This window comes from Miniopterus schreibersii (assembly GCF_964146895.1).
Source record: "Miniopterus schreibersii genome assembly, chromosome: 21".
Taxonomy (NCBI): domain Eukaryota; kingdom Metazoa; phylum Chordata; class Mammalia; order Chiroptera; family Miniopteridae; genus Miniopterus; species Miniopterus schreibersii.
The window spans coordinates 6,662,478-6,926,442 of NC_138123.1; the positions used below are offsets into that span (position 1 = coordinate 6,662,478).

Genomic DNA, 263,965 nt, shown 5'->3' on the forward strand with positions numbered 1-263,965 from the left:
TCCTTTGGGCTCCTGGGGCTGGATAACCAGGTGGCTGAGGCAGGCAGTGGCCAGTGAGAGAGGGCTGGAGCCTTGAATGTCAGTCCACAGGGAGAGAGGGGCAGGGAGGCTTTGTAAGTGCAGGTGGGGTGGGGACCAGACGCATGCTTTGGAAAGTCTGTTCTGGTGATGTGGGCAATGAAGTGATGTGGAGGAGGAGAGGTTGGAGGGGACACAGGGCTCAGCAGAGAACCACTACTGCTGGGGTGCAGGGAGGAAACTGAGGGTCTGGGTTAGAACAGGGTCGTGGGAGTAATGATGGGATGCCAGCGGCTGCCCAGCTAGAGGTGGGCTGTGGTTTGTGCTCGATGCTGTGAATGTTCCAAGGGGTTAGGACATGGCCTCGCCCACATGGTGCTTATAACCTAACCGGGGAAATGAGATCAATAGACATTGAACCATCGGAAAGCAATCGTCGTCGAGAATGTAGCCCTAAGTCCAACCGAAATAAAATTTCAAAGCAAGGAAATAAATCAACAGTGGGTGAGAGTCCGAGAAGCCATCACGAGGGAGGTGAGAGCTGAAGCGAGGGGAAAAGAAAGCATTTAGATGGCAAAGGGGAGGAAGGATGTTTGGGGGAGGCCTGGAGTGGGAGCCAGTCGGGTCACCGTCCTCTCAACCTCTCAACCTGACAGCTCGCCCGGGCATCAGGGGGCTCCCACTGCCACAGCACCTGGGGAAGCTCGGGTCCGGGGACCGGTCGGTGGGAAGCTGGTGACACCTAAGACGGGGCCGGTGCGTGAAACACGGTGGTGGATGGGTGAGTGGGTGGAAGGAGGTCGGTGAGCAAACACATGGCTGGGACCAGAAAGCCAGAGGCCGGAGGCCACAGAAGAGCAAGGTCACAGAACTGCGAGTTTCCTGACGCTCTTCCTGACACTCGGCCCCGCGACTTTGGGCAAAGTCACTCACCCTCCCTTCCCAGTGCCCTTTCCTCATTAGAAAACCCGAGAAAACAGTAATTATCTGCTTCTGTTTCAGAAAGCCTTTTAAAAATTAACATTTATGGGCTGGCTTTGAAGTCCTCGGATAGGCACTGCTATGGAAATATTATTATTGTTTTCAAATATAATGTCTGCAGTCACTAGCGGCTGCTAAGAGGCCTGTTATCTCCTCCTTGGGGGTAGCTGTTTGCAAGCTGATTAATTAGAACTCCATTTTTCACACTCTTTAATTTAGATGTTAATAAATTCAATAATTTTATCCGCTTATTGTACCAGATAAGATCCTCTGGGAGCAACTTCTCATTTATGACGGTGACCTGGGCAAGGAGGCTCCTTCTGTATTATGAATGCCTTCGATATGAAGTGACAAGCATCACGCTATGAACACAGGGCTCCAGCGGGCCTCCAGTTACCAGACCCACTGCCTGGCCCAACACCCTTACTAGGCTGAATTCATATTCCTACAAGAACTGCTCTGCTGGCTGGTTGAATTTTCTGTTTAATTTCTCGGCCCAGCCATACTGACTTTTTCATTTAATTGACTTTGCTTCGATCTTTGCCCAAAGGGAAAAAGATGTAGGAGCAGAGGGGGAGCGACTTCAGTTGTGTCCCTCTGTCGTTCCAGGCTGAGGCTGCCTGCCGTGCCCTGCCCTGTCCTGCCCCCCAGGTAACAGGCAGATCACCTGGAAGGAGAGGCACAGCCCTCAGCTAGCAGGGGGCACGGGCCCTTGCAAGTGAATCAGGGAGAGAAGTGTCTCACTCCCATGGGACAGTGGGCACCCTTTCTCAGGACGCCTGAGGTGGCTGCAGGTGAGGCCTGGGAGTCAGGGATGTGGGGCAGGAGAGGAATCCTGTCTGTTCAGGAGGGTGGCTCCCAGCCCTGCTGGAAACTCCAGCCAGCAGCCTCTCTGGGTCTAGCTCAGTCTTGGGGCCACACCGGTGATGTGCCAACGGGTGTAATCTTTGTCCAAAAGGCCAACTCCAGGCCTATCTGGGTTTGCAGGCCCCTTCAGAAAGGACTACAGCCCTGCTCCAGACATAGCTGTCCAACCCCTAAACTGCAGAGAGACCCAGTCTGGTCCTTGCAGGCCCCAGGGCTCGCCCCCCCCCCCCCCTGCTCTGCGTGCTCAGGCCTCCCTTTCCTCCCTCACCTGCTGGCTCTTCTTGGTCAAAGCTTCGGTTCACATGCCAAGTCAACCATAACTGCCTAATCAATAATAAAGATTCATCCAGCCCAGCCGGAGTGGCTCAGTGGCCTGAGGTCACAGTTCAATTCCCGGTCAGGGCACAGGCCCGGGTTTTGGGCTCAATCCCCAGTCGGGGTCGTGCAGGAGGCAGCTGATCAATGACTCTCTCATCATTGATGTTTCTCTCTCTCTTTCCCTCTCCTTTCCTTTCTCTCAAATCAATAAAAAACATTTAAAAAAAAAAAAAAAGATTCACCCATCCATCCATCCTCAGTTACCTGGGCTGAGATGGGAGGCCGTGCAGAGATGAAATGGGGCCAGGAAGCACCCCTAAACCACAGACGTCGCTGATCTGGAGGTTTTGTGGGTGTTCTGTAAGTTATACTCCCAGCAGTGCCTTTGCTCGGTTTCTACCCAGGTGAACCTCATTCTGCCAGGGCTGGTCCCCGACTGCGGCAGGTGCCATGTGCGGACAAATAGGGCTGAAGTAACACACACCAGGTCCCCGCAAAATGCCCGAGTCACAGGCCCGTCCCGGAGTTGGCTCTGCCCAGCTCTGCTTTTTCTCTTGCCTCCGGATCCTCTAGCGCTTGATGTGTAGACACTGTCTCCCTCACAAGGGAGTTGTAAGGAATAACTGAATAGCAATTGTATTTGTAAAGCACTTTGCAAAGTGCCCCATAAATAACTCTTCATGTGATTGTCATATGTATAAAATGCTATAGGTGGTGGGGGGAAAATGACCGCCAGGGGCAGAGACACACAACCTTAGGCCAGGATAGCAGGTCTCTGGGAGTGAGGCACCCGTGGGGTCGTGAGAATTATGAATCAGCAGAGACCCTGTCCCTGATCGTCACTTCCCCTCACCACATGCGGGCAGCAGGAGATGTGTGTATGTGATTTAAAAATCAACCAGCAGCAGCATCCACTTAAGATATTAAAACCCTGATGTGTGTACTTACAGTGACGCCAATTCTACCCATGACTGCCTGTAATTCTCTGAAAAATATGAGACGATAAAACATAACCATTACTTTGCCATCTTATCTGTGGCTGCTCTTGACTTTCTGAGCCCCACGGGGCCTTCGCAAGGGGAGTTTTCACTCCCCCAATAGCTGGTGTCTAGCATTGCGTTGATGTCATTGTCAAGAGCAGCTCAAGGCCAAACTATGCCCCAACCCACGTCTTCCTCTCCATCTTTGATGTGACAGTCTTCAATCGGCTCCATTCTTAGTGTGAAAAACGTGTGTTATCCAACCTGGGATAAATTCAAAAAAAATCCATGTGGCAGTAAAAACAAAACAAAAACGAGAGACTAGAGTCTCTGCGTTAACCACCACGATGCAGATGGGCCTTTGGGCTGTGAAAACGCAGCCATCCCCAGTGAGCCTCTCTCCTCCTAATGTCAGGCTCTAATTATGCTCACGTCGTGTCTGCGTGTTATTATTTACATTTCCGAGTTGGTGTTTGCACATTTGGCAGCGTTCCCAAGGACGCCTCCCCTGTCTGAGCCCGGAGACGACTGCGTGTCTCCTGGAAGGGTGGCTGAGGTCCCCTGACAGCTGAGCTCCTGCAGAAGACGGCTAGGAGGGTTCCCTTCTCAATCTCAATTTATCCATCTCTCCCTCCCCTCTCCCTTCCTCTCATTTCTGGGAGAGAGCATCTATTAGAATCACTTGTGCCATAGATAACGACCCCTTTATAGCTGTGTGTGCTCCCCCTGTGTAATTAGAAAGTGCATTGTTGTGTGATTCAGAAATTAATTAGCAGGAAATGTTTCAAGAATGCAGGTGGAAGTGGGAGGCCTGCTGAGCCCCATCAGCCATGAGTCTGGATTGCCTCTCAGCTCGGGGGGAATGCTTCTGGGCTCGCCCAGTGACGGTCCCTATACAGAACCCTGGGTGGCTCTGGAGGTCAGCCCTCCCTTCTTCACCCTGGGGGCTGAGGGCGGCTGCAGAGGCCACAGCTGGCTGTACTGGGGTGCTTTGGCCCACTGCTGAGGGGAGGCCCGGAAGGTGCCTCTCAGCGGCCCAGAGAGCCCTGGGGGTCCTCCCAGGTTTGCAGGTTTGATCCCTGGCCCCAGGTCAGGGTTCATGTGGGAGGCAACCAATCGATGTGTCTCTCTCACATCGATGGTTCTGCTCTCTCTCTTTCTCTCTCTCTCTCCCTCCTCCCTCCCTTCCACCTCTCAAAAAAAGAAATCAACTGAAAAAATATCCTCAGTGAGGATTAACAAACAAAGAATGAATGAAGCCCCAGGTGTCGGTTTCCTTCCCATGTGCGTGAAGCCTGCTCCTGTCCTCAGGCAGCCCTGGCCTCTGTCCCCTCTTGTGCCTGATTTCCTGCACCTCTCCTCCTACACTGATGTGGTGCTGGTGCCAATTGCTGTTACTTCTTTACAGGTCTGTCTCCCCCATCTTCGCGCCCCCTCCCTGCAACCCCCAGGGCCAGCACCGAACCTGATACGTAGTTGGTGCTTAAGACATATTTATGATTGAATTACCGAGTAGGATTGAACAGTGTGGCTCCAGCCCCCAAGATCTCACCCTGCTGCCCTCGGGACAGTGAGGGGAAATCCACTCCTGGTCTCCAGGAGGAGCCTAGGGCCAAACAGGAGCCCACCCTGCCCACTGGGTAAGGCCACTGTGCGAATCCATGCACGAGAGAGCCCCCGACACTCTGAAACGGGCTCCGAGCGCAGGCAGGATCATTTTGGCTTGAATTTCATCACCAGATAGAATCTCTAATCTCCTAATCCTCTCTTCTTGGGTGAATTTAATTCAATTCAACAAGCCAAAATGGAAGGCTTACACTATGTACTTCCAAACTCCCAGAGAATTCTCGTCTGCTTTTCTGTTTCCTAACAGGGCCATTCCCCTCTGTGAAAACTCAGGAGCAAACTCACTTTGGCAGAGGCCTCCCCAGGCCTGTCCTAGTCAGGACCAGGACAGGCGTCACCTCGCCCCACTGGACGAATGGAGCGCTTGGTTAGTACACTGGCTCTGGTGTGAACCTAAAATTAAAGGCCAAAGTGAGAGGCAACAAGCATTTATTTCAGGTCCAAAATAATAGCCACCTGGATGCACTGATTCAGTCAGTAATGCAAATAGCGTTGCGATTAGGAGGCGAAGGCAGGGGTATTTATGAGAAACGGAAAGGGAACAATTACATCAATAGAAGGAAGGCATTGCTATGGGTGCAGATAAACTAACATAGTGAGCTAATTCGAAAGAATGTTTTTAATTTCCAGCCCAGTAGCCATCCATCTAGTAGTCACACTTACTGCTTTCTTGTTATCTGTGCAAACAGTCGTTTGGGAAATAATGCTGCTTAAGCCCAATCGGAAGGTTATTTTGCCCGGTTTTCACATTTCAGTGGTTTGAGGAGTAAGACACACAAGGCAGCTCCTCTAGGAGGGCAGCTCTGACTCCATGTTAAAGTGGCTCCATCTGGATGGTTTTTCGCACTGAAATATTGCTGAACCTCAGGATCCTCTCTCTTGGCTGTAAAATTGATCAGGACCAAAGGGAAGCCCAGGAGGCAAGGCTCAAAATACATAAAGGAGACCCAAACTCTGCCTCTGGTAACAACTACGAAACGATCACAATGGCTGATATTTATGGCACGTTTCCCTGGGCGTGGGAACTATTCTGTGTGCTTTCCTGTACCTCATTCATCCTCACGACACTCCCATAAGGTGTGTATGTATGATCCCATTTTACAGATGAGGAAGCTGAGGCACAAGCTGACAGTCTAAGAAATCGGTAGACATGAGCTTAAAGGTGGAGCAGGGTAATGGTGATTCATGATTAATCGGATGAGTTTCCTCCCCTCTGTGGTCAGCAAGTGTCCAAGCCCAGTGCTCTCTGCGACAAATAAGCAGCCCGAGCAGAGCCTTTTCCAGGGCTTTTCCTGGAGTGACAGAAGTAGCAAGGAGAAAGGATGGAGAAGGAGGGGCTCCCAGCAGGGATCTGCGGCCCAGGCTCAGAGGCAGAAGACCACCTGAGCAAAGACCAGGTATGGGCCGAGGGAAATTCCAGCCCAGAGTCCTGGTCCCAATGGGCCACCAGCAGGAGTCTCACCTCCTAGGACAGCGTGCTCGGATCACAACCACGGGGAAGGGAAAATTAGATGCCCTTTCCCCATACTCAGTGCCCCATAACCAGCCTACCTGCAGATCAGCCCTAGGGAGCCGGGGGTGAGGTGGGAGAGTTGGATGGGCACCCTGTGTGAGATTTAATTAGACTGAGAAGCAGGGAGAGCAGATTCATGTCGCCAGCAAGCTTCTTAAAAGTCCAATTATTTGTTAACCATTCAATAGCATGAAAAGAGGAAAGATTGTTGTAGGTTAAAAGGGGCAAGGTGAGGACCTGGGTGGAATCCCCATTCAAATAAACCAACTCGAAAAGTGCATTTCCAAGTCAGTCAAGGAGATGATATCTGCTGAGTCTGGACAAAGGAAGGACCCCTTTTCTTCTGGGGCCCACAAGCTGGCAAAACAAATACGTCTCCTCTGTGCCATCAGAAGAACTGAACTCTCCCTACAGGGTGAGATCCCAGAGCTCACCTCCCCTTTAGTTGAGAGCCTACCCCACCTTCCCCACTGGGCTTGGTAGAACTCAACGCAGCATTAAAGCTGACTGGTGTTTTACCGTAGCTATGAGTCCTGCTCCTATTAGGAATGTTCCTTAGCTCTACTTCTGGTATTTGAAAATTAATCCTTTATTAGACTAATAGCACATACGTGTATTTTCTCTCCAGTAGCTCTTCGCTATGCCCAGAATGTCTGTGTCCCTCAAATTCATATGTTGGACACCCCCCCACACACCATGTGACAGTGTTAGGAGGTGAGGCCTTTGGGAGGTAAATAGGGTTAGATGAGGTCAGGAGGGTGGGGCCCTCATGAATGGGATTAGCGCCCTTCTATGAATCATGAAAGGGCTCACTCTCTCTGCTGTCCATGTCAGAACACAACCCCCAGAAATCAGCTGTCTGCGACTTAAAAGAGGGTCCTCACCAGAGCCCAAACATGCCAGCACCCTACCCTCAGACTTCCAGCCTCCAGAATGGTGAGAAATAAATGTGTGTTGTTTCTAAGCCACCCAGACTGTGGTACTTTGTTACAGCAGCCCGAGCTGACTAAGACATTCAGCCGCCTCCATACTTCATTTCTGAAGTCTGTGTATGAGAACCAGCTCTGTTCCTCTCTACCCATTAGGACAGCAGGCTGTGATATCTATTTTCTTACCAACAAGAAGATTCCTGTGTTCAGCTGTGAGCAAAACTAACCTGAATTGCATTTCCCCTCCAGCTATTTGTCAGGTAAGAATTCCCCTCAGCAAGGATTTTCCTTTAGACTCAGCAGACACAGGCAGTACAGCAATTTCTCCTGCCTGAAAGTACGAGAGGCCTGCTCTCCCAGCAGCCCATCCTGCCCCCTTCCTCGAGAGGGCTGGAGCTGGCTCCTTTCCAGAAGGCGGCCACCAGAAGCAACTTGATCTGTAGGAAACCTCTCCTCCAAGTAATTCACCCCCGTTTTCCACCTTTCAGTCATTTCCCAAGAACATTATCTTTCCTAGAGTATGAAAAGCTCAGGGTGGTCCCCAGATTGCACATCACAACTTTCATTCATTTCTGTCCCTCCATTGGGCCCTGGGGTGAACTTCACTGCTGCTGAAAGAGACCCCAGCTCCTCAGATGCTCTGGTGGGACAGGCCAGGATCTCAGGAAACAATGCCAGGCAAGACGGATGAATGCCATTTGAGGATAAATGTTCACAAAATTGCAAAGAAGGAGAGAAAAGAGGCAGGCAGGCTGGCAGGGAGCGTCACCGATGTCCAAAACCCAGGATCAGACTAACACACAGCACAGGCACTGCAAAAGAAAGACACCAGGTGAGCTTGCGGCTCCTCCAGGAGCTGCTGTGACTTTGCCAGATGTCCTCCTGCCCCCCCCATGAGCATGAACTCTTTCTACCTTTGCCCCCCCGTAAGCACCTCGCTCAATAAGAGGAAGCCCTAACTAAGTCACCAACCCCCAAGCAGAGCCCTATAGAAATGGGACTTAGGAAAAGCTTAGACGCAAAGGGACATCCCAGACCAGGTGTGTGTGTCTTCACATACATGTAAAAATGTGCATACGTGCACTCAATGTCAGGTTCAACACTACTGTCCGGCATTTATAGGCATCTGCAGGTATGTTTGTAGGAAGGCCTTCCCTAGATCAGTAGGAAGGGGTCAATGGCATCAGCACTTCAGAGAAAAAAAGAAAGTGGCTGTGTGGTGTCCAGACAACTTGGCAGGGTCAGGAATATCTGGTCCTCCAGTTCCTCTGCCTCAAGAGCAGGTCAGGGGCAATGCCTCCCTCTTGGCCCGGACCCTCGGGACATCCCCTCCCCTGCATCCCTGCAGGCAGGTGAAGGCCTCTGCGGGGTAAGGCTGCAGGCCCCACAGGGGTTGTGCTCTGGTGTAGTCTGCATAAGACACCGTGCGACTTAAACGCAGTAAGACAGTCATCTACTTTGCATTTTCATTCTCCTCTGTTGCAATTTAATTTTGTTCCTGATGCCTTTCTATATGTCAGTCTAAGACATCTGGCCCTAGACGTCACACACTTTCGGTTGTACTCACTACCCACAATTCCATTCAAATTAACAAGGGCGTGAATCCTTGCAATGATCTGAAATACAGGTGTAGCTTTATAATCATAATAATCAATAAAAACGTTTAAAAAATTGCATGACAGTCATATTCTTGCCCTCAATGCCCGATAGAACCTGTTGTACCCTCATGGAAATAAGACACCACTTGCTACCCTTACTGTCCAAGGATCTCCAGGTACCCTCGGCAAGCAGTTCATCAAAACTCAAGTCACTTACTTCATCCAGAGAGAGCTGGATGCCGCCATTCTGGTCCCCGTCCAGAAGCCTGCACAGCTCTAGAACACCAGAAAAGGAATGAAATCCCATAGGCATGTTCTTGGACTTTGGGCCAGTCAGAGAGCTGCCTGTGTCCACCCTACCCCCATCTGCTGTCCTCCCCCTCCCCTCCACCCCCACCCCCCCAGCTCCCACCTGGTTGCAAGGACCCTGAAAACCTGGACCTAGATCCAGTGCCCAGGGTGAGGGTTTGGGGCGGCAGATGTTCCCCGTCCAGATGGACAGACTTCCAGCTATAGACAGAGGTGGTTCTTTTGTCATCCCCACCCTCAGAAGTTCTGGAAATTTAAAATTCTTTCTTCTCTAGAAACTTTTATTCCTTTAGGGGGTAGAGGGGGGCAGGGGGGCCGTGAAACAAATAATGGCTGCCCCCTCTGTGGGTAATCCAGTCCCTTGGCTTCGTCTCTGGCTGCTGAACCTTTCCCATGAGAACTGACCAACTCCAGGCCCACAGTGCACAGAAAGTCCTCTCCCTTAACAGGGCACCTTAGCATGAGGCCAAGGCCAAGGAGACAGGAGAACACCTATTGCCTTCCAGAGGGGGACCCATGTCTCTTCCCTAGGAGGTGACACCTCTCTTTGTATGATCCCCATGGAGGTACAGATGTCATAGACACTAAAAGCCATTTAAGGACCATTACCTGGACTCATTCACTGTGGCCCAGTGACAGCACATAGTAGGTGCACAATAATCTGGATGGCAGGATTGTGGGTCCAAAAAAGGCAGCCCCTGACCTTGGGTGTGGCCAGCTTGAACTTCCCCAGCCCCTACAGTTTCTGCTTCCCCTCACCCAAGGGTGCCACAGTCACCGGAGCCTGTCTTTCTGCCTCCTGCCCCTCCTGGCACCTCGGGAGAAATGAAATGGGGCCAAAAGAGAGAGTGACTCACTGAAGAGGGTCTCCAGGCGGATCATACAAGCAACGAACCCATCAAAGTCGACGCTGAGGGTGCTGCATGAGTACCACATGGCGATGATCTGCTGCATCTGATTGTTGAGCGTGAACCCTGGGGGCAGAGGGGCCTGGGTCACAGGTGGAATGGAGGGCTCGGCACTGCCTCCAATAGGACCCAAGGTGCTGAACTTGCAGGGGCCAGGCCCAACTCTGCCTCCTCCAAGGGACACCAGAAGGGTCTGGTCATCCAATTGATCCCAAAGGATTGGCCTCTTCCCTGGTCCTAGACTAGACCTGTAGCTTCAACACTAACCAGCGAGGTATCACACCCGTCCCAGCAAGAAAAAGCAGAGGTGAGGGGTCTGCCTCTCTTGCCCGCCTCTTTCATAACTCCACCCTCTGTGATTGCTGTCACCTTCCCAGGGACAAGCATAGTCCATGGAAAAAGTCTAAAGTGTTTCACTATATAAGACCCCAGCAACATTCCCTCCTCCCTCCATAGGGAAGTTGCTCAACAAATCTTTGTTGTCACACTGATGTCCAACCTAAGATACCTACCACCAATGATCACTAGCAATCGGCATTGGAATAGCTAAAATGGCACATCCAGGTCCCAAGACCTTGTCTATAGGATGTGTCCTCACCTGCCTTCTTGAGGGCTGTCATCATCTGCTGGGCATTAATGGTCCCCGATTGATTACAGTCGGTTTCTAGGTAAATCTCCTAAAGCAGGAGAGAAATTCCAGGTAGAAAACAGCTGTTCATGGCCCCTTCCAGAACTATCTCCCTCCACCCCACTGCCTCCTTGGAAGGCCAGGGACACCCTTAAGAGGAGACCTCAGGGATACCTGCCAAGAATTTTTCAGAAGAAAGATAAGAGCTTGGGCTGAGGGCCAGTGCTCGCTCCCTTGCCCTCTGAACAGTAGGGCTTTGGGTGAAGGCATTGGCACAAGGGTCTCTCGTTGACTTTTTAGTGCTTTCTGAACGATGTGCCCATGTTCTGTGTTGGTTTTGACCATGATTAAGGAGCTGGTCAGAGTAGGGCGTGACACAGACAAGGAATGAGTGTCAGGGTGGATGAAGGGCTAGAAAGAGGGGACAGGAGCCAGAGCCCAGAGGATGCCCAACAGGGGCAGAGAGTTTACCAGGAATTTCTGAATCCTCAACCACAGCTTCCTGAATTCCACAAGTCCCAAGGTGCCCGTGCCGTTGCTCTACATGTGTTAAAGGCCAACACGATCAAGCCCGAATTCTACACGCCTTATGGGAATCTTTCTCTTGCGGTCTTTTTTTTTTTTTTTTAAATATATCTTTATTGGTTTCAGAGAGAGGAAGGGAGAGGAAAAGAGAGGGTTGAAACATCAATGATGAGAGTCATGGATCAGCTGCCTCCTGCACGCCCCGGACTGGGGATCGAGCCCACAACCCAGGCCTGTGTCCTGACCGGGAATCGAACCCCCCTCTTCTGGATCCTAGGTCGATGCTCAACGGCTGAGCCACGCCCGGCCAGGCCTCTCGTGGTCTTGAACAATGAGTGTCTTAAGGTCCTAGTGAACATCCCTGTCTGCAGTAAGCGGGGCCCTGGGTGTCATGGTGGGGAGGGTTGGTGGGAAACAAATTCAAGTAAAGATTAAAAAGTCGAACACTCACTAAGGTCCCCCTCTTTGAGGAGGGTGGGAATATAGCCTAGAAGGGGGAGCACTGTGATTAACCAGGAGGCTGGGCACCAATGCCCCGTATTTGCTAAATTAAAGGAGTTTAAAGAAGCCACTTTAAACACTACGTGCCTCAGTTTCTTCACCTGCGAAATGGAGATCATCTCAAGCCTGTTGAGGAGCAAACATGAGATGACATTTTTCTTTAAAGCCCAAGCAGGACACTGACATCCATGAAGTAAATGCTGGTTCCCTGCTCCTTCCTTCTTTTTCCTGCCCTTCCCCCCTCCTCACTGGGAAAGGATGTGGAATCGTGTAAAACGGGGAAAGTATAAATAATGTGCCATTTAAAGGATACATCCATCAGGCTGATCATCTCCCTGCAAGTGTTGATGTCGAATCCATAGAATTTTATGTCTGTTCCTAAAATGTACATAGGAAAGGGGGGGTTGGGGATCAGGATCGGTTTAAGGCAAGGGAAACAATCTGCAGAGCAGGAGGCCACCGAAGGCTCCAGCCAGAGACTCCCAAGGACTTTCTGAAAAGCCCTGAGGAAGGACTTACGTTTGGAAAACACCTCATTGAGAGTGGTCTTGAGTTCATGGGCACCGATCTCAGAATCCTAGAAAGAGGAACACGAATGTGCGTGGGGTCAGGCCCGGGCAAGCTCTCCAAGGTGTTAAATTCATGTAGTCAGATGCATGGACCACGGACCGTGATTTCCAAAGGCTGTGACATCTTTAAAAACTCCAGTTCTGTTTCTCTGGGGTTCCCACAGCCTGGGGGACATGTGCATTAATGACGTGAGCACGGCACACCCAGGGCAGAAGGGTGCCACACGGGGGGCCTGCTGCCTTTCTTGGGCTCCCTCAAGCCCACAGCAAAGTGCGGTGAGTCTCGGGTAACAGGAGTGACACTGATGGGCCACACCCCCGAAGTGGAATATCCTCAACTTTTGAAAACAGCTCTGCATCCACATTAGAGTGAAAGAAGCCGTGATTTTGCAAACGACTAAACTCCACGTACATACACTATACAATCTGTCATTTCCATGGGATATAATTGATCACTTGGGACTCACAGCTACCAAGTGGCAGAGTTGGGACTCGAAACTTAAACTGTCTCACCCCAAAGCACCTACTTTTCCCACTGCACCTATGGGAGCTGCCCTTCCAAGCAGCAGCTCATCTCACACTGGAAGCGGGGGCTTAGGGGACTAGGGTTTCCCATGGGCATTTGGGACAAACACTGAGCCAGAGGGGAGATTTGTCCCTTAACTCTCAGCTGTCAGGCAGGACGACAAATGAGGAACAGAGAAGGGGCACTGGACTGAGCTCTGGGTTCCAATGATGACTCTGCCCCTTACTTGCCATGTGACCTTAGCCAAGTCACTTCCCCTCGTGAAGTGTGATTTTATCATTTGTCCCCAGGGTGGTCCCACTTCTCCCATCCTCTCCACCAGCTGGCCCAGCAATTCTATCAAAACCAAGTGAGATAAGAGCTGCCCAGAGCAGGGTCTCCGGTGAGGGCCGCTGGCCCTGAGCTTCCCTGGAGGGCAGAGAGCAATTTTCCCCCTTCAGTTCTGGACTGAGTGCTTTCACCCCCCCGAAATCCATATGTTGACACCTACCCCCAGTGTGGTGGTACTAGGAGGTGGGGCCCTCGAGGGGTGATCAGGTCATGAGGGTGGAGCCCTCATGAATGGGATTAGTGCCCCTATTAAAGGGACCACAGAGAGGCCCCTCTCTCTTTCCTCCGGGTGAGGACCCGGGGAGAAGGCAGCAATCTGCCACTCAGAAGAGGTGCCCCCAGAACCTGGCCATGCTGGAGCCCTACTCCAGACCCCGGACTCCAGAACGGTGAGGAATAAATGCCTGCTGTTCATACGCCACCCAGTCCACTGCGCTCACCTTCCTGGCAAGCTTCTCGAACAGGCTGTAGAGCCGGCCGTCGTCTTGATCTCCCTCGCTGGGCTGTGGCTGAGGGGCAGGACAATGGCAAAGTTAATGTGGGAACCCTATTTGGCTCAGGCATCTGCGGAAAGAGGAGCTTAAAAACCCAAATAATTCATTATGCCTGCCCCGCCACCCATCCTGCCAAAGACTCAGCAGCCATGGGTGCCCCATGTGGCCTCTGCAGGGACACCTCAGTCTGTTTGGGGAGACAGAATGGAAGGTGAAAGCTGGACCTGTGCCCCCTGGAGAGAGTCCTGCCACACCCCTGGCCAGTGCCTAGTGGGGCCCCATGACACTACCCCTCATGGAGCAGCCACAGCGTCTGAGGAAAGGGACAGCAAATTGAGGACATGAGGGAGGAGTACAGGGAGTGAGGTGGGTGAACCTACACTTCAAACCCTGTGCATTTCACCCTCCAAAGTCTGCTCTGAGTCACCTCCTCCAGGGAGCCTTCCCAGACTGGGCACTCACTCCAGCACCCCTAGACTGCACACACACAGGTTTAGATCTGCTTCTGCATGAGGGTCCCGCCACCTTTTTCATATGCTTCCATCATTTGTCCCCTGAAAGACTAAGGGCAGGGGACTGGATCTCTTTGGCCCATCGCCTTCTCTGTCCTGCACAAACTGCTCAAGCACACTGGAGTGCTCTAGCTGAGGGTCCAGCTGACTGGATGGGGGAGATGCTAAGATCCCCTCTTCGGGGGGTAGGAATGTGTCCCAGTGATGCTTTTATCTCATTCTTATCAAGAAGATCCAGGGCCTAGAAGATGTGATGGCCCTGATGAATACAAAGTCTTTAATGTATAAAGAACCATCCTTCATACATAAAGAACTCTCATGAATCAATGAGAAGCCCTGAATGGCTGCTAGGCCACAGTGTCAGAGCTTGGTTACATACCTCATGTGGGTTTCCAGCTACCATGTCCCCAATTTCCCTGAAATATAAAAAGAGATAAACCAAATATAAATAGATAGCTAATGACTAGGTCCTTTTAGGAATTTTTTGACCCTTCTGAGGGATTGGTTTCCCACCCAAGGCCTTCATTCAATTCCTCCTAGCACCAAACTGGATCCCTCCCCACACCACCCTCAGTTTGTTTGTTTTTATAGGAGACAAGAACTGCCAAGTTCAGGTGGGCCCTTGATAGAATCTAGAACGTTCGCCCTGGTGGACCACTGTTCTGGAGAATTCTCTCTCTTTGCCCCATTTTCTACTTTTCTCCTGTCTTGAGAATCCACCTCTGTGAATCTCTGTTGAATAGCCTCTGGGGGATGAGCCAGCAGCCCATGTGTGCATGCATACAGGCACATGGCATGTGGGATATGTCTGTGTGTGTGTGTGCATGTGTATGTGTGGTATGTATGTGCATGTGGGGTGTGTGTGTGTGTGTGTGTGTGTATGAGTAAGGGGAGTTGGTGCTCTCTGGATCCCACTCTATGGGCCTCATGTTACTGGAATCTTTTCTCTCAGCCTTGACCTTTTCTTAAAGAAAATCCCCCAGTGTCCTTTAGACCAAAGTAGGGGGGCAGGAGGGGGACACCCAGTGAGGACCCTTGCGACCTGAGGTGTTTTACACCTTTCTCCTGGGAAGCATCGATGGGAGCCAAGGGTAGCTCTGTCACCCAGGGCACCCAGACCACCCCCACCTCCACGGAGGGAAAGGACACGCACAGGGCCCCAGCCCTCCTCTCCGAGAACACCCGCAGGCAGAAGTCACCATCCTGGAAGGGCTCGAAGGTGGATGGCACCACCACGTACTCCCCCGGGGACAGCCGGCCCCGGGTAGAGACCTCCCGCAGGTTCACGTAGGTGCTTGACTGGGCCAAGGGCTGGTGGCCCAGGAAGAAGCGCTGGCCCAGGTGCACATCGGTGTGACTCTCCAGCTGTGGAGAGAGCAACGGTCAAGGGCAACTCCGCTGAAACCCTGGGAGACAAGGGCCAGAGCTCGGTTTCATTTTCTGATTTAGGGATGGGTGACTTTTGACCCTGGGCTAAGAATCAGGGTTAACCCAAGGGCGCCTTGGATTCTGTTGTGAACTCACCAGGAACCAGGCCCTGTTTCAGTCACTGACCTTGACTCTGTGACCTTGGCCAGACCCTTAGCCCTCTTCCTGGTTAAATGAAGGGTCCAGCAGCAGGGTCCCCGGGGCAGGCTCAGCTTCTCTCTGGGTCTTTGTCCTCACGAATCACCCACTCACTGAATCCAACCCTCTTATTCTGCGGCTATAGTTGGGGTGTGGCCTTGAGGGCCCACACGGGCCTGGTCCTCGTGCCCTGGCCGGGTAGTTCAGCTGGTTAGAGCATCATCTCCATATGCCAAGGTTGTGGGTTTGATACCCAGTCAGGGCACATACAAGAAACAACCAGTGAATGCACAAATAAGTGGGGCAACGAACCAATGTTTCTCTCTCTTTCTCTCTCTCTCCAAAAAAATCAATTTAAAGAAAGGAGAGAGGGGTTATTAACTAAACAAATAAATAATAAATTAATAAATAATAAATTAATAAAATAAAATAGATCGTGGTCCTCAAGCAAAAGCAAGGTGATCAGGGCAGGCAGGGCGGGAGGGCAAGGATGCAGCTGCTAGGGAGGCAGGCGGGGGAGGCGCAGCCAGGCCTCCCTCCGGGCCTTGGCTCTCCTCAGGGCGGGGAGATGCTCCCAGTGACCCATCTGTTTGCCGGAGGGAGAAGGAGGCTGTGGGTGTGTGACACAGGCTAATTAGTGGCTGCAGAGTGCTTCAAAACATAGGAGTCGGAGTTATTATTGCTGTAATTAAGCCTCCCCTGGCACCATATCTTTATGGCCAAGACGCCTGTGACAGAGGCCAGGTGCTGATAAGCTGCAAGGGCTGTGACATCTGTGTGACCTGGAGCCAGAACGCCCACCCCAGAGTGGACAGTGTTGGACAGTGTCCATTCATAATCACCAGACCCTCTTCGGGCCACTGGTCTGCTAAGCAGGGGAGAAAGCAGGGCCACCTGCCCCCTCTGCCCTGGACAGGACTCCACAGGGATCCCCAACCAGCCCTTGCTGACCTGAGTATAACGGCAGCCGCAACTCTGGGACCCCCCTGAAAATGCTTACACTGTGGTCAGGAGAAGGCCGGGGTGGCCAGCATGCAGCCAGGGAGAGGCTCACTGGGCCAGAACGAATTGGGGGCTGACGCTATGTGGCTGCCACCAAGCCATGCCCATCCCCTCCCCAGGGGTGCTGCCCGGGGCTCCTCCAGCCAACTGGCCAAGGCAGATGGGAGAATGGACTGAAGCCTGGGATGGTGGCAGGAACCCCCAGGTGTCAGTATGACAATGATGACATGTCTCCTAACTCGGTTACAAATCATGGAGGAGACGCAGGAAAAGCCTGGAGCTGAAAAGATAAGTGGGAGCTTCCTTCTCTTATCAGAGATCAGGGCGTTTATTCTTATTTATTCTGTCCTAAAGAAGGGGCTAAGCTGTGCTATAATCATCTTGTTCGAATCAGGCCACCAGGCACACAGGGGGCAAAGGTCACCACTGTCCCCTTCCGCAGGGCCTGGCAGGTGGGACTCGGGAGTGTCTTAACCGGCTCTCAGGGTAGCCAGCTCACCAGGGCGCATGGGAGGGAGTCTGTTTGTGGGAGGAGCAGCTGCTCTGTGGCCATCTCAAAGGCAACCACACTGTGTCTTCCCAAACAAAGGACATCGCTGTCTGCACGCACATACCTCTTTGGGGACCTACAGGTCAGAGGAAAACAGCAGGTCACCAAAATTGTGTTAAAACAACCACCGTGAATCCCTCCAGAATTTGCTATAAGGAGCCTCTACCTGTATAAAAAAGGGGGATTCCAATTTGTTCCCGGCCAGGCTCGTCAAGACCCAGAGGTCTTGTTTTAACGTATCTGTCAGGCTGTGAACTCCACAGAGGGTGGTTACCAGTGCAAACTGGCATCTTGAGCCAGGCACTGCAGCCTGAGACCAGAGCCAGCTGTGGTCCCCAGTCCAGAGCCACCAGAGCCACAGATGGCCATGGATGTGGCATCCCTCACTTCAGCCTGTGCCCCATGTGTTCCAACAAGTGTCTTAAGGTTGTCCAGGGAGGAACGGGTGTCCTTGGTTCCTATGTCCAGCCTCCTTCCCCCTGTTCTGTGATGCCCCTCATATTCTTTGTGTCACCTCAAATGCCTTGTACTCCGTGTTCTTGGCTCCTGTCCCCTGAGAAGCCTATACTTTAAAAGAATCTAATAAGCACATTGACACCAAGCCCTCAATGACAGGCAGTTTAATAAATGACATGTCTCCATGTTCACAGCAGAGACTTAGCCATATGAATGAATCTCTAACTGTGGAATCCAGGCATTTAGGTGTGCAAAGAGAATGCTTGATTCGAAATATTCAAGCCCTAGGAAAGGTGTGCTCCAAAGACTGTCCAAAATACTCCAACCCAAGACATCAAGTGTGCAGCGCAGGCTGACCTTGTACACAGCATAGCCGATGCTCAGCATGCCCTGTCCGATCCTCTTCTGTCGCCTGCGATTCTTCTGCATCAGACCCAGCAGCACTTTACAGCGGGGCTCACCGGTGCCCCCCTCCTGGTGGTCATCCACTTCGACCAGCCGGATTTTGAACTGGGGATTGGTCCAGTAAGTGGCTAGAAGTCACCAGGAGGTGGTGATTCCCCCTCATGGGAAGTGAGATGGGAAAGAAAAAAATGAAAGGGAAGGAACTTGATCATCCCAAGGAAAGCAGAATTCGGGCCAAAGTCTACCTTGTAGAGGAAGCAGCCCGGTAAGGTTTCCTTTACCAGGTGTGAGGCATTTTCCCCTACCTCCCTACCCCACCCACACACCCGCAGACACATCTCATAGCATTTGGAAGCTTAGCACGTGTGCATTTGAACAATTAGGAGCCCAGGCGCGCTGCACTGGGGATATTCAAGGTCTCCCACGGTGCCTGGCTGTATTGGGTCCTTCCCCCAAAAGAAGTAACTTCCAGATCTTCCTGGAGAAATGGTGTGCATCTCCTTGGTCTTAGCACCTTCTAGAGGAAGGGAGATCTCTGGGTAAACGGCATGTCCCAGGGACACACAAGGACACGGTCCAGAGGAGGTTAGCTGCCTAGGAGGCCCCTGCGGAGAGGTTATAAAGACAACCACTCTTGCCCCCCTGAAAACTGCCATCCAATGGCCACGTGTTCCCTCTCAGACAGGCCCCAGCTTCAGATCCCAGCCCGAAGCCACCTTAATTGCTGATCCTCTGTCCACTGGCCCAGGGTCCTCACTTGATTGCTTCGGTGCTGCAGCCCACTGATGAGGCACACTCCCTTCCAGAGGGAGCCACTTAACAATAATTAGCAATTAAGAAGTATGCCTGTCACACCACCTATGGATAATTTAAAAGACTGCTTCATTTCAAATGGGATTTTCTCTTTTTTAATCATCTCTAGACATAGTGACTGCACTAGCCAAGGCACAGAGAGGCCACATGGGTCCCCGCAAGGCACACAGCAATTGCAGAGTGTCATTGAGGAGGGTGGGCCTGACCACCATCTCCATGCTGGGGCCTCACCAACTTCAATAACGATTTGCCCCGGGGGGGGGGGGGGAGTTCCTACAGCCTCTAAATAAGGGTCCTACTTCGCCAGAGAACAAGGCATTCCCAGGTGACCTAGAGCCACCGATTATTTTTTTTCTTAACAATCAGATGACTGTCCAATTCCACCTTCCCCGAATCTCACTTCCCAGTTCTTTTATATCCGGCGCAAGGGTGCAGAGTTTATAGCCGAATGTGTTCGGGTTCCAGAGGAGACAGGGGCAGCCCTGTCACCTTCTCTGCGCTCAGCATCGCCAAAGGGCCCGAGCCGTCCATCTCTCCCGACGGCCAGCTGGCTGTCCAGATGGGAGCGTGGAGGGCGCATGCAGGGCCCTAAGCACCCCCCGCGCTTCTGAGCCTCCCCAAACCATCCCTGCGAACCCCCCGCGCGCTTTCTAAGAGCTTGCTAATGGCGAGCATATTTTAATTTCTCCCCCGTGCAACATGAGTGCAACCTCGATGTGTTTTGTTTACTGCTCAACAGGACCGGGGGACGAGAATGGGCCATAAACACAATGCAGGCTGTTGGTAAAACGCTCCCCGTTTACAAAGCGTTCCCCAAGGTGGGTGTCATCGCTCCGTTTCTGGGGATTAGGAAACTGAAGCTTGGACCAGGGACCCGCCCGGGGTCCCACAGCCGGCAAGCTGAGTGGCAGTGGTAGAAAGGGGACCTCGGCCCTTCCCTCTCTGCCCAGCACCGTCCCCGCCACCAGAGATGGGAGCTCTGGGTTGGATGGGGGGTGAAGGAGAGAGCTGGTCAGACCCAGGCCTGCACGCGAGTGGGCTTTTATTATAATGCGTGTCCACAGCACGGAGCACAGCCCGCCCCGTGAACAGTCTGAGTCATCAGCTTGTCACCACAGACGGGGAGCACCGGCGGGGAGGTGGGCAGTGGAGGAAGCGGGGTTTGCCTTCCTGCATTTTCCTTAGAGATGCGGGGTCGGTGGTTTCGAGGTGTCTTCCCCCGGAGCTGCCCCGGCGGACTCCACCTAGGAGGAGCCTATATACGTGTGCATCAGTGATCGCCGTGATGGGGGGCCTTCCACCCGTTCAGTAAGGCGAGGGTTAGTGCAGAGCAGTGGTTTTGCACCAGGCTATGCCCACCAGGGATGGAGCGCCAGTGTCTCCCAGACCCTGGCTGTGGCCTCGCACAGGCCCCGGGTGCAGCCATCCATGACCCCAAGGTCGGGCCCCTCCACCTCGGACTCGGGCCCAAGCACAAAGCAGCGGCTGCTGGGGGGGGGTGCAGTCGATCAGAACAGCAGATGATCCCCTAGGGAGCCACCAGCCGCTCTGTTCCAGAGCTCAGCGGGACGGGACCAGCCACCTAGGCCAGGTGGGAACAGACAGAGGCCTTGGGCGAGGTGCCCACACATGGTTAGTATGAAGAAGGGTATCCTGGGGGGGGGGGGGAGGGGGAGGGGAAAGGGGAGAGACGCAAGAACGGTTTGGACACAGAAGCTGGAGGATGGTGCCACCTGAGATCAGGCTCAGGCGAGGGGCCGCAGGGGCACTTCTCATCCTCGCTGCCCTGGCCTAGAGGGGGTAGCGGGGCCTCTGAGCGGGGCCCAGAGGCCGGAGAACAGGGTGCAAAGGCGTTGCCCAAAGAGGAACCTATAAAGACACCCAGCTCCGAAGGCCAAGCCAGAGGCGCGGCCCAGGCAGCCCTGAGCCTCACCTGGGTAGTTCGCGCAGCCGCCAGCGGTCGAGCCCCGCGTCCAGCGGCCTTCGAACAGGACCAGGTTCCATTTGTGCACCTCCTCGCTGCTCAGGGAGTCCGGAGACAGGTTGCAGATCTCCAGCCGAGAGAACTGCCTCAAAAAATCCGGAAAAGACATCCTGGGGGCAGAGGGGCCAGAGGGCTCTGCGTCAGGGGAGCTGGGCTGGGATGGGGAGGAAAGGCTGGCCTCCTGGGCGCAGGGAACAGGCCCCGGGCTAGGGCTCAGCTTCTCTCCAACCCACAGATACAGATGCAAATGCACAGGGGCTACTGTCCAATTTCCTCGCTATTGTCAGCTGCTTCAAACGCATCTAAAGAGCCAAGCAAAGAAAATGAACTGCAAACTGGAAGAGGCCCCGGGAGGTAATCCAAACCCCACTCCTCTTTCATTCTGACTGAGGCTCAGCGGAGAGGCGTCCTCTAAGCCATGTCATAGTCAGGTGGGGTCCTTGTTACCTTCCTTAGCCCGCCTGCGAAGGCGGTTGTCCTATTTAGATGGTCAGCTCAACCTTAGAGCAAAGATATGGGAGGATTGCTCTTGTTTCACGGGGAAGATACAGAAGGTGGGGAAGGCAGGTGAGACTAGTCCCTGCTGAGGGCCCAGATCCTGTGCTCCCAAAGCTTTGGACATCCTGGCACAGAGGCGGAATTGGGCTAGGGCACAAGGGGGAGGAAAATGAAAGGCCCCTGGCTGGGACCCACGTGGCATTTCTGGAACACCCAGAGATGCACTGCCCCGCGTCCGAACAGGGAGGGGGCCCACAACTACGGGCCAGCCCCCCGTAGGCAGCTCGCTCACCAGAACTCTCCGTCTTTGGCCTTTTTGTCCAGCTCTTGTTTCTGCCTGGGGTTGATGTAATTCCACTCCGGTGCACTGGGGGGGGGAATCAAATGAGAATTTTAAAGGAAGCAGAGGTGGTTCCTGAAGGGGTTGTTGCTATGCAAACTGTTCACTGCGGGTAAACTTCCCCGAACGGCCAGAAATGGATTACCAGAAAAAAAAGCCTGGGGGAAAGGCAGGACAGTGCGGGAGGGGATGCAGGCCAGGGACATGGACGCCATGGTCACTGGCAGGGTGACCCCAGACACGTGGCAGGAACATTATGCCAAGGCCTTGCCCGAGTTTCCCTCTCCAGGCGAGCTACGCGTTTGTAACTAGGACTCCAGCCCCTGATGGCAAAAATGGGGAAATTAGAGGGAGATGTGCGAACGCCTGTCACAGAAAGGCCTGCCCACCCGTGTCAATGAGTCATTCGGGCTCATCTGTAGGTCTGGGGTGAAGATATTGGGGGGGGGGCTCTGACTGCCTCTGGGCACAAGGCCATGGTCCACTTCCTGAGCCTGCCAGGATGACAGCCAAGCTAGGTTCACGGCAATTTCCCTGAAGTAATGTCACCCTGTGAGGCCACCTGCTGGTGGCCTTTTGGTGGCAATACCTGTGAACTTTGTTCAAATGTCATCTCCAGCTACCTAACCTTTGCAAAGTTAGGTTTTCCTGAAATATGCATGCAACGTCTAAATAGCAGAGCAATATCACGATCCATCTTTTTAAAAAATCTCTTCCCTGAGCGATTTCAGCCAAATGTGAATGGCTCCCTTCCCTGAATAAAAGCTGGGGCGCAGCCAAGCACAGCCTCTAGGAGCCCCAAGGGATCAGGCAGGAGAGTTCCCAGGGCCTCTCTGATGCATCGAAACATTAATTAGATCAGAACCAAATCTCGGAAGGGGCTTGGTACAAACGAAGATCGGAGGGAGGACAAGTTGGAGAATTCTAAATCTGATCTAAATCTCCCAGTAATATATTTTGGGGGGAAACTGTTTAACTTAACTAGACATTGGGCTGAGCCTAGAGATGTTACATCAGTGACACAGGGCCCTCCACCCCAGGCCAGTCACCACCTCCTGCCCTTGAACCTGTCCCAGACTGTTAGAAGTGGCATCGGGAAAACGAAAGAAAGTCAGATGAGCCCTTTGGCAGCCTGGTAAGCAGCTGTTAGTTAAAGTGGCCAAAACTTGGGGTTTCAATTCCATTCGGCCATGACATTCTTTCAGGGCAGTTGGCAAAATTGGGGTTGGGGTTTTGCTCAATCTTAGGCAGTCGAATGAAAAATCTTTACTAGAGGAGGGCCACCCTGGGCCCTACAGACGCCTGTTTCTTCGTGACGCAAACCTGAAGAGGTACAATTATGACCATTCCCATTTCTGGTGGCTTTTCGTCCATGACAGTGGCAAATTCTATATCCTTTCCCAGTGACTGCCTGCCACCCTCGTGCCAGCAATGGTAAATAGGAGGAAACCGGTCCACATGTCTAACACCCTCAGGGACCTTGATTCCAGGTCACTGCAGTCCCCGGGGGGCCTCAGTGTCCAGTCACCACCTCGCACTGACTTCCTGCCAAAGAAGAGCCTCTCTGCTCATTAATGACTTTTCAGGAAAGATCAATACCTGCCCTATCAGGAGCTCCCAGAGCGGCCGCCACTCCATTCATCACTGTCTGCTGTGTGATGTGGCTCCCAGGATAGAGCTCCACTTTCTAAGTGCTCATTTCCTGTTGGCACCGAGGGGTCTGGCCTTTGTCAGAGGGACCAGGGTTTGCGGACTGGAAAGGATCCAATTGTGACTGATCAATCTCACCTTTGGATCACCAAGGCGTGGCGCACAGAAAACAGAAAAACCCTGCAGCGTGAGCCAAATGCACCGGAGCTGTCGAACTGGCAAACGCCACGTGGAGACCCAGAAACAAAGAGTCCAGCTCAGTGGGCTTGGCTTTGCTTTTTCCAGCCTGGGACCACTTACTACCCTTTTCTGAACAGGCCGTGTGATCTCAGGAGGGAAAGCACTGCGGGACTCACTCTAGCATTCGTGTCATCATGATTGTGTCTTTGCGTGATGCCTTCCCGCCCGGGCAGGCAAAGGCTGGGGGACCCAGGACAGCACCTACTCGTCACTCCAGGCTCCCGTCCACTCCACTTCGCCCCACGGATTCCTGAGTCTGATCAGCTTCTCTGGGCGGCCACAGAAATCCACCTGCAAGGTCCACGTGCACAAAATCAATGGCAAGCATGGCCTCCTGCCACCCTGCATTCGTGTCTGCATATCAGATTTTCACTCCGTGTTTCAAAAGTCCCCAAATAACCACGCTTTTATTTGCTTTTCGCATGTGTTTTCAGGCCTCGGTTAACTGCACTATTTGTCACAATTTGGTTGAGTCAATAGTGGATCCAGCACAAAAACAGGTTTATGTCTGCTCTAACTTGGGTTTAGATTTTATAGTTGACTCAGTTCTTAATATATGAGACCGAATGGTAATAGACGCCTTCCCAATAAATACTCAGAGCCCAGCAGTTAGCATTTGTGGAGCCTGTGCTATGGACTAGGCACGGTGCTCAGCATTTCAAATACGTTCTCCCCTCATTTAAACCTCAACACGATCCTGTGAGCTGGGTCAGTTATTATGTTCATTTTAAAAATGAAGACTAAGTTGAAAAGTCGAAGACTCAAAAAGGTTAAGTTAGCCTCGATTACCTAGTTACTAAGAGGTAAATGGAGGCCGGGCACCCAGGGAGGCCGTCTCCAAAGCCCTTACTCATAAATCCATGCATACACCCTCCCCTTCCTATTTACTGGGCAGACACTATGGGCCCCACACAAACACCATGAACTGTGGGGTCTTCAGTGTCTTACTTCCCTTTATCATCTCACGTCATGCCCTAGCCCAATGTTTACACTTATTCCTATCTGGGGACTGACTTGATTAAAGAACATATTCTTGAAACACAAACACATGCAATGAACATCCATGCCGTTTTAATAAATCACAAGAGCCGAGACACCCACTCATTTCCCTTTTTGCCTTGGCCATCGGGAAACCCAGAGCGAAATTAACTTCTCAGTCGTTGCACTGCTTTCAGCCTAGATTTTAGCCCAGATTGTCTGGTGTATTTTACCTTAGTTGCATGGTCTTGCTACATCTATGCTTTTCATTGCAGACAACATCAAATCCTTTTTGGGTACAGGCAGAATATAGTAAATAAATATAATGAGAAGTATAGGCCACACTCTCCCCTTGGGTTGGAGAGTGAAGAATACCTGCATTTCTTCCCGTTATCATATCCCATCCGGACAGCCCGGCAGGTATCACTGCCTTTGTTCTTTCTGGGGAATCTATGAGTTTCTACTGCTTGACCTGCACAAACACTTCTTGGAATAAGCTTAGAATCTAACTGACAATTTCTACAACTTTCTTCCTGATCGCATCTCGGAGGAGAGCCTGGGTTTAGTTAGAGCCCACCGAGCCCTAGCTCAGGAAGGCTGCATTCCCCACCTCCGAGTGGGCCAGAGGCAGAGGGGCCCATGCAACAAGCAAGAGCTGACCCCACATGTGTGGTGTCCGGGGCCCTGCGCAGCCAGAGAGAGACCTCAGCCAGGCGATCCCCTCTCTCTTTCTCTCAGGGGGGCCCTGGACTTATGGCCACATATTGATTTATAACCCTCGCGCTCCCCCTGCCCGACTTTACCTCCTCCACGCCTGTGACAGAGTACGCGTGACTCTTAACCAGCTTCTGGCTGGTGATGATTTCTGTCTCGGCCCCGCTGGAGACCTGCATTGAGAATAAAGTCCGCTCAGGGTGGACCACTCCGGGTGGCCGCCCCTGACCCTCTTGGGGCTGGTCCTACAGAGCTTTCCAAGGACACGCTGCACAGCCATGGGCTCTGCTCTGGTCCCCTGTCCAGTCCCTTCCCTACCGCACGTGGGCAGGGGAGCTCACATCAATGGAACAGGCCAGCAGGGACCCCGCGCGGAGGGCCTTCCGGATGATCTGAAACAGACTGGTCGGTGGGTTCTTCAGGTCAAAAAACTCAGAGATGCCACCCGTGAAATCCTCAAACCCCTCCACTGTGGACCCTCCAGCGAGAGCCTCGTAGGACCCGTTGAGCCTGTTGAAAAAGAAAGAAGACCTGCACACTCCACAGCCATGAGCAACCCCAGGGAGGGGGCCTCGTGGGTGGGGGGCAGGGACAGTGCTAGGACATGGTGTGGTCTGAAGGTGAAAGAGGAGCTTTCGCCGATCTTGCTGTGGCCCGGGAAGGTGCTGAGGCCGCAGTTTCACGTGGCCAACTCAGCACTTGTCCAGGAACGAATCTCAGACCACCTCCCCCCAGGCCACCCACTCCTAGAAAAAAAACAAGGTGTAACCTTTCCAGAGCTCACCCTCGCTTCTTGGGTTTCTGAGTGTTGGGGAGCATGAATAGGTTGGGGGACCCTCCCTCAAGGCATCCCCTGGGACCTGCTGTAGGAACGGGGCTGGAAAGGAACTGGGGTTACAAAAAAGGGTGCCTGTCAATGAAATTAATTGAAAGAACCCAAAAGAAGGCTTTGAACGTGGAATGCCAGGGAGGAGGGCTCTTGAACCAACAGTCAACAGACGCTTGAGTTTGGTACCTGAGTACATGTGATTTCGTATCACTCATTTCAAAATTCACATGGACCTAAGAACTGCCCTTGGGGTTTCAGAGAAGAGAAAGCCGAGTGGCTGAGTGGCTAAGGGGCTTGTCCCCGTTCACACGTTCATGTGGGACAGAGCTGAGCTTGCCAACTCCTGGCCCCAGTTTCTGTTCCTCTTAGTTACTGAGGGATACAGAGCATGGGGTCCAGGTGCTGGGGAAGACCTGGGATGACACCCTGAGTTTGGGGGTAAGGGGTAGGTGAGACACTCCAGGAAGACTGTGGGGCCTCCCAGCTCCTAAGCACCCCACTTACTTGGCGTAGGCCTTCTCCAGCAGCGCGCTCCAGAACTCGCTGCCTTCCTCGGAGTGCAGGAAGAGCAGCTTCCCGTCCTTGGTGGGCAGCCTGTCGTCCACCACGACCTCCACCCACTCGCCGTATTGCCAGAACTGCGGTGGGAAAGCAGGCGGCTGCTCCAGGGAACAGCTGGCGGGTGGAGCGAGTCTCTCCGGGGGACCCGGGAAGGAGCCTCCGTGATGCTCAATGTTCAGGTCTTGGACCTTTAGTGAGTGCCCAGCTCCTTGAGAGCAGGATCTGGGTCTTAAGTATCTGTGCACGTGGCAGATGCCAAAGAAGTCGGGAGGCATCGGGTCTAGTGTCTGAGTTCGTGGTGACAGTGTGTGACTCGGACCCGTGTCTCCTGACACTCACTCCCAAGCACTTTCCTTAAGGCCGTGAGGCCTGGAGGAGACGTAAGGGGTGGATGCCTGGGTGACTGGGTGGATGCATTAAAGCTGGGGTTCTCACCCAGCTGGGGTGGCTCCGTTGGTTGAGTGTCACCCCAGGCACCAAGAGGTGGCCAGTTGGATTCCCAAGGGCACAGGCCCGGCTTGTGGGCTCGATCCCCAGTAGGGGGCATGCAGGAGGCAGCCAACTGATGTTTTTCTATCTCTCCCTCCCTCTCTCTATAAAATCAATTTTAAAAAAAATTTTTTTTAAAGCCGTGGTTTTAAAACTGTTAAAACATAGGATACTGGACCCCAACCCAAGAGCTTCTGAGTCGGTAGATCTGAGTGGGACCCGAGAGTATGGAAAGTAGCGTCAAGGGCAACGCGCGATACCTGAAAATGAAAGATCCCCGCGTAGTTCTTCTGGAAGTTCTGGTCCCTGGGCACCACCCGGTAGAGCAGCTGTTCGTTCAGGGTGAGGGAGGCGATGGCCGCCAGAAGCCAGCAGTCACCTGCACCGGGTCATGGGGGCACAGGGGTCAGGCCAGGCCTGCAGGGTCCCTGCCTTCTCGGACCCTCACACCACTCCTTTCTAAGTCAGACAGTCAGACTCTCTCTTCCTCCTGTGTCTCAAGGTCACGGGCAATAGTCAGCTCCTGCTGCCTCATTGGAAGTCATGTGCTCGGATCAAAAATGTCCCTGGTCGTCCCTGTCACCCCTGAATGTGACCATTTCACGTCTCCAAAGCCCTCATCCAGTGGAAAACGATGGAAAGAGAAAAACCCCCAAATCAGGCAGTCGTGGGTTTTGTTGCTTCTCACTAAGGAAGACTCAAGGGCAGGGTAATATCTCATTAAAAACGACTTCCGAAGAGTAAATGAGGTACCAGAATGTCCTTCCTCTCCCTCTGGTCTTCTTTCCGTCAATGCCTGCGATCAGGGATTCCTCTGCTGAAACCCTCACCTTCCTCCGCTGCTTATGAATGAAATAAAATCTAACAGGACGTTACGCCCCCCCACAATATGCCTGCACCCCAGCCTTTCCCCATCGTAACCCTGCGGGAAGCTGATGCCAATGAGACGCCCGCGTGCGGGGAGCCTGCCCTGGTCTTTCCCACTCGGCTGCGCTTTTGCTCACTTGCTCCCTCTGCTGGCGGCATTCTCCCTGCGACACCACCTGCTGCACCCCCCCAAACCCTCCCTGACGCCTCCCACTCTCCAGCTGCAAGTCACCTCTTTTTCTTTGTGTCTCCTAGAGACTTTAGCTACACTTCTGTGTGCGCTGTTCACAAGCCGCCTCAGATCACAGTCAGCAACCAGATTGGACTCGAAACTCCCTTTATGCATCAGGTACTTGGCAGAGCTTTCCTGACCCCTCCCCTGGCCTGCCGGGGCCCCCTATAAGCTCCCTTCTCAGAGCCCCCAGCACCTTTCCGAGCCCCCTGAGCATGGCTGTCTCTCTCTCCCCCATTCCTCTCCCATCTCCTCCCGCACAGCAAGGGTGTGGATCCTTTCATCCCAGCATCCTCAGCAGGTGGCTGCCACCTAGTAGAGGCTCCATGAATGTTTGATGAATAAAAATAAATAGGCAAATGACCCAGTGAATCAATGAGCCATATTTTTGTTCCTGTACAAAGCCCCAACAGCACCTGACATAGTTTGCATCTGACTCTGGCTGGCATGCGGGGGAAGTGGAGCCCCGCCAGGATATGCGTGATGCTGACAAATTCCACCTCCGCCACCAGCAGGGGCCTTTGCCTTCAGAGCTCGGGGCAGAGGGAGATGACAAGGGAAGACAATCAGAGACACAGGCCCCTGGGGAGTGGATGGGCCGCTGCTCTGCGACCCTCTCTGAGGCAGGTGGCCTCGCACACGCGGAGATCAGAGCAGCCACGCAGCTCTTGTGACTGGGCACCACCTGCCTGTCTTCTGATATGGAAGTTTTGCTCTCAGCCTGAGCTGCTTCCAACAGCCCACCCAGAACATTCCTTAGACATTGTGATTCAAGGCATGCAAACCAAAGTGCCTCGGCTGCTGGTGTGAAATGAGGCTGCCCACCTGGAGGAGAGGTTCGTTTTCTCTTCATCTGCCTCAGTCCTGACATTCACGGGCCCACCTGGCTGTCACGGCGGTCACAGAGCTCCGAGGAGGAGCAGTGGGCGTGAGGGCTCTTGGACCCCTGCCAGTGACTGTACAAGGTGCGAATGGATTGTCATGACAAATACGCTTTTTCTAGGGAACACGTCCAAACGAGTGTGTTCCCCTTCAAAGAGTTCTCCTGGGAGAATAAACATTTATTCTGTTGCTTAAATATTTCAGGGGCTTGTTTGGGGGAACTGCCTTGGAGCCTGTGACATATTGCTTGGGTTCTTCTCGGTGGGGACGCAGCTTGGATCGTGGAGCATAGTTTTAATTTTCAAAAGCAGCCAAGAGGCTTTGTATCCAAGGCTGACATCCATCCACATGGTGAGGTACAAAGTGGCCCTTCCCTGTTGGTGCTGGGGCAGGTTGTTAGATGCCCCCTCCAAAAACGACTGAAAATGGTCTGGCACTCCCAAATCCGACCTGGGGATCCTGACACTTCCCAATGAACATGTGGGCACTCAGAGGGCATCAAATATTAAGCACAGGGTAATGGAGGGTCTCCATGGCAACATGAGGGTGGCCTCCTAGCCTCAAACATACAGGGTGTCCCCCCAAAATGTAAACTTAATAGCTCAGTCAATGTTTCTTTCTTTTCAGATTTAATATTTAATCCATTGGAATTAATAATTATTCAGAGTGTGCATACATTTTGGGGAGACACCCTGTATTAAGAGATGAACTGACTTGAACTCAGATGTAAAAATGCCTGGGAGCCCAGTGGGGTGGGGTGGACTGAAAACAAGGTGTTTTAGATGCAGAAAAACCCCTGTGTACAGTGCCTAAGAGCAAAAACATGCGAAAGGAGACAGGAAGGAAGCAAGAGTCAGGGAGAGGGCACCCTGGCCCGGTCGGTGGGCAGGCAACCACAGAGAAAGCCATTTCAACCAGCAGCCAGTGCAGGTGTGGCTGGGGCTCATCGACAACAAAAACCAAATTTCTCCAAAGACCAAAGGAGGGATGCCCAACAGCAATTCAGTGCGGATCAGAAGGTGAAACAGAGGACTGGAACGCAGAAAGGCCAAAGGGTCAGCGCCGTCAGTCAGGCCCAGCAGGGCTGGTGTAGACTGGAGGGGGTGAACCAGTCACAGCTGGCTCTCAGGTCTATTCCATTTGGCTTGTGTGGTGCCGCCTGCCTAGTGATTGATGTATATAACATAGTAAGGTTTGTGCTCCTTTTTCAATGTCCTATATAAAAGATTCGAAGTTGAGCCTAATAAACAACATAATAGAAGGTAGTGATGAGTAGAAGAGCTGCTCTGAGATATTTGCAAAAACTGCAATGTGATGGGAAAATAATTTGTGATTTCTATTACTGTGCTTTGTTACCTGCATTCATGGCAAAAGGAAATAAGTTAGTGAGGGGTAGGGTAACTAAAGATGTAACAGTAGAATTCTTTCATGCTCTTCTTAAAACAGTGCTCATAACCCACTGGCTCAAATTCATACTAAAGTGTAAATGGTTGTCTTGGGCCCTTCCCTCATAGGAGACAGGACAGTGGTGATAGTGGGGTTGAACCTGAGGGCACTGAGCACTAGGAATCAAGATAGAAAATATATGCCATTAAGAAGGGGGACCCTGACAAGGGCCTTATCCTTAAGGCCCTGTTAGCAAAAGCAAACTTGCTCCATATGGCATGTGACAGGGCAGCAAGGAACTGTCATCTGCTGTCTTTCTGCTTCCTAGAAGTCGGACCCTGTGCTTTCCAGATTCAAACAGTGGGTCTGGCCCTGTAAGTTGGCTAAAGCTTCCCCTGATTACTCACTCATTTAAAGTAACCATTCAGTCCTAGTGAATTGATTTACTTTGCAACAGCCCTTGAAGGAAGCCACAGATCAAAGGGTTCTAGAAGAGAGCTTTGGAAGACGCTGACACCAGTCCTGACTGCAGAGAGCGGTGTGCACAGGGCCCCTGTTCCTGTCTGGGAGGGGGGCGCTGACTCAGAGGAAAATCAACGGCCACCTGAATTTAAATCTTCATTGTTAGTTCTTTATCTTTAGAGACCTTTGAAATGGGCCAGTCATTCCCTTTTCAAAACTAGAATAAAGAATCTAAAACCCAGTTTACTAAAGACAGCAAAGATGAGAAAGGCATCAAGTCTACAGGGGTGAAGAGAGAAATCGGGTCAAGACAGAAAGGAGGGTGGAAGAGATAAGCGCATGGGAGCACAAAGCACAGAGATACAATAAGACAGAGGGAAAGATACGGGGGGAGGCGGGGTAGAGAGAAACCCCAGCACTCACCAGACCCTTCAAAGGAAAGCTTATCTCACGGCTAATCCTGTGCGGTGTGGAAAACAAACCACCACTAGATCAGAAGTTTGGATAAACACGGTAGCATTTGTTACTCAGAGAGCCCTCTCGTTTCTCTCCAGATTCTGGAAGGCTCTCTCTGTTCCTCATCTGTTCAAGAAGGAAACCTTCTCCCCAGTCCTGCAAGCAGCAGGCGTCCGAGTTCGTTTTCCGGAGACCAAGGTCTTGGATGGTTGGAGACTGACATCCTTTAGGCCCATTTGCACCTAAAGCGGTTTCCGGTCCTGACGCATTTGTACAACCAGAGGCCTAACTAATGCCCCCCTGGGTGTTTCCCCGCAGGTGGAGGGACAGCACGGCCACGACTTGCTGTGTGCGGTGCACGAAGCCAGAAACGTGTATTTCACGCACGGGACAGAGTCTGCTTCACTGGCTACAGAGGCCTCAGGAAGTCTGAGGACATGCACAGGCCAATGTGCCAGGGAGACACAGAATGATAGTTGCTATTAGAAAGGTGTCACTTTCATTATATAGACCAACTGATAAACAAATAATAATAATAATTTTTTTAACCTAAAAATAATAATAATAATTTTTTTAACCTAGAGTAGACCCGCCGCGCTGCGTTGTGCTCTCAAAAGCCAACAAGCATTTAATAAACATTAACCCACATCGCACCCCGATTCAACAAGCAGCGCATAGCGCCACCCTGAGCTTCGGTGAGGGGCCTCCTCCTAATCTGGCCACAGCCCATGTGGTTCGGGGCCAGCCCTGGCTCGGATCTCACAGCCACACAGGTGGTTGCGACTCAGCCACCGGCTTCCACCGGGCACAGTGAGGCACCGGCTTTCTCCCTGTTCAGGCTCCTTCTGGTTGACAGGCACTTAGGACCGTCCCAAGAGCCTGGGCCCTTTGGAAAGTCGGACTCAACAGCCCCTTCCCAGTCCATTCATTGAAAACCACCACCTCAGAGCACAGCAGGGAGTAACATTGTGGTAACTATGTACGGTGCCAGGTGGGTACCAGGCATATCCCGGATCACTTCATAAGTTGCACAAATGTCTAACCATTTACACTGTACACCTGAAACAAATATAATGTTCAATGTCAACCGTAACTGAAAATATTTTTAATAAATATATAAATAAATTTTTTAAAAGACCACAATGATACTGATTTTTTTTTAATTTTTTTAAAGTTTTTGGGTTTTTTAAAAATTGATTTGTAGGGACAGAGAGAGAAACATCAATGTGAGAGCAGAACATTGATTGGCTGCCTCCTGCACGCCCCCTACCGGGCATGAAGCCTGTAATCCAGGCATGTGCGCCGGCTGGGAATCGAACCAGCGACCTTTCGGTGCACAGGAAGACGCCCAAACAACTGAGTCACACCAGCCAGGGCAATATTGATATTTTTTAAACAACAACAACGACCAAAAAGCCACCACCTTAGTTGCTGGGCTGATCCAGGGCGGCCCCCATAGCAAGGCCCCACTGACGGGTGGGAGCTGGATTCTGAGGGTTAGCTTGGGTTCGTTTCCTGCACTTCCAGCCACCAGCTCACTCACCATGGTAACGTGCAGGCCTCTTTTCGGAAAAGCTCTTTTCTCCTTGCTTAAAGCCATTCAAAGGAAGAGCTCTCCAAGTCGATCAATTAAAAGACACTTATTAAATACCCTGTCAAAGGGTTAAAACGTCGCTAACAGGGAGCTGCTAAAAGCGTAGATGGGGAGTCATGCTTCCCTGAGACACACTGGAAATTAGGTGGAACACGTAGCTGGAAGTAGAAGGGACAGGAAAGATCAGCCCGTCCCCCCCAGGAGCCAGGACAGGAAGGCTCAGGCTGGGGGGGATGGCGCACATGCTTGCGTGTGGCACCCTGACTCACTCTCACTGCTTTACACTCACCCTCCGCCAGCCCTGGCAAAGGGGGTATTTTTTGTACTCATTAAAGGAAAGAACATTGGAGGCTTTTAAAATAAAGTGCCCTGTGATTTTCAAAATCATAAAGGTTTCCAGCAGATTGAAAACGTTCCCCTGGCTATAACAAGGAGGGGAAAAGAGGGGAAACCTTTGGAAAGATCAAGGTTATCAGGCCTGTATGGATGCTGAGATTTTGTTTGTTTTACTAATTTTCCCCAAGTAGGATCTGCCACTTCGTTGCTCTCATTTCCAGCCCTGTATTTTGCAGCGGCCCCCTGATGGCGGTTTGGAAACGAAGCGAATTCAATTCAGCGCCACGCTGTCCCCTAAAATGCCAGTGTTGTCCCACTTGACGGTGAGGCCCTTGGGAGATGGAGAGCATGAATCTGCCTGAGGCTACAACTTACAGAACTAAACAAAATAAATTCTTCCCGAAGCTTAACTGCCCCTGATCGGAAGGAATAAAAAAGTTTGAGGAGGGACGGTTCTTAATCCTAGGATCCCGGGCCTGTGAAAGAAAGCTTGGCTGGAGAGATAGGATCCTTGCTTTCTTACTAATTATAAAAGCATCTATTATGACAGTTCCTGATTGTATAGACATGGCCATTTTATAGGGCAAATTATGTCCACTTAAGGGTGACGACAGTCAGTCCAGTCTAACAGCCTAATCTGGCGTTACTCACCCCACGTGCCCACAGGCCCAGCCCCGAAACAGACCGGGCCGTCCCACTTACTCACCCAGACCACCTTGACAAATGTCTGTGCGTGTGGCTCCACCAATGATGAACTGAGGGCTGGGACACAATTCCTGAAAGCAATTCGGGACAAAGCACAAGTCATAAGACACCCAGTGATGGTGGCAACAAGGGTACAGTTGAGAGTCACTGAATTCAGACCTCAAAGCAACCTAGGAGGCTATCTATTATGTGTCCCTTATTTTACTGCCGAAAATTCTCCTCTCTCTGCTCCTGGGTCTTTGCTCCCTCTCGACTTTCTCTTCACTTCTCTGAACACCTCCTCTCAATCCCCTTCGAGGGTTCCTCTGCTCCGCTCACCCCCAAGCACCAGGGAACTCCTGGGCCAGGTCCTCAGCCCCCTGCAGGGACCCCATGTCACAGGGCAATAGCCTGCCCCGAGCGTTCTCTCTCGGTGACATCACCCAAACCCGTGGGTTTGACTCCTACGAAATACGCTGACACTTCTCAGATTGCTCCCCTGAGCTGGATGTCACGCTCTTCATACAATACAAGCTCATTCATCTCGTAGCCAATAAGTCTACCAAGTTCTGCTAAAATGTGGAGTTTGGTTTGGAAGACAGGGTGGTCTGCAAAGGCCGGAAACAGGTTCAAGTGTTCTAACCAGAACGGTGCACATTCAGGTGGCCCAGGGGTGCCCCCCGGCTTCCTCACCATCACCATGGAGACGGCCACACACGCCTAGCCCAGCCCCCCTGTCCCTCTCGGACCTGCCCCATTCGACATCTGCAGCCTCATGTCCCCGTCTCCCAGTGGCCTCTGCCCTCTCATTACAAGGGGCCACTGCCCTTCTCTGAAGGCTCTTGCTCTAAACTCACTTTCGCAGCCCAGGCCCTTTGCTCACGCCTGTGCCTTCCTGGGCTCGGCCATGACCCTCTCCTTCCACCTACCCCAGCTCTGATGTCTGTCTGCGGTAACGAACCTGCCCCAACCACCTTCCCAACAGTGCAGAGCCAACACCTGACACAAACAGAGGCCTAAAAAAACACACCCCAAAACTGTCCACTGAAATGAAATGTCACTGTCACCTCTTGAGGTTAGAATATCAAACCAGGGCTCCTAACCTTGATTTTTGCCAACATCCCAAAGACGCCATATGTGTCAAGAGGGGCGGGAGGGTGGCCCTGGGTGGGCAGGAGGGAGCCAGGCAGAGGAGTTACTCACAGGGGTAGAAACTGTTGGGCAAAAATTGATAGAATAAAACTAAAGGGATACAGGCAGCTGGAGTTAAATGAGGGTTTGCCTATATTCAAAGAATTTTCTTATCCTTCCCGTGTCAACCACGGCCAAGAAAATAGGTACCATGACTTGATTTTCCCACCATGGTCTAGAAGGGAAGACATTCCCTGGTGTGTTTTCTTAGGAGGCTTTTTAATTGGCAGACACTGAATAGATTGTCTCAGTTCTCACCACCACCCCTCGGAGGGGGCTCCTGTCCCTGAGGTTAAATTACTTGACGAGGGTCACACAGAGGTGGGTGATGGACATAGGTTTTGGGAGGATGGTTCTCCACTCTCTGCCTTTGAATTTGGGGTGGTGGCAGTGACACCCAGGGGCCCCTGAGTTCCATCTGCATTCACAGACCCACAGCCCCCACCTCTCCACTCGCCAGCCCGGATGGGACAGTGACACAGTTCACGACCTTAAGCAACCCTGAGGCTTTCGACAACGGTGTCACCACTCACCCCTTACCAATGAGGGCATCGCCTTGCCTTGCTCCACTGTGCACTGGCGCAGGGGCCCATGCAATAACTACCATGTAGTCTGTGCCCGTGACGGGCACCATGCTCTGAGCTTTATCTCTAGCACTCCTACCAGCCCTGAGAATTAGGTGCCAGCAGCACGATTTTACAGATGAGAAAACTGAGGCTCACAGAAGTTATCTGTCCAAGATCACACAGGCAGAGCCAGGATTCAAATCCAACTTGTCTGATCCCAAAGCCCATGCATGCTCTTCCCTCTAATCTCACCACCTCTGAAAAAGACTTTTAAAGGGAGAGAGCTGTTCCAAAATATGGGACCTAGGAATTTAGGGTCCAGAGCCACGCCTTCTCCCTCAACTACTTCTCACCAGCAGCGAGGGCCCTCCATCCCATCTGACGCTTTACAACAAGCCCATCTCCTTACCATGGGCCGCTTCCAGACAATGCCTTGAGTTTGGGGAGAGCATGGTCCAAGATCCTTGTAGCCCAAGGCCGATGGGCACGCTGGGAACTCTGGGTCCTTAAATAGGACCCCTGAGTCCAAACACTGCTGCCTTAGGGTCTCAAAGTCCTGGCCCAAGTACTTCACGACCTTCTGGTTGGAGCCAAGACCTTCAGCTGCTGCCCTCTGCTTGGACACTCGCGCTGCCAGGGCTGCCATGGCCATGGTTGGCTCCGTGGGTGGCTTCGTGGGGAGGACAGGAGGGCAGGGCTGCTCTGTGCTCTCGGAGGCCTACCCCACTGGGAGGGGAGCTATAAGGCAGCAGGGAGGGGAGGTGGAGAAGGGAAACATTTCACCCGAGGCCCTGCTCTGGAGGGAAGTGAGTCATGGCCAAGAGCAAATAGTATCCAAGGTGCAAATGAATATGCCCCGCCTTCCCTGTCTGCCTTTCAGATGGCAGTTTGGAGGCCGGGAAACTTCCAGAGCCCCTCCCAGGCCATTAACCTAAGAAATTCATTAGGATCTCAGCTATCCCCCACCTCTTTGCCAGACCTGCTGGCCTCCCTTTGGCCCCCAAGGGCTGAGATGAGAAGCTGTCTTGCAGCTTGAGGCTGGGATTCACCAGGGCTTTGGAGAAGTGGTTCTGAGCAGGTTGGGGACTGGGGGGGCAAGGGGTTCAGTGGGTCTCCTTTCTTTCCAGAAAAATTTGGTTCTATCTTTGCTGGGTGGATAAAAATATCAGAAAGGGGTGATTCACGGAGCAGATCAGAGTCAGCCCAACTGGACGTTGTTCCAACTCTGCGTGAGGTTTTGACCTCTGGCTGCCTGGGTTTCTGTCCCAGCTCCACGAGTAATTAGCTCTATCCCCTTCGGCAAAGCTATTTAACTTCTCTTCCCCTTAATTTTCTCATCTGTAAAATGGGAGGTAATGGTAGCACCCACCTCCTAAGGTTGTTTGGAAGAGTGACGAGACAGGACATGTCATTTGCTTGGATTAGGACATAGGAAGTGCTCAGTACATGTCAGCTGTCATTCCCAGGAACCAGGACCGGAGAGGAGGCCTGAGAATCAGGGCGCTTAGGTTCTCATCTCGGAAGTGAATTAGGGGCTCTGTGACCTCGTATTGATCCCTTTTCTCGGGGCTCCAATCTCCTAGGCCTGGTCTACCCCAAGGACATGGGCCACATCGGTGATTTGTGAACCTTAGCATGTGGCAACCTGGAAAAGGGTCCATCTGCCAGAGATCATGAGTCCCAATCTCTTCAACCTGTGAATGATGCTTCGTTTGGAAAAAGAATCTTTGCAGATATGATTAAGTTAAGGGTCTTGAAAGGGGGAGACGATCGTGGCCCTAAATGCATCACTAATCTCATAGGACAGGGGCACAGGGACATCTGACGACAGACTGAAAAGGCAAAAGTGCACTCTGCCGCAAATGCTCTCCTCCCCACCCCCACCCATCCTTCAGACCCTGAGTGCCCTGGGAAGGCTTTCTGAGCTCCCTATGTGAAGCCATCCCCCTCCTACATGCTCTCAGAGCAACAATTTAAGCAATGTCCCCCCATCCCACCAGCCTCTGAGCTCCACAAGGACACTTGTCTGTGTCTGTTTTGCTCATCACTGTGTTGCCAAAGCCTAGAAAGTTCCAGGTATGTAGTAGGAACTAAATTAATATTTGTTGAATGAATGGACGCCCATGGGTATGAGATACCCAGCAGCTGGATATAAGCACACCAGGTAAATGCACTTGGCACAGCCAGGCAGGGTCATTAATGAATTGGCAAAGATCTCATGGCATGTTTTCCCTGCCTCCGTTTCTCCCCTATGCCTCCCTGGAACATTCCCTGAGACTGAAGTGAACCAGCCCTTCCTCCATCCAACCTCAGAGGGACTCCCCTGGGATTGGATCTCCTTCCCACCCCACCTGCCGAAATTACCTGGCTCATCCCATCCAGGTGCCGCACAAGCCCTTCCTCATCTCGGCAGCTAGGCCTGAGCCCACTTACGGAGTCGTGAAGAACAAAGCCAGTGGAGTCAGGACCAGTCTGTCCTCCCCAGGCCCCTCCTGAGCAGAGGCAAGCATCTCCCTGTCACCCAGCCGGGCACCCAGGAGGAAGCAGCCTGCGCCCGCTGGCTCCACCAACCTGGGCAGATGTCACCCCAGCCTCACGCCCCAAACACCCATAGAGCCAATGCCAGCTCCCTTCCAGGAGGCCCAGGATCCATGATAAAGGCTTATGAGGCTGGGCAGAAACATGCCCAGGGGCAACTAACTACATAAAAAATAATTCTCTGGCAAACAGTGCAGGTGACGGTGGCTCTCTGCAGGGTGTCCACCAGCTGAGCTTCATCCGCTCCCTGACACCTGACGCACAGTAGATGTTCATGTCTGATGAATGAATAACTGGCTAAACGTACAAGTTAGAGTCAAGCTTTGTATCTTGCCTCCTTGGATTGGCAAGAGACAGAGTATAATTAAGCCCAGGGTGGGGATAACTATAAGAATTGAAGTGCAAGTGCATCCTGGTGGTTCTTGTTTCATGCTCGATTCTCTGAAAAGGTTTGCAAATAGGACTTAAACCAAGGCCCGAGGAAGGCTCAGAAAAGAACTGAGAGTATCTAAGAGAAAACAGTAATTTAGAGGCAGCCAATAAGAGCCCTAGACCAAGAGCCAGTAGACCTGGATTCCAGCCCCTGTTCTGTCCCATCCTGCTGGTCACCTGAAGAGGTCCCTTTTCTCCCAGCTCTTCCTTTGCTCATCTGACACAAGAGGACATGGGAGGCCCAAAAAACAGCCTCAACTAGGACACACTTGTCTGGAGGTGACGGGCTCCTGGGCAAGTTGAATGCAGCCATCGGCCCTGGAGCTGGGCCAAGGCCCCCCCCAAAAAAGTGAGGGGCGCTCCTTTGTGGTAACCAGGACCAAGAGCGCCAGAGAGAGCAGCAGCCAGGGGTAAGGAATTTTTAATGGTCTCAAAGCCAAGAGGCTCTGGCTCCAGTAGCTGGTGGTCTCTGCTGCCCCCTAGGGCCCTGTTTCACCCCAACAGGCCTGTGGATTCTTTGCATTTTGACTTCTCCCTCTGACCAAGACCCCCTCCTCCCCCTTCCATTCACAGATGCTGGTCCCTAATAAATACTCTGCACGTCAGACTTCATCTCAGCTTCTACATCCAGGGAACCCAGCTGCCAACAGTTGCTTAGTTTGTGAAAGTAAACATTTTGATGGCCTCATATATGAATTTGCAGAAAAGTGAGCCAGGAAACTCCTATCATCATTCATGATATCAAATTAATAAATATTGTTGTTCACTGTGTTACACAAAATTACGACACTAAAAACAGTATATTTTTGCATTTCAAAAGTTTATGTTGTTTCTTGTGTAGCACTATTTCCCTTATTGCGTTTTATAAGAAAAAATATTTTCAAAGGAAAAAAGCTTTATCATTCATGGCACTTTTCCCCAGGGTTTTGATGACTGTGGCCACATTTTCATTTTGCACTGAACCCTGAAATCCTGTAGCTGGCCCTGGGGGTAGGATCGTGAGCCACTAACTTGGTTGTCCCATACGAGTTAGAAGAGAGGAGTACTATTTTAAGCTCTTATCGGTTATTTATACCTTAATATGAATGCATTTTAGATCCTCTTATGAAAGAAGGTTTTAAAGATGTATCAGGAGAGATTCTGGGAGCACCTCAAACATGGAAAACAGAGAGAAGATGGGAAAGGGGGATGAAGGGGGGACCAGAGGCCTAAAGACAAACTCCAAGTTGTGTCCAAAGTTAGCCTTTGTTAGAATCCTGTTCCTGACACTGATGTGAGCAGTGCAGCCAGCCCAGCCATTAAAAACTACAAATTAGATGTCATTTATTTGAATCATAAAAATAAAAAAAAATCCCCTTACCACCAAAGTACACTGAAACCACGTACAAAACTGACTGAACGATCGGGAGCATCCTTCAACCTCTTGTTTAAGTCTGGCTTTGAATGGCCGGGCTCCAGAGGTTTGCCACTGCTTTTTATTACTGGGGTCCTTCAGAGGGATATTAGTTTCTCAGAGTTCTAAGGAGAGAAAGTATCTGGAGTTAATTAAAACGTGCCGATATTGTCATTTTCCACGTGGGGTGGAAGGAACTAATGTGTAGTTGGGTTATCAGCAAAAGGCTAGTAAAAATGCATCGCTGGTAAATTGAATGCACACCTCCTGGGAGAATATCAAAATTCAGCTGTGTTTTTTTGTGTTTTTTTTTTTACATTCTGTTATGTGTATATTTGATATTTCTGTTTGCATGGCCACTTTGTGCAAAAGTGAGGTCCTGTTAATAACCCTCTAGCTAAAGGTAGCAGAAAAAAACCCAACCAGCCTTATTCTAAAAGGATTTCAGGCTCAGGCTCCTGGAAAGGGGAAAAGAGAAATAACCCAAGAAATTTTGCTCTTAGTATTTTGAGCATATAATACTCAGCTAAGACCAAAAAAACAACAACAAACTATAAACAAATATTGAACATTGGTGAGTAGCTTTCACTTTCACAGTGAATGGGTTAGCAGTTCAGAACTACTTTCCGTGAATTCTTGGATGAAGCAAATGGAGAAATATATGAAGAATGCTGAGGCCTCGTTTCTCCCGGTTGGAAAAGGGAGCTACAGATACGGAAAGAGGGGACTTGAAAACGAACCACGTGGCGCTGCTTTGGAATTGAAGCCCGAATATCATTTCTCCTAATGTAAAACTTTATCTCATGTATTCGCTTTCCTAAAGTGAGTGTGACTTTATTTATCTATTTTTTTAATGACTTACTTACCCAACTGAGAGAGAACCAGCGGGATGGTAAAGCTGGTGCAGAGAGAATTTAAGAGATTAAATATTGCAGGCACTGAATAAAGAATGTTAGGATTTCTGGATTATATTAAAAAACCGGTTAACGTCATACAGGTAATACAACTGTAACCTTTACGGATGGGGGATTTTGGGTTTGATTGGTTTGGTTTGGGGGTTTAGTTTTTGCTGTTTTATTTTTCCCCCTGAAAAATATAATTTGCACATGTTTTTAAATATAAATGCGCTCATCAGCATGGAGCCCTGCAGAGTCTGGGCCTGGTGCAGCGGAGGGTAAGGAGTCAAAGGTATGTCCCCCTGCGGCCTAATGAAATCCTGGGGGGCTTGTCGGCTGGAGCGTGGACAGTGCTCTCTGCAGAGGGGACGGACGCTGTCTGCCATCAGGGTCTGAAATCTTGGCACTTCTGTGGCAACGAGCACCTAGGTCTTGGTTTCCAAATACCATTCTCCGCAAGAAGGAACCAAGGCTCTTGGAAGAAAGGGCCTTTTTTTTTTTAATTTTTTAGATTTATTTAGAAAGGGCCTTTTAAAGAAAAGGTTTCCTTTGTCTCAGCTAGATGGGGTTTTCCTTGCTCTGCAACAACAATATTACATTTGGCCATGTGGTGGCACCAAGGCGACACCAAAGAGGCCTCTGGAGGCGCCATTTCCCACCTTCTGCCTGGGTGTGACATCACCCCCATGGCTCACACATTGTCACTATGGTGTCAAGACTTGACTCTAGACTCATGGCTGTTGTTCAGGAAACTTCGGTGATCTTCACGACTGAGGCTCCAAGAAATCACCCAGCTCCACGAGAGGGAGGAGAGGATCGCTCTCTCTCCGGGGAGGGGAGCCTGTGGGCCTGCTGGTCCAAGAGCATTGTCACCTTTCCTCTGGAGCCCAGCTCACCAGGGCCCCACCCTGGGGAGGGACCTTCTGATTCTCTTGTAAAGACGGACGGCGCTCCCCGCCCTGCTCTAAACAATCCTGGCAGATGTTAAATCTGGGCCCCTCACAACTCTCCATACAGGGGGCCCCTTGTATGAGGTCCCCCAGCCCGTATCAGTGACACGCACCGTGAAGACACCAGCAAGCTTTGCCCTGGGCGGGCTTTGTGGCTATGATCCCTCATCCGATAAACCTGTACCAAGGGCCCTCCAGGGGCAAGGACTGTGCCAGGATCACTAAGTGAGTAAGAGAGACAGCCCCTTTGAGTAACTTCCAGGCCAGCAGGTATCAGACACAGACTCAGCTCTACCGCCTGGTCGTGAGCGCTGTAACAGAAGTTAGATAAAAAATACTAAGGTGATAGCTCTAAATATTCACTATTGTGCTTTTCCATGCATATCCAAGTGCATATCACAGAATGTTCATCAGAGAGCATTATATCTTGTGTTCTTGGTGTGATTTGCATTTCTGACCAGTCCCTAGGTTCCTGGGGTGGAAAGAAATTCCTCCCAGACACTCCCTTCTGAGTATGAGTCAGGAAGCCCAGGCCTCCCCAGCATAACCCAGCCCGAGCAGTGACTGGGCCCACAGCACGGTCAGCACCCCGGCAGAGGCCAGGGATCAGGCATCGGGACGGGCCCCCCTCTCTGTGAGTCTGTGGCCCCCTGCGGGCTCCGGCCTCCCCGTGGCCGTTGACCTTCAGCTGTCACAGTCCTCCTGGGCCTCACCTCCTGACCCTCAGCGGGCAGACAAGAGGAGGCGGTCCTGCCTCCCTCCTTCACCCTGAGCCTGTTGCTCCTGTGATTCTCATTCTTGCCGTGAAGAGCTGAAGAACCTCCGAGCTCTGAGTCAGACACTGGGTGGCCACATCCCTAAGAGGTGACTCAGACCCAGACTCTGCTCCGAGGCCCCTTTGGTCACATTCCCTTATTTGGACCTGGCAGGATCTCCGAGCCCTCTCTCAGGGGCCCCTGGGCAGAGCCTCTCTCTGGAAGGATGGGGCCGTGGTGCCGGACACTCAGACAGGTGACAGCCTGGGGTGGGCTCTGCAGCTGACCTGCTCATCCTCAGAGGGACCGATGCAAAGGAACATCTTTCCCAGCTTTAAGTTATGGAGATTTAAGTTATAAATCATCTGGACAACAGCTTGGGTACCATTAGGCATCACTAGCTGTGTCTGCAAGCCCAAATCAACATTCTAAAAAATAAATATATTTAAGTCCACAGAAAAGTCTCCTCTGTATTTATATTGAGAAGAGAAAATAAATTAATTAATTAAAAATCAAAACCAACCTCCCAGTGGAGGAAGAAGCCAGTGGAAATGTCCTGGCTGCTCTACCCCAAGCACCCGCTGCATTTACAGATGGCCCTGCCATCGGAAGGTAGCAGCAGGGAAGGTGCTGAACCAGGCAGGTTTGAGGCAGAAAAAGCTCGAACAACCTACACAAAGGTACAGGCAGAGAAGGGAGAGCTGGTGACAGACTGAGAAAGAGCAGGCAGGAACTGGAGGGAAAAAACCCCGCATAGGCAAAAGGTGCCCTGGCCAGTGTGGCCCAGCTGGTTGGGCATCACCCCGGGCACCAAGAGGTCGCCGGTTCGATCCCCGGTCAGGGCACATGCCCAGGTTTCAGGCTTGATCCCCAGTAGGAGGCCTGCAGGAGGCAGCTAATCAATGTCTCTCTCTCTCTTTCTCTCCCCCTTCTTCTCTCTAAAATCAATAAATATAGAATGCTATTAGTCGATGTTACCCTAATAAATTTAATTTTTAAAATACTGTCTTAAAAGGGTAAATGACCCTCATACAAATATAAAATGAACACGTCAAAGATTTTATTTAATTCATTAATGGATGAGAGAACCAGTCGGTGTTTTTTAAAAAACAATAATAATTCTTCAAAGGAGAATCTAAAAAAAACAGTCAATTAGAAATGCAGAACTGAAATTTGTTAATAGATGCAAAACTGAGAGAGGCTGATTACACTAGCACCAGACAAAATTCATTTGCATATGTGTAGAAAAGGCTTATTTGCATTACTATCAATTTTCTGCAACTTACAGAGCTTGAAGACTGTGAAAGGCACAGACCATTACAGACCTGATCCCCCACCAACCCCCACACATGTCACCCAGCATTCCATAGGACACCCCGGAATATATACATATTTTAATTCCAAAGATTTTTGGAGAAAAATCCTGAATATCAAATCTTAAGCGAGCCTTCAAGATCAACTTAAATGCTACTTTCTCCACAGAGCATTACCTGGGCTTCCTTCCTCAGGCTAAAAGATAATTTTCCAAAAAGGTAAAATTACAACTCTTATAGAGATATAAAATGAATGCATTTTCAAGACTTCATTTAACTCATTAATTAAATGAGCCAATTAAGCAGATGTGATAACTGCTCCAAAGGAGAGATCAAAGAAGCACACATTTATATGAAGTAAAGAATATTGAAATTAATGTGCAAAAGGACTCATCTGCCTTCTTCATGGGGGTGAGGGGTCCCTCCACTGGACAGAATTAATTTGCATAATCCATAGAAAATTCTTTTGCATTGCTACAGTAACCTGCAACTTAAGGTTGTAAAATAACTCAAAAGCAATGAAAGGCTGGAATCAGATAAGCCTCAGCATTATTGACATTTTGGAGCAGACAGTTCTTTGTTATGGGGAGGTGTCCCGGGCATTATAAGATGTTTAGCAGCATCCCTGGCTTCTAGAGGCTAGTAGCATCCCACAGTCATGACAATAAAAAATGTCTCCAGCCCGGCGAGGCGTGCCTCAGCGGTTGAGCATCGTCAAAACACAAATTCTTCCATATTAGTGTAGGGAAGGAGAGGAGGAGTGCGCTCTTGGGCACACATCCATTTCTCTTGTGCATGAGCTGAGAATCTCATGGTATTGTAACCAGAACCCAAGTTCTTGCTGTCTGCTGCCACGAAAATCAAACTCATGAGACACAGGCTGGTGAAAAAGGAAAGAGGTTTATTCAAGTGCTGGCACCTCGAGAAGATGGGGCACTCTTGTCCCAAAGCCCATCTGAACATCTCAGTGCAGGCAGAGGCTTTTATAAGGAGAGAGAGGGAAAGCAGAACAAAGAAATCAAGGGAAGTAGGTTGAAAGATTCTCTATGTGCAGTCCAGCAGAGTCCATTCCAACATGGATCTCAAAACAGGTCAAGTGATGGTCTGGCATTGGGTCTTCCTGGTCTTTGTGATACCGGCTGAAGGTCTTCTATAGTTGAAGGTCAGCACATGTCCCGGAACTAGGATGACTGAAGGTTGGAGTCTGTATCTTCTCAAGTTAGTTCCTACGATTCTTATACAAACATGCTGTTTATCTACAAACTACATATTAGCCAGAGTCAGCATTTACAGAAACAATGTCAAAAGAATGATGGGGTGAGTTACAACTTCCCACTGTTACAGTATCTCCCAACAGAACGGTCACAGTGTCCTGACCACGGCACTGTTCTAAATACTCTACCAATATTAACTCAATCTTCCCAGTTAAATGTGAGTTCCGGATAAACAGTGAATGATCTTTTAGGATAAATTTCCCCTCTTGCAGTATTTGGAGCATCCGCTTGAAGGGGTTCAAAACCTCCGTGGGTTGTGCTATTCTGGCATGTGAATCACTTTGAGCTGAAGGCAATGGGCTCTTGAGTAACGCTTACCTCTCCCTTAAAGAATTTTAGTTAGGGAGGGGCCTTGCCCATAATAAGAGATTATCTGAGATAGCCTTTTTGCCCTATCTATAGGGCAGGGCAAACTAATTACTCAACATCTGCTCTCCCCGAGAATGGCCTCCCTCCCCTCTGAAGCCCCAGGCCCCTTGCCTCATCCTGAGCTCAGGATGCCATATCTGCCATTTTCCCTGTCTGTCCCGAACCTCTCACGTGTGTGGGGTTCCTGTATCCATGTATGTCGTTAAATTTGGCCATTTCTCTTGCTAATCTGTCTCATGTCGATTTCATTATTAGACCAGCGGGAGAATACATAAAGGTAGAGGAAAGTTTCTTCTCCCCCCCCCCACACACACACACTTACACTAAAAACTTATTGGTATCTATTTGAAATTCAGATTTAACTGGGAGAACGTACTTTTATTTTATTTATTTTACTTGCCGGATCCGTCGACCCTGTGATAGGTAGCTGACCGGCAGCAGGGTAGCGTCGTGGCCATCACGGGCCTTGTGACTTCAACCCGCGTTCTGCCTGTGACTAGCTGGGTGAGGCTGAATAATGTCACTGAACCTCTCCGATGCTCGGTGGTAGCATCTGTAAAATGGGGACAATCGCAGGACAACCCTCTGACCCAGCTGCCCGGGGTGGGGGATGGGGGGCTGGGGGGTTGGGGGGGAATTCAATCAGACCTCCTCTGCATAGCCGTTAGGCCAGGAGCGCAAAGTTGGGGTCCAACTGACGGCAGCTAACGACGTCCCCCTGGCCTCGGTCCCGGATGTTCTGACTCACAGGGTGTTTCCTCGAGAGCCCCGGTGGCCCCGGCCTCCGGCTTAGTCCAGCTTTCCTCCCGGAGGGTGGGAAAGGACCATGGGACTTGGGGGTGCGTCCCAACGTTTCCTCCCCGGGGAGCCCCAGTGTCCAGCCGGCCGCGCGGCCGAGCCATCCCGGGGCCGCCCGCAGGGGGCAGCACCGCCCCGCGCCCCGCCGGCCGCGCGCCCCGGGCCCCGCGCAGAGCGGCGAGGCCACACCCCGCAGGGCGCACGGCGCGCGGCGCAGGGCGCAGGGCGCGCGGCGCGGGGCGCGTCCCGGCGGGTGAATCAGCGCCGGCAGCGCAGCCCGCAGTCCCGTTGCCGAGCTCCGGGCCCGGCCGCGCCCCTGCCGCGCGCAGCACCGAGTCCGCGACCCCGACCGCCGGGCACCATGGCGGGCATCGCGGCCAAGCTGGCCAGGGACCGGGAGGCGGCCGAGGGGCTGGGCTCGCACGAGAGGGCCGTCAAGTACCTCAACCAGGACTACGCGGCGCTGCGGGACCAGTGCCTGGAGGCCGGGGTGCTCTTCCAGGACCCCTCCTTCCCCGCCATGCCGTCCTCCCTGGGCTTCAAGGAGCTGGGGCCCTATTCCAGCAAGACGCAGGGCATCGTGTGGAAGCGGCCCACGGTAGGAAGCGCGGCCGGGGTGCGGGGCAGGGCGGGGGTCCAGGCCAGGGCCGCACGGGGGGGGGGGGCGCGGAGAGCGAGCGCGCCCCGCGCGGGGGCCGCAGGGGGCGCGCGCGTCCCGGGGCTGCGCCGCCCGTTCCCGGGGGCAGGCGCGCGGGGACGCGCCCGGGTGGCCCGGGTTCAAGAGGGCGCCTGTCCCCTCTTCCACCCACGCTTAGCTGGACACGGCCCCCCACGTCCCATTAGCAGGCCCGCCCGGGGAGCCTCCTACTGACTGCACCAGAAGCGGGCCTGGGGAGAACTTTTATGGGACGATGGGAGGCGGGGAGAAGGGTCTGGAGGAAAGGAGGCTGGGGGACAACATCTGGCCGGGAAAAGTCCATCTCTGCTGGCCTCGGGGAGGGGGAAGTCCACACCCTGGTGCTTCTGTGACTAAGGATTGTCTCACGCAGCGAGGGGCAGACCGGGCCAGGGTTTCTGGTTTATTTTAACCAACGGGAGGTGAGAAGACTTCCCCTTACCATTCTCGGGGTGGTAGACAAAGGACAGGGGACCCGCGCCTAGGACCAGAAGGGTCCCTCCAAGCTCCCGGTCCGGCTCCCCGGTGTCTCTGTCCTTGCCTGGCAGGCCGAGGGAGAGCCTGCTCCCTAATGTAGTTGTCATCTGTTCCCCCATGGAATCCCTGCTGGCCCCGTCTCCTTGGGGACCAAACCTTAACACAGCTTCCTTAGAAGTCCAACCTCTAGGTTCCCACTCTGAGAATAAGCATTCCTGCCCCGTTTCTACTCCGCTGAGGCCTCTCCCAGGTCCCCTTCTCTGTCACCCCAAACCCAGGCCAGGGGCAGCAAGTGCCTAGGAAGTGCCCTAGGCCAGGCCAGGAGCACCTGAGTTCATTCCTTGCTAACCTGCCGGGAGCCCCGGCCTGAGGCGTTCCACCTCCTTGCCTCCATTTCTCCATCTAAATGAAGAGGCGATGCCCACATATTTCCCTCTCTTCGCCCGACTGTCGAGGCCCAGCTTCTGGAAGGCACGGTTCTCTCCGGCCCGCTCACCTGCCAGGGACGCTCTTTCCTGGTTTTCTAGAGTCTGGCTCACTCTGATCCCTTGGGATGTAGTCCTGTGTACCCTTCCCCAAGTCATCTTTCCTGACCATTCTTAGCAGCCCCCTCCCCAACTTTTTATTCTTTATCACAAACCCTGCTCGTTTCCTTCATGGCGTTTTTACAGTTTACAAATATAACTGCGTAGATTTGTTTGTACTTTCTCTGCACTGCAGGAACCGTGGGTTATATTCATCAATATATCCTCAGTGCCTAGCGGGGCCGGTGCCGTCCACAGTAGGCATTCATTCCTTCATGCATTCATTCCTTCATGCAGCCAGCAATGTTTACTGAGAGCCTGTTATATGCCAGGCACTGTCTTAAATGCTCCGGATGCACCTGTGAACAAAGACAGTGACGATTTGTGGAACAAGCGAATGAATGCGTGCAGGGTTGCAACGAGCCTCAAATGAGGACGATTGTAAAAGTGATCTAAGCAAGAGACTGTATCCACCTTACATTTGCACAGCACTTTACAGTTTACAGAGGGAATTTGCACACATGTCTCCCAGTTCTCTCATTCATTCATTCATTCAATAAGCATTTATCGAGCACCTACTGTACACCCAGCACAGTGCACGTAGTTTCTGCCTCTGAGCTATGAGTAGCCCTGACTGTATATAAACTATATGCACTTCCTTCTCATAGTGCATGTAGTTTCACAAGGGGACAGTGAAGGGAGACAGACGGGTCACCCAGTAGTTGGAAATGCCCATAGGACACCTAGATGGGGAAGGAGACCCGGAGCCATTGCGTGGTGGGGCAGGCTGTGCCCTGCACAACCAAGGGGCAGTGCGGCTCTTATGTTCCCATTCAGCCGGTGAGGAAATCGAGACTTGGAAAGGTAAAATATTTGCTCAGACAGGTGTCCCGGATGGAGCCAGGACTGTGCCCAGCCTGGGGGTGTTTGGAGCCCGCAGCCCACAGTGGCCCAAACACTGCTGTGGGAAACAAAACTGTGTCCGCCGGATTGGGACATTAGCAAGTCGCTGGTGACTTACTGACAGAGCGCTGCGGCGCCATAGAGGTTCAATGGGGTGGAAGCGAGGTGGTTACAGGCTCCAGAGTAAGGCGCCGGAAATGAAGGATGGGGTGTCCTCATGGCAGAAGGGCGCCAGGGGGGGGAGACAGAGGAAACGTGGGAAGGAGAGTGGGCACTGGGGTTTGAGAGGCCGCTGTTTTAGATGAGAGCAGCCGGACGGGGCTCTGTGTTGAGTCACTGCAGAGGAAGGGACCCAAGGCAGAGGCAGGGAGGAGATAAGGAAAGAGGGCCCCTGAGGAAGTGAGAGCAGGGATGCGGGGCTGCACCTTCGCAGGCAGGGATTTCCCGACACTGGTGACAGGGCTCCGGGGAAGGGAGGGGGCTGAAGGGAAATGGCTCAAGTCACCAGTGCAGGGGGGCAGTGATGAGAAAGCCAGTGTGATCCAAGGATGTCACCAGTCTGGACCGAGCAAGGGCAGGCAGGGTTAGTCCCCATTTTTTCCTGTGACAACCAAGCCTCAGAGAAGGTCAGGACTTGCTTGTACTCAGCTGGCTGAACTCAGTCTCACACTTGCGTACCCATCCTCCAGGTTCAGTGATTATCAACTTCTTCAGTAATAATTATAATAATAATAATATAAAAACAACGACAGGGACCTTTTATAGAGTGTTTACCGAGGCACGTTCACGTAGTTATCCCATTTAACTATCATGACAACCCTCTGCGGCAGGTACACCTGTGATCACCATCCCCAACTTACAGATGAGGAGACCGAGGCTTAAAGATGAGAAGAACCTCGCAGGGTCATAGAACCCATAGAAGAAATGGCCAGAGCATTTTAGATCTTGCTTCCTGGCAATGGTTGTCAGTTTGGGCTCAAAAAAACTTTACAAAAATTCCACACACACACAAAAAGAAGGGGCCACGTCTCAAACCCAGGTTGTCCGAGTCCAAAGCCCAAGCCCTCAGCCCCCTTTCCTCACACTTATATCTGCATTTCATTCCACGCCCTCTACGCTGTGGGCACGGTTCCGTTTTCTGACGTCTCTCCAAGCGCCGCTCTGAACTTCGCCTTCCTTGGAGAGGCTGCCAGAGATGTAGGCAAGTTTCTGGAACAGTGGAAAAATCCCTCTGGCATAAGATCCTGGTGCACTCGGGATTATCAGGACGATTGCTGGGCTCCCAGCACCAAGCCCAGTCCATTCCATCAGCTGAGTGTTTGGCTGGCAGGCCTGGGGCAAAGCTGGCCTCACTTCTTACTGTCCCTGTCATCTGCCCACCAGATGCCCCTGAGCAGGGAAGGGACAATGCAGGGACACGAGAGGACCATGCTCGGCTGTGCATTGTGGTTCTAGGATGGACAGGATCCGGGTCTCGCCCAGGAAACACTCTGCTTGACAGAAAGGGGCTCGCTGAGGGGTTGGGGTGGAGCTGCAGCCAGGTTGCCCAGGCCCAGAGGAGCCCAGATCGATGCCCTCACTTCCTCTGTGGCTTTGGGTGGGGCCCTGCAGAATCAGGAAGCGCACTCCGAGAGGGCCGCTTCATGAAGGGGCCGGGATTGTCCAAGGGTGGGTGGCTCTACCAGGCTACTTGTGGGACTATCCTGGGCTTCAGCACCCTTCGAGGTCTGTTGCTGATCAGTTAGAGGCAGCACAGGAGCGGAAAGAGCATATAACTTGCACCAGGAAGGTCACATCTATCCCAGTGCCATCTGTAACTTGTGACACGATGCTTTAGCTCCTTAGCCTGTGTCCTCACCTGTAACACGGGGACAGCACCCACCCTGTGTTCTGAGAGGGCCTCAGGAGACTCGGCATCACGCGCAGTGTTGACACAGCAGGTTCACAATACAGGAGTGCTCCGGTGCCACGGCCCCACGGGCGAATCCAGAAACCTAGACACGTTCCCCGGCCCTCCAGGCGTGTGCGAGTGTTAGGAAGGCGAGATGCCCACCAGCACAACCAGACAGAGCACAACTACTAACTGAATTGCAGAGCAGAGTACAAATACTCGGGGACTCAGAATCGGAGGGAGGAGTGAGGGCTGGACTGTGGGGGAGGGCTTCATGGAGGAGGTGGCAGTGGGTCTTGAAATATGGTAAGATGTGGAAAAGGAGAGGAGGGTGGGAAAGGGAGGGATTCCATGCCAATGAGACGATGGACGTGCAGGGACAGAGGGGAGGGCTAGCGTGGGGGGCCGGGCAGCTCCAGTGTGTGGACAGGGTCCCCACCCTGCAGAGGAGGCCGGAGCCCATGATGATGTGGCCCCGGGAGGCAGCCTGAGGATGCAGGCTCTAGGCAGTTTGGTGCATTGGGCGACGACTCTCCTCAGCAGGATCAGAAGAGGACCTCAGGGTGGTCCAGTTGTACCCACAAACTTTCCCTAGAGGGGAAGGGACAGGGAGAAGGGGTGCGGTGCAGCTGCTGGGAACAGAGGCATCCTAGCTGCAAAAGCGCATGCCTGGTGGGTTGACAGCTCTCTGTGGGTCTCGTTCCCAGGAGATCTGCGATGATCCCCAGTTTATCATTGGAGGAGCCACCCGCACAGACATCTGCCAAGGAGCCCTGGGTAAGTGATGCCTCCAGAGCCCATCTCAGGGGCTTGTCTACAACGTGAGTAGAAGGGGGGAGGGCTGATCTAGAGCTTCTCTCCCGTCCCAAGCAGCTTGGCCATTTCCATTTCCAGAAGCTTCCTGGAATTTCTTGTGCCCAGAGGGCCTCGTGCACAATTGCACAGATGTGCACCGAGGCCTCCGGTGTCCCCTGCACTGGGCAGGTTGTCGAGGTTCCAGAGATGCTCCCACGAGAGGACAGAGGGGCTTCCGCACCACCCTGTGGTCTCTGCACCTGCCGGGGCCGGTCTTACCTGTGGCCCGTGAAACACTCAGGCTCTGGGCCAAGGGCCAGGAGGGAGGACGCCCCAGGCGAGTGACAGCACTGATGGGTTCGGGAGCAGGGGCTGGTGACTCAGTGCGAAGGCAAAGGAAACCCCGATGAGTGTGCGGTCTAGAGGAAGTGAACGTAGCCGGGTGTTCTCAGTATTTGCAAGACACATCGCCATGGTATCACAACAGTGCTGCAGCGCCGACTGTAGCAGAGGCAGCTGGAGTGTTCGTTTAGGGGACATTCACTGGGGTGGCCCCATCAGGAGGGTCTGAGGCTGCGCTGGGGAGCCGAGCCCTGATTTCTAGCCGGATATAGAGCCTGCGGGGATTGGAGCCTGCGGCCTCCGTCTCTGGTATGAAGCTCCCCGGGCTTCTATGAAGACGTCTCAGAGGACACCCTGGGACCATTATCTCAGATTCTCATAGAATCTGCCCTCAATTTTTTTGACCCGTTACAAATGCGCCCCGTTTGCTCTGATAAACTGAAACCTTGCTTCCTGCCATCAGCTTCCACTTACTCCTTAAGCTAGTCCATCGGTAACAGAATTGATCACCTTGAATGGTACCTCCTTTCCCGGCCCACCTAGAGGTTCTGATACCCAGAATAAACAGCTAGTATTTATTGCGTGTATACTATGTGCCAGACACTAAGCTCCAACAGCAGAACCTCTAAGGCAGTGTGATTCCAGTTGACCCTCGAACAACACAGGTTTGAACAGGTATGAATAAGTGGGTCCACTTATTCATAGGTTTTTTTCAATACATGCAGTAGTATAAATGTATTTTCCTTTTGATTTTTTAAATATTTTCTCTAGCTTCCTTTATTACAAAAATGCAGTATATAACACACATAACATACAAAATATGTGTTGATAGACTGTTTATGTTATCAGTAAGCCTTGTGGTCAACCATAGGCTATTAGTAGTTACCCTTTGGGGGGGAAATCAAAGTTATTTATACACAGATTTTCAACTATGCAGGTGTCAATGTCCCTAACCCCTGAGTTATTCAAAGGTCAACTGTATTCCCATTTTACAGGTGAGGACACTGAGGTCCTGGGAGTAACTCGTTTAAGGTCCTTGCACAGCTGAAGTGGGCTCAGGGGATACAATGCAGACAGTGTGACTCCAGGCCTGTGTGTTTAACCCCTGAGTCAGATTCCACAGAACGGGGCCTGGAAAACTTTCAACACCGGAGCCAAATCAGGGTAGCTGTGTGAGTCATCAGGGTGGGCACCCTGGGGCCCCATGGGAAATGCCTCTCAGGAGACCGTGACCCAGGGCTGGGCGTGACCCAGCCGTCTGAGCTCCATCTGAGCAGATTCCTGAGATGCCAGAACACATTTTCACTTGACAAAACACACACCTCCACTTCCCATCCTCTCAGCCCACAGGAGATGGAAGCTCGGGGTCCTTGGGCACCTAAGGTGGGTGCTCCTGGGAAGAGTCCACTTAACCATGGGATTTAGAGGTCAACAGGGCTGGGAGCTGATGTTGACCTTGGCCAGCCCTGGGGGCTTCACACCTGGGCTAGACTCCACCAGAGCTAAATTCCAGCCTGGGCTAAACATCTACTTCAAAGTCTAATGACCTCTGAAGGGCCAAGCTGCAAGTGACAAATGTAGGATTTAAGTCCTGTTTAAATACTGCCAGGCCACTGGGAAAGGAGACAAGCAGGGCCTGCATTCCTGGGTAAAACTCCCCATGAGAGGTACCAAATCAAATAGAAACCTGATTAAATCAAGTCTCCTTAAAGCTCCTTAGTAAGTGGTCTGTCATTCCCGAGGTCTTTTGTACCATTTGGCCACTGTTCTCTTGGTCTTTTCTTTTTTAAAAATCCTCACCCAAAGATATGTCTTTTTATTGATTGTTTGAGAGAGAAAGAGAGAGAAATATCGATTGGTTGCCTTCCATACGCGCCTGGACCCGGGATCAAACCCACAGCCTAGGTATGTGCCTTGACCAGGGATCGAACCCGCCACCTTTTGGTGTATGGGACACAGCTCCAAACCAACGGAGCCACCCGGCCGGGGCTTGGCCTTTTCTTTGAGAGGATCTGATCAGATTACAATCTGTGAAATGTGGTTGGCTGCACTCGCCCTGTTTCACCACCTGGGCACAGGGTTGTTACCAATGGGTGGTGACTGCCACCAAGTGCCAGCGGGCTCAGGAGCCTTGGCAACGATACCTGTCCACACGACCAGAGATGTGAGCTGAGGCCCTGTTCTTAGCTGGGAGACTGTGGGCGAGTCATCCCTTGGGCCCTCAGTCTCTTCTAAAAAATGGTGCACAAGGTGACCTCAAAGATGCCCTACGAGGTGGCATTGAGCTGTTCTAAGTCACTCCTTGTGCCTGACACTGAGTGACACCTTGTGCTGGATGTCAGAGCACCTGAGTTTATTTTCGATCTCGCTGTAGGCTAATCACACACCTGTCACCTGCAGACCAGTGTGCATCTCGTAGCATTTTTCATGGCATTAGCTCGTGTAACCATCCCAACTCTGAAGTCAGTATTTTCACCCCCATTATGTAGAGAAGCAGACTGAGGCAGTGGGGTGGGTGGGGTACATGGAAGGCCACACAACTAAAAATTGCCAGGAGAAAGAACCTGATTTGATTTTAAATCTTCCCGAGTCCTTGTCATGACCCCGGACTCCCTCGAGTTGCTCTGATGTTCTGAGGAGGAAATGTGGGGGTGAAGTTCTCCAAGCGAAATTCATTTGCTTACCTACGTGTTCTGCCCTGAGACTCAGTTTACCAGTGAGCCTGGGCGGGGGGCGCTGTCCTTGGGCTTGCACATTGCCAACGCCCTGCCAGCCTTCCCAGCACTGCCCGGCGATGGTTAACCCCCGGCTCCCACCCTCTTTCCCAGAAAGCTCAAAGCCTCAGCAAATAATTGCAACCACGTTTGCAGAACTTCTCTGGCAATGAGCCGCCTCTCTGCAGGCCTGGGAGTCAGCGAAGAAACGAAACTGCCCTGTGAAGGAAGGGCCAGGAACCCGGCCGGCCCTGCGCTAAATACGGCTCTGTCATCGCTGGTGACAACCTGTTCTTACAGGTGATTGCCACTTGGAAGGCCCCCAGGGCCCACAAAATCCAAAAGTTCAGCTCCTCCTCCCTTCCCTTTTTTTTTTTTTTAAATATGTTTTTATTGATTTTTTAGAAAGAGAGGAAGAGAGAGGGATAGAGAGAGAAACATCGATCGGTTGCCTCCTGCAGGCCCCCTACTGGGGATCGAGCCCGAAATCCAGGCGTGTGTCCTGACCTGGAATCGAACTGGTGACCTCTTGGTTCATGGGGTGACGCTCAACCACTGAGCCACACGGGCCAGGCCTCTTTTTGCTTTTCACTGGTCCCCTGCTGAGCTTTCTCCACTCCCCCACACCCTCAGGGCCCCACAGCTACCCTGGCCTGGTGCCCCTCAAAGGCCCCTGGCTTCCTGGAGCAGGGCTGGTGGCTGCCAGCCTGTCAAAGCTGTTGAAACCGCACAGCCCCGTGTTATTGTAACCTGGCAAATGTCTTTGAGGCCCCTTGGAGGTGGGTCACCCTGACTCTGCCCCCAAGAGTCACATGGTCCCCCAGAGCACCTACTGGGAAGTATTTGACTCCAGGATGCCCCTCCCCACAGCCCAGCTCAGCAGAGGGCAGGGAGGGGCAAGACGGATGGGAAAAGCCCACAGAAAGCAGGACCTAAGGAAGTTTCCCATTCCTGCCGCCTCCACCACATGCTCACCAGCCTGGGTGGCTTTGGGCAGGGTACCCAAGCTCTCTGGGCCTCAGTTTCCCCTTCTGTAAAATGGGAATAATGGTAATGCTCCCTTCCAGGCTGGGGTGAAAAGTGAGATTAATATAAGCAAACACATTCGGCCAACTGTGGAGTCCTCAGCAAATTCAAGGGGCCTCGATGATTACAGAGCTCAGCCTCGTGAACAGTCCCTTCACCAAATCATAGAAGAGAAAAAGTATGGGAGAGAAAGGAAAGGGGAGACGAGTGGGGTGGGAAGCAGGTCCTTGTCTCTAAAAGCTTATCATCTGACAACGGAAGGGCCAGGAAGGGGGGGAAAGCCTGGTGTCTGTATGTGGATAACACAGAATTTTTAACTATAATTTTTTAAAAATCCTTTTATAATAGGTATCTTGTTAAAATTTTAATAGACTATTTTTAGAACAGTTTTATGTATTGATTTATTTTTAAAGCAATTTCTTTTTTTAAAATATATCTTTATTTTTAAAATTTATTGACTTGAGAGAGAGAGAAACATCGATTTGCTGTTTCACTTATTTACACATTCGCTGGTTGATTCTTGTATGTGTCCTGACCGGGGATCGAGCCCGAAACCTTGGTGTACCGGGATGATGCTCTAACCAACTGAGCTACCCAGCCAGAAACAGTCTTAGATTTATAGAAAAATTGAGCTGATCGTCTAGATAATTCCAGCCAACCCACACTGTTCCCCTATTAATCTTACACTAGGGTAGTGCATCTGTTACTTACATTAATGAACCAACATTAATACCTTGTCATTAACTAAAGCGTATAATCTGAGGGTGCACGTGCAAGATTATTCCAATTTCCTTAGTTTTTACCTAGTGTCCCTTTTCTGTTCCAAGATCCCATCCAAGATGCCACATGACATCATGTCTCCTTGGGCTTCTCTGGGCTGGGACAGTTTCTGGACTCTCCTTGTCTTTGGTGACCTTGACACTGGTCGGGGATTTTGCAGGATGCCCCTCTAACGGAACTTGCAGGGCCCTTATTAAAAAAATAGTGCGTGTAGTTTAAACAAAAGATAAGAAAATAAGTGTTGGCTGGTGTGATAAAGTAAATATATTTTTTTCTCTTAAAAGCAGTCGCCTCACCATGGGCCCCAACCCCCCCCATGCACTCCTCCCCCTCCCCTGCAGCTGTGGCCCCTCCCAACCTGGAGTGATTCTGGGCCCCCATGAGTCATCATTTCCTCTGGCTTCTCTGGTTATGAAAGTCCTTTCACAGATTTTCTCCCCGGCGGCTGCTGCCCTGCTCCCTTTCTGCTGCATCTAGGACTGTCTCATAAATAGAGCCGGGATGAATCGCTAACCCTAGTATTTTACCCCAGGCCACTGTCCTGCCCTGGCTGCCCCAGCCTTGGCCACCACACAGCAGGGATCCAGCCTCATCTGAGGCCTAAAAGGCATGTCCCTGACCTCCCCTCCCCGTAGAGAAGGAGCCATGGCATCCTCCCAAATGGGTTGTCTGGAGGTGGGGGGTTACGTACGGGTTCCACCTGTCCCCCATGCGCCTTTGGATCCCAGTGTGACTGTGGCTTGCTCGGGTGATCCCTGAGCCAGGAGCCAGGCCACGGCCCTGATGGCCTCAGTCCCGTGTCTCTGAGCTGAGAGGGTTGGGCCAGACTTCCCCGAGGCCTCCCTACTTCTGACGTCCTAGGAGTCCAACATCCGCTCCCTCCCCGCCAGCAGCCCCCTGCCCCCGCGCCCCCCCACACTGGCTTCAGCTCATGTTTGTGAGCCTCAAGGGCTAAGGAACCTTGCTCAGATCATCCCTCACTGCCCTTATGTTGGGCGCATCCTCAGCGTGGTTGCCTGCATTTTGCTACCCCAGCCACAGTGAGACTTTTGGAAAATCGATGTTCTCCAGATGGTCTCTGCAGGAGGGGAGAAAGGAGGGTTGGAGGAGGGGGAGGAATGTCACGAAGGCATCGTGGCCAGGGCCAGGGCCAGGGCCAGGGCAGAGGTCCCTCCTCTCCTCCTGGGGGGTCTGTGAGGCCCGGGTTGGGGGAGGAAGGGCGTGGACTTGAGGGTGGATTTCACTGCGCCTGGCAGGAAGGGCCCCGTCCGCCTGAGTCCAAGCAGATCAAAGCTCTGGCAGGGACTCTGGGGACCTTGGCTGCAGGGAACAGGGGCACAAAGCGGCAGCCTGCGCTGTGTGGCTTCCTCGTGGTCCAGGGCCTCGCTGAGGACCCCTGCCTGGTGCGACACCCTTCTGAGAGGCCAGAAGTTGCCATCCAAGTTCAGGGTGTGTGAGTGTGAACCTTAGGCCTCAGCATCCTTTCCCCCCTTTCCCCCCTTCCCTTCTGGACTTGACTCTTGTCCAGCAGGAGCAGCAGGGGCCGGGGAAGGGAAAGGGGACACGTGGTTTGGATCTAGTTCTGCGTGCAATTCACAGAAGGGCCCAAGGAATCCTTGGGATGTGATTGGAGTGGGGCACCCCCCCCCCACAGCTGCTGATAGAAACGGGTCGTGTTTGTGAATGGGCAGGACTGTATGTGGGGGAATTCCCGTTTGGGGTGCCCCTTTCCTGGGACGGCCCCTGGGACTCATCAGCCATCGGCACACAGGCCTGGGCTCCAGGCAGGGTGTGTGCTTCCTCTAGAGAGGCCTCTCCCCGGGGTGGCCCTCAATTGGCTCTTCAGGGCTCTGTCCCCTCCCTTCCAAAGCCAAGCCTAGGGTGACCCAGGCGGGCTCCCTCCCCGGGAGACAGGTTGTCCTGTAGGCAGAGCGTCACGTCTGCAGGGGACTGTCAGATACCAACGTCTCAGAAAGGGTCCGATTTAGCCAGAGGCGGCATCGATGTCTTGGTCTGGTTGTCATTTATTTATCCAGCTGTTCCCATGGCAATCGAAGGAATGAGGCCCTAAAGGAATAAGACAGGGACAAGCAAGATTGGGGACGGAGCAGGGCCCAGGAATTCTTCCTTTCCGGGGTGTCCCAGGTGCTGTGGGCCGAGCAGCGGCGCTCATTCCTGGCCTCTGCCCACTAGACACACCAGTGCCACCCCTCTCCAGGCATGACCGTCAAAGAGGTCTCAAGAGCCAACAATACAGATTTTAAATAAATTAAAAAAGAGACCTCCGACATTGCCCCAAGCCCCCTGAGTGGGGGTGGGAGTGGCAGAAATGCCCCCCGTGGAAAACCACCGATGGGCTGGGGGAGTGAAAAGCAGGTATGGAAATATTAAGTACCGGGGGGCGGGGGGGGACACTGAGGACCGTGCCCCTGTTGGGATCCGGTGGGGGGACGGCGCAGTGAGGAGGACCCCGTGTGGCAGCCGGATGGTCACTGGTAGGGCTGCTGGAGCCAACTTCACACCCTCCCAGTGGGGTTCCCGCCCCCAGCGCAGTTGGGAGCAAACGCTAGAAGAGGAGGGACAGCGTTGGCCTCCGGGCGTCAGGCGCGTGGCTGGGACGGCTGCCCCGGGGGAGGGCAGCTGGGCCTCCCACACCGGAGTTGCTGCAGCCAAGGAGGGGACGGGCCCTCCCTGCTTCTGGGACAGAGGATGTGCCCCTGGCAGGCCTGCCTGTCTCATCAGCTTCCCAGACTGGGCATGGGGAGCGCACCTCGGGTCACAGGGTGCCCCGGGGACCACAGAGTGGCTGGCACCTCCCAGAGGGGCAGGTGCAGCTTATGTCCTGGACCAGACACAGATTTCAGGAAGGTCCCTGCCTCCTTACACCTGGACCTAGTGTGTGGCAATCCACCCCCGAATCAGTGGCTTGAGGCCACAGTAACCCTTTTCTCGTTTGCTCTCACGGCCTGAAGGGTGGCTGGGCTCAGCTGGGTGACCCTCAGGGTCTCTCACAAAATCCGACGGGGCATGTGCACACACACACACGTGTTTTACTTCGAGGAGCGCTCGCTCTACTGTGACACGGTCCCTGTCCTCGCAGAACCTGGACTGTCAACAGTCCACTGATTGTGACAAATCTATAGCAGGTCAAGGGGGGACTCAAGGAAGCCCAGCGTCTGCTTTTCTTTCCTGTTTGCGGAGGAAAGACGGGGACAGTGGTGGGAAAGTAGGAGAAAGCACACAACAAATATTATGCTCTCCTCTTAAAAACTTCCAACAGCCGAAAATGTCAGTAACCCGGCCACACCCGCTCCCCGCCGTGGGCCCCAGGTGACCGAGGCCTGTGCACAGAGCTGACCTCAGGACCCGGCACCAAGGCTCAGGGTGCACTGCTCTGGAAATTTACTGCCAGGGCTCTGCATGAATTTATTTTTCAGAGGATGGCTGTGGGGCTTAAAAGAGCCTTTCAGAGGTCTGCTTGGGCCCTGTGTCCTCAGAGGGAGACTGGGCGGGCCCCTGAGGGCAGCCGGGGAGGGAGGGCTCTGTGAGCCTGGTGTGCTCACTGGGGAGCCAGGGGCTGGGTGGGGAGCCTGGGGGTGGCTGCAGACAGCTGAACCTTTTATTCCGGGGGCCCAGTTTGCCTGAGTCTGGAAGGGTGAGGCAGCTGTGCTTTGAGACCCCCCAAATCCAATTTGAATCTTCTCCAAAGCAAGTTAGAAGAGGAGGGGGAGGTTTGGATTTGGAGGGGAGCCCCTGGGGGCCCTGAGCAAAAGTCACTTAAGTGACATCAGCAGGTGGCCGAGGGTGGGCCAGAGCAAATGTCACTAACTAGCTGTTGAGCAAAGGAACAAATTAATACATAAATACTCTCTGCCATAGGCACCAAAACGGTCAGATTCTGCACCAAAGGCCACTCTTCTAAATGCTGCTCATGTTTTCTCCCGTTTCATTCTCAGCTCTGTAATGCACTGTTCTGTTATCAGTCCCATTTTATATATGAGGAAACCGAGGCACAGCGAGGGGAGTTTGCCCCAGGATAGAGTCAGGATTTGAACTTGGGTTCTGGCTCCAGTGTTTCTTAACCTTTTGGGGTGGGAGAGAACCTGATTCCTCCCTGGAAAGATTCATATATTCATATTCATGCAAAATATGCACAAAATGTTTGGGGTTCCATACCTCTGAGGCCCACCCATGGGCCCCTAGTTTCCCTCTCTCCTCTGATCCTAACAACCTTCTGAGGATATGTGAGTTGTTCCCCTTGCACAGCTGGGAAAACAGGGGTCAGAGAAATTAAGACGTGTACCCAAGTTCACACAGTCAGAAGTGGTAGCGCAGGATTCAAACCCAGGTCCTCTATCAGCAAATCCTGTGCTAATCCCCACCCACCTCTGGCCTGGCCTCCTAGGATCCATCCAGGTCTTTCCACTCCCCTCCCTTCTGGTTTGGGGATGTCCCAAAGGCCCAGTGCGGCCACCAGGTGCCCATGGAGCCATCTGCCCTGTGCCCAGTAGCTGGGTAAAGGCCACTCTACCCTGTGACCGGCCTTGGTGAGTGAGCACATCAGCCCCAGTCTGACTCAGGACCCTTCAGCACCCAGGCTGGCCAGCATCCTGCCAGAGATGTTCTCAGTCCACCAGGCTGGCACTCCTGGTGGGCAGGGACCCTAGGAGGGCTCCTGGGGCACAGAATGCCAGGCACATGGCCCCGGGGGAGCAGGGTGTGCAGGAAGGGTGGTCCCTAGGGGCTGGGCTGGAGGAACAAACCCAGCCAAAGGGGACCGAGAGGGCAGCCAAGAGCCCAGAATCCGGGTGAGGAACCACAAGAGGGTGGGGTTGCCGGCCTGGTTGCTGCCAGCTCCTCTGGGTGCCCAGAGGCAAAGGGTGTGGGCAGGTGAGACAATGGCACCGAAGCAGGATGTGGAACCAGCAAGGGCAGTTCCGTGAGGGAACAGAGCCTGGAGTGTCTATAGGGCAGATGACAGGACACAGACTGGCTGGGGCAGGTGAGGATCATCCAGGTGACTCTGCGGGGACCACACCCAGCTCCGGGCTCAGGCCCAAGGCCGGAGAGTGCTCACCCCCCGGGGCCTCTCCAGGGATCACACGTTTTGATCTGAAAGGTGAAAAATGATATTTCAGTGCAGTTTTTAAAAAAATAAATGTTTATTTTTGTAGAGAGAGAGAGGAACATCGATTTGTTGCTCCACTTACTGATGCACCCATTGGCTGATTCTTGTATGTGCCCTGACCAGGGATCGAACCCGCAACCATGGTGTATCGGGATGAAGCTCTAACCAACCGAGCTACCGGGCCAGGGCTTCCCAATGCAGTTTTTCTTTATATTTATTTTATGATGAGTGAGGCTGAGCCCCCTTAAAATGTGAGACATTAACTTTTCCCTTTTCCATGAACTCTGCTTCTGTCTTTGCCCATTTTTCTACTGAGCTCCCATTTCTTTTTGTTTATGTACCAGAAAGGTTTATATAAAACCTTTAGCCTGGGATCTGAGTAACAGATAATTTTCTGTTATTTTCTTAGCTTGACTTTTCTGATTGTGATTTTTTTTTTACCATGTCATTATTTTTTTTTACTTTAACATAGTTAAATTTATCATTGAAGAATTTTATGGTTTCCAGGTTACATTTTGGTAGCTGAGCCCCACTCTGAGATGATAATAGAATTCTCTAGTGGTCTCTTCTATAATATTTATGGATTTATATAAATAATTACATTTATAATGTTATAGTGTAAATATATGAACATATAAGTCAAAATATATGATATCGATACATAAACAAATAAGTATGCAAATAACACAAATGTCTAGATTTGTCATCCTTATATGTGAATATAATAAAATATATATTTAAGATAGGTAATGTTAAATGTTTATGTATAAATATCATCCCATTTTGACTTTAGCCCTGTGACAAGATGAGCTATAACTTGACTTTTTTTCTAGGTGGCTGCTCGGCTGGTCCAATTCCGTTTGTGAATAATTTATCTTCACTAATTCCTGTGTTTGGAACTATCTCTGGATCTCTCTTCGGTGCCATTTATCTATGTGTCTCCTTATGCCCAAGTTCTATGCTGTTTTAATCCCTATGGCTCTACACATTTTTAATATGAGAGAGGCAGACTTCCTCGCCTTTGAGATTTTTTTCTGCCTGTGCTTTATGTTTTGTTTTCTTCTATTTATAAACTTTAGAGTCAGCTAAGTTCAATTTTAAAAAAAAAATCCTCTTGCTATTGTTATTGGGATTGCATTAAATTTAGAAACTAACTTAAGAGGAAGTGGCGTTTTTCTAACGGTGACTCTTCCTAGCCGAGGAGATGGGCCACTTTTTAAACGGGGTAAATGATTGCCCAGCCTCTCCAGGCAGCACGGTGCCCTTGGAGTCAGTTTATAAAGGTGACTGGCTGATGGACAGACCGCACTGGTCGAGAGTCTTGAATGCTGCTGAAAAGAGCTTGTGTGGGAAGCCTCCTGTAGTCAGATGGAGACACATAACCATGTCCCTCCCAGGAGAGGACCCTGATCTGTGAATCAGAGGCAGCTGCCAGGATTCTAGAACTGGCTGTGGGTCGTGTGCAGGTGCCACCTAGAAGGAGCAGTGTCCTGCAGTCGAGGGACACAGCTCGAGCTGAGCTCAAAGGAGCCAGGCGACGCTTGCCCTAACCTCACTCCGCTCCCTTCCTCTGATCTCCAGGGCTCCCCACGGGCCAAACCCCACCAGCAGCCAGAGGCCCTGGGAGCCCGCGATTTCACCCACTTGAGCTCAGCTCTGGGGCAGAGAACAGGGTGCAGCCTGGACGTGGAGAGGCGACCAGAAGGCCTTGGGTGCTCACCTCCAGCAAAAGAGCAAGAGGAAAAAAAATATGTGTTCAAGTCCAGAGTCTATTATAGATGTAAAATTTAAAAATCTATACACGCATCCATGCGGCAACGACCCAGGAGAGGCCCTGGTCACTGGAAGGCAGGTTCCGGGGCTGTCCTGGGGCCCAAACCCGTTATTTAGAACCACGAGCGGTTCGTAGCATCCGTTGTCTGCCCTGCCCTCGCCGGCCCGCATGTAGCCAGACCGGGATGTGACTGACCCAAGCAGGCTGGGCTGGGAGGGGACTCCAGTGACCTCTCCAGCCAGGTCACCCCTATGGGGGCGACTCTCCACCACCGTCCAGGGGAGAAGGGTTGTCGTAGGGGAGAAGGGTTGTTGGGGAGGGTAGACTCGGATCGTGATGGGGAGAACTGAGGATCAGAACCCTCGGCCCGGAAGGGTGGGACTGAAGGAGGCTACGGCTGAGGAGGTTGCTTAACAGGTTCCCAGGCGGGGAGAGGGCCCTCAGGCAGGTTTGGCCTTAGAACATTGTGCCACCCAGACGCTGAAATGTAATCGAGTCACCTCTCAAGGACAAAAGTCCCCAAGACAGCGTCCTGTGTAGGTGAATTAGAAATTGAGGCCATTTAGGTTAGACATTAAAAAGCACACACTTTGCTCAGGCAGACCTGCCATTAACAGGGACCTTTGGGTGAGCCACCCAGGCTCCTTACACCTCCGATTCCTCAACTAGGACAGGGGGTGATAATACCCACCTACCTCGGATTGTTCAGTGACAATGAAACGAGATAACACGATGCTCCGTGAAGGGCCTGGCACGTAGTGCTATTATAGTCTGTGTTCAGGTCTTGGTACTGTGTCACAGAGCTCCCCAACTCAGTTAAAAATATTTTGCTGCTTGGGGGTGAGAGAGAGAGGTAAGATAACAGGAGTATAAAATGGGATTTCAAGTGCTTCCACCCTGTTAGAAATCTAGACATTCTCCTAGCGACCTCCGAGTCTCCCTCAAGCCCAGGGTTCCGAGAGCTCATTTGACTCTTGACTACAACGTGCATCTAACTCTGGTCTCTTGTCCTTGCTGCGCCCATCATTTCTGAATGTTAACACGACAATCTGGTTCAAGAGCTACTGGGACCCTAAGTATAGCCAACCAGAATGCGAAGAACCCGGTGAACTCGAGTAACATTTTTAATTAGACTTGGCGACCAGTAAAAATAAATGCAACCGTGAGAATTCAGGTCACCAAAGGCGATTTCCCATAATTGTCATGGAAAGAGGACATTCCTTAAGAGTGGCTTAAACTTCCTTCCTCATCGGCTTCCCAGGCCCCCCGCAGTAGGGCTGGTGAACTTGACGCCTCCCTGCAAAGCACCCTGAGCTGTTGCTGGCACCCGCTGGTGAGATGGCCGTGGTGCTGAGCGCCTGTCACGGCACCAGCTGGACGCCAGTGCTTTACACACGTGCTCTTGTTGCGTCTTGGTCACCCAGCTGTCCCAGAGGAGGGCACCGAGGCTCCAAGGGGCCAGGCTGCACACATGGTGCACACACCCCGGAGTGATCTGTGCTCCTGTCCCCTCGCCCCTCCTCGGGGTCAGAGCCCCACCTCTGGGCCTTCAGATCCCTGCCTCTTGCCTTTGAATCTCTGGGTGGGGATGCCTGCTGGTCTCTCCTCTCTGGCCTCTGCACCCTGCACCCTGTGTTCTCAGGAGCCTCTGCAGCCCAGCGGGTCCCTCCCCCCCCCAGATTTTCCCTGCGGGGTGTCTCTGGTGCACCAGGATGTGCTGTGGGGACACAGTCCAGCCATCACACAGTTCTGGGTCTCATAGAATGAATTCTCTCATCACCACCCAACTACTATCACAACAAGAGCATTTCTCCCTCGGCAGAAATGCCTCCAAGCCTCCCCTCCAAGCCTCACCCCAGCCCCCTACCTACCCTGCCCGGCATGGAAGGATCATGTGAAATAGGCCTGTCACTCAGTCATGCTCGGCCTAGGCTTCGGCCAGCAGAGGCGGGACAAGATGTTTAACATCCCCCAGCCCCGAGACCCCTCTGACGAAAGCTTCCTGTGCTGTGTTCACAGGTGACTGCTGGCTGTTGGCAGCCATCGCCTCCCTCACCCTGAATGAAGAAATCCTGGCTCGAGTTGTCCCCTTTGACCAGAGCTTCCAGGAAAACTATGCAGGGATCTTCCACTTCCAGGTAACTAGTGGTCGGCCCAAGCTGCTCCTCCACAGGTCCAGGGGCCTAGGAGCAGGTTCTGGGGCCTAGGAACATGCCCTGGGGTAGGAACATGCCCTGGGGGCTAGGAGCAGGTCCTGGGGGCTAAGAGCAGGTCCTGGGGGCTAGGAACAGGTCCTGGGGGTTAGGAATATGCCCTGGGGTAGGAACATGCCCTGGGGGTTAGGAGCAGGTCCTGAGGGCTAGAGACAAGTCCTAGAAGCTAAAAGCAGGTCCTGGGACCTAGAAACATCATAGTTCCCAGCTAAGAGAAGGTCTGGGGACTAGGAGCAGGTCCTGGAAGCTAGGAGCAGGTCCCTGGCTTGGCCTAGCCCATCAGTCCCCAGTGTTTGCTGACTCCTACGAGCAATGCTGTTCTACAAAGGACACAGAAACTGCAGAAAGCTCCCTGCCTGCCCTGACTCAGGACCCTGTGAGGATGGCAAGGGGGGGAGGCTTTTGGGACAGGATAGGAGGGAGGCAGAACAGGTGCTTAGAGGTAATTCTGAGGTTTCAAAGAAAGTTTATTATCTGAGGTCTGAGACCAAATGTTAAGGGACTGCTCACTGTCCCTCTCTCATGCTGGTAAATGAGGAATATTTTTAAAAGCTGAAGGCCCCGGGCAGAATGCTGGAGCCGTGGGTGTGGGTTTGGAGGGAGGGACCAGTGCCACTGTCCTCGGTTTCTCAGCGGGGACTTGCCCAGGGGGGAGGTTTCAAAGAAGGGTCTCCTCCCAGATGGGCTCAGGAAAGCCACACACGCAGTTCATGCTCAGCTGACCCCGGGTGCCCCCTCTCCCACCCCAGATGGTTTTGCAGGGGGAAATGGGGCAAGGGGGGGCCAGATGCAGCTAAGGCTCAGGGTCCCCACACTGCCACCGGCTGCTCCTCCAGCCCACCCCACGCCACCCCCTTCCCTCCCCCTGCCCCCCAGTTCTGGCAGTACGGCGAGTGGGTGGAGGTCGTGGTGGACGACAGGCTGCCCACCAAGGACGGGGAGCTGCTGTTTGTGCACTCGGCCGAGGGCGGCGAGTTCTGGAGCGCGCTGCTGGAGAAGGCCTACGCCAAGTAAGTGACAGTGCCCTTCCCTGTGGCAGCCGCCCCCAGCTGCCCTGGATTCGGGGAACAGCAGGAACGGTTCCAAGGCGACTTAGAGTAAAAGACCTGTTCTGTAGAAGGGCTACTTCGGCCTGGTCCGGGCTCTAAATTCAAGGAGACAATGCACGCAGGGAACTGGACGTTCATTAGGCAATCGACAGATGACCACTGTTGCCATTTTAACCAAATGCCCAGGAACAAAGGATGGGACTGCGAGTGCCGGCCTTGAGAGGGACCTTCTCCCGCCCTGGCAGGTTCATGTTACATTTTTGTCAGCTAAACGCAGCAAAGAGTTTTTGCCAGTGGGCCAGACCATCCATTGCAGAGGTATGAAAATGATGGAAATCTGCCCAGGAAAAAATGGTGTCTCTGATTAGAAATGGTTTCCCATACTCCTCCCAGCTGTGTCCCACCCTCGTGGCCCTGAGTCAACACTGCCCATTGTCAACAGGAGGCCCCGCTCCAGAATGGCCATGTCCAGGCCATGCTGCTGGGCTCTCAGTCCATCAAAGTGACCAGCTCTAAGGCATTTCAGTTCTTCTGCCCTGCCAGGGAGGAAGGCCAGGGCCTCCCCCCCGCCATGAGAGTCTGGCCCCGGGAGCCACCTCTAAGTCACATGCTCAGAAGCAGAGTCAGCAAAGCCCCAGGACTCCCAAGGCCCCCAAACACTGCCTACTGCTCTGGGAAAGTGCCTTCATTATTGAATTAGTGTCTTTTTTAAAGCTATAAATGCCAAAGAGCTAACTGGCAGACCTCCCCTTTCCTGTCTTGAAGTAGGAAGGATCAATGTGGGAGGGTGGACCAGATCATCCCCTAGGGCCTCCAACTCTCAGCTTCTATGCGATTTTCAAAAAAACCTTTCAAAGTACCAGGGAAATGGTAGCTGTGGAGATAACTTGCCCTCATGGGCATCCTGAGTTGGAGACCAAGGCGAGGGGAATCTGAGCAGAGGGTCCCTGGAGCGTCCAACAAAGGAGACATCAAGAAGGGGACACAAGCCAGCCGGTGTGGCTCAGTGGTTGAGCGTCGACCTAGGACCCAGGAGATCGCAGTTGGATTCCCGGTCAGGGCACATGCCCGGGTTGCAGGCTCGATCCCCCGCGTGGGGCGTGCAGGAGGCAGCTGATCAATGACTTTCTCATCACTGATGTTTCTCTCTCTCTCTCTCCCTCTCTCTCTCTGAAATCAAAAATATGTATATATTAAAGAAAAGAGAGAGAAGGGGACCCGTTGAGAGGCCACGGTGGCGGGTGGCAGTAGCTTCTCTTCCCCTCCTGTAGGATCAACGGGTGCTACGAAGCGCTCTCGGGGGGAGCCACCACCGAGGGCTTTGAGGACTTCACGGGAGGCATCGCTGAGTGGTACGAGCTGAAGAAGGCCCCTGCCAACCTGTTCAAGATCATCCAGAAGGCTCTGCAGAAGGGCTCCCTCCTGGGCTGCTCCATCGATGTAAGTGCTGGCCCCCTCCCGACCCCACCTCTGGTCTGCTCCAGCTGGGTGAGCCCCCAGCAGTGCCCAGGAAACCCACTGCCCCACTTACAACATTAGCCCATCCCTGTGGACCTTAGTGAGCGTCACCTGGATCCCCGGGGTTGCTAGGCAGTAGCCAGGCGGTCTGGGGTGCAACCGAAGGGGTAATGGTGCCTCCAGCCCTTCCCTCTCTGGCCCACTTTCCACCCTCAGCCTCCTGTGAACCATCACCCTAGACCACAGGTTCCCTTTGAGCCCCCTGCCCTCCGCCGGTCCCAAGGGAAGGACCCCCCTCCCCATCTGCAGGGCCTGCGCCTGGAGCCCAGCTCCTTCCCCTCACTGTCGCAGGGCACTAACCAGAAGGCACTGTACAGGAACTGTGTCCTCATACTGGCCTCGCTGGCACCTCACCAGGGGAAGGGAGTGGGGCGATGTCTGTCCTCAAGGAGCCTCCAGGCAAAGGCTGTGCCCACGCCCAAGCCCTGCCCTATCCAGGACCTGGTCCCCGTGGGACAGTGAAAAGAAGCCCTGGCTCTTGGGGGCCCAGAAATCCCTCCAACCCCAGACAGGGACTCTCAAACTCTTTCTGAAGGCCCTGTTGAGGCAAAAGGCCCTTTCACCCACAGCCCATCTTCCCATTTACCAAGACACCCCGTGCTGGGCCACCTGGTGCTGTCTGGTGTCTGTCCTGAGCCCAAGCGCTCCCCGGTCCTCTCTCCATGGTGTGTCCTAGCCGGACCCTCCTCAGCCTGCAGAAACCCTGAATGCGCCAAGCACGCCCCCGTGCAGGCGCTCTCTCCCCCGGGGGTTGTTCGTTCAGCCTCTGCTCCTGTTGTGAAAGGCGGGCCAGCGTCTGAAAGCGGTAGCGGGAGGTGCTGGGGTGCTGGAAAGCACAGCTCTGTGGCCTCCCCAAGGCCACACCCAGGGCCACGCCCCTGCACTTGTGCGCCCCGAGTTAGAGCGGCCAAGGAGAGGGATGGGGGGCAGGCAGGGTGCCCCAGCTCGGGCTGATTCCTCCCGTGTTTCCAGATCACCAGCATCGCGGACTCGGAGGCCGTCACGGTGCAGAAGCTGGTGAAGGGACACGCATACTCTGTCACCGGAGCCGAGGAGGTGGGCCCCGCAGGGATTTTTCACCGTGTCTGTCTGTCTGTCTGTCTGTCTCTCTCTCTCTCTCTCTCTCACTTTCTCCCTCCCTCCCTCTCTCCCTCCCTCCCCCTAACTCGTTGGACAAAGCTTATTTTTGCTTGTGACGGCCCAGGGCGGGGCCCCGTGTCCCCACAGCTGTTTCCGAGCAGGCCTCGCATTCCTGAAGCTCAGACGGGACTGGGGCGGCCCTTTCCGGTCCCTCCCGGTCCCTCCCCGTCCCTCCCGCCGCCGCGGGGCTCGGGGCTCGCTGCCCTCTGCCGGCCGCCCGCTCCCAGCCAGGCGCTCCGGTGCTACTTGCTTCTAGAACTGGCTCACTCTTCTGGACCAGCTAACAGGAAAGAAAGGCCACTTTACATCTGCGTAGCGTTTTCTACCCTCTAAAGTGCTTTCACATTTGATCTCCAAAAGCATTAGTGCCCACATTAGCGTTCAAGGCTGACGCTGCCCCTCGCCAGCTGTGTGGTCCGGGCAAGTTACTTACACTCTGACCCTTAGTTTCTTCGTCTTTATATTAGAAATAATAATATCCATCGTAAGGCGGTGGTGATTCGGTCGCGTTAATATAGGTAAAGTGCTCAGACTGTGCCTGAAACATTGTGTCTAAGTAGTAGCTGCCCTCGCTACTGTGGTTATTATAATAAATATTATTAAGCAGCCCAAGTTCACTGTTAATCACCAAACCCAGACTAGAAGGTCTTCTAAAATGCCCAGAGGTTTTCTTTTTACCTTGAATTTTTGTTTTCGTCTCCCCCCCTGCCCCCACACATATCTTTTTATTTTGAAAAATTTCAGGTCTATAGAAAAGTGGAAAGAATAGTAAACATACAAAGGTGGTTTCCCTAGATCCAACCGTTGTTAACATTCCGCCACGTCGGTTTGGTCTCTCTTTGCGCAGGTGCTTTTTCCCGAGCCATTGGAACATGACTTGATGTTACGACACTCCGGTTCTCTTACAAATCCCGGTGCTCGTGTCAGGCCCGAGCAGATAAACACTAACTCAATGACATCATCTAATATATACTCCATATTTATATGCTTTATAGAGTCCCCCAACCCAGGATTCAATCAAGAGTCATGCTTATCTCCAGCTTCCCTGAGCTCCTATGACAAACGGACATCCTATTGCAGTCGGTTAACCTGAGGTTCAGGGTCTAGAATAAGCGCGTTTGTGCCCCAGGCTCACCACAGAGGTTGAAAAGCCCAGGTCCTCCGAGGGCTGGGTCCCAGGAGCCGTCAAAGCTGGGGCTCTGCCTACTTGTGACCCCCCTCCCCACTCTTATAACATGGACTCAACTCCCTTGGCTGGTGGAAAAGGCGGCTTTGGGCCCGAGAACCTCCAGGCCTGGCTTGAACTCAGTCAACCCTCCCCGCCTGCAGGTGGAAAGCAGAGGAAGCCTGCAGAGGCTGATCCGCATCCGGAATCCCTGGGGAGAGGTGGAGTGGACCGGGAAGTGGAATGACAAGTGAGGAGCTCGTTGGGGCCCGGGGTTGGGAGGGGCGCGTCCTGCTGGAACAGGCTCTGGGGAAGGGAGGGGAAGGCTCGGTGCACTGTGCTGAGGAATGGGCCCGGAGCGCACAGGCCACACCGAGGGGGACCCACGGGCAGGTGGGCCCCCTAAGACTTAACCAGCACATTCCAGCCATCGGGTGCCTTTTTATAAGGCCCAGGGCTCCGGTGATGCTCATTCCTTTCATCTTTCCCTCGCTCACATTCGAGGGGGGGAGCACACCTTGCTTCCACCAAGCACTTGTTCTGTTCCAAAGGTGTAGACTTGTGCCTAAGACCAGAGGGAAGTCCTGCTGGTGATTTCCGGGGCTTCCTGGTGGGCCTGTTACTCCTGGGACTGGGGTGAAATCTCCCTCGAGCCCCTCGGCGATCTTGCCCTTTCTCTGCCACCGCCGGGCACCTGCAGCTCTAGCTGTTTCTCTCTGGCCTGCTCCCAGCCAGGGCCTCCTGACCAGCAGCAGAGGCCAACGTGGCCCCGTAAAACTGCTGCCAGCCGTTCTCGGTCTGGGCAGTGGTCTCCATCTCTCTCGGATGGGCCGTGTTCGTTTTCTGGACTCTTCCTCGCAACCGTCTTCCCGAATGACGCACCCTCTCACCTCGACCCCCCGCACCTCTCGGCCACTGCGCCTCTTCCCTCCCTGGCTGGGGTCTGGGCCCTCAGAGGTGGGACAGCGTGTCCCTGGCCCTCGGTTTTGGGGAGAAGTCATCGATCGCCCCACATTAGTTTCTGACGCGTCTCCCACGGCTTGGTTTCCCAGCTGCCCGAACTGGAACACCGTCGACCCAGAGGTGCGGGAGAGGCTCACCAGGCAGCACGAGGACGGAGAGTTCTGGTACGACCGCTGGAGGCCGCGGGGAGGGGTCTGCCCCGATCTTACTAGGACGCGAGTGAGACGGGTGGCGAGGGCCCCGATCTTACTAGGACACGAGTGAGACGGGTGGCGAGGGCCCCGATCTTACTAGGACGCGAGTGAGACTGGGGTGGCAAGGGCCCCGATCTTTACTAGGACGCGAGTGAGATGGGTGGCGAGGGCCCCGATCTTTACTAGGACGCGAGTGAGATGGGTGGCGAGGGCCCCGATCTTTACTAGGACGCGAGTGAGACTGGGGTGGCGAGGGCCCCGATCTTTACTAGGACGCGAGTGAGATGGGTGGCGAGGGCCCCGATCTTTACTAGGACGCGAGTGAGACGGGTGGCGAGGGCCCCGATCTTTACTAGGATGCGAGTGAGACTGGGGTGGCGAGGGCCCCGATCTTTACTAGGACGCGAGTGAGACTGGGGTGGCGAGGGCCCCGATCTTTACTAGGACGCGAGTGAGACTGGGGTGGCGAGGGCCCCGATCTTTACTAGGACGCGAGTGAGACTGGGGTGGCGAGGGCCCCGATCTTTACTAGGACGCGAGTGAGACTGGGGTGGCGAGGGCCCCGATCTTTACTAGGACGCGAGTGAGACTGGGGTGGCGAGGGCCCCGATCTTTGCTAGGACGTGAGTGAGACTGGGGTGGCGAGGGCCCCGATCTTTGCCAGGAAACGAGTGAGACTGGGGTGGCGAGGGCCCCGATCTTTGCTAGGACGCGAGTGAGACTGGGGTGGCGAGGGCCCCGATCTTTACTAGGAAACGAGTGAGACTGGGGTGGCGAGGGCCCCGGGGCGTGGGATCCGGGTTTTGTTGTTGTTTTAAATCACTGTCAGACCCTGAACAAAACCAAAACAATTCCCCAAGCTCTTCCATTTGCCCGTCTCCACCGTGGGGTTTAAGAGCTGAGCAGTTCCACAGAGACGACTGTGAGGCGCCCCCACGGTCACGTTCAGACCCCGAGATAAAACGGGAAAGATGGGAGTTTCTCTGCAGGTTCATCCCAACGCCTAAGAAACCGGTCCCTTAGAGAGCATAGTGGACCCGCACACGCGTGTGTGTGTGTGTGTGTGTCTGTGTGTCTGTCTGTGTGTGTCTGTGTGTGTGTGTGTCTGTCTGTCTGTGTGTGTCTGTGTCTGTGTCTGTGTGTCTGTGTGTGTGTGTGTGTCTGTCTGTGTGTGTCTGTGTCTGTGTGTCTGTGTGTGTGTGTGTGTGTCTGTGTGTGTGTGTGTGTCTGTGTGTGTGTGTCTGTGTGTGTCTGTGTGTGTGTGTCTGTGTGTGTGTCTGTGTGTGTGTCTGTGTGTGTGTCTGTTTCTGTGTGTGTTTCTGTGTGTGTGTCTGTGTGTGTGTCTGTGTGTCTGTGTGTGTGTGTCTGTGTGTGTGTGTGTTTCTGTGTGTGTGTGTGTCTGTGTGTGTGTGTCTGTGTGTGTGTGTCTGTGTGTGTCTGTGTCTGTGTGTGTGTGTGTGTGTCTGTGTGTGTGTCTGTGTTTCTGTGTGTGTTTCTGTGTGTGTGTCTGTGTGTGTGTCTGTGTGTGTCTGTGTGTCTGTGTCTGTGTGTCTGTGTGTGTGTCTGTGTGTCTGTGTGTGTGTCTGTGTGTGTGTCTGTGTGTCTGTGTGTCTGTGCCACTCTGACCACCTCCATCTGCAGACCAGTTGCCATTTACCAAACAAGCGCCCGTAGGTGGTCTCATTTCACTCTCGGGGCTCCCATTTTTACAGATGAGGCCTCCGAGCTTCAGAGAGGTTTAAGCTCCTTGCTCAGAGTCACCCGGCTAGAAAGCGGCAGCACCAGGCCTGGAACCGGCCTTCCGACCTCGGACCCGGTGGCCACGCGGCCCCGGGGTGCCGTCTCCGGGCCGCCCCGCCTGGCCTTGGTCAAGGATGGCTGGTGTGCCCGCCCGTCACCCCAATGCCCGTGTCCCCCCTTTGCCAGGATGTCTTTCAGCGACTTCCTGAGGCACTATTCCCGCCTGGAGATCTGCAACCTGACCCCCGACACTCTCACCGCTGACACCTACAAGAAGTGGAAGCTCACCAAGATGGATGGGAACTGGCGGCGGGGCTCCACCGCCGGAGGCTGCAGGAACTACCCGAGTAAGGCCACCAGGGCCGGGGCACCCCTCCCCCCGCCTGGCGGCCCCTGGGGCCCTCTGCCTTGCTTCTCGCTGAGTCTCCGCCTCGACACCCTCCTCTGTTTTCTCAGCCCCCTGAACTCTCGAGCGTCCACTCTGGTTCCTCGGCCCCAGGGTCTCCCTCCTCCCCCCCCACCCCCCCCACCTGGCCCGGGTGACCGACCCCAGCCCCTCCCCGGCCACAGACACCTTCTGGATGAACCCGCAGTACCTGATCAAGCTGGAGGAAGAAGACGAAGACCAGGATGACGGGGAGAGCGGCTGCACCTTCCTGGTGGGCCTCATCCAGAAGCACCGGCGGCGGCAGAGGAAGATGGGCGAAGACATGCACACCATCGGCTTCGGCATCTACGAGGTGCGCGGGGGGGCGGCGCGGCCCCGGCCCTTCCCTCTCCGCTCCTCCCTGCGCCCCCCCCACACACACACGCAGAACTGCAGGCGGGACCCCAGGGCAGCTGAAGTGGGTGCACGCGGGTGCGACGGGCGGCTCCCGAAGGCCACGCGTGCCTCCCTCTCCTGGGCCCCACAGTTGGTGAGGCCGCCTCGCAGCCTGAAAACAGCCCATGGCGGGAGACGGCAGTATTTACACCATGGCAATTGGCAGAGACTAAACATCGGGGCTCGCGCCCTCCCTCAAGGGCCGGTTTCCTAGGACAGCGCTCAGGGGAAGAGCCTCCGGGAAGAACCTGGGTAGTCACTTGGTCCCTTTTTTTTTTTTTAAACATATCTTTATTGATTTCAGAGAGAGGAAAGGAGGGAGAGAGGGAGATAGAAACATCAATGATGAGAGAGTCATTGATCGGCTGCCTAGCACGCAACCCTGGCATGTGCCCTGACCAGGAATCGAACCCCGATCTCCTGGATCCTAGGTCGATGCTCAACCGCTGAGCCACACCCAGCTGGGCACTTGGTCCCATTTTAGAGATAAGGGAGCTGAGTCCAGAAAGGGGAAACGACTTGCCCAGAGAAACACACACAGGATGTGGCCAGCGTCGGAACTGAGCATACACTTCTTTATCTTTGCAGGTTCCGGAGGAGGTACGTCTGGCGGGCGTCAGTCTCCATCCCTGGGGCTCAGGTTCACCAACAAGTGAAAGGCTTAGACTGTGGGCTCGGGGGTCCTGTGACGCATGGGCGGGGGGCTGGGGGCTGGGAAGGATGAGTCCCTGGCCCCTCTAGGGCCCTGGGGAGGTTGCTCAGGTCCTAGATCCTGCTGGTATGAGCTCAGGGTGGGGTATCTCAGGCTGCCCCCGGGGGGCCTGCTGCCTCCCCGAGGCCTGGCAGAGGCCTCTCGTGGTTTAGTTCGGGGTGGACGCTCTGTGGTCCTGGGACCGCAGGAGGCTCTTCCCGAGCCCTGCAGTGCTCTTAGAACGAGCCTGAGGGGACCAGGTAGACCCTGCAGGTTAGAAGACGGAGGGGGGCTCAGAGACAGACCTGGACCCACGTCCCAGCTTCTTGCCGTGTGGACGCTAAACGTCCCTGAGGCACTTGGAGGCGTGCAAGGTCCCTCCGAGCTCCTCCGCGGGCATCTGTCACTTTGGCAGCAAGTTTGCTGTTTTCCCAAAACGATGCAGACGTTGTCGCCGTCACCTCCTCTTTGGATGCGTGAGAGCGACACCGCCGTGGCTCCCGTTCCACCCTCCACTCCCCCGTGTTTCTGCTTATGTGTCAGTTGATGGGACAGACCAACATCCACCTCAGCAAGAAGTTCTTCCTGACGACCAGGGCCAGGGAGCGGTCGGACACCTTCATCAACCTGCGGGAGGTGCTCAACCGCTTCAAGCTGCCCCCGGGAGAGTACATCCTTGTGCCTTCCACCTTTGAGCCCAACAAGGACGGCGACTTCTGCGTCCGGGTCTTCTCCGAGAAGAAGGCCGACTACCAGTAGGTCCTCTCGCCTCTCCCGCCTGTCGCGGGCCTGTCGGGGCAGAGCTCTGGGCCCCCTGAGCGTCACTGCCTTGTCCCGTGCCACCTGCCTGCCTCGAAGGGCGAGTGCGGGGTGTGCCCCTTGGGAGGCCGTTGAGTGTCACCCGCAGTCAGCAAAGGGAAGAGCCACTCAGAATGTGTTTGGTTAGGAACAGGTGGCTGTGGGGCAAACTGCAGAACCTAATTCCGCGGGATGATCACGGTGTTTTTACAGTTTAATGACCTACATTAGACTAGCTGTGAACCCAGTCCCCTCGTTTGGAGAAAACTGGGGAGCCTCAACCCCCTCAACGCTCCTGCTCTCCGGGGTGAGCTCCCCACCCTGACGGGACACCCCCCGGCCCCCAAAAGGTGTCTGACTTCCTTGCCCCGGGATGCCAATCCTAATTCCAGCTGCCAGCACCAAAGAGTCCCTCACCTTTCTTCTCTGAGGCGTCGGCACTTCAGATAGGACTCTTGGCGGCCTAGTTTAAGATCCCAGGGGGCCTGGGGAAGACCCTCCTAAGCTTAAGCACCCTCACGATGGAGCAGAGGGGCCAGCCCTGCACACAGGATGGTGCGCAGGATAAACTGACCACAGCCCAAGCTCCAAGCCTCCGCGCCGCCCGCCTCTCCAGCCCTAGGAACGAGCGGTGTAGATGCTGTGATTCTCAGCGTGAAAGATTTACGGGGGCAAAGAGCGTTTTGGATGGAACCGGAAAGCGGTTCCTGGAGGCCGGGGGTGCGCGAGTTGCCTGGAGTTCCAGCTCCCTACTGCAGGGGCCCTGCGCTCTCTGATGACCGAACCCCAGCAAACCAACCAAAAAAAAAAAATCTCTGCCTCCCCAAGTTGTTGGGCCATGACTCTTCCTCGGGCCATTTCTGCCGCAGAGGGGACATGAAAGCAAGCGGGGACGCAGAGAAACCCACCCCGCCCGCCCCTCACTGGACCGCAGGCCCCAGGCCCCAGGCCCCACCAGCCCTTTAGCTGTCATTTCTGCAGCAGGCGTGGCCTTCACCCTCAGGCCCCTTCCAGTAACACAGTTTCCTTCCGCCTCCAGGGCTGTCGATGATGAGATCGAGGGCGACTTGGAAGAGGTACTGGGAGCTCCCTGAATTCACCCCCTTGTCCTGGACCACCCCGGGAGCAGACAGTAATCCCAGGGTTTAGGGGGCCCCGGGACTTCAGGGGCGCAGCTGGACATTAAGGCCTCCCCGGGTGCCATCTGCACCAGCTCCGGCCCGGCCTGGCCCTTGGCTGCCCCTGACCACTGGGGCGAGTGAGCCCACGTGCACGTGGGGCGTTGTGTAGGACGGGCCACCAGACGGGCCACCAGTGCTGTGCTGATCAGTGCGAGGCTCTCGTCACCTTCCTTTCTGGGCCTCGCGTTTCTCTATAAAATGAAAGCGCTGGGAGACCAGGTTCCTGAGGTCACCCACGGGTTGTGATTCAGTGACGGGTCCTGAAGCGCTGTGACCACACAATTCGGGAATTTCAGACAAGGCTCCATCATAACAAGTCCAGAGCCGAGGGAGGAAAACACCCCAAACAGAGGAAGGACCTCTTCCCTCTGTCCCGGGGCCGGGAGCGGTGGGATCATTGCGGACACGGAGGCCGCCGAAGCTCTGTGCTTGTCCCGTGTCCTCGCGGAGAGGCCGCACAGCCTCCAAGGGCCACTGTCAGAATCCTCCGGGAACATCCCAGCTGGTCCTGTGCTCCTGAATCTCCATTAGCGTAGATCGTACAAGGCCATTTGGTTGAATGTGAGCGATGAGAGCCTCGCTCCTTCCCAGCAGTTTCTTCTCCCTCATGGGTTTTATCCAGAAAAAAATCATTACAACTTTATCCTGTCCTTTATCTCAGCCCCAGCAGCCTGATGGTCCAGGCCCCAGAGTGAGCGGAGCAGGGGACGTGATGGGGGAGGGGAGGCCCGGAAGGGGGAGCAGGCACCTTCTCTGATCTATTGTCCCTCGCCTCTGTGTCCCACCTTCCAGATCGATGTCAGTGAAGACGACATTGATGACGGATTCAGGAGGCTGTTTGCCCAGTTGGCCGGGGAGGTAGGTGTCCCCCAGGTCTCTGTTAGGCGCTCTGGTTGGTACAAAGGAAGAGACAGGTTTTGTCCCCAAGGAGACTTCAGTTTAAAGGTAAGAGGAAACAGATTGGACCAAAGCCAAGAGGAATCGCAAATGGAACTCAGGTCCCTTGGCCGAGTCCTTCCGAGGCCTCTGAGCATCGCAGGCCCCTCCATTTCTGTGGCCACCTCTGGCTCTGCTCCGCCTGCCTTAGGGTCTGGGCCTCACCTTGTGGCTCTTTTATTTGCTTCTGTTCCCCTCCAGCTGAGACATGGAACTCGGCCCTTTATCCCTGATTTTCACAAAAATATTTGCAGAGATGGAAGGCTTTTTCAAATTTCAAGAATGCAAGCAGCTTACAACAGGGACTTGGACTTCCCAGTTCTTAAAAAAAAAATCCCTCAGCCACGTAGGCCTCCGCTGGCCGCAAAGTTATTCAGCCCTTTTGCGTCCCTCAACTCCAAGAAAAAGCCAATCTTGGTCTTAAACGATGGGCTTGTCCCCCAGTTACTCAGTGTAGGGGAGTGGAGACTTCTAGAGGGGCCCCAAGAAAGTGCTGGGCCCGTTCTTAGAGCCGGTGGGTTTCACCAGCTCTGCAGGAAGCCAGACCTGAGTTTGAGAGGCCGAGGGAGGCGTGCGGATGGGAGGAAAGGGTGTGAGAGCTAAGACCACAGACACGGGTGGAGTGGGGCATTTACACACTGCAGAGCGCTGGGGAATGAGCTCCACCTGCAGCTTGTTGTGCAGATCAGGGACCCGGGGCCAGCAGCAGCAGCTCACGGGGCTCGTTAGAGGCCCATGTGCATAGCCCCAGCCCAGGCCCGCCCAGTGCACGGCGCACAGGGTTTGGCCGGAGCAGGCGTCCAGCACACGCTGCAGCTCCAAGGGGGCCGGTAACGATGCCCTGCTTGCTCGCATGCCCACAGGATGCAGAGATCTCCGCCTTTGAGCTGCAGACAATCCTGAGAAGAGTTCTCGCCAAGCGTAAGTGTCCCCTCCTTGCCCGTCCTCCTTGCCATGCTGTGACTTCCCCTGCGGCCGGGAGGGCACACGGGACCCCTTCCCCTTGCCGTGTCTCGGCTACTGTGGCTGAGCTGTCACACCCTGCTCCCACGTGAACGCCACCCACCACTAACGTAGCCACCACCCAAGGGTTGGCTGAAGGAGGTTCCGTGTGACGTGATTTTCAAAAGAACAGAGTTCCTAGGGGGTGGAGATGAAAGTCACAGCCAGGTGTCCACTGCTCACTGGCTTGGCAGGATAGACTTGTGACTACCTACCTCTTAAGAAGGGTTGAACCTCTTAAGTGAGCTAACGCGTAGGAATTGCCTGGCACGAAGCCTGCACCCCAGAAATGCTGGCTATTATGATGAGTCGTTGGCAAGAAAAGGCTCAGTCGGCCCGGACGGTGGGAGCCGGGAAGCACCCCGCGTCCCCGCGTCCCTGGCTGTCTTTAGCAGGAAATCATTCATAGAGGGCACCTTTCAATGATTAGCCAGAATGGAAAAAGAAACGGATCCTCTTACATTCAAACAAGGAATGGCGTTAAAAAACTTCATCTCTCGATGTGTGTTTAAAGGAGCCTAATCTGACCTGTTCATCAGGGGAAATATCACTTCATTTGAGCCAAGGGGCCAAGCAAGTGACATCAAGGCTCTGGAAATGGTGACTCTGGGCCCCGGGCACTGGGGCTTCCTCAGAGAATGAGAGAAAAGGGACAGTGACTTGAAAAGGGGCTCGAGAGCCACGCTGCTCACAGCCTTTCCCAGCTTAGAATTACTGCCAGAGCAGAAAACATCCAAGGACTGATTGGTCGCCTCTCGCCGCTGATGGCCACCAGGGGGAGTGACACACGCACACGCATGCACACGCACCCATGCACGCACACGCACACATACAGACACACATACACACAAATACACACACACACCCCAGACCCTCAAATTATCACAAGAGCCGTGCTGCCTTTGATAAGCCAGCAGCCCCCTGAGCAGGGTTTGTTCAGTGTCAGAAGCTACAGGCCCGGATCAGAAACAAACGTGTCTGTTGTCACATCCTGAGCGTCGACCCTGTGGGTCAGTCTCTAACAGTCTCCCGGACCTCACACGCCTCTGGCTAACCCCGGAGACAAAGGAGACCCCCCCCCCCCCCGCCCCCTTAGAGCCCAGAGCCCAGGGCCAGTTGGGTCTCCCAGCAGGTGAGCTTGAACGTGAACCACTCGCACTTTGCAGGAACCGTAGATAACTGGCTCCTGCCCTGGAGCCAGATGGCCGCAGGAGAGCCCCTGTGAGTCACAGAGCTCCCCCCGGGGGTGGCAGGGCTTCCCCCAACAGGCCCTGGTCCTTGCCCTCCCTCCTCCGGTCTGGAGTGAGAACAAGGAGGTGGTGTTTACCCCCCAGGCACCAGGCACAAGTGAGGTCGCAGGGCTCTTCAGACATGTGGCTGCATGAGCCCCAGCTGACTGAGGCCTCATTGTTCCCCCCAGATGGAGGGAGGGTGGGAACGTCAGGCCACGCAGGGATTCCCTGCTCCCTGCCTCCCCTGTGCCTCCGAGCTTGGCACCCTCCCTCCCCAGCTGCCCGGTGACGCCTGCCTTCTGCCTGCGGCCCCACACCCAGCCTCGTGCCCACACCCGAGAAAGGGTCGGGGCCCAGACTGGCAGCTTTGGGGCGGGTTAGGTTTAACCTTTACGAGGACATGACAGGAACGGTGGGCTTCTCGTGACGTCTGTGGGAACCAGATTCACACTGTGACAGGAGTCTCCTACCCTCACCTGCTGAACACCAATGAGACGGGACTCAGCTGGTGCAGGGCAGTGTCTCCGGTGGCTTCGGGGTCCTCAGGTTTCTCAGCAGGGGCTGGGGACACGGAGGCTCCTAGCCTCGAGCTCACGTGCCCCCCCTTTCCTTTTCCACAGGTGATTTTGCACCTGGGAGCACTTAAGGACTCAGTTCACTTATTTTATTTTTTTATTGATTTTAGAGAGCGAGGAAGGGAAAGAGAAATGTCAATTTGTTGCTCCACTTATTGGTGCATTCACTGGTTGCGTCTTGTATGTGCCCTGGCCAGGGATCGAACCCACAACCTTAACGTGTCGGGACAGTGCTCTAACCAACTGAGCCTGGCCAGGGCCCATTCTTTTGCTTATTTTAAAAGCACTTGTAAAAGCCCTGCTTGCCCAAGGCGAATAGTTAGTAGCCAGCCGTAGCTACTTAAAATCATTTAAGTGGCTACTGTATCCCAAGGTGCAGATACAGGACCCTGCCACCTTGGCTAGTGCAGCTCTAGAAGGTTTTCCTGTCACTCTTTGTCTTATAGGCCAAGATATCAAGTCAGATGGCTTCAGCATCGAGACCTGCAAGATCATGGTTGACATGCTGGACGTATCCTTTCGTGGGCTCCCAAGAACACGGGTGGGGGGACTTTGGGATTTCACACTGCAGAGAGTCAGACTCAAAGCCCTCCAGGAAGGCCAGCTGTTGGGTGGGTGTAGGACTGTTGTCACGACGGAACGTGTGTGACTTCAGCTGAGGGAAATCGACACGTCACACACCCTGGTTACCTCCACACCCCGGTTACCTCCAGAGGCTCAGAGTGCAGGTCAGCTCATGTTCCTGGGGCTGGGGCAGGAAATTCCCACAGTACACCCACCATTCTCTGCCTGGAGCAGCTTGGATTTTTTTCCTGACAGTGTTTCGACTGCTTCCTCTAGGAAAATAGACTTGACCGTTGAACAGCTAGGGGCACCGACCCCCCTCATAGTCGAAAATCCTCATATAACTTTGACTCCCCCGAAACTTCACTACTTCCTGTTGACAGGAAGCCTTAACAATAACTTAACTTACACATATTTTGTATGTTAGATTATTAGATACTGTATTCTTACACGAAAGTAAGCTAGAGAAAAGAAAATGTTAAGAAAATCGTAAGAAAATCCATTTACAATACTGGACGTATTTTTTGGAAAAAATCCACGTATAAGTGGACCTGCACAGTTCAAATCCATGTTGTTGACGGGTCAGCTGTAGTCCCTAAACTATGACGTTTGTGATGTGCGTGTTTTCTCTGGCCACGATTTTCTTCTTGATTTGTGGAGACGGGGCCCACTTTCTCCTTCCCATGGGCTCTAGCGCCTTCCCGGGCCACCCACCTGCCCCCAAGGCAGACGCATCATCCGTTTCCCCCCTTGTTCCTAATGCTCCTGAGAAGTGCTGGGCCAGGGATGGCCCCAGCTTCTAAGAAGTTCTGTCTAGTGGGCTCACGGCACCCACTGTGTAGCTCCCCTCACAAAAGGCCTCTTAGAAATACGCCCGATAATAGTTCCCATATTGGCAAGCCACCAGAAGCCTCCCGAAGTCCACAGCTCCTTTTTAGCAGGTTCTGGGGCCCCCACGGCACCCCCAGGCCGATCAGCGAGCAGGGTGAAGGGGAGCCGCTGTGTCTCTGGCCCTTCCACCAACCCTCGGGAAGGGTCCTGCACAAGGAGCGCCTTGTGCTTCCAGAAGGTCCTGGCACAGCCTGCAGGGACACAGACTCCGGGGAGCTTTCCTTAACCAAAGGCAGTCCGACGGCAGCGGCAAGCTGGGCCTGAAGGAGTTCTACGTTCTTTGGACAAAAATTCAAAAATACCAGGTAAGAACCCAGGAGGGCCTGATGGCAGGACCAGGGCATGTGTCGGGAACACGCTGTGCATAGACCTGTGGATGGAGGAGCCTTTCCAAGGGGGTGGAGCTCAGAATGAGTGAAGACAGGGCCGGACAAGTGCCAAGAGAACAAAAAAAGGACTTTGCAAGGTCACTAGTCTGCCCCCTGCCTTCATCTCATTGGCCAGAAATGGGGTCATCGGAAAGCCACCTTCAAAAGCCTGTGTGGCCTCTTGTACTTTGGAGTTTCACCAGCTCGAGTATAAAAATACTTAATAACACAGGCCCACGGTGGTTGACTACAGCTGATTTGATGGGCAGATTTACAAACCAGCTCACGTTGAGGGAAAATATTACCAGCTGTTGCAGGCAGGAGCATGGGGATGCCTCTGAGGCCAAGTCGGAGGCATGGAGCTGGAAAAACCATCCCCGCTTGGCACACGGCACAGAGGTAGCCTGCACCTGCCCGGCCTGCGGTCAGGTTCTCATAACTGTTTTGCGTGTTCCAGAAAATTTACCGGGAGATCGACGTGGACAGGTCTGGCACCATGAACTCCTACGAGATGCGGAAAGCCTTAGAAGCAGCAGGTAATCAATACTTCAGAGCCGTGCTATCTTTGGTCTTACTGGTAGAGCATGTGATGCATGCAAAACAATACAGAGTTGGCTAAGCTGTGACATAAAGTAGGTGCTCATTTAGTACAAACCCATCCGTTTCGGTCCCCCTTTAAAGACCAGCGAGTAAAATAAGATGCAGTCCGGGATGCTTTGCCCGCTAAGCCATCTTGAATCCACGTCTCCTTCTGCGCAGCCTGGCGGGTCAAGCAGGCAGAGCCCGTTCTCAACAGCGCCCCCTGCTGCCCCTTTCGGGTACAGGGCGGGTTGGGCACAAATGGGATGGGATGTCCCCCTCCACCCTAGGGGAGTCCCTGGCAGAATGTGGTGTTGGTAAAAGGGACACAAGCTTGTGGGAGGCGGCTGTGTCTGGGGGACAGATAGGACAACAACGTGAAGTTGTTCACTCTATTAGCCCGGATGCAGTGCTGTAGCAAAGACCCCAAATAACAGCTTAAACAAGATACATCATTTTTTTTTTTTAAATATATCTTTATTGATTTCAGAGAGAGGAAAGGAGAGGGAGAGAGAGAGATAGAAACATCAATGATGAGAGAGTCATTGATCAAGCCCGCAACCCGGGCCTGTGCCCTGACCAGGAATCGAACCCTGATCGCCTGGATCCCAGGTCGACGCTCAACCGCTGAGCCACGCCTGGCCAGGCCCATCTTCTCACTTAATCCAAGCCCAAGAAGTTCAAGGCTGGGAGGGCGCCTCCTGCTGTTGGGGACCCAGCTGCTTCTGTCACCTCCTGTCACCCTCACCCATGGGACCTAGGGCAATGCGTAGACCAAATGAGGAGGGAGGGACAGGCTCCTTGCCCTTAAGGACACACATCGCTGCGCACACATGCCACGGCCAGAGCTTAGTCACGAGGCTCCAGAGGGCTGCAAGGGATGCTGGGAAGCGCAGCCTTGATTCCAGGCAGCCAAGACCCATGAACAAATCTATTAACTCTGGCAAAAGAGGGAAATGTTTACCACGAACAGTTTCTGCCACATACATCCAGGGAGTCTCTGGTCTCCAAGATGATGCAGAGCTAAACACACAGGAGAGGAAGTGGGGTTTACCACCTGGAACAGTGTGACCGTGGAAATGGGGACAGGAAAAGTCTTCCCTGTTGGTCAGTAAGGAGCCAGGCAGGGTGACAGGGAACCGTCTGGGGAGGATGACAGAAGGCCCTGGCTTTGCAAAAGCAATCCAGCCTCACAGGCGAGCGGCCAAGGGACAGAAGTGATTATCACTGTCATTTAAACTGCCACACGGGGGGGGGGGGGGGGGTAGCCGGTGACCGGAGCTCCAGGGTGCAGACTCACCCCCGGCCATCGGTGTGTTTGCTCACTTAACCCCAGGTTTCAAGCTGCCCTGCCAGCTCCACCAGGTCATCGTTGCTCGCTTCGCAGACGACGAGCTCATCATCGACTTCGACAACTTCGTCCGCTGCCTGGTCCGGCTGGAAACACTCTTCAGTAAGTGGCCGCCTGGGGAAGACCCAGCTCCGCGCTCCGGGCGTTAAAGCGGCCGCCTTGCACGCGGGAGAAGTCCCGGGAGCCAGGGGCGTGTCTGTCCAGCTGAGAATGGAAATCCTTTCATTTGGGGAAGGAGGGACGAAATGATAGCTTGTGGCATTCAGTGGATCAGCCCCCAGATGGGGGAAGGAGATAATGTGGTCCTGCTGCCGCTGGCTCGCTGGTGACATCCTGCTTTCCTCCCTCCACAGGGATATTTAAGCAGCTGGACCCTGAGAACACGGGAACCATACAGCTCGACCTTATCTCGGTGAGTCAGCAGCTAGCCCCCGCCCCCCTCGCCCCTACGGGGACAGAGAGAAGAAAGGCTGTGACCAGGGTGACAGAGACCTATGGTTTGTTTATTTATTTTTAATGTTTTTATTGAATTCAGAGAGAGAGAGAGAAGCATCAATGATGAGAGAGTCATTGATCGGCTGCCTCCTGCGCGCCCCCTGCTGGGGATCGAGCCCGCAACCCGGGCATCTGCCCTGACCGGGAATCGAACCGCGACCTCCTGGATCCTAGGTTGATGCTCAACCGCTGAGCCACACCGGCCGGGCCCTGCCGCTCTTGTTGGAGCTGAGCACTTGGGAGGCAGGACCTTGTCTTCTCTCTGTTTCCAGGGCGAACCGGAGAGGAGCCGGTGGTAGGAAGGCAGCTCCTTCCCTTGAACTTGCTGCTCTAGAGAAAACCAGTCACTGAATAGCTATTGACTCTCTTATGCATTGTAAGCACCTTTAGCCAACTGAAAATATACCTGAGCTGGTTACAAGTAACAGGAACTTGCTTAAAACTCTGTAGCCTAGGAGACAGCCCTACCCTGAGATTAAAATCTCAAGCGAAGGCAACACAATGGACACAAACGTGCCATCTGGTGAGCTCTGGAAACTCGAGCCCCTTTATCATCGTTGCTGGGAATCCTACGCCTCCCCGGCTCCCAGCGGTCTGGCCGCCACCTCAGTCCACCCTCCGCATTTCCTCGGAGAAACATCTACCCACTGGCTCCCCCTGCTCTTCTTTTTTTTAAATATTTTTTATTGATTTTGAGAGAGGAAGAGAGAGGAAGAGACACGCTGACCTGCTGCCTCCTACACGCCCCCCCCGGGGATCGAGCCTGCAACCCGGGCATGTGCCCTGACCGGGAATCAAACCGGCAACCTTTAGGAGCACAGGACAATGCTCAACCACTAGCCACACTGGCCAGGGCGCCCTCTCCTATTCCGAGCGTCCCCTTTCACAAGTCCCGAGAGACCCCCACACTCTCAACGGTGAGGAAATCCCCCCTCCGTTCACAGTGATTTTCAGCCTTGGCTGCAGGTGATGTCACCTGGCCGACTTGGCCAAAGTCCTGCTGTCCAGGCCTGTCCCTGGCCAGTTCGATCTGAATCTAACTTCAGCCTCCCAGATTACTCCAGGAAAGAACCAAGGTTGAAAACCACTCGTGGGAGGGATAGTCGCCCCCAAAACTAACGTCTGATGTGATGAAGCAGGGAGTGAAAGCGGTAAGCCAGATGCTGTCTGAGCTGCACTTTCTGCAATCAGCCCCGTAATACAATTCGTGACCACCTGCCTCAAATGACAGCTTTTTACTAACTTATAAAAAAACCAGACTCTAGAAATCAAATAGAAAAAATGTGAGTGAGCGCACTGTTTTCTTTACCCTTGCTCGGCTTTTCTCCTACAACAGTCTTTCAGAATAATCTGCAGGTACTTAAATAGCCTTTAATTTTAAAAACAGTCACTAAAGTTTTTTTTTCCTTCCTCCCAGTGGCTCTGTTTTTCAGTACTTTGAAGTTATAAACTAATCTGCCTGAAGACGTCTCGTGAAAGAAAGTCAGCCACAGACTAAGCTTCCACAGAGAAACTTTTATCTGGACCTTGATTATGGGAACATTTACTTAAACCGATGATTATAGCTGCACATAATGGTACCATCTGAGATAGGGAAAGATTCGCGTATCATTAGACTAAATACGAGCGTGTTGCATAACCCTCGACAAGCTCGAACAAAGCTTTAAACCTGTAAATAGGATGCACTTTTTACTTTTACACACGGTCCCATTTAGAGCAATATTAAATCAGGAAAAAAAAATGCAGGGAGGTGCTGACCAGCTGAGCAAACATTCAGGGGATCTCAAAGGACACGAGGTCCTTGCTGGGAACACTGAAAGCAACTTCAGGTTGAAAAATGCAGCTCTCAGGGCTCCCCATTTCCCTTGAGTAAAATAAAAAATACAGTGGTCACAAAGTAATCTTGTCAAGGCACCAGAAGAAGCCAGGTGAGAAAGCCCACCTCTGTCACCCGGGGCCACCTGGGTTAAAGCAGAGACAGGTTTATAGAAAACTGGTGAACAGCAAATCTGAAATTCAAGGCCTGGAGTGTTATAAATAACGAAGGGAGCGTACTCGTGGTCAGCGGGAGCCGTACACGGGAACCAGGCGTCCGGTTTGCAAACCAGCTGTGGCGAAGGTGGAACACGCCACCGGCCACCTGCTCGACCCTCCCGCACGTGGCCGCCTGCAGCGTTCATGCATGGAGCTGGGGGGCGGCACGGCGCAGGGGCGTCTGCAGACGACACAAGCTTGTTTCTTGGCTTTTACCTGGGACTGTGCTAACATTATAAAAACATTGCCTTGTTGCCTTACCTTCTGACAAATGTACTGTTAAATAAAGAGTCGCCTGGGCAATCCCACGTGGCCTGCTGTCCTTCCTGGGCGGGGGGGGGGCTTGGCTGGGCACCCCCACTGTAGCCTGTTTCCTCTCTAACACGGTGAGATACTTCTAATGCCCATATTGGGAGGAAAAGGCGTCTGACCTGTCATTCCCATGGGGAACTACACATTTTTTTAAAAACCCAATTCGGAAGCTCCAGTAATTGGCCTTCAAGCAGGCGCAGCTCTGACTACGGGGGCTGCTGGTCTCTCTGGGGGAGGCCGGGCATTTTATCTGCTTTGCCACTTGGACTTCACTGTGGGGGTGAGTGCGCTGAAAAGCCTCGCTCACTGGGCTGCTGTCTGGGATCCTGGGGGATCACAAAAAATTAGGATATAAGACTTAAAATAGGTAAATGCCAGCCTCCTAGTTCAGGAAAAGAGAGAAAGATGGGTTCCCCGGATTCAACTCAAATAAGTAGGTTCTTTGAGGGCCCGGAGGAGACCAACAGTATTGATGAAGGAATGAAGATTAATGAGGCCATGTGGTTTCATCCATCCAGCAGCACAGAGTTAGGACAGGCTTGGATGTTGGGAGTGACTAGGGATTGAAGGTGGGCAAGGGAAGTGTGGCCAGGGGACCAGGGAGTTGAGGATGGCGAATGGAGTGGCTGAAAAAAAATCAGGCAAGACTACAACAAAGAAATATACCCAAATGTTAATACTGGTCTACCCTCCACCACCAAACCTCCTATAAAATATTTCTACAAGGAGCTTTGAAATAAAGCTATTCTGATAATAAACAAGTTTAAAACCAAAAAAGGAGACCGAAAACAAACATTCCAACTTTTAGGCTAAAAAACGAATGTGAGATGATGGTGTTTTCCTAATTTTCACACACCTGCGCATACAGAACTCAGTGGTGTCCCCAACGGGGCGACGTATGCGGAGGCGATGGCGGTAAAGCCCACTCCCGGCGAGGAAGACAAGCGCAGCGGGATCGCGTGAACTGGGCAAGGGCCCGTGATGGATCAGTGAGTGCACCAGCCCAGGACTAGACTCCACGCGGTATTAGTCCCGTCACTGTGGTAACATATTAGCATGGACGCAGAAAACACCCGTTACATTAACTCACGGTTCTGGAGGCTGGAAGTCCAAGATCCAGGTGCCAGCAGTTTCGGCGTCTGGTGAGGACTCGCTTCCCCGCTTGCAGGTGGCAACCTTCTTGTATCCTCATGTGGGGGGGGGCAGCCCTGCCCCTGCCTCCCACACAGACACTGATCCCATCACGGGCCCCACCCACATGACCTCATGTAAACCTATCCCCCAAAGTCCCCACCTCCAAACACCTGTACACTGGGGGCTAGGGCTTCAGCATGCATTTTAGGGGGGACACACACATTCAGTCTATAGCACCAGGGGACAGGGATATGTGTGTTGGGGGGTCTTTAGAATTCTCTCTACCATACATGTCTTCTGACATACATTAGTTCATGTTGTCACAATTTCTCCATTCATCTTCCTTTCTTGCTAGTTTAGCTACTCATAAAAACGTATAGAGAAAAGTGACCATTGGTGTGTGTTTTTATTTGTATCTTCTATTAAATAAAATACTTCCACTAAACAAAATGGGTTCCGAAACAATCCACGAGCTTGGTAACGTAGTAAAACGATGTGGACACTTTGTGTTAAGTTTCTGTCCCATAAATCAATGTCTATAACTGCAAAAACATGAGACAATATGGAGACAAAAAACAGTGTATTCGATCACCACGGTCTCGAAGATCTTTTTAAAAAAAACCTTAATTCTATATCAAAGACCATCACAAAACTCATGGATTGCAAAACGGAAGACTTCTCCCATTTGATCACACGGCCGGTAAGGAAATCCTATTTTTTGGCTGGGTAGGAGATCTCAACGGCTGTGGACCTTGAACAAGGCCGTGTACGTATCACGTGGAAGGCTAAAACCAGAAAAAAAGCACAGAGTCCAAAAGTTTACTTTTATTACAATTGTTTTTAAAAGTCAGCTATGATCTTGACCGATATGGGTAAGTCTGTAACAAGTCTCTAATGTCCAAGATATAAAAGGCAATAAATATAGATTCAAATTCAGCCTAAAAACGGGACTCTAAACCTAATTATCTGTAGTGTCACTTGGTTTCGGTATTTCAAATATATGCATAATTCTTAAAATGCTACAAGAACGCGTAAAGTTATTGCTCACTGGCTACCAACTAACCGTTCTCCACTGACAACGTACCCGGGTGCGGTACCTTCGAGCCTTCGTGAGGGGCCCCTGAGGGCTGCTGGTGCTGGGGGACCATCAGAGGTGGCGCCGTGATGGCACTGGTCCTTTCCGGTGGGGGGACAGGCACAGGGGCAGGTGCTGAACAACTCCAACCAAGCGGGACAGGAAGGTGACTTCCCAGCCGTCCCACAAATGGTCCCGTTTCTTGCAGAAGACAGGCTGTCCCTGTGTCCCCGAGTGCTCCCCGGAACGCCTGTCCCCCGGCGCAGTGAGGTCAGCTTGCTTCTTACAAGCCCCACGTCCTGGTGCCGCATGTCGTCCACGGACAGTGAATCTTCGATCCTTCATTTTCTTCCAGAGCACATTCTCCGCGGCTTTCAAGTTACATTGTCATTAAGACAAGGTCTTGTGACGTTTGTGCCCAAAACAATCGTATTACTTCTTCTTAGTGATAACAGAGATCGATTCTTCATTAACTACAACTCTATCAAGTTTCAGGCCAAGCTCCTTTGTCTTGGTTTAATCCTCGGATACAGCTGTAAGAGAGTTTATAAAATATTTACATACGTACAAACATCTCGAAAAATATTAGGGAGGGGCCGGGCTGATGGGACAGGAAAGAAACGAAGCTAAGGAAAGGACTCCTCCTGCCACGTGAAGCACCTGAGGACACGGGGATTCACATTTAGCAACTCTCCCGCTCAGCTCAGCTCTCCTGCAAGGACATTCAGAAGTCACAGGGTCCCTTAACGGTGACAAGAGCACCGTGCAGTGATAGAAATCCACGGCGCTCTGAGCATGAACTACCTCAATCTGCACAGCTTGGTGAGCTGCAAATCACGTCAGGCCAGAAATCAGGCTGCTGACGGTGACCTGCACCTGAAGCTTCCACTGCAGGGGAAGCGATAAGAGATTCAGCCTCTTTCAACTTGGTTCACGGTGGACAGGACGCTGTGTCATGGGACGCCGGGCTGTCAGGGACGAAATGCCACAGACTGAAAGTCTACAGATTCGAGGAAGGATAAGTGGTGTGTTTTGTTTTAGGATTTTGTGGGCTTGTGTTTTCCATAACAAGAGCTGGAGAGGAGCATGTATGCGAAGGTCACGAGATCTCCAGTCTCCAAGCCAAGAGCAAGCCAAGCTAGTGATTCAACTAGAAAACCCAACAAAAGCCGCCCCCTCCCTCCCCCCCTCTCACAAAGGGAAAAAAGACTTTACTGAAAGAAAGTCGTCAGGCTTCCAGCCAGGACTGAAAAGCAAACTGGTGGATCGGCGCTATATAGAGGATTATTTTTGCCACTGAGAAAAGATATTTAGCCAACACAATTTTATTAACTCGTACCTGGGCTTCTCACTAAAAATTCAACATTTATGCAAGTTTTTTTAATTCCAAAGAAAGGAGAAAAAAAAACCTCTCTATAGAGGCCACTTCTATCCAGAAAGATTTCCAAAGGACTGAGACTATTTAAATGCTGGGCTGAAATGAAAGTCTTCAGTCAGAGCCTGGGAGCCACACAGGAGGCCGACCTGGGTCTCCGCCCACGGTTTCCACACCTGGGGGCGAATCCCTGCCCCCGAGTGTCACTACCCGCAGGGCCTCCTCGTCAGGGACTAAAATAAGCCCCAAATAAGCAACCAGCTCTCCGAGGCAGAGCTTTTGTCGGGTAAGAAATGGTAGAAGTCAGAGTGCTTATCTGCTGATGTCTGTCCGAGACACACAGTCGTGACACTTCTCTGGTGCTAAAGATTTAGCAGAAGCGAATCTTAGGGTGCTCGAAAGAGACCCACCTCTGTATTTCTACTTCAACTGGTAACTTAAACGCCTTTTAAAGGGCTCCGTGGCCTGATTTACTTCACTCCCATCGCTCTCTATCATTTACATTATGATTACATGAAGGATCACTGTTTAATAATAAATTCTGCCGTCACGGAGGCAGCCGTCGGATGGATGAAGTCATTCAGGCTGCCCAGGAGACAAGCGACAATGGAGAAGGCAGGGTCGGGAGGAGGTGGTGCCAGTCACCGTCCAGCCAGCCAGGCCCCGACGTGAGTCACTCGGACCAGCTGGGCAGCAGGGGGCTCAGCCAGAGCCTGGGTCCCGGCCTCCAGGCCAGAGTAGGAGCTAAGTGGGCACAGGCCACGTCTGCCTAACAGCGGATGAAATGCACCTGCCTTACCCTGTCCCAGGAGGCGACCGTCTCCAGCCTCCCCGCCTTCGTCCCGCTGGCCCGGTCACCCAGGTCCTAGGGCTCTTGGTCCTAGGGTGCTCCCCACCCGCGTGCTGGGCGCTGTGGGTCGCATCGGCCCCTCCCGCCCCCGGGCTCGCCTTTACTGCCCCACGGACAGGTTCCGCAGGCACTTGCACCTTTCAACTTTTATGTCAGCCTCTCAACAAACCTCAGCATTTCTCTCCCTCTTTCTCACACGTCCAACGTGCCCCCAGGGGACCCCTGAGCGAGGCTCATGCAAAGCCCGGGAAGATGCCACTCCCACCCTTCCCTCTGTCCCACACACCAGCCTTCTCCCTGGGCACCCTCCTGAGGGTCTTTATCTGCTGACAGCCCCCCTCTCGTGGGTTCTTGATGAATATGATCTTATCATTTCCTTGAGGGTTTTATGAAACTTAAAATCCAACAGCAGAGAAAGAGCGAAGACTCCTGTCTTCCGCGCCCTACTCGAGCTCGCTCCCGGATCTGCAAATCCCGATTTAAACAAGTTTTAACTCTTATTTCAAATGTCAGCCGGTGACTTAGCTTTACTTGTAAACGCAGGCAGGAGCCCTGGCTGCCAGGGGCTGGCAAACACGGAACCGTGCTGTTGGTCATACGTAGGAATCACTGGAAAATGTGGCTTTTGGTCTAAACCTAAGACGGTCAGCATTTAAAAGTTCCACGCCCCGCGGGCAAAGGGCAGCCGGCCGCGCTGTGTCCTAACGTGCGGGGGTCTGCGCAAAGGCCCCGTGACACCCACCCGGACATCCGAGGGGCGCAGGACTTACCCCCAGCAGGTTGCGGGGCACGTAGCCCTCCCTCTCGTCCAGGCGCGCCCACCACCACTCGGTTTCGCACTCGTCCTCCCGGCGGACGACTGTCATGCAGTCGCCTTCCCTCAGGGGCAGCTCGTCGTGGTTCTGAGGCTCGTAATCCCAGAGCGCGTAAATGACGCCTTTGTTCATTATGCCCATTTTCTCCTGAACGCCTAGAATCAGACGGCAAGAAAGGGCACAGAGTGTGTCGCCTGGCGCAGCTGTACCAGGCCAAAGGGGCACCGGTGGCACGCGCTGGGCCGCGAGCGCTTCCTCCGCTCAACATTCGCCAACGCGCAGCCCCCCGGGCGGGCGGGGCGGGGGGAGCAGGCGGAGACAAGCTCCACACGCTCACAGCCGCCACAGCACCTCCAAAACCAGTCTGACTCAGAGCACAAAGGCTCTGCACGCCCAGGGATTAAAAAAAAGAAAAAAAAGTGTGACTGATACGCCCGTCGGCTTCCAGCCTACTCGTGAGTATGGCGACAGGGAACTCCGGGCACACGCTTACTTCGGCCTCGCCCTAACACTCAGGGCGGACAGGGAGCAAAGGAGCAGAAGTGTGTAGCTATTAAAGTGGCCTCCATTGATCTCCAAACGGGGAAGCGGAGAAGAAAACCAGGTACGATAGGCCGGAACGCAGAGTGAGGATTTTAGACACGATAAAAAATGTCGGCACACAGTCGGCTCTAAAATGAGAGTCCGAATTCTAGGAGACAGTGAAATCCACTAGCTGGGGAGGGAGATAAACGCTCCGAAGGCCCCTTTCCAGCAGAGTTAACGTCACCCTAGTGCCCCCTTTCTCCACGGTGCCCTCCTCCCCTGCAGGGCACTGCTAACGAGTAAAGGTCCTCAGCGGGCAGGCGGCAGGAGGGACGCGGGGAGGGGGGGGCATTAGGCAAGAAGGGCCCCGAGCGAGCACTGCGGAGTGCACTATTATTTTCGCCTTGTGTTTGCAGGAGAGCCAGGAAAATACCTGCCTGCTTTTAGTCAGGTTCTTCCAACTTAACGTGGACACTAAACTGTCCATTAGGAACTTATTCCGATGCCACCTAATACGAGGCAGCCCCTCAATCTGGGCAAAAATGAAACAAATGAAAATGGGGGCAAGTAGATTTCCAAGTTTCCCGTTGAGAGACCTGGGTCGAAATGACCGACTCCGCCCTAGAACCGGAGGTGGGAAGGAGGGGACTCCGGTTACGTAAGTTACACAGACACAGCATCGCCCGCTCAGTGGCAGCCTCGGGAGAGGATCTCTGGAGGATCAGGAGCCACGGGTGCCACCAGATCAGACACGGGGCGCCACCGTCTTTGGTGGCGGCAGGGGTCCCCGGCAAGCACACAAAAGCTGCACTACTGTGCGTGGTCGAGGCGGCCCTGTTTATCCAAATGACGGAAACACTTATCGAGTCCCGCCCGGGAGAAGCGGGCGCCGGGCGGGGACGCACCGTAGAGAAACTGGGAGCACTGCGCGTAGCCCTCCTCCATCTCCTCGCACTTGTCGGCGGCCGTCTGCATGTCGCTGTAGGTCATGGCGAACACGGCGGCGCCCGACTCCACCAGGAACTTGCAGACCTGCACGTTGTTACAGGAGGCGGCGCAGTGCAGCGGGGTCCTGCGGGGGACACACGGCGGGGCCTGAAATGTCTCCTTCCACGGAGGGGCGCCCGCGGGGATCAGGGATCTGTACAGGACGCTCGTGAGTCTGTCACCTACTAAGCCCTTTCTTCTGGGACCCTCTCTTCACGGCTTCTTTGAAACCAGTCACACGCGGCCACGTGGCAAGGACGACGGTGGGAGCGCTGGACTGCACGGGGCCGGGGAAGCGGGGAGGGGAGGGGAACCCAGGAAACGAGCGCAAGGGCATGGCGGGGGAAGGGAGGCCTGCTGGAACCAGCATTTCTCGAATCTGCTGGACATGCTGATCAGCGGTGTGCCACTTTGTGACATCTTATTTTGATTACGTAAATACTAAGCTTTTAGCCCGGCCGGCGTGGCTCAGAGGTTGAGCATCAGCCTACGATCCAGGAGATCTCGGTTCGATTCCCGGTCAGGGCACACGCCTGGGTTGGGGGCTCGATCCCCACTGGGGATCATGCGGAGGCAGCCGATCAGTGACTCTCATCATTGATGTTTCCCTCTCTCTCCCCCTCTCCCTTCCTCTCTCTGAAATCCATAAAAAAAACACACAAAAAACACACAATAAACTTTCAAACCTCCATCTGCTCCCAGCATGGGAGTGAGATGCCTGTTCCACGAGGACATATCAATTCCTCAAAAACGCCCACGTTCCCCCTTCTAGGTAACAGGCGGTGTGAGGACAGACAGGACACACTTCCTCCTACAGACTGAGGGACAGCACCGCTCTCCCTGCCTACGCGCAGCAGACACAACTCGAGGGTGAGCAGAGCTGCAAGGAAACCTCACCACCCATCGCTGTCGGCGGCATTTACGTTCACACCGAACTGCACCAGGAACTTCACGATTTCCGTGTGGCCGGCGCACACCGCGTTGTGGAGCGCCGTGATGCCTTCGTCGTTGGGCAGGCTCGGGTCGTCAACCTAGGCCAGCAACGGGAACGATGAGCTGCTCGAGTTTCCTGACACCTGGACTGTCCCTATTTACTGGCTCTTTGGGATCATGAGAACAGAAATAGACTCGTGGTCTTTCTTTTTTCTTTTTAATCATAATTAAAACCTACAGGAGCCAAGAAAACAATACCTAGAACAATTGCTAGAAATAAGACAGGGGAGATAGCCACATTAGGTAGGCACTTGCTATAAAAAGGTTTCTTAAAAATTGAAGGAGAAACCAGAAACTCTATCCTTATAATCGTTTTTGTTTATTTATTCCCCCAGCTTCCCACCACAAATTAGGGTCTAACTGGAAGCGGCATTTTCCACGGAAGGAAAAAAAAGGTCAACTAAAAATATGTTAAATTGTAGGCTTCTGAAAAGCAGGGACCGCATCTGTAATCTAACACTGTCGCGTATGAATCCACACACGAGCAGTTTTTCAAGGAGGGCAGTGGTCTCCCCGAGAGAGGGAAGTGCTCTAGGGGGGACCCCAGTGAAAACAGAACCTCTGCGTTATCGAAATTTTTACAGTCCCACCTTTGGAACAGCAAAGCCCGCTTGGGAGCAAACTCGGGAGTTTCTCTCCACGACCCCGCCTCCCCCAAAAGGAAATTTTAAAAACTACAGTTTCCACGTTGCAGCTTCCCGATTAGAGCTTTCGAGCAAACCATAACACAAGGTCGTGCTTCAGAAACGAACTCCGTCCCACCTCATAAATAATCCTCTGCACAAGGTCAAATTCTCCCTCCAAAGACGAGTCCAGGAGTAAGGCGAGGGGGTTGAATTTCACCCTCATTCCGTGAGCAATTCGCTCGGAACCGGTTTTACGTAAGTTTGTCCTCTTGCCCTGCAGAAGAAAACGGTGGAAAAATAAGGACCCTGGTCTCAGCGAGAGACCGACGACAAAAAGGAGCGATGATATCTCAGCCGAGTTGGTAAAAGACGCATAAGATACATACTCAGCACTTTATTACTAAAGTGTAACATTATTCAGAAAGGTGTAGAAACCACAACAGCTTAAGGGATATACCCACGGAACAAAGTGGAAGGAACGTAACTTTTTCAAGCCTAGTGAGATACATTTGTTCATCAGCAGGAACTGAGCCAAGGGGACCATGTCCAGTGACAGGCAGGCTCGTTTTCTGTCAAGTTCAAAACTGGCCAACACTGGTCTTTAAATTATCTATTTAATATAGCAAACCCCACACAGTTAAATAGGGCAAGAGCTAACCCTAACCCTACCCCTCTCCTCCTTCCTCTCTAAAAATCAGTAAAAATAAGAAAGAACAAGACTCTGTTTCCTTCACAAAAAGGGGAGAGGGTGTCTTCTGATAAAACAAAAATGTACTTCATACTGAGCATATTCATTTTTGACATTTCTAAGATCCACTGTGTGCCGAAGGAATTATAAAATAAAGAGGCAATCTGCGGGGCACGTGTACTACAATAGGCAATTTAAACACAAACCTTCCTTGCGAACGGCTGTCCGTTACTTGCAGGTGCCTCACTGAGTTTTGACGATCGCCGCCTAGGAGCGACGAGGCTCCCGAAGCCATCACGAGACGCCACGTTACTTACCGGAGGAAGCGACACCTGCCCGGTGATCTCAGGAGGACGCATGCTCCCCGAGTCTTCCCCCGGCGCCTCTGGCTCCCCCGATGGGTACGGCGGTGGAGGGTAAGGGGGATACTCCTCCAGGTACACTTCGAGCAGATGGGGAGCCTCTGGGTTTGGTTCTTCCACATTATTCTGGAAATTCGGGCTGGCGTCTGGGACTCCCTCCGGCATATAATCAAGGCCCGGGGAAGGAGCCGGCACGTCGCTGTTCTCTGGGCTGGCGTTCCCAGCTTCCTCGGGGGACACTGGCTCGGGAACCAGAGATGCCACCTCCTTCTCGGGCTCCCCGTGTAAATAGGGGTTCTGGATGTCCACGGGGCTCTCGGAGCCGGCGGTCACCGGGGTGGGCTTGGGCGGGTAGGATGGCACCGAGATGGTCTCCATGGCAGCTATGGTGGTCCTCTGGTACAGCAGCTTCTGAATGTTCGGCCCATTGGGGCCCTCGGGCTCAGTGATGGAGCTCCGCTTCTTCAGCGGCCTTGGCGCGTTGGACAGTTTCTTCCGCAGGGCTTCCAAGTCGGCGTCGCTCTGGTTTCGGTAGGGATGCGACAAGAAAGGCAGCAATTTGGTGGGGCTGAGGGGTCGAGGAATCCTTTCGTTTTCGTGGCTCTCCTGCACTGAAGAGGCCGGCTCTGTTTCGGGCTCCGGGCCGCCGGGCTTGCCCTGGGTGCTGGAGTAAATGTTGTCCGGGGGCTGCTGCTGATTCTGGGCAGCAATCACAGGCTTGCCATAGACTAATCGGAAATGGAAAAAAGCTCTGATTAACGTTAACTAAACAAAACAGGCACGTGACAGGCACGGCTAACAATAATTAAAGCTGCTCTTAATTTCAGAGTTACTACACAATACCCTTCGCTACAACTCATTTTTTAAAACGACAAAGCAAAGCTTCCTGCTTTGCCTAATAGACTTACTATAGCCGATTGTAGCACGCGCCATTCTTTTATGTACTAATAAGAAAGAAAATGCTGCCAATTATAAGAAACCACTGGCTGTGGCATCCAAATTTAAAACGGCAAAATGCAAAAAAACTGAGAATCACTGGAAATTGGTAACCCTTTCGTGCACCCAGATTAAAACTGAACACACACTGTCCCGTCTTTCAGAATTTTCCAAAGTAAATCCATATGAGAAATCAAATTTGATTTACAAAATTATTATATTATATTATAATTATTATATTATATTTACAAAATTATTATATTATATTTACCAAAACTATTCCCCTTACCATTCTGAGTATATCAGTATTATCTACTTCCCAAATTACATTAGCAGTCAGTTTTTACCGAGACCCATGAAAAGAGTAAGATGTGCATTTATGTTAATTCTTTGCTGTCTCACTGTGACATTTTAGGCCACAATTGCACGCTCGCTTCATGACTAGAAAGCCATTTTCTTTCAACTGGAAGCTGGTGAACTTTATCCTAGCCCTATAACGGCTCTTAGAAAGAACAAATGACCAGGTTGCGTACGTTTAACCAAGTTATCTCTTTGTGTTTTTATAGTTACCTAGTGGCTAGTGTGCTCATCAGAACAACTTAAACTACGACAGGGAGGGTTGTTTCTTAAAAAAACACCTCCACAGGGGTAGCAGTCCTCGCACCAAGGAAACACCTGGTCACGTCCTTTACCGACGGAGGACAGCTCCGGTGCGGGACTCACACCAGTCTCCCGGGTGAAAATAAGGCGGGAAGCTTACCGCTGGAGAAGTGCAGCCCTCGGGGTTGCGTCTTGGTCAGGGCGCTCTGCACGGCCTGCTGGAAGTTCTTCCCGGGGGCCTGGAGCTGCGTGTACATGGAGTAGATGGAGCTGGCTGCCACCGTCTGGGGCTTCCTGAAGGGGGGCAGGGCGGCATCTTTGGACGGCTGCGGAGTGAAGGGCCGGACGGCGGCGGCAGGCGGGCTTTCCTGCTTCGAGCCTGGGAGGCCGGCTTGGTCCTGGCCGCCCGGGGGCGCGCCGGGGGCCAGCAGGACCCTCGGCTGCTGCCCCGAGGCCTTGGGTTTGTTCCCCACGGACGCGACGGCCGTGGACAGCTGCTGAGGATTTCCATCGGGCTTAACGTCTGACGGGGACTGGTTCGTCTGTCCAAAGTAAGGCAAATTAATCTGCTTGGGTTTTGATGGGACGGGAGGTGGTACTTTCACATTTTTATTTGCAGCCTGTAAGACAAACACACACGGAGCCAGTAAAAATACTGTAGAGCTGGGGACACAGGACGTCCTACAAAACCGGACTCCACAAATGTAAGTGAACACTAAAAATACTAGTGCTGCGTGTCTGAATCGTTCAAACTGGAGCTTTAAATCTCTGAAACGAATCACATTTAATAGGGGACTTCAGTGACACGGTACGATTCCCACCCTGAACGACCTCTTCTTCGTTACCATTTCCTGTCCTCAGCGCCCCCTGGAACCTTCTAACTACCTTTTTGTATTCAGACGACATCGATACAGAAAACCACCCGGTTCACTGGAACCTCATGCCATCTCGGCCCCTGTGGTTCGAAAATGCCAAACTGGGAGCACGCGGCCACAGCCGGCTTGTCTGAGGCTGGGATCCTAACAGACGAACCACCATCAAATCATCTGACATCAACTCAGCTCCAAATGTTGAGGAAAGGAGGGAACGGAGCCGCACACATTCGAAGCCCTTCAACGCTCTCGTATGTTTCAGAGAATGACAAGAAATACGACCTGGGTGCAGGCACGTCAGCCATTCCCCACTACGGTGCGACACCCAGAAGAGACGCGAGCAGCAGAACTGGTAACAGCAGGATGTGTAACGCTTCCTAACCTGCCAGGCGTATCTGGCTTTTTCCCCTGCTCTCCCTCAATACACTTAGAATTGCCGCTGAATTTTAAACCCGGGGTATTCTCAAGCACCTGAGCATCCCGCAGGATATCTTCACTGCTCTGGTTTTTCCTCAGGGCCCCAAAGGAGGGCGGGGCGGCGGACTGGTCCACGGTGTCAAACATGGAAAAGGGCCGCACTTTCTTCTCTCTGTCCCTCAGCGGAACGTCCCCATCATCGGCTGGAGAAGACGGAAGGAGAAAAAAAAAAAAATCACATTGATACTCAAACTGTTTATGATAAACTCTCGTGCAGAAGTTTCGCTCTCAATCTCTTTGAAACCCTGTACCCACGAAGTGATTCCCGGTTTTTAAACGAAGCTGACTGAGGAGGAGCCCAAGCACGACAATGCTGGTGCTACCTACTTCCCCGGCTAAGTGAAGGCGCTCTGGAAATACCGTCCCTGGTTTTTAACACCCTAGAAAACAGACGATCTAGAAAAGAGCACGAGGCCCCTTTTACACGGCCCACGGAGGAAGTTCGGGAGCCGCGCCCAGGAGCCTCACCTGGGTCTGGAGAGTTCCCGGAGCTTTTCGGGACAGAAGCAGAGGCTTGGCTCGGGAAAAGGTCTGCATTTGGACTCCAGTCAGGGCCGAGTGAATGGATTTTTGAGCCTAGAATAGAGAAAAGGGACCACAAATAACCCGGCATCCTGAAGAGATTTTTAATGATTTGTTTTCCTAACAAGTGGAACCTCTTAAAAACAGCTTTAAATTTCAGATTCAACCATCCCAAATCAACTTATTTAGAAAATAATAGATTGTGTTATTTCTAATTTAAGATTTTTTCCCCCCCTTTCTCAAACAACTTAAAATTAATCGTGGGAAACAGAAAGTCTGCCAACAAGGACACATTACTCTTGGCTGGGTAAGAAAACATCACCATCACACCCAGGAAACGGTCCCTAATTTAGCAGACGGGGGCCCTAGGTGAATCTTACCTAACGACACCACAAGTGCCCACGCACTACAGAAAGGCAAAGACGCAGATTCTGACCCATGACGTCGACTAGTCTTCCCCAACCCAGTGGAGTCAGGTTTTTGCTATGCTGGTATTTAAGTTTGAAACTTTCTATTTCTCCTTATAGAAACAAAACAAAAGCACCTCTACAATAAAACCCACCAGGTACCATCGCTTCGCAGTGGCAACTATAGCAAAATAACAATTGCAAAGTTAGCAAACCTGTGCCCGAGGGCAGTTAGGAAAAGAGGCCATGCCGGCTGTTACTGGTTTCTTCCAAGGGTTGGAAAAATGTTTTTACCCCGCTTTTCCCACAGCCCTCCCTTCCTTTCCCTCCTGTTACAAAACTCCGGCTTGCACGTCCCCTGCATCTAAGGCCTGCCCAGAATGCGAAGCTCACTAACGCAGGAGCCTCCGCGAGTCTCACCTCACCTCCCAACATGTTTTCCTTCACTCTAGAAATCATCGGCAGGCACGTGCTCAAGCGTAAGCACATCTGATGTAAGCACCGTTTATCAACGGTGGGCTTGCCACCTTGCGCTCGGCAGGAACCCCACCCCTGACCGCACACAGAAAGAAAAGCTCTCAGCTACTGACACCGACCACAATTTCCTTACCCACGAGGAAGAATTCACAACAATTTTCAGATTTGCAAAAATAGTACAGCCTGCTTCAGTTCCTGAATGGAACGGAATCATTACTTAGGGTTAAGAAACTTCCTGCCCCAGCAAAGAATCAAAGAGGTTCTTAGAATTTAAACACAAACAGGGATGGGGAAGACATCTGAAAGCTCATACTTGGGGACACACCGCAGTGAGGGCGGGCGGAGCCGCCCGTGGAAGGACCCGAACGTGACTGGTTTTACCTTTCGCCTGAGCCGAGGCCCCGGATCTCATGTTGGGCAGCGTGTGGACTTTCATGGGCCCCTCCACAGGCTGCATGGCCAAGGGCCCGTCGGGCAGAGCCGGCTTCACCAGCAGCTCCGGCCGGGATGGCATCCGGGGCATGGTGGACGACTGGATGTAGGGACCCACGGCAGCCACGCGGCTCGGTGCTGACACCCCTTGCGGGGGCAGGTTCCCATCGGGTGACACCTTAGGAGAAAGCAGAGGTCCTTCAGGATCCCAAGTCAGACTGGATCAAGCTCAGAAAAGGCCGTGAGATTTTCATAACGTTTCAAAAAAAAAAAAAAAAAGCCAGCTCTAGCCGACGAAGAGTCTACTAGAAACATCCCAAACAAAAACACCGCCCGCAGAACTTTCCCCCGTCCTGTGTTACAAGAATCAGCAAGAAAACCGGAGCTACGCGGCTGCTTGATCAGCACGCACAAGACGAGTGGGCTGTCGCTGAGCTGCTCTGGCACCGTCTCTCCCCAGAGGGCACAGTGTGTACTGGCCACAAAGATGCCACTGTGGGAACGGCCCTCACGGGGCCGGGGCAGCCCCTCCCGCCGCCCGGCAGCCCACTCACCGGGACGTTCTCCTTCTGCTGCAGAGCCGCTTTCTTCTTCCACAGCCGGTCCCTCAGCTCGCTCACGCGCTTGTCCATCACCGCCACCTCCGAATTGCGCTTGTTCAGACACTCCCTCTGCTGCTGCAGCTTGGCGTTCTGCTCCTGGTTCAGCTTGTTCCTTAACTGAACAGAAGGGGGGACACCAAGGCGCGCTCCGTGGAGTCGCAGGGCTCGCCACCGTACACCTTCCAAACCCCCCTCCGCCCCCCACCCTTCTCCGAACCTCAGGGTGGCTGTCTTGGTTTTTTGTTTCTTATTTGGTTTTTTGTTTCTTATTTTTAAATATGTTTTTATTGATTTGGGAAAGGGAGAGGGAGAAATATCAACCGGTTGCTTCCTGCACGCACCTCGACCGGGGATCAAACCCGAAACTGACCGGGAATCAAACCAGCAACCTTTCAGGGCACAAGACGACACCCAACTGAGCCTGTCACACAGGCCAGGGCTCATCTCGAGGCTGAAAGTGCAGTGAGAGGCCTCTGGCTGTGGTTCTGAGGACTGCCTCAGATTTCCGGTGTGAGGGACTGTAAATTTTATCCTGGGTTCTTGGAAGCTTAGGTCTGCCTCCCCTCCAACCCCTTTAAGGAAAAGACAGGGAAATCCAGCACCTCCTGCCACTTCTAAGGACAACTCCGTGTGCCTGGGGAGGGGGTTTCACCGAGCCTCACAGCAGCCCCTGGGGTACCTGCAGCTCCTTGTACAGACGATCGAGCTCGGCCACCGCGGACTGGTTGTCATGGTGGCCGTCGATCCTGCCGTTCTTGAGCATCTCGAGCTGCCTTGTAAGCTCCTCTACTTTTGACACGGCCAGGACGAGCTCCCTCTGCTTCTGCTGGAACAAACTATTCATCTGTTCAATCTCCTCCACTGGAATGAAAAAAAAAATACGAATGGACCACTTCCCAGGCGACCAGACTTCACAATGAACTTTCTAACGAAAAGCAGAGGAATTTTCCAGAAACGTCCTAGAGCCAACCTATTTGTTTTATGAGCAACTGAAACCAACAGAGACATCTCGAAATATCTGTGCCTCATTCTGAATGAACATTTAGCACAATTTGTATGATGAATACAATTAAACATTAAACTCCATCCATTTCTTGAGACTTTTTAATCTGTTTTATAATGGTAGATGGAGCTGTTAAATCACTAACATTTTAACTTAAATGGTCTTATAATAGATGGAGCTAGTAGATGACTAAAAATCCCTGCCTTCACCTAATTTTCAGTCAAAAAATAGAAAACAAATTACTACTACATTTTCCGAAGGTAACTTTAGAAGCCTGTCTACACGTTCAACGGCTGGATTCATTCAGGGGAGCCAGCGGCATCAACACTACAATGAGTTTTACTCTCAAAAAATTCTCTTTAAGTTACCCACATACAAAGTCTCATCTCACTCCTCTTACTACAAATCTATACAAACGTCCTACACAGGTGTTTCTTTAACACCCACACAGTGTCCCGTGTGGCCTTTAAAACCGAAATAAACTGGCGGGTGGGACTCACCGAGTTTCCCATTGCTTAGTCTCTTCTGTTCCACGTGGCCTTTAAGCGCTCTCACTTTTTTCAGCTTCGCTTCCTGATTCTCAGCGATTTCTTTTAGCCTCTTCAGCTTCTGCTGCTCGGCAGCCTGCTGCTGTTGCCGCTGATCCTGCTGTTTCAGAAACTTCAAGCGCTGTTCCTAGAGATGAAAGCCACGATCGGGCCCTTTTTAGCTATGAGACTGTGGGCAGCTTGCGTAAGCTCACCAAGTACGCAAGTCTGTTTCTTCATCTATAAAATGGACGACCAATAGTAACCACCTCACAGGGCCACGTGAGGGTTAAATAAAATGTGAAATGTAAACCTCTTTGCACCTTACATAGTCAAGACACTCAGTAAACACACTTAGGGCCAAAGCACTTCTTACCACCTTTAGAAAACTGCATTATACAACTTAAAATTTTCTTCTATTATATTAAACATTTTACGTAAAACTGAGAGATCTACACAATTTATAATAAAGGGTACGCTTCCCAGATTAATGTGCCTAATGCATATAACTAACACAGAAATCGTTTCAAAGTAAGACCCTAAGGCTAGAGATTTCTTCTGTTAACCTTCTTATTTGAATTTATGTCTCTGCCACTCAAGGAACGATACCCTCATGGCATCACCCAGGAGCTTGTTAGCAACTCAGAATTTCAGGCCCCACCCCAGACCTACTGAACCGGGGCCTGCATTTTCCACGAGACGCCAAGGTCATTCATACGCACACAATATGCATAAATTCATACGCCTACTGAAGTCTGAGAAGCAATGAGACGCATGATTGTGAGAAAGCCGGTGTCTGCGTGCAGAGGAAGCCGGGGGAGAATCCCATGGACGGCACTGGAGTAAAGAGGAGATAGCACCGCCCAGCGGGTGACTTTGGGGCTGAGAGTACACGCTCCTGTCTGTGAGTCACTGGCTTAATAATGAGGGTAGAGCGGAAGCAGCTTTGCAGGTGCAGGAGCGGCCCGTGAGGCCTTTCAAACGGGACACTACCTTAGTGGCCAGCATCTGCTGCTGGGCCTCTATCTGCTGCTGCTGGCGAGAGGCCATTTCCTGGAGTTCAGCGAGAGTCAGGTCCATCCTGGGACTATTAACCTACAAACAGAAAACACAAGCAATCCACTTAACACAAAACAATCACGGAGATTTCTCCCCACCCCACCCCCAGGTCTATCTATACCATTTATAAGCTTCACCTGAACCAATTATTCAGCCGGTTTTCCCCCCATAATATTAAAGAGACCACTGATTTTTATAGACACCCCCACATTGACTTATTATTAGGTTAAGGTGTAAAACATACTAATATACAGACCAACGCTCTTTTATTTTAAGTGGTAAATTTTAAATAGTTTCTATAGTCAGTGGCATAAATGGAACAACTTAGAAATACCCTGTTCTGTAGTTAATTTATATTAGGAAAGTAGTGTTTGATCATATTAAAAAATGATAGTGGGGCATTGGTGGCAAACCTATGGACCACCATTAAAAATATGACACTAGCATTAAAAAATTCAAGGTACACTGGATCATCAGGAACAAAAAGCGAGATGTCTACTCTCAGAACATCTATTCAACGTGGTCCTAGAATTTCTAGCCAGCACAATAGGACAAGAAAGACAAGTAAATTGTATCCAGACCAGAAAGGAAGAATTTAAGCTGTCACTAACTTATAGACAACAGATCATCTATGAAGAAAATCACATTGAACCTGTAAGAAAACTATCAGAATAAATTACTCAGCAAGGCTACAGGACTAAAAAAAATCAATCATATTTCTATATATAGACAAAACCAGAAATGGAAAAAAATTTAAATACTGGTTACAGTGGCATAAAAAAATCTAAAGTGCATAGAAATAAACTTAACAGAAGATATGCAGGGCCTACACACTGAAAACTTCGAAAGGCTGCTGAGAGAAAGACGACCTAAGCAAATGGCGAGACACAGCCTGACGCCCGTGACCCAAAAAGCTCGATGCTGTCAAGACGGCGATTCTCCAAACTGACCTATAGACGCGACAGAATCCCAGCCAATATTCCAGCAGCGGGCTTTTCTGTATAAACTCCTTGAGGGCGAGGAGGGAGCCCAGAAGGGAAGGATTACAGAAGGACACAGGGAAACTCTGAGGGGGTGACAGATATTTTCCTGATCTTGGCTATGGTGACGGTTTCAGAGGTGCGTGCAATATGTCAAAACTTCTCAAATTGTGCACTTAAAATGTGCGTCGTTTGTTGCATGTTGATTATACATCAGTAAAGCAGTAAAGCTGTGGTTTTTAAAAAAAAAAAAATACCCAGTGAAGGGCAAAGATATGTTGTGTCAAGATGCATTCAAATCCTGTTAATGGCGAAGACCATCCTTGCGAGTTTAGATAAATCTGGATTCTAGCAGGAGCAGGCTGGGGAACGGCAATTTAGCTAACCCCCAGCAGAATTAAAAATTCTGAGCTCCGAAAACATGTAAAGGTGCCCCAAAGATACTTGCTGACATTCGTATGCAAGAGCCAAAGCATTGCTGTGTAATTTTCCGTGTTCTAGAAGCATCCCAGCGACAAATAAAAGCACCCCAACTGAAATCTCCCTCACGCAGGCTCTCCATTTGCTTTGTTCTGAATCTGTGGCATATTCGGCATCTAATTTCTTTCAACAGTCAGCATTGTAGGCATGATTAAAATGAACTTTCTGTGAAATATAAAATAACCTTTGTCAAAGGGGCCACTGGTACAGTACCCCACTGAAAATAGCAGCGCCTGGTACATGCTCAGCGGGGGCAAGAAGGTCACTCACCCCGTTCTCCGTCCTCCGATGGTCACCGGGCACTTTCACACCATTTCTTTTTAAAGTTGGATCCTGAGGCCTCGGTCCGCTCACTAAGCACAAAATTCAAAAACCGGGCATTAAACCAGAGTTGCCAGGTACTCTAAGTGCCAGTTCATTTCTTGGTTCTGTCATCACGGCCCTTTGATATTTTTAAGTTGGAAGTAAGCTTCAAACAAGCTATTTTCTAACAGCGATGGCATTAAGGTATCAAAATTCAGCCTGTTTTAGAAAACCGTGCTTGGGACAGGGAACAGTGAGTGACCTTTAGAAAATACCACGTGCTAACTATTCCCTAGGAAGGCTGCATGATTCAGAGACCAGAAGAGGGGCGAAAAAATTAACAAAATAAATGTACTTCTGATTATGGGTAATTCGCACCATTCGCTTACAGCAGCTCCTCCTAGCTCTCCATTTAGCTCCTCGGTGGTGAAATCACGAATAGTTTCGTTGAAAGAATTAAGTGAAAATTAAATCAATCCACCCTTGTGTTCATTAAGAATGTTTTGTGACTTATACGGGAAGGAAGCAGTTGAAAATACAAGTGGTATTTTGAATACTTGGCTTATAGAGGACATTCTGTGGTAATTTATAGGTACTATGAAGTACTTCCCCATTTATTTAAGTAAAAAACTTCCGATTTCTTAGTCTGGGAAGGTACTAACTGGAAAGCACTGTATTCTGTGCTTTTTTGGCTAAAACTAGTGTTTCAAGCCAAAATAGATGGGTCTCTCAGTATCACTTAATGTACCATAAGGGGGACATAATCTTAAACTGATACATCATAGGAAACAAACAATATCAACAAAGAGAATTTTTAAAATACATGAAATTGAGCTTATATGTGTACTTCCAGAAATTAGAAAAATTAGTAAATTACCTAAAGAAATTTTAGATTAAAATTTCTTTTGAATCAAATCTCTACTGCACCTGCCTTGAAGCTTAGCACAAATTCCCATGCCAATAAATATCCTCAGAGCCCTGTATCACACTTATCCCTAAACCCTAACGTGTCAGCTTTATTTTTAAAATACTGTTCAGCCCTGGCCAGTGTGGCTCCGCTGGTTGAGAGTCATCCCATGGACCTAGAGTCACCGGTTCGATTCCCGGTCAGGGCACAGGCCTGCGTTGCAGGCTCAATCCCCAGTAGGGGGCGTGCAAGAGGCAGCTGATCAACGTTTCTCTCTCCCTCTCTTTTTTTTTCTAAAATCAATAAAACCATATTTTAAAAATCATAATAAAATTAAAAATTAAAACACTGTTCAATTCTCTGACAAAATAGCTCCAGTAATGTGTCCCATTATTTCTGCAAGAAAAACAAATCTGCCATTTAGGATCAATTGCATTCTTTACTGCCTCAAAGACAGCACCCAACCACTTTCTCCTTGCCAAGTTCAGTTCCACAGTTAGAGAGGCAAGAGCTTTAAAAATAATTCCATAGACATCCTAGGTCCCAGGTCCTAGTCAAACTGCAAGAAGAACACGGTGGCAGCCTCCTGCTCCATAATCTAGATGCCTCCACTAAAAAGGTTAATGACACCCGATTCAAGGACACTGACAGGCAGCCCTGTTTTACCCCAATTCAAACACTGTGTGGCACTGGTGTCTTGTGACCGCGTGAAAACAGCTCCTTTACCTCCCGATTCTATTTCTCACGTTACAGACACACTGACACTGCCCAGGGCGCTACTGAGAGGCTGGTTAATAATTCACCCAGCACCACCGGGAGGACAGGTGAACTGGTAGGTGAGCGGGTAAAACCCAGCCCACGTGTTAGAATACGTGCAGCCATGTCAGCAAAGGGCAGAATGAAAATGACATGCAGGTGCCGGTTTAAAACTTCAGAAAAAGACGGGTGGGGGGGGAAATACGTGCTTATTTAAATTAAACCCACAGGCCCCGGTCACACCGCAAGGCGTGTTGGCCAGCCCGGAGGAGGTGATTCGAGCTCCACTCCTGGCTCTGCCTCTGGGCGTGTGGCCCCTGACAAGTCATTTAACCCCAAGGTATCAGCATTTCTCATCTGGAGAGTGGAAGAGTCCAGACAAGTCAATTTTGGGGGTTCCCCCACGGTCTAAATTTAATGATTTCTCCTTGTTAGGTACCATATGGGCATTTGCATTAGAGTGACAAAACTGAGATTGTATAACGTCCAATAATTAACATCTGTTACCCACATTCTTGCAACCAAAAATTATATGCGGAAGTCACAAACCCTCACTTTTCCATTTTAAAAGTTCCAACATTCTTAGAAATACTTAGTAATCCGCTTCCACCAGTGGCTTCCCACGGACCTCGGGCTGGAAACGGCTCATGGTCCCACATCCTACGAGACCTCCAGGGTCCCAGGGGTTCTGTCCTCAATATCTAGCGATGCTTTGAGCATGCTATTTCTCCACGGTCATGCACTGCCTTCTACCCTTTTTCTCACTGTCATCTACAAACTCCGCTCACAACGCTCATCGCTAGAGGTGACCACCCGACTCCCGTGTCCTCCCCACTCCGGGTCCTGCCTCCATCCTGGACGACTGTCCCATCCACAAGCGAGGCCCTCAGTACTGTGGCTTCCTGGTCCCCACCCTAACCCAGGCTCACTTCACGACCAGCCAGACACCACGTCACCTGGAAGGGCTCCACCTCTGAAATCCTACATCCGAACAGTCTACTCTGTGACCACAGCTTCCTCTCACTACACCCCTGCATCGACCTGAGACGTCGCCTCTGAACGATGGCAGCCCTTCCCCCCAGCCCCTCCTATCCTCGCTTCTTCCCCACCGGCTTAGCTGTCATCCTGCCAATACCCTTTGTCCGGGTCCCACTGGCCTTCCACTGAACTGCTCTGGGATAACCCTGACCTTGGGTCAATTCAACCACCTTTCCCCCCATTACAACCCTCCGGGCTGGAGGCCTGTCCCCTGAGGTCTCGTGGTCTCCATGATCTCTCATGGGGGTCCACGGGCCTCCCTGGAGCCCACAGCCTGCTTCCCCTGGGGGGCTCTCTCCTACTCCTCACAACAGCTCAGGCTGCCAATCTCGCCCCTCACTCTCAGACGACTGCCTCCTACGTCCAAGAAAACGTGAGATGAGAAGTTCCTCCCTCGATGGCCCCACAGACACACGCATTCCCTTGCACCTGCGACAGTTTTCTCTGTGTGTTGCTACCCTGGGAGAGGCTCCCTCCTGCCTCTCCGCCAGGGCTGAGGGGTTCACCCATCAAACGCTCCCCCTCTCGTGTTCTGCTACCTCCCCCCTCCTGCGTTAAACACGATCCTAAAACGTCTCCCATCTTCAAACGGAACAAAACGAACAAGACCGTCCCCTTGTCTCCCCTGACAGTCAGGTCTTCGAAGGGTGGCCTCTCCCCACTGCTCCCACTTAGTTCTCGTGCGCCCCTCAAATCACCTGGCTCCACTCCGATGCATGAAATCCAAGTTCAAGTCTACCTACCAATGTCCCTGCCAGGGGGCCGTTCGTGCCGAAGGAAGAAACGCACTTCATTCCTCTGACTTCCAAATCGCTGCAGGACGTCGAACATCCGCTCGTTATCTGCAACGGGGCGTTCTAGAAGAAAGACATATCATCTGATCTATCCTTTGTGCAAATTACAATTGGGAATGCAGGCAACACGTAGCATCTTAGATCGTTTGTTTTCATTAAAGGACCCCTTAGAAAATGCCGTATCACAGAGGTCCCCCCACACAATCAGTGTCCAACCCGGGTGGAGAGCACTCAGGTGAGCAGACACCTCTCAGAAGAAACTGAGTAGGCCCTCCACCCCCTCACCAAACACGCACACTCTCTATTTCAAAAGAAATAACAGCCCCAGATTCCAGACGCGAAGAGAGTACTTGAAAGAAGTGAAGCAACCTCCCGTCCTGCTGGGTTGGGCCATCTTTAAAGGGCACGGGCCTTCTCATAAGGTCTGGGAGCGAAGGCCCCGCTGGCCCGTGACGACGAAGCTCAGGCCCGGGCCCGCACACGCCGAAACGCACATCAAAGGCCTCAGGGCCTGCCATTCCTCGCACCGATCGTCCCCAGCACCCTTCCTCCTTCTGCAGAGGGAGCACGTCTGTCCGACACTATCCTGTCATATTCTACATCTGCTGAAAGCTGCTTCTACGTGAAGGTAGGAAACTTATCTCTTGGTTCCCTCCCAATCGGTTCCAAAGCCCGTAACAGGCATCTAAGGCATGTTCTCTGACAAGCAATTGAGTGGGGTGTAAGGAAGCGGAGATGGCACATAAAGCTGCTCATTTTAAAAAGATCTGTCTGTGAAAGAAAGAAACTTGAGATGCTAACAAAAAGTGATACGTTAACTGTTTTTAAACAGGGAACCTTAGACAATTTATAGCAAAATAAGAGGGGGGGAGTTTAAAACATAATAACTATTACTTACTGAGAGCTGATACTAAATGGACCAGGGGCTATGCTAAGCTCCCTCCAAGTATTAACTCCTGCAACCCTCACACAATCTTATGAGATAGGTTCAATTATTACCCCAGTTCTGCAGATAAAACACTGGAGAATTACAGAGATTAAGTACCTTGCCTTCAGTTATAAAGCTAGTAAGTGACAGAGACAGAATTTTGAAACCCAAGACCTCTCTCTTAATCACACTAGACAAACCACCCTCAGATTAATTATGAGTTCACTGCGACCAATCAAAATCCCAACAGAATGTTTCATGGAGCCGGTCAAGGTAATTCTAAAATATATCCAAAACAGAAAATACAAAAGCAGAGCTCAGATATTTTTGAAAAAGCGGAAGGATGAAATAAGCACTTGCCTTACAAATGCCCAACATATTATAAAACTGTAACAAAACTGGTCCTGTCCCGCCCTGGCTGGTGTGGTTCAGTTGGTTGGGTGGCGGGGCATCCCTTGCACCGAGAGGTTGCAGGTTCGATTCCCGGTCAGGGCACATGCCTGGGTTTCAGGCTCCACCCCTAGTAGGGGACGTGCAGGAAGGAGGCAGCTGATCGATGTTTCACTCTCATATCAATATTTCTCTCTCTCCCCTTCTCCCTTCCTCTAAAAATCAATTTTAAAAAAAAATCTTTAAAAAAAATTTTTTTTAAAACTGGTTCTGTCCCACACAAGAAGAAAAACTGAAAGGAACTGGCTACAGCATCTAGAAACATCTCTTCCTAGGAGACTCCCAGGTCAGGAGTGATGTCTCGTATCACTAAGGAAGAAAAGGGCTGCTCCGTAGGCACTTAGGAAGATTCACTATCCATCTGGGAAAACGTTTAATCCCTAATTCACACTCGTCATAAAAATTAAAGAGGAGAGGGAGGGGAGGGGAAAGGAAGGAAGGAAAAGACCTTAAAACTCGGAGCATGAAATAAAGGAAGAGTATGTTTACGGTCTTGGGGCAAGGAAAGCATTTTCCTACAGAGAGGAGAACCTGGCCTGCGGTCCACAACAGAATACTCCTTGGTTTGTTTTTGTTTTTAATGCTGACAAGTCAAGAGGGAAAAGGGAAAAGGCAAAGGAAACCTGAGCAAAGGCTACAGAGAAACAATTTTTAAAAAATGGAAACTCTAAGTGCTGATAAATTTTTAAATGGGTAGTATCAGCTTAGCAAAAATTAACATAGTATTGTATCAACTGGTGATGAGGGATACTTTTAGAAATAACTGGCAGGACTGCGATTATATAGCCTTTGTTGAGGGAAATCTGCGATACTTTAAATTTTAAATACTTGACCCCTTAGCCAAGCGATCCCACTTCTTATTACGGACTCTACAGAAATGCTTGCATGTGATCGAGAGGCTCCTAAAAGGCTTTTTACTGCAGCATTTATAAAAACAAGGGCAGAATTAATATAATGTTTATGAATAAAGACATGGTTAACTATGCATACAGTTTATGCATACTATGGAAAACATATGTGATTATTAAAAATATTAAGACCTTCGAGCTATGTTGTAAGGTAAAAAAAGGGTGAACTGCAGGATATTGATACGTATGGTACTATTTACAGAAAGCAAAACTGGAGAAAGAAATAATGCACAAAACAATTTCTACAGTTACGTACGAGTGCAGAGAAAAAGTCTGAACAGCTATCTGCCAAAACTACGAGCAATTACATCAAGTGATCAGAGGATGGGTTTGGGAGAAAGACTTCCAATCTATATGATTTCCTCTTTTGCAAAAAGAACACATTCAGATGTTATTCGTCTTTTTTAATCTGAAAGGTCCAAAGAATAAAAATCCTTAATCGCCATCACATAATATGGTTTAATGACCTCAAGTGAGCAAAGACATCAGAGAGGAAAGGGAGGCGGCGGAAACAAGGGTTTCAAGGAAGAGAGTGAGCTTGGCAGAGAGAGAACATTCTTCCCCTCTGAAGATCAGAAGGCAGGGCAGGCACACCCTGGGAGAGTCCGAGGTATGTGCAGGAGGAAACTGAGGGACTCTCATGGGTGGTTTCAATCATCTCAGGGAAGTATAAGGCAAGGAGGTTTGGTGACTGCAAGGAGGCGACCAGAAGCTCACTGATTCATTCAGTGACTATTAATTGAGCACCTACTACAGACTCTCCCCAAGCTGGGGTGCAGCAATGAACAGGATAAGCAAGGTCTCTTCTTCTGGGGAGTCGACACTCTGGTGCATGTGTTTGGGGCCACAGGGATTAAAAAGGCAATAAAGTAATAAACACACATTCACAAAAACAGTGACATGTATACGCAGAGGATTAAACCAAGATGACATAGTAAGAGAACCCCATGGCTACTTCTGCAGGATGCTCAGAAAAGCCTCTCGGAGGAGGTAGCATTTTAACTGAAAGCCAAATGACCGGAAGGACCAGCAGTGACAAATCTGGAGGGAAGCCAGACAGGTCACGGGAACAGCTAGTGCTAATGGCTCTGGGGCAGGCAAGAGCTGAGTGTGGTTTATTCAGGAATATCAAAACGTTGCAGGAGGGGGCAAGGAGGAAACCAGTGCCAGATGACAAAGAGAGCAAAGCTTTAAGATTCACGATCCGAGATCCAGTCTAAGTAGAAGAGAAAGCCACTACAGGGTGTCAACAGGAAAGTCAAACTCAGATTCTCATCTAAAAAGGATCACTTGGGTTTCTTTATGCAAACAGTCTAATCTAGCTCCCATGTGAAGGTTAATATAAGCAATTTGGGGAATGTGAAGATGACCTTCTAGAACACCCAAGGGTGGAAAGTCAACCACAGATGACCAAGAGGACTTGCCTGGTGAGAACTGGGCACTCAGCTGACATCAGGTTTCATGACTGGTGTGAACCCGGTGTGTAACCTGCACCCCAGAGGAGGAAAGGGGAACAGAGGGAGCTCGCCTAGGCTGCCCGGGGACAAGTAGAACTTGGGAAAAATTACTCCCACATCTACAACTCCTAAGGGGCCGGAAAGAAACCAGGCCGCCCCATTTCAGAGCTGCAAAGAACTATACTGAGGGATTGATTTCAAGGCTTAAAATAATGCCCAAGAGTTCACCAGTGCCTCCTGCCACCATAGTAACTCAACACTGAATAGCTTTCCCTAAAAACCTGCAAAACCGTAGAGAGGGCAAAACAATCAGGAGGCCTCAAGTTTCTAATCGAGCGGAGCCTGGGCTTACAAAAAAATACCTATGAGCACACCCGACACTGCCACCTGGTGTATCAGCTGCCTGCCCTTTGACCTTGTCCACTGCAGTGTCTTCACTGTATTGCAGAGGAAAAGAGCGAAGGGACTTAATATGTTGCAACAGAGCTGGATGGAGAATGCGGCCTCCTGCTGGACATGCTATTCTACAGCTTCTCTGTGGGTGAACATGAGCATCGCCCCCCCCCCCGCCACATCCAAAACCCAGTAATCATAAGAGATGGATAACTGGAGCCCAAGGCGGCCCGGCTCTACCTGAGCCGCACCACACTTCAGCCAGGTGGCAGTCGCTCTCGCCGGGCTCCTTGCACAGGTCCACCACATCTCTGCATACGGTTTCGGGGGTAACCGGTACTTCCGTGAAGTGCTGCTCGTTGTTGCTGAGGTACACCGTAAGAAACATCTGGAGGCGAAAAGAGAAAGCACGACCGTTACCAGCCTGTCCGCACCGGTGCTCACTTCTTGTTCACTTTCTATTCCTTTCGCCAAACAGAATCGGTCAAGTGCACGTGTTCCACAGAACAGTCCGGCTGACCCTGGCCCAAGTGGGGGGGGGGGGAGGGATCTGGAGCTCTTCCCACTGGAGTCCCTGCCCCCTCCAGAGCAAGCCTGCAGCGCCCTGGGGAGCCTGGAAGTACAGTCAAACTAGTTCCCGTGAAAGGTCAGATTAAATCATTCCGACATTTCCTTCATGTGATCTGTCTACCAAATACTTATACAGTTCTTAGGATGTGCCAAGGCCACACTCACGCAGATCTTCCCATCAATCCTGTAAGGGTGATCGGGGATATTGGACATACGTGTATACTCATCATGCACAGCCTCTTTTTGGAAAGACACATGAGAACATAGCATGTGTTGCTTTTGAAGGTAAAGATGGGACATGAGGCAGAGCTCGGAGGGTAATCTAATATTTATACCATGCACATATATTTCCTATTCAAAAGTTTAAACCTAAAATGTTTAATCAAGTGAAATATCTACTTTAAAGCATGTCCTCATCAGCCAGATGGAAGTAGAAGTGATGGGCTGTTACGCTACAACGTACCTAACCTTGTAGCTAAGCATTCAGGCCAGCTGAGGATTTAAATCTGAAACTCATTAACAATCCTTTTCCCAGTAAAAACAGACACTGTATCTTAAGAGCACTGCTACTAAAGAATTCAAATTTTCACACCTATTAAATTACCAAAACTTAAAATTTAAAAAAAAAAAAAAATGCTGTTAACCTCCAGTGCTGAAGAAACTAAGTGAAACAGCACACAAATTGCTGGTGGAGATGCCAGTGACACACCTATGGTTCATTCAACTCAGTGAGCACCTACTCAGTGCAAATCAGCATGTATCAGGGTAGAAAAACAAACCATTTGAAAGAGTAACCCCACTGTGAGACTTTATCCTGTGAAAATAATTCTGATAAAGGAAAGAGCAGGCAAAGGCTAGTAAAACGAAGGAAAGAAGAGCTGCAGTTTCCCAGTAGGAAGTCAGAACCTTTCCAGCTAATGATACCAGGCTTTGCACATTCTGAAACATAGTTCCAGGCCCACGAAGAGATACATAGTTCTAGACCTCAACCTGGCCAACAAGGCAGCACTTTGAAACTGTTACACAAAAACTGTAAAGCACTGAAAAAATGACAAAGATTAAGGAAGCCCACAGAGTTCCACCTGCCGCTGCTCTGGCAAAATATACAGTATATTTAATTACAGAGATAAGCAATTTACACTTTAGTATGAAATAGTACTTCTTTATATTCCCACCCACACCAAAACTTTCTTTCTTTGAAGTTCGACACTTCAAGAATGGTAACTGTTTTCACTGTAAATACGAGACTTAGATGTGTTTATTAAATACAGGAATATTTAATATACAGCCTGCCTACTAAACACACACTGTACCAACAAATACAAGGCTATTATTATGTAAGGTAATAGCACCTTACCTTGTCCATGTCATCTTTCAGGCTGCTTTTACACACATTATCTCAGAAACTTACATCGCCTCGCAGACAGGCAGAGCAGGTATTATTTTCTCTTTACAAATAAATTCTTTAGAAAGGACAGAGCAGTGATCTACTTTGGCTACTAAAGGAGAGGGTCGGGGTACATTCTGCTCTTCCGATCTCTCCTCTACCCTTTAAGCTGTCCCGTGCGGCAGAAAAATACTAGGAAATGTTCCGTTTAGCCGCAGCAACCCAAACTTGAGATCTGGTCTTTCACCCTCTGGGAAACGACAGCTTCGTTTATTTAAAAGTATAATTACAAATAAGAATGATGAGAGGTGTGTTCTGTTTAAGATTACTACTCCCCCCCCCAAAAAAAAACCACAGAATTAATGCTGGCATGAATAGCAAGTACATGAGCTGACCCCATTTCTACCTTGTCTGAATGAGTAGCAGCGCTGGGGTGACTCTACCAAAATGTACTGAAGCCCTCGATGCTGGGCCAGCAATGCGACACTGCTGCAGATTCCCGGGCAGGAGGTCTGGGTCCTAAGCCCAGATTTGTTAATAATTAGTTAGCTACCTTAGTTAACTACTGAGGCCACGGTTGGGGGGGGGGACCACTAAGAGGCAGAGAGTAGATCAGTGGCTGTCAGGGGCTGGAGGGCTGACTTCTTTTGGGGGTAACGAGCAGCTCTGGAGTTAGTGAGTTACATAACCCTGCGAGTACACTGGAAACCACTGAACGGTACCCTTTACCGGGTGGATTTTACAATACATGAATTGCATCACAATTAAAGAGGCCCACTACACGCTCACTCTGTGAGAGAGATAAAAATCTCTTAAGGAAGATAAATTTACTCATGGAAAAATCAGAGAACAATTTAATACTAAATTACAGGAATGAGACTTGCAGGTAAAATAAAAATGCAGAAATGGGGGGGGGGGGGGAATGAATCTGACCTGAGATAGACCGAGGTGTCAGCAAAGAGGCATGAATGAATGGAGAGCCTAAAAATTAATCTACAGTAACCTTACGTCCAAAATGCCACCTCTTCCTGACACTTGTTACTTTTTCATGCACCATAAACCACCACACGCCAAGAAAACAGAGGCGACTTCACTGCCCCTTTCCCATAGGGAAGCGGGAGGATGGGTTCCCTCGGGCTCACTGCCCTGGGAAACAGCTGTGAGAAACTTGACTCTCTGACTCAGGCCTCAGATGGGTTCCTGGGAACTTCTGAGCTAAATTATTTCCATCATAAAGGGGGCAGCAATAACCAGATGGAAACAACACCCAGCCTTCCAGAGGTGCCCAGCATCCTGCTGGACACTAAGAGGGCAAGGCTGCTCACGAAGCCCAGCATCGGCGTGGAGGCCCTTCTTCCCCGGCTGGAGTGTGGACCGGGTCACCCTTCTGCACGACAGGAAAACGCTAGCTTCCCTCCAACCTGTTAAAGCAAGAACTTCGTGTTCCTATGGTATGAACTGCAGGAGGAGAGATCAGCCGGTCAATAAATAACAGAGAAAACTAAAGAGTAGAGGACTGCGCTGGCCGGGTAGCCCAGTTGGTGACAGTGATGTCTGGATCCCTGGTCAGGGCACAGTCATGAGTCAACCAATAAATGCATAAATAAGTGGGACGACAAATCGATGTCTCTCTCTCTCCCAAATCAATAAATTAAAAAAAAAATTAAAGCAGAAGATACAACAGACAGCTCATATAAGATAAATGATAAAACCTGGGGGGGGGGGGGGAATAAATGTGTAAATTAAAACAATGAGATACCACTTACAACTATTAAATTAGTTTTCACTTAAAAGATAAGCTCCTAAAGAGATGAGATTGTAAAAAAAAAAAGTGATTCCCTCAAGCACAAGATGGTGATACATTGTTTAAAACCTCATTTAGAAAGTAAAATGAGTCATGTATCAAAAGCCATGAAATTATGGGCACCTCATGACCTTACTTCTGGGAACCGATGCTGAAGAAATCATTGAAATGAAGAAAAACTCTAAATGCCTGAAGATTTTCACTCCAGTGTGAGATCTGTGAAGAGTAAAACGGAAAACTAAACACCCAGCAACGGAAAAGTAAGTTAAGATACATCTGCTGAAAGGGCTCTGACCCAGCTACCAACCGCTACAAGCATAGTGTTAAAAATGGGAAGGTAATAAGTTATAGATTATAACCATTTAAAACCTATGTCCACGTGAACTGATTTGAATGAAATACACAAATGAAATCAGTGGCACTGGGAGAGATGTCACTTTTACATTTTTTAAATCTCAGCATTAACATATTTTTACAGTAATTTACAATTTGAAAGTACATTTAACATACACATAAACTGTGAAAATACATAAAAGAACTTGAAAATGTGTCATAAAAATGGTAAAAGTCACAATTATATTATGTTTCTGCTTCTTAAAGTGATCAAGCTGAAGAGAAAGAAAATTCTGGGAAAGATAAAACCCTATTTATACAAAGTTGTCCCAGGCAACCTCCAACACGCCACAGTAATTCACGGCCAAGTCATGTTCAAATGAAGACTCTCTCTTCCAAAAACCCAAGGTCGCAGACAATCTTCATTTAAAAAGAATGGGTCACAGATTTATTTTAAGAGCTCCGCTTTTACAGTACTTGCATTCACTGGAATAATGTTATGCTATTAATAAGAATGATTCATTTTTCAGAGAGGCATTATTTCCAATTAAAATGTGGAAGACTTTCCCAAGGAGAAATTTTAAAAAAAAAACACAAACCTGGCTATACAAGAAATTCTGCTTTGTGTCTGAGGCTAAAGTGTATTCCTTTGATTTAAAAAAAAACATATGATGTTGTAGAGAAAGAAAAAAGGAACCGAGTGGAAAATGTCCCTTGTGGCCGAAAGGAAATTAAGCTCCGCAATAACACCTTGATTGTTTTGATGTATAAAACTTGAATCCCATTAGGTTCACTTCAGAGAAAAAAAGAATGTGAGAGGGGGAGAAAAATGCTGTCCTTTAGAGATAAATGAACAATCTGTAGAAAGATGACATAAATCTTCCCCAAATCGTACAGGTCACGGGAGACTCGCGTGGGGACAGCCAGGCAGCAATGCTGCAGGAGGGGCAGGGAGGAGTCTGGAGGGCCCTGTGCTCGGTGGCTCCTGGGGAAGGGAGACACCTCGGTCACCGCCGCTTGGCTCTTACACTGCTGTGCGTCGGGGAAGGCAGGCCGCAGGCTTTTTCCTGGAAGAGGCTGAGCTCCAGGCTCCCCACAACCCGGTCAGGAAAACACCTCTACCGCTTGACACAAGGCATCAAGTGCTGGGATTTAATTAAGAAATTATGACATCGACGGAAGCTGCTTTCTGTCTCAAATACGTACGGCCTTCCACAAAATCCCACGGCCTGCGGCCCTAGAAGGGCTCAGACGGCATGAAAACGAGATGCAGGCCACCCAGCCTTCTGGAATTTTCGGTCTCCGGCCCCTCACAGACCTGGCTGCCACCTCCAGTGCTCACTGCGCCCTGGTCGGCGTGGCTCCCTGACCCTGGCGCAGGCCACCAGCTGTGGGCGAGGCTGCTGTCCTGGGGCGAGCGTGCTGCTCGGGCACCCCAGCCGGGGCTGCCCCCCGGCTCCCCGCCCCTCGGGGGCAGCCCAGCCTCTGTCCAGTACATATTAACAATGATAACACCAACATATCAAAACATCACCGGTTCACATATCTAGTATTTATCTTTGCCTATGTTGAATTTCAGGGACTTTTCGTTTAATTCTAAGAAATACTAAGGCCTGAGACTTATTTTAAATTGTCTGCTCCACGGTCACAGGCTCAAACCGCCAAAGGAGCCCACCCTTCTCACTCCTCGCCCACAGCAGCTCACCTGTTCTCTGCACCCGGCCCGTCAGTATCGAAGTCACCTCTGTGCTTTCGATCCAAAGACCAGGACGCTGCCTGGGACCCTGCCCATCTCACCGCAGCCCTCCAGCCAGAAGCTCACAACCTCTGCTTCCCCGACTCCAATCACGCTGCAGAGGGCCGCGTCCCTATCTTATCTGTCTCGCTGGTCTAGGAATTTCTTTAGGACAAAGGTTTTAATGCTTCCTCCCAGGCTCTCTCCTCCCCAAAAAAGGCCATCTCAGTGTCTTACGCACAGCAAATCCGCACCACGCGTTCGCCCGGAGACTCGAAGTTTCCTGGAAGATGGGAAAGTTCGCGGGAGGCCAGAGCTTGACAAAGATACGCCCACGTCACTCAAGCACCAAGAAGCGTTTACAGACAAATATACGGTATAAAACCTCATCGTGAAAAGCCAGACAATGTCCCAAGTGAAGAAAACAAAGCATCCTGCTTACGTTAGGACAACTTAAGCAATCTTTTCTCTCCTTTTCAGCTATGCCTGAAGCTTGGACTTAGATAGACGTTAAATCCTGAACCTATCTTCCAAAGCAATTCACTTTAGGCTACTCTACTTTCAATACCTACCATAAGCAACAAATACAGTAAAAAAACTAGGAACAGATATTTAACCAGCTAGCTCCTCTCTAACCCAACCACTTTGTACGTTTAGTGTTGGTATGTCTTCTTAGAAACCGAGTGTTGTTGTTCTGTGGGCACGTGTCTTATTTGACTTCAAGGTGCTGTTATATATTTCATTCCATTTTTTCACTTTTAATCACTAAGCACTGTATTTTTCAGCTCCATCCACGATGCCACGAGCACAAGCAATCCACGGCCCCTAGCTCTTCCCTTCCTGCCTTGCGTTTTGCTATGGAGTGTTTCTCCATTTTCAAAGAGGTCGCCTCTGTGAAAATCTTTAAGAACGCTCACAAGGCAATCATGGGCCTAAATTTAAATGAGCGAGAACTACCCTCACCAAAGAAAATTAAAAAAAAACGAGAACACTCATTTACCCACACACAGTATTTACTAAATCCTGCCCTGTGTTCAACACAGTGTGCTAAGTGCCAGAAACACAAAGATGAAAGGGACGGTCCACACCCCCTGCAAGCACACAGAACAATGCAGGTAGGGCCAGTGCAAACAAACGCACGCACGTGACAGCTTCCTCGTGGAGGTCCACACGGCGCCCAGCGAGGAGAGGAAAGAACACAGCTCCCTTTCGGGGAGGGCTACTCAGCTGCACAGCCAAGGATGAGTAAGACGAGCAGGAAGAGGGCCAGCCAGGCAGAAAAGCGTCCCACGAAAAGGCACAGGGGCGTGGGAAAACTCCAACCCTGAAACTGCTGGGACATGAAGGTGGGAGCAAGGCTGGACAAGTAAGAAGGGACAGGTTCTTCTCAAACCATGAGCCACAGGAGAATTCTTGTTTACACACACACACAGTTACGGCAGGCCATGGACAGCAACATAAAACAGGGTACAACTTGCAGGGAGCAAGTGGAAAACGTAACCTCAAGCCCAGGCAAGAGAGGAGTTAAGCAGAACAGGAGCCTGGGCTAGAGAGGAGGGACCGTGACACAGGGATGAAAGTTATGGGAGAAAACGGAAGAATGGAAGGACAGCCGGATAGTATCCAGGTCTCCTGCCGCTGAGGGCAACAGGCAAAACCTACCAAAGAATCCTATCTCCCTTTTTTTAATCCTCACTTGAGGATATTTCTTTCGTTGCTTTTCAGAAAGAGTGAAAGAGGTGGCGGGAGAGAGAGAGAGAAACACTGATGTGAGAGAGACACATCGATTGGTTGCCTCCTGCATGCACCCCGACCAGGGCCGGGGATTGAGCCTGCAACAGAGGTACATGCCCTTGAAGGGAATCAAACCTGAGACCCTTCAGTCCGAGGGCCGACGCTCTAACCACTGATTCAAACGGGCTAGGGAATATCTCCCTTTCATATAAAAGTGTTGTCCAAAATAGCTCCCTTTCCAGGAAATCAAAGGATTATTCAAAAATGACCTAAATACCACGAACTAGCTACCAGTTGTCATCTAGATCTTGTGATGCAGAAAAACACTGGCTTGAGGGCCCCTTTCTAGAACTCAAGTCAGCTCTCTCTTGAATTTCCCCCCAAAACAGGGAAATTCAACTCATCTCCCAGATGATGTCCCCCAAAGGCCATCTATAAATAATCAAGAGGTTAATGAGGAAGAATAAAGAACTATGACTCAAGGTGATATCATTCCTAGTTTATTTCCAATAAATTCATCAGAGTGAATGGAATCACTGCTCCTTACTACACAGACAACCCTGAAGCAGCGAGTGGAGACCGTGTCCCATCTGATGTCCCCATCTGACATCCCATCTGATGTCCCATCTGACGTGCCCATCTGACGTCCCATCTGATGTGCCCATCTGACGTGCCCATCTGACGTCCTTCTGACGTCCCATCTGATGTCCCTGGGCATCCCTCCGGGCCGCTGCTGCACCATCCGAGCCACTAGAAGTGGCTGAGGAATGACGATGGCAGCTCCCACGGGTGCTTTATGATTCCCCACCCTCCACACCTCCCAACACAACTGCTCCACTTCTGAGTCTTCCGACATCACCCCTTCAAGCTCTGCTGAAAGATATGAAGACTACCCAACACCCCTCACACAAAAGGTAATTATTACACCCCTTCTCTTTCCCCACAGAGGTGGAAGAGCTGAGGTCTCTCCGGAAGTATTAGAGGTAGAAAAAAAATAGTCATTGAGATGTTTCCATTGCCAGAGAGAGAACCACCGCCTATCACTCAAAACTTGGTAAGTGAACCATTTACCAATCTTCTCCTCCAGTTTGGATTTAAGGATGGAAAGATATCTCCGTTTCCCGTCGGCTATTTCAAAAATAATCAGAGTTATGCTCTAGAAAGCAGTATTTGGACTTACCATTAGCCCAGGGGCCACCATCACCACTGTCTGTCCTGCCAAGCATATAAAAGTAGTCTAACCTCAGCACTGCCATCTCAGAGCGTTTGCTTGCTGGAGGACCTGGATTCGTATCTCACGGAGCCAAGTGACCAGGGGCAAGTTCCAGAAACCCTTCGGGCTCCAAATCCCTTATCTGTGGAATGAGACTGAGAAGGCTCACATCACAGGGTCCTAAAGGGATGAGATGGGATGACCAGCCTAACTCACTGGTCACAGTGCCAGGCACCGAAAGGGTTCTCAGAAGGCTCCTCACCCTCCCTGGGTGGGAAATTACTGTCCTAACCCCCCATTATTATCACCACTAGTATTTAAACTGGTATCCTATAATAGATTCTTCATTAAGGTTTTCTACTCTCTCTAAACATGCACCTTAGGGATTTTTAGTTGAAATGTTTGAAATTTAAATAAAGTAATACTAATTATACATTTGTTTCTGGAAAAACAATTGAAGTCTGCATTCTAAACATGATAAAGTTCTGCATTTACTGGCCAAATGGACATTTTCAATGAAAATCTGGCTCTGTTATCATCCGGATAAATAATCTGGTTTTGGATAAACTTTATGTAGGAAAAAACGAAACCTAAAAGTGCCACAGTTGCTGAGTTAAAGTTACTTGTCCTGCAGACGCCATCTAAGTATGTTTAGAGTTTGCATTTCTTTGATAAGATTATTTTCTCTTGATAAGACAGCATGCGAAGTGTCTTAAGAATCCCTGCCTCCTTAATACTCAGTACTTCTGAAGGATCTCCCAGCGACTAAAGTATCTTGGCTCTCCCCAATGAGATATAATTTTTTTAAAAGATTAAGAGAGAAAGAGAGAGAAACATCGATGTGAGAGGGAAACGCCAATTGGCTGCCGCCTGCACGCCCCTGCCAGGGATCCAGCAGGAAACCCAGGCGTGTGCCCCTGACCTGGAATCGAACCGGCAACCTTTCGGTGCACGGGACACCACCCACTGAGCGACACCGGCCGGGGCATGAGATTTAAATTTTAAGGTCTCATCTACCACTCCAACATAAGTATACATTTCATACCAGTCTGTCATCTCTGTTTTCTTTTCTCAATTACTTCTGATTACAGAAGAATGTTCTGTTGAGGACCTAACACACCATCCAAAAGAAGTATTTCAGTAATGTTTGTCTTGATGACGTGGCGTGAGCTGGAGAACACTCTGGATTCCTAAACTCCTGCATCCCACCCTTCTTGGTCCCAGAGACACTGTGAAGAGCAGGTTGGTGAGAGGTTTATAATACATATGGCAAATCGTAACCACGTGTATCGGTATGTAGTTACCCTGGTTTGAGCTGAAGAAGAGCTGAGTGTTCGATGAGCTTTAGAAAGGTGTTTTAAGGGCTGCCACACACGACGGTCGATTACCAGGAGATAAAGGTCTACAGTATTCCTTAAAAGCTCCAGAAAGGAGAGGTTTTGCTTTATTGTTTTTTAATGTCTGCTGTTGTGGGCCAGGGGACATGAAGAGGGAGAGAGACAGTTCCTCCAAGAAGCGGTGTCTGAACAAATGACCCTCCATGTCCCCTCCAAATTATTCAACGTTAATTTTTAAAATATAAGCAGCTGCACATTCGTGCTAAGTTTCTTCGCAGAGTCTAATTTTGTTTTTTTCTGAAACAGGTACGACGACAGAAAATTTTTAATGCTTTTCGGCTTTTAATTAATACAGCAGAAGTCCCAAGACAATGGATTTCACTACGGCACATGGAATGTGAGATGCTTTGCACATTTTTTAAGACACATGATTTATTTAGCAGCCTCTGGGAACTGCAATTCTACAGAGAACCTACCTTAAACTTGACTCTGAACTAAAAACTAAGCTAACTTGCTACCTTACTACTCAACCACAAAAGGAATTCTTTCAGCACGTGGTACAGTCCGACAAACACAGTATCCCAAAGGCAGGACTTAAGAGCTTTTTAATTGCAAAGCACAATTTCATTTTGGAAAATATGTACAAATAAAACCAGACTTTCTTCCCCTGACAATAATACAGCTATTTAAGCAGAAGTTAAGCCCTTGGTCTGCGGAGCTGAACAACTGCAGTTACCTTTAGAAATATATCAGTCCTACCAACCAGGTGTCAAACTTCTAAAGGAGCTACTACAATATCCCCCGCACCCCCCTTTTTTTTAACCTAGGCTCCCACAATTAGAAGTGCGCATAATCAGATACCACTGAACAGCGTTATGCAATAACTAGAAATAATTATGATGCCTCCTGCAGCACTGGAAGATAAAAATGCCATAAATTTCAAAAGTAAATCATGATCAGTTCAACTGAGCTTTTTTAAAAATAAGCACTTTTAAATTGGCTTAAACAGGACGCTCAATTAAATAATCAGAAAACCCCTTCTCCAAAGCATTAGGGATAAGCAGGCCATTCGTACTTCATTTTAGAGCACGCATGCAGGTAAGCGATTCCAACGCAAGTTATTCTTTGAGCTACTTTGTCAAACTGACTGCACGGTCAACAGAGGGGCCACCAGGCACGCATGGCTACTTGGATATAGTTAAAATTAAATAATCCTAACAGTCACTTCCTCAAGTGAGTCACACTTTAAGTGCAGGACTGGTGGGTGGCTGGTGGCTACCATACTGGCCTGCACAGAAAGAGAACAGCTCTATCATAGCTGGACATAAATCTTAATATATGACATCTACTTCTGAGAGACGCGGGCAAATTCAAGTCCTCTGGCCCTCCACGTGGCACACAGAATACTGTGTGGTTCTGTGTGCAGGCTTTTTTATTTTTATTTTTTTAATATATTTGTATTGATTTTAGAGAGAAGGGAAGAGAGAAACACTGATCGGCAGCCTCCTGTAGGCCCTTTACTGGGGATCAAGCCTGCAACCCCAGGCATGTGCCCTGACCGGGAATCGAACCAGGGACCTTTTGGTGCACGGGGCCATGCTCAATCCACTGAGCCACACCAGCCAGGGCTGTGTGCAGGCTTTTTTAATTTACCACTTCAGCACCAGGTAAAAAAACAGGAGTTTTTGTAAGATCGTATCTAAAAAGAGCAGCGAAGGCTTTCAGAGTTAGCTGAGCTCTTTCATAAAAGGATTGTTCGACTAGAACACTTCACAAAAGAAAGAAGTAACGATAAAAGACACCTGATATAATTTTAAATAGCTGAGAAATTCTGCTTTGAATAATTATTTCTCTTTGATAATCAAATGCAGTGAGAGTGACTCACTAAAAAGCCATGCTCTCAGAACTGAAAACGAACCCTTGTTTAACAACAAAAAAGATGTCAAGTGTGGGAGACGAATCAGTTTCTCCTCACCGAGTTGTGAAAATATCACAGAACCAGAGACGCTGACTGGGGCAGGTGTGTGAAAACGAGAGAAATTAGCTCACCCATTTCTGCAGCACCCCATCATCACTCCTTGGGGTTCTCAGCACTGCCTGCTTATTTTTAGTTATTTTTAGTTAGCCTACTAGATGTACCTTCCCCTTCTGGTTTTGGGTCCAATTATCACCTCAAGTCCCATATGAAAAAAAATCACTTGATTCTCTATCACTGGGTGAGAAAACACATGAACACAATTAGCATGTTTTTAATATAATGCAGTCTACACAGCAAACTGGTTCCTTTAGAATGCCTTTAAAAGCAAACCAAGGCATACCCTCTTACAGCCCCAGAACTGTACACTTAAAAATGGTCATTTTTATATTGTGTTCATTTCACCACCACAGCAAAAAAGCATATCAAGGCAACTGTCTACACGCTTGAGACTGTCCATGTTTTTGTAGTAAGCAGAATGCATTTCCTGGTAAGTTGGTTAGATTTTTCAAAGTAAATTCCAAAACCTCATTCAATGCTGGAGTGGTATCCCTGTTAAAAGCTAGAGAGGAGAAATATATTTAAGAAAACAGTCTGATTTGCAAGTACCCAAAATATTACAGGGTAAAGACACATATAACATGAGATTACTAAATGAAAATCTGTTCCATATGTCTATGGATTGCAAAGATAAGAATCTCAGGCTAACCAATATTGTAAATGCAGGAGAAGCTCTTACCTAGTATCTATTCCAAGCCAGGCACTGAAGTAATTGCTTCATAAACAGCAACTCTAACCCTCACAATCCCTCTAAGGCCTCAGTACTATAATTATTCCCATTTTAGAGATGATGAAACTAAGGGACAAATCATTACAAAAGCAAAAAAAAAGCCTAAGGTCTCAGAGGTAGTAGCTGAGCAAATACTGAGAGGTGGTCGACTTCAAAGGTGGTTCGCATGCCACCCCACCACACCGCCAGCCTCTGTTAAAACTCTACTCTGACGTCAGAAAGGCGAAGAGAAGAACCACGCTGCTCAATTAAACATAGTCTCAAGAGCTACAGAACTTTTTACGAATTCTGATGATCTGGTATGCAGTTGGGAGGAAGAAATAAGTGTTGAGAGCCCAGACGGTGTGGCTCAGTGGTTGAGCACTGACCTAGGATCCAGGAGATCCCGGTTCAATTCCCGGTCGGGGCACATGTGGGGGGTTGCAGGCTCCATCCCCAGTACCGGGCCTACAGGAGGCAGCCCATTGATGACTCTCTCATCATTGATGTTTCTCGCTCTCTCTCCCCCCCCTTCCTTCCTCTCTCTGAAATCAATAAAGACATATTATTTTTTTTTTAAAAAGTGTTAAGAAAGCCCAAAGGACACCTTGACATAAAACTGATCTTTCAGGAAGAAATCATAGAGCAACAACCAACACTTGTCTTGCTCCTATTTTTAGAAAAAATTCAGAGGGGCCAGGGAGTTATTTGGAGACAAAAAATGTGTAAATCCCAGGAATAAAAAAATTAACAGCAAAATCCTTCCCCCCTTATCCACTGGGCATTTGTGTCACAAACCTAACCTCCTCAGCAGATAACAAACTAAAACAGGACGCGTGCTGCTAGGAACACTTTCAAATCCCTTGACTTCTGGCAGGACAAAATATCCCAAACCACCTAAACTCAACTGTCAATTCAGTGTGTCCCCTAAACATGAAAGCTCAGGGCACCTCCCATGACACAAGTAGCGGGGGGGCCGGGGATAGAACCATCATATTCTGCACCCGTGACTGCAAATAAACAAAAGGCCGAGGTCCCTCCAATCCACGGACTGTATAAAAATATAAGTTGTTTCTCTCCTGAGCAAACGTGGGGTGACTGCGAGGGGATCCTGCTGGGTGGGAGGGGCGCCAGGACAGCGTCCCCGGGAAGCACTGCGCTGCCCCAAAGCCTGCGCGGCCGCTGCAGCCTCCAGGCCGTGCGCCCGTCGGGGAGCCGGCGCTTCAGGCACGTCTGGGCCCCGCTGTGCACCTGCCCCTGCGGCCTGGTGGCCACGGCCGGGGCGCGGGGCCCGGGGAGCCCTCACTGGTCCCCCCAGAGCGCGCGGGCACCGTCGGGTGACTGCGCCCCAAAACCTGACCTGGCCTCTGCATTTACTAAAACCAGTTTTCCAGGGAGAGAGACGGGGCGGCTGGGCTGCCACCGCGGACGCCACGACGGGAATCCCACCAAAAGGAAAGCAAGGGCGCATTTCCAATAAGTGCCTTTCATTCCGCAGAAAAGTTGTTTGGGTTTGTGGCGCGTGGGCTGTGAGTTTGTGCGTGTGTGTTTTTTAAGACAAAGCGGTAAGATTCCCGGTTTCCCTGTTCTTGACCTTCAAGAACTTAAAACCGTCAGGACCCAGCCGGAGAGAGAGAAAGAAAAGTTGGAGAGGCGGCCCCGGCGCAGTCCCCGGGACCCCCTGCGGGCACGGTCTCCCCGCGGGCCGCTCCCCCGAGGCTCGCGACACGCCGCCCCCGCCGCGCGGGCTCAGGCCCCGAGATGGGCCCGGGACCCCGCCGCGGACGCGGGCCGGACCCCCACCCACGACCCCGCGCACTTCCGGGCCCGACGCCCCGGCCCCAGGCCGCCTGCCCACTTACCGGCATCATTTTGGACCCGAACCGCATCGAAGCGGGTGGCCCGACGGCGGCCCCGAGCCGAGGGGAGGCGCCCCGGGGGGCGCGGGGCGCGGGGGAGGGGAGCACAGCGCGAGGCCGCCCCGGAGGCGGGGGACCTGTTGCGAGGCGGCGGCGGGACGGCGGGCGGCGGGACCGCGCGCGGCCCGCACTGCGCTCCCCGCGGCTGGGGCGCCTCCGAGCCCCGGGCCCAACCCCCGCGGGGCTCCGGACGCGGCTTTGTCTCCTCGGCGCTCGCGGCCGCGGGGCTCCCTCCTCCGCTCCGAAACCAACTAATCCCGGGGCCTGCGCCCCGCCGGCCGCGCCGGCTCCGCCCCCGCGCAGAGCTCCGCCCCCGGTGCGCGGGGCGGGCCCGGGACGCGAGGCGCGGGGACGGGAGCGCGCGCGGCGGGCGGGTGCGCGCCCGGGCGGGGAGCCCGCGCCGCCTTCTCGCTTGGCCGCGGAGGACGTGCCGTGGGGGGCGCGCGGCGGAGCCACTCGAGCGCGCGCCTCCCGACGGAGCCCGGCCTTGGGGGCGGCGCCTCGGGAAGACCCAGCGACCGTGAAAGACCCCTTCGGGGCCCAGCGCGGGCGGCGCCGCCGTACCCTCCGCCAGCGCCGGGCGGGGGACACCTGGCCTTGCGCGTCCCCGCGCCGAGCCTCGGGCCTGCGCTGGGCCCTCCGCCTGGGCAGCTGGGCTCGGCCGCAGCCAGGGCCCCTCGGGGGAGGACCTGCCGGCCGCCGGGGCGACCGACCTCCCCGGAGGCCGCGAGGACCCCGGGCCCCAGCGAGGTGGGGCTGCGCGGTGCAGACGCAGCCCCCGCACATCCCGGGGGACAGACCCCGGGGGCCCGAGCGCCCAGCCTTGCATCTCGTTGGCCGCGGCGCGCGCGCTCATTCCAAACTCCTGTGTGACTTCGTCATTTACAGAAAGGACGCTTACAGCGCCTCAGTGTTACCACAGTGAAAATAAATAAAGCCCCCCGAAGGGCTGGAGCTGCGTAAAGCCCCCCGAAGGGCTGGAGCTGCTCCGCTGCAGCTCAGGACGCTCGGGTCGGTACTTCCCTGGGCGCAGGGAGGGCGGGCTCGCTCCCCGAAAGGGGCGCAGCGGGTCCCGCAGCCTCTGCCCCCTACGGGGGGGGGCTCCCTCCCCGAGCCCTCCTGCGGACGTCCTCCCTGCAGGCTCTTTCTCCCGGAGTCTAGAACGCGCAATAGAGCCCCTGGGTTTATCTGGCTTCAAGGACGGACAGTCCTTCCTGAGTCCAGCAAACCCCTCACCAGAAGCTCCGCCACACTCCACAGCGCACCACCCAGCCACGTGTCTGGAAGTATTCAGCTGCGGCCACTTCACTTAGAATTCCAAGTTCTCCAAAACTCTCCGAAGCCTAGTTATTTTAAGAGGATTGTCCTGAGTTAGGTAAAGGGAATTGGATCCCTTCATTGGTTCTGTAAATATTAAATACCTACCCTGTGCTGGGTAGTTTAAGGGCTGGAGATACATTAACGGCCCAAACAAAAAACTGGATGGCCAATAAATCAATGGCCAATGAATATATCAGTAGTTAATAATAACAGAAGTTACCAAGGATAGGTATAAGGAGTGAAGGAGGTTCCTGGGAAGAGCAGATCATGTTGAATTGGAGAATCTTAATAAATGTAAAAGAAACCCTTGCCCTGGCCGGTGTGGCTCAGTGGTTAGAGGGTCAGCCTGCGGACCAAAGGGTCCAGGGTTCGATTCCCAGTCAAGGGCATGTACCTTGGTTCCAGCTTCGATCCCCGGCCCTGTTTGGGGCTCATGCTGGAGGCAACCCATGGACGTGTAAAAAAAAGAATTCTGGATATTGGTCACTAAGCCTCCAGTTCTCAGACGTGAAAGAAAAACATCTCTTTACCCCCCCCCCAACTGAAATAATCACACACAATAGTAAGTTATATCTAATATGAGCATTGGCTGTCCTGGCTTGTTAACAAAATGATCATGATGGAAATAGAAGGAGAGAGGAGCCCGAATGAGATGGGGTCCCGTTCTGTCGCTTTACTGCCTGTTTCACAAATCACCTGCCCGAGGAGGGGGAAGGAAAACGGACGGCAGCTGGCACTCTGTCCCGAAACTCATTCCAGCCAATTGAGAATTCCCCGCTGCCAAATAGCAGGTATGTTTATGTTGAGGGTTTTGTTTTCGTCTCTCTCTCTTTTTTTTTAATCATAGAAGCATGAAGCCAAACCAAGCAAACAAAAAATCCCTCTCTAGACTTTGATGTCATTCCTTAAATTCTGTGCCGCGCACCAAGGCCTCTCCGGTGGGTGTTTGCTCCCTCCCAAGCTTCACTTTCCCTCTTGGCCCTGCCCCTGCTCACCTGCCACCTCTGTGCAGCGCCTCTCCTCGCCTCTCCCGCCTCTATAATCTGCATTCAGCCTCACCAAAGAGAAGCCCAATTACCACCAGTTGGGTGGGGAGCTGGCTCCTCTTTGGACCTCGCCTCACCCCCAGGCACCTGCATTTAATTATCAGTTTGGCTTGAGTTCAGATGTTTTGAGTTCCCAACTTGCTCCCCATTTCCCACAGGTGTTTCAAACATCAGCTTTACTTTTTTTTTTTAATGGTTGGGGAGAAAAAAATCAAAAGAAAATGTTCTGTGACGCGTGAGAATTATATGAAATTTAAATGCCAGCGTCCCCGAGGAAAGCTTTGTGGGCACACAGCCACACGTACCTGTGTGCGTGCTGTCTGGCTGCTTCCACACTACAGCAGCAGAGCTGTGGTAGAGGCCGGGTGGCCCCCAAAAGCCTGAAATATTCACCATCCGGCCCTTTAGAGAGCAGGTTTGCTGATCCCTGCCCTACCTAACAGCAAGGATGATCTTAGCAGAAATATAATCAAGCCCATGCTTAAAACTTTCCCGTCAAAGCGGCTGGGCGTCTGGATGGGGCAAGATTGGGGGCTGAAGCGTGTCGGGGCCAGGTGGTGAGCAAGTATGAGTAGTATGCGGAGGCTTTGTTACCCTTTTCTGTCTTCCTGTGTTGGCTCTAAATTCTAGTTAGTAGAATGTTGTTGTTTTTTAAAATAAAAAATAAAAAAAGAAATGCTTCCCATCCTTTCTGTTTCTGTTGGGATACCATGCTGCTCGCGTGGCCTCCAGGCCCCCACTTGGTCCTGCTCATACCCACTCTCCAGGACAGTTGGGGAAGAAAGAAGGAACAGTGGGTGTGAACCTCCCCGTGTTCATGACAAGGGACCCCAAACCGGCTAAACCCCGCGCTTTGTAGACATCTATGTGTGCCGTGGACTGTACCTGGATTTGGTTTAAGCCATTCCCTGCAGCAGTGAAGCCAGGAGCTCATGACTTCTTATCTTCTGTTGTCAGTTCTCTCTCCATTACCTCACCTCCCCCTTACTCATCCTTGCGGCTCCATCCCCACCCCCCAGACAGCCCTTGCTGAGGTCACCAGGGACCTTTAGTCCGCTGATGTCATCACCATGCTCAACCCTCCTCTTCTTTGACTGCTGGTAGCACTTAGCTGTTGCTCATTTCCTCCTTCCCAAAAACACTCTTTTTCCCTTGACATTTAGGATGACGGTTCTCCTACCTCTCCGACTGCCCCTCCCCTGTGTCCTGGGAAGGCTCGCCCCTCCTCGCCAGCCTGTACGAGTTGAAGGTCCTCAAGGCTCCATCCTGGCTGTTTCCTGTTCCTCGACGGTCCTATCCACAGTCTTAAATGTCATCTACGCAGGGGTCAAAAAAATTTTTTTTAATTTTTATTTTATTTTATTGATTTCAGAGAGAGGAAGGGAGAGGGAGATAGAAACATCAGTGATGAGAAAAATTTTATTTCATTTAGGCTAAGTTTTATTGAGCACCTGCTGTAGGCATAGCAATATGAAATAGCAAAATAAAATAAAATAAAATAAAATTATATATATATAATCTGTACCCTAGAGGAGCTTATAAACTCTGAAGGGGGGGTTAATGCAGGTAGAAACAATAATAACTGGGAGCACCATTTATAGCACACTTACTATATGTCCAGCATCGTGCTAAGCACTTTACAAACATTTTCTCATACAATCTTCACTAACCCTATAGGGAGGTACTGTTGTGTCCACTTTACAGGTAGAGAAACTCATTCGTAGAGATGCTAACTCATTGATTCATTCCATAAGTACTAAGAACTTACTGTGTGTGTGCCAGGCAGGATTCTACACTCTACAAACATAGTGGTAAAAAAAAAAGTCGGGTAAGGCCCTGCTCCGCTGTCCGCAAGTTTTTTGTCCTACTTGAGGATGTCAGAGGATAAACAAGTAAATAGGACAAACGCTTCTGAAGAAATTTTAAACCCTGGCCAGTGTGGCTCAGTGGTTACAGCGGCGGCCTGTGGACTGAAGCATCGCAGGTTCAATTCCCGGTCAAGGGCACATACCTGAGTTGCAGGTTCCATCCCCAGAGCCATTCGGGGCGCATTCGGGAGGTGACCAACCGATGTGTCTCTCTCCCATCGATGCTTCTCCCTCCCTCCCTCCCTTCCGCTCTCTCAATGCAATAGTGACTGGAGTGGGCAGGCTACTTAGAAATAGTGGTCAGGAAAGTTCTATCCGAGATGGCATTTGAACCCAGGTCTGAAGGACAGGAAGAAACTGTCCTCAGCGTATCTGGATAAAGAGGGTCCCAGGCAGAGGGAACAGCACATGCGAAGACCCTGAGGGAGAAGTGCCCTTGGCATGTTCGATGAGCAGAATAAAGGCCAGAGTGGCGGGAGCAGGGACCCGTACCCCAAATCGCCCAGCTAAGAAAGAGCAGAGCTGACAGCCAGGCTGCCTAAGGCCGGGGCCCACACTCTGCCACTGAGCCAGCTGCCTGAAGGAACAGAGACGGTCTGCCTGCTGTCACCACCCAGTGTGTTGTTGAATTCCTCCGAGCCAAATCCAAAGAGAAGGGACCCTATGGCATCAAAATAGAGGGGAGACTCGTAAACAGAAAGGCGGCCCTAAGACAGGTGCTACGCAGACAGACAAGGCCTTGTCTCGCAGGAGCTGCATCAAACTCGGCTTCATCTGACCCTGGTCCTAACCCCAGCCCATTATGCGCTCTCTGTTCTTATCTTAGACCGAAATCCCTCGTGGGCTGATGGAAGGCAGCTCTGATACCTCAGATGAGGCGTTGAGATAAACTTAATGTCAAAAATGCGCGTAGCTTCTCGCCGGTGCCAGCAGAGCACCGCTTAGCCTACAGGGCCCCTGCTTCTGGAGGTCCCCAGAGAAGACGGGTCAGCAGGCAGGAGCCGTCCGGGCGGGAGGTTCTGCGGGAGCCCCACCGAGCAGGGTTAGCTGGCCCGGGTGCGATTAAGCTGGTGTGCGCATGGGAGAGGGTGGAGGTTCAGACGGGAGTTGTCGCTGAGATAGCAATCATAAGGTAGGTGGCTGCGGGCCAGAGAGTGGGCAGGGCAGGCTCAGGTTGCCAGGCAGGCTGTCACAGACAAGAAGGGCAGAAAACCTCGGCGAAACCTAACCCCGCATGTGAATCTAAGAGAGACGCGTTGTTCTGACACCTTGCTGGGTCAGGTGAGCCCATTTTAACTCAAGCCAGCCTGGGTTGAACTGGGCAGTCCTGTCCCAGAGAAATTTCATTTTGTGTTAAGGGGCTGGGCCTCCCCTCTGTGGCCGGGTACACGATGCTGTACTCCAGCTCAGCCCGGGGAGGAAGTTTTTAGCTCAGTTTCCCTGCTGAGAGTTGACATAAATGAAGGTGCTTTCTGGGGTGTGATCTGTATGTTCTGCCTGCGTGATCTGGGGGTGGGGGGTGCGAGGTGCACATCCACTCTGAGATCTGTAGAGGCAGCTCTTCACCAAACGAGGTGAATCATGAGCCACATATTTTATAATTTCATTTAAAAAAACTCCATGGACGCCCAGCCAGGCATGGCTCGGAGGTTGAGCGTCGACCTAGGATCCAGGCGATTGGGGTTCGATTCCCGGTCAGGGCACATGCCTGGGTTGTGGGCTCGATCAATGACTCTCTCATCATTGATGTTTCTGTCTCTCTCTCTCCCTCTCCTTTCCTCTCTCTGAAATCAATAAAGATATAAAAAAAAAATTTAATAAAAAATAAAATTAAATTAAAAACTCCATGGATAGTCATAATAGGAACTACCTTTGAGTTTCAGTCCCATGCCAGGCCCTGAAACAACATGTCACATCTTATTAAATCCTCGCAACCACCTTAAGATATGGATGCAATTCCTAGTCCCAGTTTACTCGTAAAGAAATTTGACTTGGAGAGATGAGCAACTAATAAGATAACACATATTAGTGAAAAGTACTGGCAGGCCTCCTTGCTGCGCTAGGTCGACGCTCCCCTCTTACGCTTCCAACCGTAAGTGGAAGAAAACCTGGAGCCACACCTGAGCAGCAACCGTGGTGGCAGGAACAGCAGCAGCTACAACTCTGCAGGTCCCCCAACAGGACTGAAGTCTGTCGCTTTTGTTGGTCGATGAAGGCTGGAAAATTGAAGTGTGCCAATAGGACAGGGTTGATGCACTAAACCATCAAGAAGGGTTTTATCCTCTCCTAGATCAACACGGGGACTGGAAGAGGGTTGGTCAGCTTACCTGGTTCTTCATAGGGACACAAATACATAGGTGTCCACTAACTGGAAGATTCCCCCCTCAAATTCAAGTCTACCAGAAGTTCTTGGTGACCGTGGGGAGGGTTATAAACCACAGCATGGTGACGTGGGGCCCAGATACGTCTTGTGGTCTGAGCAATCCTGGCAAGGACGCCCGTGCATCCAACAAGGAGGGTCTTCATGGACTTGAGGTTGAACTGATAGAACTTGTTGAGCCAGAAGGCAGCCTGGCTGCTCCCGGGTGGCAGGGCTGAGGTCGAGGTGGGGCCTCCCAGCTACACTCAGAAGCAGCAGGCGAGCTGACATCAGCACCTTTGGGGACATATGTCTTCTCCAAATCCAGCTGTGAGAGCAGGATGCTGGCGAGATGCGCAGAATTTCACTAAACACTAAGCCAGGTGGCAAGTTGGACCAGTGACCCCCAATACTGGTTGAACCTAAGGATGGCAAGAGATGTCTGCAGATCTTGGTGGCTTCTTCCAGGGAATGCTAGCAGCCTAAGTCATAAATCTTATGTCAGTCTGAGAATAAGTTTAAAAAAAAAAAAGGTGCAGGGCAATAATAAATAGAAGGAATTTCCAACAAAGTAGGAGAGAACCTCCCCGGGCGTGTTAATTCTTGGGTACCGAGAATTACAGGGCAGCGACAGATGGATTTGTCAAGAGATCAGATTGCTGCTGAGTCTCTGTTACTAAATGTTTCTCAGACATAAGTGGGCAAACCAGTCCCTTTGGCTAGAAAGGGGCTGAGTCCACCTGCCTAACTCTGCCCCTGAAATAAAGCTACTTGGTGTCTAAGAACTTCATTCCTAAAAGGAAATAAAGCTGAGTGACTAAAATATGGACTCGGTGTCGTACAGAACCGCATGGGAAGCCAATCAACAGCTGTGTGGCATTAGACAATTTATTTAAGTCTCACGAAGCCTCAGTTTCCCCATCTGTAAAATGAGGAAACCAGTATTTAGCTCTCAGGTTACCATGACAATTAAGGGAGATAGTATATGTAAAACATTTAGCCCAGAACCTGGCCCATAGCAAGCATTCAACAAGGGTGTCTACAGTTTTTTTGTACAGCATCAATGTCAGACCGCCCCTCACTCAGGACCTCAGAGCACAGGTGACCTCCACACCAGAGGGACCGAGGGACTGTGGAGAAGCTGGCAGGACCTCCAGGTGCAGGTGTCATAACTGCAAAGGCCTCTGCAACCCCAATGCTTCCAGCAGTAGGAGCAGAACTGCCTGCTGAGATAACCTGGGGTCGCCCCAGGTTGTCTCAGTCACGAGTCTTGACTAGAAGATGGAAAATGAAATGTGGAGGGTATTTGACAAAGGTGGGTTCTCTGTTGCTGAGATCAGGGGACCACATGGAAGGACCCGAGAGCAACCCCAGGCACCAGCCAGCAAGAACCTCATTTCTACGGAATTCGGCCAACAAGATTCTAACAGCCGGAACCAGAGATGAAACCTTAAGCTCATCAAATGTCACTTCTCCTAAAAACCAAACATAAAAAAGAACCACAATGACCTCATTGGGGGCTCAGTAAGGGCTCTCATTTATACAGTGCTTACAATTTACTGAGCCCTTGAATCGTATTATTTTATTGGATTCTTACAACTCCACCAAGTAGGTATTAGATACCCATTTTACAGAGGGAAAACCCAACCGCTCAAAAAAGTTACAGTGGTCTGAGCCAGGTGAGTAGAGCAGCTGTAATTCAAACCCAGGCCCGCCTGATTCCCAGCCCCACTCTTTCTGCTCCGTAATCCTGACCTCGCTGGGGGCTTGGCAACGGCAGGGTGACCGGCCACACGGACTAGGCCGCTCAGCACTCTTCCCTGGGGGTCAACGCCCCTTCATCTCTTACCTCACGCTTGTGATTACACGGGGTTGGTTTTCCATGTTGATTTTCCAGAACAGGGGCAAGCGGTTTTCCTAAGTCCTTTCCGATCGATACTAATAAGTTAACTCTGGAACTGGTGTGCACAGCAGACATGGCCTCTCCACTCCACCCGTGTATTATGTTTCCCCAGATGACTCATTGTGTCTGGTCCTCACGGATGGGTCCCCCTGCCAACAACCCTGAAGGCATCCATTCACGCAGGGCTGTATCTCTTTCCATCCTCTGGGATTTTCCACTTGAGAGACCTCCTGCCTCAGTGTCCACGGCAGGCTCGCCCTCTGGAGTGTGGGAAGGGTTTGCGGTGGGACCGAATGGGGAGCCCCACCCTGTGATTTTTTTTTTCTAAAAGTTTTCTCAGGGGAAACGTTCGTCCATACACGCAATCCTGCAACATGGGAACAATTCATCAGGAGCCCTCAGGGCGGTAGGAGCTAAGGGCTCACCAGGGGAGCAAAGGTAAAGAGCAATGTCCTGGGGCAGGTCCCCTGGCAGAGCTGCCGGCTCCCTCTGCGGGTGAAGAACCGGGAGGGGAATACCAGGTGCTGTGGGGGTTCGTGTGGATTCTAGAAGGTTTCATAAGCCTGGCCTCTCCCACTTCCTGCGGCTGCAGAGGAGAGAGCAGTCCAGGCTGCTGGGAAAGGGGTCGAGTTGATTTCCCCACATGAAGAGCAGATGAGCCAACTTGGAAAGGACTCAGAGGAGCTGACAGCCTTCCCCAGCTCCTGGTTTAATAAATTAGCGGAGACGGTAACCCACCCTTCGAGTTCTGGAAAGTTTGGCTTCCATCATCCACCGGGCCCAGAGAAACAGCCCTTGATTGCAGTTTCAATCAGTGACCTGAAGCCAACCAAAGAGGAGCGTGTCCAAGAGGAGGTGAGCCAGGGAGTAAACATGGGTTTGGGAACATGAAAGAAGCCAGAGCGCTCGTCTGCTGTCCAAGATCCTGCTTCTGGGGTCACTGGACAAACAGCCGCGTCGATGAAGAAATACCCTCTGATGAGGCGAAGGGATTTTTTCACCAGACTTTACGGGGACATTGATGACGTCCCCCCAGAGCCCTAATGCTTGTGTTTTCCATATTCTAGGCTTAGGAAACAGCCTTCTGATAATAATGACAGTCACCCCAGAGCCCTCTGTGAGAAATGATCGCAGCTCTCCCTCTAGGGGCATGGACGGGAGACCCAGGCCCTAGGTCGCTGGAAAGGGAAACCCTATTGCAACTCCTTCTGCTGGAATTCTAATGGACCTGTCAGGCCGGCCGGCATCAGTCTGTCACTGGGGAGGGGACAAAGAAAGTCCAGGTGCTGGACCTCAATATCCAAGAACAGAGCTGAGCCCAGAGCTCAGGGACCTCTCAGAGGTGCCGCTTGGGCTCCCTGTGGGACCTGCCGGATTCCCATCAGTGACCATGCCCACTCACCCCCCCAACTCCTCCACAACACACACACAAACACCCCAAAACCTTTTCTCACCAGGTTGCTTAGAAAACCCCTTTCTAGTCTGAAGTCTGGAGGCCAATGCTGAGCCCATAATGACCGTGCCGGGGTGACAAGGAGATGGATTGATATCCTAATAATCTCTCCAGCCTCCCGTAGCTGGGGCCTCACCTTTGCTTGATGTGGTGACTTCCCGTCATAACAAGGATCTTTTTCATTGAAAATGATTCATCTTTTTATTTCGTTCATGCAGCAGGCTGACTGGGATTGCTACTTAGGCCTTCATCAAACCCATAGAGAGGAAAAACAAACCCCCGTGCCTGGGGGTGTTGGGTGGAGAAGGGATCTAATCCTAAACCCAGGCTTCGGTTTCTTCCTAGCTGGCCAGGAGCGAGCAGAGGAGGCCTCGGGCTCCTCTAGTGGCCGAGAACCGATTTAACAGCGTGTGAGAAAGTGAGCAAGGTCCCAAGTTCTAAACCAGAGAACAAAGCCCAAAGGCTTAACCCTAGGATGTGTGTTTTTTTAAAAAAAAAAAAAAAGCTCCTGCAGAACATTCAGCTTTGAGTAACATAGTTTTCAGTGCATCTATCAGTATGAATGAGAAGGGAAATTTACATCTGTTAGCACAAACGCTTTGGAAAATTCAGAAATCTCTTCCAAATCTGAACACGTGCATCCCAACGACTGAGCGATTCCATTCCTACGTCTATACCCAATGGAAATGCAAACATATATTCACAAAAGACATGTACAAGAGTACTGTTAGCAGCACTATTTGTCGTCGAAAACTGGAAAGAACCCAGTACTTAAAGAAACATGGGGAAAGAAACATGTAATCTTAGTTTAGGGGGGAGCTATCCTAAGTGTGACACAAAATCCAGACTCCACTTTTTAAAAAATCACTCACAGAGTAAGTGACATTTAAAGAAACGATTCCATACCACACAGAGAAAGGAATGCATTCAGATAAATTACTAACACAGCACACACGTTATGGAGGCATTAAAGCAACTCACCAAGACACCCACGCTAGCAATTTATGTTTTTATTCTGCAGGCACAATGATTTGATATTTGTATATGTTGCAAAATGATCACCACAAAAAGTCTAGTTAATGTCCTTCACCATGCATAGTTACAAATCTTTTAAAAACTTCCTGTGGGGAGGATTTTTAAGATGTACTCTCTTAGCAACTTCCAAATATGCAATAGAGCATCATTAACTATAGTCACCATGCTGTACACTACGTCTTCATGACTTAACTAATTTATAACTGGGAGTTTGTACCTTTTGGCTCCCTCACCCATTCCTCACTCCCACCCCCTGCTGCTGGCAACCACCAATCTGTTCTCTGTACCTACGAGCTTGGTTTGTTGTTGTTTTTGTTGCTTTAAATTCTACATATAATATGGCATTTGTTTTTCTCAGCAACTTATTTTTTATTGGGAGGCAGAGGCCTTAGGGAAAAGTAACGATTGAAAAACAACACTTTTTTTCCCCCCCCTCCTAATAAGGCAGCCTGGGAATCTATAGCAAGAACTGTAAAATCTTCCTTAGATCCTTTACTTGTACTTTGGGGTCTGACACTCTCAGGTTCATATCATTATTATTTATAATAATGGAAACGTGAGAAATACATTGAAATAGTATTTTGCTTCCTACAGTACACATGTAGACTCTACTAATTCGAACATGCGAAATGACATCGAATTCAAAGTGGAACACCAGATAGGAGACAGACACTGGTTCCAATCACATAAGGTCTCCGCGGAGACATCACTAAAGGTAGGACATGAATGGAGAGGAGTGGAAATAATGGGTACTCAGACTCTCAGGACAGAGCCTGTCCACCGGGCAGGCACTAGGACGGAGCGAGGCGGACCAGATGGGCGCAGTAATAGGTCAGGCCTGGCAGGGGAAAGAATACGCGGGGTCGGGTTACTGAGGGCCCGCCTTTGGCACCCAGGGCAGGCCGGCTGGCCCGCTGGACTTGGCCACCCGCACCCAAGGGAATTACATGCCACCTGGTGGCTGTATCTGAAAATTACAGCTCAGTTGATTCCTGGAGGTCGGATGAGGTGAGAAAAACTAAGTGGCCAGAGCACCGTTTATAGGTAAGATTTACATGCACACAAGAGCACCCTACCTGGCTCCTGGCCCATCATCGCCACCTCCTAAAAACCCTCTTGCTACCTCTCCACCTTCGCCGGGGTTCTCAGCCATGCCTTCCGTCACCCTCAATCAATAGAATATCTCTCATGTTTCCCCTGGAAACGCATGTGCAGGATACATTACTGTTGCCCCTGAATGATCGGGATTCAGTAATCGATGGCTGCAAAACCATCCCTTTGCCCCAGCATGTTCTCTAAGTCTCCTCCAGAAACACAGCATTGTGTTCTATGATTAAACAATCAAAAGATAAATTGACAGTCACATTCTGTTTTGCTCTCCTTTAAAAAAAAAAAAAAAAAAAAAAATATATATATATATATATATATATATATATATATATATATGTTTTTATTGATTTTAGAGAGAGAGAAAGGGAGAGGGAGAGAGAGAGAAACATCAATTAGCTGCCTCCTGCACGCCCCTTGCTGCGGTCAAGCCTGCAACCAGGCATGAGCCTTTGACCGGGAATGGAACCAGTGACCTCTCGGCGCACGGAACGACCCGCAACCCACTGAGCCACACCAGGCGGGGCTCCCCTTTTTTTTTAATGCCTCATTTGTCATAGAACACCATCTCCATCATTCAGTCAACTCCTGAGTGTCCTTTGGGGTATAGTCTGGGCAATTAAAACAGCAGCATTTCGTCTCAAGTCTGTTTTTGTGACTGTTGTTATTAGTGCTCTCCAAGGGAGGCCTGTCTGCTTGAAAGGACAGCCCCCTCCAGGTGACGTGTCATTTGACATTTCAAAGGTGTTAAAAAGGAGCTTCCGGGTGCTGACACTGACTCCCTTGGTTTCTGTGTGATTACCCTTTCTGCTGACCTCTGCTTCCTCGTTACTCAGCTGCTCATTCCTCATTTATTTGTCATGAGATTAAATGGGTCATAGCAGGGGCTCGGTAAACACCAGGCCCTCCTCACCCAGCTCATTTGAACCAGCCTGTTGTGCAAGGGCCAGAAGCATGAAACGGAGTGGCAAGTGCCAGTCAGTGTGTGTGCGTGTGTGTGGAGGGGGGATCAGGCCCCTCCTTCCCATCTTTACAGCTCCACTGTGGCTTTGATAAGCCCCAGGACCAGAGCACTTGCCATCTGGTCCGTCCTAACACCTGGCCACTCAAGGGTGGGGTCCCCATCCGTCCTTCAGTCCATCTTCTCCCAGCCTGGACCTGTCTCGGCCTTGTCAGGAAATGCTTTCAATCTTCTTTCCCTAAATCCATCCTGCCACAGCACTACAACTGCTTGCTTGCTCTCTCACTCATTGAAATTTAGAAGACGTATGCAAAAAGAAACTTGAAAACGGACACGGATGACTTCAGAAAATGGATGGCATTCGTCTAAGAAGTCCTCCTTTTAACTGGATGCCAACACATTGGTTATTCTTTGTTTCTTTCGTTCTTACTGTGCTTGTCAAGGATCAAAACACCAGACAACAGTTAACATCGCCAGTAGAGGGACGAGCTGACGGTGTGAGTTTCCCCGACAGTGTAACCCACCAGAGAGGTCTCTGTCTTTGCCCAAAACGCACAGCACGAATCTAATCATGAGAAAACATAAAACAAACCCAAACTGAGTGACATTCTTCAAAACTACTTGTCTGTATGCTTCCAAATGGCAAGGACCTGAAAGAGAAGCAAAGGCTGAGTTGTTGTTCCAGATTAAAGGAGACTAAAGGGTCATTTCAAGGACGTTATTGAGACAAGCGGCAAAATCTGAACATGGACCGTATATTAGATAATAGTATTACATCAAGGTTGAATTTCCTGAATTTCATAACTGAACTATTGTTATATACGAGAATGTCCTTGTTCTTAGGAGATAGCTGCTGAAGTATTTTAAGTAAAAGGGCACAAATGGTTTAGGGGGGGAAATAATGCGAATATATAGAAAGAAGGTAATTAAGCAAATGTGACAAAATGTTAAAATTGAAGTCAAGAGAAGGTGGGAGTTCTCTGTACTCTTCTCGTCACTATTCTGTAAGTTTGAAATTATTTCTAAAAAGGAAACACAAACATAGAATAACATTCGAGCATCGGGGCCTCCGCTTCCCTTTCGATAGATTTTTTCATGCAAGTTAGAAAGGGGGGAGGCTCGTGTAGCTCTTACAGCATTTTTAAGCTGAGTGCTCACTGGGGATTAGATTATTTGTCCACGCGGACCTGGGAAGGTTATTCTCTTATCAGAAAGGAGGCATCAGTGTGCCTCACTGGTCCTCTTAATTAGTCCTGAAGCACTCTGCCCACTCAGTCCAAGGGAGGGCCTGCTGTTCTACCTTCACAAATAACAACAGTTGATGAGTCACGAGTGCTTATGTGTGAAGTACTGAGATGAACTTTTTTTTTTAATGTTTTTATTGATTTGAGAGAGAGGAAGGGAGAGGGAGAGAAACATCAATGATGAGAGAGCCCTTGATCGGCTTCCTCCTGCATGCCCCCTGCTGGGGATCGAGCCCGCAACCTGGGCCTGGGCCCTGACCGGGATTTGAACCGTGACCTCCATGCATGTTGGATGCCTTGAACTTACACAGTGCTGTATGTCAAATATATTTCAATTAAAAATGTAAACTAAAGAAAAGAAAGTGGTAAATCTGTTCATAAGATGAACCGAGAGAGCTAGAACTAAAGAATTAAAGAGGACATTAGGGTCTAAAAGTTTATATAAACATAAAAGGGCTACCGTAGGACACAAGAGCATAAAGAAACCATGTGAACACAGTGAATCCTGAGCCAAAGCTTTTGAAAAGAGGAGCTCTGCACAGAGCCCATTGTGTAACCGCTGGGGGAGCAGAAGGGGTGAAATCAGAGAAAGAGAAGGCGGCGGGTCCAGGTTCCCACCTCCCTGGGTAAACCTGACCAGAAAGGCCCCAACTCCAGAGAGGAGGGGACATGCTGTCTTCCTAGGCTCCTGTTTTGTGTTCTTTGAGGCCTCCCTCTTTCATACAATCTAAAGTATTAGGTATCTGATCCAAGAGACAAATTCGTTGACATTCACGGTTAATCTTTGGACTCAGGTCCACTGATACCCACTGTCTGTTATATGACTTTTTCCACAGGGCCTGAGCGTTTATTTCTGGCAAGCAGCGTGAATTTAAACCTTTTGTCAACGTAAGAAACATCCAAATCTGTAAGAATCTGAGTTCCTTTGAGCCAAACTGACAATTGCTGAGAAGCAAAATCTCAACGGGTTGAGAAAATGCTCCGGAGAATGGCGGTTTTGCAGCTTATTTTATACATTACAATCTAAGGAGGGGGCAGAAGGGGTTACATGAAACCCGCTGGTGATAGATAAGGGAGGCCGAGGAAAGCAAAGAGGGGAAATCTCTGGGATCGGATAAAAAGTAGAACATGTAGCCCGGCCGGTGTGGCTCAGCGGTTGTGCATTGGCCTAGGATCCAGGAGATGGCAGTTCCATCCCGGGTCAGGGCACAGGCCTGGGTTTCGGGCTCGATCCCCAGCAGGGGGCGTGCAGGAGGCAGCCGATCAATGACTCTCATCATTGATGTTTCTCTCTCCCTCTCCCTCTTCTCTCTGAAATCAATAAAAACATATTTTTAAAAAATAAGTAAATAAATAAATAAATAAAAGACCTTTTAAATATATATATACACACACACACATATGTATGTGTAAATAAAATGATTATGAGATGTTCTTTTCGGAGAGCCTTTAAGGAAAGTAATTCCGTTTCCTGAAATAGTTCAGGCTCCAAGTGAAGCTGTTCTGCTGGAGAGTTAAGTTAAATAACCTCTAAAAGTCTTTCCAACCCCGGGTTGTGGGTTTTTTGTTTTGTTTTGTTTTAATTCTCTTATGCATTTCCCCCCTCTCTCATTTCAAAGGTAATCAGGAAGGCTCCTAGGATAAGGTTATTATGTTCAAGTCTTGCCAAAAATGTAAGAAAAGCAACTCCTGTTTGGCTCCGGAGGGGCGATTATACTTCCTAAAAATAACATGAGCCTCAGCTGGGAAAATGAAAGGTTTATGAAGCAGAAGGGCAGTCGTTTTTGGTCTCCTTTCATCACTGTGTGATTTACTTTAATGGTAGCCTGTCATTCTAACTGGATGACTCAGTGGCCTGGTGGTGGGTTACGGAGCGTTTCATCCACGGTCACCCATCCTGCCCAGGAGGAAGCTGCTGTTTGGTCACTACAGAGACACGTTACTCACTGAATAGTATTCTCCATCCTAATCTCCTGACCCTCGTCCAATCACAAAGATTGATGCCAGCCCGGCCGGTGTGGCTCAGTGGTTGAGTGCTCACCCCTGAAAGCAGAAGAGTTCACGCTCCAGCGTCAGCAGCATTCGATTCCAGGTCAGGGCTCGATCCCAGCAGGCGGCCTGCAGGAGGCGGCCCATCAATGACTCTCTCATCATTGACGGAGTCCCTGCACTCTTGGCGTGAACACTCTTTCTTTCCTTTTCTAGATGCTTCTGCCTCAGTCTTTCTTTAGACTAACACTAGCACCTATCCCCTAAAGCTTTTGGGAGAGTTAAATGAGTTAACATTTATAAAGCACTTAGCACAGTGCTGGGCTTCTGTAAAATGACCAAGTGGATAGTGTGCGAAGGCTTTGCAGGGCAGGGCAGGCTTCATCTGGTCCAGAAAAAAGAGTAGGATTTATTATTATTATTATTATTATCATTTTGGTCAATCCTCACCAGAGGATATTTTGACAAGGCCTGGAAGGGAGGGAGGGAGAGAGGGAGGAGGGGAGAGAGAGAGAAACACTGATGTGAGAGAGACACATCGACTGGTTGCCTCCTGCATGTGCCTTGATCCGGGCCGGGTATCGAACCTGCAACCCAGGTGTGCGCCCTTGACCAGGAATCAAACCCATGACCCTTCAGCGGGTGGGCCGACGCTCTAACCACTGAGCCACACCAGCCAGGGCACGAGTAGGGTTCAGATGGAGTGAGGGAGCGGCATGAGGACAAGAAAGTCACGGTGCGGCTGAGAAACACGAGTGACCTCATGGGCATGGGACAAAGGGCTCCCTCTGAGTGGGGCAGAGACGACAGGACCGGAGGGTCGCTTTGAAGGACGCGGTGAAGGGCATGGTCTTGTTGGCAAAGACCCTAGGGAGTTGGGGCCAGCTTTGTGGTCCAATGACATGACTTGGCCGCCACTCCGCTGTATGACGTCCTTTCTTCCAAAACGGCCTTGGGAAGCCACAGCCCCTGGGAGCCCCCGATCACTGTGAAGTGTAACTAACTGTCCTTTGCAAGCTGCCTTTGCTGAAAATCGCCACTGCCTCCTGCCCACTCCCTCCAGCCCACGTAGTGCCAGTGGCTGCTGTTTCCTGGCAGTGGGCCCCGAGGTCACCATCGAAGCTGCCTCGTAAACCCATTTCCGAGGCCGCGATGAGCTCCTCCAGCGTGTTCTAGCAGCGTTTCGCTCCTGCCCCTCCTAGCTGAGGTCCGACCACGGGAGCTCATCGCGCAGTTCCTCCAGGCCGGCGGTAAGCTCGCAGCACGCACTTCAGTACGAAGCTGGAGCTCCTCTGCCACTGAGCATGGCACTACCCACGAAGCTGACCATCCGTGGCCGGCCTCGGGGGCATTGCCAGCGCTTGGTAAACTCTTGGTCTGAAGCTTCATTCCCTAATGCCTCTGTGCCTTGTTTGCTAGCCTCTGAAATTCTATGCTTCCTTCTTCATTTGACTTTCTGGTTTAAAAAGAAAAAGAAAAAAATCAATGCATCTAGTGCAGGAAGCAAAGAGCTTTTACAATTTTCTGCCACTTCAAAGCTCTGCTGTCTAAAATCTTTGACTCTACCTCAATGTTGTCATCCGTGGTGCTTTTCTGTCCCTGTAAAGAAGCACATGAGCACCCCGGCCCAGTGGCTCTGCTGGTTGGGGCACCCTCCGGATACACCAAGGTTGTGGGTCTGATCCTCGGTCAGGGCGTCTACAAGAAGCAACCAATGAATGATAAATAAGTGGAACGACAAATTTGGTGTTTCTCTCTCCCTCTCTAAAATAAATAAAATTTTAAAAAAAAAGAAGTACATAAGCTTTGTCGATGTGCTTTAAGGGATGTAACTGTTTTCCTATAGCAGTTCCAATTAGCTGCTCAGAAAAAGAGCAACTACTCCTGGTTGAAATCAGAGAAAAATTTTTTTCCCTGTAGGTTTCTCACAAAGGAAATACTGTGTGATATCATCAATAGCCACACAAAAAATCACCCATAGGGGATGAAAGCGGTGTCACGCAGCTTCCTGGTGTTGGCTCAGCACATGTGCAGATTTTAGAGTAACTAGGAAAAGGAATGAGATGCCTAGCTTCTCGCTTTTTTTTTTTTTTTCCATTCTCAATATTTTTTTATTCTTACTTCCTGATACCTTCTCTTTGGTGGTTTGAGCATTAGTGAAAAAGCTGAAAAATCTTGGGCTGAAAATGAAGACCAAGTACAAAATCACACCCGGCTGGCATGGCTCAGCGGTTGAGCATTGACGTAGAATCCAGGAGATCGGGGTTCGATTCCCGGTCAGGGCACAGGCCCAGGTTGCGGGCTCCATCCCCAGTCGGGGGCATGCGGGAGGCACTGGATCAATAACTCTCTCATCATTGGTGTTTCTCTCTCTCTCCCTCTCCCTTCCTCTCTCTGAAGTCAATAAAAATATATTTAAAAACAAACAAAGGCAAAATCACTATGACAATTAGCATCACCGTAAAGCGGAGGAAGTAGAAGAAAATGAAGATGTAGCTCCCTAAATAAATCAACTTCATTTTCACAAACGAATCCTCCTTCGTAGATGTGCGCCCGGCCTTCTGCTATCCCACCAGTCCAATTTTAAATGTGTTATTAGGACACAATAGATTTCAACACTTAGATCTTCTTCTGCAGTTGCAATATGATACTTTTTCATTTACTTGCTGTGAAATCTAAATCCAACAACACTACCCTCAACCACCCAGTTGGGAACGTCCTGCCTCGTGTAGTTATTTAAATTCTTTGGCTAAATGATTTGAACACTCATTATTTCCTGGATCTCAATGACCTTATAAATGAAGCTATTATACGATTACGGAAGAACTATTAAAAATAATAGCAGGAAACCAAGGGATATAAAACAAAGACATGAGTAATTGCTTGGTTTGTGATCCTTAAATGCTTGGTGTCCATAAAAGGCCAAGCATTTAAAGTGAGTCAGGAGGAGGCAAAACACTGTACAACTCCTTCCCAGAATGTCCTTTAGCACATCAATGCCAATGGTTAGCCATCTAAGTCCCATGTGATTGTTAGAATAGACAAGTGATTCTCAAGCGTAAGGACCACCCTGTCCACCAAGGAGGGGGGTTTCTCAGAGCCTGGAGAAGTGAACTATATAAGCCGAAATCATGTTATCATGTTATAATGTTATTTTACGTTGGGAAAAAAGAAAATGCCTATTTTTATTATAAAAACTTCTGAAAGTAAGGTTCGACAAGATCTTCTGGGCTGCAGAGAACTCAAAGAAACAGTGATTGTCAGAGTCATGAGAAAGCAGGGGACATGGGGCATGGCTCTCTTTGGACACACCCGCTATCTCAGAACAGGGCTGAGATTTCTATCCTCATCAAAGAGGGCATGGGCTTAGAAGCTGAGAAACATTGTACCAGACAGTGGACCATGTCTGATTTATCTTTCTCTCCCCAGTGCTTATAATTCCATTTATACAAAACACTGGGACAAAAGGAATCTAACGATGACAGAATGCACATCAGTGGTTGCCTGGAGCAAGGAGCATGGGGAGTGGGGACTGACTGGGAAAAGGCAAATTTTCTTTGTCTGCTTCAAGGTCTGCCAACATCTCCTCTCTTTTAGTCGATGCACGTGAGGCTGCATGATCAGATGGTTTGCAGACTGTTAGGGGTTTTGGACACTTCTGTTCTGAGAGGTGTTTCTGATATCTCTCGGGAAGGTCTCCAAAATCAGCAGTTTGGCTCCTAGACTTGTTTACACTTCAACTTTTCAGCCCGTTCAGGACACTTGGGCTACTTTGCAGCAAAACCCCTGCCAGCTGGTCTATAAGGCAGAGGGGATGAATTCGCTAAAAGCTCTTGAGCTCTTAGCTGTGTCCTGATGTCTCCATAGAGCTCTTCTTTTAACCTGGCATCGGTAGTTGAACCATAAGCAAATCATCTCTAGGCTGTTTTGCCAGGTTGCTCGCTTCTGTTCCTCTCTTGCTATAAATTTAAATGGCTTTTGTGAGGCCTAAAGAGCTTCTTTGTTTTTGTCCTTCATAATCTTCTTTTGTTTTGTTTTTTTTTTCATTTTGTTTGACTGTACATGTTAAAGGCAGAGAAAGACGAAGGCTGGAACTGGGTTGGCTCGGAATTTTTTCTTACTCTCTGAGCCTTGTTGCTTTTGGAGCAGTTTAAGTACCATTTCAATATCTGATTGAGATTCCATGTTCTCTTCTTTTTTCTTCTGTTCTCAAATCATCATTTGAAAAGGCTCAGGTACTGTCATCTTTGGCACCCATTGCTTTGGTTTCTTCTTTGACTTTTCAGCTGCTGGGAAGTCAGCATCTTCACTGAATATAATCTTTTATAGAAAAGCTTGTCCACATGTTGTTGGTGAGCTCCTGAGCACAGGTCACCGTTCCGTTCTTCTCAGGGTATTTTTCTAAGTGGGCAACTCATCTTCAGAGAAAGACACAATCAAAGAGGAAGAAAGAATGACCTGCATCAAGTTCTGAGAGCCAGGGGATTCATGAGATAGGACAATAGTTCTTTTCTGATACAGAGACCAGACGTTAGAAGCTTCTTCCCTGAGGATCACTGGCTGAACTTCCTTTAAATTTAACTTATTCTGGTGCATTTTCTCTAACTTTGCCATAATTTCCTTGTGGGACGTCTTCAGCTCTTGTAGTTTCCTGAAATACTGCTCATTAGAGTGATAAATATCAGAAAGTCCACGAGGTCCTCCCAGCTTATACGTGTTTGTCCATCCACCCCTGAAACGTGCCTGTGGGGGCTGTACTGCTTTCTCCTGTTTCTCCTCCAAGACCGCTGTTAAGGGGTCTTCTACTGGTGACCCACATTCTGGGGTCTGGACTTATTGGGGTTTGGAGGCTGGAGGCAGCCATCACCATCCCTGGGTGGGAGGGGCATGGGGCTACAATAGAATATTGTTCAGCCTTAAAAAATAAATTAAGACATAAGCTACAACATGGGGACATTATGCTAAGTGAAATAAGCCAGTCACAAAAGGCCAAATACTGGTTATGATTCTACTTATAAAAGGTGTCGAGAGTAGTCAACTTCACAGAGACAGAAGGAAGGGTGGCTGCCAGGGGCTGCGGGCAGGGGAACGGGGGGTTGTGGTTTAACAGGTACAGACTTTCAGTTCTGCAAAACTGCACAACAACATGAGTATATTTACACAACTAACCTGTACACTTAGATATGGTTAAGATGGTAAATGTTGTGTTATGTGTTCTTGTACAATTAAAAAGAAATAAACCGTAGTTAATTATTCACAGTCCCTAGAAACTCTCAAACCTCTTTTTAGTTAATCTGTGAGCTCTTCCATCTTTCTATATAAATTACAAATGTGCTAACAATAGGAAAAACAATGTCTGGTTTTCGTTTCCTCTCTTTCATACATAAAGCCAGTCTTCCTGCGGAGTTGCCATTGAGCATCTTAGCTCACGGCTCCCCACAGCTCACTGTACCCGACCTGACCCTATCCCCCCAACACACACCCTGGCCAGGGAGGCAGATGGATAAAGGGGGCCAGGATAACGTACAGTGTCTGCATTATAGTAACTTCATTTTACCTCTTTAAGGTGAGGAATTCAAAACTCCACCTGTTTGCTGTCATATTAACTTTATGAGCTGAAAGAAGGTAATATTATCCCTCATATAGATATGAAAATAGATCTTAAGATGTATACGTCCATTCTGTACTTGAGATTGCTATCTCGCAAAGGTCCTTCGGTACTTTGCTTTGCTGGCAAAAAAAAAACCACATTGAGAACCCAGAACTCCTGCTAAAAGTTCAAATATTTGTTTTAGTTGCAAGTACTTGTTTTGATTGGAAAGCATCTCCAAAACAAGCATTGATTTTAATAACTACAACAAAGCAACCATTTGTTTTGAAATTTTCTCTATTAAAAAAACACGTAGGGAATTCCAGGGCATGGATCCAACGTACATAAACAGAGGACAATGTGAATGGGCTCACTGGCAGGAAGTGGTTTAAATTGTTTCCAAAGTTGTATTGTGTTGTTTAGATCAGCGATAGATGTTAACTAGTTGATCACATGTAGAGAGATAAGGGAAACGAAAAAAAAAAACCCACATGGCCCATTTCAGGCAAAACAAAATGGCATTTAACTAGTGGATTTAAGAAATAGACTAATTAAGTTAGAAAATGGCAATTCACTTTTTAAAGGATTTTAAATGGGTTTTATTTATAATGAGAGCTCCCAGAATGTACTGAAAACATGATTCCATATACTATTTCAAGCCAAGCTTCAAAATTTAGTGATTCCTGCACCTTGATCTTTGTTACAGGACATTATGAAGATACAAAACTATGGAAATATTAAGCAACCTTTAAATATTTTTATTTTTACAGTCATGGGATATAAAGCACGGCATAGGGAATATAGTCAATAATAGTGTAATAACTATGTATGGTGCCAGGTGGGTACTAGACATTGGGGGGAATCACTTCTTAAGTTAATCGATATCTAACCACAACACCTGCGGTACACCTGAAACTAATAGAATATTGAATGTCAACTGTAAATGAAAAATAAGTGAAAAACTTTTTATTTCGAAATAATTGCAAGATACTATAAGTGACTCTCATATACTCTTCCTCCAGATTCACCAATTGCTAACATTTATTATATCTGCTTTATTAATCTCATTCTCTAGCTATTGAACGATCTGAGAGCAAATTGAGACATCATGCCTCGTTACCCCTAAATGCTTCAAGGTTTGTTTCCCGAGAACAAGGGCATTCTCTTGCAAGACCCTAATAAAATTATCCAAATCAGGAAATTTACTGTTATTATCTAATATAGTTCGTATTCAAAGGTCACCAATTGTCACAGTAATGTTCTTTATAGCTATTTTTCCTAATCCAATTCAGGATTGCCCGTGGATTTAGTGGTCTTGCCCCTTTACTCTCTTTTAATCTGGGTTAAATCCTTAGACTTTGTCTTTTACAATATTTTAGATTATGGAGCAGTTATCTAGATTTGTCTACTCAAATACAGGATACGCTTTTCTTTTCTTTTTTTGCAGGAATATACATCACGTTATGTCCTTTTGGGGGTATCACAGCAGGAGGCAAATGATGCCCATTCCCCCCACGACTCGCGATGCTAATTTTGATTATTTGGTTAGTGGCCTGTCTACCCAACTTGTCGTACTTCCTTTTGATCTTTGTGATTAATATGTAATTTGTGGGCAGTTATTTTTGAGACTCTATAAATATTATGTTCCACATCGCGCCTTTACTTTCTAGTTTTAGCACCTTTTGATGATTCTTGCCTAAACCAACATCTTTATACCAACATCTTTATTGAGCTATAATTCATGTCTAAAATTTACTACTTTAAAGTGCACAGTCCGGTGGTCTCTAGCGTATTACAAAGCTGCGCAACCATCACCGTGATCAATTCCGAAACAGCCTCAGCGCACCACGCCCCTTTGCCCGGGCTCCTGCAGCCCCGGCGACCACGCCCCCTTCCCGGGCTCCCTGCAGCCCCGGCGACCACGCCCCCTTCCCGGGCTCCCTGCAGCCCCGGCGACCACGCCCCTTTCCCGGGCTCCCTGCAGCCCCGGCGACCACGCCCCCTTCCCGGGCTCCCTGCAGCCCCGGCGACCACGCCCCCTTCCCGGGCTCCCTGCAGCCCCGGCGACCACGCCCCCTTCCCGGGCTCCCTGCAGCCCCGGCGACCACGCCCCCTTCCCGGGCTCCCTGCAGCCCCGGCGACCACGCCCCTTTCCCGGCTGCGCCCCCGGCGACCACGCCCCTTTCCCGGCTGCGCCCCCGGCGACCACGCCCCTTCCCGGCTCCCAGCAGCCCCTGGAGGCCACCAGCTCCCCCGTCGCCGCGGGTCAGTCAGTGCGGATGAGACCCTGCGGTGCGCGGTCCTTGGCGTCCGACTTCTTTCCTTTAACGTGCTTTCAAGCTTCACCACAGGGTAGTTTTAATCAACACTACGTTCCTTTTTATCTGCCTCAATCAATTATCACTATGATTTTTGGAAAATGATATTCTAAATACCTCGTTCCGTCTGCATTTACGGGGCAGCATCGCCTCGCCACCCTTAGGCAGGAAGCCCTAGAGAGTAAGTCCAACAGACGAGCCTCCCTTCCCCCCGTCGTTTCCAATCTTAGATCAGAGATCACTGTCCCAGGACTCCCCGGGGGCCCCTCATTGCGCCCCTCTAACAGCTCGGCGGGCACCGCCCCCCCCGACAGGCTCCTCCCCCCTCCAGGTGTCCCCGCCCCTCCGGCTCCCGGGGAGGAAATGACGCACCGGAAGTGCCCCCAGTCCCCCTGCAGTGGGGGAAGGAATTAAACCCCCAAGATGGCGGCGGCGGCGGAGGAGCGGATGGCTGAGGAAGGAGGCGGCGGCCACGGCGACAGCGGCTCCTCTTCGGCCATCGGCTCTGCCCAGCGGCTGCCCCCTCCGCCCCCGCCCCAGGCCCCGCAGCCCGGCTCCCAGGCGCCCCCGGCCCCAGCGCTGGCTCCGGACCAGCTGCCTCAAAACAACACGCTGGTGGCGCTGCCCATCGTAGCCATCGAGAACATCCTCAGCTTCATGTCCTACGACGAGATTAGCCAGCTCCGCCTGGTGAGGCCCCCGCGGGACCCCCGCCGCCCTCTCCGCCGGGCCGACGTCTGGGAAGGGGCGGGGTGGGAGCCCCCCGCGAGCCCAGCCGGTGCCGGAGCCCGAGCGCGGCCCTCCCGCCCCCAAGTCTCTCTCCGCGCGCCTGTCAGCGGGGTTTGTCCCGATGCCGCCCTCGCCTCGGGGCTGGGACGACTGTCGGGGCAACTTCGCCTTGGGGTGCTCCCCGCCTGGAAGCGCGGCGGGGGTGGGGCTCCCACCTCCGCCCGGCCGGAGCGCGGACCCCCGAGTGGGCTCGGCGACCCCGGGGACAAAACTCCCGAGGAGGCAGCATGATCCCGGGTCGCAGCCAGCTTTGGATTATCTGCCAGCAGAACGTACTGTTCCCCAGCCGCCCAGGTTTCCTTGTTGAAGAAGTAGGGTTGGTGGGTCCTCCCCAAACCCGGCCGAGGCCCGGGGCCGGGGCCGGCGCCCCGGGCGGTGCAGCCGGAGGAGTCCAGGCCCCGCGCCGCGCCCGGCCGCTGCCCGCCCGAGTGCGCCGACTCGCCCCTTGACCCGCGTTTTTCTCCCTCGCGGCTCCTTTTCTAACTAGGGGTGTACCCCGGACCCGCCCGCTTTTAGGGGAGCTTTCATACCTTAAAACCACAGGGGTCGTCCAGCCAGTGATTCGGAAAAGAATGACCTGGCCATTGGGGTTTTATTCCCCTCCAGAGGTTTGGCTGAAGGTCTGGGGAGGTTTGGTGAATGTCTTAGTTCAGGCATATTTTGCTTTCTTTTGGTGGATTTATCTTTAAGTGGTGAGGAAATTAAGGAGGTGGACATTTTGAAGTGATTGCAAACCGATTCTGTCTAGATGCTTAATCTGGTCGGGCTTGTTTTTAAGACAAAGACATATTTCTGAATGTGCTGTGTGTAGCATTTTCTTCCTAATCAATATGCCGTATTTTAGGTCTAAACCCCCAGTTTAAAATCGATTGTAATTGCATATTGTGAAATGAAATCACGCTTGTTTTTTAAAGAAAGCTTATTAATATTAATTCAAGCTGATGACTAATTTTATTTTTCTAGTCAACACAGCAGTTCATTCCAGTCTGCAGGATGGAAAATTCTCCAGTTGAAAAGTGTATTTAAAAATGGACTGTCCGTGAATTTTCAAAACATGTCATCCTTAGAACTTGATGTAGAATCTTAAATATTCCTTCAGATTTGTATAAAAAATGGTGTTTAATTGGAGTCATGCTCTATAGTCATGGTGTCTGGAAATTAGGCCTAACATTTGATTGAATTGAGCCTTTCAGCCAGACAATAGCTTTGCAAAGCTTGGAATGGTCACAGTTCTGTTTTATGTAAGTGTTGAGGAAAATGGGGGCGGGGAGTAGTTTTATTATTTTGAAGATTAAAAACATTTCTAAAGGAGGGGGAGGAACTAGCCTCATCCTAGGGAATAGTCAAAACACACCCCACAATTTATTAAGTGACATTTCTTCCAAGTGAAATATTCAGCTGCATTCTTAATTTTTAAGCAATTATCTATTCTAGCCATTTAAGGAAACAAATTTGTAGTTTCAAAGATTTTTCACAAGGAGCTCTTACCAGTCCCCTGAGCCTCCTCCCCCCAAAAATGATGCAGCCAGTTTTACATCTCAGAGATTTTTTTTTCCCCTCTGCTTTAGCAAAAGGAAACGTTCCTTTTTTTACTTGAGATTAATGGATAATTCTTGGATTAAATGGGTAATCTTTCGTGGGGGTTGGAGGTAGCTTTGGTTTTAGATTTTTTGGTTTGGTGTCAGGGTACAATTCAGGTTAGCATTAGAAAAGAAAGATATTCCTTCTCTCCACTAGATGTCAGCATTAATTTAATTATGTGCTTTATATGAAATTGGCGGTCTAGAGACAGTGCCTGGTAGGTGCTTTACATGCCTTTTCTATTTAAGTGGCCATTTGTATCTTAATAATTATTTGCCAAAAAATAAGGAACTTTAGTACGTATGCTGCTGTGAAGCATATAAATTACATAGTTCCTTTTATTTTTTTAGGGGAATTAAGGGTAGATATGCTTGGAAGAAAGTGATGTAACTACTCAGTGGCTGATGAGCTAGTTTGTGTATGGTTCAGGTGTGTGTTTGTGCTTCTTCTTTCCCAGTTTACTTGCCTTACTAGGGCCTCGATCATAATTATGTTAGCACCCAAATTAGAGAACAGGTACACTTACTACTATGCATTTTCTTTAAAAGATTTGCTCTACATTGAAATTGCTAAAGTCATATTTTCCAGTTACTTGCCTCCCTTTGCCATGAATAATTGAAATTTGACTCTCCAGTCCACTTCCAAGAGACTGTCCAAATGCCTTATTAAATCCTTTGTTTTTCTGCCATCAACTTGCTCCAAAAATGTACCCAGAGCTTGGAAATCCTGGTTACATGGGGTTTTAAGTATTTAAATTGAAGTATTTAATGTATTTAAAAATTATTTGGCTGAATGCAACCTTTGTAATGACAAAACCTGTACTTTGAGTTGTTTTTCCAGTAAATCAGACAAATTTTTGCTGATGCAGCATTAGACTGTCACCTGGGCCCTCTTGACAGGTGTGAGAGTTTTTGAAACAAGAGGCAAAGGTTAAGAAGTGAGGTCCTACTTCTAGTCAGGGAGCAGCTTCAAGCTAACTATGAAAGTATAACATTGACTGACTCGGGAGCAGTGTTCTCACCACTGAAAGATGAGTGTGGAAGGCTGTTTGAGAGGTGTTTTAGGGAGATCCTATCAGATATTTTTTCTGTGTGGGTCAAGTAGTGCGCCGCCTGTAAGTGGAATCCTGTTCGTGTTTTAGGACATAGGTTTGCCTGAAGGTTAGATTCTGAAATCTTGCTTATTGTCTGGAATGAAACTTTCCAGCGGGTAACACAACACATAAATACGCTTTTGTCCCAAGATATTTCTCCAGAGTGCTCTAGCTAGTTAAGTCTGTTACCCATTTATAATTCCTCTCCTATCTTTTTTTCCACTGTTAGAAAATTTCCATTATGGAGAGGGTTGATTGGTAGGAAATTTGAAGGAATATAAGAAAACTTTTTTTTTTTTTTTTTTTTAGGCAAGCTGTCTTCCTCATATCTCTTGCTCTGTGCCAGTAGGTCTCAACTTTTTTGTCTTGAGACACCTGTACGCTCTTAAAAGTTCCTGAGGACCCTAAGAGCTTACCTTGGAAAATTCTAGAAAGCACAAGAATACACAGTATATTAGCTGTCATAACAATGTCACCAGATGTCATGTTGCCTCTGGAAAACACTATGTTGTGAGAGAGTTGAGAGTGAAAGCGGCAAATAATATCTTAGTATTAATGCAAATAGTTTGCTTGCAAACCCATGAAAAGGTCTCGGGAACCCCAGGGATCCCTAGACCACACTTTGAGAACCACTGCTCTCTATTGCTGAGTTATAGAGAATATACTCTCTTTATTGCTGCTTTTCGTTTTTTCTTCATCTCATCAGGTTATGATTTTATTAACAGATACTTAAATGCAGGTAAGAAGTTGTAATACTTGGGGGATAATTCATTCTTCTTGCAGATTCTAGTCTCAGAGTAAAGGGGTTCAATCATTAACCCTGTCCAGTATCTTCACTGAAACTGTTCCTGAGCACACTTACAAAGCCTCAGGTAACACGGCCAAGCACAGTAAATCGGAGGGTTTAATCAGGAGACGCTTCCTCAAGATAATGAGTTTTTATCCAGTGAGTAAAGGTGGAAGAACACTCCTCTCAGGAAAAACAAAATGATGTATAGTGTAATGCAGTAATTACAGAAGGGTGACTTAGAGAGATTAAACAAACAGATTTATTTTGGATGTGTAAAGTTTTAATGTCCTAGACTAGTGATCAGACTCCCCCCTACTTTCTACCTTTTTTATTTCACAGACTTGTCAAATTTAAGAAACTGTTTTCGAGAGCCTCCAGGGTTGACAGCTTGTGGTGGGGGAAGCAAGTAGGGATGTTAAAACAACAACTTCTATCTCTTAGCATCATCGCTATTTCATAAAGAAGACCAGATATACCTGTATATTCTGGTAAACTGAGAGCCATGGATTCTCACAGTGTTGAAGAAGGAAGGTACTGTCTTAAAAAGATGGCTGTGCATATAAAGCCAATTCCATGATTTTTGAGACTAGGAGCAAAAGATAACCTTTGATAGAGGTTTTTCCCAGTCACCTACTTCTAGCATCTTGCACTTAAGAGTGATTGAAACAAACAAGCTGTTTCATTTCCTGAACATCCTAGGTCTGTCTGAGCACATGCTTTTGCTTCTGCCTACAGCCTCTCCTTTGTTTCTCCTCTCCTAGAAAATGTACCTTCAAGTGTTAGGACCTCAGTAGAGACTCTGTGTTTCTTCTGAACTTTACTCAGGCCATATTTCTAAGTTTCCAGGTCATCATTATTGCGCACACAAAGTGGGATGATTTTTGGAAGGGTCTGTTTCCCACTAAATGTAAGCTCCACATATCCTTTCATCATGAATCCTGATGTCCTTAGATAGTCTGTGACACAGTGTAAGTGCTTATTTTTGTTGAGTAAATGAAATCGTTCTTAAAACATTTCATTGCTCTGAGTAAACAATAGGAAATGTATGTCATTGTAAAATAAAAGTGTTTTCTGTATAAATTATAATAGTGCTGAAAAATCAGTTGCTTAATATTTAACTCCAACAGAGGATATCAGAAAATTTCTTTAAATGTAAAGTTTTTAGTTCAACCAGAAAGTCTTTAATATTTTACAAGACCATTTTAAGAAGCTGAGTGACTGCCCCCCAAATGTCCTTTATAGCTTTTCTGAGGGGGCAGGTGGTAAGGGTCTTGAATTGTTTCCCCATGATTCACTTTTGGTTTTTGAACTTTGAAAGAATTATTGGAAGATCTTGGTCTAGCTCCATCTTGCTAGACCTTGCTTATCTTGGCAGTTGGTGAGGACCCCATTAATGTCCTTAAAAATCCCATATTGCCTCAAGGAATCCTTGTGGACTGGAGCCAGTTGTTTCTGTAGCAGCAGAGGATTCGTTGACACTGATCAGTTGAAGATAATTATTTCACTCTATATAGCTGCAGATCACTAAATTTAAACAGACACTAATTAGAAGACCTGGATTTTTTTTTTTTTAATCCTCACCTGAGGATATTTTTCCATTGCTTTCAGATAGAGTGGAAGGAAGAAAGGAGGAGGGGAGAGAGAGAAGCATCGAAGTCAGTATACTATACAGGGTGGGACAAAAGTAGGTTTACAGTTAGTTGAAGGGAAAATGATACAATAATAAATAATAATACAAGAATAAACTATGTTTCACTGTAAACCTACTTTTGCCCCAGGCTGTATTTCAAGGCATCTAAGACATCTGAAAAAGAAATGTTGCCAGTTATAATCGTAAGACAGCATATATTGTGAGACTGTTCCAACGTGAAATGTTAAAATATGAAAAAAAGTACATCTTAGAGTCAACTAAGATTTTATATTAAGGTTAGGTTTACTAGGAAAATTGTGGAATATGGGTCTTGCACTGTTAAAAAGGGCCATGGTGACACACAAATCGAAAAAGATTGCTAAACACAAGTGAAGCAAATATTTTATTACTGACCAGTTAAGCTAGAAAGTGATGAAAAGGCTAAACAGCATTTTAAATCCTGAAGTAATGAACAGAAACCACACCTGATCTCACACTAGAGCAGCAAGTAATGGGACCAAGCTGCATGTTTTCACTGTAGACTGACCTAGGCCATCAGTTCCTTTTGTATTTATAGCATATATAAATGCCTAGTAATCTTGGACATAGTAGTCATCTTTGTATGGTAGACTCCAGAATTTTGGTTTACTGTCTTGGGTAAATTGCCAAGTTGCTAGAATTTTGTTTTGTTTTAATAACCAGGGAAATAAATCTTTTTCCCTTTATTTTGGGAAATTATTAAAATACTCATAAATACAGAGCTATACTTTAAATGAGATAATTTTGCATTGCAAGTTAGAATACACTGTCAGCAGTTACCATTAAACTACTTGGGGAAAATGGGTGTCTCTGTTTTCCAGAGGTCACTGTGCTTCTTTCTGAAGCCTAACAAAAGACACACGATCTGTTGTGTCTTTGTTTTTGTGCTATGGGTCAGACAGTGCTGACTGAACATCCATGAAAGGCAGAGCCCCACACTAAATCCTGCTCTTCTCTTACAATATTGACTAATGCTTAAAATCTTTTTAAACTTGACTTTTTGATGCTATTTTAATTTTTCTTTGCGCCTTCCTGTTTTCTGGTCTGTTTGCCAGGTTTTAACTATAAATGTCAGTCGAGGCTCCGTTGATACGCCTTTGTTTTCTTATCTTAAACTTCTTCAAATCACCTACAGGGATTTCAGTTGTCTCAGTGTGAAATTTCCAGAACATATCTTTGGTCCTGATATCACTGTTGCTTATAGAAAATGACCAATCAACTGTCCCAATATGAGATCTTTCAAAAGGGTGGTCTTTTAAAAGTTATTTCTCATTACTCTGATTTCCCTGTGCAAACCATGGGAGATTTTATCTCTCAGGTTTGCCTACACATCTGATCTCTCTCCGGAAGCAGTTTGTTTGCTAATGGTTTGTTCATTCCAGACCTGGTGCCTTTCCCTGTGCCATCACCTCTAATCCTGCAGTCCTTGCTTTGTTTCCCCTCATCACATACACACAGGCGCACTCTCCTTGCCTTTCTCCATTAACAATAAAAGTTTCTTTTTTCCCCCCTCACATAAAGTTTAGTACCGGTGTTTGTGGCAATGTGGTTATTCTGGATTGGGCACTGGTTCTCAAGTGTGGTCCAGGGATCCCGAGAGGTTCCCAAGGCCCTTTAAGGAATCTGTAAGATGGCAAAGATTTCCATTGAAGTATTAAGAGGTGGCATTTGCATTTTCCACTCATTCTTTCACAAGTGCACAGTGGAGCTCTCTGGCAGTTATGCGATGTGATGATGTCATCATACTGACAGCTCATGAAGCGTGTGCTGTGTGTATTGTGTTTTTTAGAATTTTCTAAGGTACACTGAGCAAATGTTGTTTAGTTAGAAATAGATTTTACCATGTTTTAAAAAACCTTTTATTAGAATTACTCTTAGTATCAGTATTTAAAATGGACTATGTTTTAATTCGTTTTGATATTGAAAAGTACTGTTTTCCTTAATACCCTTCATTTGGCACGTTGTGATTTAGGAAGCGTCTACTGTTTAATATTAGATAATAAGGCTTTCATTGGCTTTAGCCAGTTTGGCTTTTTGTCCCTGTATTCCCAGGTGGACTCAAACTTGTATGGAGAGTTTCGTCAGTATTTTTTTTAAACAAGTATTTGCCAAACATTTGTGCTTGGGTGTTACGAGAGAGAAAAGTGTAAGACAGCCCCTGCCTAGTTGACTTGATCTTGATACAGATTTGTCTCTCTTTCACTTTCAACGTCCACACCCATGATGTTCAGGTTGATGCCTCTGTGTCTCTGCAGGATTCTCAGGGATCAAAGAACAAACAAACAGACACTAAATATGCACTGGGTCTCGTTAAGATAAGAAAGATGCTGAGATATCTTAGAAACATAACTAAGTATATGGAGCATAGTTTTCAAATTAGTACTAAGTTAAAATTTATTTAACATAATTTTTATGTAAAACTTTAGTTTACCAAGTGATTTAGCATGTATTGTTTCATTTACTCCTAATGATATCCCTGAGTTAGATACTATCCACATTTTACAAATGGCTGACTCAAGCTTTCAAATGGTAGCTGACTTACTCAAGAATGCATCAAGGTTGGACTTAAGTTTAGGTGTTCTGGCATCTGATCTGGTGCTCTCACTGTATATAAACACCATATTCCTCAAGGATTTAAAATAGCTGAGGTTCTGCTATAGCGTTAAGATACTTTGGAGGATATCCTAATATCTGGAATAGAGAAACTGTCTATAGTTAACCCAAGTCACTAGTAGAAATGAATAAGTCTCATTCCAGTCATAGATCATACAGACTTTGTGAGACTTGAGTTTGACTGTACATTCTTGGCTAAGAGAATTTTCCTGGTTTCAAACCATTAAAAACTTTTGAATATATTGTTTTACTGGTCTTCAGACTACAGTTTCTGACCATATTGGGGATACATTCAGAACTAGCGACAAATTCCTAAAGTAAAGGAGTAAATTTTCCTTGCCTACACATACTAATTTGTAATGCAATATTGTCAGAATTACAGAGTATGAGGGATTCACCCACATATACTGATTCAAGGATTCAGACAGCAAACTGGGGAACAATACTAGCACAGAGAACTTTGAGTTATAAGTCTAATTGTCATTAGCTTGATTATTTTTAAAATTCTTTCTCCTCCTCTCTCCCCATAGGTTTGTAAAAGAATGGACTTGGTCTGCCAGAGAATGTTGAATCAGGGATTTCTAAAAGTGGAGAGGTACCATAATCTATGCCAGAAACAAGTCAAAGCACAGCTCCCAAGGTGTGTCATGGCTAGCAATGGCAGTGATTTACAATTGGGGATTTTGTTTGTGTGTTTCTTGGGGTGTTTTCTGTTGTTGTTGTTTTAAACTCAATAAGAGTTTACCTGTTAAATGGTTTCCAAGTTCTTATAGCATAGGGTACCTTGATCATAATAAGAGATTTTTACTATAGTTTGCTCCCTCTCACATTTCTGTTCATTTTACTGAAGGTTTTAGCCAGGGCAGTTAGGCAAGAAAATGAAATAAAAAGCATCCAGAGTGAAAGGAAGAAGTATACCTTTCTCTGTTCACAGATGACATGATCTTGTCTGTATGTGGCCTTATTCATAAGGAATATACTAATTAATTATTAGAGCTAATAAAGGAGTGAAACAGGGATATAGGATACAAGATAGATATAAAAAAATCATTTGTATAATTGGATACACTGGCAGTAAACAATCCAAAAATGGAGTTAGGTCGACAATTCCATTTACAATAGCATCGAACCCCCCCCCCCCCCAAATATTTTGTCAATGAGAAAATTGACAGCGATTTCTGGACATTGTGATTGATTTATCATTACAGTTGAATTATGATCCAATTGTAGATTTTGAAATTAATATGTAAATGTTAGGCTGTTTCATTAAGATGTTTTGATTGCTTAACATTTGAGTCCACAGTACATCTTTAAAGGTTGCTTTTTTAATTATAGGAGAGAGTCGGAAAGGAGAAACCATTCATTAGCTCGTCATGCAGATATCCTTGCTGCCGTTGAAACCAGGCTTTCACTGTTAAATATGACTTTCATGAAGTATGTGGATTCCAATCTCTGCTGCTTCATCCCAGGAAAGGTAAAATAGAATTCTTACCTGGAACAGCTGGATTGGACTATGTAAAGTTTATTACAAAGTTACAAAGTGATTTTTAAATGTCAGACTTGTTCCTACTTCTCTGGAATGAGTTTCTGTGAGTGGATTTGTTCAACATCTGTACAGTAGCTAATAGAACTATGAGTCATTCGTGTGTTCTTTATATTTAAAATGTTAACTAGGAAATGTACAGTAGGAGCCCTGCTATTTTTTAGAGAAGCTTGTTAAGAGTTCTTATTCAAGAAGAAATTTTTGAGCTTTTACTCTTTGTTAAGATGCCAGAGATACAGCAGCAGTGAACAAGTTAGGTATTGTCCGTGCCTTCAAGATTGTTATAATTGGGGAGGCAGAGTAGGAGGGACAAGCTGGGTTTTGTTTTGTTTGACAGTCCGAATTCAGATTTCATCATGTATCCCAATAATATTCTTCCTAGCAGCTATTCTTTTTCTCAGTCCAGAACCCAATCCAGGGTCATGCATGGATTACTCTTTAATGGGGAGTAGTTCCCTACTCTGTCTTTGTGATTCTTGATCTAAATTTTTGTGCAGAATACGTCAGTTATTTTGAAGAATATTCTTTAATTTGAGTTTATCTAATGTTTCCAGAGTGTTGTATTTTTGTGTCCTTTAAAATTGATTTTAATGTGATGACATTCTTAAAAATCAAATCAATCTACTCTCATATTGAATTTTTAGGCCCCTCCTTCTCCCCTCCCACCAACCTGACAGCCATCGTGGCTAACTAGGGAGTCCTAATAACCTTTTATGGGCTCCATACTTAAATATACGCAGAGAATAGAGAATCATTGGACTAATATGAAACACAGAGTAAAACAAATGGGGGAAACACCTTTGAGAAAACCATGTAAGGACACAAAACTTTAAAAAGAAACCGTCATTAATATTCTAAGAGAAATAAGAAAAATATAGTCAAACATATGCCATAAAAAAAATTTTTAGTGCACTTAAATTTTTTAAATGTGGACGAAAAAATTTTAAATGAGTAGAAAGGAACGTTAAGGAAATCTCAAGGAGAAGACAAGAACAGAGATGGAAGATGAGGAAAGACAGGATGCACAGGGTAGGCGAACGTAGGTTTACAGTTGTGAGTACGTGAAAGTTTATTCCTGTATTATTTTTTAATTATTGTATTATTTTCCATTATTCTTGTGTTCTTTGTTAATTATTTTCCATACCAACAACTGTAAACCTACTTTTGCCCCACCCTGTTTGAGGTTCAATATTCTATTAGGTTTGTTTGCTAAACAGTAGAGTAAACAAGATAGAAATTCTCGCTCACCCAGCACAGTCCAAAGATTTAAATCGTGTTCATAGCATGTCACTGATTACTGTGCCAATTGCCATGAGCATAATAGAGGGAACTGCCATGTTAGGTCTTCACAGTAATTGCAAAACAAGCAGTCGCTTTTCTCCCTATTTAGCTGTTTTCTTCGGGGGGAAAAAATGCAAGTGCTAATGAGAACTTATTATTTTAGGTTATTGATGAGATTTATCGTGTGTTGAGATATGTCAATTCTACCAGAGCCCCTCAGCGTGCTCATGAAGTACTCCAAGAGTTAAGGGATATTTCCTCCATGGCAATGGAGTACTTTGATGAAAAGATTGTTCCAATTCTAAAGAGGAAATTACCAGGATCAGATGTGTCTGGAAGACTCATGGGCTCACCTCCAGGTATCTCTTGTTTTTACTGTGTTCAGTTTATAACATTCATACATAAATTTGATAACTTGCTCTTTTCCCTGTTTAATTGTATATCTTGATCTTTTCTGTGTCATTTTTAATGACAAATTGAATTATAGACCATAACTTCTGTAACTGATCCACTACAGTTAAGCACATTTGTCTCTAGTTTTTCAGTATTTAAACTACACTCTGAAGAACAGTCTTGTGGCTGAATTTTTGTACATATCCATAACTGTTGACTTAAAATAAATTTATTAGAGTAGAATTGCTGAGTGTAAAGCTATATATAGGTATAGTTTTTTATGTTTCTGACTACTTAATTGTCATTATCCTAAAACAATTAAATATGGCAGATAAAATTCTTCATGGAAATGTCCAGTTAATTATTTCAGCCCCCAGAGTGTCCATCTGCCACCTTAAAAGACAACGGGCATGGGGCTGTTGTGAACACCGTCACTTCTTCTGTGGTAGCTGTTTTGCAAAAGTGTATTGGATCCTAGAGATTTGTGCCCTTACCTACTGAAGGATTAAATTATTCAATATCCTCAGCCCTTGCAAATGTTTTTTAAAAACTTTAGTAAAACATTTTGTTCCGGTTAGCTCGCTCCCTGGAGTACTCAGTGGAGTAACTGAGTGCCTCTCTGTCACTTAATAATAAAGCCTGTGGCATCTCAGCATTAATAATATATCTATTATTTATTGGGTACTTGTTAAGCGCACAGCACTGTACTGTGTCCAGTGGAGACTAAAAAGAAGTGTAATACGTGGTGTCTGCCCTCAAGGATCTTACTATTTCAAAAGGTAAGACATATCCAGACTCAAAGTTCACGTATCATAGGCAAGAGAAATATTTTAAAGGCGTGTCCATTTGAATGCCAAAAGAATAGCAGAGACAGAACCTTAAGGCAGATCAGATCATTGTTGGCTGATCCGATTAAGACTTCACAAGAGGTAAGAACTGACCTGAGCAGTGATGTATGAGTGGAAGGTGGATAAACAGAGAGAAGGAAGAGTGCATCGGTCAAGGAGAAGATCCTGGTAATTAGATGTACAAGGAGAAAATTGGCCTGGTGGGTTTAGGGTATGAATGGATCCATCTGTTCCTTTTAGAAAATCTTCAGGAAGTAAAGTTTTAAAAACAAAAGTAGGTTATTAGTTTAAAATAGTGATTTTTATGCCCATGTTACATTGTATTAATCCTAAAACAGAATAGTCCAGAGCCTTCCTGCACATGTCAGAAAGTCTGTGTGATCGTCATGATCACAGAAAGTCAGAAAGTCTCGGTATAGCCACTCCAATGGTATTTCTCCTGTTTGTTTAGCTAAAGCTGGAGCCTTTGCACGTAACTAAGTACAGAGAGAACGTAAGAACATGATAGGTCTGTATGTCTCACTTGAAAGTTTATGTTCCCTTGTGTGAAATGAGGTAGAAAATCATTATATTCTAATTTTACTACTTGTATTTAGTTACTAGGTGCAAAAGTGTTGTATAATATTTCAAATCCAGCTTTATGCCATTAAATGTCCTTTGTCATTTGCTGGCAGTCCACACATTGCCACATGAACATGAGACTCAGAATTCAAACCCATTTATAGTTAAAACCAGGTGTCTGGTTAACCCAGCAGACCAAGTAGATTGCAGAGAAGAAATGATCAGAAGTGACAGGACATTCCATTTAAAAATAAGTTTAATTAATGAAGTATTACAGGTAATGAGACATTGTAAATGATTAGCTGACCATTTTAAACTATTTCCCCACAGTTCCAGGACCTTCTGCAGCCCTAACAACAATGCAGCTGTTCTCCAAGCAGAACCCTTCAAGACAAGAGGTTACCAAACTCCAGCAGCAGGTTAAGACGAACGGTGCTGGCGTGACTGTTCTCAGGCGTGAAATTTCCGAGCTCCGCACCAAAGTGCAAGAACAACAGAAACAGCTCCAAGACCAGGACCAGAAACTGCTAGAGCAGACCCAGATCATAGGGGAGCAGAACGCACGGCTGGCGGAGCTGGAGCGCAAACTGCGAGAAGTGATGGAGAGCGCAGTAGGAAACCCCTCAGGGTCTGGGCAGAGTGAAGTCTCGCCCCGGAAACGGAAAAAGGCAGCAGAAGCCATAGACTCTCTTAGGAAATCCAAACGTCTCCGGAACAGAAAGTAAATTGGGATGTGCTTCTGACTCCAGGGGAAGACCTGGCTTAGTGGCTTGAGCAGTGATGCACGTCAGGATACTGTGAGCGACATGGTGTCCCTTAGGCTTCTAGGCTCTCAGAACACAACTTAAACTTGAACTTTCATGGTTGGGACATTCTTTCCCCGCTTCTCCTGGTCGAACTGACGCACAGAATCTTTTTACTTTGCAATAGATTTGTACTAACCAGACCTATTCTATCATGTTTTGAGGAGTTCACTTTTTTTTCTGTGCAGCTCATGTTTAAAGTAAGTTTATTTGTTTCTGCATATATGCACATTACTTAAGGATCTTAAACCAGTCTTGACAGACTAGAAGTTTAATACAGAAAATGTCCTGTTCACTTGAAAGAAAAGACCTACTTTTTAAATGGACAATATCTTGTTTAAAAAAAAAAAGTTGACTTTTTGTTATAAGTGACCTTTGTCTGGAATGTCTGAAAAGTAGAAACTGCTTTTTGGTATTGAAGTAATGGGTAACTGAAACGGACTTCCATAGTATTGACTGTAGAAGGGGCCTCTACAGTATCGACTATATTTTTATAAACTACTGGCGAGGGATTTATCCAGTTATATCATGTTTTCAGTTCTCTTTGGGGCCACGTCCTACATTTGCATGGATGGATGCATGCATTGCCTAGGCAACTCACTTAAAAAGCTCTTGCACTGGTATTGATCTTGAACCTCTACACTTCTCCACCTGTTAGAGCAGCGTCTTAGTTTATTTAAGCACTTAAAATCTTCCACCACAACAGCTGGCCTCTGCGGGGAGGGGTTGTGAGTCCATTTGTCCTCCGGTTTACAGGAACAAGAGTATTAAAGCCCATTGCTTTATCTGTTCTCTGTAGGGTTCAGGTACACTGGCTAAGGCAGAACCCCAAGCCCCAACGCTCTTTCTATCCATACAGACCTCTGGTAACTAGTACTTTTCCTTGCTCACTACTGTGTGCGCTCATTGATCGAGTGTGGTTACCAGTGGTGTGAGTGGGGGACCCAACCTGTGGGATGCAGTTATGCCATTGAAAGAAAGTTCATTGAAGAACACTGTACTACGAAAAAGCATTTTGATCATTTTGTTTCTGGGGGATGACCTGAGGGAAGTTTTTTAATATTAATTTCAGGCTTTCCTTATCCTCAACTTTAAACAAAAGCTTTAATTTTGTTTGCACTCCTGTGTTGAGCTTGTAACTGGAAAAGCATGTCTTGCACTGTTCAACCTTCTAAGTGGTCACTTTAACAACCTCCAAATTGTGTACAGTGGTTATTTTCCCCAGCTGTATATTTTTGAGACACTCAGCTATTACTGTTCTAGTCTTATTTTAATGTACTAAATTATGTTATTATTTGACTGTTCTTTTAAACTGTTGCCTTGGGCTTCAGTTATTTAAAATAAATTTAGGTGTAATGTAGAAAGCTGTCCCTTTCCAGGTGAGAGTTTGGTACCTGTATAAAACCTAAGGTTTTGGTAAGTACCTTAGCTGAACAAAAGCACAAGGTTGTCACCCTTTTTTTATCCGTCCAACACAACATGGTTCTGCATCCTTCAGATTAACCTCACCAGATGAACCTTTCTTACCCATTTTTTATATTGTCCTTAGAGTTTGATCAATTCTATGTCTAACTTCAAAACTCCATTTACAATGTAGTATGTTTTCAATGAAAAACTATAAAGTAACATCCAAGTGTTTCATGGTCTGTTGAGAAGGTAATTTTAAAATAAACAATTTCTAAAAAAGATTTGTCAGCCAAGGTCATCCATAAAAGTCCCTGTCTGGAACTCACTCAGCAGATCTCATTTTTTGTAACCATAGGATTTAGCCATATTGTCATAACTTTGGAGGAGGCCTACTGGAATACTCATGGCCTTTAATAGTCTGCTTTCCTGGTAATAGGAAGACTTTTCTAAGTAACAAAGTACATGTTTACAGGTTTACAAAGTATGATCCTTATGCATCAAAGGGATATAACCTCAGATGGTGTCTTTAATAGTTGTTGATGAATTATTTAAAGTTGCCTGGGTTTCTTTATAAACTTTATCAAGATACCCTAAATGTATCTATAGTCTTCCATTAGTGAACATGAGTATTTGGCTTTCATAACAAGCTTTCACACTATTAGACAGTAGATTTTGTTTCAGAATCCAATTTTCTACAGTATACACTTGTAATCACCTGTCCGTAAGGTTAAAGAGTTGCGATTGTTAATGCATGAATGTTCCATAACAGTCGGAGAATAAAGCACTACAGTTCTGTTGTTTGTTTTAAGTCTTAAATCTTACTTAGACTCTAGCTAAAACATGGTAGGGTATTGCCTTGACCAATTTGAAAGCTGTTATACTTGCTTTTGGTTAGCATAATGGTATTTAAGGTTCAACAAGTCACAAATTATTTTGATCAGCTAAAACTGACATATGTTACAGGAAAATTGTAAATCAGCCTCCCAAGAGAGAACCGTCCTGCCCTGGATCATACGTCAGTAATATAAATGCCGTAAAGTTAATACTGTGTTGTCCTAGAACAACATTTCATAAAATATTCTTGTCATCCTCCTTGGCTGTTTTTCAGAGGAGACTTCTCTATTTTAATGGGTCCTACCCACTTAGAAGCTGATTATGGTACAGCACTACAGACAGATCCAATATAAGGGAAAAAGAAGACTGCCCCCTACAGGATCCTCAGCTCATCTCCTACATGGTCTTGGCTTGATTTTCACCTGTTCTGAAATATGGATTATTTCTGAACATGAGGTTATAGAACCTGCTGTTTTTCAAGCTCCTCTTTTGATGTCTAGAGCCTGGGAATAGTGGGGCAAAGGCAAGTGTATTCAGAGTAATCGTGTTTTTAAAACTATTGGGGTGCCATCAGATCTAAAGCCACTGGTTTTGGAAGCAACTTCTTTTTGTAAACTGTGTTTTGTGGAGTACTGAACTTTACAGGGGCTTGCCTTAATCTCTATTTAGTAGTTTCGAGATGTACGCGCTATTATTCTACTTGTTAAAATGTTAAAATATTCTATGTAGCCCAGAGGTGGGTAAAAGTATAAGTAATGCCTAAATAAGTAAGCTAAAAGGTGTCACTACAGCTGGATTTTTGAGAAATGGGCATAATATAGGCTATGTGTAATAAAAACAATGGCACCTTAAGATTGCACTATTTTATGCATTATTTTTTATGCCATTTCATAGCCTGCACTTTAATCTCCAAAGAAATGATGTATGATGTCCCTTATTATTAAATGTTTTCCTAAGACAGGGCACTTAATTCTATTTTACTATACTGAATTAGTTTCTTGGAGGTGGATTCCTTTTTTGAGTTCTCTATTTCCTTAGCCATAGTATTTTCTAGGACCTAGGAACTCCCAATCTTGTCGATTTCCAACAGTATATAATTTTAATTTAATGTAAAATCTCATACTTGGTGATCAGCACGTTCTTATATCCTGCTCTAGCCACGAGTACCCGTTCGTTAACACTAGTCAAACCGTCTACAAGTATCATATGCTGTAAGTAAGATTAGAATCCAGGAATAAAAGGCATTCTGAAAGGAAACATCCTGTAGAATGCAGTCTTAGAAATGGCTGTTTCTAATATAAAACCCATTGATATTGCTATCCAGCTCTTTGACTAGGAATCTATCTGAATTAACTAGTCCACAAAAGGTTAGTAAGTTAAAACCACTTAAAAATAACAAAAGTTCTAGAGCCTGCCATTCTGAAGGGAATTACTTTTTTAAAATGCTAAAGTCATCTACAATATGAAACTAGCAATTAGTTGGCTGCTGCGTACCATGATTTTGTTTTTAATAGCAATATACGTATAAACCATGATAAGTATGATATAGGCTCAAGTCATGCTGGCATTTGCCAACTTCCTGAGGATTTCTGTTAAATTTCTGAAATCAAAGGGTAAAACCAACTTTTTCCTGTTGTGTCTGAAGAGAATCATGGGATTTAGAAGCATATTGGTCATCTAGTAGGTCCACTGCCAAAGTATACTGGTCCATATTCAAAACTATACCAGAAGTTTAGAAGTGTTTAAAATTCCTTTATGTGGTACCATGTCTGTTTACTTATGCTCATGAGCAACAATAAATTGCCAGTTTACCTTCTGGAGTTTTCATTGTTTATAACCTAATTCAATTACTGGAGAGTGAAAACCACCCCCCAGTTGCACAACAGGGTACGAAATAAATGTGTTGTTACCAGCGCTGCTTGTTTTCTTTGTATTTCATGTGCCAAAAGTTACAGAGCTTCACTTGGAATAGGGGCCATGTGACTCCCCACCTCTTGGGCAAGTCGAATGTGTGTTTCACATGTTATCTGAGTTCTCACAGCTGCCTTAGGAAGCAGGTGTTTCTCTATGCAGGGCAGTTAAACTCAGGTTAGGCAACACATCCATGATGCTACACGAGGAAATGCCTAAAGGAGACTTGAACCCAGAACTACCTGCCTCCAAAGCTTCTGTACGTCCTGCTATACCACACTATATTCTGGAATAGCTGGGAGCTATGAAACTATATTACATCAATTCTAACTTCCATACATCACTAGAAGTAGTCAATGCCAAAATCCCTCATGTTAAGAATGACATACAGAACTTAAAATCAGGGAAAGTCTGGGCTTGGAGGAGGCAATGGATTCAGCCTAGGCAAATAGGTAGGAAGCACTGTGAAGGCTTCTAGAACCTGTCATCTTATGTAGGAGGCAGTCCTAGCTGTGGTCTGAGGCCACGAACAGGTCTAGTCACTTTACTATATGATGCCAATCAATACAAGATTAGTGACCAATTTTTTTTTTTCCCTGCCAGGGAAGAATACTGGTTCTCTCCAAAATTCCTTCAACCCTGGTCGGGTGGCTCAGCAGTTGAGCATCGACCTATGATCCAGGAGATCCCAGTTGGATTCCCGGTCAGGGTACATGCCTGGGTTGTGGGCTCGATTCCCAGTAGGGAGGGTGCAGGAGGCAGCTGATAATGACTCTCTCATCGATGTTTCTCTCCCTCTCTCTTCCTCCCTCTAAAATCAATAAAGCTATATTAAAAAAATTCCTTCCAGCTCCAAAACTATTCCAAATTTCAATGAAATATAATCATACAAATCTATTTCATCTTTGTTCTGTAAATATGGGACTGATTTACTCAGAACAAAATGCAGAGGAAGAGTTTCTTGGATACGTGCTTTACCCACTTTGCCTAAAGCTTAGATGTTCAGGAAAGAGGTCACAGATGACTGTGCTGCAGGGTGAAGGTGACAGGAGTGGTACCAGCACCCTCTCTTCGCTCTAGTCACCCAAACATCACAGAAACAGAAATAAAGGCTGCTGCTGCATCTCCCAGTCCTCAGAAGGCAGATCGGGGTGGAAATTTTTTTTTTCTTAAATATATTTTATTGATTTCAGAGAGAGGAACATCAATGATGAGAGAGTCAGAAAATCTTTAGTTCTGTATCCTTCAGGTGCCTCAGGTGCCACATAGTACATTCACATTGTTAGGAAACCAAGGATCTTTACCAATATATATTTTTTAAGTCAAATGGTGTCTCCTTTCATTATAAACTTCCCTGTTGATTCCTGAAACAATTCTTACTGGATGCATTAAAGGTTGTTTTGTCCAGAAAAGTATGTCTCAACTTGCTTGTATACATTCCCCTGGTCACGGTGAGTCATTTCCTCAAGGCAAAATTATAGGAAATTGTGAGGAGGGGAAAAACTGGAGTGGGGGGTGTTTGAGCAAAAAGTACAAAGTATAACTAGAAAGGAAATACAAACCAAGGATGAACTTCCCAAAATTCAATGCATTTTGCTCACAGAACTAGAATCAACAAAATAGCTTTCCACTTTCTCAACATTTGTATTTTTAAATTCTCTTTTCCCCTTTTTCTTTAGATTGCACAAAGAAAGCCAGTTTCTAATTAGAATCGGAAGCAGGTGGTGTAAACAGTATAAATGACTCTGGGAAGGAAGGGAGGGCTGAAGTACTTGTTTCTCCTCTGGAGGGTTGGAGTACGCTTACAAGGAAGTGCTTTAGCTGTTAGATAACCAATTTCATTACCCCCTGGGTGCTGCCGTAGCAGCTTCCCTCCCATCCCAAAGCAGCAGTGAAATGCAGCTTGTGTCATCCTTGTAGGGGACAATGAAGGAATGAATGTCAAAGGGTTAACAATGCCCAGCACATAGTGAGAAGATAGTAAATAACAAATAGTGGTGATATGTAGAGATATTTCATGGCACTAAGGAGATGGAGATACAGATTATCATGTATATGATGCACTGATGTGTGTATAGATATATATACATGCTTAAATCAGGGACTAAAGAAAACATACCCCCTACAGGGGAGGGGCATGTGCCCTGACTGGGAATCAAACCGGCAACCTTTTGGTTCATGGGCTGATGTCCAACCTACTGAACCACACCAGCCAGGGCCTAAGCACTCTATTCTTTTTGATGGTATTGTACGTCGAATTGTTCATTTAATTTGCAGATTGTTCACTGCAAGGATAGAGACACAACTGATTTCTGTGTATCGATCTTGCCTCCTGCAGTCTTGCTAAACTCATTTATTCTTAAAATTCTTAAGTAGGTTCTTTAGGGTTTTCTGTATACAAGATCCTAGAGTGTCCTATAGATATTTTTTTAGGTCTAGTGAATTTATAGGGTTCTCAAGTCTTCTATTCCCTCAGGGATAAGGAAATCAGCTGAGAGACATCATCCCTTCAAAGAAGCAAAGTCCAGAACCCTTGAGAAGGCTGCAGCTGGAAGAAACTTGGGGTTCAGGGGACATAGGTCCAGTGTGTATGATGCTCCCAAACTGGGCAGCACCAGATACACTGAGGCCAGCAGAGCAGAGGATGGACCAGGCAAGATGTAGTGTTGGATGGATCACCACACTGTCAGCTCTAGTTAGAGACAAACATGGGAACTGTTCTGTCAATTTATATGTGCTAGTTTTCTAATTAAATAACACATTTTAAAATAAGATATTTCTTGGCAATTAACTACTGATTGCAAGAGTTGTCTTTTATTTGGTGTCAAGGACTAGATAACATAAAGTTGTTATTATTATGATTAAGGTTTGTTTGAAGTGAATCAAGAATGCCTTTTGTAGTTAGTTCATCTCCTATGAATTAAAGCTGGCAAAACTACCCACAGGCTTTCAATACCATTATTAGAACTCAACTATGTCACTATCAAAACAGTCTTAAAAATGAACTGCCCATTCAAAAATTAAACAAATGGAAAATGAACACTCTGCATGGAGGGACACCTTGATTGCAAAAGTGATCTGCGTGCTTACCTCACCTGCAATGTCCTAATGGCATCAGGAACTACTGGGCTCACCTTAGCTTTTCACAGCAGGCTGGAGAGTGTCTTTCTAGAATAACTGGTAGGATTGCCTGAAGACAAGTCACCTGGCAAGAGTAAGGAAAAGGTGTGAATGCTAGATAGCCCATTAAGAAATTTGAAAAGTCCTAACTAAATATGCCTGTGTGCAATCAAAGTATTTGTCAATCCCCACAATGCTAGAGCCAAAGTCTTTTCCTTTTCTTTAGAATGTCAAAATCTGCATTCCATTCAAATGTAAAAGATAAAAAAAAGGGGGGGGGTGTCAAAAAAACTCCCTCCCAAACGTGTCCCGGACTCCCACTTACTCTCCTACAATGTAATCATTTCGGAGTGTCTTTCTAAACATATTGTATGCATATCCAAGAAAACATGTTGTTTCTATGCATACACCTCCTCCCCAAACCTGGTGTTTTGCATTTAATAGCACGTCTGGGACGTACTATTGACACATAAAGAAGGACCTCATTCTTTTGGTTGGTAGTATATGGGGTAACACTGTACGGCTGATCGCAGGGACAGTCAGCCCTCCATATCCACAGGTTCTGCACCCGCGGATTCAACCAACCAAGGATTAAAAATACTTTTTACTGACTGAACATGTACATTTTCTCTGTGATTATTCCTTAAACAATACAGTGTAACAACTATTTACATAGCATTGGATTAGGTATTATAAGTAACCTAGAGATGAGTTAAAGCATGCAGGAGGATTCTGTAGGTTATATGCAAATGCTACCCCGTTTTATATAAGGGGTTTGAGTACACAGAACCGGAGGGGTCCTGGAACCACTCACTCAGGATACTGAGGGGCAACTGGACCATAATTTATTGGTTCGACCTAGTTTAGTGAGGTTTATGCCTCTGGTGTGAATCTCTAAGAGATAGGGACTTAAAAAAATACTAGAAGCATACTACTATTATCACACCAAAGAAATTAACAATAATTTCTTAATATTGCCACATATGCAAGCAATATTTGAATTCAATGATCTCTTGTCAATTTTGTTAAAAAAAAACACAAAACTTTGACCATCTGTATCATTCGAAATGAGGTCAATGCACTGCAATGGGTTGATAGGTCGTTTAAGCCCCTTTTCATCTGTTTCCCCTCTTTTCTGCGTTCCCCCTTGCACTTCATTTCTTCAAGAGCCTACGGGGGCGCCCAGAGTCGGGATCTTGCTGGCTGCACCTCGTGGTAACACTGTCCCCTGTCCTGTTCCCACCCATCAGCAGCGGGGTCTCGGGGCCGCAGCGGATGCGGTTTCCCGAGGGCGCGCGCGCGTGAGTGTGGTTTCCCGTGTGAGTGTGTGCGTGCGCCTTTCTTGCGCGGCTCACCGTGCGCGGTTACCTTCCTTTCCGTCACTTTAGTGTGAGTGTGTGTGTGTGTGAGTGTGTGTGAGTGTGCGTGCGTGCCTTTCTTGCGCGGCTCACCGTGCGCGGGTCCCTTCCTTTCCGTCACCTAGTCCCAGCCTCTCTGGAGACAGAGAAGCGGGGACCGACTTTGAAACGAGACGCTTCCTCGGGCGCGCGGTGGCCACCCGGTGAGAGGGACGGTCCCGCCGGGCTCGCCCCGCGTGCCCTCCCGCCCGGTCAGCGCCCACGCCGCAGTTCCCGGGGCGCTGTTTCCAGGACGCGGCCCTCGGGGGCTCGGCGCGGCGCCTGCCTCCAGCCCCGCGGCCCGGGCGCGCTGCCCTCACGCGGGGACGACCCCGGACGCGCGAGCGGCCCGGCCTCCCGGAAGCGCCGAAGCGGAGCCTCCCTCAACTCGCCACCTTCCCGTCCTTTCCCACCTTCTTCCCGGGCGCGGGCGCGGGCGGGGCAGCCCGGGGGACCCCGGCGCGCAGACGCTCCGCTTCGCCGCCAGGGGCGAGCCCCACAACTCAGGAGCCGCGTCCCCGAGCGGCCGGGCGCGGGCCCCGAGCGGGGCCGCCAGCGCCGCGCACGCCGCTCACGCTCCTCGCCGGCCGCCGGGGGGCGGGGCGGGGCGGGGCGGGGCCTCGAGGCTCCGCCCCCTCGCCGTCATCAGCTCGGGAGCTCCGTCGGCCGCCCGCTGACTGGAGCCGAGTCGCCGCCGCGGACGCCTCGGAGGAGCCGGGAGCGGGAGCGGGAGCCGGGAGCGGGTCCGCGAGCCGCCGCCGCCGCCATGGGGAACCGCGTTTCGCGGGAAGACTTCGAGTGGGTCTACACCGACCAGCCCCACGCCGATCGGCGCCGGGAGATCCTGGGTGAGGTCCGGGCCCGCGCCCCGTTATGTGCGTGCGCGGCCTCCCGCCCCCGGGGCGCGCTCTCCCCCGCGGGCCCTGCGCCCCGTGGGCGCCCCAGGCCCGTTACGAGCCGGCTCCCTCCGCGCCCCGCCGCCGCCCGGCCGCCCGGGAGAGGCCCTCGAGGCCGCAGGCGGGCGCCCCGGACTCGGGCCCGGCGGAGGGGGAGGGGGTTCCCGCGCGCCCGCCGCGCCGCGCCCGCCCTTCCCCGGGGAGGCGCGGGCACCTGGTTGGGGCGAGCGCAGACCCCGCCTAGGCCACCCTTGGGTGGAATTTCTCTTTTGGAGATCCCCGTGCCCCCGATGGGCACCGTGTCTTCCCCTCAACGGGCCACGAGGCCAGACTTGCGAGGCCGGGCGTGGTCCCCGAGCTTCGGGGTTCCGCGCACCCGGCCATCGGGGTGAGGGCGTCGCCGCCCTGTCCCCGGGGAGGGCCCGGGGCCTCTCGGGGGCGCGTCCTGGGCGCTCACACGCGTGGTCTCGTCGATCTTCACGACGGGCCCGCCACCCAAGGGCGGGCTCGTGGGCATTGTTCATCCCCCACCCCCGGCCTGCGGACAGGAGACCGGAGCCTGGAGGATGCGCCGGGCCCGTCGTCCCCCCGGAGGCCGCGTTCGAGCGTCTGGGTTTCAGAGACTTCGCTTCTGTCTCTCGGCCACGCTCAGTCCCGTGCTGGGCACTGTGTCGAGTGCTTTACAAGCGTCACCCAATTTACTCTTCCTGGCAGCTGGGTCCGTGTTCCTGCTCTTTCGAAGACGAGCTGAGAGTAAATAAGTAAATATTGGAGGAATTATAAGCCTTTCACCTCCTTGCTGTTACTTCCAACGCCAGGACACTCACGGGCAGCGCGTTGCATTAGAGGCTTGCTTTCTCATCATCCACTTGCCCCGTGGAATCTAAGAGCAAGCCCCCGATTTTTGCTGGGGGGGGGGGATCTAAAGTTAGAAATTTCATGTTTTTACTGAAAGGAGATAGTGGATCCCTTGGAAATTAACTTGACTTGAATCGGTACATTGGGAGCTTGAACCTTTACAGTTGCTATTGAAGGTAGACTTTTAAGAGACTTTGGTTATCGGATGCTTTCTTTTTAATCTTCACCCTGAGAGGTAGGGGAAGAGAGGCAGACATCCAGAGAGAGAGAAGCAGGGGTGGTTGGTTGCCTCCCATATGCGCCTAAGCCGGGAGGGATGGAGCCCACCCCCTCCCTGTGTTCAGGACAACGCTCTAACCAATCGGCCACCTGGCCCGGGCTCTTTTTAATTAAAAGGTGTATTTTGCAAATCACTCAAGAGATACGCCTTATCAACATGTTGCCTAAGAATATTCAGGTGTCCACCCTGTGAAAACCAACTCCTGAATACTGGATCTTAGCTATTTATTATTCAGAAAATCAAGGAAGTTAAAAAAAAAAAAAAAAAGGGTGCTTATTGATACTTATCTCAACAGGGCCTTTTTTTCCACACACTTATTATCAGTGAACCATTTCACTTGGAAAGATAAAAGGGCTACATATTGCTCAATGAAAATGTCATTATCTTCCCTTCATGTGTAAATACTGCTTAGTATTCCATTTCAGGGGTGGAGTATCAATCAAGATAATCTGGAGATTTGTTTACATTAAACGTAAATGGTAGATATTTCTGAAATTTGTCAGGGCTTGGGGGGAGAAAAGCATGAGGGAGCATCAATATGTTTAACAACCAATGTCTGTACACTAAGTTTACACTTAGAGTTAAATTAAAAGTAACATTATAAGGCATCTATGTGAAATTAATGAGGGCTTGGGATTAGACCATTACGTGTGGGTCAAATAAACCACAAGAAATACTCCTTTTATGGTTATACTTCCATAGGGAAATAGAATTTTTTTAACAGCTTTAAGATATAATTCACAAACTATAAAATTCACCCTTTAAAGTATACAATTCAGTGTTTTATAGTGTATTCAGAGTTATGTAATTTTTCAGTTTACTTTTTAGGACTTTATCACCCCCAAAAGAAACCCTGCACACATTAGCAGTCCCTGGCCCCCATTTTCAACCCTCAGTACTACGCAACCGCTAATCTTCTTTCTGTGTCTATAGATTTGCCTATTCAGGGGACATTTCTTATAAATGAAATCATACAGTACTTGGTCTTTTGTGCCTGACTTCTTTACTTGGCCTAATGTTTTCAATGTTTGTTCATGTTGTAGCATGTAGTACTCCATTTTTTGTGGCCAAATAATATTTCATTGTATGGATATAACACATTTCACTTATCCATTCATCATTGGGGAGACTTTTGGGTTGTTTTCACCTTTTGACTATTATGATCCAAGCTGCTGTGAACATTCACATAACAAGTTATTGCACAGATGTATGCTTTAGGTAGCTACCTAGGAGTGGAGTCGCTGAGTCCTTCGCAACTTTGTGTTTTAACACTTTGAGGAACTCCCAAACTGTTTTAGAAACCGGCACCATTTTACATGGTCACCAGCCATGTGTGTGGGTTCCAATTCTCCCACATCCTTGTTACTGCTTCCCTTTTGCATTACAGCCATTCTAGTGGGTGTGAAGTATCTTTTTTGGGTTTCAGTTTGCATTTTCCTAATGACTAACAATGTTGAGTATCTTTCATGTGCTTATTGGCCATTTGTATATCTGCTTTGGAAAATGTCTTTTCAGATTCTTTACCCATTTTAATTGGATCAGAAATTGTAAGCGTTTTAAGAGTTCTTTATATATTCTAGATAAAAGTCACTTACAAGATATATGATTTGCAAACATTTCCTCCTGCTCTGTGGGTTGTGTTTTACTTTACTGATAGTATCATTTGCCACATAAAAGTTTATGATGCAGTCCAGTTTATCAACTTTTTTCTTTTGTCCTTACTTTTGCTTTTGGTATAGTATCTAAGAAACCATAAAAATTATTAAGATTTACTTATTTTTCTTTTTTTAAAAAAATATGTCTTTATTGATTTCAGAGAGAGGAAGGGAAAGGGGGAGAGAGAGAGAGAGAAACATCAATGATGAGAGAGTCACCAATTGGCCACCTCCCAAACTTCCTCAGCTGGGGATCGAGCCCACGACCCGGGCATGTGCCCTGACCAGGAATCAAACTGTGATCTCCTGGATCCTAGGTCAATGCTTAACCACTGAGCCATGTCGGTCGGTTATAGTATTGATTTTTATATACTGTTACGCTATGCAAAAATTGGTACAGAATTCCTTGGAGCAAGTTGATTTGTCTGTGTGTGGGAGAACTGTGCATATAAGTTTCATGAAGAGTGCCTACAAAATGTGTATTATTTTCTGTCCTTTGTCAGATGTATCCATTTAATCATTTTATATAAGGTACAAATGCTGGAGCTCTGTCTAAACAGAAATAACACACTTTAATACAAAAGAATTATTACTGTCTACCAGTAAACTGAAGTTGTTATTGTATAGTTGGAGAATTGCTCCAAAAATGCTTATATTTTAATGAATGGCTTCTGTGAGCCCTTCATTTAAACCAGGAAAATCAGTCTTAGACTAATTCATTTCTAGGCCTGTAGAATTACTTTTCTGGGGGGGGTGTCTATTGCCTACAAAATTATTAACGGATAAAATGAACTCATACCAACCAACATCAGAGGTTAGAGACTGGAGACAGAAAGGGGGAAAGGAAAGAAACCAAAAAAGTTATTCACCTTGAACTAACACTACTCCGTATATAGAATGACCTAACTTCCTGTCTTGCATTTTTTAGCTGAATTCATTGCACATTTAGAGGAAAGAGGGTGAAGCTGCTCTTTTCCCTTCTTTATCTTTTCAAGAACATGCTGAATGACTTGTCCCAAGAAAAAGGTTCTTTGGAACTTTGGCCGTCCTGGGCCCAACATACCTGACAACACATGTAAAACCAAAGACATTTCCTTCTCCCTGGGTGGTAGGACCCAGAGAAGAACGTGCCTTTGCCCTTAGGGGTCACTTTCCAAGTATGTAATATATTGTCAGACACATAGAATAGATTTTCCAGACTGTGACCTTAACTCTGTAAACTTGTAAGTTTAATATACAAAGACTTGTTAGGGGTGAAAATGGAATTGGACAACATGAAACCTTGACTCATTTGTTGACTACCTTTCAGTTAACGTGGAGAGTCTACATTTTGAGGCTAATTTTTCCTACGTAAATTCTCAATTTGTTGTGACGCTGTATTTAGTAACCTTACTATTATAATCTACTCCTTCCTGAGGAGATCAAGTCTCTGACAGAGAGCATGTAATGATTTGGAAAAAGAAAAAAATTAATGTGTTAATTTAATTGGTATTGATTTAATTCTGATTGTAGAACTGTGTACTTTTCTCAGTTCCTGACTGATTGTTTTTTCTTTACAGCAAAGTATCCAGAGATAAAATCCTTGATGAAACCTGATCCCAACTTGATATGGATTGTCATCATGATGGTTTTCACACAGCTGGCCGCATTTTACTTAGTGAAGGACTTGGACTGGAAATGGGTCATATTTTGGGCGTATGCCTTTGGCAGCTGCATTAACCATTCAATGACTCTGGCCATTCACGAAGTTTCCCACAATAGCGCTTTTGGCCACTACAAAGCCATGTGGAACCGCTGGTTTGGAATCTTCGCTAACCTTCCCATTGGCGTTCCCTATTCCATTTCCTTCAAGAGGTACCACATGGATCATCATCGCTACCTCGGAGGCGATGGCATCGATGTGGACATCCCAACCGATTTCGAAGGCTGGTTCTTCTGTACCACTTTCAGGAAGTTCATATGGGTTATTCTGCAGCCTCTCTTTTATGCTTTTCGACCTCTGTTCATCAACCCCAAGCCAATCACTTACCTGGAAGTGATCAATACTGTGGTCCAGCTCACATTTGACGTGATCATTTACTACGTTTTGGGAATTAAATCTTTAGTCTACATGCTGGCAGCATCCTTACTTGGTCTGGGTTTGCATCCGATTTCTGGACATTTTATAGCTGAACATTACATGTTCCTAAAGGGACATGAAACTTACTCGTATTATGGGCCTCTGAATTTACTTACCTTCAATGTGGGTTACCATAATGAGCACCACGACTTCCCCAACATTCCCGGAAAAAACCTTCCACTGGTAAGTAAGGGGTATGATATAGGTTCTGATTTCTGATGGCTATACGATCAAAATTAGTCTCAGCTTATTTAAAAAGGGATCTAGTATATTTTGTGAGCTTCTCATCCGAGAAAACAAGAGGCTAAGTCCTGAGTTTGCCAGCCTAATTTAGAGTTCACACTCTGGATCCCCAAGCCTAGTGGTAACACTTAGGGTTTGGAAGTATTGGGGGATCTGCAAAGTCCGCTAACTTGCCAAGTAATTCAGAAATGGAAAGTGAAATTCCTCTGTGAAGTAAGCAAAAGTTCACATGACCTTCATCACTGTTGACCTGAATAGGCTTAACTAAGATTTATGTGTTGGTTTGTTGTGGAAGACGGATGTCCGACATAACTGATGAGCAAAGTAAAGGGACTCAGTTTCCTGTACTGCCGACTTCCCGCAGGCAGGGGCCATCTGTTTCCCATCAGAGTGGACTTTTAGTGTATTGTCTGTGGAGTAAATGAGCCTCACCCCTTTATCCCCTCCAGAAGGACCACCTTCCTAACTTTAGGTATCTTTCTGGTAAATTCTCTTATTAGATGTCCCATCCTCACAATGAGTAGTTTTTACAGTTCTCTTATCAAAAATGTTTCCATAATTCTGAAAAAAAGTGTGTATGTATGAAATGTCATAATAGATTTTCTTGATTTTTTTTAAAAGCTGATAGAGGGACCATAGCCAGATTATTTTATGCTATCATCTCCTCCCAATCAAATTTTACAGATTTCCTCAAAAGTTTTTAAATGTCGACTGTTTAAAAATGTAACATTTGATTGGATTCCCAATTGAGGAAAGAAAAATCTAGAAAGGACATTGGGTCAGTGGAAAGATTCTGAATCTGGACTGTGTAATAGATCATATGTCGATGTTCAATTTCTGGGGAATGATAATGGTACCATGATTTTGTGGGAGAATGTTCCTGTCCTCAGGAAATACATGTTGGTTACATACAGGTGAAGTATTAGAGGTAAGTTGTCACTTAATGTCTGCAACTTACCTTCAAAAGGTTCAGCAAAGAAAGCAAAGTATGTGGTGTATGTTATATAGAGAGGGAAAGCACTGACACAGTGTTCATCAGTGGGTGGGCCTAGGTGAGAGCATTTGGGTGTTTGTTTTGCTATTTCATCAGCTCTTCTGTAGTAAATCAAAATAAAATGGGGAGACACACCACACAACTTTCTGAAGACAACTCTGAAACCGATGTCATGTGATGCTGCTTTGTCACTGCCCACGTGCTGGCCTCAATAGAGCCACGTGTGGCCTCCGCCTCTTCCCCAACTAGGGAAGTAAATTTGTATTTATTTTTCAAAGGGTTATGGAAAAAGCTGGTTGCCCTTTGAACAAGAGAACCTTTTCCAGCATAAGCCATACACTTTTACTAGTTATTTTCCTGAACAGTCCCCAGACTGAAAACTTAGTTGAGTGCAGGTATTACTTGACCTTAAGGTCCTGTTCATCGATGTCTCTTTGTTTCCCCCCATTTCATGCTGTCTTCTTACTCCTTAGCTAAACTAACAGGCACCCTCAGACTTCTCTGGCCTCCTGTTCCCTGCTTTCTCTCCAAAAGCCCATGCCAAGAAATGGACGTCAAGGATTGCCTTGTCCCGTTTCTTTACTCTTTCGGAAAGATAGTACATATCTCCTACCTACTCCAGCCGTTAAAATACTTTGGTGACCGCTGGCTTTGACCTAAGTTCAGGGTGGACTGGGATCCAGGTTTATTTGAACATGTGTGGTCTGTCGATCGCCCTTACTCGTGGAGGAGCTTTAGGATTTTGAAGGGCTGTGATCAAAGGTGTTATGTCACTGTGTCTTCTGACTGCCTGGGAATGCCATGGGGGAAGCTCTGACTTGACTGTCCTTGAGAGCGGTACACTCATCTGGTTCTCCACAACCGAAAGTACTATTCCATTTCCCCAGCTGAAGGAGCAATTTAAACATCAACGTCGTCGCCTTTCTCTTCCTTGCTGTCTCCTTTCACCATCTTGGCTTCTGCTGTTTTGTTTTCCTTTGGGATTTACTAGGACAGTTTTTGTATATTTCGGTGAAGCCACAGGCCCGTCGTGCTTCCTGGTCACACTGGCAGTCACTTTTAAAAGACATTTTCAGCTTAGGATGGCAGAACTGCACCCTGGATAGGTGCCTCATTCCCGTCTCATTGGCATGCCACAATAATTTATTAGTATCTGCAGGCTTCTTGATGGCAGGGGTCACATGTTATCTTTATATTCTACAGTGCCAACCATGCAGCGTGTGCTGGAAAAATAACAAGCATCTGTCACTAAAGATTCCAAGGGCCAAACTTTACAGATAAACCACATATGTAGTCCCTCAGAGCTTGATAGGAGAGCATCAGTAATCCCAGGGCTGAGTATATTTTACTGTTGAAATTGTTTAAAATTCCTGAAGCTGCTTCACTGGTTGATGATTGATTGGAGGGGTTAGGAGAGAGAATGGTCTCGTGGTCTCTCAGTGTTTGTGTCTCGTCTGTCATCTTCAGTAGGACCTGGTGAAGCCTCAGTATTCACCTTGCTGTGTTTTCTCCCTTCCAGGTGAGGAAGATAGCCGCCGAGTATTACGACAACCTGCCCCACTACGATTCCTGGATCAAAGTCCTGTATGATTTTGTGATGGATGATACAATCAGTCCCTACTCGAGAATGAAGAGGCATCAGAAAGGCAAGGTGGAGCTGGAGTGAACGTGTAGAGCCAAAGGAATTCCTCTCTGAAACCCCTCAGCAGCCTCTCAGGTGGAATTTTCGCTGTTCACCTAAAACCAACGTTGCTTAGAAGCTGCCCTCATACAATTTCAAAGTATGGTCTCCCCGAGGTATCAAGAAGCTACTCTGGTTCTCCGCAGTCAGCCTGTCTACGCAGTGTTTGGCTTTCCTCGCAGGAGGCGTGTTCGTGTATTGTTGTCGAGGATGATGTATCTGTCTGACATTTCGTAAGCAGATCATCAAAAGAGCTTTGAAAAAGCTACGTCTCGTATATTATTTTCACTATAAAGTTTTACTTTATTAAAAAGCTGATAACCTGAGCAGTTAGTCGCAATAAATAGTATTTATCACATTTTTGTACTTCACTGTCTTTATATTAATATGCTAATCAGGGTGCTGGGTGAGCTTACTTTAAAATTTCACCAGAAAAATTAAAAAAAAAAAAAATCCTGGAAATATCTTGCACTGTGAGCTGAATTACTCGTTTTTAATTTCCACTGTTGTACCTGGGACCTGAATTAGACACTGCTGAATCCTGCAGCCTTGTCAATAAACTACTTAATGAATCTAACCGTGTCCAACACTCAGCTTCCTTTTTCAGATACACTGACTCTCAAGTTAGAAGCAGCTCAGCTGACACAGTTTCATGTCATTTCACCGCAGTGGAAACTGGCCGTGGGCTGATGGGAGATAGCTTGTCTCAAGTGGCCAGTATCATGGCCGGAAGGCTGGCAGTCCTGCTTATCTGCAGTGTGTCACTTAGGTCAATTTAGTGTAATATGTGAGCTATTTGCAAAATAATACGTGGTATCAAAAAATCAATAGTCTACAACTGATTGAGGGGGAAACCCAATACAGCCACTAGTTATAAAAGGTGGAATCCTCATGCTCAGAAGGACTGCGGACCTGCTTTACAGACCCAGTTTCCTTCTCAAAGGACTCTGCTTTCCCTTCTGATCCTCCTGCCCAGGAAACTTCCCAGTGTCTTTGAACTATTGCCTAAAAGACCATTGCTATACCCAGTTCGGATACACTGGGTCAGTCAGGAAGAAGTATCTGAAACATTCCTGTAGATTATCTGGTGCTTGGTGTTCTCACCAAGCCGTCTACACCCCCTGCCTGTAGAACTCGAGCCAGTGGCTACAGCTGCCAGGCAGATGCTGAGACTCGACCTCCTGGCAGCTCAGCCCTCTGAATCCCATTACCTGCTGGATGCACAGAGCAAACGTGTCATCCTGGAACCTGCTGTCCTAGTTACGTTTTTACTTCTTGCCTGGCTGGAGGTTCCAGCCTGCTAGCCCGTCTCCTGGCCAGTGTAGTTCCACCTGCCAACTCAGTCCATTCTTTCCACCACTGGCAGTGACTTTTCCAAAGAGACCTAGGAATCTGAGGGCAGTAGGAAGGCTGAGAAATGATGGGTAAGTCCTGAGAAATGATGCGGTGGCTTTGTGTAGATTCCTTCTGCCTAGCTGTCCTCTCCCCCATTTCTGTCGGGGAGCTCCTCTGAGGCTCACACCAGCCTTCTTAGCTAATCCCCACTCCCATGCAGGTCAAGTGCCACTCTTTTGGGCTCTTGGACAGGGATGACTTCATTCAGGGCCCCATGCACTGTTTTGTAAGTTGGCAGTTTCCTCTGTGGCTGTAACTGCTTCCGGAGAGAAAGATCTTTTCTTACTTAATTTCCCTAACCTGGCAGAGTCAATGCTTGGCTTGAAGTGAGTGTTTGATGGAAAGAGACCAACAGAGAGAGTCCTTGAACTCAAGAAACTTCATCTAAAACAGTAAAAGGTGGAGGGCCTTTGGGTAAACAGCAGGAGTGGTTTACTGAGAACTGGACATTTATTGAATGTCCTTACCATTCTCCAAGTTTTTTACATGCATTATCTTATTTAATTCTCAACACTTCTTTGATGTCAACAGTACTATTAGTATCTCATTTGGTAGATGGGAAGACTGAGGCTTAGCTTAAGGAACTGGTCCAAGGTCATACTTAGTAAGTGGCAGAGACAGAATCTGAAATTCAGACTATGTGACTCCAGAACCAGAACTCTTGACCATGCTCCCGGCTTATCTAATGAGCCCACTCCTGGAAGGAATGGGAAAGAAAACACCCCAACGTATTCGTACACCAAATATAGGGTGTCCCAAACAATTGTCTACACACACTGAATTATAAAGGCAGTGTTTATTAAAATACATTTCATTTCCATTTAACAGCTGTCAGCTGTTAAAGTGTGTATATATTTTTTGGGACACCCTGTATGTGTTCATTCCACTGTCCCAGCAGCTGTGGCTGGATCTCTGGGTTGTGACTTTTAACAATCTAAATTTCTTTTTTTTTAAGAGTTCAGCTTTCTATTGACCATGTCATAGAAAAGGTTTAGTCAAAAAGACCAAAGCCAGTGCCATCGTCAGCCTCCTAAATTCTTTGTTCCACTCTCCTGGGCTGGGGTGGCAGTGGGGGAGGGGGCAGGACCTCCTGCTGGGACAGGTGCAGAGGAGGCTCTGTTGATGTTGGCGGGACCTTTACGCAGCTGCTTTAATGAGGGTACCGATCTTATCTCGTGGCGTGACAGTCACATCATCCTACAAGATGAGACAGAGGCCATGGAGCAGCGAGGACCAGTGATGGGTGGGCAGCTGCGGGGCGTGGTGAACACCAGATGAAGCGAGGGCCTCACCCCACCTCGGCCTTACCAGCTTGGCAGGGGCAGAGGGAAGGGCCAACCTAAAACTCTCATGTGAAATGCTGTTCAAAGCCATAGCCCGCATGCATTCACTCACTCATTCTGCAGGCACTCTGCCAGGCGTCGCTTTAGGCGGCGAGGGTACAGAGAGAAAACGAGGTCCCTAATTCAGGAGCTGCTGCTCTGGTGCTGGGATAATCGGGGCATCGGAGTTCAGTAATCGAGAACTCAATGCCTGCCCTGGCCGGTGTGCTAGGTGGTTAGAGAGTTGGCCCATGCACCGAAGGACTGTGGGTTCAATTCCCCGTCAAGGGCACATACCTGGGTTGCAGGTTCAATCCCCGGCCCTGGTCTGGGAGCATGTGGAAGGCAACCAACCAATGTGTCTCTAGACACATTGATGTCGTCCCCCCCCCCCCCCCCCCCCGTCTTCCTCTCTCCCTTCCACTCTCTAAAAATCAATGGAAAAAATATCCTCACGTGAGGATTAACAATAGTAAAAAAGAACTGTGAATGCCTAAAACAGGAGATTCTTGATGTGGCTGGAACTGAGTGGAGGGTGCACTGTAGCCATCGCTGACCGGGTGTCAGAGCTCCACCAGGCTGTACATGCAGCTTGTCACTAATCCCAGGTGGCCCGGTGAGGGAGACACCAGCCCCCACACTTTCACATAAAAAAATGGAGACATTTTGCAGAAATCAGCCTGAGGGCACACGAGGCAGGGACTGAACCGGGTCTGCCAGAGCCTGCGTTCCTTCTGTTCCATTGCCTGGCTGCCTTGGAAGGTCCCTGTCTGGACAAGGTGATGCATTGTTTCTTGTCTTGCTGGAAACGTCTCCCAGAGGCCTCAGTCATTTGGAATGCAGTAAGGACAGTCGGATGACCTAAGGCTGGAAAGCCCCTGAAAAAAACTCTCCTTGAAACCCAAGAGCACCAAACCCCTAAGACCCTCTTGGAATATTTGATTCTGAGACAGGACAAGAATGAGGGAGCGAGGAGGCACCTGGAGAGGGAGGCTGACGGGTGTGGTGACACCCAGGAAGTCTCGGGGAAACGGAGCAGGATCTGACCACAGAGGGTATGTAGGTCAGATCACGCTGCAGGTGCCCTTTGGTTGGAAAATTAATGACAAGGCAGAGGAGCATTAAGAATGGGGAGAGTCATCCGAAAAGGGCAGCTTTGATTTTGTCAAGTTGAATTTGAATTGGCAGGTGGCTCATGAAGCTAATAATTGGGCCCAACCAAAGGGAAGCTTTCCGACGCTGACAAGTAAATACATCACTGTCATTCAGAAGATAGTTGCTGCCACGGGCATGTGTGAGTTGAAGTGGAACATAAGACTGAAGGGGTCGAGGACAGTGTCCTTGGGGTTCTCTGTAACCAGGCTGCAGAGAACAGAAAGTACCCCTTCTTTGATCTGGGGAATACTCCTAGAATTTTCTGCTAAGGGCAGAACCCAAAGAAACGCAAGTCGTTTTCTCATAGAGTCAAGAGTGGATGGTGTGTTCCTAGGCCCACATCCCTGGATTTGTAATCCTTGGGAAAGAAACAGAATGGAAGCTCTGTGGGAAAGGCCTACGGGATTGAATCGCCTTCGATGTTGGGTTCTACTCCTTGTAGATCAGCAGCGGCTGATCCAATGAGGCCTCCATAATCTCCCTCCCTGCCAGGTGACTGGCAAAGGCTAGTAAGGGTCTAGTAAGACCCAGGGTAACCTCTCATTTGTCATAAAGAGGAAAGGGATTATCATTTGTCCAGTTAATGGTTTAAGCCCACTTAGCAGCTGAGATTTTGGAGGGGGGGCAACAAGGGAGTGTCTTGTTCCCTTCCCACCCTCAACAGCAATCTCACATCTTAACCATAACCAAACATCTAGACGCCTGCTCCAGGCCGGGCCAGAAACCGTGCTAGAAAGTGAGCTCTTTCCCAGCCATGTCTTTAATAAAAGCACTTTGTCACCTGCCCATTAAGCAGATGTCTGCCTCCGAGCTAAGGTGCTAACTGGCTGAGCTGTGTTTCAAAGCTCTGCAGGGTCCACTCTTCTTGGCCACATACACTGCACTCTAAAATCACTCCCAGAGTGAGGTCATGGTGGCACAGAGCCCCGGCAGGGCTTCCTTACACCCCAAAGGGACCCCACTCCAGGCCCAAGAGGGCCCCACCATCATGATGAATAACTGGTAGCTCGCCCCGCAGCACCCCACGTGGGGCCTCGAAGTTGAAAAGAACTCCTGCAGATTCCAGCTCAGACCCTGCCATCCTCAGCTGTACAAAAGCAACTTCTTCATCCCTGCTCCCTCCTCAAAAATAAGTAGATGAACAAAAGCAAGAGAATTCGCCAGAAGTCAAACCCGAATGACAAATGCAACAAATTCCTAAAGATTTTCTTCCTTCCCGTGAGAGCACTGGATTCCCTCGGGCTGAGGCCCCAGCCCCCGGGGCCATCCGACAAGCCCTTCCCGGGTCAGAAGCAGCTTGACCGAAGTTGTTTCCCCAGAGGCACAGGCTGTGCCAGAGCAAAGGGCTGAAGTCAAATTTCAAATCCTCCCCGGTCCTCTGGGAACCGAGTTGGTTCCTAATTCTTTCCCTTACTAGTCAGGAGATTTCTCCATCTCTGAGATGCCACCCTGAGCTCTCAGGTGCCACGTGGGCCTGTCCCCAGGCAGGCCCAGGCGGCCTCCTGCGTTCCTCTCATCTCTTTGTTGACCCTTTTCTTACAGGATCAGAGACAAGGGAGAACAGGTGTCGGAAAAAATGACTGTCAGAGTTCCATTTAGCATCTTTTTCTTTCAGTCCCACAGCGTAAAGTAGGACACCAGGAATCAGAGTTAGGTAACTTGCCTCGGGTTGGCCAGCTTAACGTCTGAGGAGTGGCAGAACCTGAACCCAGGGTTTAATAGCTTCATTCCAAGCCCAAGCCCTCACCGCCACACGGCAACAGCTCCCTTCCGCGACCTCCCCCCCAGGAACCTGTTGTTCACGTGTGACATGAGCGTGTCAGGCTGCACCACAGCGCCTCCTGGTTCGGAGTCCTGGGTGTCTGAATGCTCCCCCACAGACGGCGGGAATTGGGAGAATGTTCTTCTGCAGGGCCCCATGCCCTCCCCAGTCACCTGCCCCACATCCCAGGGACAAACAGCTAAGGAGGAAAGAGCTGTCTCTGCAACCAGCTCAGGCTCATGGCTGTGATTCTAGAGAAAACAGTGCCGCCGTCCTGGACCCGTTTGGACCTGGCTGCCCCGAGGGCTGCCCTGGCTCTGCACAGGTTCGCTGAGTGAGCGAACAGCACAGCCAGGGTGTAGGAAGAATCTGAACTGACATCACAGATATGTCAAAGGGCCAAACGATTTGCTAGGACTAGAAAACGATGTAGGCTAAGGAGCCTGCTCGTTCCCAGAGAATACTAACTAACCTGGCAATGCTGCTGGGCCTCCTCCCATGGGCCTGGCGCTGGGCTAGTCTCTTCATGCGCTGTTATCCGCTGGGCATCATCCTCGCCGTGCAGCCAAAGAAACAAACCAAGAGGAAAGTATAAGTAACTTGTCCAAAGTCACAGTCAAAGCTCCAATTCAGGGTCTAAATTCACAGCAGTCCCTGACATCAGCATTTTTATTTTATTTTTTTGTAATGTTTTTATTGATTTCAGAGAGAGGAAGGGAGAGGGAGGGAGAGAGAGAGACAGAGAAACATCAATGATGAGAGAGTCATCGATCAGCTGCCTCCTGCACGACCCCTGCTGGGGATTGAGCCCAAAACCCTGGCGTGTGCCCTGACCAGGGATTGAACTGTGACCTCCTGGATCAGAGGTTGAAGCTCAATCACTGAGCCACGCTGGCCCGGCAGCATTTCTGAGAAAGGACTTTCAAAGAACATTTCTTCAGAATTCAGAGGCCTCTTCCTCACTCATCTAACATGTGATGTTTTGGAAAGATAATATCCAGGCTATCACCCCCAGACACTTGGGCAGCAAGCCCAGCGCTGGCTCCCAGCAGGATGGGAGTGTAGGTCGGGGCAAGTGCAGCCGGTAATCTCCTCAAGCTATTTCCACATGGAAGGGTCCACAAAGAGCTCAAGGGGAAGTCAAAACAGGAACCTGGAGCCTGGAGCTCACATTTATCACTAATCATTTTAAAGAGTTGGCTCAGAAACGTGGTTTCTCAACAATGCCCACTCTGCAAAGCCCTGCTGTGTCATCCAACTGCCACTGTAGGAAAAGCAGATGCCACCGGGGCCCAGTTTGCTAACAAGAGAGGATGGTGTACACAAAGAGGTGCCGAGCTCCTCAAACCACTGACAACTCCTCTGGGCGACTGTAAAACCCAGTTGTGGGGCCCAGGACAGAGCAGAGCCTGGGAGGGGGGCGCTGGGAAGCAACTCCACATTTGCAGGAAGTCACATCACCTCCAGACATCTCAGAGCAGCAACAGGGAAGAAAAACAGGATCTTGAGTCCCTGTGCGCCTGGGGCAAATTAACTCACTTCTCACGATCCGATCTGTATGAAAGGCACTGTCGCTGCCTGGGTTTGGGTGCCCATGGTTACTACTGCCACTGGGAACATCAAGGTGTTGGGATATGTCACAACTGTGCCAAGCCATAGCAGTTAATGCTTGCTTTCCAAACAATTGTCTGAGTTATTTTTTTAGAAATTAAAAAAAATTTGTGGTAAAATACATACATAACATAAAATTTACCATCTTAACTAATTTTTTTTAAAAGAATAGCTTATGGATGTTTCTGAGGGAGAAGGGAGGAGAAACATTGATGTGAGAGAGAAACACTGATCCGCACACTGAGCCCGCAAACCGGGCATGTGCCCAGACTGGGAATCGAACCAGCGACCTTTCGGTGCACGATGCCCAGCCAATGGAGCCACACCAGCCAGGGCCCATCGTAACCATTTTAAGTGTACACTTCAGTAGTGTTAAGCACGTTCATGTTGTCGTTACAACCAATCTCCAGAACCTCTGGTCTCCAAAACTGAAAGTCCTGACCCATTTCCCCTTCCTACCCACCCCCTGGCAACAACTTTCAGTTTCTAGACTCTGACTTGACTGTTTTTTTGAAGTCAGCAGAACTCTTAACTCTGCATGTCAATGCCCCCAGCACACATTCCACAGGAGGCTGTTGACACTAGAGACACAGAGGCAGGTTTAGTCAGAGGAGAGCCACACCCTCCCCTGCCCCAGGCTGGGGCCATTTCCATCGCCTGATTCCTATGCCATCACAGTGGAGACAGTGGAGGCGGCTCACCCTGCAGATGGGGCTGGCACTTGTCTCCCAGGGCCACCCCCCTTGCTGGGCCCGAGGTCTGGCCGCCCACTGAGCTCCCATTACTGGCCACCACGAAACGATATTAAAGTTGATTCTGGTGCTAATCTCTGCGGGCAGTGTGGCTCATGTTGGAATAGTGTGGCTCCCCAACTACTTGATTTGAATAGATACGTTGTAGGACTGGTCACGTGAAATGGGGTTTCCAAAACTCAACTTCCTGTGAACGTCTGTGTGTGTGTGTACATGTCAGGTGGCAGAGGGGCAGAGGTGGGGCGGTGCCCTCACCTCCCACACGACTCACGTCTGTGGGTGTCAGTGCGTGCACACACGCACGCAGGATCTCCAGGCCCTGTGTTCCGCTTTCTGATTGGCCCTCCCACTGCCTGGTCAGAACTATGCTCCCTGACATTTAACGGGTTCCCAGGGGCTCTGGGGTACATGGAGCACGACATGAGGCAGATAACCCTAAAATGGAGTCCAAAGATGCTGGTTGGCAGCCCTCACTTTACAGACTCCCCAACATCCACCCCTTCTTGATGAAGGGCGGGGGACCTGGAATGCTGTCACGGACGGAACGTTTGTGTCCCCCCAGTATTCATATATTGATGGTGTTAGGAGGTGGGGCCTCTGGAAATATTCTTTAGATGAGGTCAGGAGGGTGGGGCCCTTATGATAAAATCAGTGCCCTTATAAGACGAGACACTAGAGTTGCTTCTCTCCACACATACAAAGAGGTCCTGTTAGCTACACAGCAAGGTGGTGGCCGGGACAAGCCTAGATAAGAGGCCACAGGATGAAACCTTCCTCGCCAGCACGTTGGTCTTAGACTTCTCAGCCTCCAGAACTGTGAGAAATCAATTTCCACGATTTAAGTTGCCCTGTCTGGGCTATTCTGTTATAGCAGCTGTAGCAGACTAGGACAAATGATATCAAACAGTTCATGTAGGCAAAGTCCTGGATATTTTTACTGACTGCAAAGAAGATGTTTTTAAAAAGACAAAGAAGAAATGTAATGCATCTTGGGTTACCTACCCAGCATCCTCTGTTAATGATCAGCCCACACCTGCAGTCTTGGGTCAAGGTTTAAAGATGGAAAAGCCTTCCAACAATCAGAATAGCCTGAGAAAGGCCGGGGCTTCCTTCAAAGCTGTGAGTGACCTTCCCTGTGGGTGTTTCTAACAGCAGGTATTTCTTACATACAGGGTGGTGACTCCCAGGAAAACAAGGCAAAAGGATTCTGGGCCTAGGGCCAGAAAAAAATCACCTCAACCCATCTGAGCAGAGGAAAACTTAGAGGCAAATGCTCGAAAAATGGTCTTCGAGATGAGGGATTGTGGATGACTGGTATACCGATTTGCTACCTCTCTCTGCATTTCTATGAATTCCCTTAGAAACAGAACAGTACACTGAGCAAAGCTATCCACGAGTGTATTAAACACTGCTCCCCACCTCAGATGGTCACCGCACGCTTCTGCCTTTACTGTGCTTCCCCACGGCCAGTACTGAAGTCCTCTCTCCTTTCATGAGTGACCTGGTTTTTTGCCCGGTGACTACACTTGTAGCATTCAACCTTAGGCCTTTAAACTTCTCATCATTGTTCTTTGTTTCCTTACAGAAGGTATATTCAGTAGCTAACACCTGCCTGACTCTGCCCCTCTCTTGCTGCAGGCAATTTCCTTCCACTCTCTGTGGTCACTTTCTTCATCTGAAAATAGAGGATAATAGTCTTGCCTCGCTTCCCAGGGTTATTGTGCAACTGGATGAATTAAGACATGTGAAGGCAGGTGGCTCACACACAGTCTCTGGTAATGGCCTGTGGCAATGACCTCAGCCTCCTGGTGGTGATCTGGGAGACCGCCAGGCCTGCAGACACACGGACTGCTCTGCACCCCCCTCCCCCCCCCGCATAGGTTATGGGACATCCACACCACAGACGGAGCTTGTGGCAGGTGCAATGCAGTGACGCTCTGCCCTGGAGAGGCTTCCCATGCAGTGAGGAGGAGAGATGTGTCATTGTAAGGCCATCCACCTGGCCTGTTACGAGGCTTGAACATGTGTTAGGGGGCTGCCCATCAACCAGGAAGAGGCCGACCAGGTGTCATCATTATTTTTTTAAATCCTCACCGGCGCATATATTTTTTATTTTTTTAGAGAGAGGGAGGGAGAGAGAGAAACATTGATGTGGGAGAGAAACATTGATTGGTTGCCTCCCATATGTGCCCTGACCGGGGATCAAACCTGCAACCTTTTTGGTGTACAGGACAATGCTCCAACCAAATGAGTCACACTGGCCAGGGCAGGTGTCATTTTTTTTAATGGTTCTGATGAGGAAGCTGGCAGAATGTTCAGGGACAGTGGCAAAGCGGGGAGTAAATTCCACGGTTTTTCCTCCTCGGACTGATGGGCATTTCAGTTACGTGGCCATGTGGGTTGGAGTAAGGAGCCACTAGGAACAGGAGCCACGTGCACATTACCCTCCACCCTGACCTTGCAGACTGCGCAGAAGTCACCCTGCAGGGCTCACTCTTACTTCATTCCTGACCAGTGCATGTAAAATAACCCCTGAGCCACAGACCCACACAAGCAGCCCTCTCCAGCCCTCACCTTGCTTTCTCGGCACAGCACTCACCACTTGCAATATGTGACGTGTGTGTCTACGTGAGCATATATGTACTTGGATTTATGGACTCTGTGCCCTCCTCGCCCAGCTCCCAGGAAAGGCCAGTGGGGCAGAGAGTACGGTTTGGCTCAGAGCTGAACTTCCAGCAACCAGCACAAATAAATATTTGCCGAAGGAAATAATGAAATCTCTCCTCCCACTTACATTGCTGCCCTTCAGGTTCTAATTTCGAGTTACAAGTGGACTGCAAATTACCATATCTATTGAGCCCTGATGCCAATTAAAAAATCATTAGCCCCACCTAACATCAACTTGGCCTGATTTTAATCTGCTATCTGAACCTGTTATAGGCCCCAAGTGAAAATAAATGTAGAATCCTTCAAGATTTGAGACCTAATGTATTTCCCAGTCTTTCCTTTTTCCCCCGAAGCTGTATTACATGCTAAGCAGTGGTAGTAAGGGCTCCTGGCACTTGTCCCTTGTCCCCTTTACTGATAATCACACAAATGTTCTTGCCTAGGCCAATCAGTACTGCCTTTCGACTTCAGAATGCCTCCCTCCAGCTCAGAAGAAGCAGGTAGAAAAAAAAAAAAAAGGCCCTGTGAGGTTCTACAGGAGTAAATTTTATTTTATTTTTTAAAAATACGTTTTTATTGATTTCAGAGAGAGAAAAGGAGAGGGAGAGATAGAAACATGGATCGGCTGCCTCTTGCACCCCCCTTTTGAGGACTGAGCCCCCAACTCGTGCATGTGCCCTAACGGGGAATCAAACCAGCGACCTCTAGGTCCATGGGACTATGCTCAACGAACTGAGCTATACCGGCTGGGCTATAGGAGAAAATTTAAATTTAAATTTAAATGTTGTGAACTCACCAAACAGCCAGCTGACTGGACTCAGCTGCAGGGGAAGAAAAAAAAGGAGGGATGGGAGGCTGTGGAGACAAAAGTAATTGCTTTGCTGTTTGTTTGTTTTTTCTGAAACAGCTCTCAACAGATTCCATCTTGAGAGCGATGCAGGCACTGATGTGTGTCTGGACTGCACAGGTTCCCGAGGTCGGGCTCATTTCCCAGTGAGTCAGGCTGGCAGGAGGCCAAAGCTCACATCTAGAGCCCTTGCTTTTGCTTTCTGCTTGACTGAGGCTTTGCCCCGTCACAGAAAATTATCTCCATAATTTAGAGCTGAATCACTCCTCCTGCAGCCCATTATTGCAGTCGAAAGTCGATTTTCCCAAAAGGAACCCTTGACACCACACATTTTTATTGTGAAATGTGTCATATAGAAAGGAGTATAAAATGTCTGTGTGTAGTTTAAGGAATCATAATAGAAACAGAATAAGGGAGGGGGGAGTAGGAGGTATTGGTCAAAGGTACAAAGCCTGTCGATACCAATGCCGTGTTGTATATAGCTGACCCTTAAACAATGAGCGGGCTAGGGGCACCGACTCCCTGCACAGCTGAAAATCCACATAGAACTTTAAAAAAAAAAAAGTTTATTGATTTTTAGAGAGAGAGGAAGGGAAAAGGAGAGAGAGAAACATCAATGTGAGAGCATAACACCAATCGGCTGCCTCCCACATGTTCCTTACTGGGGACTGAGCCCACGACCCGGGCATGTGCCCTTGACCTGGAATCAAACCAGCAACCTCATGGTGCATGGGACAATGCTCAGCCAACTGAGCCACACTGGCCGGGCCTTGCATTTCTTTTTAATTGTCTTACCTATGTGTGGGTCTCTAAAAAAAACACCATTGTTTCATTATGAAAAGCTGAGCAAGAGCAAACCTCCCTTTGCAGGGCAAGGGTGACACTGTCCCCATTGGATGCATGGTGCCCCAAGGCAGCCTGAGCAGGGTCTGGCTTCAGCTTCCCTTAGGGTTGACCAGGGCCCCTCTGAGGGCAGGTGGCAGGGCGCAGTGTGAACCAGGTGCCACTTGTCCAGCAGAAACGAGATCAGAGGGAGTGGGTTGCTCTGGCGTTTCTGCCTCCACACTCACCCTGGCTGCTGGAGGCTGGAAAAGCAGCTGTGTCTGAAGTGGAATCAGTGTTTCCAAGTGCTCTAGGAAGCAAAGTGTGGACTTCAGTGAACCAACAGAACCAGGCACACCTTGGACATTGTCTTCATGTTCAAAAGACTGTAGAACGGTCGGCTATAGGGTTATGTGACTATAACCCTTAACACGTCCGTTTTCTGAGTCACTGCTGTAGCCTGGACTGGTGGCCCTGTTGGGCTGGGGCAAAGCCATCCTCCCTCCTGTGCGGGACCCCTCTGTTCTGTGTGTTTCTTTTTCCTTGGTTTACACACTCCCTCACTTTGCTGGGATGTTCTGATCTGGACTCAGTAGAAATGATCAAAGTGGACAGAGTCTCAGAAAACAGGGAGGGCCAAGAATGGAGCCTGGCACTTAGGTTTGCCCTGACACATGCTTGGAAGGTCATCAGGAAGAAGTGAACAGAAAACCCGAGGCCCTGGGCGCAGGTGCAGATGCTGGGGGTGAGGGTGGGGGTGGGGGTCTAACGCTGGTGCAACCAGAATTTTAAGGCCTGGAACCTGGACATCAAGCCTGGGCAGGGGGGGCTCCCATCACGGCAGCATTTTAGCCTCACAGGACACTGCAAGTTGTTTCTGGGTGCTGAGGAGGCTGGGGATGCAGGAGGCAGCGAGTCCTCATGGCTGGCAGTTCTCTCCCTCTCCAGGGGCTGACCAGACATGCCTCTGTTTCTCCCAACTTCAAAGTTTACTGATTGGCTGCTGTGTAGGTTTCTGATACTAGTTGGTTGAGTTCAAGGAAAAGAAACATATACACTACCTAACAAAGATGGTTATTACTACAAGTCACATGTAATGCAGGCAGAACAGTTTAGTAGTTCCCCAGGAGACGTGACACAGAAGTCCACTTCCTGCCAAAGAAGCCAGGAGGATGTGAAAAATGACAAACGCTTTAGTGTGAACAGCCTTGAGTTTGAATCCCCAGATGCCATTTAGCTGTGTGACCAAGGACAAGCTGCTTAACCTCTCTGAGCCTCAGTTTTCTCAAATATAAAATGAAGATACTATATGTCTAGCTGATATATTAGGAAGATCATGTTTATAAATCTACCTTCCTCTTCTTCCCCATCCCATGCCACCTGTGCCATGCAGGGTGTAAACTAAAGTGGGCACACTAAGTTCATTTTGTTTGCTTTAACCTTCACCCAAGGACATGCTTAGAGAAAGGAAGAGAGAAAGAGAGAGGGAGAGAGAGAGAGAAAGAGAGCGCGACACACATTGATGTGAGAGAGAAACATCCACCAGTTGCCTTCCGTATGCGCCTCTAAAGGGGATCGAACCTGAAACCTAGGTGTGTGCCCTGACCGGGAATCAAACCAGCAACCTTTTGGTGCACAGGATGACACTCAAGCAACTGAGCCACTCCAGCCGGGTAATAAGTTCATTTTTAATAAATGAATCTAAGATGGACTACAAACTATAATCCATTAAAGGATTAGAGATTCTGAACATTCCTTCCACATCCAAGTTCTTAGAGAGCTGAGAACAAAAAAGACAATTTTTAAAAAGCCCGCATGAAGTAGGTGCTCAGAAGTGTTTGCTGAATCAATTAGCTTTTGATCCCACTTTCAGAGAGGACTTTTTAATTAAATAAACAGATTTCCTTATATGTTACAAAGCAGCATTTCTAGAGCTCCCTGAACTAAGCTATTTCCCTCACTCAGTGGCTCAGCTTGTAAAGTTTTCAGTTATTGTGAAACTTGTCTATCTTTCCGCAATATTAATTTCAAGAAAGTCCAAGCCAGTGAAGCTAGCTGGGGTATGAAAAGAAGAACCCATTGTCCACTTACCAGGCTCACTCCTGGTCAGCCAGCGTAGGAGAGCAGGTTTTCCTGTCTGGTGCAAAAGGAGAAGGTAATTAGAATTTCAGTTGTAATAAATACATATAATCTCCCCTTTAAAGCTTTTGTTCTGGAGAATGCTCTTGTAGGCCAAGCTCTTAGGAAACAGTTTAATTTGGGCATAGCCAGGGAAAAGTATTGCTAAAGGGACTCCAGGAGTAACTGAATACCAGAGGACGCCCCACCTCCAAAGCTTTGCTGGTTTCTCTTTAGGGAGCTATGAAGTCCCAGTTTGGTAGGTACCTGGGGTGGAAACAACGTAAAGCCTCCATCAAATCCCCCAACGTTCAGTTCTTATGGGATACTGCAACAGCCTCTGGCTATCTGAACAGCTTAGCCCAAAAGATGGGTATCAGACCAAACCATGCCATTTATATCAACAATGTGAATGACAAAGTTAAGAAGGAATTGAAGCGATCCCTGCACGCCCTGTTTTCTCAGTTTGGCCTTGTGGTAGCTATTGTGGCTTTAAAAACCATGAAGATGAAGGGCAAGCCTTTGTTGTACTTAAAGAACTGGGGCCCTGGCCGGTTTGGACTGAAGGGTCGCGGGTGTGATTCCGGCCAAGGGCACATGCCTCAGTTGCAGGAGGCAACCAGTCAATGTCCCTCTCTCACATCAATATTTCTCTCTCTCCCCCTTCCACTCTCTTTGAAAAGCAATGGAAAAAATATCCATCCAGTACACAAAACCAGATTCTGATTTGATATCTAAAATGTGGGGCATCTTTGCTGAGAAAAAAGGCAAAACTGTGGGACAGTGATGACAGCAAAGAAGATGCCTGGCAAGGGAGCACCATTCAGCTAACACTCGAGGAACTGCAACACCAGATCCTCAGGGCCCTGATTACCCTCCAAACTCTATTTTATTCCTTAATAATTTACCAGGAGAAACTAATGAGATGATGTTATCCATGCTGCTTAATCAGTTCCCTGGTTTCAAGGAAATACGCTTGGTAGCCGGGAGGCATGATATTGCAGTTGTTGAATTTGAAGGCGATGGACAGCCTGGAGCTTCCAGGGAAGCTTTACGAGGACTTAAGGTCCCACTGCCCTGTGCCATGATCACCTATGCCAAGAAATAACATTTGGGATAGTTCTTTAAAGGACTTAGTGTTACTTATAGTGTTTGTTTTGATAACATTTGATCAGGCCATTTTAATAGTTGGGGGTAGGGAGAAGTGAAAGTGAAATTTTTGTGTAGGTTTTTAAAAAGTATCATCTTTCTTTAGCCTCAGTGAACTATGAAATGTGAAGGCCTTAATTTTGTACAATAAACTTTTTTTTTTAACATTGATGTGAGAAACATACCCTCCTGCATGTCCCCTACTGGGGCATCAAACCTGCAACCCAGGCATGTGTCCTGAGTGGCAATCAAACCAGCAACCTTTTGATGTATGATACGATGCTCAACCGAGCCACATCGGCCACGGTGACAATAAACTTTCATTAAAAATAAAATCTCCCCAATGCTAATTGTGCTTCGTGCCATTAGGCGATTCAATTGTGTTATTAAAAAGTTGTTTTGTTCTTATGTGTCAAGTGCTATAGATGTCAAAATGAGTAGGGACTCCCATCATGGAGAAGCTCAATCTGGTACATAAATAGAGCTGATCTAACGTAAGAGCCACAGTCCAGGACAGCACAACAGGCAGAGGGAGGGACAGGGAAACTTCTCAGGAAGTGGCATTTCAAGCCAGGAAATGGGCTCTGTGTTTGGTGGTAGGCAGGATGCATTCTGGGTAGTGGGGACATTGTGAGTAAAGGCTGAGAGAACATGGGGCTTCATGGGAATGGCAATAAACCCACTTGGGGGAAAGGCAGTGGGACAGGTGCTAAGGAGGGTTGATATCAGATCGCAAAAGTCCACGTGTAGTTAGGCTGAGTTTAGGCCGTTAAGCTGAGTAAAGGCAGCCCTGCTTGTGTGTGTGAGATGGGAACAGGAGATGAGCTAGGAGGCCAAGTACATGTTAGGAAAGGTGGTGACGGCCCGAACTAGGTCAGTGTCTGTTGGAACAATAGAAGGGACAGATGTCAGACACATTTCTAAATAGTAAATGACTGGTTACCAGCAGAACTGATGATGATTCTTGAGTTGTAGCTTGGGCGATGAGTTCTGTGGGAGGAAGTGCGGGTGTTACCAAAGAGGAGGGATGGAAGCTGATGAATTTGGGTCTTTCCAGCTTAAGACTTACTGTGCTCTTGAAAGATGGAATGTCCTTGGCTGTAAGACAACGTGGACTTTTCACCGCCACACCTAAGAAAAAGTTCTTTGGAACAAATGTTGCTGTCTCCCTCCTCTTCTCAGGGGTGAGCACTACCTGCCAGTGTGGCTGGACTGCCCCATCCACATGCTAAGGAAACACACAGACGGTTTTAATTCTCTCTTCAGTCGTGATCATCTATCTCTTGGACACAGCCCAGATATGCTTTTTCTTTCGGTGCTGCCTCCTCTGTGGCCCTGTGCACCCTTCTCTCCATTGGGCCTTGTCATACTCTGTTTAGATGTTTGTATCCTTCTGTGAACTCCCTGAAAAAAAGGACTGTCTTATTTACCTGATTTGCTTTTATGTAGTAATGCTTTCCCCATTTTATCAATGACATTCTTAAAAGTAGCATAACTGGGGGTGGTGAACACACCATACAGTATACAGATGTGTTGTAGAATTGTCTACCTGAAACCTGTAGAATTTTGTTAACCAGTATCACCCCAATAAATTCAATAAAAGGGAAAAAAATTTAATATGAAAAAAAAAGCGTAACAATTTTTGTAGAGTGAGGTGGAGCAGAAATCTGGGAAGAAAAAAACCTAGATAACCAAACCCACCTATCCAGCCTCGGAATATACCATGAGCAACACCATGAGTGGGGAATGAGATTAGACACGACACGAATTAAACCCTTCAGGAAGCATCAGCAGGTGGTTCATCAAAGGCACCCAGAGGCCACTGTGAAGGAGCTCCCAAACCAGGGGCAAATTTGAACACCATGTAATGATTGTAATGGGTAACAACACACTGAAAACATGGTAATACTTGAGTTTGATGAGAAATAGACTATTTATATAGTTTCCAATACTTCCTTAAGGAAAAAAGTAATCTTATAGTGCAAGAAGCTTGGCAGAACCACCTTAATCAGGTGGTCAAAGTGGACAACCTCAGGAATGGGGCAACTCGAGATAACGTGCCTCTTGACAGGATGCAATGAGGACTCAGCATCACTTCATGAAATTCCTCCCAAAAGTGCATAAAGTCTCATCAGAGGAAACCTCAGAGGAATCCACATTGAGGGCCCTCTACAAAGAAGCTGCCTGCATCCTTCAGAAGTAGCCAAAGTCAAGACAGAGGAGCTGTTCCAGACTTTAAGGAAACTAAAGAGAAACAGCAACTGATAACAACAGCTAATTCTACACCGGACCCTCTGATTATGAAGGACATTATTGGGACCACTGGAGAAATGGAATGGGGCCTGCGGATGAGATGGCAGCATTGGTCACTGCCGATTCCCTGACTCTGATGGTGGGTCACGCAGGGGAATATCTTGGTGCGTAGGAAATATACATGGAAAGTTCTTTTTACTGTAATTGCAACTTTTCCATAGTGCAGTTGAGATTGTTTCAAAATAAAAATTTTATTTTAAAAAAGCATCAGTTATTTTATTTTGGCAGTTCAATTTTTTTTTTTTTTCTCTTAGAGGCGGTAGGCTGTTTCCATGCAAGGTTGACCAGATGGGAAGAAATCTTCAACTCCGACTTGGCCTCGTTAATTTGAGAATAAAACGCTTACATGAGACCAAATCTGCCAAGCTGAAAGTGCCGGCTCGGAGCAGGTGGGCTTCCCTGCCAGGCTGACGCATTGGACTCCTCCATGGCCCGCTGCTGGGAAATCACTGGCCAAGGGACTGCCTCAGAGCTTCATACATCACTTGATCCTGAGAAGAGACAAGAAGATAGAATATATGGAAAATATGGAGAGATAGATAGTTTAAAAACATGTGCAGAAATTGCAAGCAATAATATGTTCTTCCATATATACAATGTTTTTGACTTTTAAAAAGTTTACTACCGCCTGGCCAGGTGTGGCTCAGTGGTTGAGCATCGACCTATGATCCAGGTGATCGAGGTTCGATTCCAGGTCAGGGCACATGCCCAGGTTGTGGGATTGAGCCTCAGTTGCAGGCATGCAGGAGGCAGCCGATCAATGACTCCCATTGATGTTTCTATCTCTCTCTTTTTCCCTTCCTCTCTATGAAATCAATAAAGATATATTTAAAAAAAAAAAAAAGTTTACCACCATTAAATTTGGTAATCCTGAGACAAATAAAGGCAGAACAGATTTATTTCTAAGAAATCAGAACACTGAAGCACAGAAAAGAGGTAAACACTCCATTTAAGAATGAAAACCATTTCCTAGACTGCACTTAAGGTTGGCACCTCTGGTTTGGAAGATAATTTTAAAAAATAAACTACATATTTATTTCAGTGATTTTTCAAGTACCTCTCAAACGGTTTCAAAGGTGAACATAAAATATAACCTCCTACTCACTATGGACATTTCCAGAAGTTAAATGCTTAAGGTTTAAAGATGTTTGACTACCAAAGATGGTAAAAGGATACACCAGAATCAAGCAGCATCGCTAAGACTACATGCAGCCTTCTGAGGGGTGTCTGGAATCATAGGGTCAGACAGGCTTTTAACAGAATCCACTGCACTGTCTTTGTCCTGCAGCCAATACCTTCTCATAAGCAAAAGCTACTTGCAAACCATTATGTCACATCGATGGACCTGAGTGCCCAGATTAGTAGGTATCTATGTGCATCTGTGGTAGCGCTTACCTACCATACAACTCTTAATTGCTCATAAAGATTAGGAACCATGTTTTCTGTGATTTTATATCTTGTGAATCTGGCACAGTGTCTGGCGTATTTACAGTAGGTACATGGTAAATGTTTATGGATAGATGGAAGAATGGGATCTTAGGCAACCCGTTAATACTTCGGGTAGAGGGAGGTTTTTCTCTCATACATGTCAACATGACAGAAATAATCATGCAAATGGATGAACCATGTAACCCTGGGTGTGAAGAAGAGAATCACAGTGCTCTGGCTGGTGGGTGTGAAAAACACTAAATCAACAAGTTAACAAAACAGGAGTTTCTATGGTGTGGTGTTTACAGGGGATAGAAAAAAACTGTAGTTTATGTTTGAGTGAGGTTGGCTTCCTGACAGTGGAACAATGCCATGTAGGCGGAGTAAAAAGACTATAATTTGAGATAATAAATACGTGGGGAAATAATCTCAAGCTTTCAGCATTTATTAATAGTTAACCTAGCCTCAGGTCACTGGTGAGCAGTTAGTCCTGGAAAAACCAAACCAGCAGAATAAGTTATGCTCTGCTGGTCTGTGCAGTGACACATTCTGGACGAGAGGATTCCGCCTTGCTGAGCACAGCTGAAGTGGATGGCACATCTGAAATGAACATTCTGAATTCTAAAAAGCAACTGGCAAAAAAGAGCCCATCTTATTTGCTGGGCTAGCTATCATAACAAATTGCCAGCCTATTAAATCTCCTTTGGACCACAATAGGACATAGCCTCTCACTAGAAAATAGGATAGGAACTACCAGGTTGGTACCGCCAGAGTGGGAGTAGATGAGGGACACACGCAGAGACTCAGCAAAAATGTTGCTCACTGTCCTCACTTCTCACCCTCAACTAGTTATGGAGGAATAACTGGGTCAGGTGACCAATGTCCGCATTTGGACTCTAAACTAGACCCTACTGTTACATCAACCAATTGCTGGACACCAAATCCACCTTACATGCTATTACTATCCAACCCCAAATTCAGCATCATGTGGCACCCGGGAAACAGCTGCTCCAAGGAAAGAGAGGTACCAGCTAGATTCGCCTGGCTGAGAACAGGCCTCACATTTCAGAGCTAGAGACTAGCTCTGCAGACTCTGGGACAGAACTCACACACCTTTCTTCTTTTTTTTCCCGTTAGACATCTCCCGATCATCTATTTAATGTTAACTCACTTCAGAGGAATCGCTATTTCTCTAAGTATGTCTGAGAGGCTAGATAGCCACACGGAAAAAAGTAATCATGACTTCTACCTCACATCAAACTCAATAATTAATTTGAGATGAATTACAGACCTTTACATAAAAAAATAGAAGTATAAAACGTGTAGAAAAAAACAAAGGAGGCCATTTTTGCCAACATGGGATAGTCAGGATTTCTTATAACAGAAACACACAAACTATAAAGGGAAAATGATAAGCTGGACTTCATCTGAATTTAAATTTCTGTTCTTCAAAAGATGCCTTTAGAAAACAAAAGGTAAACAGCAGACAGGGAGCAGAAGCCCTCCACCTGTGCACGCGATAAACGACCTCAATCCAGGATAAACTGAGAACCTGCATGACCTAATGAAAAAGTAATTCAATTTTTTAAGAGCAAAAGGTAAGGACATGAAATAACATGCCCAGATGACCAACAAACATGACAATGTGCTCAGTGTTTTAGCCATTAGGAAACGCCCATTCAACCCACAATGGGGTGTCACTTCACACCCAGGAGAATGGCTAAAAATGAAAAGATGAAACAATACGCAAGTGCTGGTGAGACAGTGGAGCAAACAGGAGCTCTCCTAAAGCGCAGAATGACACAGCTACTTAGGAAAAAAGGTTGGCAGTTTCCTTCAGAGTTAAACATACACTTACCATAATACCCAGCAACTCCTCCCCGGGTTACTCAAGAAATAAACACAACACACACACACTCTCAGGACACCTTTCTTCATTAAAACAACTAGAAACAACTCAGATGTCCATCAGCACGTGAGAGGATAAGCACACTGTGGTAGGTGCATGTAATAGAAAACTACTCAGCAAGGGAAAGAACCAACCAACTGAAAAACACAACATCGGGCATGAATCTCAGAAACACTGCAGTAGCGAAGGCAGCCAGATAGAAATGAGCGTATCTGTGCAATTCCATTTGTACAAAGTTCTGAAACAGGCAGTGAAGGTGAGGACAGAAGTCAGCTCCATGGCCAGCCGCAGGGACGCTTGGGAAGGACTGACGACCACAAAGGCACACGGACTTTCGGAAGTGATGATCATGCTCCCTCTATATTGACTGCGGTGCTGGTTACATTTGTTAAAATGTACGGAACTGTACTTGTGCAAATTAAATTTCAATTAAAAATACTGTTAGAGGATGAGAGTGGCAAATGTGAAGCTATGCCACTATGCCCTCACTCTTGAAAAGCCACAAAACTCAGGCTGGAAGAAAGTTTCAAATTAAAAAAATTTTTAATGACTAAATTTTTGAGAGTACACTTACAGAACTAGTTTCCTGTTGATCAAAATGAAAAGTGCCGGTAATATTAACTGTCAAACTATGTATGATTTGATTAATAAGACTGTTTTATTCAAAGATGTCCAGTGAAATAAAAACAATATACAATATAAAAACAGGCAGTGAGGGTGAGAACAGAAGTCAGCTCTGTGGCCAGCCGCAGGAGCTGATATACAAAAATGCCTACGAGGCCAAGGCCGACTACTGTTTCTCCAAATAGGGTGACAGACTCAGCAGACTCTCACTTCCCTGTAGCTGAAGAAGTAGTAACTCATGGGCCTAAAGTTACCACCACCAGCCCAAACTCCTTAACTGGTTCTTTTAGTTAAAAGATGGTCAACTAACTTAGAGCTTTAGACCAAGACTGGAGGCACTGAAACAGCAATCCATTTCATATAACTGTCTGGACTTTGACTTGGAGTTTTCTTTTTAATTTTTATTTATTGATTTTTTGAGAGGGAGGGGAGAGGGGGGGAGAAAGAGAGAGAGAGAGAGAGAAACATTAATTTGTTGTTCCACTTATTTATTCACTCATTGGTTGATTCTTGTATGTGCCCTGACCAGAGATTGAACCTGCAACCTTGGCCTATTGGGACAATGCTCTAACCAAGCCACCCAGCCAGGGCTGAATTAGTTTTTCCATCAATAATCACAATGAGAAACACAGCAATCCATTTCATGTAACAGTTTGGACTTTGACTTACCGTTTTCAATCAATAATCATAATGAGAAATACTGAGCCTGGGTAATAAAGGGCTAACAATTTAAAGGAAGTTGTAGTAGAGTCCATGAACATGTTCTCATGGCTAAGGCATATTACAGTTCTAGAAGACCAGAAACAAAAGATATCCAAGTGAACAAAACTTATCACAACAGTATCCAACCCAGGCATTTCTCAGGGCTGGGTATTTTCCTGCCAATTCTCTTTTTAAGTGTCAGGCTACCGGACTTCACTGAATAGCAACAGTTTTAATTTACTACAAACAACGCCTCAACAAAGAAACAACATGTAAAAACTGGCATTTTATGCAAGAAAAAGTAAAAATGATTTTTTAAACCTTTTTCTGACCTTATGGTGAAGATATTTTTACTTTCCTGAAACTTATGGGTAAGTCCCTAGTGCTTAGTTTGAATAGTCTAGGTCCAAGAAGATAAGAAGCTATTTATTAAAAAGGGTGCAGTAAGTCAAATACTTGAATGAGACTGATTAAGAATCCTGAGATTGAGGAAACAAACACAAGAGGTCATTCATTGTCTGTGCTTCAGTCTCTAAGAAATACCCAAAATTAAATCTCAAGACTACTCCCACAAAGGCAATCGTTGTGCTTGTTTTCATGAGTTCGAATCTATTGGTCTACATTCTAGCCTCTTTCCTCTACACATTTAGAAGTTTCTTACCTTTTTTGATATAGATGATTTTACTTTCTTGAAAGCTTCTTCAAAGTGCTTCTGACTGATCCTGAGTTCACCTGCGGAGCAAATGCACAAACATATACATCTGGGTAAAGTATGCTAGTCGTGATTTATAACATAACTTCTAACTCTTGTGATTTATAATTTATAACTTGAGAGACTTCTAAGCATTAAAGGAGAACTTGCCTAAACCTAAGCATTTGTCTAACACGTTTGTTAGAGGGCACCAAGTAACTTTGCTATCATAACTGTCAGCCATAGAGGTTACATAATATTCTGAAAGGTCTCTAAAGCTCTCATCAGAAAATACCAGTATTAATATCACAAATAAGAGGTTCTAGAAAATGATCACATTTCAGGTGAACAGTGGTTTTAGGTGTCTAGAGTGGTAATTGATTAGAACTGAGGGACTCTAAAGAGCATTGTACCTTTTTCGTTTCCACTTTTCTGTCTTGCCATTTCCTGTCTCAGGGCACAGAGAGAAGCTTCCCGCACCAAAGCAGAGAGATCTGCGCCCCTGTAATAAAAGAAGCATTCTTATTTATTTATTTTTAGATACTATTTAGACTAGAAAGAAGCCTGAGAGCAATTTTATTTTAAGTCGCACATTAAAGTCAGAAAAGAAACTGCCCAATAAAGGTGGGATAAACTAATTATAGTCTGTAGGAAAGAGCTTTTAGCTTTCATTAAAATACTTCTAACTGCCCGGCTGGGCGTGGTTCAGCGGTTGAGCATCGACCTAGGATCCAGAAGATTGGGGTTCAATTCCCGGTCAGGGCACATGCCCAGGTTGCGGGCTGGGCAGCCGATCAATGACTCTCTCATCATTGATGTTTCTATCTCTCTCTCCCCCCCTACCTTTCCTCTCTCTGAAATCAATAAAGATATGTTTAAAAAGAAAAAAAAAAAAGCAACAAAACCACTGTTTAAAAAAATAAAATATTTCTAACTTTCAGAAGAAAGGCAATCATGTAGGAAACCATGCAAGAATCATAAATAGTCCCATGATAATAGCTCTAGATACCCATGTTAATATAAAAAGTTTAGATCATCAGTAGAAAGAAACTGACACATTTACTGTGAACTTTTGTCCCTGCGGCCTGTGCTGAAGTGCTGGCCCATTCCTTGATTACCTAATGTCCAAAACAAGCCTAGATAAGACGCCATTTATGGCTCCACATTCAACAGGGAAAAATACAAAGGCTCGGAAGCCTTTGATGCACTTGATTCAAGCTCAAGCTAAGTAGACACATCGTAAGTCACTTAAAATATGACAAGAACTAACAAGCCTTCATTTAATTATTCCTTATAATAATATGCTGAGTCTGCATGATTTTTGAGTTCATTGGAAGACAATGGTGCTGACTGGTGTTTCACAACATTACATCTTGACCAATTCTTGGTGATTCTTTGAGAAAGAGTTTGAATTTGGGACAACAACCTTATTTCCAGACATTAACCTAATTTAATATACAATGTTGATGATCCACATAATATACACAATTAAAGACCCACAGAGTTTAAATTATTAACTGAATCCAATGTTTCTGTTGTAAAGCGTTAGGGTTGTAACATTATCTAATAATTACACACACGCTGGGCTAGTCATTCCTTTCCTTAATGTTAAATCCAACACTGGTCCTGAGACATCACTTACAGGTAGCTGAAGGCTGTAGTATTATAGTGTCTCTCAAACTGTGCAGTTCTAACATGGTTTGGCATTAAAACACAAAATGTACGCCATTCAACCTGAATTCTAACACCCTATGTGATGTAATCCAAAAGATTTGGCCCACGGTGAATTCTGCCATCAAAGCTGCCTCCATTACTCAGAGAAAATCTTTTCTGCAAGCTATAAACTACTCACTTAAGTCTCTTTTTTTCCGTAGTGGTAAGTTCACTTAATTACAGACTGGTACAGATTTGATTCCCAACTAGGGAAGAGGTCCACTCTCCTTAAAGGGAAGGAGGATATTTGCCCGTCACCACCACTGCCGACTTCCCCTTCACTGAGACAATCCCTGCTTTCTTAAATGAGCCAAGGTTATTGACCAGAGCGGCATCTCTCTCATGTGAGTAGGAACAAATATTGACACTCAGAGCCCTAAAGGTCCATATATTAAAAAACTGGAGATAAAACTTTGTCTCTGACCACACTCCCTAAAAATAATCAGCATGGTTTCAAGTGAAGTCATATTGATACAAGGTGGTTATGTGAAATTCTTCAACAGGGACTGGAAATAACTGAGTGCCTATGCTATCACCAGTGGGATGTGTTCCTTGGATATAAATTTACATTGCTGAATAACAGACTTCTGAAGACCTCAAAGACAAAAACCCCCTTTCTCGACTCAGCTTGGGAAAGCCCATTATTAGGCCTTGCCCTACAAGGAATATCAGGAACCCCAAGTACACTGTGGACAATCAACAGAGCTTTTCAAATAAGCCAGAGGAGATGTCTTCCTGTTAAACTTGTTTCATTTTTTCCTGTGTACTAAAACTGGGAAAGTTAACAAATTTCCTTGAAAACATATGAAAAAAACAACAAAAACTACATGGCACCAGGAACATGAGCGCTGAAGGCAGAAATGTTTGACTTCCTGCCTTTACTATAGGATGTGTGGATGTTCATGCATGGATGTGCTGTGAAATAAATTCTGAGTCTTAGAAAATGAGCACTTGTGGATTATGTTCTTTCAAATGCTGAAGCACCTGAATAATCTGGCAACTGGTCACCAGTATTCTGGAAGGACAGGACAGTTTGTGATGGGCAGCAGTGGTGGTCAGGGTAGCTGAGTAACAAGAGCCAACATATGGAGGGGGCCCCACTTTAGGAATTCCTCAGAGTCTCACAGGGGGAGCTGCTCCTCTAAGGAAAGAGGAGAAGAGGCCCAGATCCCATGCTCAGTGCTCCATAGGATACCTGATCTAATCCTCCAACAACATTCTCCCTCATGTGACACTCGAGGAAACTGAGCCTCAGAGAATTAACCAACATGACACTGAGATCCTTACGAATAGCAATCACAGCGATGGTCACCAGCAATGGCTTCCAGATGCACATCTGCGTCCATTGGGGGTTTGGTGCCATTCTAAATCAGAGAGAAGAAACTATTTTTCATTGAGGGTTTAAAGACTGATACTTTTCCACATAACAGGTTCTTAATAAACAGTACTGGATACTTGACTAAATGAATATAACTGACTCGCAGGGCAGTGTTATAAGATTTTTACTAATTTCAATTTTGAGAAATGAGGTTAAGAAGCAGGCTCTAAACCTGGGCAAGCTAAAGGCAATTTGCGCTTATGATGTTAGAAGAATTTGTCTGCAGTTGTAACAAAAACCAACCACCACCCAAAAAAAAATCTTCCCAAAGGTGAGAAATATTTAAAGTTGCAGAAACGAAGGTGATTAGGCATCCTGAATTACTACTTGTCTGTATTTAAAATAAGGGAAATGGACACAAAAATATACCATTTCCTTTACTCACTTTTGTGATAGTTTTTAAGATGGCGAGACGATCTGCTGGGGGTGGCAAACCCACAAAGAGGGTTTTATCCAGTCGGCCTGGGCGCAGGATCGCAGGGTCAATGATATCTAGACAGGAAGGGAGAAAAGTGTCTTAAATAAAACAGGATCTAGAAGAGACACATGCAAGGGATGGATGCTCTAGGAAGTGAGAGAGGCTGGCTCAAACCCAACATCTCCATGTGAGATCCTGATCTTTTCCCATCTCCTCCCAAACAGGGCCCTACCACTGTCTTTCCCATCTTGATTAATGCCAACTCTTTCTTCCAGTTTTTCAGGTCCAACACCCGCAGTCAAGCTTGATTCTACTCTCCCACATCCACATCCAATACATCAGCAAATCCTGTCAACTCTATGACACAGTATGTTCAGATTGTTTCCACATCCCCAGGCATCACCTGGTACAAACAAACAACATCTTGCAGTTAGATTAGTTCCATTTCTCAACTGGTTCCCTACCTAATTGTGTCAATGACAGAATTTCAGGTTAAAGTCAAGATATTAATTCTTACATTTGCAATGAGAAAGTCACCAACAACCCCAAAGCATTAAAGACAAAATGCATTCACTCACAAAAGAGACGGATGCCTAAAGAGGAACACCCCTTCATATCAAGAAACAACCTAAATGTCCACCAACTGGTGAATAAATAAAATGTGGTGTATCCACACTAGGAAATATTTTCCAGAAATAAAAAGGAGTAAAGTGATGTCTATACATTCCACAACTTGGGTAAACCTGAAAATATCACTTAAAGTGAAAGAAGCCAGGCACAGTAGCCCACATACTGTACAATTCCATTTACATAAAATATCCAGAATAGGGAAATCTATGAAGACGGAATGTAGACTAGTGGTTGCCCAGGGCTGCAGGTGGGGGGAAGGATGGGGAGTGACTGCTAACAGACACAAATTCTTTTTAGGGTGATGGAAATGTTCTAAAGTTAGATTGTTGGGATGGCTCTACAACTCTGTAAATATACTCAAAACCACTGAATTGCATACTTTTTTTTTAAATGGGTAAAATTTATGGTATATTGCATATGTCACCAATGCTATTTTTTACAAAAATTGGATCTTCAGACTAACAAAAGACTCTATGTCCAGTGAAAATTACTATAAGATCAGACAGCCTTCATGAAACAGAAGTAGGTTTCGTCTATGATTCATTAAACAAATAGTTACTGAGTTCTACTATGTACCAGGGTACCTAGAAGTCAGCAGAGGTGATGCCAGGGCCTAAGTTAATTTTAAAAGGGCAGTACTGTGCCAAAGGGCAAAATATACAGGCCTGACTATGGCATCAAGTCAGTGTTCAACTGGCTTCAAGGAGCATTCAACCATGGTCCACGGCCATTCAGACTAGATAGGTGAGGGAACACATTTCACTTGGAACTTAAGTGGCTAAACACTGAAATAAACCTTCTTTGTCAGTCATTCACGCTTTCATCTGACAAATAATTAAGGGCTTACAATGGATAGAGACCTTGAACTACAGCTATCTCTGCAATATAAAAGTGCAAATCTAATCCCTGCCCAGAAGCTTAGAAACCATAATTTACTTATTATTTTTTCAACTGAGTCATATATAGAAGGCAGAAACTCTTTCTGGATGCTCAATTGCTACTGAAACAGAAAGAAAAGTAATAAGCTGGAGTGGCTATCTGGGTTTCATAAATTCTATATGTTGTGCAGGAGTGATTTTAACCAGCTAGACGGGGAATTAAGTGGGAACAGGCAGTTCCTCAACTGAGAACATCCTTTACGGGAGCTGGTATGTATTTGAAGAAGGGAATGCAAAGCTGTGTGTAAGAGAGATGAAAACTAGGCCATCCGTGGTCTGGATGTGATTTGTACCAGGAGCTCCATGTCCTCAGGCTGAGCACAGGGAAGTGGTTTACTTCCAGGGCAGGGTGTGGACCCTGGCACACTACACATCAGAAGAAGGCTGTCACAGTTCTTCAGAGCAACCAGAGGTAGAATGGGCAGAGGGCAGTCTTTTCATTTACTTTCTAAAAACCAGTACCTCAAACATTAGGAAGAAAAATAAAGACAGAGATGGAAATAGGAGTAAAAAGGAAATTTAGAAGATCGATGCAGGAGGTTTAAGATCCACCAAGTACACACATAAAACAAATAAACAAAAAGTCACATAAAAAGAATCAGAATGAAACAGACCTTTAAAGGAAAAAAGTAGTGCTTACAAATTGTGGGGGGGGGAATTTCAATTCATATTCTATACCCTGCCAGGCTGCCAATCAATAATGAGAAGAGAATAAAGATAATTTCAAACATACAAAAACTCAGAAACTTTACCTCCTACATGACCTTTCCTAGAAAAGCCACTGAAAAATAAGTTCTAGCAAAATGAGAGCGTAAACCAAGAGAGAGATAAGATCAGAAACAAAGGGCAAAACAAAGGGCAAAAGGAAAGCAGCAAAGTCCTGAAATAACAGCTGTTTCTACCACAGACCATAGACCTAGAGGGCAGCCAGTGCCGACTAGAGCAGGGGGGTTGAAAGCTCCAGAAGGTTACTAGAAACAAACAATCAAATGAAATTGATACATCATCTAGATAAATAAAACTGACTTGTGTAACATACCTGACGAAGAATAGGAACACAGAAAAGAAAGCAAAGAAAAAAGTGAGGGTTACTGACCCTAAGAAAAACAAGGTCAAGTGAAAAGGGAAACCGAATCATAGTCTTATGCTTGGGTGAGCAGAGAGAAATATTTACACAGTCCTAAGCAATGTGAACACTGACCAGTGATTTGGCAAAGCTATGATAAAACTATACAGAAATACTGGGGGGAAAGAGTGAAGAGAACAGAAGGTGCAGGGGTGAAGCTGAGGGAGTGGAGAAAAGATGAACACACAGTAACGATCTTCATCTACCTTAGAAAAAAGTTAATGGGCAGTGTGTGAAACTGGTAAGAAAGAACAGTTTGAACATATTATTTGAAAATATGGAGGAAATACAGAAAAAAGAGCTCAAGGAATTTCCAAGTGGTTGCCTCAGGGCAGAGGGGGGAGGGTTGGGTAGAGAAGACAGTTTTTGTAGTAAGCTTTGCAGTGCCATCTGGTTTCCCTATGTGGGCTTCTCTTTCATGCCACACACTAATTGGATCTATAACCATGGAGACTTGTTACGGCCATTCTCTGAGGGAGTTAGTCAATTCACAGCAACTAAGCCACATAGAACAAACAGTGTTGAAACCTGCTCAAAACCCTCCTCTGGCTCTCCATCATGGCAGACTAAAATCCACACCCCTTGTTGCGACATAAAAGGCCCTGTGGTCTCTCCATCACTGCCCCCACCACTCAGTTCACTCTGAACACAACGCTGTCTTGCTGCTTCTCCAACAGGCAAAATCTGTTCTCGCTTCGGGCCTTTACACTTGTTTGCTCTCTGCCTGGAGCGCTCCTCTTCCAGACTTTTGTACAGCCTGACTCTTCACACCACTTGGGTTCATGAAATAATCACACGTCACTTCTGCTGAAGCCTCCTGGGACCATGTCTAAATTAGGATTCCGCTCCCCAGCCACCAGCCATTTTGTACCCTCCTACCCGGCTTGATTTTATTTGTCTATTATTTATCCTATGTTCCCCAGCCCCAAATCAGAATATATGCAGGCAAAGAATTTTTCTGAGTTAACCTCTGAATCGTTAACCTTTGAGTTCCCAAAGCTCAGCAGGACCAGGCATATACTCAAAAATAAATACTTGACGAATGACAGAGTAAATGTTCTGAGACATCATTCCTACCTCCTCTTCTTTTTATCTGCGCCTTCCTGTCACCGTCCTGACCAACAGAGTTTGCCTGTCCTGGGTCTTGCTTTTAGGAGTGGCAGCATCCACCTTGGTCTCCTGGGATCCAGCTATCATGTAAGAAGTCAGAGTACCCAGAGAACTAGGTTAATGGAAGCCCGAGCCACATGGAGAGGCCTTGGAAAGTGACAATTAGTGTGGGGCAGAGAGACATGCCAAGTAGCACCAAGGCACCAGACATGAGGAAAGAAGCCCCCTTGGCAGGGGATTCTCTGGCCCAGTCACTCCAGTTGATGGCATGTGGGTGAGAGATGAGCCACCTGGATAAGCCCTTCCTGGATTCCTGACCTACAAAACTATGAGCAAAGCAAAAACGGCAACTTTAAGGCACTAAGTATTGCAGGAGTTTGTCAGTCAGCGATAGGTGACCAGAACATCAGTCAAGAAGGGATTTCTTAAAGCTGAGCAAAAAGTAAGTTATAAACAATCCAACCAGAATGTCACAGCATAGTGTATAACGGAACAGATTGGCCTAATAAGCATGAATGCAAGTGAAAAAGATGTAAAACATCTATGTGTAAATGTAGGCAGGCCTTCAATGCTATGGGGTTTCAGATGGAGGAACAGGGATAAGTAAGGTGCAGTGGACAGGAAGACAACACTCAAGGACTCTGGAAAGGTCAGAACACACATACCACATGATGATTCATCTGTCATTTGTATCACTGGTTAAACTAAACACAGACGATTATATTCAGTTCTGGGTTTTACAACTACGGACAACGTGGAGCATTATACAGAATTCCAGATGAATAGAGATCACAGGGAAAACCCACAGGGAAAGGTGATGTGCCTGGACTGTTTCGAAGGAGAGGGTTTAACGGAAACCTACTGACACTGAAGGACCTATTATTTTCTAATCTACAGAGATTAAACTAAAAGGGTATTTACATTAAACAAACATGACCAATGATGAGTTCAAGAAAGGATAGGTTATTCCAGACAGCAGACCAAAGACTCTCTTCCTAAAATGTTAGAAAAGACGTGTATCTGCTTTGGAAAGGTAGGAGGTGATTCTGTCCAAATCTGAGGGACTTTCAAGGTTTCTTCTAAGAAGACTGTGATTTTATGACCTAATGACTGCTCCTATTATTACCACAAGCACTTGTGACAATGATAATTACTAAATAGCTACTTGGCACACATTGTGGGATTGCTAATATCACTTAACCTTTATGACAATCCTGCCAATTAGGTATTATCTTCATTTCCCAGATGAAGAAATGATGGTTAGCAAGATGAAGCTGCCTGGTTTATGAACATACTGATGTGTCTGGAGGGTGACACATCATGGAGCGAGCATTGAAACTACACACTCCCTCCAAGACCTACCTGTATGTGTATCCCTTATAATAAGCTGTAATTGTAAATACAGTGCTTTCCTGAATTCTATTAGTTATTCCAGTGAATTACTGAACTTGAGGGGGGTCATGCCCCTAAATCTGTAGCAGGCTGGTCAGAAAGGTGAGTGTCCTGGAGATGCCTCTGTGGCTGGCATCTAAGTTGGGGGCAGTCTTAAAGAGGACTGACTCCTTAACTTGCAGGATCTGACACTAACTCCAGATGGTTAGGGTCAAAACTGAACTATAATTCACTTATCTGGTGTTAGACCAGTTGGGGTTGAAACAGAGAAGTTACTAAGATATGAAGTGCTATAGCCAGGACTCAAACTTTGTTCTGTCTGATTCCAAAGAAAGCATTTCATTATTACTAGAGTGAGAGTATAAAACATAACAATTTTCAACTTTTCATTTTACAATAAAATGGCATGTAATTCATGAAGGTTTTAGTTTTCATAGTAACTTACATGAAATAAAAAGTTATACCAGCTTGAAAACTGGTAAGTCCAGTTAAGGAATTAAATTACCATATTACTGCTATCAGAGTTAACACAAGTATCAATGTAGGAGCAGCTATGACACAGTGGCTCATACGTATTAAACAATATGAAGAGAATTTAGGATCCATAGTAAAAGCCACCTCCGGCCCCTTTGAAGTTTTGAGACTTTTTCTAAATCCCTCTTTGAGTGCTTAAGCTTGTAAACAATTTTAAATAATAGTAAAACACAGGTATAAGGACATGGTTCCAGTATAAAACCTTAAAAAACCTATCTTCAATCTTCAGATACAATGAAGAGTCTCATTGTTGTTTCTGACAAGCTTGAGAGAAACCATAGGACGTAAATCCAGATTCAGGTTTCTGTGGTCAAAGGTGTAAGTGATGTGTTCTCTGCCAACAAGAGAACTTTCTGAGCAGCAACATAGAAACAAAACAAAAACCCATGCAAACTAGGCAATACTGTGTTTTTTATTGTAGTTTACACAAAAGCTTTCTAAAGTTTTATTTCAACTTATGAACCCTAAAGGGATTTCCAAAATGTAATCTTCCTTTACCAGGATGCATGTAAACTGTATTGTTTCTGAATGCTGAAAGTCTTTAGATGCTTCTGTTTCATATACTTCTGTCTTACCTGGCCGGTTAGTGGCTGCCATAATAAAAACCTGTTGACGTGTTTCCAGACCATCCATCTCTGTAAGTAGCTGATTCACCACCCGGACACTTCCTCCTGTCTAAAAAGAAAGAAACATAGCTCCATCAGCCCACAACAAAAATAAAAATACATCACCAATTCTTTTTTTTTGGCCATACAAAACAATACATTTGCTAATTTGAATGAAAGTTTTTGTCAAAAGAGATAACAATGATCATTTCCTGACTAGTCACTACTGTACAGTCAAGCACTGTACAAAACGTGTTCTCACCCCCATGTTTCCCCAGCAATACTCTTATTTTATCCACAGTTTAGATGGGAAACTGGCTGAGAGAGGATGCTGAGTTATTTGTTCATGGTCTCGCAGCTAGATAAGGGTAGAGATGAAACTCAAACTCAGATTTATCTGATCCCCATGTCTATGCCTCTGAGTTATTCAAAGATCCAGAGCCACAATGAATTCCTTTTGGACAAATCTAGACTCAGCTTTTGAACACCTTGTAAGATTCCCCAGGATACCAGATGTTTCATCTGGGACACTGAGTCGTATTCTCCTTTCTGTGAAGCACACAGTACATGTAAAGCTACAGGGCAACTTCTAAGAGAAAGGTTAGGGGGTTAGTAAATAGAGACAAATCATTTAGATACAGAAATTTTTTAACTGCACAATGGAGGAAAATGAGAAAAGTGGTGCTGTGTTTCTTTTTGTTATTCATTTCCTTTCTTCAACATAAATTTTATGTATAGAGGTGGTAATGAGTTTAACACACTGATTTCTTAAAAAAAAAAAAAAAAAAAAATTTGGCGCACCTTATCACTGCTTGGAGAAACAACACTAATGGGAGATTAATAGAATTATAATCTAGACTGAAAAAAAAAAAGGAATTACTGGGTAAAAATAAAAACAAAACATTGTCCTACCTAAGCAAGACAAAAACCTCAGAATCGATAGAGGAAAAGGTAGTTAAATTTACCATATTAAAATTATAACATTGTATATAAAAAAGAAAATTAGACAGATGACAAGACTGGGAAAAATAGTACCAACACACATAATTGGACAATGAATTAATTTCTACCACATATAAAGAGCTCCTATTAAAAAAAAGAAAAGAAAAACATTTCAATAGCAAAAGGATCAAAGAACATGATTAGGCAATTTATAGATGATGAAATATACAATCACTGAAATCAACCTCACTGATAATCAGGGACATAAAAACTAAAATCTAATATGCTTTGCCAATAAAATTGACAAAAATTAAAAGATGGGTATTATCCACTGTTGACAAAGTTGTAGGAAATGGTTATTTTTACACACTGTTGGTGGGGGTATATAACTGGTAGTTTATGTTAGGAATAATGATTCATATTAGGTTTCAAAATATAATGTGCATACATCTTCTACCCTAAAATTCTACCTCTAAAACTCTCACATATTCCCACATGTGCACAACATGTTATAAGAATGTTTACTATAGTTCTGTTTGTAAGAGAAATAGCTGGAAACAATGTAAATGTCCAAAACGGGGGAATTATAAATTCTATATCCAGACTGTGGAATATTTATGCAAGTTAAAAAAATAAAGTTAAGTGCATGGGGAAATCATCAAGATAGAATAACCAGTTATACAAAAAAGTCTAAAAAATACATGTTTTTCAGTTTATGGAAAACGTTCTTGAGTGACAAATACTAAACACTAAATTGCTAGTATAAGTAACCCCTCCAAGAAGAATGACAGGGAAGAGAATGAGAAGGCCTTCACTCTCCTTATGTGTGTATCCATTTCAATTCTCAAAAGTATACATTCATATACAACTTGTACAATAAGAATAAATTCAAAGTTCAAATATTTTCAGAATCCCTAGGTGAAAATGTTGAAAACTGAAACACATGTATTGGAATGCAAAAATGTGTGCTGGTCGGTATTCCAGAGGGAGAGAACCTAGGTTAGGAATGTAGTTTGTATGGCTGCAGACTTCTCTGAGGGCAAGTGGTTGACTGGATGAACCTATGCACTCCCAATACTGAAGTTACTCGTTGATAACAGAGCTGCAAACCAATGAAAGGGGCTGTCGACAAATGAAGTTTGTGGCACGAGTAAAATCCAGAGCACATCACGCTCCAATCGCTGGATAGAAAGTATAGTGTTTTGCTCTGTATTCCACACTAGACCATGGGGTGAGACAGCTGGCAGGGGAACAGGAAGGACCTCTGACCTGGCCACTGACATCACTATCATAAGAGACTGTAATAAAGATATTCTGTGATGATACTGATGACTACTGGAGGAGGAAACAAAATTGCTATGATATGAATCACACTTATATTAGTCAAGTTTTGTTTTTGCAACTACTGAATGTTTCTAAATATTGTAAGTGAAATGAGGCACTGAATAAATGTTTCACTACCTAAGAGCACACACACAGAATAATTATCTGAAAACAAACCACAAAAAACACACAACCACTATGCTTCCAACTCTTTACACAGCTGTACTCCTGTTAACAGCTGTTTCAGGGCACTCTCTGTGCTGAAATTTCTAAGACCTATGACTTATGACTCAGTGTAGTAACACAAGTGGTAGTCAATGAAGACCAAGTTTATATCTTCCCCAGAGTGTAATGGTGCAGTCAGGGCACATTGCCTGACTGTATTGTGAGTGCATGTCTTAGATTACATTTTTTCCTGCCTCAAGAACGCATTTAATTGAAGATAATCTTAAGATTACAAGGCAGGCTATTTAAAACCAGTATCATTTCCACTCCCAGCTACTCATTTGTGTGAATCTGGTACATGCAACCAAACTAATATGCAAAAAAAAAAGATACAAAAATTATCCCTCGGCCCTGTTTTCAAATTACTAGGTTTTCTTCACGTAAACAGTCTCAATGTTCTCAAGGAATGACTTTACAAGAACTATTTGAACTTTATATAAACTTTATAAAAACTTACTTTATAAGAACTTATAAAAGGCTTGTGGTGCTTAAAAAGAAACCTGTAAAACACAAATTGATGACACCTACCTCTCGGTCTGATCTCCGAGGGCATAAGGCATCCACTTCATCAAAGAAGATCACACAGGGCGCTGAGTTCTTGGCTCGTTGAAAAACCTGTCGCACAGCACGCTCACTTTCACCAACGTACTAAACATACACAGACAGGAGATAAAACGGAGAGACAGTTCAATATTGGGGTTTAAGCCAAATTATAGTAAAACTTGTTTTAAATGACATATATATGTCAGAGTCCAAAAAGTATTGTTTGAACCATATGCAATTGTTGGTATTTGCCCATTTTTGACCTATAAAAAAAAATAGCCAGTTGCATGTGGTTCCACTTAATAAAATTAACTACTAAAAGCTTATAAGATTTTCTCCATTTACAAAATGAAGACTAAATGCAATGGAAGGTCTTCTATAGGTCAAAAAAGATCTCACAATTCTATTCTATTTTAGAAGTGATCTCCTAGGCTTTATGCATATAAAATACCCAGCAATAATAATTTTCATTAATTCAACAGTATTTTAAATGTGAACAAGACAATTTACTGTTCTACTATCATTTCTACATGTCATCTTGCTAAAGAAAGAGCTATTTTGTCACATAGCATCAGAAGAGGCAAACTGAGCCAGACAGGAGTCTAACAGCTCTCATGTGACATAATGTATGTTGAAATCTAAACCAAACTATAAAATATTAAGATTAGTCAAGAAATACAGCAACTCACTAGCAGCTATATATAACGCTAGAACTAATTAAAATAAAAAGTTATATGTAAGAATATGGTTTCACTTTTAGCTAGGCATAAGACACTGTTCTTGTAAAATTTCAAACTAGTTAACTAAGAAAAGCAGTTTTGTTGTAATAAAACTGCTAAGTAAAACAGAATCTGAAAATATGTTTCCAGTGCCAGCATCATACGGTATCTCTGATGTTATTTTATGACTATATGGTCATAATAAAGTAATTAAGGAATAGACTATATGGCAGATGAGTGATTAAAGTATTTCTGTTTTCTCATTTGAATAGAGCTGTCTTTCCCTCACACACATATCCTGAACTTTCCTTTGTACTTTTGTTCATTTTGCTTCTCTTTCTTGAACTGCCTTTCCAACCTACCTCCAAAGAGTTCCTGCATTTGAAAAGATCCCCATTAATCTTTCTTCCCATTACTCTCTTCTTTGCTCTTATAGCACTTCCTACTATTACAACTTGTGAGCTCTTCTACCTTCACTGTATTATATCGTAAAGTCCTTGACCATTTTAAATTTTTCTCTGATCATAACATCCTGTGCAGTGTACAAATACAGTGGAACAATTTAGCTCCCTGAAAAATCTAATTCAGCAAAAACTGTATTTGGGTAGCTGAACCCAAAATATTCAGTAGATATTCTTAAAGAAAAGGTGTCAGTAGGTAGGAAGAGAGAAAGTTTCAAACTTGATGATGGCAGAGATCAATCAATATAGCTAGGAAAGGGACCTGAGACGCAGCAAGCCAAAATGACAGAGCAAAAGGAAATTTAATTTAGGGGAAGGTAAACCTAGTGTCAAAGGACAGATCAAAATCAATCTTAACAAAGACAACAGTAACAGAAAATAAGCAAACAAAAGAAAAACCCCTATCTTGGCCTTTAACAAATACTTCACACAAGGATCCTATACTTGTCTCTAGCTCCTTATCTGCCACTGTTTTCAATCATAATCTGGCTTTTAAAAACACAATTATTGAAAATATTCTCCCTAAAGTTACTAACGACCTTCAGAGTACCAAACCCAAAGTCCTACTGTCAGTTCTTTTATACTGTTGGGTTACACTGACAAGGTTGAAGAAACATGGATCAGCTGCCTCTTGCATGCCCCCTACTGGGAATAGAGCCTGCAACCCTGGGAATTTGCCCTGAGCAGGAATCAAACTGGTGCCTTCTTGGTACATGGGACAACAATCACCCAACTGAGCCACACTGGCCAGGGATAAAAAGCTTTTTAAAACAAATGATACCATTCTCATTTTGTCTTTGTTTGAATATTACAGAATGGCATTTTTATTTTTTATAAGGATGCATAGAAAGAAATTTTATCTCTTAAATTTGAGATATACATTGCTTAAAAGCTGAAAGAAGTTATTATATAGCACTTTAGTGATTTCTTTCCCCCAAAGTATTCTTATTTATTAATACTTAACTCATTTGAGCCACAGAACAGGCCAAGGGAAGCAGAACCAGGAGTCACACAAACCAGATTCAAATTTTAGCAGCTCTACTACTTCCTGGCTGGCAGACTCTGACCAAGTTAACGAACCCCTCAAACTTAAGTTACTTTTCTTTTTTTTAAATTTTAAATATGTCTTTATTGATTTCAGAGAGAGGAAGGGAGGAGAGAGAGAGAGAGAAACATCACTGATGAGAGTTGTCACTGATTGGCTGCCTCCTGCACACCCCCGACCGGGGATCGAGCCCGAAACCCAGGTATGTACCCTGACTGGGAATCAAACCGTGATCTGGATCTTAGGTCAATGCTCAACCGCTGAGCCACGCCCAGCCAGGATCCTTTTTTTGTTTTTTTTAAACATATCTTTATTGATTTCAGAGAGAGGAAAGGAAGGGGAGAGAGAGAGAGAGAGAGAGAAACATCAATGATGAGAGAGTCATTGATCGGCTGTCTAGCCTGCAACCCGGGCATGTGCCCTGACCAGGAATCGAACCCCGATCTCCTGGATCCTAGGTTGATGCTCAACTGCTGAGCCATACCCGGCTGGGCACTTTTCTTTTTTAAATTGAATTTACTGGGGTGACATTGGTTAATAAAATTACATAGGTTTCAGGTATACAGTGCTATAATATATCATCTGTATATTGTATTGTGTGTTTACCATCTCAAGTCAAGTCTCCTTCCATCACCCATTTATCCCCCCTTTACCATCTTCTACCTCCCCCACCTCCTATACTTAAATTTCCTCATCTGTGAATCAGAGGAAACAATAATTCATCTCTCACAGGGTTGTTGAAGAATAATATATGTGGAGTGCTTCACAAATACATGGTACAGAGTAAACACTTTAAAGTGTTAATTACTATGATTATTTCCATTTTGCAGATGAGAAAACAGGCTCACAATTTACCAGACTTAATTAAGAAAGTATATACAACTAAGTACAACAGAGTAAGGATCCACTTCTTCACAACTACAGAGGTGGTTTTACCAAAATTTCACAATTGTTTCAAAGGTCTGAGGACATTCTACTCTAATTTGAATGGTCATTACCTTCCTTATCTAAAACACTGGCTAATGCCACAACAACTTACCATATTTAGTAATTCAGGGCCCTTGACAGATATAAAATTTAACCCAGACTCATTTGCAACAGCCTAGTAAGAGGAAACAAAAAGATACAAATAAGACAAATATAAAATAATAACAATAATTTGTGATAACACGGGGACTTCTTGTGGTTTATACTCTTATTTCCCCACTTTTATAGTTGCCTCTTTCAAAATAGGAGGCGGCATATGGGAAAAAGAGAAATGGGTAAAAAGAAAATGTTAACCTAAAACTTTCTAAGAATCATTAAGACTAGAAATCAGAGGAAAGTGACACAAATATTTATGGAAATGTATTATACGTGTATAGCCCTAGCTTGGAATTCTAGTGAAAGATCATAATCTCTGTATCAAGAAATGCCTAATGAAATGCCTAATGAAAGCAATCATTCATTCATTTATAAGCAAAAATTTCAAAACATCAGTTTAAGTCTTTACCAAGGGTCAGTGTTAACAGGCTATTTTTAAAAAATAAAGATTCAACTGCAATTAAGAATAATGGTTCAAAGCCAAAGAGAAACACATGGCTACACGTGTAGAAGAACCCAAGAATTATAACCTGAATGCAATCTCTCGAAAATTCAAAATGATCAGGGAATAGTTCTTTTCTTAGCACCCGATGCCTGAGCTCCAGATCTATAGTGCACACACTCCTCAGCATCTCCATTCGGGTTTTACCCATATATTTCAAATCTATCATTTCCAAAGCACAACTCCTGAAGGTCTCCCAACTCCCTCCAAACCCATGCCCCTAATTCTTTTCCTCCCATCTAGTAAATAGTTTCTAGGCCAAAATCTTGGTGTCTCCCTTGATCCCTTGTCTTGTCATGTCACCCAATTAATATGCAAATCCTATTAGCTTAATGCTAAAATATATGTGAGCCTGACACATTCTATTTCTCCACTATACCACCACATAATCCAGAGCACTGTTATCTCTGGCCTGGACATGCAAAAGCAAAAAACAAACAAACAAATAAGACTCCCCAAATCCCTAACTGGTTTTCTTTCACTCTTGCTTTCCTCCAATCCATCTGCACACAGCACTCTTTAAAAAATGTAAGTCAGGTCATATCGTTTTACTAAGTTTCTCATTTACCTTCCAGTATAATCTGAAACATTTACTATGGCTCACAAGCCTATACTTTGGGACTCTCTTTGGTCCAGCCACTGGCTCTCCCTCTGGTTCTCAAACTCACCAACCCCTTTCCAGCCCACTTCAGGGATTTTACAACTGCTGTTCCCTCTGTCTGGAAGATGCTTCCCCTTCTTTCACTGCCTTTTCATGTGGCTGCTTCTTCAGGGCTCTTAAATATCACCATCCCTTGAACACCATACCTACAACAGCCATCTCCCAATCAATCTATCACAACAATCTGCTTACTTCCTTTAGAACTTAGCTGAATTGTTAATAATTTTATTGTTTTTGTTTGCTGCCTGCCCCTTCGAAACAGACAATAAATTCTATTAGCATAGATTCACTAGTTTATCGCTAGCACCCAAAACAATTTCTGGCAAAGTAAGTAGCTCAACAAATAAATACCAGTTGAACAAATGAATACATGCATGCTTGGCCATGCAAAAATTGCTCAACACGAAGATTATCCCATCTCTGAATCTTTGTCTTTCCTGCTGCCAATTTCGTAAGTTTCCTATCTCTCACTTAATACTATTAAGTAAGGGAGAGTCAGGATACACATCTAATGAAGTCTGATTCATCTACATTAGTTTTCAACATCCAAATGCCAGACAATTAAGGTTTAACCCATTAAAACCCCCAAGAGTTCCTGAAATTATCTGAAGCCTTCTTTGGCTTCCAAATGAAATATAGTGAACGTAATTTAATTTTTAATTTTTCGTGGATATCATCATAAATCTTGCATTCACTGTCAGATGCTGTTTGCTCCCATACTATATAGTTCCAGACAACTAAGTGATTATTACTCTTCAGTTTCCTTATTAGTCATTATTTTCAGTGGGTTGGCTCCAGTAATCACATGCCTTAGTGCTCTTCATACTTTACACTGTATTTATACTTATTGTACTAGTGTTTAGAAATACTTTATTATTTTATTGTCATTATAAGTAAACAAAAGAACCAAGATCAGGCAAAATCTTAATTTTACATCCAATTCTTGGTTGCCAGGTTCCAACCGATAAGTGGTTCCATGACTCTGTTAGGATAACACTTTGCTTCTGCCATTCAAGAACATGTTCTCTTATTTCTAGATTCTTAGGCAAAGACTCATGCAGCTTTTGGAGAATCTGATCAAAGTGGTGAACCCTCTCCTTGTAAAAAGTACATATATGTATAATATATGGCCTGGGTTCATGGGTGAGTGAGCTGTGAAGTCCATCCATGGAGTCCTGGGTAAGATTCCCTGCTCCAAATGGTCAGATACCAGAAATCTGACTCAACAGAGAGGTACCAAAATTTTGGCAGTTGGAGAGAAGAGGAAAAATTTGATTTATGACGTTTTAACATTATCTAAGGATTTCAAATTATCCAAGCTACCTCCCTTCTGCTGTGGACTAACAAAGGGAGATGTACCCAGGTGAGGGGACGGCATCCACCTGGTGAATTCACATTTTAGTGCCCTTATACACTGCTGGTGGGAATGTAAATTGATCCAACCAGTATGGCAAATAATATGAAGTTTCCTTAAAAAATTAAAAATAGATCTACCATACAATCCAACAATTCCACTTCCTGGTATACACCCAAAGGAAATAAAAACAGGATTTCAACAAGGTATGTGCACTCCTGTGTTTACTGCAGCATCATTTACAACCAGCATATGAAAACAACTCAAACACCCTTCAATAAATGAATGGGTGAAAGCAATGTGCTCCATATCCACAATGAAATAGTATTTAGTCACGGAAGAGGAGGGTACCCTTCCACTTCTGACCTCATGGGTGAACCTTCAGCACATACGCTAAGCTAGGGAAGTCAGACAAAGATAGACAAGTACTATCCCTTATATGTGGAACCTAAAAAAGTTAAATAAGTAAAAAACAGAGAGTAAAATGATGGTTACTAGGGAGTGAGTGGGAGGAGCAGGGAGGAATAAGAAAAAAATGAAAGTGGGAAACTTTCCTGATGAAAACTGTCAGTTTTACTAAAACGAACTTCTAACAGAAATTATACAAAAATATCTGTGTATTAGTTAAATTCATCTTATCCTACCTGATAATACGAAATGAAATACACACCGCTGAACTTACACCATACCTTTGCCAGCAGAGTTTTCCCACAGCCAGGAGGACCAGCAAGGAGGACTCCAGCTGCAGAGGTCAATCCAAGAGCCTGGAACTGATCTGGGTTACTTACTGGTGCCTGGAAAGTACAATCCCGACAGTGATCTGTTACAAATGTCCTTTTATACCAAATGTTCAAATGATCTCCAGAGGCCTATTTTCAGCACTGATCATAAGGCCTGAAGAAATGGACAGTACCTGGGACAAAGTGCGTACCTCCGCTCCAAGCATGAGGTATATGGTGAAAAATAAAAAAGTCCCTGCTCTTGAGGGATCCACACTTAAATGTAAGTTCTGAAAACATTTTAAACATAAAGGTTTTAGAAAAATTTATCTAAATTTCTAGGTGAAAAACATTGAAGGCAATGACCTCCTTTAAGAAACCTAAAGCAGCAGTACTCTCCAGAGCCAAAAGCCAGACACCTGTTTGCTATAACCTCTGTGCATTTTCTTTCAGTAGTTACACATCTCTGTAGAGATGACACTTCATTAATGAATAGCGGGATGATCAGTGGAGGGAAAAAGTAAGAGTAAATAAAAATCCAAAGTTTCATGGGCCTTAAACTGCTTTGACCCTTATGTGCTTGACTGAGTTCACAAAGTATTTCTCAAACAATGTGGTTTTAGTTAAAACCTAACCTTTTATTTTTACTTACTCTCACAGAATTCAAGTACAACCAAAGGAGTAAGTCTAAACTAGATCTCAGAAAAATGAAAATAAAAACCATCATTGGGGGCTTAATAATAATACTACAGAACACATACAAGAAAACATACAGTCAAGCCAATTTAGACATACAACCTAGTACACACGCATGGTTGTTTACCCATCACATGGGCCAACGGCACTTAGCTGCAGGTGCACCTACCAATATCGCCATGGTGAGCTCCTCTCTGATATCTTCCAGGGCACCAATATCTGCCCATGTCACATTAGGGACAGTGACAAAGCCTTCCCTTTTGGCAGAGGGCTGGACTGAAGACAGAGCAACAATGAAATCATTCAATTCAATGCACAACCCTTGCAGCTGCTCCTCTGAGAGGGGATCTTGGTTTCTTAGCAACCTCAGCAGACTTTGCAATTCATCCTTAACAGAAGCAATTGAGAGAGAAAAAGAAAAACCACAAAGTTTGTTGAAACAATACTTTTTGTACATTTAAAAGTTATTATTGCAATATTTCTGTAAGCTATAGTGAACTTCTATGTATTTTAATAATTTTCTCCACTGGCAGAAGACGTCATTTTATTCTAAATAGATAATTTGATTTGGTCAAGGAAAGGTACACCAATTATACTCAAATATAGAAGAATGATTTTTGTATCCTATACTACGGCTAGCTACAGCAAACATAAGCAGCTGGCACAGATTCATTTCAACAACCATGTTATTTCCATTTTTCATTTACAAATATTTAAGAAGCAACTGAAATTTGGTGAAATTAAAACAAAGTTACTCTGATGGCAGTAAAATTTCATAATATGGTTCCCTGATAGCTTATGAACTAAAGAGAACGCAAGAAATTATCCTGAGTCTTGAACTTCAAAGGCAGATTTCTCGCCTTGTGAAGAATATGAAAGTATAAGTATAAACAGTAACTGAATAATTCAATTTATAAAATCCTAATTTACATGCAACATTATAAAAGAATAAGTTCATTATTTTCAACAGATATAACTGTGGTTCTAAATGAATAAGGAAAAAATAATTTAAAAACCAAAGACCTAGATCTAAGTTCCTGCCCTGGAAAGTAGAGGGGTATGTCCTTGGGCAAGTCACAATCTCTTAACCTTAGTTTCTTTGATTATAAAATGAGGAAAATTGATGTTTACTTGACAAAGTTAAATGAACCAAATCATATATTATATAGACGCCCTCTGTGCAAACCTTCAAACACTGTATAAATGTTATTTTGAGTCTTCATGATTTACAAAACTCAAAATTTTAACATTGATCTTGGACAGATAAACATCCCTCTCACATTCATAGGACTGTCCTCCAGAGCCATCTGCAGCTAGGGACAAGAATATGGTTGCATCAGCACTTTCCTAGTCCACCTAACCAAAAGGTGACCAGGAAATACAACTAAATGCCCAATGCTCTAACAGGAATTGGCAAACTTTCCATAAAAGGCTAGAGAGCAAACGCTGTAGGCTTGGTGGGCCACACGTCTCTGCTGCAAGGACTCCTGTGTGAATTCTGCTGTGAAAGCAGAAACAGACAATATGTAAATAAATGAGATCACTTTCATTTACAAAAAACAGGAGGTAGGCGGGTAGGCCATAACTTGCCAACCCCTGCTCTAGAGTTTCATAATCATTATTGTAAAACGAATAAAACAAACAAAAAAAACCCCAACTTGTACTTTTGAAATTATAGACATTTTGGGTATAACTGGTAATTATTCTAAAGATAAAATGCCAATAAAACAGAAAATCATAAACCTTAACTACATCGACACTTGCTTGTAAGATAACACAAAGAAAGAACATTTAAAGGCCAGTTTATGGTACCTGTCTAGAAAGCACCTGTGTTGTACAAGTGAGCTCAGTTCCGATCTTTTCTTCCTGGCATCCTTCAGATGGCAAACCTGGAGTTTCAGGCTCTTTCTTCTGTGAATCCTGCAGCTGCATTAAGACCCTGCTGACTGCACACATGGCTGCCTCCCGGCAGAGTGCCATCAGATCTGCACCAACAAAGCCTGGCGTCAGGTGTGCTAAGTGACGAAAATGGAAAGTTTCAGGAAGTCTTAGTTTTCTGCACAAAGTTTGAAGTATTCTGTAGAAAAAACAGGGGGGAAAATTCAGACTCCTAACCTACTAGTAAAAAGAAGTCACTGAATATATTTATATAAAATGTTAACAAGTGGTAAACTTAGTTGAAGGGCAGATAGATATTTATTGTATTATTCTTTCAACTTTTCTGTAGGTCTAAGTGTTTTCAAATATATGGCCATCTACAAAAGCCCTTTAAGGACTTTGTTGATGACGGAACACTGGATAGATGGATGAAAGATTTTACCTAGTAGGGCTGATGGGCTCCCCTGTGTCTATGTCTCTAACATGAAGTTTGGCACTTAGTCAAAAAAAGGGCTAAAGGACACAGGCCTATTTCTCTCTTACTGTATTGGAACCATGTTAAAAGCAAGGACTAATAATTCTTTATATTCCTCATATTACCTACCGGAATAGAATATACATATACAATATGCTCAATACGTGTTTGCTGAGTATATGCAAACAACTTCAATATTGATACTATTTTGCTGCAGTATAAACAGCCAGTAAACAAGCCTGAATGGCTGGGTTACTATTTACAGATGATCTACGTGGGAATGCAGTTAGCAGACATGAATGCAGCTATTGTAATCACAGTCATGACTACAATAGTGGAAGAAGAAATTGGCAACCAATCAAAAGCTGAAGCCACACGAAGTACTAGGGGGAAGGGAAGGGTCACACATGTTTCTTCCTAACCCTTTCTCCTTTCCACAGTGCCTTCTGGTCCCTTCTAGTTCCTGCATTCTTATTTCCTTTCACTAAGTACTACTTCTCCTGATAGCTGCTGGTGATCATGTACACCAATTTTAGTGTCATTAACCTAGGCCATTATAAATACGGTATTTCAAAACATTTCACTAGATTTCTACTTGTAAACAGTGACCCCTGAGATATTTTTAGTTACTGACAGACATGTGGGTGGACATTTCTTTGCTCTGTTGACATTCAACACCAATGACTAGGAAATGCTGGTTCTACAGCCAAACTCAGGTTTCAACTCTCTAGCTGCCATTTAATTATTTTTCACAGAACCTGTGGTCATAGGCAGATTCGCACAACAGGTTAAAGTATGGTACTCAGATTTAACCCACATGTGGACCAGTGAGTACTGCTCTATTCCATAGTCTAGCACTGCCCTAAGCTGACCAGCCAAACTAAAAATGCAAGCCACTGTTAATAAGACTGGACAAATGAGTGTAGATATATAAGTCCATTATTACCGCTGAAAAAAGAACGAAATAATTACTCTATTGATGAGTAAATTATTTTCTTAAAGCATTAATTTAATGTGGGTTTTTTTCCTTTCCATATCAGTTTAACTGGGAGAGACGGGGGGGGAGAAGGCTACATGTGTTTCTCACCCCTGAATTTCAAAGCTTTCAGTTCAGATAGCATAGTGGTTCACAAACTTCATGCTCTAACAGTATACCTTTCCCTGGATGCTTCATCTGGGATCCCAAGGCATATTTCCCGGTCGAACCTTCCTGCACGTCTCAAAGCAGGGTCTAATGAGTCTGGGCGGTTAGTAGCTCCTATGACTAGGACCCGAGCTGTAGCAGCCACATTATTCAGATCTGATAAGAACCAGACACAGGATGAGTGAACAGTACACTTGACACTGAGGACAATGATGCTTACACACATCATTTAAGTGGTTGGAAAGGAAGCATCACACATTTTAACAGCAATATATACATACATATATGACACTAACATTTGAGTTGAACTTTTTTGAATTAGGTAAAATTAGTTATCTAAGTAGTCCCCTTAATACCTTGTTCATATTAATTTATTTAAAAGTTTTAAATTATTAAAATTTCAAATTTATAAACTCTGAATTAATATGGTTTTATAAAATTCACAGTCAGAACAAAATGACTACATGGCTGGGGGATGACTGTGTAAGTTGAACTGTTTACTATTTCCTCTATTCTGACTTATAAAGCGGAATCTTAAAATACACACAGAAATACTCACCAAAAATCCCAACTAAAGGGGCATTCAGTAATGCTCTGGTAATAGGGAATCTGCTTAATCCCCGTACTTGTTCATTTCTCCCCCATTTTAATTATCTTTGAAGTCAGAATGCTTCTACTATCAATGCGACAAGCACTGTGTCAGATTGATTGGTGGTGTCTTTTTCCTTCTTAGAGGTATGTAAAATAATAGCGTATCTTATAATTGATAACAATTTAGCTTCAATAAAACATAGTCATTCAGAACAAAAAAATTTTACATAAAAATTAAACAGGAAAATAAGGAATCTATGCTATTTCATAGTAGATAGGATCTAGTTTCAAAAAGTTCTACGTGAGCTGATTCCTTCCCTCCAAATTTGTACCTAAAAACCATTAAAACAAAACTGAGAAACAAGTTACAGATAGGGAGAAAATAACTGCAACATACTTAATAAAGAAGTGGTTTCCACACATATTGAAATAAAATATTCCTTCGAATCAGTTAAAAACAGTTCAATATAACAACGAACAAAGGATGAAAAAAGAAATTTGGGAAATGCTACAAATTGCCAAAAAAATAAAGGGAAAGGTGATCAACCTCAATGGTAATTGGGAAAATTAAAATGAAAATAAATTGAGGTATCAATTTTCACCCATCAGGTTGGCAAAAATGATAATAATTCAGTGTTGCAGAGGATCTAGAAAAGGGTGACCCTCATACAGTGTTGGTAAAAATGTATACTGCAGGATCTTTCTGAAGGTAATCTGCCATTTCCTATGAAAATTCAGAATGTGTACTTTTTTTTATTTTTATATTTATTTATTTTATATTTATGTATCCTAGAAATATAGGAGTGCACCAATAAGAACTGTTTAAGGATATTCCCTACAGCTTGTTATAAAGCAAAAAAACAAAATTAAAATAACCTCAAAATGGGAATACTTAAATACAATATGGTAATTCTATCCTAAAAAATACCAGGTAGCCATTAAAAAGAGGTAGCCCTGGCTGGGTGGCTCGGGTAGTTGGAGTGTCATCCCGTACACCAAAGGGCTGTGGGTTCAAATCCCGGTCAGGGCACATACCTAGGTTGTGGGTCTACCCCTGGTTGGGGCATGTACGGGAGACAACCAATCGATGTTTCTCTCTCATACTCTCTCCATTCCTCTCTCTCAAAAAATAAATAAAAGCACAACCTTGAGGATTAAAAAAAAAAGGCAGGGGTAGGTAAATATAACTGTATTAAAATGGCAACATTTCCAAGACATTGTCAAGATACAAACAGCAAGTTATAGAACAATGTGTATGGTATAATTGCAATATTGTAAAAAGCAAAACAATATGTTAGTGTATTTATACATGTGTGTAAACTCATCAAAAAGAACTATAAGTTACACTCCAAAAAATTAAATTAATGATGTAATCTTTTATGGGGGGAAAAAAAGATTTGTTTTTGACTCTGAGTTTCATTCTATTTGAATGTTTTATATCTTCATATATTACTTACACCATTAAAAACAAAGATAATTTACTTTCTCAAGCGAATTCATCATTTTAAACTGACCATCCATGCAGGTTAGGAGCTGGGCTACAATTCTTCGTTCCATATCTTTTGAAGCAACTTCTCTTTTGGGGGTAATGGCATCAATTTCATCAATAAAAAGGATACAGGGTGCATTTGACTAGAAAGAGTATCACAAAAGACAAACATAAATATGCTTCCTATACTTTGCAGCATAGTTAACTACATACATTTTTAAAAATCTTAAAGTTCAAGGATCATTCACCAAAAGAATAATCCTAAAGAAGGTAGTTCACAGCGTATTGCTTCTGATTTTTATGTGACTTAAGAGAAATGAGATGCTTAAAAGACCTGTATAGAACACATTTAGTCCTCTCATCAATCCATGTTTTCTGATGATAAATCTACCACAATTCTTTTATAAGTCAGGAATATTTGCTATGCTATAAAAATATAAGTTTATAAACTTCAAATTAGGAAATCTAAGCTTACTACATATGTTGTGTGTTCCTACCTACACAAAAATATCCAAGCTTTTCCCTAGAATCTGCTGTAAGAGGCATTTAAGAAGCACCAGAGGCTTTACCTTTAAATTGTTTGTGTGTGGTAAAATACACATAACATTTACTATTTTCACCATTTTAAGTGTACATTTAATGTTAAATATGTTCACACTGTTATGCAACCATCACCACCATCCATCTCCAGAACTTAACCATCACTCCGCACTGAAACTACAAGAGGCTTATTTTGAAGACTACACTGAGTCAGGAAAGATGGCAAAGTTCCCCTATATCAGTGTGGGTAATGATCATCCTTAGTCTTTTTTAAAACATAAACGAGGTAGAGTTAAGGTAGAATAAGTTAAGATATAAGCACCAACTACCTAGAGTAGTCAAACTCAGAGAGACAGAAGTGGAATGGTGGTTGTCAGGGGCTGGAAGGAGGGGAAATGGGGAGCTAGTGTTTAATGGGCAGAGCTTCAGATGGTAAAGACGAAAACTTCTGAAGATGGAGGGGGATGGCTACATAACCATGAATGTACTTAATACCACAGAACTGTACACTTTAAAGTGTTTACAATGGTAATGCAAACATATTCACCCCCCAAAATAAACAAATGAGGATCTGTCAAAATGAAAACCTTAAATAAAATATCTATATATAACCTAAAGCACAGCTCATTCTTAGTTATTCAGTGGCAAGGAGTGACACTGATTATGCTATGAGTCAGATTCTCAGCCTGGCTAAGATGCAAATCCACGGGGACCACTGCAATTTCAAAGGAAAGAGATCTGGCGCATCACTATGGGGCTCTCCTCCTAATCCCCCCATGACAATGTTTGCAGAGAAGCACTTTTCACTACTGGATACATGACCCAGTTACAAGAGGCGCATTTCAGAGACAAAAGGTCCCAGAAAGCAAGCACATACTATTTATTAGTGGCCTGGAAAACTGAATGAGAAAGAGGGAGAAAAGAATAAGCTCAGCACTGGTTCGGAGAGAGCCACACGACCTAAAGGTGCCATCTGTCTCTTTTACCTTCTTCATTCACCATAGTGTTTACCATAAACACAAATAGTATGATCTATCAGCTCACTCTGGAAAACAGGTACACCTGAGAATTCAGCTTTGCTCTGCACAGTGCCCTTCCCAGCCTTTCTCTGCACCTTCCTTGTATTGTCCACACCCCTTTCAATGTCAGTCTACACATCAAACCAAGTAGATGGTTTCTACATTCTTGCTATTTTAAAAGATATTTCCTGCTAAAATACAATTTCTCTTTTAAGTTCACATCAGCTTTTAGCAGTTGCACTGGCCATTTTCACCAATTCCTATATATTCTGGGTACAAAAGACATAAAATGAATCTTTCCACCATCTTCAGTTTTCAATTTTTTAACCCGTGTGATGACTAGTGACTGCCCAAGTGTGCATGTTTACAGGCTTTTGCTGTGTGCTGGGCACTAAACATTAAAGGTTTTAGAAGAATCCTCTCATTTATTGCTTTCAATAATCCCATGAGATCTAAGTAGTACTATTAACCTAGTTTACTAGTAAGAAAACTAAGGGTTAGAGTGGTTTCAGACCTGAAAGTAGAGACAATTAACCAGGAAACTACACTGAAGAGAAAACTTTAATTGGATGCACACGTCATCTTCCTCAGAAGTTCTTAAACACACAAATTTAATGACATGAATTACAACTAGGATAAAATCCAAGCTGTAATTTCTTTGGTGACAGAATTTTCTTTTCACAGCTTCAATTATGCAAACAGAGAGGAGTTTATGCTAGCATGTCTATGGTTGCTTTTATGTGATAATTCTAATGTTGAAAATGTTCACATGCTTACAAGTTGTTTGGGAAACCTAAATTGTGGGAAATAAAAGTGAAAGAAATTATCACAAGGATAATCTATTTTCCACATACACTACCAGGTATGACAGCCTAGAACTTCTCTCACCAATTGTACTTACGCTTGGTTTCAGATGAATAGACTGTTGTATCCAATGGTCTGCATCAGTAAACCTGCCTTAAATATTTAGCCGTCACTTCTCTGCATTTTCGCTAAGATCAAGTGTAAATATTTAGCCGTCATGAGTAGCAAAAATTACCATGTTTACAAAAGAAAGGCCAGTGAATGGGTGAAAAACACTAGCATTAGAGAAAACAGGATCTTCAATATAACCTTATACAGTGTGACAGCCTGACATTAGTCATCAGCTGACTCACCACAGCCTGTTCAAACAGTTCTCTCAGCTTCTGCTCAGATTCTCCAGATACTCCAGACACAATCTCTGTAGCAGCCACCTTTAGAATTGGAAAGTCAAGTTCCTGCACACAAATGTATAAAAGAATGACCAAACTTGTGAATTTTAACTTCCCTACTTTTTCCTTAGTCAGTCCCTTTCTCAAAATTACATTTTTAAAATGACTAATTTCCTGAGGAATATCTTTTTGTGTTGGTTCGATAAAAAACTTTATTTAAAAATCTATGGTTTTATTCAAACACATTGAGAAGATACCTTCTACTTGTTTTTACTTTACAGATATCACTATAAAACTGTTATCGTCTCTTCTGAATAAAGGGTCTTGAATCTCAAGAGCTATGATTTCCTCCACTTAGAAATGAGCCAAAACAAATTTATCTGCTGGAGAGGAAATAGCAGGGGTTGTGACACAGTTGTCCCCCATACACTCTAATAGCACTTCTCTATCCCTAATCCAGACAAGTAGCCAGTTACTGGTCTTCAAGTAGAGAAACAGAAACTACCCCTGTCCCACCTATACAAATAGCGACAAGCCTGCCCAAATCCTAAACATTCTTTGGGCCATCTTAATATTCCACTTCGCAACCATATTTTCTTTGACCCCAACTCTTAACTTGGGTATCCCAACAACAATCATATGGCATTTTGCACTTCTGTCTCTCACTTATTACCATTGTAACTATGTAGACATTTATTTGCTTCGATGACTGTTTAATGTCTGTCTCTCACATTAGACTGAAAAACTCATTAAAGATGAAAACTGGGTTTGTTGTACTGTATTTTGATGCCTGGCACACGGCAGTCACACAACAGATTTATCCAACAAATGAATAAATGAGGCAACTCCATCAAGTTCTCCTACATAAAGGATTTTGTTTCACAGAATACTAATCTATTAGTGATCAGCACAGCATCCTGTTCTTCAAACTGAAGTTACTCAGACATTTTGCATTTTACCACCTAATACAGTTCTGAAAAATATGATGGGACTAAAATAAGATAATAACTTTTTATTTTGCCAAGCATCTATTTTAGAAAGGATATTTTAACCCTAAAAAGTATAAGACCATTACCATGAATGAAAATTTTGAATAAATATAGCTCTATAAGAAACGCTACATCCTTGGCTTTCTTATTTCACTGCCCTTTCGAACCACTGGCTTAAAGAGAAAGAACTAAAATGTAAAAGTACTAAAAAGGGGGGGATTTTTCAGAGCTGTATGATTTTGCTCCCCATCTAATCCTTGCCACACAAATAACTGAATACATTTAAAAAAACAGCATCTCACAAACAGCAGCATGAAAGAGGTAAAAAAATGAAGAAGGAATCAGTCCTCCTGAGAATATGCCAAGTCTGGTTCAAGTTGACCAAAGAGAAAAAACAAACAAATAACAACAAAAATAACAAAAGCACCCAAGTGTCAGCAAGCCTCACCCCAGCGATTGCATGTGCAAGTAATGTCTTCCCACAGCCTGGTGGTCCATGGAGGAGAACACCACGAGGGGGTGTTACGCCCAGGTGCTGGTACACCTCCGGGTGACGCATGTGTATGAGCATCTTGCAGACTTCCTAGCAGGGAAGAAAGAACAAAGACATCTTTCCCAGCCCAAAAGAGAAAGAATCAATGTGGAATGAAATGTCCTATTCTTTGGAGCAGCAAAATATAGCAGGGAGAGTGTAGGCCTGAATTCTAGCTCTGGCACCTATTGTGTGACTTCAGCAATAGTATGTCTGAGTTTCCATTTCCTAATGTCTACCTTGTAGATGGAATGAAAGCTAACTAGCATGGTAACTGCAATAGACACTAAAAAATAGTAATCATTATTTTTAAATAATATTACTTATAAAGTATCTAGCTTTATACACACTATAATTAAAGTAGTGACAACGTTGAAGGTATTATGCTTCTTTTATCCCTCAATACCCTGAAGGGTACAAGTTACGTTTGCTCTTCTCACCTTCCTGGTCTCCTTTTCTATACCTAGTTCCTATTAGAAACAAAGAGGCAGACTTGGTATACATAACTCATTGGCAATAAACCCACTGGAAGTAAAATTCTGAATCCTAATAACCTTTAATGTAGTATCATTGCCTCCAACATCTTCAAACTTCACATTGGAGATCTGGAATTCTAGCGCCCTGGCTTTAGCTGGTAAACAAAGAGGGAGAAAATGAAAAGATCAGTGATTCAGTAGTAACTCAGAATTATATTTAAAAATTCTTCAGTAAACAAAGGTGCACTAGCTACTGAAACATTTTCTAATAAACATCTCTGCACAAGGAAGGTCCCCCAAGCAAATCAGCTTGGAAGAGTGATGCCTCCCTCAAAGCACACACAAGCACCACCCCTCCCAGACCCGCAGCTCACCTTTCTTTTGCAGGATAGCTTCTATTTCTCCATCTACTTCCTGAGTATCCCCTTGTTTCCTTTTGCTTCCTTTGCTCTTTAACTTGCTTTTCTTTTTTTTATTACTCTCCAGAAGAGATGACTCTTTTGAATCCTGGATGATTAAAGCAAAGAGAACAGGAAAAGGTCCATTGATGATTCAAAAGAAGAAATGTCTGGCAAACCAAAAGGCTTGGTTCTTGGGAACCACTTAGAGGCGAGTTGTCCAAGAGAAATACAATGTGGGCCACATATGCAAATTTATATATTCTAGAGCCCCATTTAAAAAAGGAAAAAAGTGAAATTAATTTAATAATCTATTTTATTTAACCAAATATATTCATTTCAATATAATCAGTACAGAAATTGAACAAGATGCTTTGTACTGTTTTTATAGTAAGTTTTCAAAGACCAACATGTACTTTATGCTTATAGCACATCTCAAGTCAGACAGTAATTTTCATGGGAAATACTTGACGTGTATTTAGATTTCATAAAATTTACAGCTGAAAAAGTAGATTCACTTACCTATGTTGTCCCAAACATACTTAGAAATGAATTGTCAAGAAATGAATTAACTACTTTTTTTTAAATTTAAATTTCAATTCCTCATGTACACTAGCCAAATTTAAAGTGCTAAGCAGCCACATGCGGCCAGCACTTACCACACTGGACAGTGAGCCCTGGGTCAAAGATAGCCAGTCTATTATGGGAGAAATTACTTTAAATCCCCTCTCATTCTGCCACGTATTAAAAAGAATCAGTTAAGAATGATGTCCAATTTGTTCAGTACACGCTAACTCATCAAACTTCACTTTCCTTTATGTATATTTCAATTTTAAAAGGTTAAAAAAAAATTGGGTGTTTACTTATTCTTTACATTTAAAAAAAATGTTTTTAATCCTCACCTGAGGATATTTTTTCCATTTCTTTTCAGAGACAGTGGGAGGTGTGGGGGGGGGAGAGAGAAACGTGGATGTGAGAGAGACACATCAATTGGTTGCCTCTCACACATGCCCCGACTGGGGGATCGGGATCAGCCCCCAACCGAGGTACATGCCCTTGTCGGGAATCGAACCAGGGACCCTTCGGTCAGTGCGCCGATGCTCTGACCACTTAGCGAAACTGGCCAGGGCCAGTCTATACATTTTTATAGTGCATCCATTTATGTAGGCTCCCTTAAGGTATTACCCTAAAGTGAAAATAAACCACATCGATATTTTAACAGCTATCTTCCCTACTTCCTACAACTATCAACTTTCTGTAACACATCCCCAAGTAATAATTCTTTAACTCTCACTAGTAAATGCATCTCCGAAAGTTCATTAGGCACAAATTCAATGAACTGAAGACTACATGCTACATGTATTTTAGCCAGGGACACATTATGAAACAAAACAAAGCCCCTGCTCTCTTGGAGCAGATATTTCTAGTGAAGAGAGACAAAGAAAAAACCCAAGTACACAATTACACAAGACAGGTGCTTTTAAGTCTTAAAAAAAAAAAATCAGCAGGGTTAGGAAACAGAGCACCCAATGATGTGCTGTTTTACATTCATGTCAGAAAAGGCCTCTCAGTGAAGATGACATATGGAAAGAGCTGTGCAGAAATGATGGAGGGAACCACCTGAATCTGGGAAGTGTTCCAGACAGAAAGGACAAATGCAAATGCCCCAAGTGCGAGGGTGCTTGGTGTGTTATAACAGCGAGTGTACACTGTACCTAAAGCAAAGCTGGCAGGTGTAGGGGGAGGGCAGTGGATGAAACTAAGAGGCAGCAGGGCAGATCAATCATACGGGGCTTTAATGGCAATTGCAAGGGCTTTGATTTTCCACTAACAGAAGCCACTGGAGGATTTTTAATACAAGAATGACAATGATCTCACTTAACTCATAAAAAAGATATCTGTGTGAAAAATAAACTAAGGAACAAGAGTGGAAGCAAACTCCAGTTGGAAAGTTATTTCAATAGTTAAAGCAAGAAAGACGAGAGGTAGTATAAACTGTAATAAAAAAAAGTATAATGGTTTTTAAAAAAAGAGTAGAGGCATGGACTAGGATGGAAATGATGGCAGTAGTAGGAAGTGATGAAATTCTACACGTATTTCAAGTTCCTGTTTTCTCTTTAACACAAAAATCTGCTTATTATATTCGATGAAAAGACTCTAATGTACGCTAACAACGTGGGGCTAAAATTTCACTATAAAAATACCTCTATCGCAGATACTGTCTTATGATTACTTGTTTCCTCTGACATGTCCAAGAAAAAGCTGTCTTTCTTTCCACCTGGAGTTTTGTCAATAAACCATCCTCCTTCAGAGCCGCTAGTAGGGGTCTTCCAAGGAATGGAGCAGGTTTTAGAAGCTGTTGGTGGTGCTGAAACACTGGTTTCTCTTTGCTCCATCTCGGGAGTACTTACAACAGAATCAGGATTTCCTTTCCGATATAAGGAGAGCAGGGAAGTGTTCATGTGATTTGCCAACTGAGAGAAACATGATTTTAGCATAAGTTACTCAAAGGTATTCATGTTTGATTGCCTGTAAGTTTTCTACATTGCACTTCAACAACTTCTCTCATAACACTGAAAAATAGGTATTTGCCATGAAATGATTCAATCACAAACATTTACTATCCAGAAAAGTGTATCCACTTGCCACTCCAAGTTAATGTACCAATTCATAATTCGCAGTTAAATAAAACCAAATAAGAATGGTTGCTTTTTAAAAATATAACAGAAGCAAGTATGAAAATGAGCTGGTAGTCAGTCAATGAGAGTCACTACTATTCCGTCAATTCAAAAATAGATGAGTATCATCATGACTATTAATAAATTCAAAAACTGAATTGCCAATGGGAAAAAAATAGAAAGTAAGTTACAAATAATTTTACATATTATTCCCATGCTTCCCTTTAATCCAAGTCTATTGGTAATGCTAACTCTGGCAGAAAATGTATCTTTTTCTTCATGTTTACTATTAATTCCCCTTTCTGTTCATGTCTGCCCTTATTTCTGGCCATTTCCTTCCCTTCCCTTCTTTTTCCCTGCATAGTAGACTATAAAAACAACTACGGGAAAGATGGTTAACCCAAGAGCTCACTACCACTGTACACAGGAAGTATCAACTGTTTCCTGATGAAGATGTTAAAAGGCTCTCATTCTAAAGGCGGTTCATTATGATTTTTAATAAATCAAAGTAGGTCCATTAAATGTCTGGCTTACCTGTGGATCTGGGTAATCTTCCATATCTGAATCACCATCCGAATAGCTTTCAGTATACCTGAGTAAAAAGAGGTGAAATGACAGTAACGCTACACAAACTTTTTCATAAAATACAAAGTGCACTTTCCAACGAATATATGAGGCCATATAACCTCAATGCCTTCAGACTTCTTTGGGGAACAGTGAGCATTCAGCATGTCTGGGGTTAAGGATTGGGGCGGCTAGGAAAGCGTTATGCAACGCCCGCTCGGCAAGGAGGAGCCACTAAGGCTTTAGAGTGGGAACGTAACGAGCCGAGGCTCACGCCGGGGAAGCCCCCCGCTCCGTCATCCTTACTCATTATCCTCTTCACCTGCTCTTGCTCTTTTTGCCAGATGTTCATCTTCTAATTCTGCTACATTCCTACGTTCCTTCTCACTGTTAATTACACTAAATACTGAAACAAAAGAAAAATGCCGTAAGCTAACACCGTCCTTTCCAGAACTTTATTAGTACTTCAGTTCTAACACTAATAGACTCACCTTTTTCTACCTGAATCCTAAAGGCATTTCTTTTTCTTCGACCATAGTCTATGCTGAAAAACATAACAGAAGTTTAGTACAGCGGTCGCCCCGACACAAATTTGCATGAATATGTAATTATGTCATTGAATTTACATTGAACATAAACCTATTTCCAAACAACTTTGGAGTTTACATTTTTACTACTGTAATCTTTCTTGATTAGAAATGGGGTTATAGCATCAGAAACACAGCCAACTTGTACTGAAGGGGACAGAGACGGATGAAATGAAGGAAGGCTGCTGACTTCTGGGATTCTACACAACAGGCCAAAAGAACTATTCAGCTGTGAATATGCATTCTCCTTAAAGAAAAAGGAAGAATGACTTCCAAGGAAGTTCAGAGGTTGGCAAAGCTGCCACTGCCATCAGGGACCCAGGGAGCACAGGCCTGTGGAGTGGCACTGTCTCCTCCTCTGTACCAAAGGGCAGGGCAGCCACCCTAGTGAGCCCACAGGACAGAGCACTGAGCCAGAGGATTATTCTTAAAGTCTAGTGGAACTCACCCTGCTACATTTCAGACTTGCTTGAGACCATAACCCCTTTCTTCTTTGCAATTTCTCCCTTTGAATGTCTATCCGATGTTTGTATAATTGAATTGAACTCCAAACTTATGGACTAGAGAACTAATGCCACTTGAACTATTAACATCAAGTGGAAATTTAGGCAAAATGGAAACTTAAAAAATGGTAGGAAGGAAACAACAAAACAACAACAATGGGGGGAAATGGTAGAAAAGAACAGCAAGAATCTGTACACTCCATTTCTTTACCTGTACATTCTTTGTAAATCAGATGCTAAGACTCCAGTGTCCACGTATTTGCCACATCTGTTACTGGTGAGGTACTAAACAGAAAATATGATAAATATAAACACCCAATATTTCAAACTCAGGGGTTTAATTGACAAATAAGAGACTGAACTACTCAAACACGTTATATTTAATATAAACTCTTATTAATAACGCATACCAGAAACATAACTAAAAATCACTAAATGACTGTCACATCTGGAATCAGAGAATTTAATTAAAACTATCAATCATTATGACACAGGAAAACAATAACTAGAACAGCTATAAGGTAGTGAGTACTTACTATATTCTAGGTTCCCAAATACCCCAGAACAAAGCACTAAACTCCCAAGGGCACCAAGGGATACTTTAAATTTGAGGGAACATGGTAATATTTGATAGCTGCCCAACACTGCAGGAATTACAGCCTGAGACAATTCATAGCTTCAATATTAAATCACCATCTGACGATGTCATATCTTTGCAAAACCGGGTTTTCAGCAGTTGCTATAATAAAAAGAAAATCCCATGCAAAAATCAATGTGGAACAGGATGAGAGTGGCAGTTGGAACAACCTGAGGGCAAGGTATGAGAAGCTGTCCCACAGGCATATAAATCCCACTCGTAAGTAATTGTGGTTATCGGGTATTACTTTTGGGTCTAAGAGCACCATAAATATACCTGCTGGCCATCCAGCCCAAGTCTCCCACTTGATAGAGCAATTTCTTCTCAAGAATCCCTAACACATGATAACGCTCTCTACGTAAATGCTTCCAATGACAAGGGACTAGCTAGCAAAAGCTGCACTGCTCCAGTTAACCTTTCCCTTCACTGGACTCCCATCCTATGCTGTCATTTACTATAGTCAACTACTTCCTCAGAAGCTCCTAAGTTTTAGGTCCAGATTCCAAACCCAGCACGTCTACATAACTTCCACGTGGATTCCCCACCAGGGCACATGTGGGCGATGCAGGTATGATCCCTGCTGGGGAGGCAGCTGATGGATGTATCCCTCTCACATCGATGTTTCTCTCTCCCTCCCTCCCCTTTCCTCTCTCTAAAAAACAAATGAAAACATATTTCAGCGGTAAGGGCACAGCACGCGGGGCACTTCCAACACTTAAGGAGGCAGTTCCAAAAAGAAGACCGTAGAGCGGCCGGTAAGGCAAACGAAAAACAAGAAAAGATTACAGCTCCCAACGTGTAATGGAAAGAAAAATCTCTCCCTCCTCCTAAACGAGACCGCTCGCTAACGGTACCATTCATTCCAAGACACTCAGCACACACTGCTTTCTGCGGATGACCATGAAAATGAAAAAAAAAAAAAAAACACACACAAAAAAGCCACCTTAGGTAAAGGGCGTATTATAGTCACATCCACCTATTTGTACTGTATCCCAACCTGACCCCAAGTTTCTGGAAAACGGAAATGCTTTGTGGCCCCCAAAGCGCCTCGTACAGTGGGGGAGAGGGGTCCGAACACCGTTTCTGTCCTAACGTCGCTACAGGAAGATTTTAACTCAAAGGCTACCTCCGGCCTCCTCACTGACCCGGGCCGAGGTCCAGCAGAGCCGGGCAGGGCCCCTGACTGCACCTCCCACGGTCGCGGGCGGGTTCTAGCCGCTCCGCCCACAGCCCGGAGGGCAGGCCCCGCACCGCCGGCGGAGGAGCCGACCTGCCACGAGTCCCACGCCCGGACCGGGACCGAGGGCGGGCGGCTAGTCGAGTCCGACGTGGGAGGCGCCCTAGGAAGGAGCCCTTGGACAGCGGACGCGGACCGCCCTGAGGCCCCCGCGGAGCAGAACACGCACCTGGACGACTCGCTGCTTCAGCTTATTATCCACGAAACCCGCGGGCCTGGGCTTCATCGCGTCTGTCGTCGCCGCCTCAGCCCTGGAACCCGGCTTCCCTTGAACCGGGGTCCTCCCCGGGGCTGCCCGCGGCAATCGCCGGGCCAGCTGCGCCCGAAACGCGCCCCGGTCGGCTTGCCCCACGCCGCTCCCCGCAGCGCTTCTGTCCCGCGAGCGAGGGGAAAAAACTACCGACAACAACGAGCAAGCTTGAAAAACCATCAGGTGGTTTCTCGAAGTCTTATTTCACAGGCACATCCACCGGGCCCTGGGTGTCAAGGACCCCCCGTTTGAACAAGCTCAACTTTATTGTTTCCAACTGTGCGAACACGTGCACGCGGCGGCGGCGGGGAGGCTTCCGCCGGTGCCCGTGTTGACAAACTTGGGTTTGTGTGTCTGATTCCAGCCGTTCGAGCCACACCTCTGTGCTGGTGCAGAGTTAGCCTTGGCCGAGAATCTTGACAAAACCAAAAAGCTGTAGGTACTTGGGACGATTTACAAAGCATAAAAACACCCTGCCACTGCTGCTTGCCTTCCTGACCTAATTACCCACGTCCTGGAGGCCGACGAAGAGGCTGGGTATCCAAAGGCAGGGACGGACGGGCTCGCCCAGGTGACCAAACCATCGTGTCCGTTTGGAAATCGTTTCACCTTATGCCTTTTTCGACAGCTACTCTGCTGAGCACGTCCAGGGCAAGGCTCCGTCTTGGCTCAGAATTTTATTAAACATGTATTTGCACCAAGAAGTGCATCTTCAAGTCAAGGAGACTCAAGTAAAGGGACAGTCAAAAAGAAAAGAAAAGAAAAAACAAAAACCCCACCCTGCCGGCTTTAGTTTCTGTTTGCTTGCTTGTTAATGGGGTTTTGAATATTCTCATTTAAGGTGCAGCCTAAGTCGTGTGTTGTAGTATGAAGAGGGGAGGAGAGGAGATGGAATTAAGAGAAGGCCGTGAGCTGTTAACATACTACTGATGTATTTTCTGTTTAGAGTTCATATGATGTCACTACTCCTTTCAATGGTTCTTATCCGAACGATGAATAAAGTATAGATTCTCACTCTGAAATTCAAAGGATTGGTCGACTTGACTCTAACTTCACCTCCTCCCTCCACCCCGTGTGTTTACTCTGCTTTTCACGGAGCAGCACTGGCCTGCTTTTACGCAATGAATATTTATTGCAGGCCAACTATTTCATAGGCACTGGGTACAGCTATGAAGAAACAGGAAAGATGCCTGCTTCTATGGAGCTTACAGTTGCATCGAAAGGTAATAATAAATAAGTTACACACAGCACTTTGCTTCCACTGCCGTTTCCCCTTGTCTACAACGCCCTTCCTGGCCATCCTATGGCTTTCAGAATCCTAGCTAACCATCTGCCTTTCAGCCTTTCCTGATATTTCCCTTCTCCACCCACTGAACCCTCCTGTCATTCATTCAGCACGTATTTATTGTGTGCCTACAAGTTTCAGTCCCTGCCCTGCCTCTGGGTCTTGTGAGGATAGTGAAAGAATTATAATTGTAACTTTTGTAGCATCTTTTTTTTTTATTAGATTAGTATGTGTGTGAATATATTAAACTTGAGCAACCATTCCTTATAGCACGTAGCACAAGTACAGTCGATGCCTAGTTACTTTTTAAATGTAATTTAATCCCATGCATGCAAAATGTACCACAAAGAATGAAAATAGGCTGAAGGGCCCTGCAGCAGCATCACAGCATAAGCCAGGCAGCATAGTTATTAGTCTATAATTTCGTCATAGAATACTATTCTACATTTAGGTTGGCTTCATGGGTATACAATCTGTGTATTCACAAAGGGCTTTGTGCTCACAGGGCCCTACACTTGACTTAATGCTTTACTGTTGCCATCTTGAAATTCTTTTTTTAAACTTTTTATTTTTAAGTTCTCACCCAAGGAGTGAGGATATTTTTTCCATTACTTTTTAAGAGAGAGGGGAAGAAAGGGGGTGGGGAGAGAGGGGAGAGAGAAACATTGATGTGGCACATTGATTGGCTGCCTTCCTCATGCCCCCGACTGGGGGTGGGGATCATGCCTGCAACCCAGGTACATGCCCTTGTTGGGGAATCGAACCCGCAAGGCTTGGGTGCACAGGTGCACAGGCACATGCTCTAACCATTGGGCACACCCTCCAGGGAAAACGTCCTTCCTTCTTTAATGGTACAGCCCCACCTAGTGGTAGTGGCACATTTCACTTTCTGTTCATACCTTTCTGAGAATGTGACATGTAAGGACCTAAAGGATAGTAGCAGGAACTGGTTGTGAGGAGAGTTTCAGGTAGAGAGAGTGCAAAGGCCCTAAAGCAGAAAAGTTGACTTGTTCTGGGAACAGAAAGAGAGAAAAAGAAACTCCTTTCTTGTTTAAATCACCATTAGTTGAGGTTTTTGTCATTTACGACCAACATTAATTTGAGTGGACATAGGTTATTTGAAGGAATATAAAAAGTTGAGTGTAAAATTAAAATGAAAGAGCAAATGGCCAAAAAGGGACAAAGATTCTTGAATAAGAATATCATTATTTTTAAAAAATTCTAAGATATAATTTATAATGAAATGCATCCATGGTAAGTGTATAATTCAATTATTTTTTAAGGTGAAGTAAAACTTGCATAACAAAATTGACCACTTTACCTATTTTACAGTATAAAATTCAGTGGCTTTTAGTACATTTCCAGTGTTGTGCAAGTATCACTACTATATAGTTCGAAAACATTCATCAGCCCAAAACGAGAGCCCATGCCCATGAAGCTGTTGCTCCCCATTCCTGTTTCCCCAGGCCCTGGAAAACACTACATTTTTGTCTGCATGGATTTGCCTATTCTGGACATTTCATATAAATGGAATCATACAATATGTGACCTTTTGTGTCTGGCTTCTATCACTAAGCATAGTTTGTTTCCCAGGTTTGACTATTGGTATCTCATTCCTTTTATGGTTGATTAGTATTCTGTTGTATGGATACATCACATTTATCACTTCATTGATTGACATTAGGATTATTTCCTCTTTTTAGCTCTTAAGAATGTTGCTGCTATAAACATTTGTGTACAGGTTTTTCTGTAAATACCTGATTTCAGTTCTCTTGGGTATATACGTAAGAGTATATATGCTGGGTATGTGGTAATTCAATGTTAAGCTTTTTGAGGAGCAACCAAACCGTTTTCCACAGCAGCTGTGCTCTTTACATTCCCACCAGCAATGTCGGAATCCAATTTCTCTATACCCTCCCTGACTTGTTTTCTGTCTTTTGTTTTGTTTTTAGAAGCATTTAAAAAAAATATATCTTTATTGATTTCAGAGAGGAAGAGAAACATCAATGATGAGAGAGTCATTGATGGGCTGCTTCCTGTAGGTCCCCTGCTGGGGATGCAGCGGGCAACCCAGGTATGTACCCTGACCTGGAATCGAACCTTGATCCCCTGGATCCTAGGTTGATGCTCAACCGCTGAGCTATGCTCACAGGGCTTTTTGTTTTTTAATTACAGTCATCCTAGTAGGTGTGAAATGGTATCTCATTGTGATTTTGATTTACTTTTAATTATAGTTAATTTCTTAATGATTGTCCTGGAAATTATAATTCACATCTTAATTTATGACAATCTAATTTATAACATCTTAATTTATAATAGCAACTTAGTTTCTTTGGTATACAAAAACTTTGCTATTATATGTAGGTTTGTCCCTCTCACTGTATTATTCCTGCCACATATTACATCTCTATACATTGTGTGTCCATGAAAAGATATTTAATTATAGTTTTGTGTAGTTGTATTTTATTTAACTTTATTGAGATGTAATTGACATAGAACATTAATTTGTTTCAAGTGTACAGCATAATTTGATATTTGCATATATTATGAATCCATCACCGCTATGGTTTTGATTTGCCTTTCTGTAATGATTAATGATGTTGAGCATCCTTTCATAATCTTATTGGCTATTTGTACACCTTTGGAGAAATGTCTATTCGAGTCCTTGCCCATTTTGTAATTAGATTATTTGTGTTTGTTTTTGTTTTTTTTGGTATTGAGTTGTAAGAGTTCTTTATATATTCTGGATATTAATCCCTTATCAGATATATGATTTCAAATATTTCTCCCAATCCATAGGCTGCCTTTTTACTCTGTCGATTGTTTTCCTTGACACCCAGAAGTTTTAAAATTTGATGTAGTCCCATTTGTCTATTTTTGCTTTTGTTGCCAGAGCTTTTTTTGTGTCATATACAATAAATCACTGCCAAGTCCAATATCATGACGCTTTCCTCTATGTTTTCTACAGGAGTTTTACGTTTTTAATGAAATCTAAGCTAATTTGAAGAAAATCTCTCCTTATAGTCAGTATGGGTCATTCATTTGGCAGACATTTATTAAACACCAACTATTTACAGGATACAAGATATTGGGGTACAAAAACTAATAAAGTCGGTTACTCTTATCCTAAGCTAAGGTGTGGCTGGCTGGGCATGTAATGAGGGCAATGCGAGGAGGGCTTTGCTAGAGGTGTGTACAAGGTGCAGCGGGAGTGTAATGAGAGCTGGTTTATAAGTAATCTGTTAGCAATCCATCCAGCTTTAACCTATGAACCCTTTATGGTCCTGTGAACCTGTACGGCACCAGGCAAATCCAGTCGGTTTTGCCTTCACTCTAATTCCCCTCTTCATTCTCTGTGCTCCTAAGTGATCTCCTTGCAGACAAACTTGTCTTCTTTCCCACATTTCAGCGCACCAAACAGAAGGATATTTAAAAAATGTCAATCAGATCAAGGTACTTTCATCCTGAAAACTCTCCAGTGGTTTGTGACCATATTAGAACAAAAGTCACACTCCTAGCCAGGGGGCCACGAGGCTCCCGAGACCTTGCCCACCCCTTTGCCAGGAATTCGTGCAGATGAACTACACTTCCCAGCATGCATCGGAACGACAGGCAGTTTTTTAAAAAGATAGACTACAACTCCCGGCATGCCGCGCCCCGGCGGAGCCGATTACGCGCCCCAGCAAGGAGGGCCCAGGGCCTATCGGGGGCGGGGCGGGCGCGGGGCGGGGCCGAGCTCCAGAACCGGTTTGACGGAAGGAGCGGCGGCGGCGGAGGATGGAGGCGGTGGTGTTCGTCTTCTCCCTCCTCGACTGTTGCGCGCTCATCTTCCTCTCCGTGTACTTCGTATCCTTGCCTGAGGCGGGCGGAGGCCTCCGCGGGGCCGCCGCCGGAAGGGCGGGCCGAGCTTGGGCCCGGGTGGGGGCCGGGGCAGGTGCGTGGGAACGAGGGCGGCGGCGGGCGCGGGTCCCCGGGCGCGGGCCGCGGGGACCGGCGTGGCGGCGAGCCCGGGCAGGAGCGGAGCCCAGCTGCCCCGCGTGCCCTGCGCAGGCCGCCGGCCGGGGGTCCGAGCCGGCCTGTCCCGCCGCGCGCCCGCGGGGCCTGCCCGCCGCCGCTCGCCCGCGCGGCGCCCGGACCAGCCCTGCCCTGAGCCCGGCGGGCTCTCGGCCTGCCTTTGCCGGGTCCTGGTTTGCCTACCCTTTGGGACCCTCGAGAGACGGGGTCGTGGCTGCTCTTGGAGATACCCTGGCGGGGCCCTTAGTCGGGTGCGGGGTGTCCGGACAGTGACTCCCACGCCCCGCGGTGCTGGCTCCCCGACCGCGGGCGTTGGGACGCGAGGCGGCGATTGGCGGCCTCTTGTCATTCTCTCGGCACCCCCCCCCCCGCCGCCCGCCCCTTTGTTCTCGCGGGTGTTGGAACTTGGGGGGACCTTGGCGGTCCAGGCGCGGACTCTTTTTCAGAACCGGGCGGCGCCGCTCCTTCGCGACGCCGCTGGAGGGGGTGTTGGGGAGGATGCGTTTTAAAATCCGCCTGCAGCCGACCAGGGGGGTGCCGCTGGCGGCTGCAGACCTGTGAATGGAGCAGCGATGCTCGGGAGCTGTAGTTCCCGGGCGTTCCTCACCGTTGGCACTTTTCTGGGCCCGCCCCATGTTTAAAACTTCAGTGTTTTGTGTAGCTCTTCATGTCAACAGCATTTTAACTGTATTTCCAGGTCGACAAGGTGGTTCAGCCGGGCACTCCGGAGGCTGCGTGGGCTGCAACTTTGCCCTACCTTTGAGGGAGCATCTAGCCTTCGTTGTCACCCAGTTCATTTAAGTAATTAAATAGAAGGTCGGAAAAACGCATGAGAAACACTGCATTCCCCCCCCCCCCTTCTTTTCTTGGGAATCCCGGGTGCTCCTTTCTGACAGTTAAACCTTTTGTCCGCCTGGGGATGCTGAGTATGAGACAGTTGTCCAGTGTGCGGCTTCATACTGTAGTGTGAACAGGCCGCCTGTTGCCATGGGAGACAGGATTTGGAACCGGGCCTCCTCGCCTAGCTGGATATTTGCCCTGCACATCACTTCACCTCTCTTAAGCCTTCGTGTTCTCTTTAAATGTGGGGAAGTGTTTACTTCCCAGATGCGTGTGTGTACAGTGAGAACCGGTGCTAAGCACCTAGCACAGTGCCCGTCCCATGGCCATGAGTCAGTAAATGTTGCTCTGCCTTCCTCTCCTCCAGTTGAGCAGCAGTTGTATGAGGTTTGGGGAACTAAAAGGGCAGCATCATTTGCCTAAGTTTTGGTGACCTATGGCTCTCTGCGACAAGGAACTGGAGCTTACACCCAGAAAAATGAAAGTTGGGTTTCTCTTTTTGCAGTTTGGAAAATTTGGCTTGATATTTTCAAATAGCCTTGGCTTATACCGATTTAATGTACATAGAAAAATGTTGGGTGGAATAGCTTAGGTAGACAGTAAGGTACATTCAGGGTGTGTTTTGATGAAACTCAGCATATTGTGTTACTGTATTTTTGGATAGTTGCCCTAGCTTAGTATTAAAGCCGAGAAGTGGGAAATGGTCAGGGTAGACGTTCTGTAAGGATAGGAGTTTTCCTGGACTTTGAACCCTGAAGAATATCTGCAGAGAAGGAAAGGGGTGGGTGGCTGTTTATAATCACACACAGGCAAGAGCAAAGGTATGCTCATGTCATTTCTGGGTGATAGGGTTAGGAGTATGTGGAGCACATGGTTGATTTTGGTGTTGGTAGCAGCTTGGGTTGGAAAGGCTGGATTCGGTTGGATTTTGGAGGGCTTGAAGGTTCAGGAGGGGGGCTGTCACGTTTACCCTCTAGGCAATAGGGAGCCATTGCAAAGTTTTCACGTAACGTGGTGTACTAGGAAGATGAATCAGCAGAATGGGTTGGAAACCGGGAAGATTGGAAGGTAGGAAAACGTTAGGGTTCACCTGGATTTTAAACAGAATGCTAATTTCGGGCAGGTGAAAGGAGGGATTAATGTGAGTAGTGTCAGGAAAAAATGGTTGCTACTACCTGGTGACAATTGGTTATGAGATACGAAACAGAAGGCAGACATAACTTTCCATATTTTGAGTCTGGGCAAATGATGCTTGGGTCATTGGTAGAAATAAAACAAATTGGAGGTGGAACGATTTGTAGAGAAAGTGATGTTTGACTTTAGCTGTGTTGAAGTGATAGGGGAATATCCATGTGGGAATGTTTAGAATTTAGTTGAGAACCTTTGCTTATAGCAGCATTATTGGGCATTTTCAGACAGAAAAGGAGAGAGAGTAGTGTAATAAACCCCATGTTTCTGTCACTCACCTTCAGGGATTTCAACATTAGGCCATTCTTCTCTCCCTCCCAACTATGGGGGGGGTGGTGGTGGAGCATTTTAAAGTAAACCCCAGGCATTGTCATTCAGTTGAAGAATTCTTTTCGTCTTGTCTGTCTGTCCCTCAGATGTTTATTTGTGAATTTATATTTTGTACTAACAACCATTTTTTGCTTAATTCAGTATAATATATGTGTATTGTGGAATGTTTGGGAGATAGAGAAACATGTTAGGAAAACAAGTCATATGTGACCCAACTTTTGCAACATAAGCAGCTAACATGACCATGCTGCATTTATAGTTTTGTATCCTGTTTTCTTTTTTTATATCTTAAGTCTTCAAAGACATTATATGGTTATGTCATAAACAAACACTATTTTTCCACTTTGGGGAATTCAGGTTGTTAACATTTACACTATTTTCATAGGTCTGATTTTTCCATTTCTTATAGCTGCTGTTTGACACTTGAGGAATTCACATGGAATGTTCTGGTATGGGTCACATTAGACTTGAGCATAATGAGAGTATTATTTTGTGAAAAGCATTTGTTGAAGGAACACAAATGAGAAAATTGTGTTGTCAAATAAATGAGCTTTAAGGAAATAAAATTTTTTTTGAGTCTAGTCTCATTCTGCCTTGCAACTGGGGTTGCTTTCTGAAACTTAAAAACAAATAGTTAATTGTTACTTAAAAAGTCTAATAATTCCTTATCTTGCTCATCAGATAATTACATTGTCTGATTTAGAATGTGATTACATTAATGCTCGATCATGCTGCTCGAAATTAAACAAGGTAAGACGTTTCTTTGCTCATTTCCTCCATTTTCCGTATTAGAGATTATTATAGATAATCAGCCTATGTATATTTGATTTCAGAGTGCATATTGTCTCTTATTGGAATGTTGGTAGAACTATGTGTTTTCCAATGTTTTAAACATGAAACTGCTGGAAGACCTAACTTGGAATTTTGTTTCTTTTTCTGCTTCCTTTGTCCCTTTGACCACAGGGGACATTACTACCCAGACTAGGTGAACGTTTCTTACTGGGGTAATAGTTCTGTCTTTTGTTGAGTGAAGGACCTTTTTGTAACTGGCTGAGTAGTGGAATTAATTAGCTGATTTGTTTTAAAGCCCTTTTACCTTTGGTATCGTCAGAACTTTATATTGGCAAGAATATTCTGAATTGCGGGGCTTGTCTAGATGCAGAGAAACCAGTTGGTCCTGATTCGAGATGAGCTGACAGAAGAGCTTTGCAGATAAAAGTTCATGTAAAAATATAATGCTGAGCAGTGCTTTGGCCTGACCTAAAAGTGATTTCCACGTTTCTTAAGTTTACCTGGCCCATGAGGGAAATAAAGATACATTTGGAAAGTTAAAATTTCTAGTAAACGAAATTCATTCTCTTTCTTTTCCTTTCTTTTCTTCCCCACCACCTCCACCAATTTTCTAGAAAATGGTTTAATACAGTGATAAATAAAAAATTTTGTGTTTATCTACTATGCTTTGAGAGTTCTTAAAAAAATTTTTTTTTTTAATTGAGATATGATGATATATAACATTAAATTAGTTTCAGGCCTTCTCATCTTTAGAAAAATGACTACATATAATCAGATGGATTGTATGTCCTTTTATCTTTCTTGCTTTCTTAATATTTTTGTTTTTTTCTTTTTAAATAAAAATCTAAATACAAAGAAAAGCTTATCTGGATTCTCCTACTGAGAAAATTCCTTTAATTTGAAGTTACGTAGTTCTTTTAATGTTAATTATTATATGTAACTTTTCCTAGATTGCACAGCTAATAAATAGGATAGCACATGGATTCCATTCCAGGTTTGTTTGACTTTGCTGCTCACACTTATATTAAATTGGACACATTAAAAAATACATATAAAATATTAAAAAGTTCCAGTTGGCTGCAAATTAGGTTTAAGGCTCAGAAAGTCCCTTTTTTGTTTGCAAAAAGTACCTAAACTCCAAATGCAAGAGACCTGGGGCCAGCATGTCTGTCTATGCTACATTCCTGTGCCACGAAATAGTTGGACAAGTTACTTAATCTCTCTGTTTTATTTCCCTCATTTCTGAAGTGGGGAGTGCCAGTTTTTGGCTCCATAAATATTAGCTATTATCGTCTATTAAAAGAAAAATTTCTACTCCTAGAAGAAGACCATTGATGAATTGAGAACCTGCCATAATAGCTGTTGATGCATGAAAACTAGAACATTGCCCAAGAAACAAAGAGCATAGATAAGGCGCTGGGTGCTATAAAGCCAGTAGGCTGGGATTCTGGTATCTTAGTTCATTATCATATTTGTTCAACAACTTTGAGCTGTTACTGTTAAAGTACTGTGTGTGTGTGTGCGGTGTGTGTGTATGTATGAATGAGTGGGCGTGAAATGATTTCCCTCAGGATCCTGGAGACTGCAAAATGGGATTGATACTCTGATATGAAAGGCAGCATGTTTGTGGATCTACCATCCCTGATTAGAGTAAGAAATGAGGCTCTAGCATAGGCACTGGGAGAGAGAATAAACCATACCCTGCACTCCCCCTAATTGTCATTCAGACCTGCTTAGTGAATAAATTGGAACCTTTGCTTAGGATACAGCACAGTTGAAACTGAAGCACGTCATGTGTAAGCTGGGCCCTGATGTGTCTGCATGGGCTGGGTGGTTACAGCAGTCTGCAAATCTGAGACATTGAGTCTAAAAATATCTTGAAACACTAGCTTGAAGTTCCCCTGTACTTTCGCTGATTTAGCTTCCAGTGACATGCCCATTCGGGACCCAGTTGTGAGATGTGATACTCTGTTCTCCCCCTGCAGTGGGTCATTCCAGAATTGATTGGCCACTCCATCGTCACTTTATTAATGCTCGTTTCATTGCACTGGTTCATCTTCCTTCTCAACTTGCCCGTTGCCACTTGGAATATATATCGGTGAGTATAGTTTACTATTTTATGTCAGGGACGTTTAAAGAAAAAAATTTCTTTTAACAGCTTTCTCTTCTCCCATAAAAGATTTGTGGAATTCAGAGGGGCATTTGCACTTCACAGAAGTCAGGGTTGAGAAACTGAGTGGGGCAAGGGGGAGAGCTAGAGGCAGCTTGGACGGGAAGGCAGGAAGAGGTCATGGGCAGCGTTAGGCCACGATCTGTATGTGGCCCAGACGCTATTAAACTCATTGTTTCTCTCAAAGTCACCCGACTTCCTTATCTGTAAAAGGAATCAATCAAGGACGACAACTATCCTGTGTAGCTATTATATACAGTGATAATATGAAATGTACGTGTTATCTGAAGAGCCCCTGAAGACTCCATAGTACATTAAGATTAAAAAAAAGTTGGAGTCCAGCCCTGGCCGGGGTGGCTGTTGGTTGAGCATCAGCCTGTGCACCGAAAGGTTGCTGGTTCGATTCCCCGTCAGGGTGTGTGCAGGAGGCAACCAACCGATGTTTCTCCTCTCTTCCCTCCTTTCTTTTTAAAATCAGTAAAAACATTAAAAAAAGAAGTTGGAGTCTATTCTGAGTCTGTGGGAACACTGGATTGAATTGGTCTGGATTTGGAATGAGGTGCATGCTTATGGTGCCCTTATCTTCTGTGCTGACTTGTAGCCCCGTTCCTAGTCCCCACTGTGGTCATACTGTGACCACTATAAAAAGTACATTTCTTATTTGTATATTTTGCATTTAATCTGTATTTTTTTTAGTTATGTAAAGTTAGACATCACTTTTTCAGTCTGAACTATCCATTTATGCCTTGATTGAAGAGTTTTATTTCACCATAGGAGCATTTATTCTAAATAATTTCTGTTCTGTCTTCTTTAAATTGCTCCTTTAAAGTAGGTACGATTTATAAACCATGCAGACTGAGATATACTATCGATTGATCAGCAGAAGCACCAGAGATGGGGTTTCTGGTCTGAACATAGAACCTCTTTTTATTGTCATCTGTGAAATGGGAATAATTATGTCTGACACTACTCATCCTTATAAAGATATTGTGAAAGTGAAGGGACTTGCATTAATTTAGAACTTTTTAGACAGAGAAGATTCTAAGAACTTAATGAAGTTGGTTTGGAGCCCCCTTCATGCGTGTCTAAAGGGCTTAGTGATTTTCTACAGAAGATGCATAAGGGTCTCAGTGCATAAAATATCCTCTCATGTTACTGTATTTGTGTCAGAGGGCAGGAAATCACACCAAAATAACAGTATTGTATTTTTCAAAGGAAAACTAAGTGGTGGCCCATGACTTCACCCTAATACCCTGTCTATATTTGGTCTGAATTTAAAACTGCTAATTGGTTCACTTTTAAAGGCTGATTATTATTGGTTACTTAGTTTTGAACATTTATGCTGATGATTTTTCCTTCTAATATATGTGCATCCTTTTATCAGGTTCATTATGGTGCCAAGTGGTAACATGGGAGTGTTTGACCCAACAGAAATACACAATCGAGGGCAGTTGAAGTCACACATGAAAGAAGCCATGATCAAGCTTGGTTTCCACCTGCTCTGTTTCTTTATGTACCTTTACAGGTGAGTTTACTGCCCTCCTGGTCTTTTCCTGGACCCCATGCTTGCGTTTGATGGGTGAGATACTATACTGTAGGGTATAGCACTGACATTGCAGCGCCTTGGGGGATTATGTGAATTTCTTGCAGTGTGTGGATTTTTATGTGTCACTGAATCAGCATTCTGTGTGACCTACAATAGAGTTACTCTGTGGTATTAGTTATTCCTTATCTGTACCTACCTTATCGGACTGTGATGTGCACTAAATGAGATGATGCCTATAAAGCACTTAGGTTTTTGCTGACCTATAGTAAACCCTAAAAAAAATCTTTCCAAAATATTTGTTACTATTAATCTGGCTGTGCACTGAGTACACTTAGTACGGTTAAATTGGGACAAGTCTTTAAACAACTTATACCATTAGTAATGTCAGGGTATTTCTGTGTATTTCATCATTTGATCTCAGCAAAGCAAAGCTGATTCCAGTAAAAGGAGATAAGTTTTGTTACTGTGCTGGTTTTAATTAGAGTATTTCTTGAGAGACTACTATGTGTCAGACACTGTAAGGCACTGCAAGGGACACAAAGCAGCAGCTCAAAACCCCTCTGTAAAAGCTGGAGCCTGGTATTGCCATAGCCGGGTGTTATCCCGGAGTATGCAAGGGACGGCGCCTAGATCCTGCACTTGTCTCAGAAGAGCTCCCAGTCCAGGGCTAGAAGGGGAGCTGAGGCATACGGGGGGCCATGAGGTGCGGAAGGAGCCCGTGCAGCTGCCCTGGCTGAGCGCCTGCTTGTGAGGCCTGAAGAGGAATGTGCTAGGGGGATGGGGCAGGATGGGGAGGGGGGCTGGAGGCATAGGGGCAGCATGTGCAAAGATCTGCCTAGACAATTTGTTTTTTCCTGGACATAGCTTGTTTTTTTCTAAACTATAGCCCAGTATTGGTTTTAGGTTATATTCCCAAACCCGCCTTGATTACCTTAATTTTCAGTAAAATACATAGGGCATCTAGAGACCCTAATAGAGATTTTCTTTCCTTTAGGTATAAACAATTCACACTCAGATGAGTGTTCCTTGCTGAGCCTTAGGGATATAAGTTTGGACAGACCAGGCTGTGTGGGACATTCCTGAGGAAACATTGGTAACCTTAATTTCCTCTCTCCACAGTATGATTTTAGCTTTGATAAATGACTGAAGCTGGAGAAGCCATGGTGAAGTCAGCTACACTACAGTGCAGTTGAGGAGCCAGAGACTAACGTCATCCTTAGAACCGTAACCATAGCAGTATATTTTTTCCTCTTTGAACAAAAAAATATTTTTGCTGTATTTTTACCATATAAACTATTTAAAAAACATGAATTGAGTTTTTGTAGATTTCTGGTTCTCGACTTTAGCCTGAAGCCCAACACGTAAAGATGTTTATCATCATTTGTGCGTTGAAGATGGTAGTTTGGATGTGGGAACAGGACTGCCATCCAGCCTTGCCTGCCAAAGAGCTGCTCATCACATCAACTGAAAAGTCAAGAGTACAGACCAGCAGTTCACCTGGGCAAAGGAGGAAAGTCAGTTACCCTTTGCCTATATTATGGCAGCTTCATGTATTTATGAAAATTTAGGGACTGTCAGCTAACATATTTTCGTAAGAATGTTAATGGAAAATGACATTTTAAAGATTATATATTTCGTTACGGAATTTGTGAAACCTTATAAGCCATTTGTCAAGTACAATGTCATTCCTGCTTATAGGAAGGAAAATTCACAAAATTAATCAAGAGCTTTCATTTAAAAGCTACTGCCTCCAAGATCACCAGCAGACCTCTATAGTCCCAGGTCTTGTTTGTATACTAATTGTTCCAGTTGTACTTGATCTCTGAGATAGTTTTAGTAGGTTTGGAGAGGGATTTGGTAGATGTTCAGGTTAGAAGCAGGAATAGTCATTCATCCCGTGTGAGTGCTCCGCTTGGTGCCAGGTTAGCTGGAATGCCGGCCTGCTGCACCGGCCACTCCGTTGGGAGCTCCAGTACAAGCCATTTCTTAGACAAGGCCATGTCCACCCAAGCTCAGTTCCTCGGAGCTTGTAAACTTTTGCAGTTGATCAGAGCAGTTAACCTCTGGCTCTGTTTGCTGGGTCAACTAACCTGGCAGTTTATTCTCAGTGCCACTTTGTGCTTTAATCTTAAGTGCTGGCATTCGGGCAAAACATGGTTGTGTTTTATGGCAGAGTCCAAAGGGATTATTCACTGTCGAGGCAGAACCAGGTGGCTAAACAAGGCGTGTGGTTACCAAAAGAGCAAATGTTGTGTGTCCTTTCCACCCCGGACTAGGTCTAGCCTTGGCAGAAGCCAAGGAGCCAGCAGAACTCCCTCTACAGACAGGCCCATGTTTCAGGGGTGGATGGAATGCCCTGGCCACACTCAAAAGGAACAGTGAACAGCAGGAACAGGAAGCTGGGTTCTGTTGGCCTCTTTGGGGTCTCAGAAATCGCTCCTTATGGTTCTGTCGTATTTCTGCCAGGCAAAGAGCCAAGAAGCTGTAACACAGGTTACTTTGCTTGCATCTCTCTTTCTTTTTCCTTCTGAGGCACCTTTGTTTAAAAAAACAAAAGTCTCTTCACTCTGCCTTCCTCCCTAAGGTCCAGTGCCTCTTCATGTTCTGCTCAGGCTAATAAAGCAACGGACACTGCTGGAGAACTGAAATTCTCAGAACCGAGAGACAAACAAGCTACGTCAAGCTCAAAGGTGGTGGAGGGCTGTTGACCAAAATGTTTTATCTTCTTATTCAAGTATTTTAAATAACCAAAATCAAACCCATGTAGTTGAGAGTGCGGCTGTCAGTTCACGTGCCAGGTGAGCACTGCTGGGCTGAGCACATTAGGAAGGTGCCTTGTTTATAACAAAGGGCAGGAGCTTTCTACTTCTGAAACATGAACCATGCCTAGAAACAAGTAAAACCACCAGTCCTGTATTGCTTGTCTGTATCAAAGCCAGGAAAGGGGGATAAGTCTAGTTTTTGTTTCCATTTTTTAGGCGCTTCTCTACAAATGATGGGAAGGGGAGAAGAGCACTGCCTTGAAAAGCTGTGGTTAGGATGCTGAAGATTAACTTTAAGCACTTTTCACTGATAGGAGTTGCAGAGGCCTTAGAGGTGATTCGGTCTAACTTCATCTTAAAGATGCAGAACAGGCCTAGAGTTTGCATCTGGAGTCCTAGTGGTTAGTCCAGTGTGGCCTCTCCCTTGTCACTCCTCTTCCGTCTCTGTGAAGGCACAGTTCCTGGGGCTCAGCCAGTGCAGATGACCACAGGGTGCTCCTGTGTGCACAGTATTTTTACCTGTCGTGTCATTTCCCCTTTTCCTTCCAGCTTCTCAGTGGTAGCAGGGGCCCTCTCTAATCACCGGAACCTCAGCTGAGAGGGCTGAGGAAGCCACATCCAAGATGCAGCTCAGTTCATCGCAGCCTGGCAGGTCCCCTCAGCCACTTTCTCATGCCATATCCACGACAATGGAGTAGGAGTCCAAATCAGATTCCTCTTCCCCCGTCTTAGTTCGAGCCTGAGAGTTAAGGAAGCTTCCCGTGGCATGTCATCTCCCATGGCACGTATCACTTCCTACCTGGCATTACAGTTGTTTGTATGCAACTTCTCCTACTAGACTGTGGGTTTGTCAGTGAAGCCTTTTGGCCTTATGCCATAATTTCAACGAAAATTGTAAAAAAGATAGTAGCCAAATTGTTTTGCTTTAGTTAAATACTGTCTGATGACTGAGGGTCAGAGCGTTAGGGTTAGCGTGTGACCTGCAGTAAGTCATAACGCCCCCAGAACGACAGATTTAAAGGAACCACTCATGGAGCGAGCCTGCTGCTGAGCTCAGGTTGCTCTTTGGAAGACATTTCTTGATCAAAGCTTCTGCTTTTAGTTGCCTCCCTTTCAAGTGGAGCAGGGAAGAGGGAGTGGTAAGTCACATCAGTGAGTCAGGAGCTCAGAGGTTTGACTGTGGCTTCCTCTTCTATTTGGTTCACTACATCCGTTACAGAGCAACCTTGGTTTCATTGTATCAGTTCCCATTGAACATTAGAACCTAGTCAAGAGGTGACTCAGTTTAATAAATAAATTCCCGTTCTCCAATGCAGCACTTTGTGTGTCAGAGACTGAGGGACACAAAGATTCCCAGCTACACTCCACTCCCAGCCATCGCTTACTCCTGCTGCGCTCACCTTACAGCTGCTCTTCTAAGCACCTTATACTTTTGGGGCAAGAGGCTGGCACTTGAACAAGGAAGGAGCTTGAATCCTTTGTCTATTTTCACAGCTCAGTCCACTCAAGTTGATGATATGGAATCAAGTTCTAGAGCCTGATCTTATGTGACTTGATCAGCAGCGTTATTTCAGATTGCACACAAATTGGGTGAGAGTCAAACCTGATGGTTGAATTAAAAGCAACGAGTTTGGCTGCCACTGTATCTGCTCCATCAGAGACCTGCTGGGCACGGCTAATCCTGTTACTTGGGAATTTTCTATTTTACTAACTACAGTAATTGAACTCAGGGGCATTTTTGTTTTATCCATAACCTACTACCTTCTGTCTCCCACCCTGTTCTGGGTCACCGGACATCGTTATGGAATAATTTACTTATCCCTGTAAGATGACCGTTCTTCACACACACAACCGCAGTACCAATGTCAACAAAAACTAGTAATTCCTCAGTAATGCATATCTAGTTGGTGCTTAAGTTTACCCCATTGGTTCATTTTGTGGTTGGTTTGTTCACACTGGGATCCAAACAAAATCTAAACGTTCATTGGTTAATGTCTCTTAAATCTACTAGGTTTCCTCACTATATGTTGAAGAAGCTGGTCATTTGGCACAGTGACCACTTGTGTAGAGCCCCCAATATTCTGGATTTTGCTGACAGCATCCTCTACCTTCACTTTTAAATGACTCAAAAAAATTGTTTGTGGTTTTAACTGTATGCATTCTCACATTACAGTGTGATCGGTAAAATACTGTTAGCTGCAGATAAGGGAACGAGGCTTTTGACAGGTTAAGTAACTTGTCTGAAGTGACATATCAAGTGGTAGGATTTATATTCAGGTCCAATGACTCCGAACCCATGATTTTAACCACTACTCTACAGCTAAAAAACAATTTAAAAGATACTCGAATTTACTGCAGAGATTTTCCTCTATAAAAGGAAAGTCTATTTTGATTAATTATATGGAGAAAAGTATCCTAATAGAATTTCAAAAGTGTCATTTTCTTTCATGAACTATGCAGTTAACTAGAATCAGTCAAGTGGGCCCTTAAACTTTTCACCTGTCTTTGGCATGTTTTAACAAGTCAATTTTATTCTCAGGCAAGTGGCCATCTGCAGACTAAGGGAGGCTTAGATGGTGCAGGGCTTAAAAACATGAGCTCGGAGGTCCCGGGCTTTGAGCCCCAGCTCCTTTATACCAGATAGCTTGTTTCTGCCTACTTCTCTCTTTTGTAAAGTAGGAATCAGCCTATCTGCGCTGTAAAGCTACCTTGAGGATTGAAGAATGCTTATAAAGGGGCTCATCCATAGCGACTGGCTGACAGCAAGCATCCAATCCATTAGCTCAAATGAATACCTGTTCCCTATTATGTTCCTCAATGACCAAACAGGGGCACAGTCCTGGGGTTAGTCCCTCCCAGTACCTTCTTGCTCCTACTTCTAATTCTTGGTTTCACCGCTGAGATAAAGTAGCACAGTCTTATGGTCCCCAAACCACCAATAAGTGGGTTTGTGCCAACTGACACCATAAAATTACTAGGGGTGTTAAGGTGGCTTAAAAATCTCAGTTAAATGAAAAACATTTAGCATATTCATTCATTTGAATTCTAGATATGGTCTATCATCATAGACCATAATTACGTCTTAAATGAGATCTTTTTCCTGAGCCTATAAAGGAAAAAGAAGTTTTGAATTGTATACAAGGGACCCCAGTTGCATCAATATAATGACCAAACAACTAATCCTTGCATCCAGAAAAGGAAATGAAAACTTGGTTGAAAACGTGCCCTTCCCCGTTTCCTGGTTAGAGATAATTACATGCTGATTGAACATTGTGTTAACTATGTGACTAGGAAAGTTCCACATCCAGCAAGCTCACGTTAAGTACGCCAATCAAGTTCTCGGGAGAAGAGCCCACTGCCACAAAATCAGCGGCGACACTTAAGATGCTTGGAAGTAGTATTAGGATGATGGGATCGTTTTGTTTGTTGAATCTTCCGTAACAGTTTTAAGATTTTTCTGGAAAAAAAGTCAAGTAGAAGTCATTAAAATGATGTAAGCAAAGAACACCAACCTTTCTTTTTCCTAAGTGGAAGGGAATTGTTTTAAAATACCTCTCTGCTCTTAGATTTGTTAAGGTTGGGCCGTTTTTATTCCTGGTGCTGGGATCTGGCCCGAAACCTGAAATGCAGATCAACAACCTAAGTTGGCAAACTCTGTAACGTGCAGCCATATTTATAGAGAACAGTAGAAAAACTGCTCCCTTCTCTTGCCTGTTGACCAGAGGAAGCTGCAACCGTGACTCAAAGCAGCGAGCAGTCAGCAGCGCAGGCACCGCACCTCAGCTGCCCTGGTGGGGCTGCTACCCTGATCCACTCGCCAGTTCCCGCCCGCCAAGCACAAAACGGTCACATTTGAACCTTTTACTGAGCAGAACTGCCTCTCAGCAAAGCCCTCAGAGCCCACCTCTGCAGTAATTCACTCCGGTGCGGCAACTGCTCTTCTATTTTTTTCATAAATACAAATGTACTATAGGATTGTATAC

At 47.2% G+C, this 263,965-nt stretch overlaps 7 protein-coding genes across 15 annotated transcripts; 4 read left to right on the forward strand and 3 right to left on the reverse strand.

The window, feature by feature from the left end:
- Nucleotides 1–5,209: 5,209 nt before the first annotated feature.
- On the reverse strand, nt 5,210–36,509 carry CAPN8 (calpain 8; the record flags this gene model as incomplete). The annotated part of the gene is made up of 21 exons (XM_081124073.1): nt 5,210–8,044; nt 9,048–9,106; nt 9,997–10,113; nt 10,646–10,724; nt 11,147–11,215; nt 12,015–12,079; nt 12,221–12,278; nt 13,567–13,635; nt 14,512–14,548; nt 15,286–15,497; nt 17,315–17,326; nt 18,064–18,239; nt 20,858–21,018; nt 21,699–21,773; nt 23,842–23,927; nt 25,418–25,501; nt 25,670–25,838; nt 26,662–26,795; nt 27,468–27,586; nt 34,129–34,198; nt 36,273–36,509. The coding sequence occupies 21 exons, from the start codon at nt 36,507–36,509 to the stop codon at nt 8,021–8,023; spliced, it is 2,112 nt and encodes a 703-aa protein (XP_080980199.1). The 3' UTR covers nt 5,210–8,020.
- Nucleotides 36,510–46,781: 10,272 nt separating this feature from the next.
- Nucleotides 46,782–87,421, forward strand: CAPN2 (calpain 2). 2 transcript variants are annotated; one of them, XM_081124094.1, is made up of 21 exons: nt 46,789–47,179; nt 51,760–51,829; nt 65,631–65,749; nt 66,701–66,834; nt 68,145–68,313; nt 69,364–69,447; nt 70,861–70,946; nt 71,749–71,823; nt 73,780–73,940; nt 74,164–74,333; nt 75,005–75,016; nt 75,651–75,862; nt 76,945–76,981; nt 77,879–77,944; nt 78,886–78,943; nt 81,278–81,342; nt 82,523–82,591; nt 83,112–83,190; nt 84,570–84,686; nt 84,938–84,996; nt 86,497–87,421. In XM_081124094.1, the coding sequence occupies exons 1-21, from the start codon at nt 46,943–46,945 to the stop codon at nt 86,518–86,520; spliced, it is 2,103 nt and encodes a 700-aa protein (XP_080980220.1). In that variant the 5' UTR covers nt 46,789–46,942; the 3' UTR covers nt 86,521–87,421. The 2 variants fall into 2 exon arrangements, with proteins under 2 accessions (XP_080980219.1, XP_080980220.1); XM_081124093.1 differs by lacking the exon at nt 75,005–75,016 and having other exon boundaries at nt 46,782–47,179; nt 74,164–74,345.
- Nucleotides 87,422–89,364: 1,943 nt separating this feature from the next.
- Nucleotides 89,365–176,347, reverse strand: TP53BP2 (tumor protein p53 binding protein 2). Of its 4 annotated transcripts, XM_081123931.1 has the most exons (19): nt 176,179–176,347; nt 174,383–174,453; nt 114,404–114,551; nt 109,977–110,090; nt 106,500–106,582; nt 104,704–104,805; nt 103,684–103,858; nt 102,860–103,041; nt 102,133–102,297; nt 101,528–101,756; nt 100,209–100,316; nt 99,735–99,883; nt 98,552–99,011; nt 96,811–97,583; nt 95,942–96,079; nt 95,084–95,217; nt 94,105–94,271; nt 92,630–92,829; nt 89,365–90,167 (listed from the first exon to the last, which is right to left on the reverse strand). In XM_081123931.1, the coding sequence occupies exons 3-19, from the start codon at nt 114,549–114,551 to the stop codon at nt 90,126–90,128; spliced, it is 3,369 nt and encodes a 1,122-aa protein (XP_080980057.1). In that variant the 5' UTR covers nt 174,383–174,453; nt 176,179–176,347; the 3' UTR covers nt 89,365–90,125. The 4 variants fall into 4 exon arrangements, with proteins under 4 accessions (XP_080980057.1, XP_080980060.1, XP_080980059.1 ...); XM_081123934.1 differs by lacking the exons at nt 174,383–174,453; nt 176,179–176,347 and adding an exon at nt 132,486–132,505; XM_081123933.1 differs by lacking the exons at nt 174,383–174,453; nt 176,179–176,347 and adding an exon at nt 128,883–129,227.
- FBXO28 (F-box protein 28) lies at nt 153,521–171,251 on the forward strand. Its single transcript, XM_081123935.1, has 5 exons — nt 153,521–153,822; nt 162,198–162,307; nt 163,003–163,141; nt 164,655–164,850; nt 166,624–171,251. The coding sequence occupies exons 1-5, from the start codon at nt 153,556–153,558 to the stop codon at nt 167,016–167,018; spliced, it is 1,107 nt and encodes a 368-aa protein (XP_080980061.1). The 5' UTR covers nt 153,521–153,555; the 3' UTR covers nt 167,019–171,251.
- A 56-nt stretch (nt 176,348–176,403) lies between the features above and the next one.
- On the forward strand, nt 176,404–185,068 carry DEGS1 (delta 4-desaturase, sphingolipid 1). Its single transcript, XM_081123718.1, has 3 exons — nt 176,404–176,613; nt 181,014–181,756; nt 184,330–185,068. Exons 1-3 carry the CDS (start codon nt 176,532–176,534, stop codon nt 184,474–184,476), a joined length of 972 nt encoding a protein of 323 aa, XP_080979844.1. The 5' UTR covers nt 176,404–176,531; the 3' UTR covers nt 184,477–185,068.
- Nucleotides 185,069–202,523: 17,455 nt separating this feature from the next.
- Nucleotides 202,524–246,067, reverse strand: NVL (nuclear VCP like). Of its 5 annotated transcripts, none has more exons than XM_081123936.1 (23): nt 244,975–246,067; nt 243,143–243,216; nt 242,333–242,385; nt 242,148–242,247; nt 241,812–241,869; nt 240,804–241,073; nt 238,576–238,708; nt 238,280–238,356; nt 237,642–237,776; nt 236,169–236,270; nt 233,478–233,595; nt 231,384–231,528; nt 229,688–229,952; nt 228,045–228,263; nt 227,150–227,254; nt 223,900–223,962; nt 220,621–220,740; nt 217,573–217,672; nt 211,235–211,341; nt 210,759–210,835; nt 208,172–208,260; nt 207,729–207,799; nt 202,524–202,895 (listed from the first exon to the last, which is right to left on the reverse strand). In XM_081123936.1, exons 1-23 carry the CDS (start codon nt 245,233–245,235, stop codon nt 202,851–202,853), a joined length of 2,787 nt encoding a protein of 928 aa, XP_080980062.1. In that variant the 5' UTR covers nt 245,236–246,067; the 3' UTR covers nt 202,524–202,850. The 5 variants fall into 5 exon arrangements, with proteins under 5 accessions (XP_080980062.1, XP_080980065.1, XP_080980063.1 ...); XM_081123939.1 differs by having other exon boundaries at nt 202,567–202,895; nt 241,011–241,073; XM_081123937.1 differs by having other exon boundaries at nt 202,567–202,895; nt 229,703–229,952.
- A 3,984-nt stretch (nt 246,068–250,051) lies between these two features.
- Nucleotides 250,052–258,527, forward strand: CNIH4 (cornichon family member 4). The gene is made up of 5 exons (XM_081124238.1): nt 250,052–250,186; nt 253,394–253,462; nt 255,490–255,602; nt 257,059–257,199; nt 258,340–258,527. Exons 1-5 carry the CDS (start codon nt 250,118–250,120, stop codon nt 258,365–258,367), a joined length of 420 nt encoding a protein of 139 aa, XP_080980364.1. The 5' UTR covers nt 250,052–250,117; the 3' UTR covers nt 258,368–258,527.
- Nucleotides 258,528–263,965: the final 5,438 nt, after the last annotated feature.

Coding starts and splice junctions, on each gene's coding strand:
- TP53BP2 (XM_081123933.1), bottom strand. CDS start 128,909: ATGCGGTTCGGGTCCAAAATGATGCCG. Junction 101,757..102,132: donor AGCAGAAGGAGAACGTCCCG/GTGAGTGGGCTG, acceptor CTTTCTCCTAAG/GTGTCACCCGATGGGAACCT. Junction 96,080..96,810: donor GGCAGGTGTCGCTTCCTCCG/GTAAGTAACGTG, acceptor TTTCTTCTGCAG/GGCAAGAGGACAAACTTACG.
- CAPN2 (XM_081124093.1), top strand. CDS start 46,943: ATGGCGGGCATCGCGGCCAAGCTGGCCAGGGACCGGGAGGCGGCCGAG. Junction 66,835..68,144: donor CTGGAGAAGGCCTACGCCAA/GTAAGTGACAGT, acceptor CCCCTCCTGTAG/GATCAACGGGTGCTACGAAG. Junction 84,997..86,496: donor TACAGCTCGACCTTATCTCG/GTGAGTCAGCAG, acceptor CCTTCCTCCCAG/TGGCTCTGTTTTTCAGTACT.
- FBXO28 (XM_081123935.1), top strand. CDS start 153,556: ATGGCGGCGGCGGCGGAGGAGCGGATGGCTGAGGAAGGAGGCGGCGGC. Junction 153,823..162,197: donor AGATTAGCCAGCTCCGCCTG/GTGAGGCCCCCG, acceptor CTCTCCCCATAG/GTTTGTAAAAGAATGGACTT. Junction 164,851..166,623: donor ACTCATGGGCTCACCTCCAG/GTATCTCTTGTT, acceptor ATTTCCCCACAG/TTCCAGGACCTTCTGCAGCC.
- NVL (XM_081123936.1), bottom strand. CDS start 245,235: ATGGTTTTTCAAGCTTGCTCGTTGTTGTCGGTAGTTTTTTCCCCTCGC. Junction 238,357..238,575: donor AGCTATCCTGCAAAAGAAAG/GTGAGCTGCGGG, acceptor TTTGTTTACCAG/CTAAAGCCAGGGCGCTAGAA. Junction 202,896..207,728: donor AATCATCTATATCAAAAAAG/GTAAGAAACTTC, acceptor GTCTCTTCTCAG/GATCAAGTGATGTATGAAGC.
- CNIH4 (XM_081124238.1), top strand. CDS start 250,118: ATGGAGGCGGTGGTGTTCGTCTTCTCCCTCCTCGACTGTTGCGCGCTC. Junction 253,463..255,489: donor GCTGCTCGAAATTAAACAAG/GTAAGACGTTTC, acceptor CTCCCCCTGCAG/TGGGTCATTCCAGAATTGAT. Junction 257,200..258,339: donor TTCTTTATGTACCTTTACAG/GTGAGTTTACTG, acceptor CTCTCTCCACAG/TATGATTTTAGCTTTGATAA.
- DEGS1 (XM_081123718.1), top strand. CDS start 176,532: ATGGGGAACCGCGTTTCGCGGGAAGACTTCGAGTGGGTCTACACCGAC. Junction 176,614..181,013: donor TCGGCGCCGGGAGATCCTGG/GTGAGGTCCGGG, acceptor TTTTCTTTACAG/CAAAGTATCCAGAGATAAAA. Junction 181,757..184,329: donor CCGGAAAAAACCTTCCACTG/GTAAGTAAGGGG, acceptor TCTCCCTTCCAG/GTGAGGAAGATAGCCGCCGA.